The sequence below is a fragment of the Miniopterus natalensis genome, chromosome 7 (assembly GCF_054644295.1).
Source record: "Miniopterus natalensis isolate mMinNat1 chromosome 7, mMinNat1.hap1, whole genome shotgun sequence".
Lineage (NCBI taxonomy): Eukaryota > Metazoa > Chordata > Mammalia > Chiroptera > Miniopteridae > Miniopterus > Miniopterus natalensis.
Window position 1 is genome coordinate 27,386,911 of NC_142087.1, and position 288,358 is coordinate 27,675,268.

Genomic DNA, 288,358 nt, shown 5'->3' on the forward strand with positions numbered 1-288,358 from the left:
CGATGCAATGCCCCTTCTCAAACGCCACAAGCAGGTGACAGTCACACCTGGTGGTGACAGGACAGACAGAGTGAGCCAAGAGGCTATTGTCCGTTGAATCTGATAGGAAGCAGAGGAGGTGTCAGTGCGTGGAACAGTTTCAGAGTAGGTTCTTTCTACAGGAAGGAAAAAATAGGCTAATATTTCCTCTGAGCACAAAGAACAGAAGAGGGTGGGAACTCAGGCTGAACACACGGGTACAATATTGCCATTTAAAAGCTTGCAACACCTGTAATACTTTCAACAATAAAGATATATTTTAAAAATAAAATTTAAAAAAAACCACCTTGTAACACCAATTGATTACAGTCCTTTCCTGCTATCTGTTCTACTGTATTATATAAAATGAGCCTTTACCATTCTAGAATGCAGCTCTAAAAAGGATGATTTTAGGGGATGGGCAGACAGGTAGGAATAGTGTACATGAAAATGATTGATTGTGAACTGTCAGGGGTAAAGGACAGGAACGAACCCCAATCTCTGGAATCCAAATCTGAACAGAATTATGTTATATCTCATCAAATATTTTTATAAAAGGAGCACACTCTTTTAACCACCCATCTCTTTATTAGAAGACTTCTATTACTCCTTTGGAACAGTATTATTATCCCTGCTATCTTCTGAAGGGTTTTCACATGAAAGTCTCACTAAACCACTAAACACCAATTATAGTTTAAAATCATTTCAGGGAAACATTTATATAATTAAGGTTTCAGGTTTGTATCAGAAAACCTTTTGCTACATTCATCACAGAGAAAAATCATGATGATCCCCCTTTGTATTTTCAAAATTTGATAATTCAGACTAAAGAGAAGTAAGTGAACGTATTACAGCTACCTTGATTTCTTCGTGGCAGCGACTGTGATCTTATACTTTCTATGGTTATGCTGAGACTCCAGAATTATTGCCACTATCGTATTTCACCATCTCTATCATCGTAACAGAAAGGGCTAAACCAGGGGTAGGCGAACTAAGCCCAAGGCCAAATCCAGCCACGGGCCTGTTTTGTAAATAAAGTTTTATTAGAACATAGCTATGCCCATTCACTGACTGTGGCTGTTTTCATCTCCCACTGGCCAAGCTTGGTCATCACTGTAGGGCATACATGGCCCCCAAGACCTAAAGTATTTATTATTTGGCCCTTTATAAAATGTTTACCGACCCCCGGGGCTTAGAAAACAGAATTGTGCAGAAATGTTTTATAGATCGCCTACATTCCTGCCCTTGGTTAGATAGAAACTTGGTCTTTATGAAAAGTACTTTGTTCGATTCTGTGGTGAGTGCCACAAGCTTGATGACTTAGCATACATAGTTTCAGAAATTGCAAAACTGAGTCCACTGTTTTTAAAACCCTAATTCTTTAATGAAGAAGTTAACTAGGTAGGAAGCTACCTCCAAAATAGGTCTATTAATACTGCTCATGTTTGTCATCGCGTAGCAGCTGTCGGTTACACCGTCCGCAGAAACCTAACGGAAGGGGGGGCTGTCTCCTGGGTGGAGGGTGTCTCCTCGCTGCAATGACGGCTGACATTATCAAGGGAAAGGGCAACTCTTACGCCGAATCATAAGAAACTGCCATTTTTTTAGGTAAAAATAAAAAGTGTAATATCAACAATTCTGTATGGTTCAACATAACGTTTCCAGGAATCTTGGTGTCTATTAGCCTAAAACTTGAGTCGAAGGCAGGAGATCACTTTAATTCAGCACCGATCAGCTCTAAAGCAATATTCACTCAAAAGCAGGAAGCACCTTCCCGACGGCTGCTGCCCCCATTTAACTACGCACGTATCTGAGCATCTGGGGCCTGCCATCAGCGTCCGGCGGTGAGGAGTTAGCTCTGATGGGAAGTCCTCAGCCTGAAGCTTTTCCTAAAGCAGGTTTCTGATCTGGTCTCACGTGTGTATTCAGTGGCAGCACCAGCGGAGAGCGCGTTGTGCTATCTCAGCAGGTGCTTCTCCGCGCTTGTCACTCGCGGTGTGGGCGGGGGGCCTGCAGCACTGGCATCACCGGGGAGCCGGTGGGGAGCGGAACGGTGGGCCCATGGCAGACCCGCCAAATCAGAACCAGCATCTCCTCAAGGTCCTCGGGGGACTGTGTGCGGTGATGTTTACTATGTGCTGATTCAAGTTTGGGGTCTTGGTCACGCGGAGAGTGCTCCCGGTGTTGCCACCAACACTGAGTGTGGCCTGGAGAGAGTTGGTGGCTTGAAGTCTTATCCAGAGACCAACAATTCCAGCTAATGATGGGTCTGTAACAATACTAACGGCTAAAATTCACTGAGTCCGTGTTGCTTGCCTGGTCTAAGGCCTTAACATGAATTGCTCACTGACTTCTCACAATTACTCATGAGGTTGTATTGATTATTTATTGATTAGCCCCATGTAACGGATGGTGAAATGGGGCCCTGAGAGGCGACGTGACCAGTAAGTGGGGAAATGTAGTTGAGAGCAAGAAGGACACTGGTTCGTAGAGATAAACCCCGAAGGGAGAGGATGTGCCCGTGTGGGAGAATTCGAATGGACAGTGAAATGCAAGAGCCTCAGTTCCATCTTCTCGTCAAGGGGCCACTAAAGCACAGAACATGGCACAACAGCATGAGGACACACACAGTCCCAACCCCAAGGGATGGAAACAGCTGCTTGGTGTTTTGGCAATTTGACTCCAAAACAATACCTGAAATTTCTACCAGGGTATAAGAGAAAGGAGCCAAGTATGTCACCATTTCCAGTCATCTCCTACCTTGTACGTCGGAGAAACTTCTTATCTCTACACTATCCAACCTTCAAACACAGATATAAGAAATAGGTGAACTCAGCATTCTGTAGTCATAATGAAGGCTCTCACACTGGCGTGTCTGTGGCACCAATTCGTAGGTCCTGAACCACCTTCACGTGCTGGAGATGCGAAGCGTCAGAGGGAGAAATGTGGGAGTTCACTGCGAAGGCAGCCCCGTGAAGGCGTCCCTGCAAGCGAGCAGGCCCAGCCCGCCGCCCGTCACTTCTCTGCCTTCCACGGCGGTTGAGAAACACTGTTCTGCGCCTGCAGCAAGCTAACGGGCCACCCCAGAACCACGGCAGCCGGCAAGACAAGAGGAGGCAAGATCTGAGGGCAGGTGGCTAAGTGCCCCCTTCTCCATCTCAGCCAAGGGTAGGCGGGGGGATTCCAACACTGAGCAAAAGATGGGCCTATCTGAAACGTTTCAATAAAAAATTTCACTTTATGCCTCAAAGAGTGTCAGCGCTGGCTTCCAAGTAACGGACTTTTCTAATACTAGCAGGCCACCCCCCTTCTCTTCCCCGCTGGCGGGATGTCCCAAGCGTGGAGGGTCCAGTTTCCTCTCCAGCGTACTGTGGCTGGGTGCCGGGGCTTTGAAGCACAATGCTGCTTTCATCATTTTAACTCCGCCGTTTAAGAACTGTGTGGCCTTGGGCGGGTTACTCAACCTCTCTTGGCCTGTTTTCTCACTGGTAAAATCATGAGAGAGTAGTACTTATCTGTAGTAGACATTTATTATGCTTTCCGCTTACCCTGCACCTTTCGGACACTTCCTGCTCTGGGGTAATTTCCCACCCAAAGGAGACCTGCCTCCCCATGGCAGAATCCAGAAACTGGCTTCTCTGGCCTCCCTTCCATCTAGGCTCCGCTGTAAGGACATGGACACGATCAACGTCTTAAAGTCCAGTTGCCCTCACAGCTCTGGTTAGAGGTGTCCAGCCTCCAACCAGATGCCCCCTCGAGATGTGGATACAGAAGAGAGACCGGAGGAGGTGATGCCAGGTACAGTCAGCACTGGCGAGGAGATGAGAGGCTCGGAGAGGCATTTGTCTCTCAGAGGTGGCCGTGGTGAAGCCCCAGCACCGTGATGGGAGCTGTGCTTGGACTTAGCTGGCAGGGCAATTTGGGTGTTGTTCCTGGCAATCTTGAGAAAGAAGAACAACATTGGAAGGATCACTGGATGCTGGATACTGGATATCAAACTATACTACAAAGCCATTGTGAGCAACACAGCCTGGAACAGGCACAACAGGCACATAGATCAATGGAACAGAATGGAGACCCCGGAAAATGACCCACGCCATTATGGTCAATTAATATTTGACAAAAGCGGCAAGAGCATACAATGGAGTAAAGACAGTCTCTTCAATAGACGGTGTTGGGAAAACTGGACAGGCACATGCAAAAAAATAAAACTAGACCACCACCTTACACCATATACAAATACAAAAATAAACTCAAAATGGATTACAAGACTTAAACAAAACACACGAAACCATAAAAATCCTAGAAGTAAAAAATAGGTAGTAAAATCGAAGACATTTCACGTAGGAGAATTTTCACCGATACATCTCCTAGGGCACGAGAAACAAAGGAAAAAACAAACAAATGGAACTACATCAAACAAAAAAGCTTCTGCACAGCAAAAGAAACCACCAAAAAAAATAAAAATGGAACCCAGTGTATGGGAAAACGTATTTACCAATGATACATCTGATAAGCGGTTAATTTCCAAAATATATAAAGTACTTATACAGCTGAACAAAAGGAAGACAAATAATCCAATTAAAAAATGAGCCAAGGACCTGAATAGACACTTCTCCAAAGAGGACATACAGGTGGCCAAGAGACGTATGAGAAATTGCTCAACGTCACTAATCATCAGAGAGGCAAATTAAAACCACAATAAGGTGTCACCTCACATCCGTCAAATGGCTCCGTCAACAAATCAACAAATGACACCTGCTGGCGAGGCTGTGGGGAAAGGGGGCCCTGGTGCACTGCTGGGGGGAGTGCAGACTGGGGCAGCCACTGTGGGAAACAGTATGGAGTCTCCTCAAAAAATTAGAAATGGAGCTGCTGTTCGATCCAGCAATCCAATCTGGGACTATATCCTAAGAATCCCGAAAGAACAATCAGAAAGAACATACGCGCCCCTATATCCATAGCATCGCAATTCACAATAGCTAAGACCTGGGAACAGCCCAAGTGCCCATCAGTAGATGAGTGGATCAAAAAGCTAGGGCACATTTACACAGTGGGAATACTACACAGCTGTAAAAAATAACTATCTCCTCCCCTTTGGGACAGCATGGACAGACCTGGCAATTATTATTAAAATAAGCCAGTCAGAGAAAGACAAGTATCACATGATCTCACTTATATGTAAACAAAATAGGTCCAGAGGCGGGGAGGCATGGAACAGACTGATAGATCTCAGAGGAGAGGGGGGTCGGGGGATGGGAAGAGATTAACCAAGGAACTTACAGGCACAGCCCATGGACACAGACAATAGCGAAGGCCTGGGTGGGGTGGGGGCTGGGTGGAGGGGGGCAAAGGGGTGTAAAATGGGGGACATCTGTAACACTGTCAACAATAAAAAAATAAAAACAAGAAAGGAAGTTAAGGAATAATGTGTATTTTATGATACTATTTATATAAAAAGGAAAACCCTGTGTCTCTGTGTATTAACCCAGGGCGAGGGTAGGATATTCCTTTGAATAACTGGCTTACCATCCGGCGGTGGGGGTGATTTGGGACGGGAGCACGTCATTTGTTTTAGAGAAGTAAAAGTACAGAATACCTGGTTGAAAGCACACATCTATACTTTGGCTCTTTCATTAAAATCTTAATGGGAATTAGTAAATAAATCTTCCTTGACTAAGAGAAGCTACTGTCTTGAGGTTTCCTGCTGGCACTGTGCCCTCTTCTTCAGGTCAAAACAGTTTCAGGGGCTCCCTTTCCGTGGTGCCCGAAATGAAGATGACACGATTTCTCTGAAGGACGGCTATAGATAGAAATAACTGTTTCTAGGGGTCCATCATCAGCCATCAGCATGGAGGACAAGGTGGGGTGACACTTTTTAAAGGGAGGAGACGATGCCATTAATGTGCAGCCTCACTGGTTCCAACTGTCCATGAGAGGCTTGCTGCACATGCCCGGTGGGCCTGGGGGAGGGAGACCTGCTATTGAAGCCTTTCGCCTGCACTTAGCCCAGTGGCCATTTCCAAGGGAATATTGATCAGAAGTACTCACCTCGACCATCTGAGGAGCATAATGCAGGCCCCGAGTATTCACGGAAAAAAGCTTTTCTTTGCCAGGCTATTTTCTGAAGTCAAAAAAGATCCTTTCAGGAGCTATAATAGCAAGCCCCTTCCCACTCCACACGCTCGGCGAGAGGCACACTCCACTTTTCAGACTCCCAGGACCTCAAGTCAAGGTGGAAGCCGACGCATGTGACCTCTTTATATAAAATGTTCTCTGTCCCACTCAACAAGCATTTTGCTCGAGGGAGAGGTGGGACATACATACGAGTGGAAGATGAAAAATTACACCTGGATGCATAGGGAAAGGTGCTCCTGTCCCAGAGAGAATTTATTCATTTAGTCTTTATTTTCTGAAATGTTTTAAATAGAATTTTCAATCACGTAAACAATATCCTCTGATAGCCGAGGCAGGAATATCTTGGTGTGAATGTAAAAAAAAATCCAGTCAGTGTTTTTCATGCCTGACGTGGTACCATAGGCAGGTGCCAACAGGAACTTTCTAATTTTCCTTTGTTCTATGAGAGGAGAATCTTTCAGGCAATTATTTCTTAAGAGGACTGTTTGTTATAAATTCTCAGCCCGGTCATCTAATTTAATTTAATTTAGGATGATGGATATTTAGGTATAAAAATTATTTTTAATTTAAAACTTTAACAACAAAAAAGAAGCAAGCTCCATTTCCGGAAAATTCTTTTAAAACTATTACCCAGGAAGAATAATTTTGGAGTTCCTGCTAGTTTTGTTGCTGTTTAATTTTTTTGGAGAGCACATTTGAGGGTGTATTTGGGGCAGAGAGAGTATCACTATTATTGAAAATGTTCCCGAATCCCCTAGTAGTCCGCTGTTTTGTTGTTTTTCTGGGGGCAAAGAAGTGGTTTAAGCTGCAGTAGGTAGCACGCTAAAAATCTGTGACCAGGATTTCAAGATGGCAGTGGACTGAGTGGAAGCCACACTGACACTCTCCCAGGGCCAAAGTGGAATTACAACTAAAATAGAGAAAAAACATCCTGAATAATCAGCTGCAACTGAAGACGAGCTGGAGAGCACCCTCATCACCAAGGAGGAAAAGTGGAGACCACACAGAGACTGGTAGGAAGTGAGGAGGCGCGAGAGGGCTGGCTGGGCTCCCACAGGCAGCAGCTGAGGGTCCGGAGGGAGATCTCAGCTGTGGGGGTTCCCACTGAGAACTCTGGGGCCTAAACCCCAACCTGGGCTCCTCAGCCAGGAGCCCCAGAACTGAGAAAGGTGCCCACATAACATCTGTGAAAAGCAGCAGGGTTTCTGTCTGCCAGGGAGAGACGGCTGGAAATGCAGGCGCCCTCTTAAAGGCCAACCCACAAAGTTTCATGTGCAGCCAGCCACTCACCTTGGGCTCTGGGGCAAGGAGGGCAGAGTGGACTGGAGCTGTGAGAGGAGAATCCAGGGATTCTGGCTTGAGGAATAGAGCTCAAAGGGCAGCCATCTGGATTCCTATGCTGAGTCATTTCCCCATACGGCAGAGGACATCTTTCTCAGGCAGACATTTACCATCCAAGCAGCTTTTGTCTGGGCCGGAGGCAATTACCCCACCCTATTGGAAAACCGCTCACCCTACCCCTTGGAGTTTCTACAGCCTGAGGCTCATTAAAAGACTGAATAGCAATCAGCCTCTGGGTACTTTGAGTCTTTGCTTGATTTGCTTCTGGACCCAGGACTTGGAAAAGCAGAACTTGGTGCTCATCTTGGTCTTGTCCAAACACACCCAGCCCCAGCAGAGGGAGCCACAAGCTGTGGAGGGTGAAAAGCTTCAAACGGGGTACTCAAGGCCAGTCACAAACAGCTCCTGACATTGGCCTGCACCAGAGATCATCCAAAAGACTGGGAGTCCTAGCAGATCTACCTAATACATAGAAACAAATCCAAACAGGCAGCAAAAATGGGGAGACAAAAAAATGCCCCAAATGAAAGAACAAAAGAATTCTCCAGAAGATGAGCTAAATGAAATGGGAGATAAGCAATCTATCAGATACGGAGTTCAGAATACTGATCATAAGGATGCTCAACAGCATGAGAAAAGATATAGAAACTATAAAGGAAATTAAGAATTACATAGTAGGAATAAAAAATACATTGGAAGGAATAAATAGCTGATTAGATTAGGGGAAGCTGAGGATCAGATCAGTGAATTAGAAGACAGGGTAGAAAAAGATCAGAAAACCAAAAAGAAAAAACAATTAAAAACCAGGAGAACGGTTTGAGGGCGCTGTGGGAAAACATGACACATAACAATATTCATATCATAGGAGTGCCAGAAGATGTAGAAAGAAAGGGTTCAAGAACCTGTTTCAAGAAATAATGTCAGAAAACTTCTCTAACTGGTGAAGGAAAATGTCACGAGTTCAGGAGGCACAGAGTCCCAAGCAAGAAGAACCCAAAGAGGCCCACATCCAGACACATCATAATTTAAATGCCAAAAATTCAAGACAAAGAGAATCATAAAGGCAGCGAGAGAAAAGCAATCTGTTACCTACAAAGGAGCTCTCATAAGGCTGTCAGCTGATTTCTCATCAGCAACTCTACAGGCCAGAGGGAATGGCATGAAGTATTCAATGTAATGAAAAGCAAGGTTTTGAAACCAGGAGAATACTCCATCCAGCAAGGCTATCATTCAAAATAGATGGTGAAATAAAGAGCTTCCCAGGCAAAAACAGCTAAAGGAGTTTATCACCACCAAACCAAGCACTGCAACAAATATTAAAGGGACTGTGTAATAAGAAGTTGAAATAGAGAGAAAAGAGAAGCACAGGCATAAAGAAATAAAATGGCGATAGACAAGTACCTATCAGTAATAACCTTAAGTACAAATGGATTAAATGCTCCAATCAAAAGACATAGGGTAGCTGAATGGATAAGAAAACATGACCCAAATATATGCTGTCTACAGGAGTCTCACCTCAGAACAGGAGACTCACACAGGCTGGAAAAAAAAAACACCCAAAACTTCTGGAAGACTTCAAAGGAGATCGACAGCAGTACAGTCATAGTAGGGGAATTTAACACCCCACTGGCTTTACTGGGTAGATCTTCCGGACAAAAAGTCAACAAAGAAACAGTGACCCTAAATGACACACTAGATCAGATTGATTTGACATTTACAGAACATTTCACCCCAAAGCTGCAGAATATGCATTCTCCTCAAGGTCACATGGGACATTCTCAAAGACAGGCCACATGTTAGGACACAAAACAAGTTTCTACAAGTTCAAGAAGATTGAAACCATATCAAGCATCTTCTCAGACATTTACACCATGAAATACTATGCAGCTGTGAAAAGGAAGGAACGTTTACCCTTTGGGACAGTGTGGTGGGACCTGGAGAGTATTATCCTAAGCAAAATAAGCCAGTCAGAGAAAGACAAGTATCACTTGATCTTACTCATATTTGTAATCTAATGAACAAAATAAACTGATAAACAAAATAGATCCAGTTACACAGAAGCATAGAACAGACTGATGAATCTCAGAGGGAAGGCAGGGGTGGGGAGAGATTAACCTAAGAACTTGTATGCATAAATGCATAACCCATGGACACAGACAATAGTGTGGTGAATGTCGGGGTGTGTGCAGGGTGGAGGGGATCAATGGGGAAAAAGGGGGATATTTGTAATACTTCCAACAATAAAGATAAATTAAAACATTAAAAAAATAATAAAAACATAAGAAATAAAAATCTGTGAGCTCCTTTGGGGAGCAAGTCTTCCCACTCCACTCAAAGGTAGGTCTTGCGACATGTAAGGACATTGTTTTATCTTTACTTTCTTTCTCTCAAACCCTTGAAACATAAAGCTTTTTTTTCAAGAGACAATGAACAGAAAACTTGGGCCAAAATGCAGCAAGTGCTAAACTACTTTGAGGATCTGGGTGTGCATAGAGCAGGGGACAGGCCTGCTTCTGCTCTGGTTCTTCACCTCAAAATCGATGTTTCAGATCTGAAGACATGAGCGATTTGTATTTCCAAAGATATACTTGTTATGCAGTAGTTTCCAGTCATAGAGAAAAGTCAACTCCAGTGTCCTCTCCTTTGCCCAGAGAGAGAGTTGGTGAGTCACCTGGTAAAACAAGTTCCCCAACGCTGGAGTCCCTGGTCCAGGAGAGGAGGGTCAGGATGGCTTCAGATTCAGTCTTAGGGAAACCTTCACAGTGGCCAAAAGGGACACAGAAACCAGCTGTCCGTGCACAGGATAAGGACAGTGACTGCTGCTAAATGAGGCTGTTGTCAAGAAATGGGGCCCATGCCCGGCCAGCATGGCTCAGTGCTTGAGCCATGAACCAGGAGGTCACGGTTCGATTCCTGGTCAGGCACATGCCTGGGTTTCGGGCTGGATCCCCGGTAGGGGGTGTGCAGGAGGCAGTCGATCAATGACTCTCATCATTGATGTTTCTCTCTCCCTCTCCCTTCCTCTCTCTAAAATCCACACACACACACACAAAAAGAAATGGGGCCCAGGAAACTCAGCTCCTGCCCGGAGCTGCACTTTCTAGCTGCGTGAACCCGATGAGCCAATTCCTCAGTTCCAGTATCTGCAGATGATGAGGTTGGCGCGGGTAGAGATCTGTGCCTCAGGGAAACCTGACACGCAGGGATGAAGTTTACCGTGTGTTCCATTTCCATGACCTTTGCTTTTTGACTTGAAAAATAAAATGCAATTAAAAGCATTTCCATTTATAAAAGGAAAAGCAAATGATAACAGCGGCTCTTGACATAAACCATTTAATAAATCAAAGTGGCCTCAATTTAGTTTATACACACACGCAAGAGCACACCACCAGCTCAGATGTGTACAGAAGTGAACAAATACAGAGGTCCGGGCTTTACAACTGAGAGAGCCTCTCTATAGCAGCAAACATAAAATGCCAGCATTTTTTTCTGGAATACTCGAGAGAATTTTACTGTGGCCAGGGGGTAACTTAAGGTTATTATTTTTTTAATTCTGTTACTTAGCAAAAGCCAAGAAAGGCTGGGAACATTATTTGCAGCAATGGTCCTCTGGGAACCACTGGAAGTTAGGTTCTTGTTGGAATTCTGCTGAAGTCTTGCATGGTTTGGCCTAAGGTTTGATGAGTATTTTTTGAAGATGAATGGATCACTTTTGGAAGTATGATGACTGAACCCCTCCATCTTTTTTTGATAAATAAGACAATACTCTGCAACAACAACATTATGACTCACAACAACATTCTTTGAAATTCAAATGACTGTTTCTATATCTGGAAAAAAGTCCGTAAATTATCCTGGAGGGAATGGGAGCCACCAGGAAAGTGGAATTGATAGAAGGGGTGGGACACCACACTGGACGGTTGTAGATGAGCCAGCTGCTCCCCAGGGAGTCTTCACTGGTGTTCTCTGTACTCCAGGGTGCACATATGGGACAGGAGGTAAGGGCGCCCCAAGTACCACTATGGGGGCCCGTACAAACACCTGAACCAAAATCGATCTGCAGGGCAGAATCCTGGGATGGGGAGGGAAGGCTTTAAAAATACCAATGCTGGGGTTCTACCCAGATCTGGTGGACCAGAACCGAGGTGGGGGATGGGGCACAGCTGCATGGCAGGGCTGGGAACCACTGCTCTATGCAATGACGCTCTAAAAGTGCCAAGCTTCACTCCATGAGGAACCATGTATTAAAAGCAAGCTCTTGTCACCAGTCTAAACTAAAAAAAGCCCCATTGATTCAGGCTCTCCTTGGCTCCCAGGAAGGTACCAGGACCCTTTCTGAGGTCCCTGAACTGTCTTATAAGTCAACAAATATTTGCTAATTGGGCAAATGGATGATTTTTAGAGGGCTCAACTGTCCAACGTCCTGAGAGTTCACTGCTGCCCACAGCAGAGGTGCAGACAGGACACTGGCGGAGGCCGACTAGTCGGGTCGTTCAAACGTGATGGCTGCAGTCTTGGGGCAGGGCCATCAGCAGGGCTTCAGCCCCACCAACAGGAGGCCTTTACGGCGTCTCGTCTATCTCTTAGTCACAGAGATGAACCCTCCAAGTTGGTCTCTTGCTCTTCAGGGCCCAAGACTCCAGACCCCTGGAAGGGTGGCCCCCGCAGAGGGCTGTCCTGGAGAGAGGGGCCAGCGCCGAGGCTCTGTGGGCCTCGAGGCAAATCACAGGAGGAGCCCCAGCTACTTAGCTGTGGGGAGGGGACGCACCTACATCGTGACACCGGTGATGCGGACTCAGGCTCCTGGGAGCGGTCTCAGCATGCCACCTTATGAACTCACGTTTGTAAACTTCACTGGATTAGTACCGGCTACCATTTTGAATAAATATTTAGGCTTTGGGTTTTCGGTTTGTTTGTTTTCTAAAAAAAAAGTTTTTGAATAATTTCATCTGTTGAAAACCCAAACCGTCTTTTGTTAGATGCCAGGATAAACTTCATTTTCCTCCAAACTATAATAAAAACGAAACAAAAAATACGGCACAGAAGTGCTGTTTCGACTTTATTAAATCATCACAGTAATTCACACGAAGGGGGAAGAGGAGGGTGAGCTGGAGCTGAGTGCGGTCACCTGGGGGCTGTGTGCGTGGCCGGGCGGGCGCGTCCTTGCTGCGGTGTCCTGGCACCACGACACTGCCACGGGAGCTACACGCGAAGCTCTCCACCACCCAGGCCTGGACCCAGACGTGAGGCGGTAGGAAAATTAAATATGAGACAGCAAAGCAAAAACCAAATGACACACTACACCTTAATTTACCGTATTTATCCAATTTTTCCCTTATTTACATGTACTAAATATTGTAGCCTGAAAACATAAAACAGTCAACTAATGTGCATGTCACACAGAGATTGAGCGCACTTAAAGCGATGGCTGTTTATGTTGGGTTTCCCTTCAGATGCGGACATTCCCCTTCAGTAGACATAAAGGTAGCGTGGTTACAGGTAAGACGTCACAGTAAGTTTTAAAGGGCTCCTCAAACCTCAGATCATACAAATGTAACAGGAAGTGGACTGCGGGCGGTCGCACCCGAGGAAGGCTGGGAAGATGTGATTGATACAGTCTATGGATCCACATGATCTTGTTGGTAAGGCTAAGGATCCAATCAGTCAGCCCCTTGCACGAAGTGGCGGCTGAACCCCTCCCCCTCCCCGTGGATCTTAAGAACTGGTCTTAACTGCATGGAGACACTGACAGTCACAATTTCCTCACTTCGTGTACGTAAAGTTTTACTATTTTTAAAGAAGTCATCACTTTGTGGCATTACTATATATATATGTATATATGTATATATATATAGTATATATAAATACATATATATATATTTTAGTACAAAAACCTACTCAGTGAGATGACCAAACATCAGTGTGCAGAGAAAGAAGTGAGGGAACCGGCCTGGTCCTGCCTGGAAGCCAGCAAGTCTTATCCATTTGGGGCCAATTAGGGCCACGCAGATGCCTGACCTACTAATATGACTCAGGTGGGTCCCCACCGGATGAGTGACCCTCCCAATTTTGCTGAAAGGCATTTATTACAAAACACAATATTTGCTTTTCTAAGTGGAAAAATAAAAAAGACGATCACTTCAATTTTCCACCCCAAATAACAAAACAATTCATGTCCACATGATTGCAAGCCAACCTGGTTGCCAGATTCCCTGTCCCCCCATTCCAAATCTCCAAACCAGAGTTGGTACCAAGAACAGTGGGCAAAACTGCTGGTTGTAACCTGGGGTCACGGGCTGTTGAAATCATTAGGGACCACAAGAAGGCCTAGTTATTTGCTACCTGCAGCCGAGTTTCCCACTGCAGGGTCAGGGGGGCTGGTTCCTGGAGGTAAAATGGAATCACGGGGCAGAAGTCCAGGGGAGTTCAATGTGACTTCGAAGTCCCAACACTGACTAAACCCAAGAATTTTGCACCAGGGGGTTTCTAGAACCTGCAGATGAGATATTCTAGAAGCTAATCCCCATCAGAGCCTCCACAGGACTGTGGAGGCCTGGGACATGTAGTGCTTTCCCTGGCAGGAACAGGGTACTTTGTAAAAATGGAAAAAAGCAACTCAACACTAGTTCCAAGTGTGAGTCACGGGGTCAAACCATGCCAACCAGAAAGCCCAAATCATTAAAAAGGTGTGTGTGTGGGGGAGGGGAAGATAAAATTCCTGACTTTTGCTGAGATAACAGAAAATGCTGTGCCTTCCAGTCATCCTTTCTATTGCCATTCAGCCCCAATGAGTGAACAAATCTGTTTACAGACCTGCTCCAAATGACTAAGGCTACATCTTTTGCTTCAGAACATCCCTCCTCTCCCGTTCAGACCGTGTTCAAGCTGCTCTGTCCGGTGGGCCTGGGCATCAAGCCTCACCTGCGATCCCCTATAAAGCACAAAACCAATTCCCTCTAGAATTAGAAGGTCCACCCTTCTCATAGGAAAGACTTTCTCAATTGTCCTAGAAGGAAGTCTTGCTCCTGGGTCTGCCCATCTCTCCTCAAACGTCAGGTACCAGCCAAACCAACTCGATGGCTGACAGAGAACGGGCTGGTGGGTGAAAACGGCTGCCCAGCTCTGATGCCCTGACAGGGCGAGTAGGCTGAGGCTCCCGGGAAAGGGGACCTAAGCAGGCTGGGGTAACAGTGGGTGCCGAGCAGAGAGGCAGGGGGCAGAGGAGAGGGAGGGCACCCCTGAGAGCCGACCTTGCTCCTGACTGGGGCCTCAGCTGGCAGCTGCCCCCCCCCCCCGCCCCGTTCCGAGCCAGGGGCTCACTCGGGTCTGGACCTGTGGGCTGTGAAATGACCTTACAAGACAAAGGCTGCAGTGGGCGCTGGGGCAAAACTCCAGATCGAGGCAGGCGAGGCCTTGGTGGGAAGCAGAGGTCTTTCCTCCCCATGGATGGGTTTTTCTGCTGCTGACACCCACAGACCCCAGCAAGGGTGCTGACAGAAGGTGGGGCTTTACATTTTTCCCTTTTCTTTTTTCAAAAACAGGCTCATTATACATCCCTCAGAGCCAAAGGAGTGAGAAACACGATCCAACCCTTGCTTGGAGCCTGGCTGGTGTGGCTCAGTGGTTGAGCATCGACCCATGAACCAGGAGGTCACAGTCTGACTCCCAGCCAGGGCACATGTGGGGTTTGTGGGCTCGATCCCCAGTAGGGGGCGTGCAGGAGGCAGCCGATCCATGACGCTCATCACTGACGCTTCTATCTCCCTCTCCATCTCCCTTCCTCTCTCTAAAATCAATAAAAACATAAAAAAACCACTAATGAAAAAATCCTTGCTTGGGGTCTGTTACCCTAAAGCTCTGTGTGACGGGAAGTATTTCTAAGGCCCTGGCCGTGGTCCTGTCTGGGCAGTGGGCAGGAGAGCACAAGGGCAGGGCACGGCCTTTGGAGGCAGATGGACACTGCAGGGTGCCCGCTCGTCTGGCACCTGAGCGGGGCCTCGGAAGCTTCCCGGCCTACAGAGCTTTCCCGGGCCAGGACCCTGCACTTCTAGGAACACCTGCCTGCCCGCGACAGGAGGGTCACCGTCAGGACGGGAGTGCCTCCAGGACGCTCGGGAAAACCTCTCCCCTGTTAGTGGGCACAGGCACCAGGTGGAAAAACAGTCACTGAGGTAAAACTTCTGGGCAAAAGACCCCAGGGAAAGCCAATTTCCATGATGATGAAATTTGTGAGTAAAACCATACATTCTAGCATAAGAACTGGCAAAATCAAGGCAGAGAAAATTCCTCAAACAATCTGACAGTTGTTTTGCCGGCCCCTCTGTGAATCAGCTTGGGTTTATCAATGAGAGGAAAGAACTTGGGGTGCAGAAACCAGCCGTCCTGCGCCCCTCCCTGAAAGCCTGGAACTCCTCCAGCTGCCCTGCCCACAGCACCCTCACCAGCGCCCACAGGGGAGTGGCTACATCTCTGTTGGTGGCTTTTCCTTTTCTTCCTTTGAAGCCCGAGGTTCCTGAGGTTTCGGGGCGAGGCAACACTGCCTCAGTCCTGTGTGCAACACTCCCGTGGGGTGGTCTCTCACGTCACAGTCCGTTCCCAGGGAGGCTTGCTGAGGGCACCAGGGCACAGCCACGTTTCCGGAGTCTCTGGGTCTGGAGGTTTCTGGGTGGGGGTGGGGGAGAGTCGCGACCATCTCCTCCCTGCCAAGAGGTGCTGTGAGGTAGGCGCTCAGGCTGGCGGCCAGGGCCCTGCAAAGCAAGCAGAGAGAGGCTGAGTCACGGCACCCAGCGAGGCCCTGTGGGCACAGATGCAAGGGAGGGGGTCTGCAGAGGGAGAGGGTCTGCAGAGGGAGGGGGTCTGCAGAGGGAGAGGGTCTGCAGAGGGAGGGGATCTGCAGAGGGAGGGGTCTGCAGAGGGAGGGGATCTGCAGAGGGAGAGGGTCTGCAGAGGGAGGGGGTCTGCAGAGGAAGAGGGTCTGCAGAGGGAGGGGGTCTGCAGAGGGAGAGGGTCTGCAGAGGGAGGGGGTCTGCAGAGGAAGAGGGTCTGCAGAGGGAGGGGGTCTGCAGAGGAAGAGGGTCTGCAGAGGGAAGGGATCTGCAGAGGGAGGGGGTCTGTAGAGGGAGAGGGTCTGCAGAGGAAGAGGGTCTGCAGAGGGAGGGGGTCTGCAGAGGAAGAGGGTCTGCAGAGGGAGGGGATCTGCAGAGGGAGGGGGTCTGCAGAGGGAGGGGATCTGCAGAGGGAGGGGATCTGCAGAGGGAGGGGGTCTGCAGAGGAAGAGGGTCTGCAGAGGGAGGGGATCTGCAGAGGGAGGGGGTCTGCAGAGGAAGAGGGTCTGCAGAGGGAGGGGGTCTGCAGAGGGAGGGGGTCTGCAGAGGGAGAGGGTCTGCAGAGGGAGGGGATCTGCAGAGGGAGGGGATCTGCAGAGGGAGGAGGTCTGCAGAGGGAGGGGGTCTGCAGAGGAAGAGGGTCTGCAGAGGGAGGGGGTCTGCAGAGGGAGGGGATCTGCAGAGGGAGGGGGTCTGCAGAGGGAGGGGATCTGCAGAGGGAGGGGGTCTGCAGAGGAAGAGGGTCTGCAGAGGGAGGGGGTCTGCAGAGGGAGGGGATCTGCAGCGGGAGGGGGTCTGCAGAGGGAGGGGGTCTGCAGAGGGAGGGGATCTGCAGAGGGAGGGGGTCTGCAGAGGAAGAGGGTCTGCAGAGGGAGGGGGTCTGCAGAGGGAGGGGGTCTGCAGAGGGAGAGGGTCTGCAGCGCGGGCGAAACGGACCCACATCCCCAGGAAGGGCTCTGACGCCTTCCCGGGGCTCTGAGTGCTGGGACGTTTGTTGAATGAACGAACAAATGAATGTCCTTCCTCCTAGGCTTTGCTCTGGACTTTCCTGCCACAGAAAACCACGAATCTTTCTGAAATGAGCTCAGCCTCACTGTCCAGCCCACAGTAAAAAATGGAGAGAAAGGGCATCTGATTACAGTAAAGGGAGGAGGGACCGATGCAGTGGCACCACCCAGAGTCAATGAATCAAATACAACTTCATGGCAAGTTCTGTGGTTCCCTGTCTATTATTATTTATGTGTATTTACATATTAATATTTTACACAAGTTACAACTCAATTATTCCCCAAAGGGTCTGAGATGAGAGGTCAGGACCCAATTGCTTGTCTGAATGAGTCCCGATGAGCATCCTGTTACCAGGCACAGGAGGGAAAGGGGTAAAACTGAAGGCTGGCGGCTGATGGCTCCCCTCCCAGGGCTGCGGGGGAGCTCGGGGAACACAGGAATGCCTGCTGCAATACCCGGCCGGTGTTGCCCGCCACGCTGGGCCCCTGGGGCAGTTCTGCGAGAGGATCGTTTCATCACCCTCTTCCCCTCACCCTCTATTTTTAAACCCTGCTGTACCACACCCCAGGCTTCTGGAACAATCCTCAAAAGCAGGCTTTCTACACTCCTCCCACGATGCTTCATTCCCGGGGGTTTGGCCTTTGCAGTTTTTATTATTAGCATTTGAAATTAACTTACGTAAGTTACCTTACTCACAGACAGCATGCTTTTCCATTTTCTGACCTTACCTTACTGTTTCTAGGAGGGGCCTCTGAAATCAGTACTTTGCAAACATGCTTGGACCCGAGGAGACAACCTTCCCGGTGTGTCCTGAGACTCAACTCCAAGCCCCTCACCAGGACTTCCTCCTCTCTTCTGCTCCCCAGGAGGCAGGACAGACAGGACACAGCCTGGGCCTCTTTCCTATGTTCATCTTTAAGAACAGGCTGCTTTTGACAAAGACAATACAGCTATACCGTCATCTATGACAGAGATGGTGCTGTCAACAGGCATCTTTGTCCCCTTGTAGCAGGACATGGGCACTAGCATTTAATACGGGCGGGGGGGGGGGGGCGATGACAAACAAACCTGATTTCACCCCAGATAACATTCCACTTTGAATTACCTTCACTTCAAATTGCCTAATAATTTACATTATCAACTGGGAACCATCCCACCCACTATTGTAATCAGATCAATTGGGAGAGGGAAGCAAATAAAAAAAAAAAAAAAGCAAGTGAATGAAAGAGAAAGTGATGTTCAAAGACAGGACATGCAGGAAAGGGAAAGTATCTAACCCCTCCACGGCCACCCAGGGAGGGCAGCAGGTGACCAGCGAGCCAACTGAAGGGCTGCTGGGCTCTGCAGCAAAGCGGCCTTCACACCTCTGTCTGAAAGCAGGGGCCCCAACCATGAGGGCAAAGGGCAGGCCACCCCAAGCTGGAGGCAGCACCACAGCGCCCCCACATTCTCTGGTCCCCAGCTTTGTGTCAGCACATCCTCAGCCTGCAATGGCTCCTGCTGTGCTCACCACATCCCGACTGATGGGGCGGCGACAGCTGTGGGATTATCAGGTGGCTGCAAAGGAGATGATTCTACGCACTGGGCCTCCCACTCCTGCTGGAAGCTGGGGGGTCTGTTCAAAAGACACTGGAGCCCCACTCGCAGCTTTTGGGTCAAAAGCAGGAGGACACCCATGGATATGGTGGTCCCGTGATGGAGGGGACTATACGGCCCTGCTCTGCCTGGCCCAACACGAGCAGCTGAGTTTTGTGGCTCTTGTTGCCTCTAGAACCTGCGGGGAGTGAGCCCAGCTTTAAGCAGCTCTGGGCCTGGGCCGGAGCCCTGGCGGAGGGAAAAGGAAGGGCAGCTGGGTGGAGGGTCTGCTGGCTGCAGCAGTGCTGCTCCTGTGGCCCGCGGGCGTGACCGCCCTGCCTGGTGCAGGAGGCCGTGTTTTGGATAAACCAAAAAATCTGAACCAGGACTTCCAACTTCCGTAGTTACCGAGACAGTGGTGGTGTCCGTGGCCTGCGCTCCACTGTGGGCAATGCTGCTAATGAAGGACAGCTTGCTCACTGCTGTCGCCACCCTCACCCTCACCCTCATCACCTGGTCCCTCCCACCGTCGGCCCAGGCTCTGGATCCACGATGGGGGGCTGTCTGTCAGTGCACAGGGAAGGGCCTGCACCCTAGACCAAGGCAGGGAGCAGAGGCCCACAGAGGAGGTCACACCTGCCTCGGCCGGCCTGCCCTCTGGGTCTTAAACCTCACGATCCCCTGGTTCTCCACCCTCTGTGCTCCCCCAGCTTTTGTCTGCTCTTCCTCCCCCAGCTGTTCCATTCATCAGCCCCTGGACAACCTGCCTTCCCAGGGAGAGGCCTTGGAGGCGCCCATTAAGGCAAGCGGTCAAAGGCCGGCCCAGCGCGGCTGCCTTATCGGCCCATCTCGAGTCCTGCTCCTCTCTGCCTCGGCAACAAGAAAGGAGGCGGCTCGGGGTCCACCGGCTCCCCAGGCTCCCAACACAATAGGGCGGCAACAAAGACATTTTCCGGGACGGCAGGTGTTGGTGTCGGATTCCGCCCAGAGTGCAGGAGCAGAAGAAAGGCGAGGCTGGGGTTCCCGGGCAGTACAGACATGCAGGGGCAGGACCGGCAGGGCCCCTGGGGAGGACAGCAGGGAGCAGGAGGGACAGGAGGGCAAGTTTCAGCGAGGTGTTAGCCGTGGAAGGAGGCCTGCTAGTGAGTTCACACACCCGTCCCCAGGAGCGGGGTGGCTGGGCAAACCCGCTGAAGTGTCAGTCTTACCTTGCGCAAATATTGCAGTGGGACCTTTACGTATTTTAATCTGAAGGGAAAGAACATAAAATCAGATGAATTCAGCCCGGCACACCCATGGCCCAATTTGACAATGGACACAGTGCTAATAACACATTTATTCCTGCGCTGCCCAGGTGTTTTCGCAGTCTTAGATCATCAGGAACTGAAAATTCACTTAAAATTCTACTTGGCAGGACAGAATCCTAGCTGCTGTCACACTTACACACGCAGAAGGAAGGAGACATTAGCATTCCCAGGATGTATAAAGCAGATGCTACGGGGAGCCCTACAGGCACTGGGCAGCGCTCACCACTGTAGCCTTTTTCCTGCTGCCCAACATTTCCTGAATGATCTGCTCTAAAATACAGTCAAAGGTAAAAGTTTTCAAGATAAGTATGTGGAATTCTATGGATGACCTAAAAAATAATCCGTACCCTCGAAGTGTGCAAGTTTACATGTCTCCAAGTTTCATTTTCCATGTTTCCGAGTTGTCCACAATGTGTTAATTCAGCACCAGTGTCACCTGTGATGTGACAGTCCCCAGGGAGGAGGCACAAGGGATGCTGTGAGAGGGCGGCTGGGGGACGGGACTCTGCAGCGGTGACAGGGGCCACACGCTCGCCCTCACTTACGGGGCAGGAGGATCTCAGCAGCCTGTCTAACCGCAGAGAGGACCTGAGCGTCCCGTACTTAGACAGGTTTTCTCAATCACCCCATTGTCTTACTTCCTATGTGGATGTTTTCCTTAGCAAACGCAGCCTCTTTCTGCAGGCAGCCACTGCTCCTCGCCCTGAACCCCCAAATGCTCCTGAATTCAGTGCCACGGGGCCACCATCAAATCCAGACAAAGGACATTTATCAGTGACACAGACTGCTGGCTATCTACGTGGCTGCATTTGTAAACTTGGACTATCTGCTGACCCTGCCTGCCGAGGTTGGCACAGTGACCAGGGCCTGTCTCTGAGATGGTAGTTCAGTGACCAGGGTCTGTCTCTGTGCCACTGGAACAACCACTGACAAACTTTTAAGTGCGGTTCTCTGAAGAAACCTGGACCTTGATGAAGCTATATTTTCTAACCTATTGATGCAAATTTACTGCCTCACCAAAAAGTCATTCGGGGTTAGGAATTTCAGGATAAATGACTGGTCATGGGTGACCCAGTAACATTCCCTGCCCTACTTGATTTCCAACTGCTGTTAACTGCACCTTCTCACCACATCGATTGGGCTCTAGGGGCCTAAGAAGTTCTTGGGAGGTGTTAATTGCCGGTAACAGACTAGAATGTTTTCCATGGGTCCTTAGATAATGTGATTAGATTTCCAATCCTCCCCACCTCCACAATGCACTGTGCTGTGGGGCCTGCTTCCCCTCCTGGAAGATGCAAGCATAGAGCCTCTCTGCATGTATCTTCCTTGAGTTGAGGTAGCTCAGCTTTTCAAGGCGCTACGCCATGGGCCCTCTCCAGTGTGAGCAAAGGGGGTCATGAAGGGCTCCTCGGTCTCTCCCCTGCAGCCCCCTCAACCCTGGTTATGCTGGGCCTAGAGGCACCCGATTGGTAGAAACCAAGAAAACAGATGGCGCAGCTAACAATGGAGGTTGTTTGTAATTGCTGATGAGAAGTGGTTTGTGCCTCTCCCCAGTACGTCCCCAGACGCAGCCTGGTGTGGAGTGCTGGACCAAACAGAATGTCTCAATAACTGCCAATCCACGGGTACGTTAAGGAGATGCAAAGACAGACAGTTGGGGGCTGCCTTAATTATTCCATGGGGCTCAAATGTCACTTGCCCTTGACACACAGGCGGTGCTACCGAAGGGTGGGGGCCTGTATTGGGAACATAGGAATTGGCTGTCAGCTTCCTGATACGTCCCTGAGGGTGAGTGTGAGGTACCAACTGACCTGAGCAGGGCTGGAAGGCACCAGGAGAGAGCACTGTGCTTGGAGATGAGGGATGGAAGGAGAACAGGTGAGTGATGCTTGGGGACGTAGGGGAGAGACACAAAGCACAGTTACTGCACCCTTTCATCCCTGGATATCTACATGCCAGGCACTGTTCTAGGCTCTGAGCTGCGGAGTGAAGAAAGCAGAGGGAGCCCTGACTCTGGCTGGGGGGGGGGGGGGGGGAATGGAGTCACAGCATGCATGCCAATGGGGCATGTCCCCTGCTGGGAGGCAAAAATATCTCACTATGTGCACAAAGCCCAGAAATAAGTACAATAAACAAACAGATATATAGTATTTCTGTGGTGTTTCAGGGAAGGGGAAAAATTAGGAAATAAAAATGTTTCAGAGCCTCCATAGTGAGGGAATAATGAAACACGGCTGAGACACTAGATTTCGGGGTTAATATGGGTCTTTATGGCAGGATTTTCATGTACGTTAGTGGTGCTGGGAATCGGGAGTTGGCCCTGCTCACGTCTGAGTGTGGTGGAGCAACAGCCCTCTGAGGAGAGCTCTCAAGTGAAACTCAGAAGCCCACAGGCCACCCAGGGGCTCAGACAAAGAGCAGGAGCCCGGAGAATCAAAGTCATTTTTAAACGAAGAGTTCTTACTTCTTTGGGCTTGTGTGACTTCTCTGATACTCTGGATATCAACAAGGATTTAAAAGGACAGGAAATAATCACCTTGGTTGTAGATTTTCTGTGTTCCATACAGCTCTGCCTCGTGGAGGCTTTTCAGGAGCTGCTGGGTCTTTTTGTGGCACATTTTCTTGGGCTGGACTCACTGGGACAGCAAAAAGGCAAGGATTTGAATGGAGCCTCTCATCTCGGAGGCAAGGCTGCCATCCAGGACGGCCACCCGGGATGAGCTGGGCAGGGTCAGACGAGAGTGGCTGCCTCTCTCTGGGTCCTTGTTACTGAACAGTCAGTGTGGAAAATGATTAACTGGCTCAAGATAATGAGGGAAGGGAGTGATTCTGAGAGCTGGCATGGATGAGGGAGAGAAACAGTGGACCCGGGTTCCAGCTTCAGGCGAGTGCTAAATATCCTCCCAGCAGGAAGGCGGACAGAGCGACGATCAGAGAGCTGTTGGGTTATTCAGACCCCTTGGAATGGCCCTGAGGAAGGGAACAGGTGCAGCGTGGATGGGGTAAGCCTACACACTCAACCCAACACTGGCAGCCCAAGATCAGTGGGAATTAGCCAGCCTAATTAACATTTCCAAATGGCCCGAGGATGGCTTCCAGTATTTCCAACCCAGCAGCAGTGGCTGTGTCCTGGCCCTGGCCCGGGGCTCGGCTTCCTCTGTTTGGTCATTGGTCTTGGCCATCAACTTTGGTTCTGAAGCAGAAAGCAAGCTGGACCGAAAGGCGGGCAGGCGGAGAGAGTATATTATGTGCCTCTGCGTGCATCAGCACCTGTGCGGTTAGGGACTCAGCAAGCGGGTGGACCGCTCATGAAAACACTTTCCTGACACTCTTCTTTCCCCCTTCTGCAACTATAATGCGCTCTTACAAATACATGACTAAAATTAAGTAAATTATAAATTTAAAATTAATATCTTGGGCCCGGCCAGTGTGGCTCAGTGGTTGAGCGTTGACCTATGAACCAGGAGGTCACGGCTCAGTTCCAGAGCAGGGCACAATCCTGGGTTTCGGGCTTGATCCTCGGTCGGGGGCGTGCAGGAGGCAGCCGATCAATGACTCTCTCATCATTGATGTTTCTCTCTCTCTCCCTTCCTCTCCCTCTGAAATCAATAAAAACATATTTAAAATTAGTATCTTGGTGTCAACTTTCTTGACCGGCTCTTGTGGAGAAAGAGGTCACCAGACCCCCTCGCCATCTCACAGGACACGAACACCACGATGGCAGTTACATCCAGCCAGGGCGGCGGCTGTTCATTTTACCAGACGTAATTCACATCTCAAAATGGAAAAACACCACAAAACGTTTAGAGCAGCCATATCCATACAGCTAGAAAATGGAAACAACCTACATACATATCCATCAACTGATGAACAACCAAAATGCGGTCTACCCTCACAGTAGACGATTATTTGGCAATAAAAAGACGTGAAATGCTGACACAGGCTGTAACACGGATGAGCCTTGAGAACACGCCGAGTGAAAGGAGCCAGTGACCAAAGACATGTGAAGTGTCTGGAACAGGCAGGGCCAGGGAGCAAATAGACTTAGGTGGCTGAGGGTCGGGGGCGGGGCAGGGAGAATGAGGGGTGACGACTAGTAGGCTTGTTTTTGTTTCTTAGAAGGGACAGAAATGTTCTAAAGTTGGGTTGTGGCAAGGGTTGCACGACCTTGTGAATGTACTAAAAACTGAACTGTACCCTTCAAATGGATGAACTGTGAATTCTCTCTCTCATGCTGTTTTTATAAGGGGGAAATAAAACAGAAGGCAGTCTGGACAGCTACGGCCACTACTTTTCCCAAAGTGACACAACAGAAGTGGCTCCGAGTCCTCGGGGGAAATACCCACAGTCCCCCACGAACACCAGGGAGGAAGGGGGATGGCGCGGCCACGAGGTTTAGCAGCTGCCCCCAGCAGCTCTCCTCCTGCACAAAGCAAAGCAAATGGGGCCAGCCCTCAGGTGACACACTACCTCGACCTTCAAGGTCGTCTCTCAGGTTTACTCTAACTTGACTTCATCTGTCTGTAAAATCCGGGAGGTAGGATTAGTGTGACTTGCCCCAGGACACACTGGGATTCTGTGTGCAGTGCAGGAGTGTACTTCAAACTCCCAATAATCAATAGCTGGAGAAAATGTAGCAGTTGCGTTTGTGGTCACTTGTGGGAGCAGGGTGAGCACGTGTCTGAGGAAACGTTAAAGCTGCGACGGAACTGCTGGACAGTTTCCCCGAAAAAGCTGTCCTGTTGTCCTCTGGCACGCAGGAAGCTATTGTGGTCCACAGTGAAGGTGTTTTCTATGTGTGAATTCTCCCTGTGCTGCTCCATTTGCATTCTCACATAGGAGATACTCTGGTCAACTTCCACTCAAGTTTTTCAGCGATTTATGCCGAAGTGGGTGTGCCTTCGTCACATGTCCTATAAAGTCGTCTTCTCTGCCTTTGGGGAGGAACATTTCGCCTTTGCCACAGAAGAAGAGCTTGCCCACCCCCGTTGGTCATTTCTGTGAGTGTTCCCCACCAGCAGGGTCCTTTCAGAGTGGGGCACAGTGCGTCTTGTTTGGGGGCAGGGCCTTAAGCGCTTGAGCCCTGGCCTTGACACGACCAGCCACTTGGCAATGAGGAAAAACCAACCCTCCTCAGTTCGAAATTGCCCGAGATAAATCTTGCTCTACCGGGGCAGACTGAGGGCACAGGGCAATAAAGTTGAAAATCTCCGTACTGTTCAAATATTGTTCTAGAGACCGTTTTATAACAGTGAAACAGTGCCCAGGAACCTCACTCTCCTAGCCTCGCTCTTCTGGATAACTGTGAGCCACTTAAGCCTCTTCAAACAATGCTCTGTCCCAGAGATACTCCTCTACCACGATTCTTCATGCCAGCTCACGGGCTCAAGACCACCAAGTGCTGGCATGAGTCCGGAGGGGCTTCAGGGGGTGGGGGTATGTGTCTGCCTTCTCCTTCTCACCTTCTCCCTCCCGTCACGCAATTCTCCCCCACAAAGAGCTGGTGTCACTGTGCTCCCTTTACCGTGAGTCCAGGTCAGGGCTGCCTCCTGTGGCGCTGGGCTACGGGGGCATCGCCAGACCTCTCCAGTGGCCCCACAGAATGCTCAGGGAAAACATCTGTGGGATGGCCACACATTCACTCATTAGTCAAAGGTGCCAGCTGAGTGCCGGGGGATCGGAACACAAGGACTGCAGCATTGCCTAACTAGTCTTCCTCCCACCCCTCCTCTAGTCTAACCTCCCCACAGAAGCCCAGCCAGAGTGATCTTTGAAAACAAGAATTCTTAGGATGTCACTCACTGCCTACCACCCTCCGCAGCTGGCCATCTCACTAGAACAACAGCTTCCCCTTGGCCCACAAGGCGGCTCCGCCTTCCCGGGTCCTCTTCACCCCCTTGCTCTCTCTGTCCTACCCACCCTGGGCTCGAGAGCTCTGCCCCTCGGGGGTTTATGTGGTGATCTGAGGAGTGAAGCTGCGGTTCCCATCTACTTAAGCTGCAGCAAAGGTGCATGTGTGTGTCCCAGGAGCCCAGCTGGACCTGAGTTTCAATATCTAAATATGGCTCCTGGCAGTCACCAGCTTTGGGCAACTGGTAAAGAGCAGAGTCAGTCTCATGGCCCAGGGAGTCCCACCTCTAGCTTCTTTTCATCTCTGTGTTGATCCCTTCCCTCTGGGACTCTTGCCTCTGATGATCTTGGGTCAGCTAACACCTCCTAGTAAGGAGCCTGGCTGCAGAGGGCACACCCCGAGATGTCAGGGAGGGCTCTGGCGTTAACTGGAGTCGGGCTGTTTCTCTGGCTACTTCTCTGAGCCCTAGGGATGCAGCCAGGGAGCAGGGTTTCCCTAACTACCACGCACGGGCCCACGCCGCCCACGCAGTCTCCCAAACATACTTCAGCAGCGAGGGCAGGGCAGCCCGCACGTCCTGGCTCTGCGCGGTTAGGGCTGGGGGAGCAGAGCCTCGCAGTGAGTCCTGGAAGACCGCAGAGGCTTCCCTGCGTGAGGCAACCTCTCGAGCGTCAGGCAACCTCTCGAGCGTCAGGCAACCTCTCCAGCATCAGGCAACTTCTCCAGCATCAGGCAACTTCTCCAGCATCAGGCAACCTCTCCAGCGTCAGGCAACCTCTCCAGCGTCAGGCAACCTCTCCAGCGTCAGGCAACCTCTCCAGCGTCAGGCAACCTCTCCAGCTCTCCAGCGTCAGGCAACCTCTCCAGCGTCAGGCAACCTCTCCAGCGTCAGGCAACCTCTCCAGCGTCAGGCAACCTCTCCAGCGTCAGGCAACCTCTCCAGCGTCAGGCAACCTCTCCAGCGTCAGGCAACCTCTCCAGCGTCAGGCAACCTCTCCAGCGTCAGGCAACCTTGCAGATCAGACGGGCCGGCTCGCGGGCAGAGGGGTGCTGGGTGACGGTATCGACCCCGGGTCCCGGGGCGGGTAACGGTGAGCGCTGTGGTGCAGGTAGGTGGAACATGTCCTCTGTGTGCCTGGGATTTTATGGTCTGTTCTGGAAGTGGTGGAAAAGCAGGCTTCTGCCTATTTTTCTTGGCATTCTTCACGGTGCCGCTCGTGGGTTCCTCAGGACTGAGAAAGGAACTTTGCCCGTGTCAATGCTGTAAACACTTCAGGTATCTTGTATAACAAAGTTGACTGGCATGTTTCCCATTTTTAAGGGACTTCTTTCAGCCTTCTGAGGACGTTAAAGGCTAATGGGGAAAAAGAACCAGCTTTTCTCTTTATTATGCTGCTTAGAGGTTTAAGTTCCTGGTTATAAAGAATATAAACTAGTCTTTCTTCTTCGGTCAGCTGACCTAACTGCCCCATTTGGCCTCTGCTTTGCTCTGGTTTCTGCTAAACAGAAAATCAAGCGAAGCCATCGAGTCTTCCCGGAACCCGCCGCCGGGCGGCGCGTTCCGCCGACTAGAGCGGGAAGGACGGGCCACAGCACCGGTCCCCGGGAGTGTGGACCTGGGTCAGATGCTCCAGGTTCTTCTGAAACAAATCCTCAAGGTCATTTCAAATAAGCTTTAATTAGGAGTCATTTCCAAAAACTGTCTCGGAGAAAAATTCTTAGTACCTGCCGGCCATCTCTTGGCAACTGCTGAAGTGTCCCCGGAGCCGTAATTAGCAGTGAGGCGCTTAAAACCCTGCAAGGACCGAGGAACCAGAGCGAAACCAACTCAGCGATTCACAGAAAAAGCAGCGTCCTCACTTCTTCCAAAGGAACAGATTAAATGTAATGTCAGCACTTCAGACTGAGTCCTCTCAGGTCCTTTCTGGTTCTGGAAACCTGTGAAGACCCCCGACCTCTGCAAGGCCCTGGGGGAGGTGTGTCCCCCACCGGCTCTGAAAGGAGTCCTTCCTTCCTCCCTTCTCTTCCGACATTCAGGAGCCTTTACACCCTTCTTGTCTGGGGCCTTCCAGGTCTCAGGCGTCTTAATTCGCAGACAATATGAGACAGTTAAAGCCCGATGGGCAGGGTGCGTAGGAGAACATCTATCACACTGAGGCAAGTTCTCATCACCTCCCAGGCTCACAAGGCAGACGGCACGGCCCAACTCAGGGAGATGTCAGCCCAACTGCAAGCCACTGGCTGGCTGTTTTTCCCTTTTGACTCTCTCTTTTTAACATGTGGTTACGGTTTGGAGCTAACTAATCGGGGCTTATTAATCATTAGTCATTTTTGGTGGTTTGCGAGTACCTGCTTTTCCCTAACGAGCCTCGAAGCTCCAGCAGGAAGGAAAGGCAGAGCACAAGGTCTCTGGAGCCCTTAAAAGGCCTGACAGTGCCCTCCTTGGTGGCAGCTGCCAAGGGGAAGGGAGGGGAGGGCCGATTCAGAGACGGTGACATGTGACAGGGAGTGCCAGTTTTCTATCAGATTCAGTGGGACAAATGTCTCATCTCTCTCTTCCCTCTTCCAAAGACGATGCTGAGGAGAGTAAAATAGTTTTAAGAGGAAAAAGGGAAGAGTAAGCACAAGGCAAAATGTGGTGCTAAACAGGGCAACTGAGAATTCTCTTTAAAACCCTCGGTAACATTTACAAAGGCGTCCCGAACCCAGTGCCAGTTACTCAAACGGCATCGCCCAGCCTGCGGCTTAACCAGGCTTTCTCCACGGCAGCTTTGACCACATGGCTTATCACTAGTCCACTTTCACTAGGAGGCCAGGAAGGGACGGGGACAGGTGGGTCACAATTACAGGGGTTTGTTCTGCATCTTGCATCAGGCCCAACACACGTCTGTGGTTTGGAGACACACCTGTATGGCTTAAAGCAACGGCTTGACTGCCTTCTGTCTGCATTTCTATTCCACTCCTTCTGCTTACGTTGTAAGAAAGAAATGATATACATCATTCTCTAAGGGATGTGCAGTCTATTTAGATAGAAGAAACACACTCACGGGACAACGACTTTCACAGGCTAAGAAAAATGAAGATATAAGTAATGACAAGTGAGGATGGCACTAATGTGAGGACCCAAACATAACCGGGAGGCTTTGATTCAGTTCTGCTTGCATATTAAAACGCCCTCAGGAGTTTTTAAAAGAAGGTCCCCAGGGCCAGACCACAGCCCTGACCAGGAAATCTAAATGTCTGGTGTAGAGACGCAGCACCCAGATTCCTACGGCTTCGCAGGTGATCATGCGCTGCTGCAGCCAAGCAATGGGATTGTGGGTGGTTCAAAACGCCTATGGTGCTTCACTGTATTTTCAAGAATGCATTTTAAGTTTTTAAAAAATGTCACATGCAAAGGGGGTCAGGACTGAGCCAGTTATGGGGAAGGAAGATTTGGGCTGGGGCTGGGAGGCCTTACTGGGGTGGGAGGAACATGCATGCAGGGCGGTCCGCTGTTTGCAGGGTGTGTGGCTGTACTTGCTCAGCTGCAGACAACCTGAGGGCGTGGAGGGGGCAGCCTCAGGTCCTGAGCAGACAGTGCCATGAGAGAACTTGCATCGAAAGGTAACTTCTGGATTACCTGAATGAAGTTCTGAGCTTCAGCCCTGGTCTTTGACTGGTATTAATATGCCAGCAGCCGTGGCTCTGACTTATGGGACTGTCCCACGGGGTGGGTATGGGGCCAACATTTTCACGTGTCCTGGCCCTTGCTTGCGCCTCTCCGACTAGGAGACAGGCTGCTAAGAGATAGACCTACTGTCTTCTGATAGTTTCTGTGAACTTAATATAATGATTTTGTTGCAGAAAAAAATTTACAAGACCTCACCTTTTCTGTGAGGTAGGTGAGTATAACAAACCTCTCTAAGAGGGCACCTGTGCAATTTCTGAGCTTGAACAATGGAAATTTGAAGCTTTGTACAATAGAAGCAGAGGAAGCAGAGTCCTAAAACCAACTTAGACTAATCTGCTTTAAGCTCCAAAAATGACCTACATTAAAAGGGGCAGAATCTGATGGTGCCTAGTGAGGAGTTTTCTCCCACTTGTTCCTAGATCCTGGGGCCTCTGCAATCTAGCCTATCATGAAGGAGGAAGTGTTTCTGAGCATGTCTTGGAGAAATCACATGTTGTTTTTATGTAGGGCTAACAAATAAACAAAGATCTGTGCTCCCTCTGCTGGCTCCCTATAGCAAAATTAAAGTAGAAAGGACCACAAACAGTGCTGGCATCTTTAGCAAACACAGTCAGGTCTTGTATTGGGAAGAACCACTCCTTTTTCTCGGCTTTAGACGTTCTTTGAGAAAAATCCATCTTGATCACCTTCTGACCAAAGCACTTGGAAATTCTTAAAGTAAGATGTTAAGTCAGACATACCTATAGTCCTCAATTACCAAATTGTCAGCTGTATCTGTAACAGTAACTTGGGGATCATTTATCAACAGACACAAGTGGATTCCTCTCAGATTTTAAGGCCCAGACATAATCTTTAAAGCAGTTCTAGGAAAAGAAAAAATCTCTTAAGTCCAAGTTAACGTTTAATTTTTCTCATTTCGGTTTAGCTTCCAAAAAGTAAAGCTTTGCACTATTTATATCCTTTCTGATAACGTCAAGCATCAGACTTGATTTTCCAAGTCATTAGCATGCAGAAGAATGACCTCATGGTGAACAGATGCACTTGGCTGTGAGCTGCAGCGATTACCTCAGTCCCTCCCAGCAGCGAGGGGCCCATTCCAGTTAACCCTTTAGAGGCCTCCCTGCTGGCCCCCCTTCCTTGGAAGCGTGCTTGGAAACACAAACTTAGTCTCTCACCCCAATGTGTGTGTGTGCGTGAAATGCACATATATACATGCATCAAACATATACACACACACACGTGGACATATATACACAAACACACACTCATGCGTGTGTGTTAACTGCAACCAATATTTTCACACTGGCTACCACTTACCACTTAGAAATTGCTGGCCAATAAGGAAGGAATCAAAAGGAATGCAAATGACAGGGCTAAGTGAAAAAGCTCAAATCCCAATTATGCTGTGGGCATTGCTAAAACTAGTGGGCGGTGGAATATATATATATATATACACACACACACACATATATACATATATATATATATATATGAGGTGTGTGGCATTTTAAAATAACATTTTTGGACTGGCAAAATAGGTTTTTTTAAAAAACCTCTTTTTAAAAAAAAATGAGCCCCCACCTATGAGCCAAACGACAAAAGGCCCTGCATCCATCGCATCTGCGGTTGACAGTGAATCATGAGCAGAGGCTCGCCCTTGGCCGCCGTGACCGTCTATGCTGCCCTGAGTGACAAGCAAGGGCACTGGGGCAGGGAGAGCGAGGAGCGGGCACGTCCCGACAGAGGCCTCCTGGCACAGGCGCCTCCCCCTTAGCCCACCTCTTACTTACAGCCTGGACTTAAAAGCCGACACCAGGGCCCTTCCCTCTAGACACGGGGCTGCTGGGGCTGCAAAGCCAGTGCGGAATGAGCAGCGTTCGGGTGACTCTCCCTCCGTGCTCACAGCAAAGCCCTGGCGGCAAGGACGCGGAGAGCCCGCGCCCCTCCTCGGGCTGCGCGTGTCCACGTGAGCGGGGCCCGGCCCGGCTGCCCCGAGCTGCAGCCACTCGCTCGCTCGCTCGGGTCAGTTTCTCCAGCCGGCTGGCTGCTCGGAGGCGCAGACATCACACCCCGATTTCTCAGTTTAAGCTGCTCGGCGCATCTGGGTTTGACTGCACTTGTCCCAAGATAATAAAAAGCACCGTGAATAACTGGAAAGTGTTTCCATCTGTAGAAGTGGTAACAGAAGGGGTAGGGATGCCTCAGAAGCAGAGCCGCCCGGCAGAAGGGGGCGTGGCTCGGAACCGCTCCCCCAACTTCAGCTCAGAGCAGGCGGCCTGCATCCCCCTCAATCACCGGTGGGCACCGCACACAGCGCTGGAACGGGGCCTCAGGCCCAGCCTTAAGCCGCACCCATGGCTTGGTGTGAGAGCGATATAAAGATTTTTACCACTTGGCACCAAATACCCTAAACCCCAAACATCATGAAACGTGATACTGATGTAAAGAACTTGAAAAAGAAAGGCCCAGAATTTGACTTGATATCCCGCCTTTGGTTTCAGGTCCCTTTTGTACCAGTCCCAGTGCCCATACTTCTGAGCTGTCAGAACCTTTACCTGCTAAGTGACTTTGACAAACTGGATGTTCTTGGAGAAGCTTGTCAGCAAACTTCTCCAAACTGCAGGTCCTAAAAACCCCGAATTACTCCTAGAGTCTCACTTAAGATGCTACCTACGCGCTAACTTATTTAAATTGGTTTAAGTAAGCATAAACTTTCGGGGGAAAAATCGAATTTATATAGAGGCTAAAATATACTTAGAAAATAAAGTTCATCAATATTGGTTTCAATACTCAAGAGCCTTAAGAAAGTAACAGTTGAATTGGTGAATGTAAACATCTTATTATTTAATTTCTTTAATTTTAAGAAACAAAAGGCTTTCTCAAGAGTTAAAAAAAAAAGCACTGAAGCAGAATGTTATCTTTAAAAAATTAGCTTTGCTATAGATCCTTCATGTGCTTCCACCAAAAATAAGAAACAGTTTTAAACCTCTACCTAGACTGGGTATGAAAGCTTCACTTCCCTTGAAACTGATTGCTGCTGTTGTTTTTTTTTGGTTTTAGATAGAATGTTGGCAGAGTGTATAAAAGAATTCAATTCACAGCTGTTCCACTTTTTTAATGTAGGAAACATGAATCAAAGCTTTAAGTTATAAGCTTTTCTCATGTTGTTTAGTATTCCGGTTCAACAAAGATCAATAGAGGCCATCCCTGTGTTCCTTGACGCCTCACCAGGAAGCGGAGGCGTGATTATGTAAATCGCGCGGCTCCGCCACCTCGGCCAGCCTGCTTATCTCCCAGGCCTTCTGCCTGCTGCTCCTGGCTCCCGAGCGAGCCCAAGCCGCTCCCTCTTATCTCCCAACAAAGCTGGGAGCGGCAAGGACTGAAGCCAGCGATGTTAAACAATGATGCATGGCTGATTTTATTTGTGAGTGATTTATTTCACTGAATTTAATTTTTCTCCACTTTGTGTGTAAGATATTTGTTAACAAGTCAGAACAGGAGAAGTACGACGGTGCTCAGAGGCAACTGACACAGGTTAGAATCTATTAAGCGCTCCAGCAGTTGTGCCCACAGGAGTGGAAGAAGGGAGCCCTTCATTGAGAATTTCAACATGCACTCACTAAACATCCCACTTACTCTCTGAAAGGCAATTAATCTGTAACTGCATGCGGAAATTTATAAGCAATTCTATTCTTTGAAAAAACACACACACCCCCCACAGTAATCATACAATCATTTTAAGTGGCAGTACACATTTCCCCCCAAAATTGTTAATGTAAAAAGAGTAAAGCCTAGAAACAAGAACATTCATGGATACTTTTGAAGTTTTCCATTTGCCTAATGAATGAGAGTGATTGTGAGCCAGTTTCTGAACAGGTTCCACACCAGGTGCTGCTCTGGCCGGCGGCTGGTCCATGTGACACAGGCCACTCCAGAGAGAAAGCTCGCGAGCCGCCCTCCTGTAATGATGGACCCGGGGACGCGGTCCTTCCATCTCTCCCGCATTAATCCCTGACCCGAGTATCTCGAGCATCTCGGCAGCGTAATCCCCATTTAGCATTAGTAGCAACGGCTTCGACTGTGAGGGACTCTCTTTTGATAAGTAGGCACCGACCGGGGCGTCGCTTTTAAACAGCATTATTCCTGGCTCAGCAAGAAACCCACACTCCTGAATGAACCTGCGCACATTACTGAGAAAAGTTCATTAACCTCGCTAGATCTGGGGGTTAACAGGATAGCCGGAGAGAGGGACAGAGGGAACAGCTCGGATACAAAGCAAATTAAAATGAATGTCATCACTCCTTTTGATATTCATTAGCTGATTCAGGGGGAGAAGGCTCTTCTTAAATTTGCAGGCATTTATCTGTGAAAAACAGGTGTACAGCTGCTGCTCGAGTGCGTCTCGAGCACGAGAGGGAAGGATAATGCAGACACTCACCCGCGCCACCGAGGGAGTAGCTGGGAGACGGAGAAAAGACCTGGGCTGCGAAATCCTCGAATGTCATCACTTCGCGGTGGTTCTGAATTATGGCTTCGAGATAGAGAGCTCGCTCTTCGTAGCTGCAGCGGTCGGTTAAGGAAACAAATGCATGTGCAGAACGGGCCCGCATGACAAGGACACAGTTCACTTTGTTTTACAGAATTAGGCAACTTTTATGTTTTGCGGGGGGAAATTACCTTGCAAGTTCATTAACATCTGTCAGAAAATGAAGCGTTAGTCACAATAATAGAATTCTGATTTTGAGACCTAAGTTTCTCTTAGATTTTAACTGCATCCAACACAAGTATCAACAAAAAGTATGTGCACCCACAGTTACAGAATCACATCAAAAGATCCCTGAGATGGAGCCAAACGAACAAAAACAGAGACACTGATGATAGCAGCATCTCTTTCCACTGACCACTGAGGGACAACACTGGATTTTGCCTCCCTAGTTCGCTGATAAAATGTTCTTTTCAGCCCACTGGCAAAATTATTACACAACTAAAGCAAGAGTTAGTGATAAAATGGTGGTGCACACTTCTAAAAAAATAAGCAAACGCGTGGCACTGGAAAGAGGGAAGGCCAGGAGGTGTGCTCTGCCGATCTGAGAGCCAAGGTAGGCTATGAGCATTAGAAAATAAGAACTAATAAGTTGTGCACAAGGCAATAATTAAAAAAACAAAAAAAGACTACTGCCTTTTAATTAAATTGCAGTCTGGAACACACGCATTCAGATGTGTAATCAAAAACCAGTCACCAATAAAACTTACAAGCGTAACACGCTGAAGCAACTTCCCAGCTGTCTTAATAGGACCCCTGCGTGTGGCCGCCTTTCACAGGGCAGAAAGCAAATCTTCCCCTTTTGTGTGTGACTTCTGTTTCCTCGGAAGGTGAATCAGGCGCTTCCAATAACAGGATAACGTCGGAACAATCCGCCTGCGGATGGAGGCGCCGCACATACGACTTTGTGAATTAACACTCGGGGAAGTCGGCATGATGTCTCATTTCCCCTTTCCTCTTCATCAACCCCAGAGTCAAAAGGCGTGTTTCAGTCATTCTGGAAATCATGCTAATTTTCCAGGAACACAGGGAATGCGGATCACCATCAGTTTACTGTGTGTCGCGCCGGAAGAACAAGTGATTCTAGCATTTCCCACTGTACTGCCGAGATGGCCTCTTTAAAAATGTAAGCTGGTGACAGTTATGCCCTTCCGATGAGCTGCTGACGGAGCATGTGTTTTAAAGTGGGAAAATATTTTTCTGCTGCCTTTTGGCAGAGCATGCACAGCGATTTCTCAGTGCAGGCTCTTCCTCCTCTGACTACATTCAGAGGTTTTCACAACACCAGGGACCTGAGGAAGCCCAGGGCTGTGCAGCACAGGACAGCAGCCATGAGTCACACGTGGCTATCTCAGTGTAAGTTAAAATTAAGATAAAGAACAGAAATTCAGTTCCTCTGTCCCACTGGCTGTATTTTAAGCACCCAGGAGCAGACTGTGGCTTGGGTTTCCAACTCGGGGTTACACAGAACATGCCCGTGACCGTGGAGAGCTCTGCTGGGCAGTACTATTCTAGAGTTTCTCTTTAGGCTTTCTCTACACAGCTTTAAAAAGGGAATATGAGATTCAAGATTTCTGATGACTTGTGATCTTTTATACAGATGATCATAACAGTCCCAGGCCTGTAAGCATGAGCCTGGACTGGCTCTTGGATGGCAGGCGGGGCTCCTGGTGACTCACCTTAACTAACGAACAGGCTGCCAAACTTCCTCAGCGACACGCGCCCGCTCAGGCCCAGCTCTGGAGGGACCCGCGGATGCTGTTCATGTCTCATTATGAACACGCTTATTCTGCACAGTGCTTGGCTGTTGCCGTGGCTCGGGCTCCGTGCACGGCCCCAGCAAGCCGCTGGTCTGGGGAACAGCAGGACGTTGGGCCTGAGTGGCCGTCTGGTGAACAGGCTCTCTGACACTAAGCTGGCACGTGCTGGCCCAGCAGGGGCCGAGTGAGGCGTGACAAATTACTCAAAGAGCTAAGCTAAACTTATGGCTGACAACCACCTGAGCCTTCAGACAGCCATGGCCCGCTGTCAACACTCAATTCATGGAGCCTCTTTTCAGCCCCCAGTTTGCTTGTGGGCCTGGGTTAGAGCAGGTGCGTCCCTCTAAAGACCTGTCATGCTCGGCCTGGAATCGTCCTGCTGTTTCCCGCAAGGCCCCACTGTGTCCAACACATCCACATACAGTACCCGGGACAATGGTGAACGAAACAGAAATGCGAATGCATTTGGCTAAATCTGCTCTCTTGGAAGCGTGTCTGCTACGTAAATCGAGCTCACAGTCAAAACTGCAAAAGGATGCTGTGTGCAATCCCATATAAACTGACCCCAGACAGCAGCCCGTCATCCTCACCCTGCACGACACCATCCGACTGTCATGAGTCCTTGTCAAGGCTGAGAGCAAGGCTAGCACTACAGCTCCGGGGGGTAACATCACGTTGTGAGATTCTCTGATTCAAGGAACAGTGACGGTCTGATTCCTAAAGTGAGGCCCCATGGGAGACAGCACTAAAAGGCACTTCCAGAACTGGGAACTAGAGAATCTTTACTTCAGAGAAGGTTCTTGATCTCACCATTTATGCCCCAACTGTCACATGTCGCCCCCCTCACCCCCCAGGCCGGTCCTGGGCTGCTGCAGGAGCCGTAACAGTGCCACAGTGGGTTCTGTCATCTAGACAAACCTCCGTTAGGGGATGGGGTGAGACCAGGTCGTCCAATGCATTTTCACTCGTGGTCCAAGCCAGGTCATGTCAACATCATGACAAAGTGAAAACAAACATCCCTCTGACAACTAGGGCAGCAGTTAGACAGCCAAGGAGCTCGTGGGCGCCAAAAATAATTTCCTTTAGAAGCTTTAAACAACGTAGCTCCGGATTGTAACTGAGTCAGTGGAACTGCTAGCAAGGGCAATTAGGAGCAGGATCACCTGACATTTTCTTACCTAGCACCCTTAGGGCTTCCATGCTGGCTGCTTTCTATCAAAAAAAATAAAAGGCATTTGTAACTCAGATATCAAAAGCTTATAAGGATTTTCTCACGTGTAAGACATGTTAAGATGTGAACTAAATGATGAACTCACGCTGGGCAGTGGACGGCCAGTGACCTCTGACTAAAAGCAGGTGGCTAAAGAGGCTCCTGGTCACAAGTCCAACTCCCGTCTCAACACTAACCAATGCCCTTCTATTCTCTTTAAAAGGCCACTGACATGTGTGCAACTTACATTCTATTCTGAATTATTATCTCACTAAAAACCACACATGGTAAAGTACTTTTTTAAACAGCAATTTTCCCCTTAATTACTCAATTCAGAGAACATTCAACTTACTAACTAGAAACCCATCTTGATTTCTGGTTATTTTTTAGTTTCTTTGGTGACTCATTCTGTCTACATTTTCACATAAGTTTTTTTAAAAATTTATCTTTATTGTTGAAAGAATTACAGATGTCCTCTCCCCCCCCCATTGACCCCTTCTACCCCGTACCCACCCCCCACCCCAGAATTTTTATCAGTTATCGATATTCCTCTTCTTGAATAAAGAGGCCATCTGTCTTCACTGGTTACATTTTATCAAAACGTCCAAGAGAACTTTCTGAGACCTTCAAGACACACTCTGCTGGGTTGCAAGAGCCTGAGAATCCAAATCCAACCCCCCCAACTTTATTCTGATAGCAATTTGTTTTAATCTTTAGAAATGGCAGCAGCAGGTAACAGGAAGGAGCTTGCTTTTTGGAGGAAGATGGGTCTAGGTCTGGATTCCAGCCCCTCCCTCAACAGCTAGGGGACCCGGGGCCAGCTGCTCCAACCCCCCAGCCTCGGTTGTCTTATGTGTAAAGCGGAGACGCTGACATCTGCTCTCGGGGCTGCCGAGAGGATTAGATGCAATCATAGGAAGCATCGACCCAGGTTCCAGCACACAAGAGAAGCACGATGAATGTGCACTGCCTGCTCCTCCCACCCCCTTTCATACGGGCTTACGGGTCTGTCTTCCAGAAAGAATGTGAAGGATAAGCCAAGGGGCATGTCTGTCAGGCTCCACCACTGCAGCTTCATGAGCCGGGGCGAGGCCTGTGGTCTCCAGGTTACAGATCAGGACACGGAAGCTCAGAGTTCAGGTGATTTCCAGGGGTCCCAGTTCCTCAGTGGTGCAACCGGGGCTAGAATCCCAGGGCTTCTGACCTTTACCGCCTGCAGCCAATATCTTGAATTATACATGGAATTAATTTTAAGATTTCATGCAAGGTTTGGGGCTATACTCCAAATGAAGATAAACTGATTGGCTTAAATCTGCATGGGTTTAAAAATCCACCTGCAACTGAATCATGAGTCTGTGGCTTTAAGCTGCATCTATACCCACAGATGGTGCTGACTTTATAAATTCATGAAAATAACAATTAGTTCATTCAATTACTTTTTACTTATTCAGGCTCTGTGTTTGCTGCCTGCCCATTTAGTAGTTTTAAACTTCTATCTCGGAATAACTTCTACCTTGGAATAATTCCAGGTTGGTTTTTTGTTTTTGTTTTTTGGTTGTTTTAATCAAGGGAAAAACAGAACTGCTTGAAAGAGTCTATATTGCAAATTGCTTTTTTTTTTTTTTAACCCCTGAAGCCCCTCTTGCCTGGATCCTTGCTAATCACCTCTGTAGGGTGTTTCAGGAGGTGAAAGGTGACTAGAGCCAAAGGGTGGCAAGAGCGGGCAGGAGGTACAGTTGACAGGAAAAGGGCCATGCTGGCTGATGTGCCGGATGTGGAAGGGAGGGGAGATGGAGCAGAGGCAGGGGAGAAGCAGCCGCCCTTAGGTGAGAAAGAGTGCAGAGCATTATAGACAAGAGAGCGGGAACGTTCCTCAGCCAAGGACAGGTACTGAACTCACAGAAATCTGGTGAGAATGAGATTGTTTAAGGCACCCGAGGATCGAGGAATGCTACCCTGAAGCGAATGTTTAAAATACGTCCGTAGGTACATTTCAAGCCGAGCAAAAGGGTGAGCCAAAAGTGGCACAGATTCTGAGCTCAGAGAAGAAACGGCTAGGAATATTTTATAAAACGAGGAAATTAATGAGCTGGTATCTTCTGTTGGCCCCACTACCAGTAGCTTCGGGACTGGGGAATGCAGTAGATGGTAACAGGTTTTCATTCGGGGGGAATTTTGTGAACAGTGATCAAAGGGTAAAGTTTTAAAATGCCTACTGGTTTTAGATATGACACCGAAAGCCTAAGCAACCAAAGGAAAAAACAGGAAAACTGGACTTCATCACAATGAAATACTTTCGTACTTCAAGGGGCTCTATCAAGAAAGTAAAGAGATGACCCACAGAATGAAGAAGAATATGTATTTGCAAATCTTATGAGACCCCTGATAAGGGTCTCATATACAGAATATGTAATGAACTCATAACTCAGCAATAAAAGCACAACCCAATTAAAAAATGGGCAGAGGATTTGCATAAACGTTTCTCCAAAGAAGATATGCACATGACCGACACATGACAAGATGCTCAATGACATTAGTCAATAGGGAAATGGAATCAAAACCACAATGAGCCTGCCTCGCACCCAGTAGGACGGTTATCATCAAAGGGCAAGGACGAGCAGAGAGGGCTGGCGAGGATGCGGAGAGACTGAAATCCTCGTACCTTGCTGGTGGGAATGTGAAATGGCGTATCAACTGTGCAAGAGAGTTTAGCACGTTCTCAAAAAAGTCAGACATACGACCCAGCAAACCTCCCCCGAGAGAACTGAAAATATATGTTCACACAAAAACTTGTACACGACGCTCACAGCAGCATTATTCACAATAGTCAACAAGTGGAAACCCAACTGTCCACAAACCGATGAACAAACGGATAGAATGTGACATGTGCACAGGACGAAATATAGCGCAGTCACAAAAAGGAATGAAATGCTGAGCACGCTACAACATCCATGAGCCTTAAAAACATATTAAGGGAAAAAAGCCAGTCACAAAAGGCCACATACTGTGTGAATCCATTTATATAAATGTCCAGGATAAAAATACCTCTAAAGGTTTTGTTTTATTTATCCTGACAGAAAAGAAATTCGTGGTTGGCAGGGCTGGGGGCCCAAGGGGAACAAGGAGTGGCTACTAATGGGTGGGAGACTTCCTTCTGGGGTGATGAAATGTTCTGGAATTGGAGAATGATGAAAGTGGAACAATCTGGTGAATATACTAAAAACCACTGTATCGCACACGTGAAGGGTTGAGTTTTATGGCATGTGAATTAGACCTCAATAAAAAGCTGTCTCCCCCAAAGCCTGCTGGTGCGCAGTACACACTATGCATCCTGGGGAAGGTCTTCCAATGAAAAGGTCCGCACTGACCACACTCCCGAACAAACGGGAAGGTGGCCCGGCAGAGGGAAAGCCCTCCAGGTACTGGTGCTGGATCATTTATTCTTGGAAGACACCTGAAGAGGAGCAGACCATGTGCCAGGGACTGTTCCAGGAGCCGGAGGGAGCAACGTGAAAGAGGCAGTGCTGTCCCTCAGGGCATTCACAGACGGTCTGGAAAGACAGACACAAACCCACCACACGCGGGTGGTAGGCAACCCCGAGAGTGATCCAGAGGGTGGTGTGATCCCCGGGGGTGCAGAGTGGTGCAGGCCAGACAGCAAACGGGCCACGGCAGGAGAAGCAACAGGCCTGTAGCACCTGGGAGTCGCTGAGGGTGAGATAATGGGGGGGCTGTGAGAGGGCCTGGAAGGGAGGGAGACGAGAGGAACAGAAGCCAGAAACTAGAGGGAGGCAAGAGAGGAGAGGTGACATGGGCCTCAGGGAAGCAAGCGGAGGGAGGGAAGAGCAGGCGTCAGTGCAGGGTTGCCGGGGGGCAGACCCGGGGGCATGAGGTGCTCACTCTTGGTGAGAGAAGGCAGAGGTGGGACAAAAGTCCAGGGATCAGGGTGCAGGTGACAAGATGAAGGGTGCAGATGCTACCGAAGCGGGACCTGAGGAGAAGGGATGGGTGAGGCGGGGCTGATGGGCTACAGGGACGTCTGTGGACAAGCACTGGGGGGGTGATGATGGTGCCTCAGCAGGGAGGCCTGGGCTGGAGATAAAGAGCCGTGAGTCTGGTTTAAAGATGACCCTGGGGGGGGGGGGGAATACAGTGCTGGGAAGTCCCTCCCGCCCACTTCAGAGGGCGCAGAAGTCAGAGAGCAGGGAGGAAGGTGGAGGGGGTCCGGGTGGGAGCCATGCCGCGGAGCCTGCGGGAGGCACTTCTGGGAGGAGAGGCCTCTGCTTCGATACTCTTCCATCTCCTTAACCTTGTCCCTGGTGTGCCACCCGGCAGACACTCCAGGGGTGGGCTGGGTTGGCATCTAATAATCCTAAATAAATGGATGAAATTCCGTAATAGTCAAGACAGGAACAGATGCCAGTCACAGCCTAAAGCCACATATCACTTTTACAAAGATTCTGTTTGTCTTTCAATATAATGCAAATTTACATTCTAGTACTGTTTAAGACTCCATATAAACGAATCATTCCAAGTAAATGTCACGGCCTGGTAATGGATAGAGAGGGTGATTCTACTGAACAACGTAACCAAAAAAAAATGGGTGTTTGGGAAAAGGGAGTTAAAGACACAGGTATAAGATATTGGATTAGGTTTTAAACCCTAATGAGACTCCTGGAGAGGAAAACAGTCCACTACTGATACTATAGGAGAAAAGACCCAAATAACCAAGCTTAAGAATAATTCTGAGGAAATAAGAGTAAGTGGAAATGGAAAAAAATCGATTTTCTTCAGGCTATTAGGTGACAGACTTTGGAGAAGGCCTGCACTCAGGTCCCCATGCCCGTCTAGCACAGGGCACGGAAGGCGGGTCCCTCTCAGGGTCTGAGCTGCTCCAAGGGTGCGATGGGTTACATCTGTATTTTATCAGAAATGCTCAAACCCGGTCTTCCCAGGGGACTGATTTGTGATGGAGCACACCCTTAATTACAGCATTCTCCATTTCCATCTTCTCCAAGTCTCCTAGTGCATCTCACTCTCTGTAAATCACCAAGTGAGAAAGGGCCCCGTGACACTGTCACTCTACGTCTCACATCAGGAAAAACGTAAGTGACAAGAAAATCAGTCGTTCAGCCTATTTCCATCTAGAAACGCACTGCTGAACGACTGAGCAAAGATTCCGTGGGCTGCTTTGCTGATGAAAATGACCCAAGAAGTGATGAATCGATATGAACAAAATGAGAGCCTAAGAGTCCTGCCTCTCTTACGCCAATACCTTGATTTCTAGGAGGGAGTCAATGTCACCTGAACTGTTTCTTTCACGGATTTTCATTCATCACAAAGACATGGTATGTTAGGAGCTAAAAAATATAGTTACAGAAATGTGGTAGATATTCTGTTTATAGCTTTCTCAAAATAGTCTCAACTGTTGGCCACTGACAACCCTTTGGGCCCAGATGAAGTCAGACCAGGCTCAGGAACGGCAGAATTAAAATTTTGTGGTCCAAAGTATTTGCACCAAGCTCTGTATAGATTTTCTTGAGTTTTAATTTCTAAAAATAATTATGGGGAAATATTCCTCTTTATGACGTTTATAAGATTTGAACTATATTTAAGTTCTCTTTTTATTCCTTACTCAAGGGTATGTTTTTATTGATTTTAGAGAGAGAGGAATGGAAAGGGAGAGAAACATTGATGTGAGAGAGAAACACTGATCAATCGGTTGCCTCCTGTACATGCCTGGACCAGGGATCAAACCCAAAACCTAGGTATGTGCCCTGACCGGTAATCGAACCCGCAACCTTTTGGTGCATGGGACAATGCTCTAACTAACTGAGCCACCTGGCCAGGGCTATATTTAAGTTTTTTCAGTCCATTTAAAAATAATAAATACAGATATATCTAAAAATAGAAAATAATCTTTTTATAAAGGCTTAATAGCATATGAGTTTTCCAGGAAGATGTTCATCTTAATACCAAATTATCAGATGACAAGAAACTCTGAGAAAAGTTAGGGGTTTACCAAATGCAAGCGGCCTAGAAACCAAGGAAAGCAGCTCATGTGAAGGGTGCCAGGTGGCCTCCCCTGGCCTGTTCAGACGCTGGCCTAGCGGGCAAAACAGGGCGTCACAGCACACCTACGTGAAACCATCGCTGCTGACCCACACCTGAAACTCAATACACCCGCAGACTCATCAGTCAGAGCAAAACACTGCTGCACAGTATCGAAACCTCGCTGGAAAGTTGGGGGAATTCTAATAATACAAAGCTTCTCCATGATCAGAGGCAGAAAAACTGTTTGCCATTTAATATTAAAGCAACTGATTTCTGCCAATTAAAACCAGCGTGTGATACAAACGGCTCTCTTGGGCAGAAGCTACACTAAGCGGACACAGGGTTGAGCTGTCACGCTGAGGAGCACAGTGGGGGGACGGCATGGACGCAGCGCTGTGAAGAGCTGCTCGGTCCGTAGGCACGGCCAGGCCTGTCCGCAGACACAGTCCCTGTGTGAACCAGACGGCCAGATGAGCACAGAGAACAGCAGTTTCGTTAATGCTGTGACTGGGAAAGCGGTTTTGAGCAGCTGGAGGGCAAAATGCACCTTCTTTATTCCTTTTACATCTGTCCTGGCTTTGGGTCAGTGTCAGGTAAAAAAAAAAAAAAAAAAAAGTGATGATTATGAAGTATACCAAAGTCACTTAAATAATGTAGAAGGGAATTTTTATGCTTTGCTTTCAAGGTTGGTCACAAAATTCCCCCAGAGCTGCTGGAATGACTGGTTTCATAAGGGACCCAACTGTGGGGTTCCACAATCTCCCAGAATCTTAGTTCTAGGCTGTGCAAAGAAAATACATGCAGTTCTACTAAAAACAATTGTCTTAATGGAGGTCTAGCTGCTCAAGTGGACGATCAGGTGTCCTTGCAATGCCCTCCAACGAAGGGTAGAAAGAGTTGTTCCCTCACCGGTGCCCAGCTGAAGTGCCCTGGGCGAGGACCCCGCGAAGTGGGCACGGGTTCCTGTGCCATGCCAGCTTCCAGTGAGGAGGGGAAACTCCTGATAATGAACCAGAAGAGGCCTTAGGGAGAGGTCCAGCGTGAGGTCCAGGCACGGCTGCTGCACATTTAGACACATACGGTGTAACGGGGTGCACAGACCCCCTTTTACAAACGTACCCCAAGGGAAGAGTCCTTGTTCTGACAGCCGTTCAGGGCAACTGTCTGTCTGTGGCAAACAAATCAGTTTGCATCCTGAGTGTTGCTACCCTGTGGCAGCGATCGCAGGCTATATTTAGACAGTGATCCAAGGACACTGACCAAATGCTTTCCGGGGGCGCAGCACTGCGCTAGCATCTTATAGCCACATCTCATCTAATCCTCACGACTGCCTCATACGCTTTCTACTACGATTCTCCTTGACAGAGGAGGAGACGAAAGAGCAGGGAGCAGAGGTATTTGCTCCGGACCCTGGACTCAGACCCCAGCAGCCTGACTTTGGAGCCCCCGCTCTCAGCCACGGCCTGGCCACTAGACGTGAGGATTCTCCCTGGAAGACAAAGGCCGGCGTAACCCCAACTAACCGAAAGCCAGTCCCACCGCTCGCTGGTGTTTTCAAGGCATCAGGAAGAAAGAAATGGGCATCTTTCTCCCATGCCCTCTGACTCTGTCATCCAACACCTTCAGGAGAAAGGAAAACTGTGAAAGGTTTCTCCTCCTTACAATTAAATAAACTCAGCCCTTGCATTTCAAGCATCTCTAGCTCTGCTGTGCCAGTGGGACACACTCCTGTGGGTCAGAGCAGGGACGGGCGTGACTGTTTCCCTGGATCCCACTGGAGTGTGTCTTCTGTTTCTGCGGCCTTCTGCAGCACCCAGTCCTTCTATCCTGCCCTAACCCACGTGAAGGTCTCTCCCTGTCCCTCATTCCTTCATTAACCCCTCCCTGGCAGGCTCCTCCAGTCGCTGGTGTCCCCTGCACCACAGTGCAGGGTGGCCATGTCCGTCCTTCATGTTCTGGTGTCCCTGGTGTTAACATTTACCTGCTGCGGTGTCCACCACCGCTTTCAACCTGATACCAGATGGTGTGAGCCAATGACCCCGCAGGCTGGCAGTTACAGGAGAGCAAGTTTCCCCATGAGCTATGGCTACATCTGGCTCAGGGGGCACAGCAGGGGGGAAGAAAGGGGTTTTTGGGGGGGTCTTTTGTATTTGGAGAAGATTTGTCATCAGGTGCTCAGCAGATACTCAGTCCCACTTGAGTCTGACATTGGACAACAAATCCAGCATCTACACTACAGTTCAGCAGGTACCTTTGCGTATGTAGAAAATTTTCATTTTTAAGAGGTATGAAGAAGGAAATAAATAAATGAGGCTGTCCCAGTAGGAACAAAGATCAGAATTTGAAATTCTCTCATGATAACACACACTTTAAAAACAAAACGCATAGATAAAAATGATGGATATTTATGTCTTGATTTTATATGCCTTTATTTTCTGGGATTATTCCACTTTATACTTCAAATGCAAACTGCCTGCTTTTATATTTTACATGCAAAGTTCCCTGATGATATCCCACTCATCCTGGTTAAAACATATTTGTCATATTACAACAGAAGCAACCCTGAGTGCTGTTAGATAAAATTCCCAACTCACACAATTCTCTGGGACTTTCCACCTCTGAGCCTCACAGAGTCACTTGATATCATCATTAGGACTAAAAATATAACTTCAGTATTACTTAAAATTATAATCAAATCATTCTCTTGCAAATTAGGACACTTACTCCTGGAAAAATAGCAAAATTGAATTAGGTGTGTATTTTCTTGATAGATCAAAAGCAGCTCCATTAAATCACAGTTTTATATTAATGCAACGAGACAGGGCACCATTTTTAGCCAAGGGGGAGATGGGCTGACGGAGGAGTTGTTAGAAGGCCGCCCCAAAGTCCCAGTGTGGTGAAATGAGGGACCCCGATGCTGGGACAGGGGCACAGGCAGGAGCCGCATTCCCTGGACTTCCCAGAGATCACTCTGGATGCAACTCACACGGACAAGAGTCAGAGTCAATCTGTGGACAGGACTGGTAACACTTTTTGGAGATATCTTATTCTAAATTCTGTTTAAATGAACAATCCCAGAAATACTGTAGCTGCTGAACTCTAAAAATGGGGTGAATTCAATATTAGGTTGAATCATGCAAAACTGCTTATTTCTCAACTAAAAAAGCAGCAATTTCACATGGTCCAACCTCATTCACTGATCACTCTGAAAGCCCACGGGCCCTAGACATTTCCCCTTGGAGTCTGCTGGGCCACAGCCCCACGTGTGGACGCGTCTCCTCCTTTCTCAGGCCACGGGCTACTGGGCTCGCCAGGGCCCAGGCACCTCCAGCACACAGTGCTCTCAGAACTTCAAACCAACTGGCAGAGGAACCGCAGAGCTACTGGAATCCTTAGTGCTTCCACGTCCCACCAAATCAACTCAAGACCTTTACAGATGGGTCAGCAAGAGTTGTCTGAAAAGACCTCAGTCTATTTGTAAATACCACCCCTACTAAGCCAAACAATTTAATGAGGTTGAGCTTTCCTTCCTCAAAGGTGTTATTTATCTATCCCTTCCCAGTACAGTTCCTAAAATGAAGGAAAAAGGAATTGGTGGCTTGTAGAGGAGGTGCATTTAAGTGCTATGGCAATAAATGAGCAACGAGGCAGAGTGTCCTTGTCAGGCAGCCAGCTGCTGGCCTGGGCCAGGGCACAGGCAGGGAAACAGCAGCCCGGCAGGCGAGGGCAGCTGTCTGCTTCCTTCCCCCGGGGAGGCAAACACCTGGATGGCCCTCAAAGGTTTCAACAAGCTGACACTGTTGACTCTGCTGCCGTAAAACTAGAGGCAGCAAGTCATCTAGATAGAAGGAACAGAGCCCTGGCCTTATCAGGAGAGCTGGGTTCTAGGAAAGAAGATGGGTCACGCCTGAGGCCCTGAAAGGGACCAGAGTTACTATCTGGATAGCTATGCCTGACCCTCCTGCACGTGACACACCAAGTTCTGGGTAACCGACGAGAGGCACGAGTTCCCAATGCTGCCCCGGGGACTTTGGCCAGTTCCCTGCCCTCCCGAGACCCAGGGCCTCCTCTGCAGAATGGGCACATTTCACAACTCATCTGTTAATGTGCAGGGAGGGGCAAAAGTCAGTTTACAGTTATGAGCCCACGAAACATAGAGTTTATTCTTGTATTATTATTAATTATTGTATTATTTTCCATACATACAACTGCAAACCTACTTTTGCCCCACCCTGTTTGTGTAATATAAAACATGTGTAACTTACTTTAGCTAAATAAATGCTAGTTAATTTTGCAAATGAGGATCTTAAGTCAGACTAGTGACCATAAATTATACTGAATGTCCCAAAGATTTGGTGACTTAGGACAACCATGACTCTACTTCTTCTAACATGTCACATTCTACCTGGTAGCAAATCTAAATCTATCTAGACCCATACCACTTTTCACCGCTGCACGCCACCCCTGGGACAAGCCATCATCATCCTGTCCCCAGATCATTGCACTATCCCACTGCCTGATCTGCTGGCCTCTCCACACCTAGCATGGGGTTGGGGTCCCCGTGGAATGGTGTCCCTACAATGCTCCCATCTCTCATAAAAACAAAGCCCTCCAAGCTGTGAGCAAGGCCCTCTGCCGCATGAGGCCTTGCCATCAACCATCTCTAGCCTCCATTGTCCCTCCCCATACTCCAGGCGCCCTCTGGGGCCCTCTCTGTGTCCTCTCCCTGGAATGCTCTTCTGGGACCCCTCCCTCACCTCATTTAGGTCTTTACTCAGATGCTGCCTTCTCAAGAGGCACCCTGATCTGGACCCTCCGCTCTCTTCCACACTCAGCACACACCCATGTGCTCTGCATTTCAGTGACTCATCTTGTTTACTGTCTGCCTCCGCCAACTGGAGCGGAAGCTCCCTGAGGGCAGGGATTGTGGTTTGTCTGAGTCAGGACTTTGCCCCATTGCCTACCACAGCAGGCCTTGCACTATAGGCGTCAAGACCAAGTCCTTCGGGGGCAGGGGTGGCCGGCTGAAGGGACGCTGTAGCGAGTGACTCTAGCTTTTTATCCCAGTTCCAAGTATTCAGTGAGGCCAGGGCAAAGGGCATTCCTGGTTCTGTGTTTCTTGTGAATCCCCAGGAGTGTTCCTTAATCTGTGTGTGTGGACCCCAGGCATCTCCTTCATGTGATGGTTAGAATTCGAGGCATCCATGAACTTGGATGTACAAACTACATCTTTATTTCCACTATCCTCTAACTGAAATTAAGCAATTCTTTCCATTGTGAGTATGGACAAGGAACCACAGTGGTACCACCAGTGACATGACACCAGCAGAATTGCAGATACTTTCGTATCACATCATGTTGTGGCCGATGTCTTCAAATACTGATTCTGCTCGTCACTGCCTCAGAATTACAGCAATTATAACACCTGCCATCACAGCTTAGTTGAATGCACGAATAAAAATGTTCATATGTTCCTACATAGGTACTTGATTTCAAAGGTATTCGCTCTAACTGATTTACTTTATAATCCTATGTGTTTTCCTTTCTGCATTTATAAACATTCTGAGAAGGGCTGACGTCCAGGACATAAGGAAGGTTGAGAAACTCTGCAGACCCAATGGGCCTGCCTGCCTGTAGTGTCCCTGTTGAATTCTAGGGTGTGCCCAAAGCCCAGCCCTCAAAGGCCTAGGTAAGGGTGAGAGCCCCCAGGGACCACTAACAGCAGGGTTCAGCGATGCACACATACTAACCATTGAATGCATCCAACCTCCCTACGACTGCACTACCTTCATCCTATCTTACATGCGGGGAAACAGTCATGGAGAGGTGGGCAATGCTGAGGTGCAACAGGGAGCAGGATTCACATCTATATCCCGAGCCAAGGGGGGCTGCCAATACGACTCTCCAGCTTGACTGAGCAAAAGCAAAATTCCAAGATAGGAATTCCATGCTGGGAGACTAAAGGATGGGAAATATATGTGTGTGTGTATGTATACATATTTTTTCTTTTTTCCAACGGCTATATTTATATATATTTATATTTATATATTTATATATATTTATATACATATATTTATATATATAAATATAGCCATTGGAAAAAACTAAATTTATATATATTTGTAAATTTAGTTGTTGCAGATTTAGTACTCTTGCAGAGCACTTATGTAAAATGGGGTCTGAAAAATAAATCCCTTAGAAAGAAAGGCATGTAATGAGTAAGTTTCCATTGGAAAAGACCCACCTTGCGGGAAGGAGGGAGGGAATTACATTAATTTGCTACTGTCCGCAGCAGACCTTGCACTGACGGCTTTTCATGCACCACTGTAGTTACCGTTCCTTTTCAAAACCATGGAAACTGAGGCTAGAAGACTGGACGGACTTGGCGGGTCACTCTCCCCAATTCTTACTGGAGGCCCGACAGCCACCGGATCACGCACTGAGAAGACTGCAGATCTGACACTTGTCCTTCCCAGCAATCCTGGGAACCCTTCACAGTTAGGTACCACTGGACAGACTACCCAACTGGAAACATTTCTCTCATCTCTTTCTAATGGTACTGACCTGGGGGTGAGGGGAGGTGGGATTAACCAATAGAAAAGCTACCGGCAACACTTTAAGCCCCTCTGAATCAACGGCTACATGCAGCTTCAGAGCAACACAAAACAGGTAATTTAATTTCATAAAAGGATCTTTCTACAGTTTGTTTTTCCCTCCAGCCTATTGAAATGTACACACCGCAAGTACAAAGTACAAGGCACCATCCACTGTAATTTTGCTTCTGCACATAGTTAATGTGCTGCTGTGGATGGAGCATTTCATGGTTCCCGTGCTTAGCAAACGAAATAAATCAATGCGTTGAGAGAGCAATTTTTCCCCTTGCTGTTTGGGGGGAAGTGCTCTTTACTTTGCTATTAACATGAACTTAACGAACCATTTAACATTCAAAACCCTTTAGAAAGGCCGTAATGCCTATTTCCTAATTAAATTTTTTAAGTCAAATAATGCTAATTTTCTTTTGTATCTCTGCACGCGTAGCCGCGCTTTAAAAAAAATTGCTGAGAATCAACAACAGCACAGAGCGAGGACTACTTCGGTTAGTTAAACATAGATGCTTGCGGGGCTTTATAATGGATGAAAGAGAAAGAGAAATGACCTGGCCCAGCATTTTATTAAGTGTAATCAAGGGAACCAGGGAGTTTGGGTTGCCATGGAATTCAGGCCTAAACAAAGTTTATCGCTCGGCGACAACTTGGTGCTATGCAGCGTATGGGAGCCAGCATGCTTTCAGAGCCAGTGGCCACTCGGGGCCCAGGTCCCCTCTTGAATTTCTTTTGCAGTTTTGCGCGTGGGCCTCGCAGCCTGCAGGGAGAGGCAGGCACCGGTGCTCAGGCTCCCTGTCCCCAGTTCTCAGCCGACAGGTCTCTCTCTCCTTCCTAACTGCAGCAGGAGGCCCGGGAGCTTTGTCCGTTACCTGCTCTGAATAGAAGCCCCCTCGGGCCCCTCGGCCAAGACCAGGGAAGCAAGCAGGCCCCCGGCTGGCAGCGGTCTTGGACCCCCGCCCCGCCGCGCTGGGCAAACGCGCTGCTCATTCGCGCAGCAATCGGAGCGCGCCGAGCACCTGGGCCTCCCGCCCGGCCTCCCTGGCAGCTGACGGCAGCCTCACCGCCAGGTGGTCGCACTCCGGTGGCATCAGCGAGCCACCCTAGGGTTCGCAAGCACCCCGTCCTCGGAACGCCCCGGGAAAATCAGCTATTTGCAAAGGACAGTGTGCCTTTTGTTGATCGCTGAACAATGTTGCTGAAAATCCATTAAATTAAATTCTCTTTACTGGGCTGAATAATGCAATAGCGATAGCCTCAGCTAGAAGTTTGCACATTTATTTACCAAATTTCTGAATAATTTATACATGGATCCTGGCTTTTTTCATTCAGTGGCCAAATGCTTCTTCCGAATGAATAGGGCAGCTCTGCCCTCATTTTAATATGGGCTAAGGCTCACTTGCAAATAAAAAATAAACAAAAGCAGAATTCGATCAAGTGGCCAGAACACTAAGTCTCATTTTAACTGAGAATTCACATTCCAATTTTCCTTGGCAGAAGGACTTTCAAATATACTGGCACAAATTTACATAAGATGCTTCTTTTGGGATCTTTCACGTTATCACCATTTTTATAAGGAAACAAACAGGAAGGAAACCAGAGTGGGACGTGTGAAAGGTCACTAATCTCTGAGCTGCAGAACTGCTGCTGATGCTTAGGTGGAAGGGGTCCCAAGGAGCTGAGCTTGGGTGGGCCCATGGATACACAGTATTGGAATTGGATGGATGGCCAAGACGTCCCTAGCACCCAACCAGAGAGCTGCTGTCTGTGGGCCTCAGTGGGCAGAGGTGGATCACGGCAGGACAGGAGCGGAAAGGAGTCCCCTTCCCTCCTCCCCACTCGCTTTTCTCCCCCAAGTATTGAGAGGGGGGTTCACTGGAGGAGCCCTCCCTTTCCCCTGGGGGGGGGGCGCTTTAGGCTCCTATGGTTATAACAGCACTCAGACACTGGGCTGCACAGTTTGAAGGTGTTGAAAAAGCCTGAATGGAAGAAATATAAGAAAGACAAAGGTAGAGAGAGGTCTAAAAGTCATTTAAATGACATTCTTAGGGATTTAGCCGCAGCTGTTTGGGAGATGATTTAAAAAAATTTTTCTTTTTAATTCAGGGGTAGCATTAATTTTTTAAAAATCCACAAAAAGTTAGACTATCCTGATATACACAGTAGCTAACCAAAACATAAGCCAAGCAAAGAAAAAATTTCTACTGAATTTCATGCTCATTTAAGAAAAGAAAACCCTGCTTTTTTTCAGAGATGAAGAGTGTCTGAATAAATTTAGAGAGAAACATGTAAATTTTAGTTGATATGCAAATTCAAAGTGCTGTGTGAGAATATTCTTGGCAATTAGTGACAATGCAATTGGGAAGTTGGAAGATACTAGATAGCCCAGTGGCTGGGGCCATGAGCACTTGTCTGGGTGTGAATTCCTCTCCACTTACTGGCCAGAGGCTTGAGCAAGCCACGCACTTCTCTCTGCACCTTGGTTCCCTCTGGCAGAGTGGGGCAATAAACCCACTTCTTAGTTATGATGACTGCACATAACACATCCCAAGAGCTCAGGTAAGGATCTGGCCAGCAGGCACCGTGTGCAAACATCTCGACTACGGCTCACTAAGGCATCTCCACTCCGCTTCCCACATCTCAGCCCGAGTCAAGCTGGGAGCATCACTCAGGCACACTGTTGGCCTTGTAATGTGACCAATTCATCAGTCTCTTTTGCAGTAAAACCGCAAAAGCAAATTAGAACCCAGCGCCCAGACAAAGCAAGCACCAAAGAATGACTTTCTGTTATATTGCTGACAAAATACCAAGAGCAAGGACTGCAATCGGATATTCAGAAATAAATGTTTTAGTTTTGCTTCCTGATCATTTTTGCTAAACACTTTGGCTTTGCCTTGGCATTTACCTTCCTGCGGCAGACTGGTGTCTGGTCACAATGTACGGGTCTAGTAACATTATCTCTGAATTATAAGATCCACCTTGAACGAGGCTCCGACACAAAGGTATTAGGATGCGCCGATGACAAGCGGACGCTCTTCTGCGGCTCAAAAACAATGGCTGACACTTGTGAATGAACAGACAGAAAGCACATCAAAGGCGGCCTTTTACAGAGAAAAACTGTGAGATGCCCACTTCAATCTCTCTGAAAATCTATGCACAAACTGAACCCAATTCCATTTTCCGCATAAACGCTAAGGCTTGATACAAGGACATCTTTTTCTTCACAGTTAAAAGAGGGGGAGATCAAGATGCTAGCACAGCCTTTGAACTTTGTACAGCTGCATTAACGGACATGACACTTAACCAACGATACGAGGGCAGAGGTTTTACAACAGCTGCATTTAAAGCATTCTACCTAAATCACTATTTTAGATTAAAGAAGGGCATTAATATCTACATTTTCCTTAGAGCTGCATCGTTTTTATACTTTTAACCCTTTGATCAATTAATATAGATCTACAAAGAGAAGGCAGTAATAGGTCAAGGGTTTATAAAATTATAGTGGCACAGGGATGTGATTTGAAGGGTGTCATATACATTTCTTGGGTAAGAAGGATTCTGAATAAGCATCTTTTTTGGGTGGGAATGGGGGAGACAGCTCTCCAGTGAACAGATTCCTTAGAGAACCAAGATAACCCGGCGGTGGCTTTTCTGACCCTGCATTATTGTGGGAAACTATGGAATGGTATCTCCAGATGCCTCCAGCTCTCCACCTCCCTCTCCTTGTATCTCTGGGTCCCTCTGGAGTTCTGAGTGTCCCAAAACAGGTGTCCTAATGGTAAAGCTGGGGTTGTCTTTCACAGTTTCCAGCCAACATCCCAGTGTCCCCAACTTCTGCCCACCAGCTCTCAACACGTGACATCCTTAAGAGGCACAGTCCAGGCTCTGCGGTCAGACTGCCTGCGCTCCCAGCCCGCTGTCACCACCCCTCTAGCCTTGTGCCCGTGAGGAAGGCAGACCACCTCCTGGGGTGTCCGTTTTCTCGGGGTGAACAATGAAAACAGTGATCGTCCACGAAGTGCTGGGTACAGAGTCCTGCAGAAGCTAAGCCCTGCACAGATATCAGCTACTACCTACCACTCCCTGCTCTGAAAGGAACCCCGAGTTCCTGACTCCATCGCCCACCAGCAGCAGCAAGCCTTTCTCCCTCCTCCCTGGGTGTCCACGAATCCCTGCTGAGTGGGCTGCGCAGTACCTCAGGGCAGCCGCTCACTCCTGGCTGCACCTTAGACTTGCCATTGATTAATCCCCACTCCAAACCAAGTTAACCAGAACCTGGGAACTGGTCTTGGGCATCAGTCACCAGTACAATTCCCCACATGATTAAACAGTTGAGAACCATGGCTGAAGGCAGCACATCTAAACCTTTCTCTTGGAACTCTGCCTCCGCACAGGGGCACAGAATGGGAGGGTGGGAACCCTGGGACGGAAGCTGGGCCTGAGAAGCCGGCAAGCAAGAAACAGTTAGATTTCTTATCTCAAAAATAATGCAAATGCAGGGCTTGTGCTTAATAACGATGCTGTAAATGATTGCCCCTAAGCACTGCTGCAGGTCTGCTATGTCGTGCTTCTCACTGACCGATACCTGGCCTGCCGCCTGGTTTTCCAGTTTGAGAAGCTCGAATGTAATGTCTGGCTATCTTGGGAATGTCTGAGTTTTGAAAGGAGATTCATGAAGACAGGGAAGCCTGTTATACAGGATGGCAGAAGGGCTGACGGCAGGGCGAACACACTGGTCAGAGGCTGGCTCGGGGACGAGGGCCACTGAGTGACTGGGAAGCTCAGGAGAGCCCGTAACCTAACTATGGCTTTGGCTCAGCTCATGGTCTTGACTAGCCCACATCTCTTGGAAAGGGCTGCTTCTGCAAAATCTTTTAAAAACAAACCCAAAGCAAAAAAGACTCCTCTGCCTCCCCCACAGCGGCCTCTCAGGTGCCTGCCCGGCACAGCACCAGACACTGCCAGGACCTGAACTGTCATACAGGGCTTCAAGACTCACGTCAGTGTGGTTTTGATTATAAATAGATTTTATCAGTCTGTCCAAGGCCTGCACCATTCCTAGAACCGGCCTGTAAAGAAGCAATACACTCTAAAAGAGAAAGACTGGCAAAATCCCGCAACTGCTTGGAAAAACACTGTAAGATCTGAATTCGAAAGCATTTTCTAAAAAGCTAAAATCACGGCATAGCCAAAACTAATGTCGTCTACTAGCATTGAGTAATGTACACGTTTTGAAAAAAGTTATTTAATGACTGAATTTACATAGTCTATTCTCTTCTTAGACCCCAAGGTATCATTTTTCCTGCTGGAAAACCTTTTCCTCTCCCTTCATCAGGAGCTGTGGTCAATAAAACTTCATATTCTTACTTAACTACATGTTCTTAATAGAAAGCAAAACTGTGACCTCCTTGGATTGTTGAATAAATGTGTATGTTTCTAGACAGCATGTGTGTATAGTTAAAACACTGCCCCGGGTGATACAGAACACAGCTGACCTGGGCGGCCCCGGGCGTAAGGCAGGCGCCAAACATTCCACTGGGCGCCTTGGTTTTACATAAATGATAAAGTGACTTATTGAACTAAACGAGGTCCTGAAACCTCAAAACATGTCTGGGGCCATGATGGCCTGGGAACGCTGGGTAACTTCTCTGGCATGACAGACAGGTCACCCTGGGCTTTGGTTGGCTGTGCCCAAGTTCGCGCCCAGCAAGAGCGCTCAGGGACCGTCTTGCTCTGGGACTCTCTGGCTGGCCCGGTTCTGCTGAGTTTCGGTTTGATGGCCCGTTTGTCATGACTCAAAGCCCACTTAGACTGGCTTCCCAGCTGACTGGCAGGAACAGAATTTTAATGATCTTGCTTGTGGACTTTAATATTTTAATTAATAGAAATTGCATTAAAGCAAAGATACTTTTTTCCATTTAAATTATCTTATTGCAATAAGATAAAGGTGGTTTGAGTCCCCTTTTTAAGGGTTGGTAAGTGGAGGACCATCCATTGCGAGCACCAGAAGGCGATCAGCTATCAGGGGTCTCTGTTAGTCCTGGGAATCTGCTAACCTGGCAGGCAATTCAAAGGTTTCCCAGGTAAAGGTGTGTTTCACTTGTTAATTGGTTTTAAAAGCCCTTATCACAAAACAGGGTTGGCAATACTTCGTGTGGTAATAATAAAGTAATATTCGTTGGGCACAAGCCCAGAGGAACCAGCTACACAGATACAAGGCTAGAGGAAAAGGGTGGTCCCGAGAGAGACCAACAGGGTTCAAGATGCAGCAACCACGGCCGGGGGCCCGGGCACGAGCAGCCTCGCGTGTGCAGCCCGGGCTCTGGCGGGCGTCCCGCGGGCAGCTACACCTTCCTCACAACCTGAACGCGCACGGGTTTTCCCGCACAGTTAATGGAGTTTATGTGCATGTATAATAAACATTTTTGGAGCCCCCCAAATTAGGCTGAACTGTATGAAAAAGCCTTTTTTACCAGGTGAAAAAAGGGAAAGATCAGCAATTCTATGGGCTGCAATCCAATTTACAGCAAGGTGTGGCCTCATCCTGCTCTGTCTCCGATTTCTTGTCATCATGAAGCTCTTCCTGAGCACCTTGAGAGGAGGGAGGGCGGGACGGTCCCTGACTGGGCCATGTCAACCGAGTCTGAGGGTCCCTGCCCCCTAACCATTTGTCAATGCTGTTTCCAAGAGGGATGCCATGTCCCCGGCTACACTCAGCGCAACGAACGCGAGAGAAGGGAGGGCGAAGAGGGGGCGCTCGTCTGAAAGGGGCAGTGCCGCTCACCCACGCGGGAGCCCCTCCGAAAGCACGCAGCTGCCCTTTGCCTGGCTCCCCCTTCCAGCCCTTCACTCCTCTTGCTCTTTCGCTCACCATACATGGGGGTACTTAGTTTTGAGCAATTTAACACTGATTTTTAAATTTACTAACTTTATAATGGTCAAACATAGTTTCCCCTCCAATTTTGATGGGGGTGGAAACTTTTTTTTAAGGTTTGATTAGACTAACCTTTATTCTCAAGTAGCAGATTTATTAATATTATTTTTCAATCCTCACCTGAGGATATATTTTCCATTGCTTTTCAGAGAGAGTGGAAGAGAGAGAGACATGGATGTGAGAGAGACACATCATTGGTTGCCTCCCACATGCGCCCCGACCGGGGCCGGGGATCCAGCCTGCAACTGAGGTACGTGCCCTTGGCAGGAATTGAACCCGGGACCCTTCAGTCCGCGGGCTGATGCTCTAACCACTGAGCAAAACTGACCAGGGCAAAAAATACTTTTTAAAGAAATGAGTATTCAGACATTTTTTTTTCTTTACCATTGCAGGAACAAGAGTTAATATTGTGATGAAGAAAACGGAAACACGATGAATGTGGGACTCCATCATATTTCAGGATAGAAAGAAATTCTAAGACTTGAGAGCACTTGACAGGGCAGAGTAGTGTTAATCTCAATATCAAATAATCTTTAAGAAAAGGCCCATGAACCACAGGTATGGTTTTTAAAAATCAGGATTAAACACCTGATCTGACTTTGTAAAAGATGTTTTAAAATAAATGAACATGACTAGTTCTATACCATTTGTCTTATAACTACACATTTAACAGGACTTTGAACAGATGCTAAGAAAACACCTCTAAATGCGGACGGAATTTTACAACACACTAAAAATTAAGCAGATTCTGAAGTTTTAAAAATACTTTGAGTCTTACCATTTTCCTAGAATAACAAATTCAGTTGTTATTCCATTACTTTTAATAAAATCTATGCTACAAAACTTCTTAGGCAACTCCACAAAACAGATACTGGAAAACACTAATGCCGTTTCTGACATTCAAGCATTTCAATAAATTTAATATCAGAAGGGAAAAATCTCAACATAACAGGTACATTTTTAGTGCACTGAAAAGAAACATAGATTTTTAAGAATGGGAATCTTTACTCCCACTTATGAGAAAGAAATTATAAAAACTGATTAATAATTTACTTACTTAAAAACTGATCTGACTTTGGGTTTATGAATATATGATGAAAGAAAATCTTTCAAGTTAAGACTTAACAGAAGTTTGCCGAGGCCATAATTAGCACCCCCCAGGGCGGGCTTTCTAGATCTCAGCATGGAAAACCTGGAATGCAGGTCCCATTCAACAACCTGAGAAGACGGAGAGCTTTTCACAGGCAAAGAACACATTACGAAGTTCATTAATTAAACAGCGCGGGTGGAGCAGATGGATGCTACCTACGCTCCAATGACGCTAAATTGGGGAAGAGGTTTGCAGTCCTTAATGAGACTCTATAAAATAAATGATTACATAGTGATCACAAGTAAACAAGCTGGAGAGAAGAGCGGGATTATTAGGGCAACAAGTCCTGCAACATGGTAACAAGAAGACCAACACGAGTGAAGTATCTAATCCATAAGACGTCCCTGAGGTCCTTCGGTCCCAGACCATCCCCAGGGCTAAGGGGAGCAGTGCAAGTCTGCAAAGGGTTAAGCGTGAAATGACTGTCAGTGAGGCAATAACAGGAAAATGCCTGGCCATGGAAATGAACCGAACAGAAACCTTTCTGTCACACGTTAAGTGCATTAAGAATGAGACACTCGAGTTTCCTTTTATCTTTACAGAAAAACAGAAATGCAAAATGTCAGGTACTGGGGCTTTTTAAACCAAAGGCTTAGCCAAAGCAGCTATCCAGAAAACGTGGGCATTACGATTATTTAATGATACTTTCCCCCGTATCACGAATGAATTCTTTACTTTTTCAGCTATGTCAAGCCCCTTAACTTTTGGGGCGGGGGGGACGTCCTGATCAGCGTTTGTTGCACATGGACTTGTGCATCAACTCAAAGGACGTTTTTTTAGAATCACGGTTAGAACAAAAATTTATTTCGATGTTAAAATTTGCTGTACTTGTTGTTGTCTGGGACATATAATTTTGAGATTAAGAATTTATTTACTTAAAATGATCTACTATATTTTCCAATTTAGATATACTATACTCTCATTAACAGTAATTGAAAACTTGGGACGCGGGTATCCAGAGACGCAGGGCAGCCATACGTCATAGTGCAGCTGTAGAGGTCAGTGGTAATTAACGGTGACCCCCCGCTTCTGCTGCTGGCACCCCCACTGGGATGCCCTACGTCGTTACGCCCAATCCTTACTTCCTTGGCTTTGATTTTCTGTCAGCACACATGGCCTTTGTTGTAAGCGCCTCGAAATCTATTTTTGAAAGAAGTAGAATATGAACAGATTCAACATATACAAATAAATACCTTGCCTGAAACATCACCATGCAGGGACTGTGTTTTCAACTACTTACCAAGGCAAAAGCTGACGGAGCCAGATTCTGCTGAGATGCCACTGAGAGTATTTACACTTAATGATGCTTTAGGTAAAATAGATGTATATATAGTATCAGAATAAGACTACTTTCCATTCTAATTAACAGAATAGTTATATTTTCATCTCTATTCCATAAAATCAAGATTTAAAGGGCTAAGATATTCTTGGTGACACTAGTGATAGAACAGGCTAAAATTAAGTGGAATTGCTTCACTTTCTCAAGCTATATAATTTTTTTTTATTTTATTTTTTTAATTTCAGAGAGAGGAAGGGAGAGGGAGAGAGAGAAACATCAATGATGAGAGTCACTGATCGGCTGCCTCCTGCACGCCCCCTGCACGCATGACCAAGCCCGGAACCCGGCCATGTGCCCTGACTGGGAATCGAACCGTGACCTCCTGCCTGGTTCATGGGTCGACGCTCAAGTACTGAGCCACACTGGCAGGGCTCAAGCCGTATAATTTTGATGGCTTCCTATTCTTAGGTGAAGAGTGTGGACAAGGGAGAGAAATAGCAGGGGGGCCTCAGAGTCAGGTTGGCCTGGGCTCCCCCCTTGGCCCTGCCCTCATTGTGGGGTCTTGGCCAAGACCCCTGCTTCCTCCATCTGTGAGGCTGGATTAACACGGCCCATTCTGCATGGCTGCCATCAAGAGTGGGAATAATGCACCAGTGGTCCTCATCTTCCGTGTGGCTTTGATCAGCCTGTGCTTCTGCACAGTATCCACCCCTGTTCCAAGCTGCCTCCTGGATGCTGACTTTAGCCTCTGGCCCATCAGCTGATGAGAGAGCGCTTTCTCAGTCACGCTCAGTCTCTATAGAGTGTGTGTGTGTGTGTGTGTACCCGTCTATACGCATGCAAACACCTGGCTATTCCACTGCATTTCCCCCAGATTTCATAAAAATGAGTAGAAACAGGAGAAAACGAAAGTCCTGACACTAGTAACAAACAGCTCTTAAACTAAGGCAGTGGAAGCAAAACTGGGGATCCTTCACTTGGTAAACTCAGTAACATATTTTTAAAACTTCACTATCTGATTAATTTAATTTTAATCATCATGATGAATTTTCAGTTAATGAATTTTTAGGCTCACTGAATATACACCAGCTTATTTCCAATGGCAAAGGGCAAGAACATTAGCGAACATACTAGAAAAACAGCATCTACCACTAGATCTAGAAAGTGAGGCACGTTCAGGGACCTTCTACATTTTGTTTCATTTTCTGAAAACATAATGCCCTTTGTAAGACATCAGCTGCATATTTGAATTTATATTTGTAGATAAGAAAGGAAAAACTTTGGATTTCAAAATGTAGCCCAAATGAAGTATCAGTATTGAGAATATGAGTCTCTAGTCTCCTCTCCCAAAGACTTTAACCTTTTGGCATTGCATAAAGTGATCTATTAAAAAACAAAAAATCTGTATTATCCTTCTAGGTTGAAGTTCCTTTAAAAATTCACGCATTCACCAGTCTGACTGCTAAAGCTCTCATGTGCCACGCTGACTTCAAAACACGCCATGATTAAGTCCATAATTAGACACCGTCTCACCATTTCATGCTCGCAATCCTTGACTCTGAAATGTTTAAATAAAATGTCCAATAAAGGATTACTTATAAAAGAACCAATATTTTGATCAGTAATTCAAAGGGAGGCCTGATTGAATAAGTACAAATTACTGCCTTATTCTGGTACATAAACTCTCAGATAAAATTTTGACATCTATGAGCACAATGGATCCTAAAAAATTTAGCAGAAACATATTTTTAGAAGATCCTCACCTATTTATTTTATAGCTGAAAAAAATGTTCATTCTAATGTAAACTTATAATCTAAACTGGTTTTTGCAGAATTTTGTATTTAAATGAGCTATGCATTTAGTGCACCGAAAGACTACGCACTATCATGTTCCACAAAAGAATCCACATCCTCATGTAACCTTAAAATATTCTAATGTGAAGAGCTTGGAATGCTCCCCAGTTGAGCTGATATAGTATCAAGCAGTAGTTTCTATGGGGCGTTTAAGAGAGAGTTAATTTACGAACAGTTTCTAGCATTCTACTAATATAGTGTCTTCTGACTGTTCTCCTAATAATAGCTTAAAAAAAACCCAATCTACCAAACAAACAATTAGACTCTTCCACTGTGAGAAAGGAACATGTAAGCTTAAAAATTCCTCTTCTCTAGAGGAGAAATAAAAGGCCCAGACACTTTAAATAACCTCCAAAGACATTTAATATGCTTTCAATAAGTGAAATGCATTTTATAGAGTGGTCCAGAAGCCACCTTTCTGGAGCCTGGCAACGAAAGACTTTTTAGCTGGAGGGGTTAAAAGCGTGGGTGTGGAAGTCAGCTTTTGTTTGAAAAATTAGCAATGCTATGAGTCATCCTGCATTAGCAGTAGAGGAGTTTTGCATCTTGTATGAATCCAGACACCATATGCCATGCGAAGGCCTATTACTTTATTCGGTGCCACCGCTGACAGGCAGCCACGTGGGTATCCCCAGCGGAAGGGCTGTCTCCTCCCGGCGGTGGGGACAGGAACCCAGTGAGCTGAACACATCCAACATTGTGCGGAGCAGCAGGAACAGCTGGTAAGCTAGAGAGCAGCAAAGGCCGGCCGAGCAGAGCGCCGATGCTAACGAGCCTGGCGACAATGCTGGCCTTCAGAGGGGCGACTGCAAAGCCCGGCCACGTGTCCCCACGACAGCCTCGGGAGCAGAATCTGCTCCCTCATGCCTTCAGTCTCATTAAAACCTAATACTGGTTGGTATCTGGTTTATCAGAATCAGCTGTAAGTCACAACTTATAAATCCACTCAACAGATCCAACGTGCTTTAGAAAGTCGCGCTGAAACGTATGAGCAGTTTCCGCGGGCATCTGTGGGCACCTCGGGGAGTCGGAGGCCGGGGGATAGCAGCGTGTGCCGAGCAGCTGCTGCTGGGTTCAGGTCCCAGCTCACCACTAACACAACTGTATGGCCTTGGGCAAGTTATGCAATCTCTCTGGGCCTCTGGGCCCTCAACTATACTTTTCAAATATAATAAAATACATAGTGGACTGTAGTGTATAAAATATTGTGCTGCATTTGCATAATATACTAAAGTAGGATACCTGCAACTTCCTCCTTGGGTTGCTGTAAGGGAGAAATGATTGAATAATGTGTGAGACTCACAGTGCCTGGGACAGAGCAAGTGATGGAGGAGCCAAGCAAACCACTGTCTCTCCAGGGGACCGGCGAGTAAGTAGTGTACTATCACTCCCCTGGAACCAACGCAAAAGGCCTTATTGTTTTAACTGTGTAAGGCGGCAGGGCATCTCCTTATGACAGAGGGATTACTACCTGGCGGTGGGAGTGGGGGAAGGTGACACAGTAGGATGAGATGGCAGTGATGAGGGAAGTGGGGGTAAGGGCCCCGTGTGACGACCAGCAATGGGTGGGTCTGGGCACCCTGGGGCATCTGGCATCACCAGTCCACTGAGTTCCCTGATGGCTCTAGGTCTATGGAGGGCTCTGTTCTACTGAAGGGCATTTACTTTCTCCAAATGCTCCTGTCATTGATTCAGGCCCTGGGACTCCCAGTCACCGTCCAAATGCCAGGTCAAAGGCCCCTCCTTAGGATTCCTTCCTGTGGGCTCTGGGCTGAACTCCCCATCACAGCTATCACGAAACATTGTAGAGCCTTTTCCTCAACACTGATACTCAACGAAGTGCCTCTGAGGACAGGGACCAGGCTTCCATTGGGCACCCTCGGCAACAGCACGGTTCCTGGCACACGGGGAATGGCCAATGGATAGTTTGTTGAATGAATCAACTAACGTACGAATTGCTTTTGAACTTGTCATTTTCAGAATCAGTGTCTGGGAGTGTGAATGTGATTATGGAAATCTGTTGATCGCTTTTTTTGCCAAGAGTTTGCTTAAAGCTTTAAATAAACGGTACTTTATTGAAAGATCATCTCCAGCAGTGAATGCACTCTCGGCCTCTGTTTCCTACGGTTGGCTCCACGTACCCAAGATGAGAAAACTGCCTGGTACTTGTGGGGAAACCTTGTGCTCCTGAGTCTTCCTAAAGTTAAGTGCAACTCAGGGGGTCTCTGAAGGTGGTATCTGTACTTTCTGAAAAACATGGAGCCTGCAGTTGCCTGTGGAGTGCAGACAGTGAGCTGATCTGCCCCAGAGTTTAAAAGGCTGTAAAGATTGAAGATTACATACCAGAGGAGCTAAACCTGAATTTAAGAAGTATGGTGACAAACACCCTAAGCAACTTTGTGTAAAATGCAGTGTGAGATTCACTGACGAATTCAAGCGTGGTTTCACCTGGAAGACTATTTGTTGGGGAAGCCTCAGCTCTTCTCTCTGCCTGGCAGCTGCTGGGCTCACACGCAGCAGGCTCTGGGGCCTCAGCTCCACTGGCCACCGGCCGTCTGCTCCTCACAAGTGAGCCCCACAGACGTCAATTCTCACCCTCGTTCAAGTTTGTTGTAAACCATGTATTTGCTTTCTTTACATCCAGGCCTTAATTTACTGTTGTATCCAGGATTTCAGACAAACTTAGGATAAGCAGATACGGAAATGAGGGTTGGAAGGCCAGGTAAAGAACTGGGAGAGGCGTTTCGGACTCCAACCCTGCTCACAGAGGAGGCACAGGATGGTCAGGGGCTGATGCTCAGGCAGAGGTCCCGAAGGCACCGGCAGTCCTGGAAGAGCCAGGTCTTCATCCTCGAGGCTATCACTGGCCACAGCCATAAAAAGACAGGAGTGACATACAATGTTCTTTATTTTCTAACAATCTTTTGTGGGAAAGCAGTTGCTAGGATTAGACTGGTAATCAGGCATTGGGACTTCAAAGATTAAAAAAAAAACTGTACTGTTTATAAACTACCCAGCACAAGGCTGAAGACCAGACAAAACTGCCCGGGATGCAGTTACGACCCGGAGCAGCACAAAACAGAGCTGGCGGAGTCTGGGAAGGGAGGGAAGCGTGTGTCTGAAATTCACACACACGCGCAACACGTGCCCACGCAGTCCACCTCCCTGAACCAAGCTCCAGAGGCACGGGGATCCACGCAAGGGAGTATAAGCAGCCCACGTTAGAAACGGAATGTGCCCCCGGGAAGGGTCTGTGAGTCACAGGGCTGCTGCCTTCACCGAGCCCCGTAATGTCACCTAAGCGCTTGGCCTCACGTGACTTGCCGCAGGCTGCCGCAGGTTAGAGCTATCGACTGACTGCTCCCCGCAGAAGGCTCTGGCTGTGCGAAAGGAAGGTAAGCGGTGGAGAAAGGCAGCTCAGGTATTGATCGGCCCCAGCACCCCAGCACGGCTGTGCTTCCCAGGGAGGGCGGCGCTCCTTCACAGGGCCCGGGGCTACTGTGCTGCGCTTCCCGCACAGACGGGGAGGCGGGGAGTGCTGAAGTGTGGGGGTCACCTCCTCTCAGGTTAGCTGCCCACAGCACCTCTCAGAGAAGCCACGCAGGCCATGGGAAATCTCAAGCTTCCCCCACCCTACTGTCCCCAAACGCACAAACCAAAAAGCACTGCCACAGAGGCCTAGGATGGACATCCATGCACTCCTCCAAGGCAGACAGACTGCCACGGAGAAATGCCAGAGGCCACATCAAGAAAACTGCCCAAGCAACGTGTCACATTCTCAAGAACATCCTCTAATGTCTGAAGAGTTTGCCAAAGTCAGAGGACAGCTCTTATTGTAAAAGACACCCCCCCTTAAAGCCAAACATTTTTAAACTGGCCCAAACTGACTTTCTCCATAAGGAAATCTCAATGGTATAAATGACTTTCAAAAGATTTTCATGAAGACAAACTTCACGGGCACAAAACAAACTCACCTAGAGAGTCAAGTAAAATTATGAGGCCCATCACAATTTGTGAGTCTCAAAGGCAATAGAATATTCAATAAAGGACTAATAAAAGCAGATTAAAAAAATAAGGAACCCCCAAAACCAAGCTATGAACAAAATGCACCCTTTAAATGAATGTCTCTGTGGACATGAAAATAGAGTGAATGCAATTTTACTGCTTTTATGACTAAATTCTTTGCATTAAGAAGTTGTAATTTAAAATAAGTATCTCTTTTTGGTATCCACTCTAAGTCATTTCCTCCTATGCATTCATAAATACAATTTGTAGTATAATTAAATAAATGGTACTACAGTCTCCTTTCCACAAATCAGAAATTCCTTAAAATGTTTGCATTTCAAATTTTAACTCAACGAACACCTACTGAGTCCTTACAGCGCTGGACACGGGAGACTGAAAGCAGACGCGCGTTCGCCTTGGAGGAGCCTGCTGCCCAGGGGACAGGGCAGGAGCATCCCAGGGGGCCCGGCCCCGGGGGGCCAGCGCCGCCCCGTCCGGGAGAGGCAGGCTCGTCCGCTGGCGGCCTCCCCTCCACACAGGCGGCCTGCCCCCCTCAACAGGCTGTCCTTCAGTCTGGGCTGGCCCTGGAGACCGCCTTGGCCAACAGTTCTGGGCCTCGCAAGGGTAGACTGGGAAGAACCTTGCGCCTCCCACCTGGGTCTCTTGGAGCCCTGAGCAGTCACGTATGAAATCCAGCTGCTGCGAGGTTACTTTGCTGGGAGCTGCCACGTGTGGAGGCGGCGGAAGGGCGCAGAGGTGCCGCGGCCCGGCCCGCAGCTGTTACAGCTGTGCCAGCCTCGGTGCCGGACACACGACAAACCTGGGTGAGAAGCACCCAGCTGGGCCCAGTCAACCCACAGAACCATGCGAGACCCTCCCTCCACCTCCTTTAAAAACCTCTGCAAAAGTCTCCTGGCTTTATCCTAAGGGTCTCCAGAGTGAGGCGTGAAAGACAATTCTAGGGCTTCTATTAATATTTATTTTTATCTCAAGTTAAGAAGGAAATTAAGCTTTACTGAAATTTACCAGGGGCCTGAGGCTGGTACCCTTCTCACTTGTTTATCGATCGGAGTGACCCAGGGCGGGCTCAGTCCTGAGGGTGAGACGGGGCACAGGGCTGCCAGTGACTTCCATTCACTCACCACGCGGCGATGTGCCGTGGTTTAGGTGGCCCTCCACACTGAAGTTCTGAATGTTATTACCTTATAAATAGTTTATCGCCTTTCCAATGCACTGCACCAAAGCAGGTCATGACCGTGAAAATCTTTCCTACCACAGGAAGGTTTGCTCTCGAGCTCACAGGAAAGTTCTTATAAAAGCCCTTGAACCCAAAGGTGAATTACTCACCCTTCTTACGGAAAGACAAATGCTCTAAATCTGGTGGCCTTTCCTGTGAAGACAGGGCTAAATCTATTCATTTGTTCGGCAGGTATTTACTGACAAATGTTTATTCTATGGCAGGTGCTGAGGGTACACCCAGGGCCGGTATTCACCTGAAAAACACCAGCACGGTGGCATCCTGCCCTTGTCAGACCTGATGTTAAATATTCCATCGCCATTGGAGGCATCAGGGCACAAAACAGGCAAAAATCCCTGCCCTCACACGGGGGTACAACATGACTAAAATGGGTAATTAGAAGGTGGCAGGGCCGTGGGGAAGAGAGACAGCATAGGTGTGTCATGGGAGGCGGCGGGAGGTGTGTGTGCAGGGGTGGGTGAGCTTTTTCCCGGGGGGCTGGGGGGACCCAGGGAGGAGGGGAGGGAATAAGCCAGGTGGACATCCTGGGGGCAGTGTTCTAGGCAGAGGCCATGGAGCACTCAGGCCTTCCCTGTAGGACTCTGGCCTTGACTCGGAGTGAGGCGGGGACCCTGGAGAGTGTGAGCAGGGCGGTGACTCGTTCAAGTCACATTTTAGAGGGCTGGCTCTGGCTGCAGCGCGGAGTTAGCCTGGGAGCAGAGGTGGCGCAGAAGCAGGAGACCAGCAGTGTGCCCTCAGCCACACATCCCGTTCCCCAGAATAAAAGGGACATAGTGACACAACAGCTAGGCCAGTGTTGGCAGGAGGAGGAACAGGGAAGCATGACTGCTCCGTTACCACGGTGTGAGGCAGAGTCTGGGCCCCCGCTTGTCCTGCTGTGCTGGGCCCGTAACTTCTGGTTATGCCAGGCCCCCCTCTCCACCTCACATGCACCCATCGCTCTGTTCCTGTGCTATCCATTCACCCCCCAGTCTATTCTATGGAGAGTGTCCTCCTGCCAGTCGTACCCCGGGATGGGTGTTGGGGACATAGCAGTGAAGACGGCAAAGCTCCTACTCGCCACGCTGAGGAGACACGGTGAGACTGCCCAGAGGGAGGGCCTGCTGCTCTTCAAACCTATCTGAGCAGCTTCCAAGCAGAAACTGAAGGGAGGGGAGGGGAGGGCTGCACAGGTACTGGGGGAGCGGAGAGCATTCCTAGAGCGTGGTCTCTGAGGCTGGAATGTGTCTGTGGGTCCTGTGAGGATGATGGATTTTTCTGTGGGTGAGCATGGGAAGCAACTGGAGGGTTTTGAGCTAAGACATGCTCTGATTTCTATTTTAGAAGAAACACTCTGGCTGCTGGAGAGTTTTCCAGGGACAGCAGGGACAAGCAGGAAGACCAGGAGAAGGCTGTCACAGCGGCCCAGGGAGCCAGGAGCGCAGGGTGCCCCCCGCAGGCTGGGGACAGTGGGCGTCGGTGAAGCAGTGGGATTTCGGTTATGTTTTGTGGATTAATGCAATTTATATGTACTTCATTCCATAAATCCTTACCATAATCAGACTGAGAGGGACCATTATTCTCATCTTATGGGGTCACTGACAGGGGTGAAGATACTCGTTAAAAGCCATAGAACTAGTTATTATTTAAACTAAAAGTAAAACCCATGGTATGTGTGAGGCCTGCTATCACATATCACTTGCTGATCTGAGCAGTACAACAGAAGGACACACCTTACAATTTCTCTGGCACTTGTAGGAAAATTGCTGCTGGGAAGGGAAGAGAGTGCCCCAGAACTGAGCCTTCACCATCAGGGTCCATCGTCACAGTGAGAGGTCCTGCCTAACGTGAGGTCTAGAAAAAGGCTTGAAATTGCCTTCATGGTTCTCAAAAAAATAAATAAAAGTAAAGAATAAAGTTTACTATCCTACTAAGTTATCATCAGTGGAATTTTAGCTAAAACAACTTGTCTACACGACAGTCATGAAGGAAACTGGGGGGCCCCCAGTACACACATTTCAACAGCCACTCAAGCAGCTCTGAAACTCCAAAGGCGCGGCTGATCTGCTGCCTTATTTCATCTTCGTGGCCTGAAGTGTGATAATTGGGGCAAATGGATCCAGACAAAAGGATGATTAAAAAGTATGGAAATTTATCTCAGAGAAAGCCAATGAATTAAAAGAAAAACACATCCCATCCTAATCTGATGAGAGCTAAAATCAACACTCCAGGAAGGCTGAAATTCTCCAAAAAGCAGAGCTGATGTGACGTGTTTATGCACAAATATATAGGCATTTGACAAAATTATAGAGCATAAATACAGACATAATGTGTTGTTGTTTTTTATCCAGACAAGTAAATGCTGTTTTCTAACGTGGAGTTGTGAGGTGCGTTATGTCGTTTTAGCAGAGAATGTTTATCCTGGTAGAGAGGTACATTCTATTTTCTCAAATTAATGAGCAGACGGTGTTTCTAAGACATTCTAAAGAGGCTCTCCTTTATTTAAAGGGGTCAAAAATCCTATGAGAATACTCCTTAAACTTAAAACTAATTTACATTTCTTTCTCATATTCACATTAAAATTGGTTTCTTGGGAGCATAAATTCAATTTAACTAAGTTCGATTCATTTGGTTTTAAATATATGAAGAAAACGCCTATCCTATTTATTTTCTCACAGCCAAGCTGAGCTCTCATCAGGAAAATACAACATGACGACAACGTTCATCTTCTTTGGGGAGAAAGTTATGGTTCTCGGATGCTAAGGGCAGAACATAATGGAGCAGCAGCAGCTCCCCCGCCAACCCCACGCCTTCTTTAAATTCCGCTGAGGACGGCGGTTTGGATGGAGACCCCCAAAATCTATTCTGTCCATCTGTTTTATTATTCTTAGAACAACTGTCAAAAGTTGCCCAGGGATCAAGTTGCGAACATACTAATTTGCCTTTGAAAAGTAGGCCCTGGGGGAATTCTGGAACTCTGCTTAAAAATTCAGCATCCCATCAGCTAGCGAGCTTGCCTCCCCTTTGTGGAGGTATGAGGCTTTGCACTTCTAGGCACACATCTGCCTCAAAGCCGGGGTGCTGGGCGCACTGATATGCTCACATCCCACTTCATAGGCAAATAAGAGGGAACCAAAAGGGCTTGGCATCTTAAGGGCTGACTTGTTCCCTGATGAGCAGAGCCCGAGTGTTTAGGAGGCAGCCTCTTCATTGATCATTGATGGATTAAGGACAAAGCTTTGTACTGTTAAACGAGTGGACACGGCAGAGGGACACATATTCTGTACTCTTTTATCCTTTACATCTCAGGACCAAATTAGAAAGACTGAAGAATGGAGCATTAGAAAAAAAAAAGCTTAAGAAAGATAAACACCATAAGTCACTAACTATTGTATTGTTTCACTTTTGTGATGCTGATAAAAATGACAAGAATGTCATTTGGACACACACAGTATCCGATGCAAGTTATAAGTAGTAATAAGCAATGTCCAAGGGGATGTCTGTTTAAAATATTGTAGAGGGGGGCGGGAGCGGGATGGAGGGGGTCAGTGGGGGGGGGCATCTGTAATACTTTCAACAATGAAAATAAATAAATAAAAATATTGTGGTGTTTTAGAAACATGTCATTGTTGGAAACTAAAGCAGCTATGTACTTCTAAACGAGGCTATGTTAAAGGCAAGTGCAAAATACAACATAAACATTAAGATGGATCTTGACGCCCCAGTGGCTTGCACACTGGACACCCAACCCTGGGGGTGGGGGTTGTAACAGAGTTAGAGGGGAGCAGGGTCGAGAAGAGGGGAGCGGATGGGTATGGCTATTGGCACTGATGATCCTTAGAGCTTCCACCCTTCCTTCCCCCACCCTGGCCCTGGCGGCCTTTATAAAGTCCCAGGGAGTAAAGTCAAACGCTTTCAAAGCACAGGACCTTAGAAACAGATTTGAAGCACAACTTTCAAAGTAGCCATTTTAGAGTTTGGTTCAATTCCAGAGTTAGCAAGAAAGGACACTCTTTCAAGGCTAACATGATGGCATTTGGGCTGTACTCACCCACCTATTACCAAAAACGTACTCTACTTTGATTAAAAAATTTACTTGAATGTGTTGCAAATCACGCCTGCTCCGAAGCCTGCTGGGAGCTCCTGCATACACTCGGCAGACAGCACAGAAGGGCGCGCACAGTTTGGATCTGCCTGCTTTGTCTGTCTTGGGCTTTGCACAATGTCCTATTAGAATAAGCCATACATTGTCCTTTTTGGAGATTTGAATAATAGAAAGTCTTACTTTCAAATATCTTGCTTATAATCCCAGAGTAGGCTAAATGTTCTGCGGATGCTGTTTATGGCATTACGTTCCTTTCAAAATAGGGCTGATCATTAGTAAACTGAAATTTGATTAATGTTGGGTTAAGAGGTTCTGATGTCCCGCTGCAATGTGCTATTTCAGTCTGTGGGCACTGGAAGGCCGTGTCCTTGGGAAACGTGTTCCTTCCCCTTTTCAGAATGGGAAGATGAATTTAAAACCCTGATTTTTAGAAAAGAGAATTCGGTTTTATTTTACGTTTGTAAAGTGGAATTCCATTTTTTTTCTCACTCTTTCTTGTTTGTTTTCTTACTCTGAAGCTTGGAGCCAATGAATTAACTATTTGAGGGAGAACAAAATAAACTAGAAATAAAAGCCATCCCCCCAAAATGCCAAGGGTGAGCCCTGCCTGGTCACGGCAGTGTAACCTGGCACCTGGCACAGATAAATGGCTCGGGCACTCTCAGCTCTCACTAGGCCCAAGTACAGAATTTTGAGAATATGAACATCTCCGAAAACAAAGCACCTGTCGGATACAAATGTCAAAGCCCGTGAAAGCGACCATAGATAATATCCGAAAGGAAGATTTAAAATTAATGCAACTTTCTGCTTTAAAGTTAAGAATGGGGCTTTCTCTTTCGTTGTGTTAGGGCTCTCAGCGGCCTGCAGAGCCAGGGTCTCTTCCCCGCTCCCCGCAGGGGCTTCCAGCTTGTTTGCCTGCTGCCCACGAGCCGGGGGATCGGAGGGGGCTCCCGTGGACGCCTCGCCATTTCCAGATAACCACCTGAATGCTAAAGCAGCACTGTCACTTACGGAATGACCTTTCGCTCTCCGGACACGCGGCCATTAATAAACGTTAGCTGCGCGCCGACCCGGCAGCACTGTGAGGAAAGGCAGGCGGGCCAGCACGGTCCCTCCCGCGCGCTTCCGACGGCCGCCGTTTCCGCTTTCCTAACAGCTTTCCGCCGGCAATGCGTGTTTGGGAACAGCGGAATTTGTGTCATCATGACCAAACGATTACGGTGCAGACCCGAGATTCTTCTGGGGCCCAGCGGGCTTCCCGTCCCTATGGAAACGAAGCCTCGGATATTGTCCTCCACTCAGCTGGAGGAGAGCCGACGCGGCTTTTGTGCCGGGTGAGATTTCTTCCCCAGCCTTCCCCAATCAGGCCCTAGAGCTTCCTCCCGACCGGGTCCTAATTGAGATGCAAATTAATCTCTCTGGCTGATTACACTTCTCTTAAAGCTACTGACAAATGCAGCTGTAACCAGAGTTTGCGGACTTTCCAACAAGTGACTTCAGCTGTCAGTATCTGCATGGCAGCCCAGGCCCAGCCTGCTCCAGGTCTCAGGCATGTGGAGAGCTTCCTGCAGGCACTGCAGGCGTTTTATTTACATGTTTACAATTTACATACAATTAAGAATTTAAAAACCCTACCACTAGTTCCTAGGATTCAGAAACAGACTCTGACATCAACTTCATTTAAGGCCCTTCCAGATACTCCTTTCTTCCCCTGAACTGGTCACTCGCCTCCCTAGAGGCAGTGGCTTTAATGGCCACATTAGGTTTCCTGCCCACTTCCAAGTTTTCTGGCCTTAACACTGCTTGAATTCAATTTCTCTTTCAAAAACTAAATAAATGTATTGCTCCAAGGAAATAAGATTATTGAAGGCCTTCACTTACTTTTCATGGTTCTCAATAAGGTTCCATTAATTTCAAAATCGAATGTCAAGTCACCATTCTAATTGTCTAGATTTTCACATAAAGATTCTTCAGTGACTTTTTGGGGTAGTGATAGGATTATTTAGAATGCACTAGAAAAGAAATGTGCATAAAACACTATATTGTTCAATATAAAGAAAAATACACACAGAACCTGATTTTCAGTAAAAAAAGTGACCATTTTTTTTCTTTTGAATACTACTATCTAATATGCATTTTTGCCAGTGTAGTTCACCCAGGAAGACTGAGCACCTCCTATGTACAAAGTGCTATTCTAAGTGTTAGAGAGCCAGTAGTAAACTAAACATTCAAAATAAAGTTGAAAGGACTTAAAAAACATATCTACATATCCATACATACTTATTCTATTTGTAGAGCTTTATTTATTGCATGATTAAGGTTTTCAATTTTGAAAAATGCAATTTTATAAAATGATTTGCTTTTGCCTAATTGTTTTCCAACACCCCCCCCCCTTTTTTTTTTTAACTAAATTCTCTCTCTGTCCCTTTCTGCTCCTGCACACACACACACACACACACACACAATGCACTAGCAGATATGTGAGAGGGATATCAACAGAATGGACACAGCATCCTGGGAGGGCAGCTCACAGTACGACTGGAGAGAGGAGAGAGGCAGGCCCATCAAGCAAGGAGAGCTTTCGAAGGCTGCATGGCTGTCAGAGGGTGAGGGATCTGTCACAGGAGAGACCCAAGGGGGCCTGTGGGTTGAGAGCAGCAGAGTGGCCAAGAGGAAAATCACAAGGGGAGTCACCATACCCAAAGGCTCCGCCGTGGGGAGAAGACACCCCTGCAGAGGGCTGGCGATGAGGGGTGACCCACTACCACAGATGGGAGAGGGAAGAGGAAGGCCGGCGGTTACTGATACTCCCCCTAAGCACAATGTCAGCCTGTTTTCTGCGGACAGCTCAATTTACACCTACTTTTCCTGAGGGAAGGGCAGCCGACAGCCTTTAACACCTGATGGTAAAAAGCAAATACTTCCTGAGACCTAACTCCACAGTTGGGTGGTCCCAGTTTTCACAAGAGGTTTAAAACTCCGATGCGTACAGGGGCCACGCTGGTAAGGGGATAATGACTGCAGTAATACTGCTGGGCTCTCACCAGGGACCAGGCGCTGCTTTCCCTGCTTGGCTCACTAGCCCTCTCGCCAACCTTCAGAGGGAGGCCACCTGGGGGGCTGGGGAGACATGCGGATGGGCTGGGCTGTGGTGAACAAGAGAGCACACAGCCTGTAAGGAGGCCGACTGCTGCCAGCAGGAAAGGAGGCCCTGGCGGGGTCAAAGGTTTTGACTCTTCAAGAAGTCAGGAATCTAGATTTTTTTAAAATACAAAACCTCCCAAGTTTTCATTGTGGCCGACAAGCTCAATTTTTATGAGTAATGCTGACTGCAGTTCAAACAAATCCCATCTGGGGGCTGGACTGGGCCAGCAGGGTTTGCAGGCCCTGGGTTTTGAACGTTTGCTCTGACAGTGAGCTGACAGCTGCTTCCCGGTTTCCTCTGCTCATTGGTCCCAGTTCTGCAGCCTCAGCTCCCGAAACAATCCCTTGGTTTTAACGACTCCCTGAGACCTAAGGTGCAGTGGTCATAGTTCCTGCGGACTTGCTCCCGGTTGGTCGACTAGGTCTCTCTCACAGCGAGGCCCAGAGTGGCCGCGCCCCGTGCAACGTGACCAGAACCTGGGCGAGTGTGGGGATGAAGCCTTTGCTCCTGTGACCCGTGACCCACACCTCATGGTCCTCATGCCGTGGTCCAGACAGTGCAGTGCGCTCGGCTGCCACATCACCGTCATCTCGTCTCCGCCCTGTGCTCAGCCCAAATCCCCAAACGTTGCCCACAGTGAAGGCTGTCACATACACCGGCCTCACCCTGTACTCACAGCCGACGGCCCAAACCCATGTCAGGAGTTACAGTCTACCCTTCTCAACCTCACTGTGGCCTTGGGCCTGGCAGTCCCATCGGTTGAGAGTCCCGATTTCTGATTTTGCCTGTATGAAATTAGTTAACCCTCTCGGCTCCCTTACAAATACTATTTTGAGAAACACATATTCTAGATCTTTGTGAAAGTTGTTGTTGATAAAAAAGTTGTTGGATGGCCCAGCCAGGCGTGGCTCAGTGGTTGAGCTTCGACCTAGGATCCAGGAGATCCTGGTTCGATTCCGGGTCAGGACACATGCCCGGGTTGCGGGCTCGATCCCCCGTAGGGGGAGTCCAGGAGGCAGCCGATCAATGACGACTCTCTCATCATTGATGTTTGTATCTCTCTCCCTCCCTCTCCCTTCCTCTCTCTGAAATCAATAAAGATATTAAAAAAAAAAAAAAGTTGTTGGATGGAAGAGGGGTTGGGCAGAGCTATGGTACACACACTGTACCAGAGACACAGGGCCCCAGTCAACTGGTGATCCATGAATTAATGCACTGTAGGTCTGGCCACAGTGACGTCACCCAGCTCCCATGGGCCGGTATTTCTCTCTCCTATCTGCCTGATGATTATGACACTTTATCTGGCGTTTTACTGAAAATAAGATTTATATTTATAGCCTTCTCTGATCTCTGAGAATAGTAATCTTGTCAAACAATGAGTGTGTTTGGGATATTTTGTGAACGAATTCTCTTCTGAAGGATCGCAAGCCATTTAACAATCTAGTCTAACAATTTTACAAGGAATCCAAGCAACATCCCCAAATTCATCCTCTAATCCTTTGAAACGAGGAAAATATTGTCCCGTTTTTGGTTCTGGGTGTATCCTGTTTAGACATGATTTCTAAAAACAAAACAAAGTTCTTGTGGTCCTGAGAAGACTATTATAAATTTGTTCTAAAACCGGACATGTGTGGCCTTGAAGACTGGTTACTTGCAGGGGGACAATTCTTTTTTTGTTCTTAACATATTCTCAGTGACTTGAATCTCGATTCCTAAATAAGACATTTCCTGTCCCTTCTCCTGGGGAGAAGATGAAGGACAGGTGGGATATGGGTTAGGAATGGCGGGTCTGTCCGCACAGGGCGGAGCCCCTCTTTTCATCGTGACACACGTAGTTTGTAGTTTAAATACAAACCCATCAGAGCAACGACACTGGCTGCTCTTCATGGCTCCCTTGTTCTTTCTCAGAGAAATGGTTTTAATTTTATAATTAAAAAAAAAAATCTCTCATTTCTTATTCCCTTTACAACCACAACCAATATATGGGAATACATCATTTTTACCTCTGAACCCGACTTTTTGAAATGTGCTTCCCAATGGCATGGTACAGGTCTACCTGCATTTTCCTCCCATCCTTATTCAAACTCTGGTACAAACTCATTACTCTATGCAACATTCCAGGTCACAAATCCAATCTTTTAAATTGCTCAGGAATGGATCCCAAACAGTGGTTCCCTCATTTGCTTCCTCTGTCTTCTGAGAGATGAGACTGTTTGCTAGCCAAGAATTTATCAAATGCTGATGCCTTCAGTGGAATATGCCTTGGAGCCGGTACCGAGTGGGGTAAATCCCTATTACAGCTCCACTCGGCCGCGGGGCCCACCCGGGCACGGCCTCCGGGCGGGGTTCCACTCCACGCTGGCTCCCTCTCCAGCACAGACCCTTCCCCGGCATTTTCCGTTCTCAGTCTCTACAACCCCCCTTCTGTCCGGTGCTGCTGCCTGAAACGTGTCTGCCTCTTCCCGGGAAGTAATTCAGTTCTAGGCCCCATTATACCCAATTCTCTAGGCAAAGACTGGAGGCTGCTGGAGCGGCACGTGGAAGACTCCAGGAGCCTGCGTCCTGCAGGACCACCCTGCTGAGGGTGAAGCTTCATTCGCTCCTTGCTTTTCTGAGACACTGTTCTCTCCCTTTCCTCCCCCTCCTCTCGGCACCTCCTCCTACCAAGCCTGCTCTTCCAATGCGATGCTCCAGAAAGTCCTGTCCCTGACTCTCCTCCTCGCCCTCCGCGCCGCACAACCCTGGCCGGTCCCACGCTGAATGTCTCCCTGCCACTGCCTGCGGTCAGGCCCTCTCTTCCTCCTGGAACTCCTTCCGCTGCCCCCGCAATGCCCTCGTCCCCTCGGTCCTGTGCGTGCGAGTGTGCGTGCGTGTCTTCCACACTCTGCTGTATGAAGCATCTATGGCTTTCAAATGTAACGTAACCTTCTAGAGCTTAGTGTATGAGCAACTATCGTCCCCTCATGTGGAATATTTTATTCGTGTTTCTATTCCTAGTGGCCAGGACAATGCCTGGCACATGGCAGGGACAGAGTAAGTGCTGGCAAATGCACTGATGGTTCTGCATGGCACAAGACATGGTACCACCTGCCTCATTTTCATACTTTCCTTAAGCATGTGGACACAAATGGAGGAAATGAAAGGTCTTCTCAGAAAAAAGAACAAAGATCCCACTGGACAGGAAAGAGGAGAGTAGGGCCATTTTTGAGGGTGTGTAAATTGTGAACAAAACTTAGCACTATTAAGAAGTCACAAGCCTAAGAGAGCAGCTCTGGTATCATCAAACATGTTCTAGCTGCAATGAAAGGGAATTTCACACGTGCAAGGAGGTGCTTTTCCTCAGGTAGCCAGTTCTCTCAGTCAAATGCTGATGGTTCCAGGGAGAAGAGGTGGCAAGTGCCACTGACTATTGCTCTGCTGAAGTGGATGTTTACCTTAAAGAGCCGCCACCTGCCTGATTCGGGGTGAACTCAGCGCAACCCTTCCCCTGAAGCTGTCTGAGGGGGGAATGGAGGCTCTGTTGCAAATGCTTTTGGAGATTTCCATCTGCTGACCACGGTTTGATTTTGGAATCTTTCATTGGCTTGTGAACCGTAAGCATGACATGTGGCAAGCTTCTCGTTTACAACACTCTAGGTCCTCTGATTACCCACAAGGGATGGAGAAGGCAGATGGCAGGTGAGGTGGCCCTCATCACTCAGGAGAGCAGCGGCCACAGGACGAAGGCTCCACTTGACAGATCTGATTAAGCCCCCCGAGGAAGTTACCAGAAAACCCCGAGGGGTCAGGCAGAAACATTACTGAGGGTACCCTCCAAAAACATCTCTACTGCGTTAACATTTTTTGATCATGTAAGTCAATGGTATTTTGCAGTTTCCTATGAGCCTTCGCCACATAGTTCCAATATTTTGATCAATTAGCCAAGGGTACCCCAAATAAGAACTCCTTTGACAGAGGTTCTAAACTGGATTTACTGCTCAAAAAGATCCTAAGATTTTTTTGTTTTTATAAAAGGCAAATTCATTCCAACAATCGTAATGTTGCAAAAATCGTAAGTTGAACCATCCTAAGTTGGGGATCATCAGTGTTAGCCACCAATTTACCCTGAAAATAACACGGGAGGAAAGGGACATACAGGCTGAACCCATAGTTCCTTTTCCTGCCAGGTGTCCTTACTCATCAGTAAACTGAAAGTAGAGATTTGGTACAAATATGTACCAAATAAAAATAAAAAGTTAGTTTTGTGCAGTGTTTCCATGGTTCTGGTAAGAACAAAATATACCGATGGGTGAGTTATGGAATACAAACTGTAATTTTGGTGATTCCATATGAGTTAAATGTTTTTACATTTACATATTAAACTGGCATTGCACAATACACAGAATGATAAAATTAATGCTAATAATTTGAATTTTAAATATTTTTTTAACTTAGAATGACATTAAACAATAAATAAAAAATACCAGGACAAGATGAGAGAAAAGCTGCAGAATGGAAAAAGCTTTACATTTTAGCATCTTTAGATATACTTTCCCCTGCTTTTCGATTAAGGGTCCCCCAGTTTCATTTTGCATTGGGAACCACAGGTTACATAACCGGACCTGGTTTTAGGAATGTCCAAACTATTGCCGACTTCTCAGCCCTTAGGGGGCTTGCAGGGGCTTGGGCTGGTGGCCCCTACACTTCCTCTCCACCTGTGGCCTTGACTCAGGCAGCCTTGATGCTGTACTAAGATTAGGGATGGCAGGGCAGGCCATGAGGTTAAAGGGCTATGAAAGCTCGGCTTCCTCGGGTACCACCCAGAAAACCACCTCTGCTGGAAGCTTGCTCTTACATATATCACAGGCACCACAATGGACTTGACTGTGCAAAAAATCCTTTAAAAAATCCAAGTTTACCACTCGAAAACACTCTGAGTCCTCGTACTTGCTAAGTGTCCTCTGCCTAGAATGCTGCCCTGCTCCCTGGGGTTGGCTTCGCCGTCATCCCTCCAATCTTAGCCTCTACACTCTCTCTGATGAGGACTTTCCCCCATTTTCACACACACACCCCCTTTAGTTGTCTGTCTTCTCTATGAAGCACAGGGCAAGAACTTCATCTGCTTTGGTCTCCACGTACCCTACGCCCCTAGCAGTGGGATTGCTATTTCGGGAGTCCACACTGACTATTTGGTAAATGAATACATATAAGGAGATACCCATGATGAGGATGTGTTAGGTTATTCAGTGTTTTTCAAAATTCAAATCTAAGACTTATCTCAATGAAGCAGCAAATTCCAGACATCGGCTGTAGCACAAAGTAGTTTAGACTTTTGCCAAAGAATGTGAGGATCAGGATGCTTGAACAAAAGTATAAGGGGGCAAATTAATTATTAATAGCCTGGGCAAATATCTATAAGTATTTAAATAAATAAAAATTTTAACTAGTAATTTTTTAAAGAACAAATGCTCCCAATATAAGAGCACCTAAATATATAAAAAATTTCTTGGTGGACTTTAAGGGGGAGATCGACAGCAACACAATCATAGTGGGGGGACTTTAACACCCCACTGTCAGCACTGGACAAATCATCAAGACAAAAAATCAACAGGGAAACACAGACCTCAAATGACTCACTAGGCCTAATGGATTTAATTGACATTTACAGAACATTTCATCCCAAAGCAGCAGAATACACATTCTTCTCAAGTGCACATGGGTCATTCTCAAAAACAGATCACATGGTAGGGCACAAGGCAAGTGTCTACAAATACAAGAAGACTGAAATCATATCAAGCATCTTCTTGGATCACAATGCCATGAAACTGGAAATCAATCACTAGAAAAAAACTCAAAAATATTCAAACACATGGAGGCTAAATAGCATTGTATTAAACAATGAATGGGTTACCAATGAGATCAAGGAAGAAATCAAACACTTCATGGAAAGAAATTAAAATGAACAGACAAAAACCCAAAATCTATGGCGCACGGCAAAAACAGTCCTGGGGGGAAAATTCATAGCATTACAGGCCTATCTCAAGAAACAAGAAAAAGCTCTAATGAACTATCTAACACAACTAAAAGAACTAGAACAAGAACAGCAAGAAAAACCCCAAGGGAGTAGAAGGAAGGAAATAATGAAGATCAGAGCAGAAATTAATGAAATAGAGACTAAAAAAAACAATACAAAAAAAATCAATGAAACCAAGGGCCGGTTCTTTGAAAAGATAAATAAGATTGATGCACCTTTAGCCAGACTCACTAAGAACAAAGAGAGAGGATCCAAATAAATAAAACCAGAAATGAAAGAGGTGATATAACCACCGACCCAACAGAAATACAAAGGATTGTAAGAAAATACTATAAGCAACAATATGCCAACAAACTGGATAACATGGGTGAAATGAACAAATTCCTAGAAGCATACAACTTTCCAAAGCTGAATCAAGAAGAGGCAGAAAACCTAAATAGGCTGATAACAACTAATGAAATTGAAGCAATAATCAAAGAACTCCCAGCAAACAAAAGTCCTGGACCAGATGGATTTACAGGCAAGTTTTACCAAACATTCAAAGAAGAATTAACACCTATTTTATTCAAACTATTCCAGAAAATTCAAGAGGAGGGATGCATCATCCTAATCCCAAAACCAGATAAAGACATTACAAAGAAAGGAAATTCCAGGCCAATATCCCTGATGAACATAGATGCTAAAATCCTCACTAAAATACTAGCAAACCGGATCTAGCAATACATTAAAAAGATCATACACCACAACCAAGTGGGATTTATTCTGGGGATGCAAGGCTGGTACAACATCTGCAAATCAATAAATGTGATACATCATGTAAACAAAATGAAGGACAAATTCACATGATCATATCAATAGATGCAGAAAAAGCATTCAACAAAATTTTTTTCCAGCACCCATTTCTGATAAAAACTTGGGTAAGTGGGAATAGAAGGATCATACCTCAACATAATAAAGGCGATATATGACAAACCCAAAGCCAATATCATACTCAATGGTCAAAAACTAAAACCATTTCCCTTAAAAACAGGAACAAGATAGGGATGTCCACTTTTACCACTCTTATTCAACACAGTACTAGAAGTCCTTGCCATAGCCATCAGATAGGAAGAAAACATAAAAGGTACCCAAATGGGAAAGTTTTACTGTCATTACTTGCAGATGACATGATATTGTACATACAAAACCCTAAAGACTCCATCAAAGTACTACTAGATTTGCTAAACGAATTTGGCAAGGTAGCTGGACACAAAACCAACATCCGGAAATCAATGGCATTCTTATACACCAACAATGAACTTTCAGAAAGAGAAACTAAAAAAACAATACCATTTACCATTGCAACTGAAAAAATAAAGATACCTAGGAATAAACTTAACCAAAGATGTAAAAGACCTGGACAATGAAAAAAGAAATAGAGGAAGATATAAACAAGTGGAAGAATATACCATGCTCATAGATTGGAAAAATTAATATCATTAAAATGTACATACTACTCAAAGCAATTTATAAATTCAATGCAATTCCTATTAAAATACCAACAGCATATTTCACAGATCTAAAACAAACATTTCAAAAATTTATATGGAACCAAAAAAGACCCCGAATAGCTGCAGCCATCTTGAGAAAAAAGAACAGAGTGGGAGGGATCCCTTTACCAGACATCAAACTGTACAACAAAGCCATTGTAATCAAAATGGCCTGATATTGGTACAACAACAGACATATAGATCAATGGAACAGAACAGAGACCCCAGCAATAGCCCCACGCCATTATGGTCAGTTAGTATTTGACAAAGGAGGCAAGAGCATCCAATGGAGTAAGGACAGTCTCTTCAATAAGTGGTGCTGGGAAAACTGGACAGATACATGTCAAAAAATGAAACTAGACCACCAACTTTCACCATACGCAAAAATAAACTCAAAATGGATAAAAGACATAAATGTAAGTCGCGAAACCATAAAAATCCTGGAAGAAAACATAGGCAGTAAAGTCGCAGACATCCCATGTAGTGGACTTTTCACTGACCCATCTCCTAGGGCAAGAGAAACAAAAGAAAAAATAAACATATGGGACTACATCAAACTAAAAAGCTTCTGCACAGCAAAAGAAAACAACCTCAAAATACAAAGGAACCCCATGGTCTGGGAAAACATATTTGCCAAGGATATATCTGATAAGGGGCTAATTTCCAAAGTGTACAAAGAACTCACAGCACTCAGCAAGAGGAAGACAAACAACCCAGTTAAGAAATGGGCAAAGGACCTGAATAGACACTTCTCCAAAGAGGACACACAGGTGGCCAAGAGACATATGAGAAAATGCTCAACATCACTAATCATCAGAGAGATGCAAATTAAAACCACAATGAGGTATCACCTCACACCTGTCAGAATGGCTCCATCAACAAATCAACAAACGACTCCTGCTGGTGAGGGTGTGGCGAAAGGGGAGCCCTAGTATACTGCTGGTGGGAATGCAGACTGGTGCAGCCACTATGGAAAACAGTATGGAAGTTCCTCAAAAAATTAAAAATGGAGCTGCCTTTTGACCCAGTGAGCCCACTTCTAGGAATATATCCTAGGAATCCTGAAACACTGATCAGAAAGAATACACACACCCCTATGTTCACAGCAGCGCAATTCACAATAGCTAAGATCTGGAAACAGCCCAAGCGCGCATCAGTAGGTGAGTGGATCAAAAAGCTGTGGGACATTTACACCATGGGATACTATGCAGCGGTAAAGAAGGAGGATCTCGTACCCTTTGGGACAGCATGGATGGACCTGGAGAATATTATGCTAAGTGAAATAAGCCAGGCAGAGAAAGACAAACATCACATGATCTCACTTATACGTGGAATCTAAAGAACTTAATAAACTGATGAACAGAATAGACTCAATGACATGGAAGCATGGATCAGACTGATGAATGTCAGAGGGATGGAGGAGAGCAGGTGGGTGGAGGGGGAGAGATTAACCAAAGAATTCATACGCATATATGCACAACCCAAGGACATGGACAATGGTGGAGAGAGGGACTGGGGAGGGGGGTGGGACGGGGTGGAATGGGTCATTGGGGAGAAAAAGGGACATCTGTAATATTTTAATCAAAAATTAACAAAAAAATAAATAAAGAACAAAAATACAAAAAAATCTCTTTCCCCCCCTACTTTACTGCTTACGGTATCTTTGGCTTCTGGCCTGATTATTAGGCCCTTTGCAGGCAGAAATTAAAGAACAGAGTAGTTAAGTGATTGCAAAGTTTTCCCCACTGACTACATCTCTATAAAAAATTATATAAATATTATTTCTTGTTTTAAATAATTTATTTGAATAGCACCAATGAAATCTCAAGTTCTAAGAAAAAAAGAAAAATATTTAAAATTTTTATAAAAATCAACTTAATAGGTTTTGTTCCTTTCTCTTTCCTAATTTCTATACTAAGTTGTCCTCTGGATGTCAGCCTGGCTATTTTATGAGTTATTTTAGAAAACAGCACTTACTAGCTCACATTAGCATCGACAGTCCTACCTGGCATCCACATCAGTCAAATGTAATTGCCTGAAAAGTGTTTAAAGTGATGCTGAATCCTATTTGAACTTTTAAAAATATTGTTTTCCCCAAACCTGATTATTCTGATGTCAAGTAATTCCTATTCGAGAAAGCAATGTTCAACAAAATAATAAAGCATGTATTCTATAATAAGAAGTCAGACAGGCGGAGAAGGTGGCGTGACAAAAATCACGATGGACTTATATGAAACGGAATTTTTGTTTGCAAATGATTTTTTCTCTTGCCTTCTTTCAACGTGCTTGACAGATGAGTGTCCCACTCACCCTAGCTGACGTGCAAACTGACAAGCCAATTGCTGAGTAGGTCTTTCTCATTTCTGCCAAGACCTCTCTTCAACAGCATGTGAAATAAAAAGTCCATGCTGAAGGCAGAATCAACACCGGCCATAGATTAAGTCTAGATAGAGTGCTGTAGAAATCACTGCAGAGAATGCCACCTCCGAAACGCGCACCACCGGCTGGACAAAGCATCGGGGAGCACGCTGGAGGGGATAATGCTGCCCTGGCCCCTGGGGAGGGACCAGATGGGGTCTAATAGCTCTTTTCTACTACTAATTTCTATGGTAATTCCAGGTTGCCACATGGCATATGTATTTTTTTTAAATCTAAAGACAGAATATCAGTCAATAAAGTGACCAGGATTTTAATGTAAGGCATTTTTCATAATTGTAGCTATTCACAAACAGTATTTCTCACCCACCCTCACCGCCAACCTCCAGTGACACATCTTTTATGGTTAAGTTGGGAGAAGTAGAAGAACCAGGTCAAATGTAGTATGTTTGTAACCATTATCAATACCGATTAGAAACAAAGAGGTTCTGTGGTTTAGTAAGAGGTTAGCTGCCTTTTGCAGCAATTTTATGAAGTCATCTTCACTTCTTTTTCTAATAATCAGAGATCATGCCTGAATTTTAAAACTATGGCATGCCAATTAATGTTTTATAAAAATTACAAAAGAGAGATTTCTTCTGTCTTTAGAGAAGATAAAAAATTAGAGGAGATACTAATGATTTGGGAAAATTTCTAGCATGCTTACTTGATGAGTTCAAGTGCAACTTGGTTCAAGACACCTTGCCCTGTCCTCCCAACCAGACACAATTTCTCCCTCCTCTGACCTCCCAGAACACTATTTGTACTCTCTGGTGGCACTCGCCACATTCTTTGATTTATTAGAGTCATTTCATTTGCTGTTGGTCTCTGGCAGGCACTCCGAGTGACCCCACAACAGACTGCAACAAATAGGGATGGCTGCAGGAGGAGACGGAACTTGGGGAAAAATACCTGAGAAAATATGAGCATCTCTTTATAGTCACAGCTTTTTAGCACAAACTTATGTGACAGAATTATGAAACTAAACTCTTTTCTAAGTTTGATGCAGCACAGAATTATTATAGTTAATGTAAACAAATGGTATGAAAATCTCACTATGTGATTTTCAACACAAACTGAAAACAATTTTCTCTTCCCTCTTCAACCCAGTTGTTAATACTTACCTCTCATGAAAAACTGCCAGAATTCTCAATTCTGGGAGAGTTAATAAGTTGTATGTTTAACGCAAAAAGATACAAGCTCTGGTAGAGTGGGATGAGGCACTTCACGGCCCTGCTGGCGTTGATGCACGTGGCACAGATAAGGCTTGGCAGTAGCTTCCCACTCACTATGGCTCCATCAAACAGAGGCCCAAAAAATGGAACCTGTGGATTCAAAACAGAAAAACACTTAATTTTCAAAAACCATTAAAAGTCAAACCAAAGACACGAGAACAGCCAATTGGTGTCTCAGACCTGCAATGACCACAAAGGCTGTCACCAGACACAGGCTGAGGGCTTTCAAATCAAGCAAAAGTGGACTGCTTCACAAGTTCCTCTACTATGAACTCTAGCAAAGGTTCTAATGACAAACTGTTACCAGGTATTTTTGTTTTTTTTCATGTTGTCATTTACAGAAGTGGCATTATTCTTGTAAGCGCCTACGTTGTGTAGATTATGTACAATACACAGCCTCGCCTCATTCATACCTCTAGTTTTGCATCCTTCTGAAGCCAGTTTTGGAATTGGCAACATTTCTGCATGGATCCTGATGCACAGTAACTCTATTTTTTTTTTTTTAATTGATTTCAGAGAGAGGAGGGAGAGGGAGAGGGAGAGGGAAACATCAATGATGAAAGTCTTGATTTGGCTGCCTTCTGCCCCTTACTGGGGTTTGAGCCTGCAACCCAAGCATGTGCTCTGACTGGGAATTGAACCTTGACCTCCTAGTTCATAAGTTGACACTCAACCACTGAGCCAGCCAGCCGGGCAAGTAAAGTTATTTTTATTCACAGATAACATGATACTGTACACCAGAAATCCAAAGGTAGTTAACTAGAACTAGTAAGTGAATTCTGAAAGGTCATACGATATAATATTTCCTCCAAATCAATTCTATTTCTGAATGTTAGCAACTAACAACAGGAAAAATGACATTTAAAAATGCTGTTAGTGATAGCATCAAGAGTATCAAATACTTAGAAATAAATTTGACAAAAGCTCTGCAAGGTGTCTATACTACCAAACACTGCTACCAAACACTGCTGAGCTAAATTTAAAATAACTTGAGTAAATGGAAAGATGTACAATGTTCATGGATTGGAAGTTTCCATACTGTTAAGATATCAGGTCTTCTGAAATTGAGTTATAGATTCTGCACAAACCAAGTCAAAATTCTAATAAGCTGTTTTTATAGATACAGACAAGCTGATTCTAAATTTATATGGAAATAAAGACATATAATATGCCTTGATTTCAAGGCATATTATACAACTACAATAATTAACATACCATAATATTGGCACTAGGATAGACAAATATGTCAATAGAATAGAATATAAAGTCTAAGAACAGAACCATATATACATATGTCAATTTATTTGCAATAAAGGAAGCACATTAGTTTTACAGGGAAAGTAAAGTCTATTTTAATAAACAACTGGATAGATATATTGAAAATGAATCTTGACCTCTAACTCATACAACACACAAAAACTGAGATGGATTATAGATTGAAATATTAAAGCTAGAACCACAAAGCTTCTAGAAGGAAACGTGAGAAAATCTTCACAACCTTGGGTTAGGCAAGGATTTCTTAGGGTACAAAAGGCATTAATTAGTAAAGAAAAAATATAAATTGAACTTAATAAAAATTCTACTCATCATGAAAGTGAAAAGGCAAGTCCTCACACATATTCTCCAAACTGGACATATCCTAAGTTTCCATCAATAGGAGAGTAAAACAAAAGTGTGTAGTATATTCACCCAATAGAATATTCCACAGTAATGAACAATCCACAGTTACATGTAACATCATGGGAATGACCCAATTTAATGCTGAGTGAAAGAAACAGACACAAAGAAGTTCATACTATATAATTCCATTCACAGAAAGTTCAAAAACAGGTCAAACTAATGAAAGGTGACAGAAGTCAGAAGAGTGGCCACATTTTCAGGGGATTAGTGATTGGGAGGGGCATAGGCAGGTTTCTGGGGGCTGGCAATATCCTATGCTTCAATCTGGGTAGTAACTGTTCACTTTGAAAACATTCATCAAGCTGTATTCTTACAATTGGCACTTGTTTATTAATGTTATAGTTCAAAGAAAATATTAAAAAAACACACACATATACAAATATACAAGATTTGAACAACACAATTACCAAACTCATCCTAATGGATACATATAAAATACCTCACCCAACAATTGTAGAAGACACGTCCTTTTGAATTTGTACAGAATATATTTTTTAAATTGACCAGGCTCTCGGTCAAGCATCCACAAATATAGTCTACAGGGCCTAATTCCAGCCTGGTGCCTTTCCTTGTATGGCCTGCAAGCTAAGAATGGCTTTTACTTTTTTAACTGGTTGAAAAAAAATTTTTGTGATGTGAAAATTACATGAAATTCAAAATCAGTCCAAAAATAAAGTTTTACTGGAACACAGCCACATTCCTTCATTTACGGATTGCCTATACTTGCTTTTGCACACAATGGCAGAGCTGATTACTTGCAACAGACACTGTGTGGGCCACAGAGCCTAAAACAGTCACTACCTGGTCCTTTACGGAGAGTTAGCTGAGCCCTGTTCTAGGTAATATGAAGGAAATATAAGAAAGTCCAAAGAGTTGATAGCATACAATCTATACTCTGTGTCCAAAGAGTTATTAAGTTAAAAATCCACAACAAAAGAGTAACTAGCATAAATCTCTGTGTAGAAATTAAGAAACATACTTCTAAATAATTCAAGGGCTAACAAAATATTGATATGGAAATTAAAAAAGTGGTAGGCTAAATGATAATGAAAATGGTATATATTATACCATATGTGGAGGCAGTTACTTATTGGGAATGTATGGGATCGAATGCTTTTATTAGAAAGAAATAAAGACTGCAGCTTAATGAGATAGGCATTCATCGGAAGAAGTACTGAAAAACCAAAAGAATAAAATAAACTCAGAGAAAACAGGCGGGAAGAAATAATAGAGACAAAAGCCGGCATTAATGAAATAGAAACACACACACAATATAGAGAGTAATAAAGACCAAAAGTTGATTCTTCGAGCCATGGCTGGTGTGGCTCAGTTGGTTGAGCGCTGCCCCCATGCACTGAAAGGTCACTGTTTCCATTCCAGGTCAGGGCACATACCCAGGTTTCGGGTTCAGTTCCCGGTCAGGGAGGGTGCAGGAGGCAACTGATCACTGTCTCTCACATTGATGTTTCTCTCTCTCTCTCAAATCAATTTAAAAATATTTTCTTAAATGTTGGTTCTTTGAAAAAAGTTTAATATAACTGATTGACAGATCTTTGGCAAGATAAATCAAGAAAAGAAAGCACAAATAACTACCACTAAAAATAAAAGAGGGACACAACTGTAGATGCTTAGAAAATATGTATAGTTTTATGTCTACATATTTGAAAATTCAGATAAAATGGCCAAATTCCTAGTAAAATTCAGCTTAGAAAATACAGACACAGATGATATATAAAAACTGTAATTCTATAAGCTTTAAAATAATCAAGTCAGAGTGAAAAAATATATTTTTAATGAAAAAAAGCCATCTCAGCTTCAATGGCACATTGTACAAACCCTTCAGAGACAAATTATTTTTAAGAGAAACTTCCAGCATATAGAAAAAGAGAAAATAAATCCACTCATTTTATTAATAAGAAAATTAAGAGCCAATGAACATGCAGGCAAAAATCCCAGCAAAATATTATCAAACCAATTCAATACTGTGCAAGTATATTCCAGGAATACATGTTTAAGTTTTTCATTAAAAAATCAAGCTAGCCCGGCCAGCATGGCTCAGAAGTTGAGCATCTACCTAGGATCCAGTAGATCACAGTTCAATTCCCGGTCAGGGCACATGCCCAGGTTTTGGGCTGGGGGGCATGCAGGAGGCAGCTGATTGATGACAACTCTCTCATCATTGATGTTTCTCTCTCTCTCACTCTCTCCCTTCCTCTCTCTGAAATCAATAAAGACATATTAAAAAAAAAAACAAGCTGTATGCTAAACCACATTAATAGATTAAATGCAAAATGCAAGCTGATCACTTCAACAGATGTTTTAAAAATTTTTTCATCAAATTCAAACCCATTTATGAAAAAAAATTCTTAGCATTCCTGGAATAGAAAGAGCGACAGGCGTGGCCCTCCTCAGGTCCTGAGCAAGCGTCCTACTCTATGGTTTAGGAAAGCAGACATGAAAAAGGTGAGTGAAAATATGAGGGTGACTCTATGAATAAAGCTGTTTCAGGAGAGAGTTTTTTAAAAGAGTTGTGAGGCTGGGAAAGCAGTTCTATGATCACAAACACATGAAAGAACGTGAGTGGTCACCAGCATGAGAAACAGCAGTTATAAGATTAACATTCACTGAGAACAATGCCACATTTTGGTCATTGAAATAGCATCTCAGTCCTTAAAACAGTGCTAAAGTAAGGAGGGCTTGTAACCTATTTTATAGATGGAGAGAGACACTAAGTGACCCTCCTAAGGCCAGATGCCCTAGTAAGGAACAAGGCCAGGATGTGGACACCAGGGGCCCTGTTTCCCTATGCCCGAGGCGTTCTGGGTGCCCCTGACCGCTGGCCTCCCTTGCTGGGCTTCAGCTCGCAGGGTGTGCAACCGCGTGCAGCAACGTGGGAAGGTGCACGCGCAGGAGCTGGCAGGCCGGAGACCGTGCCGTCTCCCGGGCCAGAAGGCCCTTCCTGCTGCGGCAGTGCAGAGCTACGGGAGAACCGGCTTGCTTTCTGACAGGAAGCGGGACCTGCCATTTGTCACTCGGTGCACATTCACGCCCTGGCTCTGGCCCAAGGAGGGAGGAAAGGCAAAGGAGAGGAAGATGTATGTACCAAAGACCAGCTGAAAAAGGGGGAAGCGTCAACTCTTAAGGGAGATCAGTTGGGAAGAGACTCTCAATAGCCAAATTGTCATGAAAGCAAGAGCAGGAGGCAGGAGTTAATAACAGGCTTGAGATTTTTCCATCTGTACTGAAGCTCATCTTATATATAAATGTTCTTCATTATTCTCTGGCAACTGCTTGTGGGTGAATCAGATAGTCTTTCAAAAACTGGACAAAAGGAGTAACATAAATCCCTTGTGTCCAGGGAATTCCTCTAATTAGGAGTGGCAACAAATTAGAGAATAAATTTGATTTTGATGTAACATCTGCAAACGACAGCTGCCTTTTCACCAAGTTTTCAGTGTCATTCCTTTACTAAAAATAATAACAACAATAATAAATTACCAAAACAGAACAAATTGCAGTAATCCATTTAATAATGTATTTTAGCAAATTCTGGTTATTTTCAGTTATCTTTTCAAAATAAATGATTCTTTACATATTCAAAAGTTAACAACAATTCACTTTCCCCAAGAATTTCCCAAAGTATTTTAAAGTATATGACTTAATCTCAAAAAAGTTATCTGACTGGGGTTGAGATAAATATTTAAGAAAACTGCACATTTGAAATAAAAAGAAATTTACATAACCATGTTACAGCCAAACACACTCCTTATATACTGAAGCCACACTATTAAAAGATTTTCTTTCAAACACAGGTATTAATACTGGCTCCTCTTGGCCTCACATGTGCGAATGGTCTTGTGACTTCTGGCGCATTAATTTGCCTTAACCAGCATTTCTGGGCACTTGCTCCAGGTGAAGACCCTGGGCTACCTGTCATCTTAAAGAGGGACACATATACACACAATAGCTGCTGAGTCTGCAAGAGATCCAGACAACTACCTCAAAAGGAGCCTGGCCAGATGGGACAACTTAGGAAAAGATGGGCATCTGGGAACAAGAGGATCTCACAAGGGCCCGCTGCCCTGAAGGGGCACTTAGAATTCCTGAAAGGGCTGTAAAGAGAATTTGGTTGTGTAAAGAACCAAAGAACCAAAGAATGTGGACTGTAAAGAGAACCTGAATGTGACAGGAACCTAAGGTCCAAAGAAATTGAGAGATTGGTCCAAAATACCCACTCACTTGTGGCAGCACTGGAACTGGATCTTTGGGGTCCCATCTCCTTTAAACTGTTACTCTTTCCTGCCTGTACTTCTCAGAAATGATTAAACTGCCCTCAGTTTTCCCCCCACATCCACATCTACCAGGGCTGAGTCCGTAGCGTGTGGAGGACATTAACGTGTTTTTCAGTTACAAACCTGACACTCTGGGGGAGGTGATAAGGAGAACCCTTCACCGAAGCTTCCTATTTCAGCTGCCCAGGGTCTAGGCTGCTTCGGCATGTCTGCCCTTCCGTCAGACAGTCACCAGTCAGTCACTAATGTGCCTGGAGACAACCATGCCAAAAGCACTAAAACCGACTTTCACAAATTCATAAAAGCAAGTGTTTTGGACATCAGTAGTACTGTCACTTACTAGAAGGAGGAAAGCAACATGGGCACTGACTGCAGTGTGGGAGCTTTATGAAATCACCTCTCTGCAGAACAAAGTGGGCATGTGAACAAGCCCTTTAACTCACTCATGCTCTGTTCTCTACGCGAGTCTTCCCCGACTGCTGACTTAGTAATGGAAGCAGGAAAAAGCCAGAGGTCGGCCAATAGCACATTTCTTTTTGGTAAACAAAGCCTACCGTGTTGATACTTATGGAGATGGACTTACTTTGAAAGTCGTTTCACAACGAAATGATGTTGCTAAGCACACTGATTTTTAGTTAGTTATTCTTTAAAAAACTCCAGTAAAAAGCTCAAAAGTGAGCTGGCCCTTTTGGGCATGAGGTTTTATATGTTCACTGTAAGGACACCCACTCTTCAACATACCATTTCCCAGCCGCTGTTAAGAGGTGGTGGGTTCCGCTAGACACATAATTTGTATATTTAAGGGAAGTGTATGGAATGAGAAAGCGAAATATGTTAAATTTCAAAGGACTTGGAAGAGCAGTGCTGTCTGTGAGCCTGTATCACAAATAGCCCTACACTATTACATACGCTATTAGTGAGGCCGAATGAAAGGGAGTGCAGTTTTGAATATGCATGACTCTGTCCAATGAGCAGGACTTTTGTGTACTGATGAGGTGTTTTTTTCCTCCTGAAAACAGGATTAAAATTATTTTTAGAGAAGTGTGGCTTCCCAGACACCAGTAAAATAAATGCTCCTAGGCCACTGAGTCCCACTGTATTCTGGTGAAATATACACGTGCTGAAAGAATGGCTCTGACTCTACGTAGAATTTTTGAAATTTGTGCATATCCTATCCTCCCCAAAGGAATATTCCTCTACTTCAAGCAGCTGCATCATTACAATTTCTAAGCAAAAATAATGATTTTTGGTGGAGCTCCCCAAAAGGAGGCAAGGTTAAATAAACCTTTTGAGCACAAAGCCTTCACTTTCATAGTGAGGAGCACTAGTTAAAAGACTAGGGAATGGGTAAATTATTGCACCAAATGGCTGAGAATTAATCTCTGCTGACTAGCTGTAATCTAACGAGACGTCTGTGTCCCAGGGAGCCCGCAGCATGTCCCTGGCGGTATGTGCAGTGTGTCGAGTCTGCGCGGCACCCTTTGTCCTTGCTCACAGGCGGCCTTTCCCCTCATTGTCCATAATATCCTCATGCATCTGGGACGCGTGGAATGCATTCACACTAACAGACTGACCATTGTTTTCTCCCAGAAGCTTTGTTGAGCAAAGACTGCATCACGGTTACTGATAATTATATTGCTTAATTAATCAAGACAAAAAAAATTTGCAAATCATTGCCTGGTTGCCAAGCAGGGAGATAAAAAATGACAACAATACAAGCTGAAGCAATATAACAAAAGTAACAGCTATCTGATCAGAAATTCTTATATAATGAAGCTATTAATGCTAAATCGGTTAATGTTAACATTGCTCCAGGTGTCTCTACTTAGATGCAAACAAAGAGGCTAACATTATGGATATAAAAGGCCAAATGTTGCCATGGATTCTGTAACCTGATAGAGAGGACAGCCTTTTCATTTGATTAGGGAATGCAATTTAAATACCAGGGACTGAAGCCAAACAAACAGACTTTCCCTCCACAAGCCTCTCGCATTCACCCTGGGGTCAGTGGTTGGTGAACAAAAGGTCAGCCACACTTGCCCTGGAAATGTCTGGATTAATTTTATTACAGTGTAATGGTTTGTGCTTTAAATGTAGGGATAACACTAAATTTCCAGTTGGCGATTATGCTCTTCCCTTTAGGCTTTTTGAGTTGAAATACGAAGAATGCAATTTGCTCAATTCATCTTGCCAGAATTTATGACCAAATTCATACAACTTAAATACATTAAAAAAATGTAAAAGGGAACATTAATACTCGTCTTCATGCAGTATAAGTGTAACACCTTTTATTTTCTTTGTATGTTATAGAAATAAAGACAACATTTTAAAAACGTCAAGTGACATTTTAGAGGACCATGTTGAAAATGAACTAAATAAAGCCAGTGAATCCATACTAAATATTAAAGAAACACATTTCCCAGTTTTGAAAGTTACTGGATACTAAATTTATTGATTGTTCAATACTAAAATTTTCAGTTTCATTCTTAAAATTAAAGTAGTGCTCTTTATGGATAAACATAAATGTTATTAGCACTAAAAGCATTTTGTTATAAAAAAGCAAAAACTTCACATATACAGAGACCCAAATCAAAGAGAGTACAAATATTTAACATGAAAAACTTTTGGCATCTCCACTCCCTGAATAGAAAAGAGGGTTCCCTTTATGTCAGGCGTCTCACTAGCCAGAGGGGGACTTTTCTGAATTCATGACCCATACTGTATCTAGCCTGAGAAATAATCATGTTAAATTTAGGGTTCATTATTTATTCTAGTTTCATGGCGGTAACTATAACAAAAAGTAATAATGGCCATAATAATAACTAATACTTAAATAGCTTTTCCTCTGGGCCAGGCACTGTTTGAGCACCTTTTATTTCTCAACTCACTTAACCCTCCCAACTTGAACACTTTAGGTTAGGTTACATATCCCAGTAAATCTCAGTTACCTATTATTTTAAAGCTTAAAAGTAGACATTTAGAATGGTAACTTTTAGCTCCATTAGGAGAATAATTTGGAATGTAAATGAAGATTATTTTTAATATCAAGCGTAAATACACAAACCATTTTCTTGAGGAGGAGTGACTTAATACACTAAGTGTTTAATTAAGACACTTAAAAAAAACACCTAATGTTAATAATTCCAAAACAGAAACAAGTCACTGTATAAAGCGCTGCTAAAGTACCACTGAAGACATGGCAGGGATCAAAACTGCAGCCAATTAGGACATCGCACATAACCACTGATTGTTCCAGCCATCCCCATGATCAATACCACGTGACATGCTGAATTGATTCTGTGGCAAGATGCTTCCGTTGTTAAAAGTCATCACATGGGCTGTGCTATAGAAGCCCAGCGTCTTCATGGACATGCCCATAATCCTTCAGGGTTGACCCCCATTAGCAACAGTTAGAGGCCTGGCAAGCAGCGCCCGTCCATCAGACAAGGTTGAATTCTATCACCATCGCCATCCACAAAATGCTAGATGCAATATGGGGTTCACTCAATTCTTATTATTAATCAATATGCCCCAAATTTAAAAGTGTAAAAATGTCTAATTACACAATTTTAAAAATTTGAAACATTTTTAAAAATCATAAATTTAAAACATTTTTAAAAATCAGGCTAAGTAATAAAATATGGAATTCTGTGCTCATGAAGATTCTTTGAAAATCCCAATTCATATTTAATCCCTATAGCATGTGTAATTCACATACATCTAAGTCATTCACCACTTGAAAAAAGTCCCCTTTTACATATTTATATCAGTTTTTTAATAACAGTGAATCATAAGGCAAATGCTGCATGAGTCAGTTAACACAGTCAGTCAATAATGTGAAAACGTACCTCCGGTTTCTTCGTTATCGTGATAAAGAACATGTGATTCTTTATTGGGTAAATAATGATTGAAACGTCTCCAAAGGCGGTTGGGATAATACCCCTGCGGTAGTCCCTGGAGTGTTCCGACCAGACGATGTGGACCTCGTCATTCCCCAAGTGACGAAGCTGCAATGGCAAATTGGCTCTTTATTAATCAGAGTGATAACAAGCAGTTTATGAGGGGTCATGGCTTACAAATTGAATTATAATACTCAGAGGCAAAAGTATTTCACTACCAAACATGGCTAGACCACCAAAGCCCTCTGTGAGGATTTGGACGAGCACAAAGGCATGGAAATACAGCTCGCCTTCGACGAAACTCACTGGTGCTGAGATGATGCACAAATGCATCGCGTTATGGCTGGGCAGGGACAAGGCCTTTTCAAGGATTTTTTTAAATTAAATTTTACTCCTGCATCGAAGCCTCATGCTTTATATTGCTGAGCATGTTGGTAAACAATTAACAACATGAGTCTTTTATTCCATATTATGGTAGAGCTTCCTAAGACTTAATTTAATGGTTATTAAGAAAAAAATACGAATATAAGAGAACATAAGCCATTATAATAAAATTGTTACCAAATGCATAAAAACGAGATTTGTGATAAACCTTTAAGATGTATAAAATTATTTTTGTTTAAGAAACTAATAAATATTGCTTAAATGTAATAACACTAGTACCTAGCATTGAAAGAGTGCCTTACTGTACAGAAAGTGTGTCCACACGTATTGTTTTGTTCAATCTCTATGTTATCTAAAAAGGAGGCAATGGGGCTCAGGAAGGTGAGGGCATCACCTCCTCAAGGTGCAGGACAGCGGGTGGCAGGGCGGGCCTGGAAACCTGGGCTGGGCTCCTAACCCGGCACCATCTCTGCTTTTCATGGCTATCTCCCTACACCAAAGCTACTGTGTTGTCACAGCTCACACAGGTTAGCCCACTTGTTTATTACTTTATACACAGAGAGGCCATAAAATTTAATAGCAAGTCAGAGATTCCTGGCCCTCTGAGGGGCTTTCACATGCCTCCAAGGAAGGGACCTTTGAGAGTTCGTCTAGGGCTAGGCTCTGTCAGATGCAAGGACTCGGTGATAAAGCTCCTGCACGATGACTGCACGTCCTGGGCTGGAGATAGCATCGTATGAAATCATCTCAGTAAGTATGCAAGTGTGGCTAAAAGAAACCAGATGATAAAGATTAAAATGTTGGCCAAAATCAAAGTCCTAAAACCATAAAGGCTGACTGGTGAAGGCCTCATGACCTATGGAAAGTGTGAGGTTTTGGTCCTCGCACACACTGCAGGACAGTGCTGTCTACCACCGTGGAAAAGCATTTCCTGCCTCCTGTGTTATTTAATAGACTAAGCCTAAAAGTGATGACATTCAGAGGCACTTTAATAAAATAGAGATGTTATCTCAAAGGTAATGTCTTAGTGCTGTCTTAAAACATAAAAAAAGGAGGCTTTGGAATACTATTTAGTAAAAACATGTTAAAACGTATTGCATAAATACCATTTTCTTTATAGACTATTTGACCACAAAGGGAAAACCCAAAGGGACCCTAACATGGCCTCCTTTCCATTTGTAAGGTGACAAAGGAAGCTGGTTTGCTACGATGCCTTCTTACACTTCACTCTCTCATACTTCTGGGCTCGACTGTACAAGTCAGTTTTTAAAACAGGAACTGGCATCCGTACCTTTGTACCTGTACTGAGGGGCACACGATTTCACTGTCTGAACATGGGCTCTGGGGCCAATGCAACTGTGGGTGCTGAGCACAAGTCGCGATGATCCGGAACGATTTAATAGCACCCACAGCTTTCTAAATGCAAAGTACTCACTAAGTTTTCTTTTCCTCCCCCTCTCACACATAAAGGCTAAAAGGGTAGCAGGTAGCCCATTACATAAATAATTTAAAAAAACAAAACTAGTGGGTTCTCATAGTAAAGCTGAACATCTCTATTTCTCTATTTCCATCTTAGATACTAAAACTTGTCTTTTTCCTTCTTGATAAAATATTCAAGGACCTCAGAACCCACTCCTGAAATGCAATCCTTCTGGAGTGAAAACATGGTAGCCAGCATCGCCAGCAGCACAATAAAGGCATGCGTTCAAGGGAAATATGAATAGTATCGAGTTGAAACTTTGGCAGGAATTTAGACCGGAGGAAGGTAATTAATTGTGAGAGACGGGGCTCCCGAGAACTCACACCTATCTCTCCATCCCGCAGAGAGAGCCGGCCTCCCTGGTGGTTCTGTGCCCGTTGATGTAATACTGGCACGAATGTCTTAACAGGATCAACCCACCTACTAAACGCCTTTCAATTGTGGGGCTGCCACCTAACGCCAGCACCCTCTGGGCGACCGCTCCCATGGGTCCAGAAGCGTACGTTGCAGGACCTTAGCTCGGAGGTGATCTGGTCATTATTGAAATCTTGCAGTTACTCTTCCTTTTCTAAGTTAGGCTACTCAGTTGTCTAAGCCAAGTAGGCCTCTCCCAATTCCGTGTGCAGCTGATCCTCAGGGCCGCAGCAAGGGAGAGTAGCATCATGCCCATAGACCCATCCTCCCAGTGTGGCGATTCTGTAATTAAGTAAGAGCTGCTTCTGTGTGGTAATAATACAATATTCATCATCTCAAGCTGCTTTCAATGTCATGTGCCTCAGACCTCGGGACACACCACAGTTTAACTCTGACTCACAAACCTGAGAGCTAAGGCCACGGGGCCAATTGGCTGATAAATCTGGAGCAAAGAGCGGAAACACACCCACTTCTGGTGATGACAAGAATACAAACCGGTGAAAAGAGTACGTCAGCCTGGCCTTACTGTCAGCCATGTCAGTGCACAGACTCTGGAAACTTCAGCGTGTTGTTCAATTTAAAGGCGATTTCATTACAGAGATGTTATTTTGTGAGTTTTGAAAGTTTTTGATTCCAGGCCCTTAAATCAGAGATCCCTCAGCGAGTTGTGTGCACACAAGTCAAGTTGGTATGACTCATGTGTAACCTGGGAGGAGACTGAGGCGTCTCGTCCTGGAATGGAGCTGTCACTCATGCCAGCTACGGCTTTAACCGCATGGCAGGCTCCAGAATGGACAGGCGCTTAACAGGCCCAGGACAAATGCTCAGTTCTCAAGTCCTAAGAAATCAAGCACATGTCCTGCCACTTCCCGTCCTGACAGTTTTAACGTCCCTCTGCCTGGGCCGTTCTGCCTGCTGCTGCCAGGCAGCACGCACTGGTGACACTGGCCATGGTACACACCTAACAGGCTGACCTCCTTTCTCGGCTAATTGCATTACATCGCCAGCTGGCTCCAGAAAGAGTCGTCTGTTTGATTGAAGAATTCCTGCTCCTCCGTGGGCCCCACTGCTACTTTTACTAAGTAACAGTCGGGTCTGACATCCTCATTGTGCAGCTGACAGTGTGCCCATCCTAAAATCTAAGTTTTATTTGTAAATTAACCAAGAAACTTCCTGCCAGAGCGGCGCTGCCCGGAGACTGATAATGTGGGCCTTTCATCCCTTTTCCCTCGCACTGCATCACTGCCAATTGCTTTTCATGCGGCTGGCCAGCCTCGGGCTATAAAAGCCTTGTAAGACATAAGTGCAATTATAGTCCTGGAGTCAAATGAATTGGACAAATCCAATAGCACAGCCCTGTCCCCACTCTGCAAACCCCTACAGCAGTTAGATTAGCTGTGAAAAATCTAATCTAGCTAGAGCTAACAAATTTCTGCAGTGTGGGATCAAGAGTTCAGCATGGGGTTGCAACCGGATTGCAGGATTGAAAAAGTGCCCCCATGACTGGGGCAGAAAAGAGCATGAATCACTTTAGAATTTTTGCAGCTCATTTTTAAGCTGTTAGGGACAATTTGGTTAGAATAAGACAAGAAGCTGTGGGCTGCTGTTACTGTGACTGATTTTTAGTCTAGCTGTGAGGCATCCTGATGAAGAGAGTTTGTCACTAATGATGCTAAATCTCGGAGCTGCAAAAGGTATCAGCTGAATTTTGATTATTACAGCAGGGAATCCTTCAGGCAGGCCAAGCCTTGGAACATTATTTATCGCGTGGCATTTTATCAAGAAAACACCATGTCTTTTCCCAAAAAAGACAACCCTACTCTAATTAGAAAACAGTTTTTAAAAATTTTTCTATATAAACCTATCTTTTAATAAAACAGTTCTCAGTCATAAAATCATAGAATACAGTGACACATTTTCAGAGTAGCAGCAACTTACTAGGTACTTAAAGTAAAACAAATGTGTAAACCCCACCTGGGGTCTTAGTAATCTGAAATAGAGTCTCTGGGGGCAAGGCCTCCTCGCTAAGAATGCCACAGCCAAGGCAGCCATCAAAACCGAAGGTGTGGAGCCAGCCCATGGCCAGGGCCGGCGGGAGGCATGCTGGCACGCGGGCCAGGGGTGAAAGCCAATCAGACTTTGCATCCAAGACCCTTGGTCAGTCACTGTGAGAGTCGTCAGTGATCGTGCCGCAACCAGAGTGCTGAGGCTTCATGAGCAGACGCACTGCTGCCCACCACAAACGTGGGCCAGGGGTCTGCAGCCACAGGAGTGAAAAGCAGAGCCGCAGAGGAAGGACACAAAGTAGGTACAGTGAGGCCAATATCAATATCTGCCTAATACACCAGGGAGGGAAAGAATCAATTAGACTGATGGGCAATGACGAGGGCTGATGGGTAGAGATCTTACCAGGCACCATGCTAAGCAATTTTACGGGCCTTATCCATTTACTTCACAACAACCCTGTGACCTAAGCTGTATCTTTTATCTCATTTAATAGATGGGGAAACTGAGGCCCAGCCTGGTGAAGTGAATGGACACAAACTTGAGCCCAGGTCTGCCTGTTTGCAGACTGTGCCTATCACAAACACACCAGAGCCCCGAAGGGCCAGCCTTAGTCAGCATCTGAATGGCCCGTTTTCCAACCCACCCAGGTGCTGTCCTCAGAGCCTTGTAGGAAGAGTGCGTGAGGCAGGAATTCCAGGTTCTGCCACTCACTAGCAGGCTAGTCAAAGTTTTTCTTCTCATCTGGAAACTCACAAGAATGGGTCAGATTTCTAGGCTTCCTTCCCAGATTAAAATTCCTCTTCCATTCAGGGGCTCCTCACTTCTAACAGAAGGCCACCTGAGGTGACATCCAGCAGATTAGAAAGTACAAGGCGTGTTCCCCTGGGGGGTTACCTTAGGGGGTCACCTTAGGGGGTCGGGGAGGTTTCCTTTGATTGCTAGAGAAAACTGCCCACAGGGCCAACTTGCAGAACACAAGGAGAGGGCCAAAGGTGGGGCAACTGGGCAGCGGGACACCTGCACTGACTATGTTGACAGACACCGCCACACTACCACACAGCAAGCCTGAGGTGCCTGCTTTCCCAGAGCTCCACTGGTACAGGGTCATACATCCCATGACCTTTGCCAACCGCAGAGATCAACAACGTCACCTTCTGTCAATTTAACAGTCATGTGAGGGCAGATCCAAGAGTAATAACATTAAAGATCCTTCCTAAATCTTCATCTCAGGATTTAAGATTCAAATGACTGGTTGCTTTTCACTATTTCTTTATCTAGTCTGTGCCACCCTGGATAGTTCAGATGAACTACAGCTGCAGTTTGAGAAGGGTGACACTGAGGCAAAATCCAGTGCACGTTGTGCCGTGGCCTTTGTCCAGTTCTCAGAGAGCCCACCTAGGGCCAGGGCCCCTTACCTTTTTGGTGAGTGAATCATCTGAGTCTGATGGCATCCGAGTGGAAACGTGGAAAATCACTTCCACAGTCGAGGTAGCATAGTAGGGGGCGGTCTGTCCTGTGCTGCCATTGCGCTGGAGGCCACCCATGAACCCACAGTGCGTAGAGAGGTCCACCTGAGACAGGTCACAAAGGGGAAGGAGAATCAGGGCTAAACACTAGCAGCTCTTATTCACTAAGAAGGAAAGTGGATTTTCAAAAAATTTAATTACATTCATTTCTATAGCTTTCTGATGAAAACAAATGCAATACAAAGTCAGACAAAATTAAAACATTAAAGAAACATTAACAATGAGAGTGTTCTGTAATCCTACCAACTTAAGAAAACAACTATCAAAAGTTTGGTGCACACTGGAGATACATATGTATACACACACATGTATACACACGCGCGCGCGCAAGCGTACAGAAGGAACAAAGTTAGCTAACCTACTAGTTAAATAATAAGTATTTTGTATGGCAAAAAAGTAACCTTATTAGTAAGAAGAATAATGATTTATTGGGAGTGTAATAACTCTTTTAGACCAAAACCTACTTGACCTTTTAGAAAGTATAGTCTTGACCTTGAAGTGCCCTTGCCCTGCCTCCACCTCCACAGCAGTCCCCTTGCTAACCTCAACTCTCAGGGACAAGTCTTTCTGTGCACCCGGAGAGTTTTCCCAGCACAGTTAACCAAGGAACCGAAACAACAGCAGTAAGGCGAAAATTACTTGATATGCTGATTTTCATTTCAACTACTCTGAATTCCTTTAGATTCTGGGAATATATTTTTCTGTAGACTATGTTCTTGGAGATGGATATATGTGTATGCACACATGAGTGTAAGTGTACATATGTCTGTCCGTCAGAGTATCATTTAGTAAAGAAAAAACAGCATCTTCATTACTAGTCCTCCTGCAATCTACCCTAGAGAGATAGGCTGATAGCTAAACCACCACGGTTACTGTGTTCTTTTCATTCCAACTTTAGACTTCAACTCTTTCTTCACCTTTCCACCCATCGAGTTACGGATTTCTTCTCCATTCTCCACACTGTGGCCAAAGCCACTGCTTCTCTGCCCATATCTGTCCCCAGCCACACACTGTCTATGGCTGGGAGAGCCGATCTGAGCTGATCTGACTACTGAGCTCTAATAAAGAGCCAATGAAACAGTATTGAGACGAAAGTTAATGGGAAACAAAAGTTCATGTATAAAGTACCGAAAAACAACTAGATGTCAAATTCAATACATCCTTGTAAAAACATATACAATGAATGTCTAGTTTACATACATCTTAAATAATGCTGGTCAACAAATACCTACTGAATGAAATTAATTACCTCCCATCCGAGTCCGGCAACGAAGTCTTCATATGCTTGGCTCCCTTTTTCATTGGAAAGGATGGAACACTTGTCTTCCTGACCTTCGGCAATGTAAAACACTGCAATTTTATGCGTTTCACGGCTACAAATTTTTAAAGAAGTGAGAATTTTTATATATAAAATTTTATTTTATAACTACCACCAGCATAACTCCTACTGAGAACTTCCTAGGGGTCAGTCACTGTTCTAAGGAGGTTCCACACATGATCTCATTTACTTTCAACAGCCCTAATGAGACAAGTTTTGCCATCATCACCTCCCTCGTAGAGACGGCTGAAAGGAGGCACAGAGAGTTTTAAAGAGCACACATGCCAAGCAGGAGACTGGGAATTGAAGCACGGTAGTCTGGTTCTCGAGATCACTCTCTCAAGGCACGATACACTTCACAGCATGTTACAACACAGGGTTTGGCAAGTTCTCTCCTCTTTTGTTAAAAAATATCTTTGAAAGCATTTCAAACAGATATCAATTGTGAAAAAGATCCATGTAACCACCCATATTTCATTTTCTACACTTCAAACTAAGGATACTGGGTAGTTCATAACGGGAACTGTAGAACATGCCTCACAAGACTTCATGGGAAACAGAGACTTCTTCCAAGCAGAACACATCTAGATACCTTCTTTGTGAGGGGTATACCCACTCTGTGCTCTGACTAATCTGACGGTGCCTGGTAGGGTGTATAGCTGTCCAGGGAAACCTCTTTGGCCATATAAACCCTTCATCCATTTCCTCCATGATGGATTTGGGGCACGTTGCTATTAAATCCTGTAAACGTAATGTGTGCGTTGAGGAAAGGAGCCCTTCCCTTTTACCTTTTGTACATCTAGCGCAGTCTGTGGCACACAGTAGGTGCCCAGTTAAATTTCTGGTGAACTGACCAGAAATATGATGATACATTTAAATGTATTAGTGACCCATTTCTACAAATTATACCTGGAGTAAAATGTCAAAATAACTGGACCTAGAGAGAGGTTAGAGATGAAGACGTTTCTCATTGAAACAGAGCTATGATCAAGAACTGCTCATTCCACAGCCTCACCATCCAGGAGCTCTACTCTGGTTTCTACCTTCTAAAATGGTGGATGACTGCTTCCAGAGTAGTTCCATTCCTCTCCTTATTTTTGCATTACATTCTGAAAAATCTCATAGAAAAAACTATCAAGAGCTCAAACAATATGAAAATGTTTCCACTGTCAAACTGTTTAATATCTCAACATTGTAGTCTGGTTGGACATCCAACCTGGTGGGAACTTGGCTCCATATTTTAACATATTCTCAAGTATTTCCTTCTGCAGTAGTTGTTATTATTGTTTTATGTGTTTGTTTGTTTGTTTACTGATAAGCAGAATGAACTGAAACTCAAAAAGTCATATAAATAAATGGAGGAAAGTACTCTCCTATTTATCCAGACAGCTTATTCATTTTTCCCATAGTCTGCATGTGATAAAAATACAATAAAAATTACAAAATTTAACAAAAAGTTACAAAAACTTGTTATTTCAATATATAAGCAAAGAACCTATTACCATTTTTGTACACAAAAATGAGAAGCTACTATATTCTATTTTACAATTGTTTTTTCCCCCACTTAAAATATTTATGAATACTTCATTGTTTAAAATATACATAACATAAAATTCTCCATCTGAACCATTTTTTAGTATGAACACTTTAATACCATGTGTTTCTACAATTAAGTTATTTAACGGTTGTAGAACATTCCATTATATTAATATACCACATTGCAAATCCTCAATATAGGACAGTTAGGTTGCTTCCATTTTTAAGACATTTTCACATTGTCTTTGATATGTCCTTAAAATAAATTCATAGAAATGGAATCGTCATCACTGCCCAGGTTTAAGGCTTTTGATGCTCACTGGCCTGCTGCCACGGGAGAAGGTGGACACTGAATGCCCTGACTGGTGTCACATGAGCACACCCTTGGGGGTGCCTCTCTTGATGAGAGCAGGTGTTATGAGGAGAGGTGAGTTTTGTGCGGATGGATCCCTGGGGCTCAATGCTCTAGTACACCTTGTACTTCCAGACTGTCAGAAAGCTTGTCCTCATGAGTATGAGGCTCCAAAAGGTGACACAATTTACTCCCTGAGCAACAGGCAGGGGGGAAATGAAGCCTAGAATCTGGCTGGCTCATTCTTAGAGCTGTAATGATTTGGGGGCTCAGATGATAATAGAGATCATAACCATGACCTAAAAGATTGTCTCTTTCAACAAAGAAGAAAAAAGTATAGTTACTCAATTTCTTTGGCAGCTCTCTCTCTTTTTAAAAAAGTACTCAGCATTTAATTTTTCTATATACTTTACATACAATCTTAGGTTTATCAAGTCCAAGCTCTTTACATTGTAGCTGCTCCCAGATCCTTGAGTCCTCATTAACTCCACGTGGGAGCACAAGGGAGTTAAGCCTCAATGACTGCCTGACTGATGTAGGTGTGAGGAAAGGTGATCTTTAGCTGTAAACATTCATCAAATTTCACATCCTCCAAATGTTAGCACCACAGAGAGCCTGCTAGGATGCAGACGCTGGTGTCTGGCCTTATTAGAGCCAGGCTTTGAAATGATAATTAGCAACATCAACAGCACTTCATATCCAGAAGCTGCATGACCCATGCATGAAGGAGCAGGTAATTCGGGAAAACACATACATGAAACCAACCATGCCCTGTTCCTCATTAGAATGCATTTTTCTTTCTTATTACGAATGTGACCTGTGCTGTCACATTCAAAGGCCAAGCAAAAGAAACAATTTTAACTTTCACCTTAGCATGTGGTGGCAAGAGGCATTAATATTTAAAAGGAGAAATCGCTGTATGTACAAGCATCACACTCTTTCATCTCTGCTGACAGTATACAGTATACAGATGATAGCTGCAGGATAGCCTCTACTTTTCCTAAGAGCATGCTAAGCAAGAACTATGCCTTCATAGCAGAGAGAGAAGCTGATACCAGAAATAAATAGAAACACCCTGGTTGAAAGTTGAGGAGCATGGTGTGTTATCTGCTTACTGACCAATACAGGAGATGGTCTAGATTTCTCACAGCTAAAGAGTCCCTGACTTATTTCCATTTTTAAAAAAAGTTGATACCTTTTCAGATGTCAAGAAGGCACCAGGAGGTGGGGTTTGAAGCGAAGGTTAATCAAGGGGCAGAGGATGTGCCAATCAGCTCTCCAAAGCCATATTTTACTACAGCAGCACCCCGGGGAGCTAATTCAACTGTATCTCATGCAACCAAAGTGCATTAACACTCGCGATCACAAGATACCAGTGTATTCACTTAATACTAAGGAGCGCCAAGTAATTCAGCATATGCTTGGAAAACTGAGTGTGGAAGCCAAGTGACAGCTTGTCTAATACTGAGGACGAGAGGGAGAAGAAGCGAGTCCCTAAGTCCTTCAGCAGAAATTCCTCAGAATTTTCAGAGAATCCAGTGTCTTTCCAGAGAATCCAGTGTCTATTCTAGAGAAAAAGAGGCACAGCAACTGGGAAACTCAGTATGATCACGGGGACGTGAGGAGTAATGGCCTCAGGTTTTTCATTGCTAATGAAAGATGTTATGATATTCTTAAGGGAATAAAAGTGGAACACCCCAGGCGCAATTGGCTGAGCATCATCCTGTGCACGGAAAGGTTGCCGGTTTGATTCCCGGTTTGATTCCCGGTTGGTCAGGGCACATGCCCAGGTTGTGGGTTCAGTCCCAGTCAGGGTGTGTATGGGGGGGCAGCCAATCGATGTTTCTCACATCGATGTTTCTCTCTTTCTCCCCCTCTCCTGTCCTCTCTCTCTAGAATCAATAAAAACATACTTTGAAAAAGCAGTAAAAGAGGAACAAAGGCTATTTTTGAAATGAGTTTTTTAAAAAGTAAAGGTTAAGGAAGCAGTTTGCTCAAGGAGCACGTGTTATGTACCCACTACTATTCTTACTTTACTGAGACATTTTTGGAGCATACATTTCCCCAAATCAAAAACTGGTGGTGAGCTTTTTAGAGTTGCTTCTGAGACTGCCTGAAAATGTGGGAGATTTGAGATTGGTCCAGCTTTGGAAGGTGAGGCTTAGTATTAGACAGTCACTAATTACAGCAGGTTTTAACCATGCCAGCACTGTGGAGAAGAAACCTCAGAAGGGCAGTGCGTCAGCGCACAGCATGGGTAGGAAGTCGGGCTCACTGGCTCCGAACAGCACAGCACGTGTGGGCAGGGGCAGATGACACCTGACCTGGGTGAGGCTCCGTTCCTCAAAGAAAAAGGGACGGCCGCAGCGATTAAATGACAATCAATGTCCACTGGCCACCACATGAAAGGGCCCCGATCAGAGGCACACACCTGGGGTCGGGGGAAACACTGACCTCTTTGCTGTGTGGCGCACATGCAAGCCTACTCTGCTAGGGCAGAAACACCGACAGGGCGACATGTGCAAACGTCAGCGGATTCTGCGCTACAGAGCTACCCTCGGGTGTCTCCCCGGTTATCTGTCATCGGTACCTGCCACCTACGCTGCACAGACACAAGGGGACAGAGTGCCGTGACACCTTTCACGTACCACTGGCGGGAGTCCAGGTTTTTCAGCTCTCTCAGTAACTTTGAGGTTTTCCTCAGCAGGTGGAACTTCTTCCTAAATAGGAGGAGGGACAGAATAGAAGTCATGGGATCACAGACCAAGTTTGCTCTCTCATCAATCAATCAACTGACTTACCTGTCACCCATCCATTCACCCACCTACCCATCCACTGCATGCACAAAAGCTTTGTGACCCAAGTCACAGAATGGGTTCCTCTCTCCTTAAGACATTCAAAGGCAGCAGAAGTCCACTGCACCCCACTGCTGTCCAGGACTCCGGGCGGCTCTGTGGCGAGTATGTGGCCTGTGTGCATGTGCCTCTGCCATGAATCTCTTTCCCCCACCTCTGTCCTTAAAAGCCCACTCCAGCCCTGGCCGGTTTGGCTCAGTGGTCAGGGCGTCGGCCCACAGACTGAAGGGTCCCTGGCTCAGTTCCGGCCAAGGGCACATACCTCGGTTGCACATGCGGAAGGCAACCAATGGACGTCTGTCTCTCTCTCTCTCCCTTTCCTCCCCCTTCCACTCTCTGAAAAGCAATGAAAAAAATATCCTCGGGTGAGGATTGAAAAAAAACAAAAAAACACAACTCCACTCCATCCTCAGGTCCACCCCGTTCCACCGTCCTCTCCACTGAACCACACTTCCCACTGGATTTAACTGCTCCTCTTGAACTCCTGTGTCAAGCTACCTTTCATCAGAACATGTTTTGAAAGCCTTTAAAACGTACAACAGATGTCTGGAATTGATCTGTGCAATCAGTACAGCACAGTTTCTAGCTCTAATTTAGCAGCAGAAAATAAGTGGTAAATGCTGAAATTGAGAAAAATTCCCATTTCTGTTCTCTGCTTCCCCAACTCCAAACTGATAAAAAAAGAACAATCACACAAAAATAACAACAAAATAGTTAAAGGTCCAGGGTGGATTGTTACCTTCTGTCCCATGAATTCATTCCCAAGTCATCAAGCAACAACCTGCAGAAATAAAAGGGTCCTCGGGGCTCCACGGGCGAGGGCTGCTCCTGGCTGCTGACCTGCATGGCCGAATCCGAGTCCCTCCTCTCAACGTACTCGTGTTCTTGTGCGGCCTGGCGCAAAATGGCCTCGATGATTTCCTTCTCTTGGTCACGATTCATTCCACAGGGGGGTAGGGAAGGCTCATTGAGATTTAACTGTGATGGTAAAAGGCATTCGGGACTTGTGTGGCCAATGTTTTCAAGTAATTTGTCAAGGACATCATCTCCCTCCTCAGTCTGAGCAAACTCTCTCTGAGGTCCAAGCGTCTGGTGATGCCAGCCCGAAGACAGGAAGGAAGAGCTTCTGCTGCGGGGTGCCAGGCAGCCTTCCAAAGGGCCATATAGCACCTTCCCATCCCAGGAGTACTTCCCCGAGATGTCCCTCACGATCACCCTCACGTCGGAGCGCGCGCCGGCTGGCGAGCTGCCCGCCAGGCCTTCGGCGGGTGTCTGGAGGTAGGAGATGAGGGTGCTGTCGTTGAACACGAACAGCTGCAGGTTCGGGCTCCTGAACACCTCGGAGGACAGCTCGGAGGCTTCGGCGTGCGTGTTGTCGTGGTTCTCGCTGACCAGGCTGTGCAGCACGGCCGGGCCGCCCCGGAGCGGGAAGTGTCCCAGGTGGTTCACCAGGTGGGCCATCACCATGCGGGCGGTCAGGGGGATCAGCTCCAAGCTTCGCCTCTTCCTCTCTGTGAGCAGCAGTGAAACCGCAAAAGGCGAGAGCAGAGAATGGAGATTTACACCGACCACCACCAGGCTCCAAGCTGCGCTTACAATATTTGCTTTTTTTTAAGTCTAGGAATCTTTTTCACTTATTTTCTTTTTTGACACATTCTATATGAATTTAAAGGCACAGTTTAAATAGAGTGCTAAAAGAATCAACTTACATGAAGATTTCATTCCAAAAGGGACATTTAAAAATGTGTAGACACAGCAATAAACAAGAGAAAGGTCCTTGTCCTTAAAAAGGTGACAGTTCAGGGACTCTGGGAAGTCAAAATCTGAGGTTGGAGAGGGTTGCAGAGCAGGACAGCTGGGGGCTGGAGGCTGGGGGCAGGTGGAAGCTGGGCCAGAGAGGTCACCTTGCTTCCCTCAGTAGGATAAAAGCAGACAGTGATAAGGAAACGAACCAGCCTGACGCTTGACAGTTGCGAGTACGTGAAACACAGTTTATTCTTGTATTATTATTTATTAATTATTGTATTATTTTCCACATGAACAACTGTAAAACTACTTTTGCCCAACCCTGTTTTTTTGCAATTTGTTTTAAGATCACCGTGACAATTTATGTTTTGTTGTTAGGGCATTTTAAATATTTAACAGAATCTGGTATATTAATAATTCATGGAAATACTAAGAAGGCTTTAACTAAATTTGTAGTTGATGATTAAAAGCCCAAGAACAACCGACTTACAAAATTTTCAAGACTTCAAATGTATAGAAAGACTTGAAAACTGCATCTAAAAGTGGGCCTTCTAGAATGTTTGAGGTAGAACGGAGAAGCATACAAACTAAATCTCTAAGTATGGACTGAAAAGACCACTTAAGCTTGAGAACCAGTTAGGGAGAGTTTAATTTACCACATTTACAAAAAAATTGTGCATTAATCTAAACACAAGTTAAAATGAAATCTTTTCATTTTAACAAAAATATATCACTAGATATTTAAATTAACTAAGATTTATAATTGGGCTTAAAGGTTTAGAAAATAGTTGTTTTCTAAAATCACAACATAAAAAATTAAACAGTAATCAAAAATTAAATATTAATAAAATAAATTCAATTTATTAATTAAATTAACAAAATTACTTTAACATTAATTTAACCTAAATCCACAAGAAAATTAATTTTTTCATGCTAAACACTCTCCGTCTCAGACACTGAAATCCAATTGACTTATTTATAAAACATCAATTTTATGACGTATAAATCTAGAAACAGATAATCAGTTCCTAGAATCTAAGAAATTCTATATGATGACTGAGGAAAACAAGACTGTCCTGACTTTTCTTGGATTTCTTCTTGATTTTTTTTGCTTTTCAATGAACAAAAAACCATCTGGATTCAATAATGTAAAAGAAAAACTTCACATAAAAAATCCTCCTTTTGTAGAAGCGAAGGAGGCCATCTACATCAGTTTCTAAAAATTAAACTCCTCTTCTCACCCCTGGCAGACGTGTGTATGATTTCCACACAGCTGAGAAATCCAAGATACCTCAGCTAATTCCCTTGAAACTACAGTTATGAATACCTTTGCTTTTGAGTCTACATCAACTTTTTCAAAAGCTACAGATGTTTTTATTCATGCTTATCATTCCATATGAATATCTGCCCCATCAGAAATGTTAATGCCCCAGCAGCAAAGGCACGGCCAGCTCAGGAGTCATCAGGGAAGACACCGTGTAGTGATGACATGGCAGAGCAGGTCATGAAACGAACTATAAAGGCCTCATTTGATAAAGCCCAAGGCATAAAATAACTACTGCAATAGCAACTTCCCTCTATTTCTACTTACACAGGTTGTGCTTTCAATTTGAGATAAATACAAATTCGTATTTTAATGAACATGTTTGAATTCTACAATGGGAAATTAACCTGAAGTCACACTGATCAAGTCATAAACTATGACACACTCAATAAAAACCCAAAATACTTTTTTTTTGTTACTGAGAAGTAAGAAAAGGAACTGTTTATAAAATGAGAATTGTTCTTCCCTGGCAGACTGCAGCTGGATCGACTGCCTGTGGGTGCCCTGAGAAATGAAAAGAAAGTCTAGATTCCATTAATGAAAAACAAGCTCATGACTTCTACAAACTATGAAAAATATAGGCCAAATATTTATTTATTTTTCTAAACTTAGAGATAAAATATAGAAGCAGTAATTTTAAGCTGTCCTTTAACTTTTATTTTTTAAAGCTCCTCCCTTCCTTTCATTTTAAGCACTTAGAGGTATTAATGAGGGGGGCACATGGTGCATGCCATTTACAGCTTCTCCTTGAGCTGGGCCAGTTTATCATGATGAGTCATAATTAGGGGTGAACCTATTTTTATAATAGTTATATGGGATGAATGTAAATTAATGACTTTGGGACAAAGTAAATTAATTTTCTTATGAGACATGGTAGGAAACAAGGTAGGAAACAAAGGAAACAGATAAAGGGTCACTTTATTAAAAAAATAAAGTTTGAATTTACAACTGTGGGGAAAAAGTCAAGAAAATATTGCATTTTAAACAAACATTGAACTCCAGAAAAAGACAACTACATAATTAAGCAAATGGAGGGCAACAAGGAGACAAATGAAAATGTGCCACACGCCATCCACCAGCAACACGCTCAAAATGAGTCCTCAGGGTATTCTTGCAAAATATCAGAGGAAGTGGTGCGAGGTTTCAGGACCTTGGTCATCAGACCTTAAATCCAAATCCTGTCTCCATTGCTTCTGACTTGCACACCCCTGGGAAAATCCTTCACTTGGGTTTGCTCATCTATCAAATGGAGCTAAGACAAGGACAGGCTGGCTCCCGAGCCCACGTTCCTGAGCAGGGCCCCGACGCTGGTCCTCTCCATCCGCACTTCACCCAGCCCCTCGCAGCTGGAACCTCACTCCAGGCTCTGCCGTTTCGCCAGCACAGCCCCGGACCCCGTGCCCTCGGCCGGCTAGTGCCTGCTCTGTCCTTCCTCTCTCCACCAAAGGCTCCACAGAGGGTCTGTTTAGAGATCTGAATGGTCACCCCCAGGTCATCTGCTCATGCCACCTGGCCACAGACCAATCACTCTGCCCAGAGTACTCAGCAAAACCAGCCACCGAACATTCGGCTGGGAAATCCAACAGCTCCTGTTCTGTTCCCACCCTGCCCGAGCTTTCCGAAGCCCCCGCCACAGCTGACCTTCCTCGCCACTGCTGACCTTCCTCGCTCCCTACCTACCCTCTTCCTGGGACCTCTGGAAATGGCTCTTCCCTGATTCGTCTCTCCATTTCCCTCGCTTTCCTTTCCTGGGGGCATTCCCGCACTCCTTTGTCTTTAAGGGTACTTTTACCCAGAGTTCCATTCTTGGGCCTCCACACCCACTTTTTTTTTTTTTAACTTCTAATTTTGAGACAGTTGAAGATTCACATGCATTTGTGAGAAAGAACACGAAGAGAGTTTAAATATCCTTCACTCCAACAGTGACATCTTCCGTACCTATAGTGCCATATTACAATCAGGAAACTGACACGGAAATAATTCGCCAATATTCAGAGTTCAGGGGGGCTCTATGCAATTTTATCAGATGTATGGATAGACGACACACCCACATTTTGACTCACATTCCAGAGATGAGCTCCTGTCATCCTGGGGAGAAGGGTGGCCGTGAAGGACATACTAAGTCCTGGAGATGCCCACACGCTCTAAAACTGCCCCTATATGCTGTAAACAGAGCTATCCTAAGGGGTGCATGTAGGTCCCCACCTCTCTCCAGGACGCTCTCTTAGGAGCACCTCACCAGCTCCTTTCAAAGTCGGTCCATCCTTCTAAGTCTCGCTTCAACCCTTCTCCACGGGAAGCCCCTATGGTGCTGCCAGTCCACGAAAGAGTCCACACACATTTATCCTGCCTCTCCCATTAGATGTAAAGCTCCTTGGGGATAGAAAATGACCTGTTTTTGTGGGTCCCATGGGTCTGAGACATATGGTTCTTCAATAATACAAAATTCAACTTAGATGGAAAAAGAAAGAAGAAATAGAGAAAAAGAGAAGAAACAAGGAAGGCAGAATTTTCAGAGAACTTTAGAAACCAGGCTTTCAGCAACTAGAATTAAAAACAACACAGCAAGCATGGATAAAAGGCTATATAATCTTTCCTTTTCCTGCCCACAAAAATTAATATTCTGAAAAAAACTCACCCTCTTCCACAGTAAGCAGGTTGCCCAGTTCTGCTGATGAATGATACTGGACTGGCTCAGAATTCATCACATTTGCCAGCGGCAGGAAGGGGTCATAATCTGAGGATGACAGGTCGGCCAGGGTCAGTGTGTAGTGACTCTGTTGGGTGTATGTGCTTGAGCCACAGACACAGCAGTGCAGAACCTGTGGAAACAGAAGGGAATGTGTGCCACGGATGCCACTAACCTCTGTCCCTTAGGAGGTAGGACTCCTGCTTGGTAATAGTTTAAAACAACAAATCTTTTCCATTCTAAAACATATTCTTGCTATTAGCAAGTTTATTTGTTCCTTTCACATCAATGTCAATAAATATATTCTCAAGGCAGGAAAAAAAAAGCAAAAGTAAAAAAGTGCCTATTTTGCTATTCTGTATGAAAATCAAGGTAATATTCTAGAAACTAAGGAGACATCTTTGGGCTAAATATATTTATATGAAGTTAATTCACTTTTATTTATCTATTTAAAAATATTTTTATTGAATTTATTGGGATTACATTGGTTAATAAAATTATATAGGTTTCAGGTGTATAATTCTATAAAGCATCATCCATATATTGAACTGTGTGCTCACCACCCAAAGTCTAGTCTCTTTCTGTCATTTCACTTTCAGATGACTAACTTGGATTTTCCCACATGGCAGGAGGCCTTGTGGTCAGGCTGGACATCTCCCTGTTTAGTTCCTTCTACCAGTGTTGCCCCTTGGGGACTGGAGGAGGACTGGGGAGTACGCAGCCTTTGTGCACAGCTAAAAAGAACCAAGAACATGCTGTCAGCCAAGGACACTCACCTAAATGTGCCATCTTCCTAGCAGAAAGGCACCATAGAAAAACTATGGTAGCTTTCTTATTAATATAAAAGTGAGCTTCTGTCATTGAAAGAATTACTTTCTATTAGTCAAATGTAATAAAAATAAGAAACGCAAATTAAAACCACAATACAATACCACTGCGTACCCACCAGATAGCAAAGGGTTAGCAGCTGCAAATCTGAGACACTGTTGGTGACGGTATAAATTAGCACAGCCACTCCAGAAAATTATTTAGTGTTCACCACTAAAGCAAAATATATGTATTCCAGCAACTCCACTCCTGGGTATGTCCCTGGCAGAAATGCACACATATATGTGTACCAAAAAACATACTAGAATAGAATGTTCACAGAACTGTCCTTTATGGTCCCAAACTCTAAACTACCCAAATTTCCATCAACAGTAGAATAGAAAATAAATTGTGGTTTATTCTCACTGTGTAATTCCAAAGAGCAATGAGAGTGAAAAACCTCCAACTATTCACAACAACATAACGAATCCCTCAAAAACAATGTTGTGTGGAGACATCAGGCACAAAAGAACTTACAGTATGCTTCCATCTATATAAAGTTCAAAAATAGGCAGAACTAATCCATCTGTGTCAAGAGAGTGGTTATCCCTAGGTATGTGGGGGGGGGGTACTGACTAGGAGGAGGTGCAGTGGGGACTTCTGGCAGGCTAGGAATGTTCTGTTTCTAGAGTTGGGATCTGGCTTCAGAGGTATATTTACTTTGTGAAAATTCATCAGGCTCTTTCTTATGATTGATGCAATTTTCTAAGTGCATTTATACTTCAATAGAAAGTTTCCTTTAAAAATACAATGAAGACTTATTCGATAAATTTATGAATCGTGTTAACTATGAGGTGACTTTAAATTGGTAAAGCAATTTTAAGAGACATTTTTAAGAAAAGAGATGAATTTAAATAATTGTGGCTACTTTAAGGATGACAGCAGTAGCTAATTGATCCCAACATAGTGATTTAAATCTTTAATTAGTGAAGAATCCATTTAAAAATACACAATACTTTTTAGTAGAATTTCAACCATGGTTAAGTGGTATTTTTAAAATTTAATAAATTTTAAAATAAGGCAATAAAGTAATCAATTAATGACTTGGAATCTCTTTTAAAAACCTATTGTTAAAGGTTTGTTACTAAAAAAATAAACAACAGAATTGTCCCTACATAAAAATAATTATTGAATGGACACACAAATGCTAAATAAATAAATAGTAATAAATAATAATAATAATAATAATAATAATAAATAAGGCCCTCACAGGACAGACTGAAAGGCCTATATAGAAGGATAGTATAGCCCTGCTGGGTGTGGCTCAGCGGTTGAGCATTGACCTGGGATCCAGGCGATCTCAGTTCGATTCCTAGTCAGGGAACATGCTGGGGTTTCGGGCTCCATCCCTAGTTGGGGGCATGCAGGAGGCAGCCAATCAGTGACTTTCCCATCACTGATGTTTCTCTCTCTCCCCCTCTCCCTTCCTCTCTCTGAAATCAATAAAGATATATATATATTTTTTTAAAGGAGGATAGTATAAAGGGTCCAGAGCAAACACCACGCCTAGTCATTAGTATGGGGTGAAATTCAAATATTTTAAGTGCTATAAAAATGATGATGTTAATCATTTTGATGTGATATATTTCATTAATTTATTTCTAAAGATCTTTAAAGCAAAGAGGTTACTGGGACCACTATACTTTTTTCTTCCTTTGAAAAACAGATTTTGTCAAACTAAGGCTGTGGATATTCCTACAATATAAACAGATTTTTTTTTTTTAAATTAAGTAGATCTGGACTATGTTCCATGAAAACTGGGGGATTCTAATCAAACTGCAGTTGTGTAAAGATGACAGTCATGTGACAATGCACGCACCTTTCACTTGGTAATCATTGCTTCTCTTCCATTATACCTGTCTGTTTCCCTAAGTTATTCATTTCTTTTACCCCCCCCCCCCATAAGCCCTCTTCGAAAGGGCATTGGTAAATAAGTACATGCACAAAACGTATTTGGGAATTCTTGGATGCTCAAGCCCAGACGCTAGGCCTGTTAGGCCCAGCTGGAGACTCACCCTGTAGATGTAATCCAGCAAAGGGGCTCTGGGTGAGTGCTGCTCCTCCAGGGCCACCGTGGACGCTGGGCGCAGCAGGGCGCTCACCGGCAATGCCATGCACCAGTCCAAGAGGCAGAGCAGCAAGGACACAATAAACTGCAAGAGGAAACAGGCCCAGGACCTTATACTGCAGTCTTTCAGACTTCACTACGGTAATAACAAACAGAATTGTCCCTGCACGATAGTAACTGTTCAACGGACACACAACTAAAACAGGAATAAATGAATGAGTGAGGTTTTCACAGGAGGGTTAGCAGAGAAGGTACTACGAAGGACAGCCCTGCGAGTAATACTATTTATCATTCTGTTTTACATTTTTTTTAAATAGACTTCAGGAGAAACTTAGCCAAGGTGCCACCTACCTTCTTATCTGTTTCCACTGAGGAGAACTCTGCACTTGGTAAAAGAAAAGCAATTGTGGCCACAAGGATCTGTATAAAAGACAAATCCCCAATCAAACAGACCATAGTGACACTTTTGAAAGCCGTATGGTAAGAGTCCCATATGGCTTCCACTCCACTCTACTGGTAGCAAAATTGGGGGCCCTGGAGAAATATTTCTCTCTGTAGTCATACAATTTCTATCTTCAGTCTCCACATTTCCCGTAGAAAAGCAAAAAATGCTTTCAAGAACAGTTATGAAAATGCTCCCATTTAGTTTTCTTATAAATCGCCTCAGGTCTACTCCCGTTATCCCAGTGTCTCAGCATGCCTTCTATTCTCAAAGGCATTCTGTGTAGACAATAAATTATACGGTTGCCCCAAAACTCAAGTTTACATGGTGCAGCACCATATTCCTATGTCTGCAGTTCTAATTCACTCTAGGTCACTTAACATCAAAAAATCACTTATGAGAACAGTGACCGCGCTGGTGAAATTTGTCTTGGGCTGAGAAAAAATGAGTCAGGATCATGCTCCCTCTAATACCACATGGAAACAAACCAAATTTCCTTGAAGAGTTACCACTGGATGTATAAATAACAGGGCATGTTTTTAAAAAGTATAGCTATAAAAACTGGCAGGGCCCTGGCCAGCATGGTTCAGTGGTTAGAGCGTTGGCCCAGGCACTGAAGGGTCTTGGGTTTGGTTCCTGGTCAAGGGCACGTACCTGGGTTGCAAGTTCGATCCCTGGCCCTGGTCGGGGCATGTGTAGGAGGCAACCAATTAGTGTCTCTCTCTCTCTCTCTCTCTCTCTCTGTCCCACTTTTCCACTCTCTCTAAAAATCAATGGAAAAAAATATCCTGGCGTGAAGATTAACAAAAACAAAACAAAACAAAAAACTGGCAGGAATGGGTGTGCTTTGCTACCAGGCCCTACAGGGGCAAGGGTCCCTGCTCCCGTACGGTCAAGCACCAGGACATTATCGCTGAGTGGATTCTTCCTGCTCCTCTGGCCCTCTACTCCACCAATCACCCTCACGGAGGGTATTATAGCAGTAATCTCATTACAGCTGGGTAATCAGGCCATGGCAGAAAGCACAGTCCGGGCCTTCAGTCTGGGAGGCTCCTGTTTTACACAACAGTCCCCCCCCCCCCCAGGCAGAGGGCATCATAACCAGCTGCCTACTCCTTGTTGGCACCATCCAAATTACTATGGATGAATGAAGTCCAATCTACAAAGCCCTCTTTGTTGTGGTCGTGTCTGCCTTTCAAACTCCCCAAGTGTAAGGCTCTGCCCAGGAACACTGGTAGCTTTTACATGGTGCCCGAAATCATAGCTGAGAACCAGTGCAGCTCAATCTTAAAAACGAAGACTCACGTGGCAATTTAATATTCAGCTCTCTAACAGTTACTTGAGTATTCATAATCAATTAAATATCAAATATAGGGTGTCCCAAAAACATGTATACACACACTGAATAATTATAAAGGCAGTGTTTATTAAAATACATTCTGCTTTCAAAACTGAGGTAGGTATCAGCTGGTAAACTGTGTATACATTTTTTGGGGGGGATACTGTGTATAATAAAAAGAAACGAGACTTACTTCTGCAATTTTCAGAGGCAGAGAGGTTTCAAACGTCTGAAGCTTTTCCCAGTAGGAAACCAGCAACTGAAGCACATCACAAGCTGACTGTGCCACGACTTTGTTAGGAAACTGAAAGGAAACCAAATCCCAAACTAAGTGACCTCACTTAACACAAACACCATTCCTAGGGGAGAGCAAAAGTGACTTCTTTCTAGCTCCTTTTAGAGATACATTCCCTTGTTTTGCTTTATTTTTTTTTCTTTTTATTGAATGTATTGAGGTGACACTGGTTAACAAAATTATACAGGCTTCAGGTGCACAATTCCACAACACATCATCTGTACACTGTATTGTGTGTTCACCACCCCAAGTCGAGTCTCCCTCCATCACCATGTATCCCCCATACCCTCCTCCACCTCCCCTTCCCCTCCCTCCCCTGGCAATCACCATAGTGTTGTCTGTGTCTATGACTTTTGGGGGTTTTTTTGCTTAATCCCTTCACCTTTTTCACTCAGGCCCCAACCCCCCCTCCCATCTGGCAAAAAAAAAAAAAAAAAAAGGCCAGTTCCATTTTTAATTTTTTGAGGAAACGCCATGCTGTTTTCCACAGTGGCTGCCCCAGTCTGCATTCCCATCAATAGTGCACCAGGGTTCCCTTTTCTCCACAGCCTCACCAGCACTTGTTGATTTATTGATGGCAGCCATTCTGACAGGTGTGAGCTGATACCTCATTGTAGTCTTAATTTGCATCTCTGATCATTAGTGACGTTGAGCATATATTCATATATCTCTTGGCCATCTGTGTGTCCTCTTTGGAGAAGTGTCTATTCAGGTCCTTTCCCATTTTTCAATTGGAATGTTGTTGGTTTTTTGTTGTTTTTTGTGGTGTTGAGTTGTCTGAGTTCTTTATAAGTTTTGGGTATTACCCTCTTATCATATAGATGTATCATTGGCAAATATGTTCTACCATTCAGTGGGTTGTCTTTTCATTTTCTGGATCGTTTCCTTTGCTGTGCAAAAACTTTTTAGTTTGATGTAGTTCCATTCATTTACTTTTTGTTTTCCTTGCCCTGGGAAACATATCAGAAAAAATATTTCTACAAGAAATGTCCAAGATTTCACTGCCTATGTTTTCTTCTAGGATTTTTATGATTTCCAGTCTGACATTTTAAGTCTTTAATCCACTCTGAGTTTATTCTTGTGCATGATGTAAGAAGGTGGTCTAATTTCTTTCTTTCTTTTTTTTTTTTTGCATGTATCTGTCCAATTTTCCCAACAGCATTTATTTGACTAGACTCTCTTTACCCTAGTTTATATTCTTAACTCCTTTGTCAAACATTAATTGACCACAAAGGCATAGGTTTATTTGTGGACTCTATTCTGTTCCACTGATTGATATGTCTCTTTTCATGCCAGTACTATGGCCTTGTTGTATAGTTTAATATCAGGTTGTGTGGTTTTTCCACCTTTGTTCTTCTTTCAAGGTTGCTGGGGTCTTTTGTAGTTCCATATAAATTTTTGGAATATTTGTTCTAGTCTCTTAAATACACCATTGGTATCCTGATAGGAACCGTGTTGAATCTACAGATTGCTTTGGGTAGTATGGACATTTTAATGATGGTAATACTTCTTATCCATGAACATGGTAAATGCTTCCATTTATTTGCATCTTCCTCAACTTCTTTCTTCAGTGTATTAAATTTTCTGAGTATAGGTCTTTTACATCCTTGGTTAAATTTATTCCTAGGTAGTTTTTTGCTGTTGCAATTGTAAATGGGATTGTTTTCTCAGTTTCCCTTTCTGATAGTCCATTATTGGTGTATAAAAATGCAACTGACTTCTGGATATTTATTTTGTATCCTACTACTTTGCTGAATTCATTTACCAGAGCTAGTAGGTTTTTGGTGGAATCTTTAGGACTCTTTATATACAGTATCATGTCATCTGCAAATAATAACAGTTTTACCTTTTCCTTTCCAATTTGGATGCCTTTTATTTCTTCTTGTCTGATTGCTGTGGCTAGGACTTCCAGTATTTCACTGAATAAGAGTGGTGAAGCAGACATCCCTGTCTTGTTTCCAATCTTAAGGGAAATACCTGTCATTTTTGCTCATTAGCTATGGTATTGGCTGTGGGTTTGTCATATGTGGCCTTTATTATGTTGAGGTATGTTCCCTCTATTCCTACTTTGCTGCGAGTTTTTATCATAAATGGGTGCTGCATTTTATCAAATGCTTTTTCTGCATCTACTGATATGATTATGTGGTTTTTATCTTTCACTTCATTTATGTGGTGTATCATGTTTATTCATTTGTGGTATTGTACCAACCTTTCATCCCTGGAATAAATACTATTTGACCATGGCGTATGATGTTTTTAATATATTTCTGGGTCTGGTTTGCTAATATTTTGTTGAGGATTTTAGAATCTATGTTCATCAGGGATATTGGCCTATAACTTAATTTCTTTGTCGTGTCTTTATCTGGTTTTGGAAGTAGGGTAATGCTGGCCTCATAAAATGAGTTTCGAAGTCTTCCCTCCTCTTGAATTTTTTGGAATAGTTTAAGAAGGATAGGTATTAGTTCTTCTTTGAATGTTTGGTAAAATCCACCTGTGAAGGCATCTGGTCCAGGGCTTTTGTTTGCTGGGAGTTTTTTTGATTACTGCTTCGATTTGGCTAGTTGTAATCTGTCTAATCAGATTCTCTGATTCTTCCTGATTCAGTTTTGGAAGATGGTATGCTTCTAGGGATTTACCCATTTCATCCAGGCTGTCCAATTGTTGGCAGATAATCATTCGTAGTATTTTCTTACAATTCTTTGTACTTCTTTGGAGTCAGTTGTTACTTCTCCTCTGTCATTTCTGATTTTATTTATTTGGGTCCTCTCCCTTTTTTTCTTGATGAGTCTGATTGAAGGTTTGTCAGTATTGTTTATTTTTCAAAGAACCAGCTCTTGGTTTCACTGATCTTTTGTATTTTTTTTTTTAAGACTACTTCATTCAAGCTGGAGCAAGAGGGGTTCTTTGGCTTTCCTTAGTCACCTTCTCTTTCATTTCTAAAATGGAAATAGCTGTAGAATGTACAGGGGTAGGGGATTGACAGGCACAGTCCAAGCACTGTGCTGGGAAACCCATGACCGAGTAAGGGCTCAATAAAGGGCAGGTACATTTTTTTCTGATGCCTTATGTTTTTCCTCATATTTACAGAAATATTACAGAAATTTTTGAAAATTTGTATAAATACAAAGAAAAAATATAAGTTGTTATATTTTCATCTCTCTTTTATACTACATAGACATAGAGATCTGTACATCTCCTTCGTTTCCAGGTACTATCAAATTATTAACACCTTTTCCAGGAAAGAGGCAGAGGTGGGGGAACCACATTATATTAAATATACATTTCTTGATTTAAGAAAAATTAAAATTTGAAAGACAGATCTTAGAATTGAAAAAATAAGATTAAAAAAAATTGGAATCTCCATAAGATAAACAACAGATATCTAACATTTTTCACTTTTATATGTGAATATTTCTCCATGGCTTTGGGAGTTGGGGAGTGTCCTGCACACCGCAGTTGTGAAAAAACCCAGACAAGGGGCCAGGGTATCTTGGGTTTGACCCTGGCAAGCTCTATCATTCCCAATAAGCTCATTTTCCTAATTTGTAAAGCAGAGTTGGCAATAACCCTTCACCTCATAGGGTAGTTCTAAGGATTAAACACAATTACAAAGGTCAGGGTTCAGCCCCCTGCTCAGGGCAGAGTGAGCACTCCTAAGTGGTATCTTGGTTTAATTAATTTCCCATTCCTCTCCACAGGGATCACCAGCAAGCATTTTTCCAGTTCTTATGATATAACTGGCAATCCCAGGAGGCATCAAGGGGGTAAGGGAGAGGACAGGATGACAGGGAGGTGGTCAGAGGACACACTTAAGGAACAGGAGGCATTGAGTTTGACCAGGAAGAGGGGTGGTGAGGAGGGCTGCCATGAAATCAGGCTGCCAAGGAAGGCAGGGGTCAGACCAGAGGGCAGAATGCTGAGCCATGGGCAGGGGAACACCCCTGGCGTTATCCTGTGGGCTGAAACACAAAGGGTGGCACAGGGGCCTGGTGATGACTGTCACAGTGTCAGCTGTAATGGCTATTATTATTAAAGCAGCATGTGGCAGACAGTGGAGAAGGGCAGGCAAGAGCCTGGGAGCTGGTGACAGGTGGACAGTTCAGGATTTGAACTTTAGCTTGGCCTGAAACCAGTTCTTTACCTCCTCTGCTCCTCGGTTTCTCCACCGTAAAATGGACAATCACCTAGCAACGGAGAACTTCCACAAACCCTCAGCACAGCACCTGGCAGGGGCTGGGCACTTATCTTCCGGAGGTATACTAACAGCCATGCTAAAATTACTACCACCATTTCTAAGCAGGAGCCATGGAAGGACCCAGCAGGATTTGAGCTCTGGTTTAGAAGTGGCCTAACAGGACATATAAAAGTTGAGTTTGGTGTTTCATGTCACACAGACCAGCTATCAGTGCTGGTTCCATTACTCAGGCCTGCATGGCCATGGGCTCACGACCTGATTTCTCTGGGCCTTGCTTTCCTCTGGAGTGACACAGGGACTGTAACATCTACCTCAGAGAGTTGTCATGAAGGTTAACAAAAGTATTCAGAGACCATGAATGGGGCCCAGTGTGAGTGCCCAATAAATGGAAGTTCTTCTCATTAATAAAACTAAGGAAGAGAGATGTCCTAAGAGTTCCCAAGGCCCAGCTGGACAGTGAGCACTCCGGGTCACAACCAGGGCTGTCAGGCCTCTCCTAGACCTGCCTAAGAGGCCAGAGCACAAAATCCCACTTTCTTATCACTCCCACCAGCAGGTAACAGTTGTCTTCCTTGCCACAGGAGCCGCCCAGCCACCACAGGGACCTAATTGTCACTGAACTTGGCCTAGGAACATTCAGGCTATGATGACCAGGTTGCAGATGTCAGCGAGAAAGCATCCCTTGGTGGCCTCTTCTGAAACCTCACAGAACATTCACCATTGCTCTCAGGAAAAGAAATTTTTTTAAATGAAAACAAACCTCTTGGTGATATAGGGGGAAATAAAGATGGGGCTAATTCAAATGAAAACTAGTTGAAAACCTAGAATATAGCTCAATGACAAATGGACATCGTGAGTCGGTAATACCTTCAAAGTGACACCTATCACGTTGACAGCCTCCTTCAGCCGAGGGTGGCGTGTATGCTGTGCAAGCTCTTCACATATCCAGACCCCGAGTGAGCAAATGGCAATGCATCTTTAGAAAAAGAGAAAGGAGGAAGGCTCTCATGAAATGTGATGTTTTAATGTAATCCCTGGACCAAATTTTCTTGGTATTTTCAAATGACAAAATATTTTGAAAAGTAGCAAAATTTACATTAACAGAATGTTTTCTTGAGAAAAAAAGATAAGGTAACTTCCACAGACCAGTTTTCAGGACAAAGAGAAATACTGATGATGGTTAGTAATTCAATATTTCATGAAATAGACTGTATATTTTCTGTTAATGTCACAGCATACATCAACCTATTTTTGCTGAAACTAATTTTTAATTAAATTTTACTGCTTCAAGATATTTTTGAGAAAGAATAAAAAACATGAATCTTAGAAAATTGTTGCGAATTGAGTTTGTAACTGTTTCCCTTAAAATAAAATACACAACACCTACCACAAAGAGAAGACAAATCCTATATTTTGTTATAAAGAATACTTGAATACAACTTTCAAAGTAAGTTTCACTGTTATTTCTTTTAAACAATGTATTAAGACAAAATAATTGAGTTGCACAGGCCTTTACAAACTACTGTTCTCGATTATAAATCAATTTTAAGTGGTAATTCTCTTTGGAACTGATATACTCCACTATCTTTTGCAATAATCAAAAAGTCATACTCCTATTAATTTTCTTCTGAATGTCTACATATACAATTAAAATATTTGCTCCTAAAACTGCTCATTTTCAGAACAAAAAGGGGATTCAAATCACTATTCAGAGTCAGATAATCGCTATAATATGTATCTGCTGCTCTTTGTAATAAGAGGTCACATCCAGTGCCAATCAAACTGGACACACTGCTCAGCTCTCTCTACTGAAAGTTCATTTGCATTCGATATAATTCCACAATTAAAATCAATATTATTTTGAGGTTTTAAAACCACCATCTTTCACTGGATTCTCACCTCTTTAAATTAGGATAGACTAAGTGCGTGAGAACAAACATATTAAAAATCTTTTGAAGACTGTGTCACCTTCTACCAAAATTCACTCCGTGAAGTAGTACAACCTGGTTTAGAAGATGTGCCAGGCCTTTGTTGCTTCTCCAGCCCAGCATTATCCAGGAGTTCCACGTGACTAACCCTTGATGCTCCTACGGTGCAGAGCTGTCTAGTCCACCTCTTCTCCTGCCTAGCTCCTATGCCTATTCTCAGCTAGAAACCGCGCTTTGCATTCTTAGTTGGCATATATTCTATATTCCCACGTACTCTACATTTTTTTCATTTCCCCCAGACTCTGTTCAACCCACTAAAATCTATACAACTTGGAATTATATCAAAAATTTCATTTTTACTATTTTAAGAGCCTCTCTCTGTGTGCATGTGTGTATATGTATATGAGTATGTGTATATGAAAACACTTTTATTTTTTTACAACCCATTAACCTCTTTGTTAAATGTAATTTTTTAAGGGCACAGATTTCTCACTTCTAGGACCTGCGTTACTCTGTTACCACTAGCTTTGCACTACGGAGAGCATTTGTGACCCACAAAATGGTTTTATAATCTAAACTACTCTCACTCACTCTGAGTTTTAAGCCACAGTGGCTTATAAGAGCTCTTCCATGCTATTTGCTCTCTTTGAAACTTACCATATAACATTCCCATTTAGCACCTTCTAATTCTAATACTATCAATCACTCATCCCTGGGCGCTCCTGCCAATGAGGATTCTCTGCATCCCAAGTATGTCCTTTGTGATCTCAAATGAGTTTTATCTATCAAGACACTTTTTAGCTCATGGCAGTCCTACCTTCCCTCTCATGCTGTTTCCCAACACACTCTCTTGTTTGCTACTATGCCACCTCATACCACTCCAATTTATACAACAAAACTTCTAATTTTTTCTTAATTTTCCTAAATCATCGCTCCCAAGTACAGTGTAATCTCTTTTAATGCTCCATGTATCCGAAATCTCAGTCCTGCTTCAGTCTGCACGCTTATCTATACCACACGCCCTTAATTTCACTGATTCCTTTTATTCACAACTAAGAAAGGCTGACCACATCAGACACACTTCTACTCCATTTTGAACTCTACAGAAATTTGACTTATACACTAAAAAAAAGGGTTGGAAAAAAGTTATTGCCAGCCCCTGTTGAAGGGCTGAATGTGGTGGCTACAGGAAAGGACAAATTAAGGATCCCCCCAAACTTCTGCATTAAAAATCTCATTAGGTGACGGTGCCATTTACTAAAATAGTCTGTGAGACAGTCAGCAGACTCAAGGGTTCATTAGGTTGTGTTAAGTTTGGATATGCTAAGACATGCAAGTTGAGATATTAAGTAAGCAGTTTAATATATAAGCCTGAAAGTATAAAGGGTTCACAGCAGAGTCCCGGTAAATAAATTCCGTATCATCAGCAGGTAGGTGGTACTTAAATACTCAGAAACCTAAGCATATACGTTCTTTTTTACAGGCAAAAGGAAAGAAACCATTATTTGTACAGCTGATCCTGGAAAATATATGGAGTTTGTATGATGCTGTCTTTTAAATGCCGTCTTTTAAAGGTTAATTTCCGGTTAGAACAAATAAGAGCACCTAGAAAGTCCTGGAGAGAGAAGAGGGCCAGTCCCAAGACCCGAGTCACTCTAATGTCCACACTCAGAGGTTAGGCAGAGAAGGGAGACGGGAGAGAGCAGGTGCAGTGATGCCGCAGCAAAATCAGAAGGTTACGTTTTAAGGAAACGGCAGTGCGGAGGGAGAGGCAGGCTAACTTCAGAATTAGTAAGACAAATGTGCAGAGTAAAATTTCTAAGGTAACCTCTGAAAGAAGTCGAAGAGTATCCAGGACTTCTTAAAAAAATAGAGGTAATAAATAGAATGTGGAAAAAATAGTCTGAAAGAAGAAAAAAGAGGGAGAAAAAGAAAAAAGGAAGGATGACAGAGAGAAGAGAGGAAGACAGAAAGAATCGGAGGGGGAACACTGAAGGCAAGAGAAGGGGGAAAGCAAAACACTGAGAAGGGCCAACAACAAAGTATAAAAACCGATGAAAGAGCTACCGTTTTTGCAAAAAGAGAAGACCTTAAAAGAAAAGAATATAGAAAGATTAAATTTAAGAGGACAGAAAATGTTATAAAGAAATAGCCAGATCAATATCAGAGAAGTGGTCTTTAAGATTTAAAAAATTACCCTTCGAGATAAAGAGGGTTACTACATAAATATAAAAGACTTAATTCACTATAGATCTAATTCTAAACGTCTTTGCAGCTAATAACACAGCTTCAAAATATATTTTTTAAAAATGAACAGATATACAAGGAGAAATAGGTACCAGGAGAGATCTTAATGTATTTTTCTCAGTAAATGATCAAATGATTTGAAAAATTAAAAAGAATATGCAATATTTAAAGGACATGGTTTAAAAAGTCAGTGAAGTAGACACATCTAGAACACTACACTCAACAACGGAATAGTGTATACACTGTCAAGTATGTATGAGACATTTGCAAAAACTGACTACATATAGGGTCACAAAGCAAATCTCAACAATTTATAAGACTATCAGGCAGACAGCATTTCTGAACCACGATGCAATTAACTAAGTCAGTAGCAGAAGAAATAAACAGAAATAACCATATGTTTGGAAATTAAGGAATCTGTTTCTAAATAAATCATAACTCAATGAAGGAATCATAGTGGAAACTGGAAAAAATGAAGTAAAGAGTTTTCCTGATTGAACACTTGTTATACTTTCCAGTGTGTGTAGGGCAATGTGAAAGAGCAAGTGTTTATTAACACTGTCTACACACAAATGTGTATCACAAAACTATAGAACAGTTTACGTTTCATTCAACATTTACCTTGCACATTCGCTTGGCTCTTCTGTGGCATTCTTCAGTAAAATATTTATGAGGTAATGCTAAAAAAACACAAGGAAGTAAAATAAAAACTTCATTTAGTAATTGGTTCCCCATATAATTCTGTGTTCCAAGCCATCAGGAGCGACTGAAGGACCAGGGGGCTCTGGGGAGGCTCCCATCAGGGAGACCCCGGGGGGAAGGAAACATGGGGCTCGGGGTAGCCCTGTGGGCAATTAAGCTCGGCTAGAGAACAGAAATTCTGGGTATACAACAAAAACCTAGCAAAGCAAATGAGACTTCCAGATAGGAGATTCTCGGTGTTCTTTTACTTTAATTGAATTGCATATTGTACACTGAATTATTTATTGTAATTATATACTAGGGTATGTAGATAGATTGAGCGATTCTGGGATTTGAAAAGCACTTTTGTTGGCCCCAAAATCAGCAGAGGAGGGAACGTGGAATTTCAAATTATTAGTAGTATTTAATCAGGCCGACAATGAAATGGAATGCTTAGGTTACTTCAATTAATTTTTATAAATTCATTTGATGCACTAACGCAGCATAATTAAACTAATAAAATTATTATAAAGGATGATTCGTTACACAGTCATGACCCACAGGCACGATAAACAGATATAAAAACACCCGAGGAACTTATCAGTTTTAACTATAGTATGCTCTGAATCTCATACATTTAATCTCCCTAAAACAGCCTTCCAAAAAAACAAGTATTGAACCATTTAACCAATACAGCAGAACTTTCAGATAATTAGGTCACTGTGTAATAATGGAAGAGATAACTTTAGAGCTAGAATTATAAAGTTGAGATTCAGTCAAATGCATCATGTATGTATGTACCTTGACATCTTCGGCCCCTGTAATGACTTCACTGACTTCCGGCACTGGCTGCAGCAAGGGGATCTCCTGGTAGATATTCGGGAAGCAGACAAGAGAGCCAAGAATGGTGAGAGCCTCTGAACGAGGTGCCTGCACACAAAAAAGCGAAACACATTTTTCTTCTTGTACGTTAGAAACTTCAGATAAGAGACAACATGTTTTACTTTTTTTATGATCTTGAAAGGGAATCTCTATAATTATTTTACCTTAGATAAAAAATATCAAACTATGGCTGGCTATTTTCCCTCAGGTGAATACTTACTTAGGCAGGAGAGGTTTGCCTAAATGAAAAAGCTTATTTCCAAGGAAAAATATCACTATACTTGGATATAGACAAGCACCATGAAAACTGGTTTGCTGATCAACTCTGTCATGATTGTTTTACCTGTTTTTTTAGTCTTATGTTCCTGACAAAGCAGGGTAAATCATATCAACTTAATATTAGTTTTGCTGTAAACACAATTAATAAAAATTCTTAAGAAAGAGGGATCGAGTCCAGCCGGGCGTGGCTCAGCGGTTGAGCACTGCCTTAGGATCCAGGCGATCGGGGTTCGATTCCCGGTCAGGGAACATGCCCGGGTTGCGGGCTCGATCAATGACTCTCTCCTCATTGATGTTTCTATCTCTCTCTCTCCCTCTCCTTTCGTCTCTCTGAAATCAATAAAGATATATTAAAAAAAAAATTTTTTTAAAGAAAAAAAAAGAGGGATCGAGCTAATAGAAGGTAGAGAAAGAGAGAAGACACCATCTACCTAATTTCCTGTTTCACCAAGAACTGCTTTGCAAAATATAGTGTCTGTCTTCCACTGGGAAACAAAATCACTTGTTTGCCATTATTGGAATCAGGTACACAGTAGAACCTCAGTTCTCAAACTTAATTTGTTCTGGAAGACTGTTTGAGAAGCGATTTGTTCGAAAACTGAATCATTTTTCCCCATTAGAAATTATGTAAATTGAATTAATTTGTACCAGATCCCCAAATGATTGTTTTAATCTTTCTTATATACAGTACATGTCTAATGTACTGTTTCATCTATAAACAAACACTTCTTTTCTTAAATTTATCAAACTACCCCCTACTAGCCTTAAATGAATCACTTCCAGCACTCATTCCAGGGGTGTCTTTCAGGAGGTCAGCATGCAGCATCTCAGCTTTTTCACGTATCACTGCCTCCAAAATTATGTCAGTGGCTAACTGCTTTTCATTTATCCAAATCAACATCAGTTTTTCTACTTCTTCAGTTGCCTGTGATCATTGTTTCTTTCACACAATTTGTCTTAATGGCCTCTTTATGTTTTAAAATTGTGCTAATAGTCCATTTCACCAGCAACAAAGGACACACACACACACACAAATATCCACAGCACAATTTCCTGAGAAGTTAACAAGGCAAGGTTTAGCTGTAAACTAAATAGTACTGGTGCATTCTCTCCTTTATTTGTGTCCTGAGAGCTAAAGAAACTACAAAGAAAGAAAATTATAGGCCAATATCCCTGATGAACATAGGTGCTAAAATCCTCAACAAAATATTAACAAACTAAATCCAGCAATACATTAAAAAGATCACACACCATGACAAAATGGGATTTATTCCAGGGATGCAAGGCTGGTACAATATTCTCAAGTCAATAAACCTGACACATCACATAAACAAAATAAAGAATAAAAATCTCATGATCATATCAATAGATGCAGAAAAAGCATTTGACAAAACCCAGCACCCATTTTTGATAAAAACTGTCAGCAAGTAGGAACAGAGGGATCATACCTCAATGTAATAATGGCTATTTATGACAAACCCACAACCAGCATCACACTCAATGGACAAAAACTAAAAACATTTTCCTAAAGATCACGAACAAGACAGGGATGTCTGCTTTCACCACTCTTATTCAACATAGTACTGGAAGACCTAGCCAGAGATGAAGAAAAAATAAAAGGCATCCAAATTGGAAAGGAGGAAGTATAACCATCACTATTCACAGATGACGTGATATTGTACATAGAAAACCCTAAAGACTCCACTAAAAACATGTTAGAGTTAATAAATGACTTCAGCAAAGTAGCAGGATACAAAATTAACACCCACAAATTGATGGCATTTTTATACACCAATAATGAATTCTCAGGAGAAACTAAAATAACAATCCCATTTACCATTACAACAACAACAAAAAATAAGGTACCTGAGAATAAACCTAACCAAGGAGGTAAAAGACCTGTATTCAGAAAACTATAGGACACTGAAAAAGGAAACAGAGGAAGATACAAACAAGTGGAAGTATATACCATGTTCATGGATTGGTAGAATTAACATCATTAAAACGTCCAATCTATGCAAAGCAATCTACAGATTCAATGCAATCCCTATCAAAAGACTCCTAATAACCTCAGCAATCTTGAGAAAGAACAACAACATTGGAGGGATCACAATACTGGATATCACAATGTACTACAAAACCACTGTAATCAAAACAGCCAGGTATTGGCACAAGAACAGGCATACAGACCAATGGAACAGAACAGAGACCCCCAAAATCAACCCACACCAATATGGTGTGTCCCACAAAGCCAACTCTACTTGCTTTCCATCCACTTCAGTATCTGCCACATAGTTCTCAAACACTGCAGGTACATACACACCTCTGGGAACCAACTGGTCCTTGCTGAAAACGATGAGCACAGAAATCCAGCCACAGGCTCCATCACCAACAATCACAGATTTCTTTCCAATGGCAGCCATTGCTTATAAATGTGCTTGAAGACCCATGGCCTGTGTGGCAGAAGTTCTACAAAGTACCTTGAACTTCTCAGATGAGTGGCAATGGCTCCAACTCCAGCCTCAGAGACTAGGGTGGGTGGGTGAGGAGGCAGCAGAGGACTAAGAGAGAACTGACAGAGGACAGAGGGCAACAGGGGTGCTGCAGCGAGTGAAGGTGGGCGCGGTGGGCCAGTAAAGCTAATTTTATTTATACTATTTGAAGAGGGGAAAAAATGAATCTGAACAGGTAACAGTTATACTGAGCACAAATGTGAGAAGTACTTTAAATTTAAATGTATGAAACTATTCTCTCAAAAGGCACTGAGACATTGCCCTAATAGTGGAGGTAAATGTGGAGATTGCAAATAAATTCTTTTTGTAGCTCTTAATAGCCATTTAGTCAGTCCACTTTCTTCTAATTTTTTAGTACAAGAATTCTGCACATTAATAAGAAAATATATACAGTGGTACCTCAGTTTTCGAACGCCTCCGTTGACGAACATTTTGGTTTACGAATGCCGTAAACCTGGAGGCAAACGCTTCGGTTTTCGAACACACCTTGGAAGTCGAACATGCCACGTGGCTTCCGCTGAGGGCGAGATCCTGAGGCCCAGCTGTCGGCTGTGGATCCCTCGGTTTTCGAATGTTTCAAAACTCAAACGGTCTTCCAGAACGGAATGCATTTGAAAACCAAGGTACCACTGTATTCATTTTCTGGTTAAAACGTTAGTGTTCTAGCTTTTAAAAGTATTTTCTAAACTAGACTTCTAATAGCTAAGACAATAATAAAAAACATTATTAATAATGTACACTCAAAATTCTATCTTTATCACAGACATCGTTTTATGTTCTAACATTTTAAGGCAATAGTTCCTATTAGACTTCTAATAACCAAGACAGTAATAAAAAAAAACCACCACATTATTGACAATGGACACTTAAAGTTCTCTTTTTATTACAGACATATATGTCTGCACTGCCATTGACTAGAAGATGCTAATAAGGTTGTAAGAGACAAGTCCTGCCTCTGACTGTGTAAATGTGCTGGAATATCAGTGAGGATGCTTTTTCACACTCCGGCCTTTTGATGAAACGCCTTTCCGATGCTAGTGTGTCATCTTATCCTACAATTTCACACCTCAGCTGCCAGGGCATCTACCCGAGAGCCCAGTTTCACATTGCACTAATGAGTCAACACCTGTTAGGAGTGGAGAAATCTGAACCTTGTTAGCGATCAGGGAGCCCCCCGGGAGAGCGGATGCTGAGCATTGTCATACTCACCGCCAGCACGTCTGTACCGAGGACCCTGGCAGCAGCCGTGATGAAGTCCCCCACCAGCATTGAAAAGCCAGGCAAGCCCAGGGAGAAGAAGCGGGGTGGACAGTGCCTTATAATGGTATTTAAGATATCCTGAAAGAAAAGAGAAGAGAGTACAACTGTTCATTCCCGAGAACAAAATTCCAAAGGAGTCAGGAAGTCCGTACACGGTAATCTAAGAGAACACAGACCACAGAAATTTCTCAGTAAAGGGATCCTTGGAGATAAGTTAGCCCAAGGGCTCTTGTACCCATTTTACATGAAAGAGAACTGAGACACTAAACTGTAAGATGACTTGTCAAAAATCTAAACTGTGGCACTGGGACTAGACACTTCTTATGTCTTCCACCTAAAGGTGAGCTCCTTGGAGAAGCCAAAGGAGTGTTGAGGTAAATATATAAATAAAACATACAAATAAAAATATACAAATAAAACATCTATCCCTTTCCATACTCTTCAATTTTCAAAAGTTAAGCACACTTACATTAAAAAATCTTAAAGCCGACAGAGATGGAGATTTTTACTCTTCAGGTAATTCCATGTTAGACAACTTCACGTGCTATGGTCGCGCTGTGATCGGTCATACTGGTAAGTCAGGTGGTTGGTGTGGCTCTGAGTGTCAGTGTGATTGCGAAGTACAAGTGCAAAGTGCAACAGCCTCCCTTCTCACAGAACACACCGGGAGCCTTTCTCACAGCACGCACCGGGAAAACCACCAACTGCCCAGACGCCCGGGATTCCCGTCTGTAACAGCCTATCGCTGGTGGGTGGCTGGCTGGCCCCTTCCCCCCAGCTCTGCCCTGAGGCCGTCACCCATTCCAGCCTGTGGCAGACCAGGCCAGGACTCCACTGGACAGCACTCATGTCACCCACGGTCAGACCACACCTATGAAACCATCGGTGTGAGTGTGTGCATGCCGGGTTGGGGGGTAGTAAGAAAACCAAAAAAAGTGTCTTGTATGCAGATCTAGGGAATGCACACTCTGAATCAAACATACTAAGTACCATAGTTATATTACTTGTAGATATACAACCTACAGTCAGTCTCAAAATACAAGCAGCAAAATACAAAAAAAAAAAAAAAAAAAAAATCCTGTTTCTTTTATCAGAATTTAGTGTGGCTATTTCAAAAACCCTTCAAAATAATCCCAATTTAATTGGATTAAATTAGAGCAGAGCAGTAGCAACATGCTGTATTCTAACATAAGTCCTTAACCTCACTTAACAACTTCTTCTCTAAAAAGAGAATTTTTGTGTTTACATTTATTTTAAGACTTTTTTCCCCTCTTACACAGTGGACTCATTAAGTCTCTACAAATTGTGTTGTTTTTTATATTCTAAAAATGTACAACGCTTACTCTGTTAGAGTTCACATATGATAAATATTCTGCAAGTACTGAAGTTTTAGAATTTCAGCAGAATTTTTCCTCTACCAAAAATAAATATATAGATAGATAAATAGATAGACAGACAGATAAAAAGGAGGAAGGAAAAACCTGAACCACACTCCTTCCAAGTTAATGTTTAAACCTGCTTTAATCACGGCCTTTGACACACATTAGGGTCCGTATCAGCCAAGGCAAACATTCTCAGGGGCTGAGCAGATGGATGCTGCAGTTTAGAAAGTGTGTGGTAAACTCATGCTCCAGGAATGGAACAAAAGATCCACCTTTTTCATAATTAAGCCTCTGATTAATGCCCTGGGCTCCTCACCACACACCTGTAATTACTCACAGAGGTACGCATTGTGCTGGGCCTTGTCTCGGAATATCAGGCATCAGGCTACTCAGCAGCAGATGGAAGCACATTTCTGTTGACATATGCTGCAATGAAAGGATTCGGGCAAACCTGGCTGGCAAGGTAGCAGAATGCCATGCATCTGAAGATTAATAATGCAAACAACCGTGATGTTAACTTTGTTATGTTTACAGTGTTAATTCCATCTGTTGAGATGAGGACCTGCGCCTTGAACACTATAGATTTTAAAAACCTTTAGCCCATACTTAAGTCAAATAAGCCGTTTTCACAATTGGAATTTAGGATTTTAATTTTAAAAATGTCTTTCTGGGATAAGTTTATGGTAATTAGGAACTAAACCCTTTAATAAGCTAAAGCTAAGATTTTACAGGAAGCCCGTTTTGCTTCGTGGGACTCGTATGTGTAAAGGCAATGATCTGTAAATGGGGCATTCACAAAAAATTACTAAGTTGGCACGAACGCTGAAGACAGCAGAAATGTGTGCAGCTGAGGCAAAGTCACACGGCCCCCTGTACCTCTGGACCTTGGCCAGTCACATCAACGGAACCTGTTTCTATGGGCGAGAAGATTGGAAAGAGAGGGCAAAATAACAGATGGCTAGCCTACCCTGCCCTGCCACCCACGGAAGACGGAGCCCCAAGGAGAAGCGGGGCCGGTGCCGCCCGGCCAGTTAAAGCCAGCACTGGAGTAGGTTAAGGTGTGGCTTAAAGAGGGGAATATATGGCCAGTCAGCCAAATTACAGCCATATGCCTGCTAATTTTGCCTCTCCGCACTGAAATGGAGCAACCCAAAGGTTTTGTCTTTGTGATGACATTTTAAAATTAGAAATAACTGTGTGGTACTCAAAAGAGAGCAGCTCTATAGTCTCTGTAGAGGGACTATCCACAAAGTGCTCCATTCATTTCTAGTAGAATTCTCTTTTCACCTTCACAGTTATAACTGGAATCTTTGGAAAAATAAAATGCTGAAACTTTCTTTACAGCATCCAGGGCTTTATATACGACAGCACAGAAAGCCGCTTCCCAAATGTCCATTCTTCAAGCTATTGTCATGTCCACATCCAAAGTGAATAGTACTTATCTGCTTTTCAAAGTAATACACTTTTTTTTTTTTAAACTTAAATAAGATTATTCTGGAAAACTAGTTTTCTGTCTCATAAACAGAAAATAACCCTTGAGTGAATACAGTAACAGCAAACCAAAAATTTTTGAATTTTTGCTGACTGTCATGTCTGATGGAGGCTCTCCTTGTTAAAAGGGGGATTTGCAGTCTGGGGGTGTGTGAGAGAAGTTCTGTACCCACTCCAGTCGGACTACCCAGGAGAGTCACAGGGACTCGCCAGGGGCCATTATCCCCACCGCGCAATCTGATGCTACAGTGCTGCCTTCGTTGTGACCACCAGTGGGAAATGTCCTCTAGAACTGGGACCACTAGGCCTCGGTCCAAGGCCTAGCGTATGCGATCATGGGCAGGTCACGTCATGCCTAGAGCTTCAAGTTTCTCTTCCATAAAATGGGATGATTTCCCTTTCAGAGCTGCGTCTAGTGGTGCACTAGCTGTGAACACCTGCCTCTGTGAAATGAAAAGGGCCACACAGAAGCAAAGAGTGATAAGTAAAAAAAATCTTGTCAAAAATGGAAGGACTATGAAAGAGTTGACTTTCTGGAATTTACTTTGTAGAATTCTGTGAACTACTGTTTTGCTGATACTCAGAAAGAACATTTTAAAACATTTCAAAAGTGGCACATATAAGTGCCTTAGATTACTTTATCCCAGAAATTTTAAAACTCTGGAAATTAATGCTTTCAAATAACATCCTTAGCAAAGCATTACAACAATTAGCCACACTGTACAGGTGAAATAAGAACAGGGAAATGATATTTTTAGATTTCCTAGGTTCCATTCTTCTAAGGGGCTCGAGAATGCCTTATAATTCAACATATGAATCTGGTAGCAAAAATTAGTGTCTTTTTCACACTATAAACAGACTAAAAATAATAAGCTTAATGAGAAATATACTCTAAAATAGAAATTGTTTACTCTTGAAAATTGACCAGTTTAAAACATAAGCAAAACTCTTCAGGTGAAATAAATTTAATTTCCCAAAATGCTGCAATATAGTGAACAGACCACAAAACTAGTATTTTTTTCTCTTGTTGCTGGTTGAAAGTCCACAACTATGCTACACTGAGTGTGAAAACTAGATTGTAAGATGGAAACTGTGAATTTGCAGTTTATCAAAAGATTCGGGTTTATGAGAAAGTAACTGGAGAGAACATCTGTCTCTTATCACTGATCTTACAAAAAATCAGGTAATTCAAACAGAGGCGTGTTGTTTCCTCTCCTCCAAAGCACAGTTCTATAAACACAAACCACAGTCAGCCTGGTAAATGAATCGCTTTAATTGAATGCTATGTACACAGTAACTGGAAAAACCGTAAGTGATAAGAAAAAAAACATATGGTGATGGCAACAGAAATTGGTTTATTCATTTTGCATAGTGTTGTTTCTTTAGTTCTCTTATAATTGACCTTTAGAACGATAAATGTGTAAAATAATTTTGTTTATTATGGTTCCAAACCTTCCAACAATTACGCAAAATGAAAATTTAAAAGGAAGGATTCATTCTGGAAACATTTCCATTGTTTACATAATTGCACAGCTATAATTTAGTGCTCGTGTTGTTATGGGGGGAAAAAAGGGCCATTACAGGCCATTTCAATTCAAAATATTGCACAGTGGTGTCAAAAATGAGGGGAAAATGTTCACTTTAAAATACTTTAAAATGTATTAACCCTGTAAACAAAAAGGCATTTCAATATATTCTATGAAATACAAATGTTCAAGAAGTCGCCATCCTTCAAACGGAATTAGAAATGTTGCCACTGTACTTTCACACCAATTACATATATATTATTCACTTAATATTTGCTCACGGCCCAGCAGATGATGGTTGTAACATAATAGCCAGCCATCTGTCTCCCTGCCTTTCCTCAGCGAACTCACGCCTGATCCTCAGGAGCAAACAGATCCGGTTATTCCACCTAAAGTCACTCAGACCTTCCAGGAGGCCAAACAGGATAGTTAAGAAATAAAACCCACGTACGCAAAATCACTGAATCACTCCTTTAACATTTTACCTTAAGAAAACTAAAATGCTACACAATAAATGATTTCATCACTATTTTCCCGAGAAGATACCTATCTTTTATCTAGAAAATTCTATAGGACGCTCTTGTTTGGTAAAATGGGTAATGTTTAGATCTGCTTACCCCATTAATCTGATTATTAAAAAGGTACGACTCATTCCACAACCAATGGAATTACTAATTATCACAAAACTTGAATGCAAAGGAATATTTTTAGCACTAAATCTGCAGAGAATTTAAGATTCCTTTAACAATTCAAAAGCAGACACAATCTTGCAGTGTTTCTAAGTACAGTAAACCCTCGATTTTGCAGAGCTTGATTTAACAAACAGATTTCGGATTTAAGACAAAATTTCCAGTCCGTATGTCATATGTGAAAATTTAATACCCTGTTAATTTTAAAATGCTTTTAACTAAGGTTTGCTTATAATTAAATTAAGAAGTTAATTTTGTTATTTCACTGTCATTTTTAATAAATTTTAGACAACAGGCCACACGTTGGGGAAAAAAACTAGTAATTTTGCCGACATGAATAAATATTACATATCTACAACTATAGTCTACATATTTAAATCCAAGAGTCACTGCTCCTAAACAATGTTCGGCAAATGATTAGCCCGTGACCACACTGCATCGCGCACAGCAAGTGGTTCTGTTGTCAGCGGTGTGACTTTCTGCAGCAGTTTTAGCACGTGCTGGCTGATGTTCCCCGAGCTAAGCCACGCCCCAGCCGTGAGCATCTGTTTACTCGCGTTGACTGGTGAGTTCACGCATTTATTCGGTATAAATTTAAAATTACATTAATACATATAGAAAACTTTCCTGTGAAATTAACTTTTCATACATACTTAATTTCAATACACAAACGTGTCTACATAAGTAAAAACAGGTAAACTAATTGGTCAATTTTTTAACATAATCATTTGGAAAAACCTGCTTTATTATATAATGGACTTCCGGCTTTAATGGACACCCACCTCCCCCAAATTAGTCTGTTATCTTGCAGTTTTACTGTATCAATCATGGCCCTATTGGCAAAGCTCAGAAATGCTGAGCGACCAAAATGTTTTAGTTACCAGAAGAGATCTGAAGAGCCCTCAAAGTCCCACGGCCGGGTCCTCTTGCTCCTGCTAGTGAGTCTCTGCTCCATCGCACACACAGGACATCCTTCACATACCACAAGAGGCTACCTGGTCTCTTCATGTTGAACATTGGTTCAGAGAGCATTTTTTCACTAATAAAAATAAAGTCTTTATAATTCAGCCTTTTTATTTTTTAATTTTAATTTTAAATATGTTTTTTATTGATTTCAGAAAGAGGAAGGGAGGGAGACAGAAACATCACTGATGAGAATCATTGGTTGGCTGCCTCCTGTATGCCCCCTACTGGGGATCAAGCCTGCATGTGCCCTGAACGGAATCGAACTGTGACCTCCAGGTTCATGGGTTGATGCTCAACCACTGAACCACACCGGCCGGGCTAATAAGGCCTTTTTAAAAAGCACATCAGATCATGTCATAAGCATCACGCTTATAGAAAAGTCAGTGGAAATAAAAATGTAGCAGGACAAAGCTAAAAATTACTTTCAAGATCCAAGCTAAGAAACATGTGCTATGTCCCTTATGGTATCTTTGTGAAATCTGTTAGGAGAAAAAGCAGAGATTTTTATAAATGTCATACAAATGTGACTTCTCTCGGTATAACTATGTTATCAAGTCCAGGAGAAATATGACAAGATCTAGCAACTGGTTCTGTGGACAGAGAAACAAAATTACCTAGTGCCTCTCACCACGAAAAACACTGTGGAGAAGATCCTGACAGTAGCACCCAAAGGAGGGAGGGAGTGGGAGGGACAGAACAGGCTGCTGACGGCCACAGGAGCTGCTCTGTCCATTTCCACGGCATCGGGATTCCAGGGGACAAGAACCACCAGGCAGATGGCCCAGCAAGTCCTTGCGGTCCTCGAGCCCTAAAGGAGAGCGGAATACTTTTTATGACCCCTCTACACTTAGTCCCGTGTCTCTGAAGAAAGACTCGGGTGAAGGCTGCTTCGGGAGAAAGAGGACACTGATGAATGGATTTTAAGAAAACTATATGAATTTTATTTTATACCAGGTTATCTTACCTGCTCTTTTCCTTGTGTGTAAGAGTGCCACTGAGATATAATTTACATGTAGTAAGGACAGGGCCCCAGCAGAGGGACAGTGGTGCTCGGGACCCAGGGAGAGAGGCAAACAGGTGACACAAAGGCACTGGTTCTTGATAAAAGGACCACGCGGAACACAGTCAACACGAGATTCCAGTACAGAAGAAAAATGGTTCTTTGATTTTAATGTCTTATTACTAAAAGGTTCTCTTTTGCTAAAATTTCTCTAGCCCACGAATACCTACCAAAGAATATTTTTCAGTGGAAGGACAAACGAAAACCTGTTGTCTGTTGTTTCCATAGAAAGCGATGCTCGCTCAGTGCTCCGGTAAAGAGCGTTAACAGCGGAGTAATCAGCTTGCTGTTCCGCACTGAAAAGAACCGACAGACAGGAAGAGGCTGTTTCCCACAAGGAGAGCACCTCCTTACAGAGACGAACCTGCAATTTAAAATGCTCCCCCTGACATTATTTCCTTGTATCCAAACCTATCCCTTATTGACTATATGCCACAGTCATGATTTCCAATCTCTTAAATTCTAATTTATATTCTAACGTCTTTCCAAATGCGAGTTAAAGCTCCACCCTTCCCAGTACTACTCAGTACGTGAAATGCTGTCTCTCAGCTCTTCTCTGCCTAAAGAAAAATGTGAATTTTCTTAAAACCTTCATAGAATTCTAAAGGGCAAGAAGACGGTCTTATCAGTCAACAAGTGATATTTCAAACACAAATCCCTTCTGCAGCGACCACACCAGTGCCTACTGGAGGCCTAACTGTCCTCACCTTTCCAAGGCTCCCAAGAGAGCCACGGTGACCTTATTTCATGAAACAAGCAGCTCAAGCCAGAAGAGGCGATGTGGTCCCTGACCCAAGGATGCAGCAACTGAAATGCAAGGCCAGGGCTACAGCTCTAAAGCAGACCCTTCTGCCCCAGCTACCTCGGAGACAGCCAGGCCAAAGAGCCTCGGGCAGATACTTCTGAGCGTGAGAGGCTTACAAACCTCAAATCCATCACCCTCCATGCCTGGCAGGACGCTGGGTTAGGGAGCGTCCCTGGTGGCGAGCTGGAGTCTTACATCAGTCCCCGCTCTGGAAGTAAGACAGCCTGGTCCCTCTCCCCCCACGGACGTGGCTCCAGACACTTGAAGAAAGCAATGACCCAAACCTTGTGCCCGTGTGCCAACCCTTCGCCGTGCCACCTGCTCTCCGGCCAGTCTTCCTCCTCTCAGCCACCCAGCAGCGTGCGGGGGGGAGCAGAGCCATCCTGAGTCACGCTTGCCGTGCCGCAGGCTTGGTGGGCGCAGACTATGCTACTTGTTCAGACTGAGCTTCCAGACAAAAACAATCTCAGGTGTTTTTCATGCTGACACTGAACTAACCAGATCACTCCATGTTTTACTTCTTAAATTGATTTTTTAAAATATAAACGCCTAGTTTTTAAAGTTTGAACCATACAAAATCGCACCACCACCCCCTTTTTGAAAAGCAGTTCAATACTGGCAACTGTCGCAAGGTTCAGCCTGAACATTTGCCTCTCTTATTTTAACCCCCCTGGTTACATTGTGTTGCTTTTATTTCCTTTTTTGCATTGAAGGAGCTAGTCTTTATACTTTTTTTGATGACCGGGTCTGTCATTTAACTCACGTTGCCTGCCTCCTCTCCCTGCCGTCACTGCACAGTACTCCTTTAGAACAAGGTTTCTCAGCCTGAGCGCTACTGACACCTGGATGACAAATTCTTTGTCTTGGGCCTATGTATCACAGCAGCTTTAACAACATCCCTGGCCTATACCCACGAGATGCCAGACCACCACACTCCCCAGCGTGGGACAGCCAAAATATCTCCAGACTTTGGTTCCCGGAGTGGGGGTGCTGCAAAAGCCCCCTGTTCTGGGAATCACTGTTCTAGGGTAATGACCACTGGCTAGGTCTCCGCTACAGAAGGTTAACGCCTGAGTCGCAACCAGAATGGTTCAGCTCAGCGGCTCTGGTCGCCCATTCTTCCTCGTGAGGCCACATGGTTTTAGGGTCTTCCTTTTTTCTTTTTAAATTTTCTATAAATCAATACATTTATTGAACTCCTGCAGTGTCTGGGAAAAGACAAGATACACTCCAGTGAGTCTACTAAGGAAGATTCTGGAGGCCACAGTAAGTCTCCTTCCACAGAGAGACCTCAGGGCAAAGGAACATTTTCTCTATTGAAAATTGCAGGCCGGATTATACACTGTATCATATGGTAGCAGTTTAGCAAGAAAAAAATCTTCCAATTTTCCACATATACTGAGTTGCTATTATGTGGCATTTTATGCTTTATTTCATGTAACACATGCTTATTAAACACTTATGGCTACGTATATACAATTCATGTTTTTCACTGGTAGCATTTACTTCCAACAAAGTCTTTACACCTTCAACTCCATAAAGGGAAACCAAACAAAACTCTAGTCTCTGGCCTCTCAGGTAGTCTTTCCTCTCTGGACCGGTCTCCCATGCTATCATCTTACCCTTTTTAAAGCTGTGAAACAAGTTCACTGCACATGTTAAACCTCATAACCGAAACCTCCACCATCTGCTACCTTCTACATATTTCTATGTGCCTTATTTAGGTGTCATGGGCTAAGTCTGTAGCTTAGTGAAAATAATTATTGGTTTTACAGCTGTAAAAGAAAAGAAAAAACTTGCCAGTATATTATTCTGAGGCAGCATCTAAAGTGTTACAGCCATTAATGGCTGAACAAAGTTAGAATAAATATTTTTTCAATAAAACTTTTGACTAACCTATGGTTTATGTAGTCTCATGAAACTTGCAGGAAACACTCAGAAACCACTGTCTGTGACACTATCCGAGGGATTCTCCATCTCATCCCTCTGAGTTTGCACAGTAAGCACATAATGAGAATTATCATTCATTAACTCAATAGCCGTCAGTAGAAGGCTGACATATGCTACCTCTCCTGTAGATATTATTCCAGCAAACCAAAGTCAAACTGAAGGTTTTGTTTACTGCTCCAGTAAACCCTTGCAGCACTCTATAAAACCTCATTAATGTAAATAGTAAATTCAAAGTAATAGAAATTGTATTTTTAGAAAAGTGTTTTTAAATGTCAAGTTACTTTCAAAAACGAAGAGTAACAAAATTGGCTAACAAAAATATAAAATAGCAGAGGCCTTTAGAAGGTCTAGTTTAATAACTGTAAAAAAAAATTTAGTTTGCACATCAACTGTCCGAATTCCAACAGGGTAGAAAATATGTCCTCTTAAGTGGAGAGAAAACGCACCTGGAAACCTTTCCCACACATTCCTACGTCCTAACAGGCAGGGACTCTGTGGGGACAGCCCCCGGCGTGTCCTCCAAGCACCACGGAGCCTGCCCTTGTGCCACGACGTCCATGGTAAGGAAAGGGGTCACATCCTACCTCGCTCCCCCTTTCCTCACGTCATCTTCCTGCCTTCCGAATGCACCTTTGCCCTGAGAGATAAGGGGGACAGTGCCAGAGGCTCTCCCTCTCGGGGCGCTTACCACCCAGCACTGTATTACCTGTCCTATTTCCTACACAAACAAAAGCACAATAAACACAAAACACATATGCATACGGTACGTAAATACACACATAGGTACACACACACACATAAACACATTTACACACACACACAAACCCCGTCTGTGTCTCAGGCCTCGTAGGCCCTCATTACCTCGCCCCTGGGCCACTCCAGTCACTCCCTTCCTGTGCTTGTTGGCATCTCTCTCCAGATTATAACCCTCCCCACATCACAACTGTAGTTTAAGCCTCATAAAATGCTTTTTTGTCATGCTGAGCATTGAGCTCAGAAACCTTCAACAGCTCCCCATTGCCCACTGGATGAAAGACTGAATCAAGGCTCTCACAGCGCTGCTAGGGTTCACGTCTATACATTATTTCCACGCACATGCCTGGCACTAAATCAAAACCACTATGGTGGCTGTTCCCTGGACGTGACCTGAGAGGGTCTGTACCTTCCACGTGTAAAGTTCCACCCTGTTTCTTGGGCAACCGTTTAACTCCTACTCGTCCTGGGCATTCCTGCTCAAACCCCACCTCCTGGATGGGTTGTGACTTAACTGGAGAGGCTCCAACACAGAGCAACTGCTGTAACTCGCGTCACTCACGTGGCCCCCTGCACACGCTGACGGACATTATACTCAGTCATGGGCATCGTACCACTTGCATATACCTTTAGAGCCTGTCTGGGTCTGTGCTATGGTAAGGAAAACTCTCCACGTGAAGTTTCCTGACAATCTGACCCTCATCATAAAACACCTAAAAACAAATCGGGGGACCCGGGATGTTCAACAGGAGGGGCCTCAGAAGTCCTCAGGTCCAGCTCATTACCTGACCACCTCTGGCCAGGCAAGTCCACATGGCCAGCGGGTGACCGAGCTGAGTCGAGCACCCAGGGCTTGTAGCTTCCAAGATGAGGCTTGTCATCTGGGGAAGTCAAATGCTGAATACATTTTGAAACTATCTTATACTCTGCAGTCTTGGAAGACACATTTCCCCATTCTTAAAAACCTCAGAAATAAGGCCCGGAATTAGTCCTATTTTTACACTCTGTACAAACCTATAGTTTTTTTAGAAGTGTTTTAAATGAAGCTTTTAAGTTAGCTTTGTAAAGTTCCTGTACTGATACACATCAAGACTAACAATCCTCTAAGCATCAGTTGGACCTTAAAATTTATAAATACGCACTCTATCCTGCTGGCATTGAATTAAAACCCTGTGAATTCAAACATTGGCTTTAAAAAAACAACCACCTTGCTGTACAGAATAAATACTTTAGAGATGTATTAGAATTATTTCCTTGGATATGAGCTAAACAAGGTCCCTCCTCTGCCATCTTAATTCTTCATTCTCTGAAACTGAACACTCATGTATGTTCAGCCTTAAAAATATAAATTTATGTGTATCTAACATAGATGGTTCTAGTTAAAAGTAAATTTTCAGCAAAGAACAATTCTTTGTCTGAGAAAAGGTGATGCAATTATTACACATCACTGCATGATACAGGCTGTCTGGGGTTATTAAGAGAGTCGGATGCCAATTTACAATATTGCCCCTGCACCCCGTCTCATAGCTCACTGCTGAGTCTTCTGCTCACTGAGAGGCCCCTTGAGATCTTTTTAAAAATGAGTGTTTATTATTATATTATTCCATCATACACCTCATGAGAGGAGGCTGTAACATCCGTTAAGAAAATTGTGAACTATTTTGACCTCTACGATAGGATATTACTCTATATATGATGTTTAAAATTATGTTTTCTTTAACACTGGTATAGCAAAAGGTTCCTTAAAATACACAGTTAAATGAAAGCAATATGTTCCTACAACAAGTTAAAATAACCAAAATTAAGGGGAAAAGAAATTAAATGCTACAAGTGCATTTATCAGCTGAAATATGAACCGCCACTGAGCAGGTCCTGCCAGGGCCTAGCACAGCGCCTTGCAGAGCAGTCACTGTCTCAGCCAGGTTCTCACTTGCAGACAACAGAGCCCGCTCTCTGGGATTAGGAGGAGAGGGGTTTATACCAGAGCATAAGATGGTTTACAGAATTTCTCCAAGAGCCAGGGAACCAACCATGAGCCCGGCACAGCCAGGAACAAGCAGAAACACCCAGGCTCACCACAGAGCAGCGCAGGCAGAGACTCTGCCCACTCTTGTCGCCAGCAATGCCGGTGCCTGAGCAGAACTCCCAACCGCTGCCACCCACCACTGCCCAGGTCTGATGCCTGCTTCCCAGGGCCACGTGGGTGTCCCTGCCAGGTGGAAATCTGGGTCAGCGTCAGCCCAGCTGCAAGGAGTTGGGGGTCCAAAGAGTTCGAGTTTCTGGCTCCCATCATCCAGAAGGCGCACTAGGTGGGGTGAAGGGTAGAAAGCGAGCCCATGGCCAGAACTCACCGGAAGTGATCCCGAATCACCAAGGGCTAAACGCATCGTCACCATGTTTGGCCCCCAGTGTGGGGAGAGGTATTTCTCCTCGTGTTCTGGAACTCCACAATGCCTCACTGTGCTCAAAAGCAAGAAAACAGATGGGGGAGCAAGACGGGCAACACCGAAGATGTCAACAAAATAGCTTGGTTGCTCGAATTGCCGTTGCCTTCTCCTAACCCCTTCAGCATCGCGATGAGGGCCGCTGTGCCAGGGCTGCACTGCAGGCCTTACCTCCTCCAAGTCTCCAGACAATGCTCTGAGGGGGGCCCTGTCACTACCTAATTTTACAGGCAAGGTGACCGGGCAAGGCACACAGAGGTCAAACGACTGGGGTAAGGCCTCAGCCCAGCCGAGCCCAGACAGGCTGCCTCGAACTGTTAACACTGTTTCACACTGCACTGCACTGTAGCACAACCTGATACCACCAAGACTGGGGTTGTAACTGATTGTTACCTGGGGCAGATCTAGTCCTCCAGCTAGAGAGGCCTCCTGCTTTTCTGGCGTGTTATAAAACAGGGTAATGTGACAGTATAGAGAATAGGGGCAAAGACCTACATTTCCCAAAATTCCTGCATGCAAATTTGCAACAATAATTCTGCACTAATGTAAGCTTTTCATTTAAAAGAGAATTTAACTTTGATGTATACCAGACAAATTACATTAAGACATTAAATCTGTAAGTCATTGTTAAAAAGCAGCTTGCTTACTTTAAGCAAAGAAAACTTTCCAGTCTTTGATATATGTTCTTAAGAAACATGAAAATAAAATTCCTTTCCTCAACTGTCCTTTTCCATTTCACACATATTGATCTTTCCATATGCTTTAAATAATGATGAAATTAGTAGGAACTGTTCCTAATAAATCCAAATCCTAACTCCTTTCATGTCCACATATTTTTAAGAAGACTGAGGTGAAAAATCCACTTAAGCATCAGGGAAAACCTAAGAAGAACCAGGAACAGCTTTAGAAGAGAAACCAAAAGGGCGGTGAGCTAGGAAGGCAACTGTGAAAAGGTATTTGCAGGTTAGGTGTGGGATGGTCTTTCAAAAAAGGGGATTCTGGGGTGCGGAGAGACAAGGCCAGAGCCCAGGTAAAACGAGAGGGAGGGGAGTAAGAGGGCCAAGGACCGTCGGACCCGCTTGCTAGCTGTGAACCAATGCAAAAGGCCTACCCTGAGGAGTAGCTGGGCCCGGCTGTGAGTTCTAACAGTCTTTAAAAACACAGGCGGCACTAGGCAAAAGTTCTCAATATTTTTTGAATAGTTATTTGGACAATGGGTCCTGATATTTCCTTCACTGAACTGCACAGAAGAATCAACGGGACAGCAGTGTGCAGTTCCCAGCAGAGCCCGGCACTGCGGGTGCCGGAGAAACAAAGGCCTCCCCCCATCACACAGGGCAGCTGAGCAGGGGGAGCCACCTGGAAGACCCCTTCGCAGGCAGGCTGCGCGGTCCCACAAGTCACCCCAAATGTCGTTCATAATCTATAGCTATTTTGAGAGTCTTTATGATCCTATTTTCCTGAGCCAGTCACAGAATCAATTTTTGAAAATTTCATAGTTGAGGGAAAAGAAAACTTTTTAAAAGTACTTTTCTCAGTCATAGTAATAAACCCATAAACTTACACTGTGGGCAACGCTATTTGATAAGGTCATTGTTTTAGCTATTAAGTTATTACATTACTAGAACAGCTAAAATGGGTCTAACTGATATTAAGAACAGTTGGTTTGGAAGTAACATTCTGAATTCTGGCTACTCAATATAGAATTACTATTTTTTAATTATATTTGTTTACATAATTTGCTATCACAGTAGATCAGTGATTTTCAACCGGTTTCATCTCATGGCATATAAACTAATTACTGAAATTCTGCGGCACACCAAAAAAAGGGGGATTTTTGCCAATCTGACCAAAAAAGGGGGGGATGATTTTGATTCACTCAGATGGCTATTGTTGTGTTGGCTCTTGTTATTTATTTATTTTTTTACAAGCTAAGTAATGGAAAGGGGTGAGTGCCCCCGACTAAATAGTCAGGTACTGCATGTTTTAAAAATTCTTGTGCCGCATCACACAGGTTGAAAATCGCTGTATTAGGAAAACCTGACTGTATCACAGAACACACTCTGTGAGACATCTATTTCACGATTAGGCTTTTTTTTTTATTTAAAAGGTTGCAATTAATATAAGCACCCTTATAGCTGAAAGATTTTTAACATCTTAGAGCTTATTTCAAATTCAACCCTTTATTAGTCACTACTGACATAATTTTGATGCTCTCAGATGTAGGAAAGCGTTTGTGAAATGACCATGCCTCAGGGCAATGCTCGCAGGCCCTGGGTCTTAAGGCAGTTTTAAAAAGCCCAGTGGGGGTCCTCGAGCCACACGGCTAAGAGTTGTGCAGACAAGTCTGCCACCCAGAGGCGGAAGGAAGAAATTCACCTTGAATTTTATTTGTGAGACTAATAAATATTAAAATTTATAAAATTATTTGCTGTTACTTATCTTATTTAAAAATAGTAAAAAAAAAAAAACTAGAAGGTTCTCTCTCCATGAACAAGGCCTTCAGTGCTAGACTACATAAAAATATGGCCCGTTAAAACTCTCACAAGAAAGAAACAAGCCCCGAGACATACTCGTCACAGGTGCACAGTTTGCCGATCAAAAAATTGAATTTAACTGCACTATTTACAGTAAAAGCTTTCTTTTCTTCTTATAATTAATATAACATGTGTTTCCAGAAATGCACACAAGTTCTGGAACAGCCACCATGATCTATTTAGACATGTGGACCAAAAGTTAAACTAATTACCAGAGATAGTTCTTACTCAAATGAGAAAAGTTTCTTTCATTAGAAGGTCTTCTGCGTAATTTTCTTCTGGCAAAGGAACAAAGTTTATTTAGAGTCATTCTGTTTGGCAGACAGGGCTCCTAAAACATATACCAACGATTATAAAGGTTAAAGCAAAACACTCGAGTCCATTAAACACATAAAAATTGAAGCTTTTAATGGCCTAACCAATAGGCAGATTATAAAATGGAGAGTTATGATAACCCCGTCTCATCTTAGAAGTCTGTACATTGGAGCTGCTGCTAGCAATGGACTGTCATTTAAGATTTATGCTATTTTACAATGAACTGCATACAAAAGATCAGATTAACAGACAGCATGGCATACATTCAAGTGTGAAAATGATTTTATGTATAAAATATGAAAACTCCTTTTTCTACACTGTAAAACCCTATTTTTTGAAACAATGTTTTGCATTCTCAAACGTTATACTTATTTCTCCTCACTTTACTGTTTCATTATCACTCTAACCCACTTTAAAATTGGAAGTTGATTCTAAAGTCACACCTATTTATATGACTTTGTAGGGAACTTATTCTAGAAATAGTTTGCTGCTGACTTCAAATTTGTTTTTATTAAATGAGAAGGTTCTACAATTCATTATTATTTCCAAGTAAAGCTTTTTCTGCAAAACCTTAGCGAATTACTGTTTCCAAGTACAGCACTGTGAACGACACCTCCCTCTCGGTTCTGTCGCTGAGGCGCCTCGTGATTATCTGTGGGAGTTCACTCCTGTCCCTGTGTAGACCCCTTCATCTCCCGCATGCCCCGAGTGGCATCATTCTGCAAAAGGTGCTTCCACCCACGATGGTGGCTGCAAACTATCTGAGCGCAGAGCACAGTTCTGCTTTCACACCTGTTTCTACTTTCATTTGGGAAATAAATGAGACTGTGGGTCTAAGCCCAGCCTGACGCGTAAACGTCCTTTACAGAATGCCAAGGTTGGAGCAAATATGACAAAAACAACTCAGTGGGCCGGTGTGGTTTAATCACCTCAGACAAAAGCTCAACGATGGAAGCTCAAATTGTTTATCGGGGAACATATCACAAGAGCTTGGTTGGGAAGGTTCAAGAGCATTCTGAAGCACCAAAGAGAAGCTAGCCACTCAGGAGAATGACCCCTTACGTGTGTCCTAGGGGTATCAGAAAGTCCGTGTCTGCGTCACACCTTCCAGAATAAGAGAAATACGGGAAGGATGGCTACGTCCAGCTCAGGAGTGACTCGAGTCCATTCATAAGTATCTACGACCTAAAGAGTAAATCTGGACACTCCCCATGCCTCAAACTGCTAAAGAAGACCTAGTGCCACAATTAAGTCCCTGAACGTTTCTCAGCTCTTTCCTATCCCTTCTTTCCGTCTCCAATGCTACCATCTTTGGTTCTCATCGTTTTAAAAAATCTATATTTGTTTAACTGCTTCCTAATGAATCTCTCTGTCTCCGGGCTCAACCTCCGACTCTGTCCTACCATTGTCGCAGTTTAAAATCCATTCTCCAGACAGAGTCCAGAATGATCTCTGTGCCATACAAACCAACCACATCATCTGACTGCTTGCTACTCACAAAGATCAAGAGTCACAGTGTCCCTGGCCCACCGGGAGGGGACTTTTCAAGGGAGGAAGGCCAGATGCTGGCCACGTCCCACCCCACACGCCCGGAGTCTACAAGTCTACGAGGGGCTACTGCTACTGGCTCCTTTGACCTTTCTGTTTCAACTTAACCACCAATTGTATTTCTTTGTGGGAGAAATTAAAATAACTCCTAATCAAGAAACGTCAGGACCCCTAATTTATGGGTGCAGCCTTCCACAGAAACATCTTAACTTCTGAAACAATAGTTTTCAAATATTTTTAAATGACCAGAATCATTTTCTTTGAATAATATCTAATGTAGAACCCCAACAAAAAGTAGATGAAATAGCATGTTTGATGCTGACAACACAGGCAGAGGTGAGATCACATAGAAGTGCACAAGCCACAGAATAAAATTCAGATTTGGCTGGTTCAACGCAAAGTCGGCGGGGAGAACAAACGAGCTGTGATAAAAATCTGATTTACATTTTTGAAAGACCAGTGTGTTGCTGTGTGTAACAGAGTCAAAACTGCTGAGAATTTTAACATTTCTAATGTATTTTCATAAACCCCAACTTAACCTGCGAAGAGTTATGTGTACTTTCCAAACAGTGGGCTACCCATGGAAAAGAGTCGCGGAATACCTGGTCCTCGCTGGTTAACCCCAGGTGCATCACAAGGTAGAAGTGCACCAGGAAGTCCGAGTTTGGCAGAACGTCCTGGCGTCTGGTCATCATGGCACAGATCAGTTTGTAGGCTTGTAGCTTGCCTTCCTTATATTCATTTGGCAATGTTGTCGCCTGCCAAGAAGATGATGTTTAAAGGTTTAATCAACTCCAGATGCAGCAGAGCATTTCAACATTTCATTTACTTCTCAGTTTTCCATAAGAGTTGTTTATGGAGATGTGGGATGTGCTGGCTTTAGTAAGACCCAGCCTGCCTTCGAAACATGCAGTCTTGGGAAATTACATTTCAAAAACTCAATTTCAGAGAGGAAGAGGAAATTACAATAGAGGAACAAAAACATATCCACTTGCCTTAAATAGCCATGATGCAAACATTCTGAGTGGTGGGATCAAGACGGGAGGAGACGGAGAAGTTTGGTTATCGAGGCTTATTGCCAGATTGTCCCGAATCTAATTTCACAAAGAGGAGAGTAGGGAAGGAAACAGGGTTAGCCCAACAATATTCCAACACTGTGTCCCATGGTCAACTAGCTGCTTCCAATACAATTTCTGTAAGTTGAGTGAGAACCTACAATATTTACAAGTTTTTCTTTTATTGTGAGATCTACTATCCTTTTGCATTTTATGTCTAACTTACTGTATGGTTTTAGATTTCATAAAAAACCAGAGCATTGCTTTTCCTTGAATATTAATGCCTGGAGAGGTCCTGAACTCCAAGTGATAAGGAATGGTTAATAAGTTATACTTTATAATCATGAATCATGTTTTGGAAAAAAATATATAACATGAAGAAATGTATGTTATCAACAGAAACAAAAACCAGAATGGAGGAGCCCCAGAAGCTCAGTTGGGTAGAGCATTGTCCTGATACGCCCAGGTTTCAGGTTCACTCCCCGGTCAGGGCACATACAAGAATCAACCAGTGAGTGGATAAATAAGTGGAACAACAAACTGATGCTTCTCTCTCCCTCTTCCTAAATCAATAAATAAAAATTTTAGAAATACAGTGAAAATTGTATATACTCTAATATTCTACATTTGTAGAAATCTGTTTATCCCTAAAAATAAGACCATTTATTAATATTGGTTATCTCTGTGGGAGGCTCATGTCCATTTTCTTCTTTGATTTTTCTACATTTTGCAAATTTTATGCAATAAAAGCAGTATCACTTTTATAAAGAGAATAATTAAAACTACTGAATGATGCCCTATTCTTTAATATTCTATAGTAATATAATATTTATACATTAAATGAAATGACTCATATCTGCAAAATGACCAAACTATAAGTATTATTATTTATTCTTTGATAATCAAATAGACTTTGTGTAACCACCTACTTATTATTCCAGGATGTGTTCAGCAGTGAATTGCAACACAGCTTTTATGAAACTAAGTCAATTTTTCCTATTAGAATAAAAGGTGACACAGGAAGAGTACCTTTGCTAGTTTGTACCAGAGCTCGTAGAGATAGCCAAAAACCCTGGCATGGATCTTGGGCGACTGGATGTTATTCACATCTCCGAGGATCCCCAAGACTCTTCGCCATAACACGGCGGCAGAGTCTGGGTGCCAGCCAGTGAGGTGTCCTCCAGCGATTACGCTACAGTCGTCCACAAGGCACTCGCTGCTGTCTGCGGAGGAAAACGTGCGTTAACCCTGGGAACACCATCTTGATTTCACCATAGAGTCTTTTTTCTTTAATGAAAATTACCAATTCTTGAAAGTTTATGTATTTAGAGTAAAACAATTAAGCCGAAAATGTTCTACCTGACAATTTTTTCCCTGGATTACTTTTTAAAAAATAGATTTAATGTTTTAGAACAGTTTTAGATTTGTAGAACATTACTAAACAGTATAGAGGTTCCCACATATTCCATATTGTTAAACTTCTCCTAAGTATGGTACATTGTTACAATTGTTACAATAATGAACCAATATAAAAACACTATTATAAAGTCCAAACTTATTCAGGTTGCTTAACCTTTACCTAATGTCTTCTGTTCTGTTCCAGGATTCCATCAAGGATATCACAGTACATTTAATTGTCATGTTTCCTTAGCCTCCTCTTGGCTATGACATTTTATCGGATTTTCCTTGTTTTTGATGATGCTGACAGTTTTGAGAAGTTCTGATTAAATATTTTGTAGAATGTTCTTTCACTGGGGTTTCCCTGATGTTTTTCTCATGATGGATTTTTTTTTTTTTTTCTTCATTTGTGTTCCTGGAGTGAACATTTCTTAGCTCTGAGGTCTGGGCCTTTCCCAATACTCTTGGATTTTGTTTGCTAATGCTTTATTTAGGAATTTTGCTTATATGCTTTTAAGAAAGATGGACTCAAATTTTCCATTTTAAATATGCACCTTGACTGGTTTCATTATCAAGGTAACACAGAGAGCAGAAGTTAGGGAGCTTTCTTTCTTTTTAGTATCTGGAACAGACTGGAAAAAAATAGCTTCTCATTCATTTGAAGCTTCAGTAAAACTAGGAATTGTCCTTTATTCTTATAAGTATATTCAAATTAACCTACTATATTATTTTAAATTTTTACATTGCTTTTGTAGCTCTTTCCCTTTTTCACCGCCAACATTTTTTCCTTGATCAATCTTGACTATTCGTCTACTTTACTATTTTTAGAGTTGTTTTCATCTTTTCTATTGCTTCCTAGCACATACGTGCATGCACTTTGCTTCATAAGTTCCCTTATTATTAACTTTTATATATTATTCTGCCATTTCCCCCCCTAATTTTCTGAATAGGACACATAGATCAATATTTTTCTCTTCTAAAGCAAACACCTCGGGGCACACCTTTTCCTCTGTATAAGTCTTCAGCTACATCCTAGAGCTTTTGATACGTAGTTTTCATTGTAGTTGAGTCTGAAGTATTTCCTAATTTCTAATTTATTTAATTAGTATCTCCTTTGCTTTGCTTCTCTTTTGAATCTTTGGAGGGAGTTTAAAAAGTTGGTCCCATCCCCACCGCAAATCCCCTTTCTCTAGTATCTTAAAACTGTTTGTTATTAGCATAATTACCCCCAAAGTTCTACTCCTCACAAATTTCCCACATGAGTAAAGAAAAACCGATTTCTAGGCAATTATTAACTCCCCCTGTCATTCTGAGTACATACATTGTTAGTGTTTTTAAAGCCTAATCGAGGACACTGAAGCACAGCTGGCGGATGTGAGATCAAGTAGAGGAGTGACAGGGAGCAGGAAGGCGTGAGCCTGACACGGAGGCCGGGACAGCGCCCGATATCTTATTATAACAGACCGGGAAAGACCTCAAGACGTCTGTATTCCCTGCACAAGTATCACACAGTCTACTGAAGTGACACAGTGAAATGTGCAGATCAAATTCAAAATGGGATTCCTAAGGACTGTGCCTGAAAGACAGGAGGTAGAGGACAGCAGCCCCACGATGGGCCCCTGGGTTCTCTGGAGACGCCCCTCCTCCCAGTGTTCAATCTGTAAAGTGAGTGCAGTCCCGGCCCCTGTCGGTCTAAGGCAGGACGAAGCTCCAGGGAACGCTTGTAAGTCAACAAGACCCCACAGCACAGTGTGCGCAGGATGGTATAAAGATCACCTCGGTGGCTTTAATCCCTCGAGGGGTGAAAAACAGTACGGGAATTAGATGGTTAACAGTGCTTCATCCCCTACCCTCACCCCCAAAATGCAGCCATCAAAACGGGGATTAGCCCCGGCGAGCCAATCACACTGGAGCTTTGCCCGAGTACCACCACCAAGGAAAGCAGCCAGGTAGCTCACCGCCTGCCCCTCCTTGCTACCCGCCAGCGAACACAGCCTCAGCCAGGAACGGGCCCCATGTGGGAAATGCCTCAGTGCTGCTGGGCTCTCTGAAAAGCTAATACCTGAATGATAAAATCCTAGGTAGCATCCCCATCACGTTATCAAAAGGTGTTGAGTCCTTTAGTAGTATTTAAATGGCTTCATGCTCAATATTACTGTGAAATTTTTTTTAATGAGTTGAAATGTCTTTGCCCAAAATTACTGCACTTGTGGCACAAGTAACAGAGCAGATGCTGACATTTTACATGTAGATGGTTCCTCAGTGAAGCAGTACTTAATTAAAAATGGGGATTTGAGAGATTTCAGAAAATTTCATGTTCACCCTGAAAACGCCAAATATTTAGTTTTATTTTCTTTTTCATGAGCGAGCTAGTATGCTAGCCTAGTACCCTTTAATTTCATTATTACTAAATGCAATAGGGGCACTGAAATTTTTTAATTAAACTGGGAACTCTTGCTAACAAATAAAATACATCATCTTTCTCCAAACATATACATGATTTTAACAAAGTAATATAAATTTTAAAACTTTGCAAATATGCAAAGGATTTTAGTCATAAAATAAATTTTGGTAGTTGGTAAAATAGGCACTTATGACCAAACGATTTCACATAGCTGCAATTTTCTGTAGGCCTGGTAAGAGTGTTGGAAGAAACGCAGCAGGGACGTTGGAAATGAATTTCCCTTTTGATTTGAAATCTATAGACACAAACCCAAGATGCGTATATACCTGACCTATGGACACAGACAATAGTGTGGAGATGGCCTGGGGGGTGGGGGTGGACAGATGCGGGGTGGAGGAATCAATGGGGGGGAAAAGGGGGACATCTGTAATACTTTCAACAATAAAGATAAAATTTTAAAAAGAAAAGGAAACACCTTAATTCTGGGACCAGAAAAATCCGGCCTGGCCTTTGAAGACCCAAAGTGGAGAGGTGGCAAGGTGGCCAGTGTTCTGTGGCCAGCACTACAGCCTGACTCTTCTCTCCTTCCTCTCCTGCTTTCCGGGGACCTACTGGGCATTTTAAAGATTTCAGAAGGTGGGCAACCAATCAGAGCCAATGAGAGCCTGGCAAGAATGCCAAAAATGTGCCTAATGGGAGACACTGCTGACAAACAAACCGTTTCTGCACAAACAGCTTTGGTGGCAGGGGACAGGGAATGGGATTCACACGCACAGCTATCAGTAAGAGCAGAGGTGGTAAAAGGAGTCCTGCAACGCTATTTGGAGGCAAGGCTATGACAAATATACTGAACAAAAAAGATTTTGAAATGGAATCTCACATATTTTTTACTATTAATTTAAAAATTTAATTGCCGTTTTAACTAGTAAGACAACAGCCTGGACTTGAAGCTGATTCCGTCATGGGTTCGAGTATTTACTAATGCTCCTCTTGCCGCGCACAGTTCTAGAAGCCGAGTCAGCTGTGAGCACAAACAATGACACGCACCGCCCCCCACTTATATTCCAGTGGGGAGACCACTGACCCCCCCGCTAACCCAAAACGTTGGACACCACTTCTTAACCATATCTTCAGGCACATTACTGACCTGACAGGGACCTGGAAAGGAAAGTGCACCAAAGCTGGCTTTTACCCTTCAAGGTTAACCAGCTCAGTTAAGAAAACCTTCCCCACCCCACTGTCTTCGACATTATTTAGAAGATATTCTCTTCCAAAGGTTTTTAAAATTTCCTCTTCATATTTAAGTATTTCACCCATCTGGAACTGACTGCGGGCATGTTGTAAGGTAGGGGTTCTATTTCCTTTTTTCCCCCATATGGCTGAATACTTGTCCCACAGACATCTGTTAAACAGTAAACCCTTTCCTTGCCAGATGTGGAATGTCACCTCACTCATAATATCACGATTCCATGCCCGTGTGGACCCAGTTATGTATTTTACATTCTATTTCATTAGTCTGTTTTTCTATCTCTGTAATGAAAACGTTCTTTAAGTGAATCTCATAGCACTTATCACATTATTTGCCGCTATCAGGATGAACGTCTTCTGTCCTCCTGGTAAGATATTCAGCCAACTGTGGCTGTGACTCATGTATATTTTTATTTCTTACAGCATCAAAAATCAGTATTTCTAGTTGTAAGCTTATTTCCTAAATAAGAGATGAGGTCGATGAGGTCAGCAGCAATAATGATTCTCAGCTATAGAGTCATAAGTATTCCTCAAAATAATTATCGCAACAGAACAAAATTGATAGTTATCAACTGATGTTCTGGCACCAGGCACCTCCGGACTAGGAAGGAACTGCCCCTCCCAGGGTACTAATTCCTAGAGACAGCCAACGACTCTCCAGGAAGTCTTCTTTCATATACAAACTACGCATCCAAAGCTCAGACTCCCTACCTCCTTTACCTGGCTCAGCCACCAAGAGCCAATACACCCCCTTGCCACAGTCCCCCCAGGGCAATTAGGGACACCTACGCTCCAGAGTCTGCTGAAATTGCTCACACTGGCCAATCCTAACTCTGCCTCCCCTGTCTTGCCTTGCCTTTCCCATGGAGATGACAAAAAAGGCTGCTGCCCAGGTCTGCCCTCTTTCCCACTGTCTCCTGACCAACTCAGGTGCTCTCCTGGGTGGCCAGCTGCACAGCAGGCCAGGCCTCCAGTTTCTAAGGACCTGTGAGCATGACATCTTCCTTCGTGGCCTTCATTCCATGTCTGCATGTCTTACCAGACCCAATTAAAACAAATCCCAGGTATGTTTTGAAACAAAGCACAATAAATTTAGCTGTTCTTTTCTGCAAACGTGAAATGATTGACACAAGAAAGCAAATATAAAACTAAACTGTTACTTTGCCAGTGACAAGGAATTTAAGATTTTAGGAGTTTATTGTTCTAAGCATTTGATAATTAGTAGAATTATTCAGTAAGAAACAGATGCCCTCAAATTGTTTGATCACTCCCTTTGCATGTCCTAAAGGCCAGGCTAACGGGAGTTTTATTTAGTACATTTATAAGAAATCCTTCCTGTAAGAACAGAAAGTTAAATTTGGAACTGTGACAACCCGTAACCCTTATCCCATTACAGCCTGTCCTTTTCACAGGTGCCAAGATGAGCTGTCGGGCTGAGTGTGCGGATTCTCTGTTAGCATTTCAAAGAACTAGGCATTTGGAGGAATTAATCAGGACAGAGAGAGTACATCATATACAATTACCTCACACCAGTTTATTAAATTGAGCTATCCCGTGTACACTCTGAAATAGGATCAAAACAAAACCACCCAAAGGGCAGACAGAAGAAGTAATCACTCTATTTTCTTTCTTTTCAATAAAAATTATTAAAACTAGTTCTTGTTTCAATAAATTCAACTTAATAAAGACTCAGCCTTGCCTTCAATGGTGCCACCACGAGCTCCCCCCTGGGTAGTCTGTGTACGGGACCCAAAGAAGTCATTCATTCCCTAAATGTATTCATGACCCTCAAGTAGTTTAAAGGGTTTTGCGGTTGTAATTTCAACAGCAATGGAGTGGAAGGGAGCAGACAGCCCTGCACGTGGAGTCAACACACTTTAAAATCCAGTTCCAACGCTGGCACTCACCTTCTAGTGAGACAAGATTTCTTTGGGACTCGGTTTTCCCATCTCTAAAACAGAATTTTTAAGACTTGGCCTGCTTACCACACGGAACCAGAGTATGTCTCAAAGTTCTTTGTAAACTGTTAAATCCCACATAAACCACTCTTCTGTTTCCGGAGTAAAGTTTAACATGAGCATCATGGCTTCCTCCTGGGGTGGACGGTCGCTGTGGGCATGGCATGCTCTGCCCATTACCCGGCCACTATTTCAGAACCCTCTCCACACACGTCTCAGCATCCACGACTGATTATAAACAGGTGGTTGGGGCTGCCACAGCCAGTTTGGTTGGAGGTGCACCCCCGTCATCATTGTGCTAAAGGATCCCTAAATTTCTTACACCTAGGAAATCTCAGGATGTCCCAACTGCTGGCACTCTTGTACCTTTTCAAAGACATAGTTGTTACCTGTTAAGTTTGAAGCATCGGTGGGACTCAGCTGTAACCAATGGCGGGCATCCGAGTCAGCCACGTCTGTGGGAGTGTTCGGTTCCACATCTTCCTCACAGTTCTGCCACGAGCTCATGCACAACTCCGCCTCGTTGTTGTAGCCCAGAGCTGTGTCACTGCTGACACTTTCACCTGGCGCAACGGAAGAACCAAAGTCTGAGATAACTAGTAGCTGGGAATGAGAATATTCACAATTACCTGCCCATCCCCCTCCCCCACCCGTCACTAAGCAGCCGAAACAGTGGGGATCATGCAGGGCATAGGGCTAGAAGGTGCTGGTGTGGGGGCCCTTGCTCAATGAGACAGAGCTGCTAAGTGCTGGGCATTAACAGTCATTACAAGTTCCACTATGTATCACTCAAGTGGCATTGTTCTCAAGGGGCTTCAACTCAGTGACACCACATACCCAAAAGATTGCATTAAGTCCTTGTGTTTTCTACCAAAACCTATTCAACTACAAAATGGGGGTGGGTAGAAGAAAACGGGGGGACTGGCTGATACAAATGCACGTTTATTCTGCTGGCTAGAAGAGCCTAACGAGGCTTTCCATCTTGAGCCCGATGTGTAGACCTCACCCTAGGCTGGATCACCCAGGATCACTGGGGGAGCAGGTGTTCTACCACAAAACATTTTCTCCAATAGGAAGTCTCCCCTTTATATACTAAGAAGTTGTAGTCTGTCATACTGCAATGATGCTTTCAAAGGCTATTAAGCCTTATAGGGCTATTTTGTCTAACACAAAACAGAGCTAGACAGTTTGCTTCTCCAGGTCGCCTGTCTACTTCCTAACAATTTTATGTGTCTACCCTTTTGGTCTGCTCACTCTTTCAGCTGCCTTTTGCATCTGCTGCCGACAGTCCCCAGCCTTGCTGCTGCTAATCTGCCGCCCTCTCTTCACCTGAAGAGAACTGAAAGTTGTCCTAGTCACCCACTTCTAGGTCTCTTACTTCATCGCCACAGAACCCTAAGCCAGCAGGATCTGAAGGAGTTGCCGAGAGAACCCCTCCACAGCCAGCCAAGACGCACCCTGGACCTGAGCTGTTTGTCATGCGGCTCTGAAAAGGAGGCCCTCGGGAAAGCGGAGTATTAGGGCCATGATAACAGGGCCATTTTATAGTACATGATAACATGGGTCAGGATTCCAATCAAATTTTATTTTTTAAATACTTATACTATTGACTTCAACATTTGTCTGAAGCATTTTGCTCCTAGCTGGTGGGAACTTCCTAGGGAAGGTCATTTTTCCTTCTTGGTCTGTCTGCTCACTTGGGAAAATGCCTGGGGGCTCAGGTAACCGACTGGGACTGTTTTTATTATATGTGTGAACTAACTGTCCATCAATCCTGAAATTCCAGGAATAAAAATTCCCCATTTCGCAACCATGTCTCTTCAGATGATATCATCCAAGTTAGAAAGGAGGAAAGAAACGAAGTACACTGACTCTGAATTTGGACGAACTCAGACCATGTTTCCTGGAACTTACTCTTCTGTCTGTCCCTACATTTTCCTTGTGTCTGCTGCAAATCATCTCTTAAATCCAATTCAGCAGAGCTGCTGCTTCTTCGAACTAAGATCTTCAGACAAAAAGAAATATTGCATATGTTACAGGAAAGTTTTAATTTTTACAAGACTGTTAAGTAGGTTTCTAGTTCACATTTCTAAAGACAAAGAAACAATTGATAATAATAGCAACAACAAGAACTGAATGCTGTTTTCCATTTGAAGGATGTGTTCACAAATTACTATAACTGAATTATAAATTACTCGAGAGCTGGGATTTATGGCTTCTGCTTTGTCAACTGTCATTCAATTAAACTGATCTGCTGAGAATAAATGCCAAATTATATGGAAATAATTTATTTTAAAGTTCTATTTGTCCCTCTGCTCAAGCACACACATACAGTGAATGCAGTTCTCCAGAAGGCCTAAGATGCCCACAAACGGTGAGTGTGCTGGCAGGGAAGGCATAGCTCCACCGAGACTTGTCTAAAGGCCACTCAGTGCCTTCCATGTTAACCAGGAAACACTTTCCTGAGTACCACTCAGCACTGGCCCTTGTGTTAGACAGACAGCACTAAAACCTGTGGAGGCACTCTGTATCCCCTAAAATTTATGACTTACTTGGAGAGACAAAACATACACAAATTGCACAAAATGCAAGGTACATAAGCAAAATATGCAAATAAACTCTCTCTACAAGGTATGCGGAACTGTGTCTCCCTGGCTGGCTCACACTACAGCACAGGTGTGCAAGAAGGCAACAGACGTGAGGTGTTAGAGAGAAGGCAGGAGGCACCGAGGGGAATCCGCAAGGAACGTGCAGGGAAAGATGCTGAGCACAGCAGGTCGAGCAGGGCCGTGAGGTGAAGGGGAAAAACACCAGGAAATGCAGGCCACCTTCAGGATCAGGTGTAGAAATTTCAAGCCAGTGCTGACGAAATGAGCAACCGTATGTTCCAGACGATAGCTTATTGCGACTGAAAACACTACTAGAAAGGAAAGTCTAGCAGTTACCTGCAGGATAGATTAGCGTTGAGAAGAAAGTTATTATGGCACTGGTAGGGTGATTCAGGGATGAGCACGTAAGGCTTTTGTTGGCAAAAAAAAAAATGGGGGGGGGGAGAAAAAATAAGAACAATGCTGCCACATGGCAGGGGAATGAAATCAAATCACAAAAGGATATGACCTTAGGAGACCATGAGAACAATGGTGAGGGAGAGAGGGAGGGAGATGGACAAAGGACCTGGCGGAAGTTCCTCATATCTGACCTTTCACCTCTGGGCTGAATATCCAAAGAGAATGAATGTCCTACATGTAGGCAAGGGAAGTCCAGGACTGTGAGACAGAGAGTAAAGCAGGGAGCGTGGGGGGGGGGGGACTACAGAGCAAAGCAAGGGCATGTTGGACACAAAGCCGAGGGGACGCTGCTGTCTGAGGGGACAAGGGAGGAATTGACGCGCCAGAGCAGCGCCATTGGAAATGTTCTCGATTTTAAGCTGAGTGTTCGGTTTATAGGTAAAGTTTATGTGATTGAAATATGCATACATAATACACACACATGCGGAATATAGCTATATAAGCTGTTATAGGCCCTTTTTAAAAATAAAGATGGAAGAAACTTTACCCTGGTCACCTTCCAGGCAAGCAAGAGGCTTTTGCTTTCTATTTCGTACCCTTCTATGATGCTTGAGGTTTCTATGAATATATACCACATTTTTAAAAAATGAATAAATAGGAGTTATCTGCATAAATAAGTAACAGGCTCCTTTTAAATTTCCTTTTTTATGCTTTACATTTGTTTTTTAAAATGCTATTTTACATATTTTTTAAAAAAAGAAACCATAACAGATCTTTGCAAAAACTGACTTTATCTATCAACTCGTGTCCTATGGAGGCTACTACCTAAAATGATGTGAGGAATAAGGGATCTGAATGTATGTTTGAAAGGCAAGAATACACCATTAAAAACAGTGTGCCAGGTACACACGAGCTGGTGAATCTGTTTCATGTTAGTTTCTCTGTATGTGGTTACAATTTTATATGGAAAGCAAGTAAGACTTTAAAAGATGCCAATGTTGTATGGCCTTATGACCTACCTAAATGGAAATTTTTTTTAAAAAACCGATTACTGCCATTAATAAATTTATTTACATTGTGCCGGTAATTTACATGTTTATTTTTAATGACAAATTTAGTTTGAAAGTATCTTACTGTTATTCCTTCATATTCTTTCCTCACATGTCCTTTATTCTCTTGAACAGGCTTAGGCTCCAAAGAACTCAAAGTCTGCACATTTTCTACCTTTTGACCTAGAGATTTGGTGGGGGGAAAAAAAAAATCAACAGAGGGAATATTTCAGATAGTAACACTGGAAAAATATTTTCATATATAGGCAATCATTAAATTTAGATATTCTAAGACACATAAAACAGGAGGCATAGGTCTGGCAAACTGGTAGCTTATGGGTCAAGTGCACGCGATGAATAAAAATCTGGTCTCTGGCCCACAGAGAACTTTTATGAGAAAGGGCTGAGTACCACTCGCTGTGGCCAACAGGCCCGCTGAGCACATCACATTGCCCAGGCAAAGGCAAGGAGACCCGTGCGGGGGCTTGGGGAAGAGATCTCAGAGAAGAGCTGCCTGGGTGCCAGGAGAGCTGACACAGGGGAAACCGGGGAGGTGGCTCGGTGTTTCTCAAGGATAAAGACTGATGAGAGAAAGAACAAATATCCAGAATCAGTAACTAAAAAGGGACTGTCACCACACAGCCTGCAAACGTTACAAAGATCATCAAAGGATTTTGTGAATGGTCTGGAACCAATGAATTTGAAAAAATACACAAGTTGAATAAATTCCTAGAAAAACAAACTTATCGAAATCAAAACGAGAAAGGAAAATCTGAATAGTCTTATAATAGTTTTAAAATGTGAATGGTATTTTAACACCTTCCCACAGAAAACTCCAGGCAAATGGTGGGTTCCACCAAATATATATGGGGGGAGGAATCACAATAATCTTACGAGAAACCTTTCGGAGAAAATCTTCAGATAATGTATTTCTCAAGTTATTCTTTACTGTATTTTCTTATTTCAAGAGGATTTCTGAGAGGCAATACTTCCCCACTCATTTGATGAGGTTAGCACGACCCTGGCATTAAGAACTGTGAGATACCTTGTAGAAAGAGAAGGTTGGCTTATTTCTTAATATAACCCATGAAACTAAACCAAATAACTATGTTCACTGACTCCAGACAGTACTTACGCATTCCCTTTCACTGGAAAATACATACACTGTTTACTGTTTATAGGTCAAACCATCTGCCCCTTTGCTTTCCACACCATGTCACTGCTGAAAGTTGTTGGAGAAACTGTGCAAGTTAATGCTATTACGAGTTATTCTGTTCAACCTCAGCAAAGTCTGTAAGAAGTTAATAAAATTTTTCACAAGCCTGGGCAGCTCTCCACTCTGTCAACTTTTGTGGCCTCCCCGTGGCCCTTTCCCACATCTGCCTAGCCCGTCCTGCCTTCTACCGAACTTGCTGCTCTCCCTGCTTCCCGCCTGCTCCGGCCACTCTGGACATCTTTCTGGTTCTCAAACATGCCACACTGGAAAAGTGGACATATGTATATGTAATTTAGATAAATGCATTCAAGTAAATAGTGAAAATATGTTAATGGCAGAAATCACATCCTCGCAATCCAAACTTAAAAAGTCAATTCCCTTGAAGTAAATACTTAGAATGAATGTGGAAAGCAGCAGCTTCTTCCCAGGCAGTCTACAACTCTGCACTAATGACGGAGGCTCCTGCGTACCCTGAGCAGGCTCCGAGCGCAGCGGCTCAGTGACGTCGGGTGTGCTGCTGCTCCGAACGAACTGCTGCGGCTGCTCCGCCACCAGGTGGCCAGGTTCGCCCGCAGGGGCACATTCTGACGGCTGGCCTTCTTCCATTTCTGTGGGCATTAGCACAAAACACGTAGAGATGTATTTCAAAATGTTTAAAATAATCTCACCACTTAAAACAACTGATTCTAAAACCTTAATTTCAGATACACTTTTTCCCCCCACAAAAATTGTGCAGTAAGATAATCTGCATTTACATCATAAAGTTTCCCACACTTGTTAACACTAATATTCTACTCCAAGAATAGATTTTCCTTCAAAATTCTACACAGCATTTTATTTTTTAATCTAAATGAAGGAGAAAAAAAAAGAGGAAAAGCCACAGAAATGATTGGAAACTGTAAAAGTTATTTGGAATTCAGGGACAGGCAAGCCCAGGAAAGAGATCCAGGAGATACACGGGATGGGGTGTAGAAATCAGTGCCCGTGTGCTCTCTCTCCCTCTCTCGAGGAAGATAAAAGGAAACCTGGGGATTTCAATTCTATTATTCCTTTTACTAGATAAATGCACAACTGTCCAAAATAAAACATGATAATTATTTAATAGCTTATATCACCAAATGTAATGTTGAATTAATCAACGAAGTACAAAAACGATCCGCTGGCCTTTCTAGAGAATCAATACACACATGGCATAAAACAGAAAGCCACAGATGAGCACTTCCCACCTCATCGTCTCATCAGCATTATTACAACTACACTGCCCTAGAGAGCCAGTGCCCCCCTAGCTCGTTTCTAAACTTCCACAGTTCATTTTAATCTCCAAAGACAGCCCAAGGCACTGGAAGATCACACAGCCTTCTCTCTCTAGAACTCCAGCTTTGGTGCAGCATCATCTTTGCCCAGGTTATTATAAGAATCTCCTAACTGGTCACTGTCCCTTTTCCTGCCACCCTCCTATCTATCCTCTATGGGGCCCCAAAGAGGTCCCTTTAAAACAAAGACCTGACTGCTCCACCCCTCTCCTGCCGAGCCCGCCAACTTTGTACAGTCAGGCCCATGCTCCTCCGAGGACAGGGCTCTCCTTGGCCTCACCGCACAGGCTTGACCCTGCACGAGGAGCCCTCGCACTCACTTTAGACTCCGGCAGCCCTGGCCTACGGGGCACCTGCTGTCCCCCTCCTGCTGCTCACTCCTCTACGTTAATTTCCCACCTGTTCCCTCCTCCCTCTCTCCCATGTGGCCTGGGCACCCCTCCTATAGGACTCACCATGTGGTCCCGCATGTGAATCTCACCATTACATCCCTCACCAGACTCCACGCTTTCTCACGAAGTCATGAAACTTTACATCTGTGTAACTAGAACATCCTATTTCCAAAGGTTTAATTAGCTGAAGTTTCACTCCTAAGCAGCAACTGATCAAAAGGCAGCCTGTATCATCTTACCTGGCAGTGTCACCCAATTCCTTACCAGAAATAAGACTCACTGTCAATCTGCCAGCCTCTGTATAACCCTTTAATCTGAGCCACAAACCCAAGTTCAGGTTCACCCCAAACAAGAAGTTGTATGTAGGAAGATTCTAAATGTGAGAGAGAGGATTTCAACAAAAGGTTGCTCCTTTATTTATACTATCCAAATAAAAATTCCACTTAAAGTACACTGATACAAGTTACCAGGCCTCAAAACTATGAAATCTGTGTGAGCCTTTACTTATAATTCAGAGTACTGGGCCCCAGTCTAAGTTTAGACACTGAAAGGAAGCTGAGTGAGGTATAAGCAGAGGAAAGCCAAGGTACGAGAGTAGACAAACTCATTAAAGTCTTGTCTTTCCAGGATGTCTTTGCTCTCCTCTTGACCGGCCAAGAACTGTTAATTTCCCACAGGGAAACACAGACCTCTGTGATCCACCCACACATCCCCAGGCACGGGCAAGTCCTTCTCACAGCTCTATTTCCAGGCTCTTCAGCATCAGGCAACAGAAGCCAGAGAGCACCAAGCGACCAGCCCCTTCTGGCTCTCCTCTTGCGCTGTTTATCCTAATTATGCAAGACTCTGAAACCTTCTGGGAAGCGTTTATATTTGTTAATGAATCGACTTGTTAATCCAGTATCAGTAGAGGGAGCCCAAGAGCTCCGTGATTCTCTAAAAAGCAATTGGCAAGTGCCAGTTTTTATGGATGGTGGGAAGAGTGAGTTTTATTCACTTAAACGCGATGCCAAAAACTGGTAGATGTTGGTTTCTGGACTATGAGCAGACAAGTAAGAGCTGGGCCAAAGCTGGCAGCATCTTTTTAAAGCTAAAGAACATCGCCATCTGGTGGGATGCAACACAGCCACAGCACCACGGCTTCCAAATTCAAGGGGCGCCCCTGGTCCGCAACACAGCAGGCGGAGGAAGAGCCTGCCATCACCAGCTGGTCGGCCTGCCCAACAGTCGGGCCTGGTGCGAGTTTAAGACTTTATTTCTGTAAAACCGTTGGTGGGGCTTCTCAGATGGAGAAAGTCCAAGCCAGCAGCAATGGCCAGCAGCGGTGAGAGTGGGAGCACCCATGACGAGGGGGAGGAAGGAGAGAACAACAAAGGCAAACGTGCCGCGAGGGCTGCTGTGCTACTGGAACCCTAAGCTACTCCTGCGGTTGACCGTTAAGTGATACGGTGCAGAAAAAAGAAATTGAAGTTTTACCTATCCCACTTTCCTGATTTGTAGGAATAAATTTCTTGGCTTTCCAACCCTTTGTACTAAATATACACTCAATGTATGTTTTGTATAAGTGAATAAATGAACACCAAAACCATTTTTTTGATGCATTTCCTTTAAAAGACAACAAAAACGGTTCTTGAGCTCCCTCTGCTGGCCTTTTATTTGTTAGAAAGAGCAACTAAAGCTGTGAAAGCTGCTCCCATGCTACAGTATCTGTGGCAGCAGTTACTCTTTCACAATATATTTAAAACCATTTTAACACTGACATGCAAATATCAAGATAAAGGACTATCCAATATTCAAAGTAGAAAAAACAATCTATAGTTACATTATAAATTCTGCAGGTTCTAATGCATTGTTTTGAATATAACACGATTTCCGTTTGAACCACTTCCAAGAGCTAAGCGCTATCTCAGATTCACCACATCCCTGGCTTCCTCCCAGGCACAGCTAAGCCAGTAACCCAAACTCTAAACGCATGGCCCAGCTTCTTGACAGTGTAAGCTACACAGTACCATTCTTAAACCACTGCTTTCTAAAGTTCCATTCTAAACAGCAGAAAACCGTTCAAATGCGGATCACTCAACTACATTTTTCCCACTAAGAGAAGAATCAGCATGATTAAATTAAGTGTGAAAACTCTTCAGAAACTTCTATTTATTCCAAATGTCTCGCCACTTTTCAAAGAATGAGTGAGATGCATTCTTCAATAACCAAAATTCTGGATTCCGTTTACGCCTCACACAAGGTTGCATAAGCAAAATTAATATGAATTTCCTATCTTTTAAAGTGCTGTGCATGACGCCAACCTGCCCTTGTAACAGCGCAAGAGATGTAAACCAATTCAGCATCTTGATGTTTCCCCAAGGTCCAAAGTTGAATCAGCCTGGCCCGACCAACAAGCACCTCCTGCCAATGAGAAGTGCCATCTGGAAGCCTGAGAAGCAGACTCAGAGGCAGCTACGTGAGGCTCTCCACTGGGTCCCATGAAGTCTCTTTTAGAATGAGGGAAGACCACAGATTCTCTGATTACTACTATTACAATGTTCCTAAAAGAAAAAGAAAATCTACCACGTGCATGGCCTGTAAGCACTACAGACCAGTGATTTTCAACCGGTGTGCTGCAAGGAGTTTTAAAAAATGCAGACCTGCCACTCTGGATCCAGCGCTGATGAGGCCAGGGAGACTGGACAGAAAGACTGAATTCAGCTTACCCGGTCATTTTTAAGGTTCATGGGCGTTCAGTGGGTGTTGAAAGAGAGACTAGATTTGAATTGTTGGCGTGACTGTGTCCAAATAGCCCTGGGATTTGGTGCTGAGATTAAAAGTGTCCGCACAGAAGCTGGTATGTGTGCAGCCAGAGCATGCTGAAAAACAGCCACTGAGGGGGACTGCTAGGAAGCTGCAAATAAGGTCACTGCATCCTGTGCCAAATTCAGTGCTGCTCCCCGATACATGACATACAACTGAGCCCCGAAGACTTGCGTGGAAACACTGCTTTTAATTGGAATTCTAAGCTTATATAGACTTGTTAATAGCCACTTCACACACAAAAATAAATGGGTTCAAAATTGTAACAAAACAAAAAAGACAATGGCATCACTTTAATAAAGGAGGGGCTCACTACTGCAGTCACATGAAACAGAAAGAACACAGAGCAGACTGGTCTCCACGTCACCACACTGCAGAGTCGCTGCCCTTTGTGCCACAGAGCCAGGAATGAGCACGCCAAAGGCTGGGCAACACACACCCAGCCCGGCCTGCATCAGGGTCACTCAGCCTCAGCACTCTTGCTATTTTGGGTGGGACAGTTCTTTGTGGTGGGGCTGCCCTGTGCGTTGTAGAATGTTTAGCAGCATCCCTGGCTCCCACCCACTGGATGTCAGTGGCACTGCTCCAGTTGTGACGATGAAAAATGTCTCTAGACATTGCCTAATGCTCCCTAGAGGGCAAAATCACCCCCAGTGGAGAAGCACTGGTCTAAATAGTATTCCACTTCTGTTGGAAAACTGCACGTGCACATGGGAATCAAGAATCTGAGTAACCTGCCTGGCCGGGCATGGCTCAGCAGTTGAGCGTCGACCTAGGATCCAGGAGATCGGGGTTCGATTCCCGGTCAGGGCACATGCCCGGGTTGCGGGCTCAATCCCTAGTCAGGGGTGTGCAGGAGGCGGCTGATCAGTGACTCTCTCATCATTGATGTTTCTATCTCTCTCTCTCCCTCTCCTTTCCTCTCTCTGTAATGAATAAAGATTTTTTTTTTTTTTTTAAAAGAATCTGAGTAACCTAAAATATAATACTGAATGAGAAAAGTGTCCAAAGTGAGATTACTAACAGGAAGAGATTTCTTCTGAGAACATATTCCAGACAAGTTAGTAAAAACCTAAATGAAATAATATGGGGAGAAAATGGCCTGTGAAAAACAAAAACTTTAAACCATGAAAAAAACTCCTTTTGGGTGTATATCAGCCAAATAGAAAGCAAAAACTATTTTAAATACTTTAGTAATCATCTCTAGGCAGCAGTATTTTTTTGAAAACCAAATTATCAAGCAGTTAATGCACATTAGTAATTTAACTGACTGGTGCCCATCTTCCCATGTACCATTCTTAATGTGTTTCACCTCCAATATTTACTAGAGAAAAGTACTTTCTAAGAACCATAGTTCTTATTCTCAATAAAACGATCTTCTGCTTGCCCAGCCGGCGTGGCTCAGAGGTTGAGCATCGACCTATGATTCAGGAGATCAAGGTTTGATTCCCGGTCAGGGCACATGCCGGGGTTGTGGGCTCGATCCCCAGTAGGGGGCGTGCAGGAGGCAGCCGATCCAATGGATGTTTCTTCTCTCATTGATTTCTCTCTCTCTCTCTCTCTCTCTCTCTCCCTCTCCAGCCTCCTCTCTCTGAAATCAATAAAAACATATTTAAAAAATAAAAATAAAAACTATGGGCCAAAAAAATCCTCTTATCCTTCTTAACAGGGACTGCAAAGACCAGCGGTGCTACAGAAATTTTTCTTGACCATTAATTGCAACTGAACATCTAACTGCATAAAAACAAGTTTTAATATTTATTGAAAATAAGCGCAAAGTGCAATGCCCGGGCACACACGCGTGACGTGGGGATATTAAGGAAGGAAGGAAGCAAGGCCCGGGGGCAAGCGGAGCCGCCCGGACACCGACAGACACAGGAGAAAGCATTACAGTACCTGACAGCCTGCGAGAGCAAGAGGAGGGAGAGAGACCAGGGAAGAGAGCGCTCACGGTGTGGAGGAGCGGGACGCTTTTAGTGGCAGGCAAAGCCCCAGAAAGGTGGACACAGTTGCTGATAGACTGGCTTCTCTTAGCTTCCAGGAAAGATAAAGTAACAATTATGTCAGAAGAACGTCAGGATCTTTCACTCCTTTTTTCATCATTACCGTTTTTTCTGGGCTCTTTAAATACAAGGCTGGGCAAAAGTAGGTTTACAGTTGTGCATATGCGAAACAGAGTTTATTCTTATAATATTATTAGTCATCGTATTATTTTCCATAGAACAACTGCAGGCCTACTTTTGCCACGCCCTGTACTTAAAGGAGATCATTTTAAACTCGGAAGGCAGGCAGTACAGAGCGCTCGCAGTCATTCTGATGCTGTGGGAGAATGGGGAATTTACTAAGGATCGATCTTATTTTAGAGGGCTTTCCATGTTTAGTCTTCCCTTGTTTTCTACTGGGTACCAGATTCACACTCGGGCTGTTTATCTGGGCAGACGTTCTAATCAGTTGTCCCTTCCTAAAGAACACAGACAAAAATTCAAAAATCCACAGCAAGGGAGGGAAAATCTAGCCTGAGATTGAAAGTGTTCTATAAATAATACATGATTCAAAAATTGGTTTACTGAGAGCTGACTATATCCAAAAGCAAACCATTTAGTAAATTAAATACCCAAACAGCTTAACACATAAAAGTCAAGTTAAAAATTAAAAGATTTGATAAATGGAAAAAAGAAAAATTTCCATGAAACCCATCCTTTCCCAACACATTTCATGCTTCTGAAATTCATAATTCCCTGCTATGAGCTTCATGGTGCTCTGAAGTTTCCTATATACTGCTATTCAAGTGGCCATCTGAGAAAACAGATGGGCCCAGAAGAAAATGTGCCTCATGTCTGAAACCACCACCAGTAAAATCAGTTTATTCTCAGAACAAAATATAAAGATTTACCTGTTTTGTTATCTTTACGTGATTTTAACATTAATGAAATAGAACTACAAACAGTAGTGACACATGTACAAAAGGTGAAACAAACTTTTTCCTTTGCTGTCTTCTCCCCAATCCGCTGGCTATCAGAATTCCCAGGTCTAACTCCCAGTTCTAAAGGACTACCTACAATGCAATGACAGTTTAGTTCCCAAATGTGTAAAATAAAACCTAAGTGTAACGACGTCCATCTACACATCCAACTGACTTGAAATTTCCTAAAAGATCTGTTCAACTCTCAATGTCAGAGACAAATTTATTGGAGTGTTATTTTAAAAAGTTTTCCTCTTATAAATCAAATGATTGGGCATTTTCCCAAAACTGATCACTAGATATTTCAGAAATAATAAACTATAGAATAATTATTTTGTGTGGAAATTGACTTGCTTTAATCACTCATTTTATACATCTAAAATTTTAGCACTACTCACACTCAGTAACAAAGCTTTATTTTATAATTCTTTTTTGTTGTTTACTTTATAATTCTTTAAGATTCTCCCTGCTGGTCCTTTTAACTTACACACTAGTACAATCTCTGTTAAGCTGCCATTTCCCTACTTGAAATTCCTCATTTTATATTCCCCTCTTGCCAACATCACTGACATTTCTCAAACTAAGAGTAGTCTGTGGGGAAAATCATAATATAATAACCTTCAATTATTCTCTTACTGAGACTGGGGGGGAAAAGATCACTTTCAAATGGGTCTTCCACAATAAATATCTTCATGCTAAACGCAGCAAAAACTAACTTCATGAGCTCCTTGCTGTTCTCTCATTAAAAGGTGGCCTTGATGCAAGTCAAAATCTACCATAAAAATATTCTGGGCCTTTTTAAAACAGAAAAAGGTAAATTACTATACAACATAAAAATAACAGAATTGAGTAAAACCACTAATATTTAGATTATATAGGTTAATTTTATAAAATAACATGATATAATAAAATCTTCACAGACCACTGCTTTCATAGGTAAGAAAAAGATTTACAATTTTATAATTTTTAATTTTAATTTATAATTTTTAAAATGTAACATAAAATAGGAAATTCGTATGTAAAATACATAAAGATTATAGCTATATTCAACTCAATAGCTCTCATCTTCAGTATCTTTTACAGGTTACGGTTTCAAGTGTTTTTAATTTAATTAACTCCCAAAGGCCAGGTTTATGATTTTTAAGTGACATACTCTGCGAATACCTTTATGTTTTTGTAAAAGTTATTATTTTTGCAATACCATGGATTTTCAGACCCTGAGGACAGTGATAAACAGATGCTCCCTGGCATAAACGTGCTGAGGATTTCCTAAAACGTACCGTTCCCTCTCTCCAATCACTGGTCTAAAATATCTGTTGAAAAGCTAAGGTGGACTCTCTTCTATGGCTGTGTTTTGGCCAAGCAGTGGCATATGAAATATGCACTGTCCAATAATTTGCTGCTCATAAAAATATATGAGAATAAAGTTTTAAAAAGTGTTTTGAATGATCACTATTATTATCATAGAATCCAAGGGTTGTACGGGACAGGGAGGGCAGGAAGCCTGGGCAGCTCAGGCATGATGCCACCTCTGGCAGAAACTTCTATCTGATCTCTTCCTTTTAAAAACCCAGTGATAGAAGAAAGGAGTTTCAGGAGGGGGGATGAGAAAAGAAATCAGCGAATAAGCCTCCCAAAAGTTGCCTGTTACCAGGAGTAGGAACTCTCCTCGGGAGAGGAGGAAGGAAAACAGAAAGGAGTTGAGTAAGAGGTGAATATAAGGAAGGTGATAATGACCATGCTATAGCGAAAGGTATGAGCCCTTAGGGTTAAGGGGTATTTTCATAAAACCCCAACAGGATGCTAAGTCATCTGTGCTAAGCCTGTGCTTACTAAGCACTGTAAGGGGTGTATGACTAGAGGATACTGTAACATGAGTTAGATTATAGGGTGTTACTAACGTGGAGACCTACTGGAAACGCAAATACATTTGTTTTAAACTTAAGTTACAGCCTCAAAGACATGGGGGGGGGGGCTGTGCTTTATTTGTTCTTATTAAATACTGGACAGAAGCTTACTTTTTGAAGATTTCTCTTTTTGTTTGAAGAGTATAGTATAGCAAAGCAGTCTGATTAACTGGGGTTCTTGTTCATTCTAACTGGCTGTTAAGGACATCTATAGGCATGTAAACCTCAATTTTCCAAAGATGCAAAGACTTTAAATGTCTCCACCCAGTCCTGAAAACAGCAGGTTACCCTCCGGTCCGTCGCGGGAACAAGATGCCACACTCTCTCAAGATTCATACTGTTCAACACAACAGTAATGCAACTAGCTGTGTGATTACTAAGACTCTGCTTCCTCAAAGTTCAAATCAATATCCCCTTTATCTCTTCTGCACCAATATCTCGCTCTAAATCAACATCTCACTCAATATTAAGTCCTTTCCACGATGAAGGATTTGGAAATAAATACAACAAATTGTGTTTTGAAAGTAACCAAAACAGAAAGTTAAAAAGATACAGAGAAATCTCATTTAACAAAAGGTCCAGCTTTTAACTTCTGAGAATTTTAAAACTTTCACAATATTTTATTCCTATAAATCCACTTTAGATAGCAACTATACCTTTGGGAAATATTTAAATAAATGTTTACCGGTTGCTCTCTGGCGAACGATATTTCTTGCTTTCTCAGCTCCCGGTGCCCCAGACGTGGTGGCACTCCTAAATCTCATCGGCTCGGTCACGTCCGGGTGGCTCCGCCAGCTGAGAGAAAAGGACCTCCCCACGGTGGCTCCTTTCTGAGAATCCAGAACGCAGCCTGATGACGGATAAGACAAGAAAAAGAATCTGAAGGCTGAATTCATTATTCTTCATTCCATAGCCTATGTTGCTCAGCAAATTTCATACCTACAAGTATATACAATCAGCAGTTTCTCTTGTTGCAAATTAGATACCACTTCCTTCTACTGTAATTTAGGAAGTTATTCATGTATCAGTAATCTAAAATCCCTATTGCCAAAGTATTTTTCAAGCATCTCCAACAGTCTCATGAAAATTACCCTACCTTCACAGTACTCACTCCACTATACAAAAAAAAACATATCAATAAACCTTTCTCAATATAAGAATAATGTTAAATGAAGTTATACTGCCGCTCCAAAAACTACTTTCATAAACCAGAAAATTAGAGACCCTAATTTTAGAATAGTACTCCATTCGGTAGGTGCCACGCTCTCCACATCCCCGACGGGAATGTATGCCCATGCTCTCCAATTACAGACAGCAAGGTGAGCAGGGAGAATGAAAACCTACAAATAATACAAAATCCTATTTTAGCGAAGCTCCAAAACAATAAGATACTACAGTTCTGTGATTCAAATTCTCTTCTTTCCTCTCATATTGCTCTGGTCAAATATTTCAAATGAGTGGTCAAGAATCCAAAAGAAATAGAGGAGAAAAGAGAATGGGACACTAAGAGGTCTCTGCACAGGTACAAGGTGGCCGGTGGCTGCCGCCTGTGGCTTGTTTTCACACACAGGTTCCACAAGTCCTTAGAAAGCTAGTGTTTCTATAATGAACATTTAAATCTGTTTTTAGACTAAAGCAATATAAAAAATAAATAAGAAATATGCTCCATGGTCATTAATTAAATAAAATGCCTTCTGTGTCCTTTCAAGAATAGTGTTTTTGAAGCTGTTTACCTTCCTAAGTCAAGCCTATCTTTTCGCATAACTTTGTGTTCACACAGTGGGAGGAAAAAATATTGTGGGTGCTGAGGGAGAGGGCAGATTACAAGAATTTCAGGGGGCAGGGAATGTGCTTAGTTTGAGAAAATCCTTACCTCCTGTCCTGTCTCAGCAACTCCCCTCCATCCTGAAAGGCACCTCTAGTCAGGCAGCCTCTGTTCTAGGCTGAGAACCAAAGCCTTAAGTTCCTGGCTAGAAACACCCTGACCCTCTTAGGCTTGGGTTTACACAGGGGCCCTCAGCGCTGCTACAGGGCAAAGACAGAGGCCAAGGGCGCAGGTTCTTGGCTCCCTGACCCTACTTCAATCCCTAATCTCCAAGCTAATATATGTATTTTTAGGAAAGGCTCTGTATAGCTTCAAATGGGGAGAAGAAGGGATCTGCTGCTAAAATATGTTAGAAAATCATTAGACAGTCTAAATCTAAACTAAAATTAAAACTGTTCCACTGGAATACCATGTGCTTAAACTACTTTATTTTCACTTCTTACTAAGTTGCTTTTACTAACTGATGCTCTGGGAAGCCACTCACAGACTGCAGTGAAGATATTCTAAACAGCAGCCACATTAATTACCCCCAACAATTAATCACTGTAATTCATTCTTACCTCCCAGTATAAACTTTCTCTTTTGCCCTCTCCCGCACTGACTACGGGCTTCATCATATGACTTCCTTTGGTAGCAAAACTGAGCAAGCAGAGATGTGAAATGCACCACTGTCCAGTCGCCCCCAGTGCCCCAGCTGACGGCTAGCCAAGCCCTAGAAACAGAGCTGCTTGGCTGATGATTTCACAGTCTAGCTCAGGGATTTTCAACAGGTTGCTGAAAGAATTATTAAAGCAGTGCAATACTTGACTATTTAGTCAGGGGCACTGACCTCTTTTCCCTTAGACTGTCAAATAAAAAAATGACATCAGCCAACACAACAGTAGCCGTCAGGTGCAAATTCCATGACTTGAACCATAAATATATAGGTCATATAATAGAGCTGCATCTTGTTAGTCACATCGCATAATAAGGTTGCATCTGATTGGTTAATTCTTGGTGCTAGAAATCCTTATATACATATACAGGCTTGTGATTTTTTTTTTTAAAGTCACCTTGGAGCAAAAAGGTAGAAAATTACTATTATTTTTTTTTTTGTAAATCAATAAAAATTATACTTTTTTTTTAGATTAGCAAAAAATATTTTGGTGTGCCACAGAATTTTAGTAATTAGCTTATGTGTGCCATGAGATGAAAAAGGTTGACAATCACTCGTCTAGCTGACTGCAAACACAGGAGTGAATCCAACAGAACTGCCCAACGAAGTCCCACCCACACTGCCAACACATAAATCATAATCTAAATAAACGGCTGTTATTTTTAAGCCACTACATTTTGAGGTGACTTGTCACACAGCAGAAGCTAACTTACACAGCCTACAATAAGGCTACTGTTGAGGTGGTCGTGTCCCACAAAAACCAACGTACCCTTGAGGAGTCTTTGGAGGAGAATGTTTCCCCAGGTCTTAGGACCCCGAAAAGTTACGTATCCCCTAAGCAAGTGGGCTGTTTTTACCTTTTGCACTCTGTGATTCTCTGATGTAACGCTGAGATTCCATGCACTAACTGCCTAGATGTATAAATACACACTCCTTCCCTGATGCCTCAGACACCTGGTGTTACCCGGTAAGAAGGGAAATACCTTTGCCTCGTTGTTTCTTTTCCTTCTGTTCACTTAATTTGTCCAGAGGTAGGTTTGTCATCTCAACTCCATACACAGTTCTTGCGAGCACTGCCGTCAGGGAGTCCATGATGTTGGCCCACTCATTTATGAGTTCCTCCCACTGCGTGAGGGACGACAGCACACCAAGGAAGTCGTCCCAGAGCTCTCGAGAAATGTACACACACAGGTTTGCGCGGATCCAGGCCACAATGAGCGTCTAAAGCCAAACAAAACGAGAGAATTCATTATCTTCGTTTGGGGAAAAATTTTAACAAAATATTTAAATTATTAACAAAATGAATTTTAAAACAAAAATTGCTTTTAGATTTTATTTTTTCTTTTAATTTCTCAAAATCCATTTGATCAACCGTAATCTGGGTTTGAGCTACTGTGAACTTATCATTATGAACAAAGCTCCTGATTCAGAATTATTCCAGTGTCTGTGGATGGTCCTGGCATAACGGGGGAGGCCGGGGAGAGGACGAAGCTCTCTGCACAGCAACTATTCTCTTTCCTGGAACAGCTCTGTCCACCACTCTCTGCAGTGGCTGCCTCGCATCTCCCCTTCCACATGTAAACCTCCAACCTCACCAACCCGGCCCTGATTTTTATCAGATGAGCTCACTGCAAACTTCACAGAAAACAGAACCCATCAAACAAGATGCCCAAAACCTCTGCCCACGAGACCCAGGTGCTCGCCCAGCTTCTCCTTCACCTGCAGGCCCAAGCGAGGAGGGGCTCCGGCTGGTCAGTGCTCGTCCCCACCCCTGCTCTGGACGGACCTCCTTCCTGTCTTTGTACTGACCCTGCCTCTCCTTTATCTCCAATCCATCCTACTTCCCCAGCTCTTCCCATCAGCATAAAATATTCCAATTCTTCCTCATCAAAAAAAAGAAAAAAGTTCCCTCCCTCTAGCTACAGCTCCATTTCTCCCCCTTTCAAAGCCAAATTTCTTGAAAGAACGTTCCACACTCACTCCATCTGCACTTGCCATCCCCCAGCCCACTGACTGCTCTGCTTGCTGCCTCCACCTTTTGCCTGGGTTTTGGTCTCCATCTCATGGCTCCAGTTACCATCTGTGTACTGCTGACTTCTGAATCTCCATGTTCAGCCCAGACCTCTTTGCTGGTTTCCTGACCTACCTATCTGCTTGAGAGATAGCTCTACCTGCATGTTCAGCAGGCACCTGTAATACAGTCCAATAGTGAAAGGAATTCAACTTCTCCCACTAAGATTGTTCCAATTCCTGGACCTGGTTATCTCCTGCCCCTGGCCTTTGCACATCCGTTCCCTCCCCTCGCTTCCCTCCCTTTTGCCTCTTTAACTCCCATATTCATTCTTCAGGTCACAACTCGGACATCACTTCCTCCAAAGCGTCCCACCCCCAGCCTGCGCTAGCCTTCAGTTCCCACCGGTCTCCGCATTTCCCCCATCAGCTTACTGGCCTTTTCCTTAGGAGCCCATTCACTTCTCTGTGTCCTCCACTAGTCTTACGGTCCACAGCACTGCAACTGGTCTCATGGGCAACCCTGCAAGACTATTATGCACATGTTCTGGGTATCTCCTTACCTTGGAATTGCCCAGTTCCTTATCTCTGCCAAAACAGTCCACATCCTTCGAAATTCAAATCCAAATGTATCTCCCTTGAAAGAAGTGCCAAGTCCATCTCAGATAAGCCCCAGATACTTTCCCAATCTCAGTAAACTTTATATCCAAGTCTGTGTAACTTCCCTGATCTGCTGGCAGAGCTAAATGTACTTGTTAACATGCCAACCTGCAAATATTTCTGTCCAATCCAGTCACAAACGGGATCCCACTGTCACTAGCAGTTATGCTGTGCATGGAATAGGGGTAAATTTGCTTTTTAACTAAAAGAGAAATTCTTCCTTAACATACACATAGTAAAATTTTGAGAAATAGAAAACTGTTTATAACTAGTTAGGACTGTTCTGACCACTTGAAAATCATACTTAAAGTGACCCTTACGCAATGTGCCTGTTCCCTATGTTTCTGTTCGTGTTTACTACTACACTTTTTAAAGGGGTAAAAATATTAAAGTTGAGCTAAAGTAGTTAAGTATATTGAAAACAAGGTCCTAAACGCATACTTAAAATCTGCTTTTAAGAAGAATAAATTTTTTAAAAATTAAGAATACAAAAGGCTCAGTTGTTTTGAGCATAGTCCCGTACACCACAAAGGGCTGCGGGTTTGACTCCTGGTCGGGACACATACCTGGGCTGCAGGTTCGATCCCCTGTTGGGGCAGGTACAGGAGGCAACCAATCGATGTTTCTCTCTCACATCGAAGTTGCCCTCTCTCTCTCTCTCTCTCTCCCCCTTCTTCTCTCTCTAAAATCAATTTTTTAAAAAAACATATCCTCAGGTGAGGATCACCAAAAAAAAAAGAATGCAAAATAAAAACTTAAAATAATTTTATCATTTATTATGTATTTTTATTATGACTAAATCGTTAGCTTCTATTTATTCATCTTCACACTCCTATTTTGAAAATGAGTTTGAGGACATTACCATAAGGTGCATTTACACATTAAACTTCATAAATAGTAGATCAAAAACATAATCTTCAGTAGAGTAAGAGGAGAAAGCAGGAACTGGAACGTTACCAGGACTCAGCCTCTCCTCTGGTTACAGCACTGGCTTCAGGTGGAAAAGCAGGTGTTTGTGTGCTGAGACACCCTATACTGAGAATCTAGCCTTGGCTTCGCTGAATTGACTAATTATAAAACAATAACAGAACAATGACTTCCTACAGCTTAATAAAACTCACCTTAGCAAATCCTGCAAACGTGTACACAGGCCTGTGGAACCATTATCATAATTCACAACTAACAACATTTCCACACAGAGCAAAACCATAAAATCTAGTCAGTCGGTGACAAGTGACACCTCTGGACATGAAAGCAGGGTGCCCTGTGACTACGTTACCCTTTCCTAACAAGAGGAGGGAAAGAGCCCCAGTCTCTAGGTTCTGTCACTGCCTCAGTTTGTGATCTGGGCAATTTACTTGGCTTTTCTGGAGTCATATTTCTCATTAAAAATAAAAGGCATCGCCAGGGTTCCTTCAGCACTGAAATTCATGCGTCATCAAATACATCGTGGCATACGAGCTATATGTAAACATCTTCACTCATGAGGCGCTCCTTTTCTTACACACATATTTCCCAACCAACCAGACGTAGAGTCTCTCCCACACTTAGGTACACACTTGTAAAGTGATGGCTCACACTACAAACAGAAGGACCACAGTCCAAATTTTAAGAGCTTCAAGCATAAGATTGCAGTTAGCACTGACAACAGACTAAAACATCATTTATGGCAATCAACATTATTTGGAAAATATTTAAAACTAAGTAAAACTCAACTATCATTTGAAAAAAACTGGCCAAGGCAAGTTATCTACTGACAGAGGAAAACAAAAAACAAAAAAACACTAAAAGAAAAATTTAAGTATCTGGCGATTGTAGACAGACTCCATGACCAAGTGACTAATAATCAGATGTCCTGTTTTAACTTGACTATGGGACTAAGAGATGCTCACTTGACTGCCTGCAGCTCTATCCAGGCTTTTCATAGTTTTCTCCCACCTTGGATCTCACAAAATCACCTGGGAAGTCAACAGGTGACCCCACACCCCAAATGAATTCGCTCTCATTCTTACAAGAGCCCATCAAGATAGGAAGGAATCCTTTCCTGATTGTGACAGATGAAGGACGAGACTCAGAAAGGAGGCACAGCCAGAAATGCCAGAGCCGGGTTCAGAACCCAGAATATAACTCCCCTAAGCTCATCTTCTCTCCACTATTCTGTGGTTAGTTCTGAATTTAAGCATTCTTCTTAATCCATCTAACTATTGTCAAAATAACGACATCAAAATCATTAATAATCATGGACTCAAAACAAATGTTTAAGTAAGATTTGACATTTCTCTATTAACAAGACGGATTTTCTCCCCCAACCCAAAACCAACCAACCAAGCAAAAAGCACAGTTCCACAATAGTCCTGCTTAATTCAACAACCAGTTCTCACTCTAATTCCAATGCTCACACGCATAGTCAGGCAATTGGGAATGAGTCCTGAGTCCCTGCCAACCTGAGCTTGGCTTCAGTCCATGTTCCTTGGCAGCCCCAGTCCCATGGGGGCTGAGAGATCAAAAAGGTGCTGACAGTTAGGTGCTCCATGGAAGTCAGAGCAAAGTGAGCAGAGTGTCTGTATTTCCAGGAGGGCAGCAAAGTAAGTGGTCAGTGCCACCCTAGAGACAAGAGCACAGTAAAGTATAACACTCCCAAAAGGATGTGTAGACCACTTCATGCATCCAGTGACTAGGCAAGGCAATCAGAGTATAAGTGATTATACTATTCAGGAGGCAAGTGAAGACTATGCCAATTATTTCTGTAGCTTCTCATACATTTTTCATCAAGTCAAGATCATTCAGTCATTAAATTATTAAAAATTAATATGAACAGTTGGGTTTTCTTATATTACAATGGGAACAATTTGTTTTGTTTGAAGAACCAATTTCCTCTTTTATCACCTTCACTTACATATCCTACTGTATTCTAGATATGCTCCCAATATATACCCTCCAAAACCACCTTCACATCGACTGAGGAGAGAAGTCCGCCTGTAACTGTCCCTCCAGCTGACAGCCCACCAGCTTCCTCAGTCAAGTGCTCCAAGTCGGGCCCATCCCTGTCCTAATGCCTGCGTGTAGAATGCCGCCTTACCCCAGAGTCCCTTCTCACTGTCCCTTTCAGAAACGCTGCTTCAATTCTACGCAGCCCACCCTTATCAGTGCTTTCTAATAGCTGCAATAGGCTCGTGCACTCAGGACCTTTAAGACGTCCACTTTCCAGGCAGTTATTTGTCGTCTGCCTACTGGTCTCTCTCCCTCAGGGTGACGTTATATGTTCTTGACCTTTCTCGCTTGAGATGCAAAAAACAGATACCTCCTTGGCTCTCTGCTCCCACCTAAGGCCACACCGGCCTTCCTCACCTTATCCAGGACTTCACTTCTGCAGCGCCCCTCCCTCTCCCCCGACTACCTAGTTCCCCCTCACTGGGCATCCCCACTGGCAGGCACCCACACTTTAATACCAACCACCTCACACCCGCCCTCTGAACACGCTGCCCATGCCAGCTAGCTCTCCTTTCCTCCCCCCTTCCACATCAACACCTCTGCGAAGCCCTGACTACACTTGCTACCTCCACTGCCCGGCTCCAAGTGGGCCTCACATTCCTGGAACATTCTCAACCACCTACAGACTGTCAAAAATCAATGGCCAACTGGCCATTCTCCTCTTACCCAATACTCTTCCTCCGGGCATCCAGACAGGGGCTCCTCCCGTTTTCCTCCTAGCTCCCTGACCACTCTTTCTCAGCATCTCTGCTGGCTCCCCTCCTTCACCAATCGCGGAGCTGGCCCTCTTCCTTCTACCACACGCATTTTCTCCCTAGGTGACCCCATCTGGTCCTGTGGCTTTAAACACAACTGTCCCACACGCCAGTGGCTCTCACATTTTTATTTCTAGCCTGAACTGCTCCCTGGCCTGATCCCCACCCCCACACTTCAGCTCAGCCCTTACCTCTTCAAATCTACCTGGCCCTCCACCAAAGCCAATGGCTCTTGGTATTTTCCTAATTTCTACCAACCTCAAGCAAGTCAAAAGGGAAAGTAAATGGCGAAGAGGTAGGAAGGCCTAAAAGAAGCCTTGAACTAATTGTAAAGAATCGAGGACAACCTTCTTGACGAGGCTGAGGGAGATTTCTAATTAAATTTCTGGAAGTTTAAAGTTAGTTTCATTTTACTGTATTAAAACATTCAGTGATCAAAACTACTTTGCTGTAAAACCTGATTCCCTTCGTGCATTTGCAATGTTTTAATAAAAAAGACTTACCCTAAACAGTAACCCTGCCAAGCTCTGGGCAAACAAGTCCTTTATTTGTTTATCCTTTGGCTTCTGCATGACAGCTTCTGTTATCCTGAGCAGTATCTGCAGCATCTGTTCCCTGGGCCACCCAAAATAAAAGCTCAGGTTAATCACATCTCCAAAGCACTTTAATTTATAGGTTCGAGAAATTCTCTTAAGAATTCAGCAACAGTGATAAATACGTATTACTCAGAAGTATTAAAAATTGGAGTGAATACCATGTTCTGTAAAAACAAGCTACCTTATGTTACAACAGTTCTCACAATATGCCTCCTCCGCCCACCTCAATGGGCAGGATAAGCCAGGTATCCTCCTGGCCCGATTTTCTCCCCTCGCAAGACGGGACACACGATTTTCTCCAACTGTGGCGGGCACTCAGTGAACACCTGTGCCTATCTGCACCCAAGCAGCGCCCTTTAGTTTTCACGTCATCATTTCATGTAACCTGTGAGGCCTCCCTATCTACCATCGTGACAGAAAGTAAAACTGACGTTCTGGTCTTGGTTCTGCGGGAGTGAGCAGGCAGCATTGCAGCACGCTGAACTCCACAGTACTCTCGAGGTAGGGAGGTTTGGGAGGGCCCCTGGCAGTCGCGTTGAGGAGCTTTGTGCCTGGAAGATCCTGGCTGTATCACGGGGAACGACTGAGACAGCTGTGATCGTGACGTCTCAGGCACAGTGTACCCTGCAGAAAGGGGTTTCTATGTAAAAGGCCTTTGGAGAGTATAAAGCACAAGAGAGACAGAACAACACTGCTAATTATCATAGTAATAAGGCCTTTGGATCAGCCAGAGGGCAGCTTTCTTCCTCCAGCTCAGTTACAGTCCTCACATCAAAGTGTCTGCTCACCTTTTCTTAGCCCCAAGTCCCTGGAATCTGAGAACACACCCTTCTGTATATAAGGGCCATCTATTTGTTCTCTGAAGGAAATCGCCTCAGTCCCTTTTAACTTCTCATGTGAGATCTCACACACTACCCGTCTGTTTATCTTGCTTTTTAGAGATAAAACCCTGGGCTGAACAACGTCATATAGTCCAAGTCAGATACTGAGATCTCTAAATCACAGTTCCTTTGTACTTTCCTCACATTTCTGCATGTTGGGACAGTATCTTCTCTTCACTGAATCTCACCAAACCTCTCAGGGTTAATGACCTCTAGGGATTTTCTGCCCTATTTGCATCTGACCCCATGAGATTTTCGTCCCGAGGTTCTCTGCCCGCGTGCACTCGCACTGTCCTCTCCGCCTGATGCTTGTCCTACACACAGCCTCTGGATTCTGGAGCAGGGAACAAGGGCAGCTGTCAAGTCGTGAGAGATTTGGGCACCTGGGCATCGAGCGACCCGTGACCACGAAGAGGCGAGGAAAGAAATGGAGCAGAGCTGGGGGCAGCCTGTCACTTGCCACAGGTCCCCAGGCCCCTGTCATGGTGGAGGGAAGGGCAGCCCCAGTGTCACCACTGCCTGCTCACATCATGTGATGCTTAAGACAATGAAAAAAAAGACTTCTTCCACACAGACGGTTATAGGCCCATCCTGTGACCATGATGAGAACGAGAAATGTCATAATTTCAAATAAGACCTCAGTCCTCAGTGCAAACCTGACTGAAGCAATGACTGACAAAGACACAGCGTTAATCCCATTTCTGAACCTATGAAAGCATGGAAATCCATGAATGTCCCGTAAGAGTCTTCTAGAAGAAAATGAGCGTGAAAGAATCATCTCCAATTTGGAAAAATCTTCCCTAACAGTTTTGATTTCAGTTTCTTTCCTCAGAGATAGGAAAGGGCTGGACTCCGTGGTCCCCGAGGCCCCTGCCAGCTCAGTCCTGCCTCGTTTCTGTGGCTTCCACAACCTGTACACAGATTTCCAAAGCACCCTGTGCGCTGACTGGAGAATGTCCAGAAAGGGCATCCAGAACACAGGCCTGGCAACGCTGACCCCTGGGATCTCCAGGAAGGAAGTGTGCCACCAGTGCTGGTCTGCGGTGGCTTGGGGACTGAGAGCCAGGGCCAAAGGCCACTGACAGGCACACTGACCACGGCCAGGCGACAGGAGGGCAGCCCGTCCGCTTCAGGACGGTGGCTGGGTGAGAGGAACACGCAAAGCGTGGACTGGAGGCCACTTTACAGAACGGCGAGGCCGTCTTCCCGATGCGGGGGGAGGAAGCGGCGCCGAGGCACTCTGGCCGGCGGCTGAGCCTTTGAAACCACCGCAGAAGCTGAAGTGCTATGAAGATACTCCTTGCGGGAGACAGCGCAGGAAAAGGCCTGTGCACCACGCACCTTCAGGGTGTCACAAACGTAAACCACCACTGGGAAACAGAGGGCAAGGAAGCCCCTTCACAAGCATATGTTAACAGTGCCACTGTTGACTGTACTGTTTCAGTCACTCTGACGGCGTATGATTTTAAATGACTGTTTTTCCAAATGAATTTAAAACTTCAAGTGTGAAGCAGTAAACGTAGGTTAACAGCATTTTGGGGCAATTAACAAACTATCCTGGGCTTATGAAGAATGATATTCTAAAACCCCAGGTACACTGTTTTTCCACAAAAATTTCTGATGTCAGTTTAAAATGGAAAAGTCTACTAGTAAAGTAATTTGACCACTTACTCTTAATTCAGGAACATTTTTAAGGCCAATAATGAAATAAATGAATTATCAAAGGACTGAATACCTACTTCTTCAAAATCCACAGAAACTTACAATAGACTGATCATCACCTTATTGTTAACTTTGTAAAGCCACTGAATAAATGAAGGCTGTAACATTTTAATTATTATGTTATAAAACAGACATGTGATTTACAGTATTAATGAATTTGAAATAAACTTACCACGTCTTTTTATTCATTGTAAGCTCCATTATCATGCGCCTAAAAATTATCAAGACAGCTTTACAAGCATCCACTTGTTCTTTCAAGAGCATGGGAACTTCAGCACATGGTTCCAGCAAAAAGACGTTCGCAGCATTTGTCAAAAACACCTTAAAACAAACAAATTCTACCTTAGAAATTATTAAACATATAAATATGAACAAATTTTGCTTAAAGCTAATGATACCAATTTTACTTTACCAATGAATCACCCGAGTTATTTCAATTAAGGCAAAAATATGGTAGCAACACAGTCAAGATTTTTTTTTCATTCATCTCTTAGAATCAAATACCGAGAAACCTGAAAGACCATTCCTAGAAAAAAATTACTACTGCATATTGATGTTGTGACTTTAGGAATTTTATGAATCGGGGGGGGGAAAAAGGTAAGATGGGGGATCACGGCCTCCGGGTGAGAAATTTTGGGGTGGGCAAGGGGAGGGGTAAGGGACACTGTGGTCAGAGAGTGGCTGGAAAAAACCCTCTGATTATTGTGGAATCTCCCAGCACTTGACCCACGTGCTGCCGGAAAGCAGCCCAGTGCCACCCCACCAGGGCATGCCCTCCAGGAGCAGCGCATGCCAGGAAACAGCCAAGCCATGTGATGGGCACCGCACATCTTCCAGGAGCCTATGTTTTTTAATATAAAAACTATATTGTGCAATAGAATATAAAACCTAAGTGAATTCTTAAAATAAAAACAAATTTTAAAAGAATGTAGCTCCTCGGCCAACCACTCTATGCTCCGCCCTCTACCACCGGGGGTATTTCAGCAGAAAACTGTGAGCAGCTCTGACCAAGGTTATCCTGCAGTAAGTGTACAGTTTTGGGGCGCGGCAATAAAGTAACACTGTGCTACCCTTTAGACAGATGACACCAGCGAACTCTCAACTTAGGAAATTCTGAGCTGTCAGTCTGGTAATAGGGATGAGTCTGCTCCATACATCGAGGGCTATATTCTGTATCAGGTTTCCTTTGTGTTCAACAGTACAAATTCAAAGGACCTGGGAAGGAACAGAACTTCTCTGGCTCACCCGTGCATGGAAATCCATTAACACAACACCTCAGAACACATGCAAAACCTGGCCGGAGAAAGGAACACACTTCGAAAGTCAAGTGCATGAACTAAAATGTGGACAGCCTGGAAAATTATTTTATGCAGTATTAAAAAGGTATCAAGCCCCCATTTTCTAGGAAGAATTATTAAATACGCACTAGGATAATGGATGATAGATAACGGTAATGAAGACGGATTTACTAGCCTTCGAGTAAGAAAAAAGAAGCCAAAGAACTTTATGAGTAACAAACTAAAGCAGTTACACTGACCATGTTTTCAAAAGAAGTGTGCCCCAGGTGGCATGTTGCAGTACAGACCTTTCTCATTCAGCGTATTTGGCTTCGTGATTTGAATTTGAAGCTTCTGCATCTTCCCGAGTAAAAATGAGGAGGTTTTCATACAGAGGGTGGGCAAACGTAGGCTTACAGTTGTGAGCACATGAAACTGTTTATTCTTATACTATTATTATATTATTTTCCACACAAACAACTGTAAGCCTACGTTTGCCCCAGCCTGTATTATACTTCTTTCATTTTACTTTTTTTTAAAAACATCAAAATGCGAACTACATGAATATTTGTCATGACTATGTTAGTTTCTGGTAAGGTAAAAATAAACAAAATTAATTATGTTCATATTGTAATTATCAAACCTCCATTTGACCACTTTTTCCTAATGAACCAAGCAAAGGGGCAAGGTCCTGGATATAATGAGAATAAAAAGAGTCATTTAAATCCATACTAAATGTTTTTTTAAATCTATAATGCTATAACCAAGTAGAAAATTTTTTTCTTGGTTCAGCCAAGTAGATGTAACTTATCCTTTCAGTAAACAAATGACACTCTTCTGAACCGAAGGAGATAACTGGGACCTGCAACCCAGCCGATACTGCTATGGCTGATGATGGCAATCTGGTGTCCACCAGGAGGAAGGGGCTACCAAGGGAATCAGGGTAGGGACTCCTGCATGCATTTCTTTGGTGGGGACACGGTTATATTTATGAGCTGTCCCAAAATTCTTTGAAGCTACTAAAGTAAAATCATCTTGATTTTTTTAAAAGTTAATTTCAAATCATTTGCCGATTTTCAACGAAAAATGAGAAAATTCATTAGTGGTAGTGTACTAAACTGCTAACTAACCTGAAAACAAAAAGGATTCCATGAGAGGAAATCCTATCAAGAGACAGATAATAAAACACAGTGTCACTGAAAACTGGGTAACACACGTGCCCTGCAAATGCCATCCCCAAACTCCACGCCTGTGCTCTGTTTGGGAGGCCTAACTGGAACCAGCTATAAACGTGGACATGGGATAGAGGGTGAGGGGCCAGGGAGCAGAGGAAGGAGAGGCACCCTGTGTTTTCACTTATCCTTGTATTAACATTCAAGCTGGATGGGACCAAGAGGTAATTTCTCAACCCCTATTTGTGAGATAAAATCCTGAGGTCTGGGGAAAGTAAGTGATGAGCCAAAGCTGTTCTTGCCAATGTTCCCAAATGGTACCAGTTCTACTTCATAAGTTCATTCAGATAACTATCTAAAAATTATTGCATTAATCATCATTCTTCATAAGCACAGACAGTTTTTAAGAGGAATATTAACTCATACGATTATATAATCAACCATGCTTATCTTGCAAATTAGAGTCCAGGTAACTACCCATATGTGTCCCAGAGATGCTTTTAAGATTTAAACCTCAGTCATTTCACGTTCACTGCATAATAATCCCTCTTAAAAATCTGTAACCTGTTCATATGCCTCCTTTGAATAGAAAAAAAAATTCTTTACAAGGTGAAAGTGAGAAATCAGAAAGAAAACATAGAATGAGAATTTAAGAGCTGCTTACTGACAGATGGCTAAAAATATCACCAGACTTTAAGGACGCTGTCTCACTACACACAGGCTCCAGCGGACTCCAGCTGGGGCCTTCGGTCCCGGCGCCGGCGCATACCTGCAGCACAGCCTGGGCCCCGGCTCTCACGCTCCGGCTTTCCTCTTCTTGCACACACCCTCTGCTCACCGCACTCGTGAAGGAGTATGTTCGCCCCCAACTGGAGGACCGCTTGTGACCAGAACCTTCAGGCGCGGCCTTCAGAAAACAGAGGGCAAAGAAGCACAAGTTAGAATATTTAATTCCTTACATTAACCAGAATTCAGAGGATAGGCTCTAGGGGGCAAGGCTGTGTGGGGCTTGTTTTACCATTCTGTTCACCACTCCATCTCCAGCACCTAAAATAGTGCCGATCAGTTACTACGCGTTGAATAAATAAACAAACGTCCCACGACTGAATGAGCATGTAACACGGGCCTTTAAAATGTGTGATTAATTCCATTTGCTCACTCTCCATTCTGACCTCCTGACTAGTCAAAAAATCAGAATTATGTAATTAATACAGATACTTAAACGTGAGATACCTTTGGCTGCAAATATTTTTAAACGCCTGCTATCAATTGCTCTGAAAAACACCTACTGTTAGAAATAACTTCTCAGACTAGATCTCAAACCAGCATGCCAGAAACATAAATAGGACTTAAGTGTCTTGTGTTTCAGGAAGGGGCCCCACTACGCCAGTGTTTTATACTAATCCAGCCTGGCGCTTTATCAAACTCAGACTTCGAGGTGCATTCTGAGAGCACCCACTCTCTGAGAATGCTGTTTATTTCTCAAGTGCTATTTACTTACAAGTGTCAACAATAAGGCAGTGACATTTTTAGGCTGGTACAAAGGTGTGTAAAATATGACGGTGTATGAAACAACTTTTGTGTAATGACGAATAATGAAGCTGCAATGCACACTGGCCCTGGCCTGAGGGTTAGGAGGTACCGGTGACCTTGAAAAGAGCAAAGATGCAGCCTCTCGGAGGCAGGTCCTCGGGGAACTCGGCAACTTGAGTATCGGGGGTGATAAAAAAAGAGATCCACCTGCCTGGGATCTCTGAGCAGGTAAAATACATACAGTCCCAACTGAAACGAGGGATGAAATATTACCTCCTTGCTGTCAGTCTCAGAAAACCCTAATTTTTCAGCCTCTTCTTGGGCAACTTCTTTTTTATCTGGTTCCTCCATGAACACAGGCTTGTCCTGGAGGATCCATTTTCTGTACACTTGTACTACTTTCCTTGTTACAGCTATATCACAGGAAGGCAACAAAAATGCCTAAAATGAAAAGAGAAAACTCCTCTTAACTCCACGTGACTTCAGAATGCTATAGGACCGCATAACAGACATTCCCAATCACCATCACCAATTTCAGACTTTCCTTTAAAACATACAGCTTGTAATATACTCCACAGGGCGACACAGTTTTGTGCACACCAAACTTATCTGAAGACAAAAGGCCTTTTCATAATTGTGGCAGAAAATATAACCCATTTAAACATAACTTCTATATTCTGAATAATTTTTCCGCAAAAAATAACTGAAATGCAGACCTACACAGATAGTCCAATTGGCTATATAAACAATAATAATTGTACAAGTGGGAACTTCTCCGATTGAATCAGATATAAATTACAAGATAACAGACATACTAGTGCAGCCCTTGCAACCAACTGTAACATCTCTTCCCAGCTCCATGCTGTGACGTCCATGGTGGTAGCTTGAATGAGCCAAGGATGAGCCAAGGTGGAAGTATTTACACCACAGAAGTCTGCAAATGCTACCATCTGCTTTTCCTTTCTTTTTTGTCTTTGCCTTTCCCTTTCCCTGTCTTTCCTTCCTTGCCTTTTTCTTTCCTTCCTCTGTTCCTCCCTCCCCTCCTTTTTGGAGAGCCAGTTGTTCAATATTTACCACACACCACTGAGCAGAGATGTTAATGAAAGCACTGACCAGTTGTAACATTATGCATGTTTGTATAAACTCTTTAATGGTAAAGATTCCCCTTTCATATCTACACATAGGAATTTTGATTTGATGTCATAAATTTCAGAAAGGGAAAGTGCATTTGCCTTTTTAGTCATCAGCCTTAAGAAATTTCTGTATGAGGGGTGAACACAAAGAAGCACTCAGCACTCTGATGAATGCTTGAATTCCCTAGATGAGGAGCTAAGAAGGGACTCAGGACAACTGAGATATTTTCACAAGGTTATAAAGTTAATTAGCAGTGAATCCACATCCTGATCTCAAGTTTCAGAGATGTGTTTTAATGCCATCCTAAAGCTTCATGCTTCAGGATCCAGCCAGAGGCAGAGTTCAATGCAACAAGGGTTTATGCAATATCTAAATCTCCAGAGACAGTGGTCATGTCCCATCAAATTCCAGAACAGAGGAGACTGTATCACAAGATTGCAGCACATCAATGTGCCAAATATTCTGATGTTTGCTGCAAGAAAGATCAACAAAGGCAAAGAACATGACAAAGACGCACTGATGTCTTATTCTAATTTTGTTCCAAAATTTTATTACAAATATTTCCACACATACAAAAAGCTAGAAGACTTTTACAATGACTACCCACATGCCCACCCATTCACTAACTTCTGCTGTTAGCATTTGCTATAATTGCTTTATCACACATCTGTCAATCCACCCTTCTCTATCTGTCCTTCTTCCACTCCACTTTACTTCTGATTCATTTCAAAGAAAGCTGCAGGCGTCAGTACATTTCAGCCCTAAACCTTTCAGCATGCATATATCACTAACGGGAGTTCACAATGGATCTACCATACTTCAGGTAAAACTTATAAACAACAAAATGCACAAATGTTAAGTGAATCACTTGGTGAATTTTGACAAATGTAGACAACTACGCAACACAAACCCAATACCAAGGTATACCATCTTATCCTGCCCCCGGAAAGCAAATACAAATCCTCCCAGTGGAAAGTAAAATCATAATAAAACCAAAACTCTTTGGAATGAACCATCTGGTTAATATCATATGTAGCATATCAATAAAAAAATCAGAAGTGTGAGAAAATATGTCAATATGAACAAAACCACAATAAAAATAAATAAATAGTAGTTTAAAATACAGAATATTTATATAAAATATCAGAAAAAGATATAAGTGAAACTGAAAAAATAACTGGTATTAAAAACTCAGAATCAACAAAGCTGAAGAGATAACTGGATAAAAAAATATATATATCAGAAAACATCTAGGAACGAAGCTTGCAAGACAAAAAGATAGCTAACTCCGGAGAAAAGGTGAGAGAGAGAATGCAGCAGAAAAGGCACCCTCGGCGGGGCTGGAGATGCGGAGGAAAGATGACTAAAAAGGGGCAGAAATAATATTTGAGGAGAGAATGGCTGAGAATTTTTCCAAAATTGATAAGAGGTACAGGCCTTGGCAGGGCAAGTACAAGCGCAGAGCCTCCAGCCCATGGGGGGCGCCCTGGGCACCTGGAACGGCGCCAGGCTGCAGCTCCTCTCTGCTGCGCTCGTTTGTTCACGCGTGCACAGGATGGCCTTCTTCCCACCTGCCTCTGGTTTCAAAGTTCGTTATGGAAACATAGGTATTTTGGAGTGATTTTGCTCAAATATAAAATTTTCCCTCCACATGTGGGAATTCTACAAAAACACAATTTAAAAAATTCACAAATGAAATAAAATCACCCAACACTCCACATGACAAATTAAAGGTGGGATAGAGGCCACTGGCTGATGCGGCTCAATGGTTGGTGCACTGTCCCAAACACCAAAAGGTGGTGGGTTCAATTCCCCATCAGGGCACATACCCAGGTGTGGTTCAACCCCCAGATGGGGCACATGCGGAATGAAACCGATTGATGTTTCACTCTCACATTGATATTTCCTTCTCTCCCCCTCTCCCCTCCTCTCTCTCTAAAGTCAATAAAAGTTTGTCCTTGGGTAAGGGTTGGAAAAAAAGGGGGCGGGATCAGAGGGATCATTATTCAGTCCCGTAACTTAGCCCAACTCATCAAAAGTATTTCTCAGAGTATTATGAGTAAAGGAACAGGAACAAAAATCTCTTCAGTTTCATGAACTTATCACACACGCACACACACACACTAACCTGGCGAAATACTTCATTCACAAAATTGACATAACCTCGGGTTGACAGGAGAATCCGCTGCACCATTTCATACACGGTGCGGTGCTCTTCCTCGATGCTACAGAGGCTGGCGCTGCTGAGTCTCCGGTCCGACAAGGTGCTGCTGTTCGAGTGGCTTCTGTCTGGTTCCGCAGGCCCGCCACCCTCCAGCTCCGGTGCCCTCTCTGGCACTGCACCACCACCGACGGTCTGGAAGAAAGCCATTACCACTTCTGAGGAATCCTCTCTGGCACTGGAGAACCCCTCGCAGAACTGAAGACCGGCTTTATTTTAAAGAAATACCATCAACCTGACAAGAAGCTGGAAACCAGCACTGCTCGAAGCACCAGGGGCTCCAGGACCTATACCTGCTAACTTTCCAATTCACCAGCTAACCGCTCTCCCAACTCAGTTAGTTTAACAGGAAAACTACTAAATTACTACAGGAATTTTTTATCAATCTAAAAAGTTTAATTCATATTTGTAAAATCACAGGACAAATTAACATGTGAATGAATTTATAGTATCACCACTTTTGGTAGCACTTATTGTATTGTTGCAGATCTGAAAATTCAGTGGATATGTAGAAGCCACAATGTTGGGAAGCATCACTGGACTCATAGACTAAGTGACACGTTGATGGAGGAGAGCAAAGATCTTTAAAAAGGGTATAAGAACAATGATTTGAGTTTTATACCTCAGAAGTCCCCATACAAGAAGTCTTCACCCAACACCTCAGAGCGAGACAGCCTTCTCTTCCAGGGGCCCCAACGTGGCTGAACCACCACCCCAAAATCCTGAGCTGCTGATCCACCCTTCCCCTGAGTTCCCAGAGAGCACTTGGCAGTCTCACAGGTCTTCTCCATGGCCCACCCGCACAATTCCTGCGGGCCTTCCATGTGCTGGGGACTGGCAAAAGCAAGACAGGCCCTTGTCTAATGCTCAGAGGTCACTGGTACCAGAGTGAAGGAGGGGAAATGAGAGGGAGCAAGGAGTGTGCACACAGCAGCCACCTTCTCCGAATGTCTCCCTCACCCCGAGATTGCCTCGTCATGGCAGTGCCAAGAGAACACAAGAGCCTCTAACTCACAGCTTCGCCTCAGCACTATATGTACACAGAGCTGGCCAAAAAAATGAGTCCTTATAACCAACAACCTGTATGTAAGAACCAACAACTCTCATAGTCAAGTGCTTTGTGTGTGTCAGTGTGTGATCTTAGATACACACAAAGACATAAAAAGAGGATGAATGACATACCTGCATGATTTTAGGCAATACGTCAACTCCATTTTTAGTGTTTTGTATTGTAGTTAGATACTTTTTTTCCAAAAAGAAAGTTACAATCCACTTAATAAAAACAACACGAGCTGCCATGTACGGAATTTTTGTACTGTAAATGTTTTCAGTGTCTCTAGTTGTAGTAACGTACACTGGCTTTGGTCTTAAATGGGGAATATCTGAAAGAAAAAAAGAACACGCGATTAGGTTAGTGAATCTTGACGTTACCCCTACAAATATTTCAGTTCCCAAGTAGAGAGACATATATTTGGTTGCCTGAATAGCAACTAAGATTAAAGAAACAGAAATGATTAAAAGTGTCGTCTTTGGGAAGGCTCGGTTCTAATTCTGCCTTGCAGTCTCACCAAAGCGGGGTGATGGTGGTTGTTACAGGCGGTGGCACTGACAGCTGTGGAAAAACTAAGCTAACAACTGTTTTTCACCAATTTGAGAAACCACGTAAGATAGAATCGTGAAAATGTTTCCACATATGTTACAGCTGATCTTATTTTATGGTGGGAACAAATATAACACCACGTTGTAGACATTTTCCCATCAACACTACACTAATAAGATCAACTGAACCCCGGTTTTCTATCCCTTCCCTTTAGATGAACCCAACAGAACAGAACCAGTTAACCTCCTTTATATCTAAAAGAACCAGTTAACCCAGTATAACCCTCTTTATATCTGAAAGAAACAGTACAGCCCAGTATAACCCACTTTATATCTGAAGGAGTTCAGAAAGTCACGTTTCATTTTTGGGGAATCAGACACCACTATTTCCAAAGAATTAATAAGAGGTCCATTTTTCACTCTTTCAAGTCCGTAATCAATATGAAAGTTATAGTACACTGAATGGCAGATAACTACTTGCTGCAAGTCCAACTCTCTTACTAACTTTTGCACATGTTGAGGTAACTGCATGAAGCGGAAAAATTCTTAGCAAGTAGCTTTATATCTCAGAATGTTAACAATATACTATGTTTTCTACACTGAATATAGACTACTAATGAAATCAGGAATAAAATATCCACACACATAGCTAACAAAATACCTATCTTAGTACCCTTAAGGTCAGTATTTCCACAGCTTTCACAACACATCAAGTTTCAGTTGTCTTCCCCTCGCCCGAGTGTGAGTGTGCGTGTGTGCGTGCATGTGTGTGTGCATGCACGTGCAAACAAAAGCCCACAGATAACTGAATTAGTTGTCCACATTCCCCAGGTGGATTAATGTCTGTTGTAATCTTTTCCTCTCCAAAATGGTTCTTAATTATTCATTTTAACTGATTTCACCTGCTTTAAAGTAACAGGCAGAGGAAGGTTTGCCTCACCTGCACCACTCTAAGGGAAGGTTCTGGCCTGCGAGTCCCCATTTCTTAAAGAGGGAAACCTAGAAGCTAAATAAAAAACTCCCTTGTGCTCCCCTCGTCTCTGGGCTTCCTGTCCCCAGGCTGCCCAATCGCCCAAACGCCTGCCCTCCATAAGCAGCTGTGAGAGGTCCCTGCTGGAGGAAAGACCCCGTGAAAAAAGAAAGGGCGCGCTGTGGGCAGCTGTGTGGCCTGGGCTTGCCTGCCCGCCCACTGAGTCAGGCCTGGTCACCCCACCCCGCCACCAGTAAGAGAACACTGAAGGAAATGCAAGCTTCTTTTTTTTTTTTTTTTAACATTAAAAGATTTCAAATATAATTACACAAAAAAAAAAATCACAATTCATTTCAAATTATTTCTGAGGACAGGAGCCACAGTTCCCCCTTTATTGCTGTGAGGTGAGGAACATCTTAATTTGTACAAACATTTAGAACAGTTAAAAATATTTATTAGGAAACTTTAAACCTCTTACAATAAAGTTAGCATTAAGTATGAGAATAAAATTACTATTTTACTCAAAAATAACCAAAGGACACCGTGAAAGGGGCTGTACAGCTTCCCCACGGGAACCCTCTTTACGGGCTCCGTCAGTACTTACCAAGCACAGGTTTGTAGATGTTTGTTAACTTAGTAAACGATGGAAATAAGTGAGGAAGATAATACTTTCGAAACAATGTAAAGAGAAACTTGAAACCAGTATCCTGGTTCTCCTTACTCTTCCACTCCAAGCTCGCAGCCTTTGGGTAACATGTGGGGGGAAAATACATATGTTTACATTTCAACTTAATGTTTACTAAACTGGAGTGCTATTACTAAAATTCCTATCATGATCTAAAAACCTGATGAGTAATATTGATAACCATGTAACAAAATCATCTCTGAAAACTCAAAAGATGACAAAAATTAATACTTCAGAACAAAATAGTAACTATGTTAAAAAATTACCCAACCACCTTGCTCCTACATCATGCCCATATTTTTTCCACGTTCTCTGTAATGATTTAACATTCCTTGCGCCCTTAAAACTTCTAGTTAGATATAGCAAGGTGTGTTTTTTTAAAAACTCAAAAAGGCCAATTCTAGTAAAAGGAATTAAGGAAACAAGCCCTTGCAAAGATTTCATCCAGTGTTACCTACAGGCAGAACCAGTATCAAAAGGCATAGCTATGGGACCTTGGAAAACGCACTGTCCTTACTAAAAGCAACCCACAGGACAGGATAAGCCAGGCCCACCAGTCGGGCTACTCCTATCGGTGGGTCTTAATACTGCTTAGAACACAGAGCACCCTAAAGCAGTTTCCCAAATTCCTTCACAATGCAGCCCACTTAGAAAATGGTAACAGTTCAGCACCTGAGGTAAAGGAATGAGGAGCTCTGGCTGCCCCAGGGCAGAGGGGCTGCATCTGTCACCTGCCAGAAGTTCTCAGGGATGGGCCCAGGCAGAAACTCTGCTCTGAGGACTCACCCCAGAGAAGGGAGAGAAAACGAGGGGGATAGACATGCACATGCTATTCTGCACACAATTTATGGGCTCAATCTACATTAAAAGCCTCCCCCCATATCAATGGCATCCTTCCTCTAATGGGATCCTGGTGATTTCCTAACTTATCTGAGGTCACACAGTTCATCAGTGACACATCTAGAATGAAAACCCAAGTCTCCCAACACATCGAAGTCTGAGGTACTCTATGCGGGTCTGGACACATGGAGTGCCCTGCCACTTCTGAACACACAGAGTTCGAGGTGCATGTAGAATGGGCCAGCAGAGCTAAAATGTGGAGCTTCCAGAAGATGACAGAATACCCCAGCTGGGCTCTCAGGATTCTGGAGCCCTGTGTTTCTGGTGCTGGCTAGAGGAAGTGGGAGGGGAGAGCAGACATAATCACCCAGCAGGACAGAGTGGTCAGAAAGAGCAGCCAAAGACTGATTCTTGAGGGACAGCAGAGAAACACAGTGCCCCAAAGAAAACTGGAAAGAAGTAAAAGGGGGAGGAAAGCCAGAAGAAAACATCGTGGGAGGAATCTCATGAAGGAGGGGCTGACACTGTCAGATCATCTCAAAGACTGAGTACAGAACAAACTTGAGAGTGTCCTTCCTCTGGATTTGACCACGAGAACCCCTTCATGCTCTTGGACGTCCTAGCAGCGACAGGGCAGAGGCAGGGAACAGAGGGTGTGCAGGAATGTTAGGGGAGGAAGTGGACTTGGCAGAGATTATTACGTCAACAAACGTGGTTGTGAAGGGGAGGACAGAGACTGAACTATACCCAGGATGAACTTGGGGACGAGAGAAGTGTTTGCTAAGAGAAACGCACTCGGTAGCTCTTTTCTAACCCTGTCAATGTTCAGAAATGCAGACTGAGACATAAATCACCTAGTGAACTCACAGCCTAATTATTTCAGTTCTGCATTCACCTGGTAAACATAAGAGAAAGAACATGTGACTTACAGCAGGCCCGTGCTGATGGCATGGTGAGGTAATGCTGCCCTGAGTTCTGTGAGCTGCTCTAGCAAATTAATCAAATATGAAGAGAAGGTCACAGGACCCCTGATCTGTAGCCAAATTGGACAGAAGTTGGGACCTACCCCCTGAGACTGGCATCTGAATGGGATGGGAGCAGTCTTACGGGACTGAGACTTTACGATGTGGACTCTGATGCGATCTCCCTGCAGGTAGTGTCAGAATTCAGTGAAATTGTAGGACACCCAACCACTGTCATGGAGAACTGCTTGTTGAGGGGAAAAAACCCCTACACTGGATGAGCAGAAGTGTCCTACAGGACATGCTGTGTGGATATGGCAATAGTATTAAAGTACAGGAGACACAGAGATGGAGACCCGAATCTTTCCCGTCACATGCACACGAACACAAAACAGCCTGGTGCGCGCCTGGAATGTGCCGAAGGGACCTAGCACACACTCTACACTAACACCTCAGACAAAAAGCAGAGATGCAAAATACGGACAAAGATATGAAAAGAAACAATGTTTTCTCTTTCCCACTGACAATAAGGCCATCACTGAATTACCTGGGATTTGCTCTTACCTGAATAACCATATATTTCAACAGTATTTGAAGAAAAAAGCATGTTTGGTCCTCAGCAATCTTCTCCCCTGATGTGGCTGGCAGGAGTGGAGTGATTTCTTCTGGATATATCTTTGCTGCAAAGTGGAAAATAGTGAGAGCTCCGTCACCACAGCTAAGTATTAAACAGGGTTTTTAAAAAGTGACCTCTATTAAAATACATCTGTCTGCCCATTAGAACCGCTCCAGTGGACCAGGCCAGTGCGCGTGAAGGGCTGGGAAACACGGGGCAGAAGCCCAGGAAGCCGCCTCTGCCAGTGCCCATCCCCTTCCCTTTCAGTTCTGCTTTGGTCAGTGTGAGATCAAATACCTATCACTTGGCAATAAAAGTGATATGCAATTATAAACCAATGGCCCTAACAGAACACAAATGGCTGCCACTAATAGTCCCATGAGGCCACTATTGTCCTTCCATGAATGTTGCATGAAAATACACAGCTGGCAAAAAAGAACCTGGGTAAGCAGACGAGTGTCCACGTACGAAACAACAGTAATGAGGGCAAGAGACAATAATTTTGGACAGTGGATATGAATTGCACTAACGGCCACAAAAACACTCCAGACATACCATGTGTCTCTACTTTCGGCTACTGCCAACATCTGTCCACTGCCTTCCATTCCTGTTTCCACCACTTCAGTACATTTCACTTGTCATCATTTCATATAAAATAGGTCCAAGTCTTTCAATTCTAATGTTTGTAAGAATCTACTGTGAATATGAACAGGAAATAATTCCTCTTCAAAATTCCTCTGTGAAATCAAGATTTCTATTCAAGAAAATGACAAACCAAGGAATTCCTCAATGTAACTTCAAGAGTCATTTCGACCTGTACGATACGCTCACATCACTCACCGTCAGCTACACTAGGGCTCGGATTGATGAGTGTCTCCAAAGTACAGGGTCCTCTGGAGGACATGATCGCTGGGAAGCCAGGCACGAGGCAAGCAAAAATCATCACCTGCTCTTCTGCACAGTTTGTCTGAAGTGCTTGAAGCCACAGAAGAAACAGCCTGATACCTTCACATCTTATCTAAAAACAAAATTAAAAGCAACAAAATTAAACATCTGTATTTGTAGAAATGCATTGCAACGTAGCATCAGTTCCGAGGAAGAAAAACTGGAAGTGAAAGGTACTGTTAAAGTACTGCACCAAGTTGTTGGTCCAGTACTTGGTTAAGAGCTTGGGTTCTCGAGCCAGAGGGCCTGGGTTCAAATGCAGGCTCTGCCACTTGCTAGCTTAGCTGTGACCTGTGGAGAACCACTTAACTGCTCTATGCCTTAGTCTCTCCAACTGTAAGACAGGGAGGATAACAGAATTTACCACAAAGTACTGGTACTGAGTTAGAACAGTGCGTGTCTCGCAGTAAGTGCTATGTATTTCCTATTAACCATACTTCATTCCCTAGGCACAATGCCCATATCATCAACACTCAATTTTCCATGAAAACAATGCAAAAATAATCTTCCTCCGAATTTACACTGTGCTGTGGACAGCATTCACGTCACGTCACTACAACACGCATAAGTACGAGGCCCCTGTAAATCAGAACACTCAGAGCTAAACAAGGCTTTGAAGAACTGGCCCCATGGGGTGGGGCAAGTCTCGAGCCTCCCTGCCTCATTTCCTACTCTGCTCTCGCCAGCACCTCCACCGCGCTCTAACCGGGGAGCAGCACTCGTGGAAAACACCTACCGAGGCAGGTCTGCTCCCCTCCCTCCTCTGCACTCACTTTCACCTTCGTCCCATTCTAAGAATTCATAAACACAGGTACCCCCATTTCTATATTCCTAAGTGACTGAAAGATGGCATCAATAAAAGAAGTTAAATAAGCAAAAGAGTTGAAAACAATGCCAGACGCAGCTGAAAGATTAGTGAGCTCCGCATGCAGGCAGCTGAGGGATTGCCTATCTCCTACCAAATACACCAGGGTACGGATCCCGCCAGAGCGAGTGTTCGAGCCACACAGCAGGCTCTACAGAAAAGCCAAGAGGAGAAGCACCAAGAAAAAGAAGGGGGGGAGACCCACAAAAAGACTGGCTAACTCCCCAGACAGTCAAATACACAGACTAGTGACAGGGCTACTCCCACTAACAATGGATTCCATGGCGCACTGTCAGGCACGCCAGCGAACTCGCCGCTCCTCTGCACAGCCCTCCATGGCCACTCACACCTGTCCTATCCCCAGGCAGGTAACACAAGAGGCGACACTGCTGAATGCATAATGCTACTCAGAGTCAGACCAAAAATGACACGGCTCTGTGTACAGCTACCCAAATTATGTTAAATTTAACAAGAGGAAAGTTTCTTCAAAATTCTACCACAAGTCTCCAATGTTTTATGTTAACTGTATTTAAGGTAGCTAAATATAAATAAAGCCAATATAAACATGAGATAACAACCTGACACGTGTTAACTGCAAGACTATTAATTAAAACAGGAGGGACAAAATACAGAATCTACAGTGAAGCTAGGGATAGCGTGCCGCCTTTTTTCAACATGTCAAAGATACTTAGCAAAAATGTCTACCACAATAAGCTTTGATGTAAGAACAAAACTAACAATACAGGAAATACAATTTCTCAATTAAAAATAAAAACTAAGTCAAGTGGTTCTTAAAGTTCTTTTCGAGTAGCCTAATTTTGTTACTTTATGGAATAACTTGAGTAATAAAAAATGCCATTACAAACTCATCTAAAATAAATACCTTAATAGAATTTCCAGTGTGTAGAAGCTTCTTTAAAGTTGAGCCTGAAAGTTTAAAATGATAAATTAGAAATGGAGTATATACATTTAAGATCTATTTTTTAAAGATCAGCTTTAGAAAGAAAAAAATGTTCTTATAACAAAAGATTAAAAAGTAAAAGGCTGACCTTCAAAAAGCAAAGCAATGTCATAGAAAGTGAGATGTTTTTAAGATAGAAGTCCTTTGAGTATGAACCTTTTCAAAATTCTTTTAAAAGAGTCAAAGTGATCAATATTAAGGAAACACAGATGCCCACAGTGGATTATGTGCAGATATCTCTTGTCATGTATAAATGAATGACTTTTTTAAATCTCTAAAGGTAAAAATGATATAAAACTGTTGCTCACAAGACATTTTTATAAGAACATTTCACAAATATTCAGGACAGCGTGTTTCTCTCCTTGCACAACAACCACATTTGTAGGTTCGGTCCATAAGTAAATTCTCTAGCAGAGTCCTTTGGTCACTATCGAGGAGAGGAATCAAGGTTCACCTGTCAACTGCAAAAAGTTTGGTGCTGCAGCCCACCTAATTAGAAAAGTCGCTCTTATGACAATAAAAACATATTACCTATTATTCTATAAATGTGTTCACGCCCCTAGTATGGAGATGGCTTGGCAACCCCAACTAAACATCGTATGTAGCCTCTGCATGGAATCTTAACCTCAAAAATGAAGTACTTTTTCAAAATAAAAAATATATTGCAAGTCCTGGGCAAGAGGACCTTCTCCCTTTCAAATTTTTTGAGAAAAAAATCAGATATCAAATCACACTTGCCCCACCAAGAAATAAAGCCAGTGTTCCCACGACTGCTACAGGTCCTATCTATGAAGACAGGTACATGTGTGTCAGCTAAATGCATACACTTTAGGGATTCATCAGCCAGAACACAGTCCCTGGCCATGTGAAGGAACCTTCATAACCGCTCTGCTGTTTGTAACACCCACCCTGGGGCACTGTGGAAACTCACCGTTGTTATGACTAGGTTGCAGCACTAAGTCGCTAATGGTTTGTGATTCACTAGGGGAAGTTAAAGTGACCTCCTCCCCCGACTTCTCGCATCACCAACCACAGCGAGTGATTTCTGGTCTAGAGCCAGCATTAACTGGCTCAAGTGCCTGTGCTCACAGCTAAGGCTCAAGCACCTGTGCTCACAGAACTATTTTATCGCACAGCTTTTCTCAGCCTGGGGCCTTGTCCTTTGCCTCCGCCTTCATCCATTCTTAGACAAAGTCTGGCCTTCCTCAGTTTACTCTTTGCTCCAACATGCCTATGAGGGCCTCATGGCGGCCGGCAGGGCCAACAGACACTCCACCTCCCAGGAGACTCTGGAGAAACTCTGCACAGACTGTTCTCTTCCGAGACAGCTGGCAAATCTATCATCTTGCAACACACTGAGTAACACTTTCTCCTGGTCACCATGTGTGACCACTGGGGCTCGTCACGCCTTCTCCTTCTTGGAATGGGTCCGACACTTTCATTTTGGGATCCGGCCTGCCCTTAGTTGCCTATATCCACTCTTCTGTATTCTGGAACAAGAAAAATGCTTTCCTTTTTATAATCCTCACCCGAGGATATTTTCCCCACTGCTTTTCAGAGACAGTGGAAGGAGAGAGAGACACAGAAACATCGATGTGAGAGAGACACATCGAATGGTTGCCTCCCGCACGAGCCCCGACCAGGACCAGGATCGAGCCTGCAACCGAGGTATGTGCCTTTGGCCAGAATAAAACCCAGGACCCTTCAGTCTGCAGGCTGATGCTCTAACCACTGAACAAAACCGGACAGGGCACAAAAATGCATTTAAAAAGGACAGACGTTAGGCCTGGCCTGGCGACTCAGATGACTGGAGTGCCATCTCATACACCAAAAGGCTGCAGGTTCGATCCCCAGCCAGGGCACATCCAGAAGAAAACTGATCAATGTTTCTCTCTTACATCAATGTTCCTCTCTCTCTCTCTCTCTCTCTCTCTCTCTCTCTCTCCCCCCCTCCCCCTTCCTCTCCCTCTAAAATCAACAGAGATGTATCCTCAGGTGAGGATTAAAATAAATAAATAAGACTTTACAAAGAGGCACACAAAATGTGTGACCCGTACCTGTCGGCAGTCCATGACATTCTGAAAGTAGTCTGGTCATTTGTTACAGCAGCAGCAGGAATCTAATATGCTACACATGACCTATTCCATCCCGCTGTATTCAGCAGCTCTCGTACGTGTGAGGCACTACAGCGAGGCAATTACAAGCCAGATTCAGGCTGGGGTTAAAATCTAGGTTCTGCACTTACTGTATACCCTGGGTCAGCTACTTAACCTCACCCTGCCTGAGTTTGCTCCTCTGTAAAATGGGAAAACAGTAGCTATCATGGAGAATTGTTAATGATATATAAATACGTAGAACAGTGTCTGGGTATATGGAAAGCAGATTAAGGGGCCAAGCCCCAGATCTGGGAGCGGAGGCTCCTCCTGTTAGCCCAGAGGGAAAGAAAGAAGTGGGGTGATCTGGTAGGATTCATCTCCTCCCTTTGGGGAGTCCCTTCTGCATGAAGGTATAAAAGGAGATGTTCCTCTTTTCTCCCTCAAACTGAACACACATGTAAACCCGTTCTTCCTCATGAGGTTGGGGAGGCCACCGCCTCAACACTTAACTGCACGCACCTAACCCAGCGTTGGTTTTAACCCCAGCTCTCTGACCTAACCTGCTCAGCTCCCGGGAACTCCAAGGAACCCAGTCCTCAGTCCCGCAGGTGGAACAGTGTGCGGTGTGGGAAAGAAAGCCAAGCGAACAGCGGACAGTTCTTCAGGGAATGGGGAGGAGGGCATCGTGGAGAAGGTGCCAGACAGGTGTGTGGTTAAGGGGCAGGTGGGACGTCTACTGAAGCAGGAAGGCTTTTCTGGGGAGCACAATATTCGGGAACCAGAGAAATCTGGACTGCCTGGGGCTAATTTTTGAGTTTATGAAAAGGTATAAGTAGACAGAGGGTGAAAATCACAAACCCAGGGAGGAGTCACAAAGGAACAAGGGGAAATCCAGTTTCTTGAACAGTGCTGATGATATCAAGTCCAAAAAAGAGAGAGTGCAAAGCAATGATATTGCTCGGGGCCTTGACAGAGGACTAGAACCAGAAAAGACCATTGGCACGACGGATTCCTGTGGCGACCTAATGTCCTAACGCAATGGAAAGGCACAGAGGCATCGGACCTGGTTCTTGCACAAGAAGCTAATGTAAAATGTCCACAGACTGTGAAAGCAGTTTAGGAAGAGAGACCTGGAATTGTGCATTTTTTAACAAGGTCTCTGCTGAGGATGCTGCTGTTCTACAAACCACACTTCAGCATAGACAAAGATGATATTTTCCTCTGAAGTCCAGGTCGGTCTTGTCTCGGTTTTAACTAGCATAACCTTGTTAATTTTCCTGGCTATAATCTATCGTGATGGTGTTAATTATAAATAAATAAATAATTACTGAAAATTCAATTAGAAGAAACCTATATTACTTAAAAATTATTTAATTGTTCTTACCTATACTCTGGTAATGCCATCGAAAGAAAATGCGTTCAGGTAGAAACTGCAGTATTTTCTATAAAACAAACAAACAAAAATCTTAAGATATAAAATGAAAATAACTACAAATGAAATTACATTTTTTCACAATAGGCCCACAGTGCTTGCTATATATGATTCAGAAAAGAAAAGAAAAAAAGGTATTTGTAATCACATAAATACTATACTCTATCCGGTGCCCCCCCTGGGAACAGTTTCTCTTATTTGCCCCATGCTAGCTTCCTGAATGTTTTAAACAGATTACTGCCCCAAGTTTAATTCCCCCTAAAGAAAAACAAGAAAAAGGAAAGTAACAAATAAAATGAGAATCTTATCTTAATTAAATCATAGCCATTGCTTAATTACTAAGAGAAGAATTTCTCAAGTGCCAAGTTCCCCAGGTTTCCTCTTGTTCGCCCCCCGTTTCTGTCATAATCACTGTCCGTCTCTGGACAAGAAGCGGAGAACAGAGCTGGGGAGAAGCACCAGAGGGTGAGGCCATAGACGCTGGCGAGAAACAAAATGAAACTGGCGGCAAAGATTCTTGAAATTAGCAACAGCTGAACATAAGTTTTAGAACTGCAGTTATGAATCCCTCCACTACTCCATAAAGAACAAATTTATGATATACAACAATACATGGCTAATAAAAGCAGCCCCCTCCCCCCCCCCAAAAAAACAAAAAACCCAAACCGTGAGGATGACTTGTTTTCATTCTAGAAGTTTTGGCAAGTTATTCTTGGGAAATGGGATTCTTTCTACTTTATCTGCAACCACGTTTAAAAAAAGCAGAAATCCAAAACTGAACAAAATGCATTTCTTGATCTTGGTAACACTTCACTATTTTACTGTGAAAATCCTCATTCTAGGTTTACCCGGCCCAGCGCCTTCAGCCCGTTTCGTCTCAGGGCACACACAAACTAACTGCGAAGACTCTGTGGCACACCCAAAAAGTTGTATTCTGTCAATCTGACAAAAAATAATAGGTATAATTCTTTTTAATCCTCACCTGAGGATCTATTTTTATTGATTTTTAGAGAAAGAGCAACTTCAATCAGTTGCCTCCCGGATGCGCTCTGACCGGGGACTGAACCCGCCACCTAAGTAAGTGCCCTGATTGGGAATCGAACCAGCCAACTTCTGGTGTGCGGACGACGCCCCTGGACGACGCCCCTACCGGGAAGCAGCTGGGCAACCACGTAACAGGGATAATTTTGACTCCTTCACACCGGGCGGCTTTTGTTGTGCTGGCTGTTGTCATTTTCTTACTTGACTAAGGGAAAAGAGGTCAGTGCCTCTGACTAAATAGTCAGGTACTGCATGTTTTAAAAATTCTTGCGGCACACCAGGTGAAAATGGCTGATCTAGCCTAACAGTCTAACATTTTGAAAGATGAAAGAAAAAAATTTGTATTCGGATCTCCTGATAAGTATATTTCCAGGCAGCTAATACACTGCCTTCTGCATCCGAGCCAGCTGGGGCTTTGGTTTGGTTTAGTCTTAATTTTCCAACTGGGTCTGTAATAACACATATGTATCTACTTAATCTGTTCTCACCTGACAATAAAGGGATGTGTAAGGACTTCTACTGGGAAAAGGCAAATCAGGTAAACTTCCATCACACGTGACTTCAAATGGCACAGACGCTCCTCTCAAGTCTGGACGCTTCTCCGCCCGTAGCCCGGCACAGAAGGTACCGCCTGAAACATCACCTCCTCACAGAGGCCCTCTGAGCATCCCGCCGGGAGAAGCCCCGCTCCCTTACCGCCCGTCTGCTGCTCTCTGCATCACCTGCTCTACCATCACAAGGCCCTTTCAGCCAAGAGTGTTAGAGGAGCACCAAGGGCCTGAAAACGGCAAGACCCCTGTACCACCGCCTCACCCTGTCACGGGCCGGGGACCATGGTAAGAGGGGACTGACCATGGCTGGGAAGCTGAGCGCATCAACGGGTAGAGGCTGCCACTAATCCACTCCTTGCAGCTGGGCAGCAAATTCTTTCTTGAAGGGGGAGGTGAGCAGCACCTCTATGTCTGCCACAATAACATTCAAATGATTAGAATATTCTCAGCATAGTAAGAGGCCGTGGCACTAAGAGAAGTGAACCCTATTTCAGGGACACGGTCTCCACTGACAACGTTTCTCATCAGTTTGGCTGCTGCCTCATATTGATGGAAGCCTGGGCCCACTGAGTCCTTCCTGTACTTTTTCTGCCTCCTTCCGGCGCAAACGGTAGAGCAGAGACTCAGTGTCCTATTTTCTCATGCATTTTCCGCCAAGGGGACTTGGCACATCAACTACATTCCAGGATCATCTTCTGATGCCATCTTGCCACTTAATTTTTAAATGTCTTATAGAAGATACTAAGAAAATTCCTCTAGAGATCCAGGATAGATCTTATCTTGGACGGGACGAATGCCTGGCCTGCCCACTGCTCTTCAGATCTTTACTGTAGTCAGAAAACTAATCGGGCACTGAGTCATGCTTTTCAGCTTTCCAAAATACTTACCGGTTTTCTTAATTTAGGTTTTTTTTCTTAGTATGCGACAAAGAAAAACACCTTTTTAATACACAGAAAAATAAAGAATACAGCAAGTGATGTGTATTTCGATGCTTGGATACCATCAGTTAGAGACAAGTTTTCTCTACAGTGTTCTGTCAGGGCCATCACCATCACCATGTCTGAATAAAAGTTTTCAGACTTACAAAGTGGATAAGCTTTAAAGACACTCAAAAATAAACTCAATTTTTAGATATGAAACACCATGCCCAATGCCAGAGCTACTGAAAATATTCCCAAATGGACAGAATCTCATACAAATCAAAGGCGGAAATATCATCCACGCTGAAATTTTTTGGCACTCAAATATTGCAAGGGCCATTTTTACATACTAAAGTCTGTGAGGTCAATAAAAATAAAGACCCACACAACCATCTGTGTCTAAATGCTAGGCCTGTCCCTTGAAAAGTCCAGGATGAAGCCTGCCTTTCCTGAGGCAAATACAATATGGTATTTCTACTGCAGCAAATAGTCTAAGCTACACTACTGTGAATGCCATATAAGCCATTGACATCTTATTTGTCGTTTCACTGGAGAGTAAAATAAAAAAATATTTCAGGAAAGCCATACAGTGTGAATAAATATTGCTGTTCTGAAAAACACATGGCTCAGTTTAATGCTCAGTGCTCAGCGATATTATATGGTAATCCATTATAGCACACTCGAAATCAAAATTAGGTATTACTAACTGATCAGCCCCACAGGGGATCTGTCATTCTTTTAGCTGATTATCCGTAGTTCTTTCTTCTGCAGGACCCACTGCATGACCAGGAATAATGTGAAATGTGTGCTGGAGTTTGTAGAAGATGCTACGGTGTACTTTAAAATTGCTATCGTTGTCCCATGCACCAAAGGGTCGTGGGTTGGACTCCTGGTAAGTGCACGCACCAGGGCTGTGGGTTTGATCCAGGGTCAGGCAGGTACGTGAGGCAACGGATTGACATTTCTCTCTCACGTCAATGTTTCTCTCTCTCTCCCCACCTCCTCCCTTCCCCTCTCTCTAGAATCAATGGAAAGCATATCCTCAAGCAAGGATTGAAAATAAATAAATAGCCTGGCCGGGCGTGGCTCAGCAGTTGAGCGTCGACCTGGGATCCAGGCAATCGGGGTTTGATTCCTGGTCAGGGCACATGTCCTGGTTGTGGGCTCGATCAATGACTCTCTCATCATTGATGTTTCTATCTCTCTCTCCCTCTCCTTTCCTCTCTCTGAAATCAATAAAGATATATTTAAAAATAAATAAATAAAATAAAATTGCCGATCGTTATTAAATCTGTGTGAGAAACATTTTTTTTCAAATAATTACCCAATGGTTACAACACATCCCAGAAGATTCACACTTGATTTCGATTCCAGTTAGAAAGAGAAGATAGTGACATAGTAACTCATGTAAGTGATACTGAAACAATGACCAATGAACCACATCCCAACGTAGAGGGCAAAGCAAGGAACTTCCCCAAAACTAGCTGCATGGCATGGATACTAGGCAAAGAAAATGTTGACCAGGGAGGAAACAGAAAGTCTGGTTTAAAAGAATAGAAGTCTTGCCTGCCGGTGTGGCTCAGGGGTTGAGCATCGACTTACAAGCCAGGAGGTAAGGGTTTGATTCCCGGTCAGGGCACACGCCTGGGTTGTGGGCTGGATCCCCAGCAGGGGGCATGCAGGAGGCAGCCGATTAGTGACTCTTATCATTGATGTTTCTATCTCTCCCTCTCCCTTCCTCTCTCTGAAATCAATAAAGACATATTAAAAAAAAAACAAACAACTTTTTAAATAAAAACACCTGAAGCTAATATAAAATAATATTGAATGTAAAATGTAATTAAAAATTTTTTTAATTCTAAAAAATTTTTTAAATAAACACTTGAAACTAATACAAAAGAATGAATGTAAACTGTAATTGAAAAAAATTTTAATAATTAAAAAATAATTTAAAAATTGTACAGAAGTGAAATCCCATGAATTTTTCTGTATCACATTATTTCAAGTATGAATGATTTAAACTTGTATTAAAAGAAAAAAAGGAGAACACCCTTGAACTGAATCCTAAAAGATACACAGGAGTGAGCCTGGCAAAGGGCATTTGAGGCAGACTAAGGAGCAAGGGGGGATGGATGGGGGGAGGCCTGCAGCTTTGACTGGGGACCTTCACAAGGTGGCCAGAGAGGACAGAAGTAAGATGGGAGACAAGGGGTAGGTTGGGAGGTAAATGCCAGGTCAGGAAGGGCCTTGAAAGCCTTGCTGGGAGTTGGATCTGTTCTAAAGGCCACGGGAATCAAATTATGTTCCACTGAGAGCATTCCACGTAGGTAAGGAAGACAGAAGGGGCAGAAGATCATGGATGAAAAGACCAATTAGCAGATACTCCAAGAGGGGAAGAACTGGGGCTCTGAACAAAGACTGAGGTAGTAAGCGGAAGCAGGTATCTAAGAGCACCTGCATGAGACGTACAGAACCTTGGAGTGGAGAAAAGCACTATCAATAGTGATCAAAATAAACAGACAGATACAGGTAAGGAACCATTTGTATTAGGTACTAAAAATGCAATACTGAGTTGTACACTTGAAACCGGTATGGTTTTGTGAACCAATGCCACCCCTATAAATTCATTTCTAAAAAATACAATTAAAAACCTTGGAAGCATATGCATTTGAGAGACTGTAAGAGGTTATCTTTTCACTTTCCTTAAGTTAAAATCATGCAAAGGTCTAATCTCTTTTTAAAGAAAATCAAATTGCACTAGACTCTTTATTTTTAATGAGAACATCCATAGACCTTCACAAATCTCGAAACTGACAGCACATAATTCTATCCACAACATGCTGCTCTGCCTTGAATAAAGCCCTTACTGAAACAGATTCAACAGGAGTCTTCTTTTCACACAAGGATCTCAGATGGGACATTCGTCACAACCAGAGCTGCCATTCTCTTCTTCATCTCATGCACGCTTCTCTTTTCTGGCTAAAAACTACATTTTTCAGATCTCTTCAATTTTGGTACCAGTACAATGAGTTGGCTGTCTTTCCTGTCCCATTTTTCATTAAAAAAAAAAAAAAGTCACTTCCAGAGAGTTTTTAGGTTAAGTGATGAGTAGAAATCACAAAGCCCCTGTGAGATGGCACCATGTGGTTCCTACTACCCTAGAAGCTTAGAGGACGGAAATGCTCACTTCAGCACAATTAGCAAGTATCACAGACCTGCAGTCACCTCAGGACTGGCCAGTCCTCCAGGGCCACTCAGTGAAAGCCCAAGGTCTGCAGGAGCAGCTGATGCCCGGCAGGCTTCCAGCCAGACCACTGCCTTCCCACCTGTTCAGTGTCACAAGCACATCAAACACTAGGTGTCACTCTGGAACAGCCACCATGCTACACACCCAAACAAAACAAGCTATAGAAAATTTCTAAAACAGCAAATATTTGTACAACTCCCTCCTAAATTTATATAAATATAAAAGAAATCAACTCACCCAAATTGTGTTAACACGTTAATTCCAATAAATTTAAAGAAAAACACTCTTTACATATCTTCTGCTGTTCTAACAATAAATACAACATACTCAAGTTTTAGTGTGAGTTTTTCATATAATTTAGCCCTAATGCAGTTTCTGCCACCTGCCCATAAAGGGTGGCTGGAAGCATTTGCTAGAGCTGCCTTCCTAGGACCTGCTCCCAAGAGTGTCAGTTACCAGTGAGTCAAGTGAGAAGGGCCAGCATGCCTGGAAGCTCAGGGCACCTGGGCTGCAACAGATAATCACAAGAATGTAATTTCAGCCTTCCACAAACATCTTATCTCCAGTTTCCCTTCCCTGAGGTAGACTGAGTAATTCAGTGTGTCCTGTTGGTTGACTCCCAAGTTTCACACCTAAGTCTTGAGGCATAAGGAAAACTGTAGTCTTGAACATTAAGTTTAGAAGATAAAATGTCCATTGAAAATGGCTCTGTTCAATTCAGACACTTGTAATCTAATTAAAATTATTAACAAGCTGTAATAAGATAACCAAATTTTAACCACAAGCAATGCATTGTAAGAGTCTCCAGAAAGGACTAGATGTTTATATCTTGTTGCTGTCTCCCAGTTTACAGAGATCACAAATATTTCATGAGCAAAAGTAGGCACCAGGCCCTGGCCAGTGTGGCCCAATGGTTGGAGAATCAGCGCACCCCCCTCCCCCTCCCCGACACCAAAGAATTGTAGGTCTGATTCAGGGTCAAGGGCACATACCTGGGTTGGTGGTTCGATCCCTGGCCCAGGCCGGGGCATGTCAGGGCACATACAGAGGCTACTGGCCAATGTGTCTCTCTCACACTGATGTCTCTCCCTCCCTCTTCCTCCCCCCCCCTTCTACTCTCTATAAAAATAATAATAATAAATGGAAAAAATAGCCTCAGGTGAGGATTAACAAAAAAAAAAACAAACAACAACAACAGTAGACACCGGAATAACCATTTGCTATAGAAGTAAGAGGCCTGGGCCTGTGTTTTATTATTTCCCAGTACCTGATACAGGCACAGCACTGAGGAGTGACTACTGAGCTAAGTCGCCACCACAGGCAATACATGGGACCAGTGAGGAAGCACATGACGGGCCACCCGCCCTCTACTCCCTGCTGAGGGGTCTCCGGGAACACTGTGGAGGTCACACTACGCCGTAACAGTAACGCTGTCACCCAGAGCTGCTCCCAACCAAAAGTTCGACAATAACAAAAACGAGTATAGATAAGGCTATGAAGAGAACCGGAAGAACTATGCACTTCCACGATCATTCAAAATACACAGAACACATTACAATACGCCCCAGTGTCATAAGGTGACCCAGTGTTCTGGTCATGCTAACCAGTGGCATTGCTTTGCTGGCCAAGGATCTCAGGACGGCTTTGGAGAGGAAGCTGGTGAGAGGGGTGCCTCTGTCTTCTTTAACTGTCCTCCAGGGCACCTGAACCAACACTGGCCTCATCTCGGTCGCTACCCGTCACTGAGAATTACGGCAGCGACCCAGGAGCCGCATTCCAAACTGGAACCAGTCTTAAAAAAAAAATCCACTGAGGTATCCAACTGTTTGAACTCAATAAGATTTTAAGTTCCAAGGATTTAAAAAGAATCTGTTTTTCCTGTTCAGTTATTTGTTCTTGTGCCTCCTCTACTTGATAACAGCAAAGTTTTCCTTTAAGGAAGAAAAAGCAGCGGTAGAGTGAGAATGTGGGGAGGGAAGTCGTTCCCCTGGCTGTGGGGAGGAGGGAGCAGCAGGGAAGTCTTTTTGAACACTGGACAGTCTGGAATAATAACAAATAAAAAGATTTGTTAAAAAGAGGCTGTAGAAAGAGTTAAATGTAAAAATGACATTCTGCTGTCTTGCTACATGTCATCTGCTTAAAAGAAGAGACGCTGGCCCAGCCGGTGTGGCTCAGCGGTTGAGCGCCTATGGTCTGATTCCCGGTCAGGGCACATGCCCGGGTTTCGGGCTCGATCCCCAGTAGGGGGCGTGCAGGAGGCAGCCGATCAATGACTCTCTCATCATTGATGTTTCTCTCTCCCTCTTACTTCCTCTCTCTGAAATCAACAAAGATTTTTTTTTTTTTTTTTTTTTTTAAAGAGGAGTTAACCATTGCGTGAAGAGGAAAAGAACTGAGACTCGATCCTATAGGACGCCTGCCTTGAATGAGTTGACTTGTCTCTGACTCAACCCATGCATTCGCACTGAAGCTCTGCGGGAGACTCTAAGTTGTTTTCCTTTTCAAAGACTCATAAAAGGTAGAGAGTTCCACCAAAAAAAAGAGGGGAGAAGGAGAGGGTGAGGGAGGCAGTGTTGGGGAGAAATGGAAACAAATGTCTCTGAATTATTTGTAATCCTTTTATATGCATAATTCTAGCAGTTCTTCAGGCAATTCTTCACTATTAATATCTGAAGTAGAGTGGTACTACTAAATGTAAAAAGTTATAAATAAATGCATCTGTATGAGAAATAAAATCAGTGTTCAAATTACCAGAAGGCATATACAAAGCAATTGTATAGAATAAAAAGCAGCCACTTGTTGCACCTTCTGCAACACTCAGGGCACTGCACTGGATCCAGGTGTGTTGTTACATCCAGGAGAGGTATTAAAAGTCCTTTCCCCATATTGAGGAAAACAATCAGAGGCTAAACCAGCCATCAACACACTGGCTTCGCTTGGAACAATGAAGAAAGAGAAACTTGGTGCTGAATTCCATTAAAGTAAGACAGAGACCCCAGGCCAGCCCTGGATTCACCGCAGTCGATTAGGACTCCCAAACACAACTGCGCCCAGCAAGACTGCACCCAGGAGTCCTGCCTCCAACCCAGCATCAACTCCACACTGCAGGGAGGGAAGGAAGGCCATAAGCAGGTGGCCTACAGTAATTTTCCGACAACCAAACTCATCTTCAACAGTAAAGGAAACGAACACTAAGGAGTGCAGTATTATGCCCCTTCCTCTGTCTGCCCCTGAGGAAGCCCACATGTCTCTGCACTCCCGGGGCAGCACGCCTGCTGCAGGTCGCTTCCCACGTCCATGCTTCTCCAGCCCAATCTCCCCACCAGAGACGGGGTGAGGGAGAAACAGCGGGCATCATCCTGCCCCTGCGATGACACCAAAAGTGTTTTACCTTGGTGGGGAAAGGGGGAGGAAGAGGGAAAGTGGAAAGTGAGGTGGGGAATGAAGTACTACGTAATTTGACTGTCCATTACTTAAAATATTATTTTCATCTTAAAACAAACATAAAAAAAGTAAAATAAGATTGCATGTGGCTTTCCAATTCTGTGTGTACAGAAGGCCACTTTCAAAGTCATGTTTCCCCACCTATGAAGGTAAGTGCTTACTCTCCCTCGGCCAAGGGCACTCAGGTGACAAAGCCTGAGAAGCCCAGGGAGACCATTTGTGTAAAACACTCAACCATGAGTCCCCTGCCCCAAAGGACACAGATGTGCAACATGCTGAGGATTAACCGGTGTTGAACAAAGGGGCAGCTTTCAAATGAGATAACAGGGCTCTGTTGGAAGACTATAGAGCTTCTCTGCTTAATCGGTAGCCACTAGCAACAGAAATTTAAATTAAGTTACTTAAAATTTAAATTTAAGTCACTCAGTCACACCGGCCCCAGTTCAAGCCCGAAACAGCCCATGCGGCTAGTGGTTACCTAACTGGAGAGAGGAGAGACAGACTATTCCCAGCACCACAGAAAGTTCTATTGAGCAGAGCTGCTCCAGAGAAGGAAACCACTGAGATGTTTAGATATGCAAAGGCTAATCAGAGTCAAATCAATTTAATATTTAGAGCGAAATGAAAACATAAAACTAAATTTCATGCTAAAAGTGACATCCCCCATGAACGTCTTGTTTTAAAGACTTTGAACAAAGCTACATTTGAAGTATCCTAAGTTGGTAGAGCTGGAAGAGACCGCAGAGCTCATCTAGTCCCATTCCCTCATGTTACGGACATGGAAGTCAAGGTAAAGAAAGGTTAAGTACTGATACCATTGTAACTAACTAGTTGTAAGTAACAGGAAAGGAGCATAAGCAAGGCCAACCGTTATGAGCATGTGATTTGTGCAGCTTTGCCAGGAAGCTGCTGTGTAACACTCCCAGGCCCGTTCCCTGCAGATCCTGGAGAAAGGGACTGGACAAAGGAAGAATAGACGAATGCCCAGTGAGGTCTGGGTGACACAGGGAAGGGACTTGCCTGTCAGTCACACCTGGGGACAGGACACTGGCCAGAGTGGTCATGGCAACTGCAAGCGCAGGAAGATTTGAGATACTTAAACTCCTAAACAAAGCAGTTCAAGCTCTTGCTTTCTTGGTTCGAGCTCTTGCTTTCTTGGTTCGCCCTCCTGGCTTGCAGGGCTCTCACGCTGCTCCATTTGCCCCCACAAGCAAGGGACTAATGGACTGCAACTAGCCTGATGCTGTGCCAGACCCAGCTCCACCACGGAACAGAAACTCTGGACACTGGCTTTGCTTCTAGCTCTGCTGAATCCCCAGCTGCATCTCTTCCGGGACTGGATTACGGGAAATGGGACTTGGGAGATGCAGGGATGTAATTCCATGCAAATAAAGCTTTTACCACACCTCATCCTCCCACGGGGGCCTCCAGAAATGCTTATTCCAGCGGCACCCCAAGAACCCCACTCCCACTAGCAATGGAGAAAGACCAACCACGCATTTCTCTGACAACAGCACCTTAATCAAAGCCTGATCTAAACCTAGCCGGACTTCCGCTACCTTTCTTCCTGTCTCCATTATCCAGAGTTTTAGGTGAAAATGTTTTTAACATAAAAATACCAAATAACCGCATGGAAGATAAGTTGAGAATTCAAATATTAACACGTGCAAGTCAGTGTGGGGGATACGAAAGAGTATAAGTAACGGTTGCTGGCCTCAGGAATTGCACAGTCTCGTGAAGAAGCTAAGACACAGCCACCTCGAGGGCAGACTAAGAGCACCCAGCCGCAATCAGGTGGTAGCAAGCAGGAGCGCATCGTGGGAAGGATGGGCAGCTCGAGCTGGGGTTGCCAGGAGGAATTAATGGGTCTGAGCAGAGCTGGAAGAATGGGCCAGTTGAGGAGGAGAGCAAAGGGCAGTCCCGGGAAAAAGAATTGCATAAACCAAGAGGCAGAAGTGAAACTATGCAAAAAGAGGTAAAGGGGCATTAAGCAAAGCAGTATGTGTGTGACGGAGCACTTCACAGAGCGACACCACCAACAAAATGTGAGCAAGAGCCACACAGGGACCCCAAAGGGGAGTCCACAAGTTCATGTCCCTAGGAAGGAAAAAAACAGGGTTTATTTCATTTGAAGGGGTAATTTGAATAAATTTAAAAACTCGGAATCTAGAAATCAAATGTCCTGTACGTCTGTGATTTCTGACTCTGTGGTATTTGAAAAACAGATGAATGAGCAGCATTCTGAGGCCAGAACATGTGTAAGTTTTAAAATTAAATCTCTCTTCCTCCATCAGTGAACGTATATTGTATTTTGATTGGGGTGTGGAGGGTAAGGAAACGCCTCGCTATCACCTTCCACAAGCTAGCTTAACCACACATAAAGAACTCCAAACCGGGATGGTGTCAACCAGGTTAGTTTGAAACATTTCTGTAATAACTCCGTTTTCTGTATTCTTCATGTTCTGACATTCTGGGGCCTTGCTGACCTAGGAGAGACTGCACCTCCTTTGTTAGCTAATTTCTAGAGATAGTACCTGCCAGGATATTCCAACCAACCAACCAACCTCAAATCTATACCCATAACCACCTCCTTTTATGGGCCCTCACACCTGCCCAAATCACCCAGGGACCAAGTGCTGCACACTTGGATCGTCCCTACAACCTAGAGCCCATCAAAATCATTCAAACTGTCCCACTCTAAGCCCACTTGCTAGCTTGCTTGCCTTATCTTGCCCATTCCTTCCCAAAAAACCACACTAAAGGCTCCTGCCCTCAGTTCCCCTCTGCCTACTGATCTTACCGTGGTGCTTCTCCGTGTAGCCCTACTAGGGCACAGCATGCCTCCTGTTACTAGGGAACTGTGAGTACAATAAAAACGTCTTCCTTCAAACCAATCGTTTCTACGTCTGTGTGTCTTACCCTACCACTAAAATAACCTCTCAACTGCAGAATCCAAGAAGTTCTCAAAGTCAAGTGAATTATTTGAACTTCAAGCCCATTCACCAGATGCCTAACATTTCCACACAAATTCTCCTCTTCCCCTATGCAGGTAGCCACCTCAAGGGCCACCACCAACAGTCACACTCAGAATTTTCTGTGACTCAGAAGGTCATTACTGGAACTCTGACATAAATCCATTCTTACTAGTAGACTCCAGTTTACCATGAAATTTAACATATGCTCCATGAGGGCAGGGGGTTCTGTCTTGCCCACTGCCATCACTCCAGCACCTAGATGTGTGCCCAACACAGAGCAGGTACCCAATAAATGTGTATGATAAAGAATAGGTGCGTACTGGGATAGGCAGCCTGTGGAATACAGCTTGAGAAGCACGAGAACATCAAGACTCCTAAGAGACAGGCATCATGGCATCGAGTAAAGGAGTAGGTTCTAGAGTCGGACCCGAGGTTGTATCTCTATGCACCATTTGATAGATGGACAATCTTGGACAAGTCACCTAATACGACAAAGCTCCCAACTTCCATCGATAAAAACTGGCAACACAGAATCTACTTAAGGGAAGGATTAAACAGGATGGCCCATGTAAAACATTTACATTCTGCTCAAGATGACAATGTGAATTTCTTTCACGGAGTCCCACAATCCCATTCGAAACACAGAGCAATGGCTGATGAAATACGTTTTCAAAAAAAGTAAAATTAAAGAGTCATAACCTTAATTAAAAATGTGACAAACATCTCCATGAAGCAGCTACAGCAGAAACTCTCAGTGGTACACAGATTTGAAGCCAGGAGCAAAGATGGCTGGAGGTCAACTTCCACGGCGTACAAGTGCTCCCACTGGAGATAAAGGCAACAGAAAGGCCTGCTGTGCCTGTAACTGCAATTTGAGCTGGTCTGGCAGCCTTGACTGCACATCACTTGTCTGATCAGAGCACTGTCATGTCTCCAGTATCTACTACAGCTAAAAACTGCCGTTTCCTTTCCCAAACGTTCCCTTTCCAGATTGCCCCTGACTTGCAAAGGCAGACAGCAGGTACCCTTACATACTCTTCTTTCATGCTATGGATAAAAAGGGGCCACATAATAAACCTGACAAGCTCAGGAAAGGCCTGTACAGCAGCCTTACAAACTCAGAGGCCTAAAGTAACCACATAAGATGGTCTAAAATAAAAACTTTTTAACTAAAAGCAGTTCATGGCAGGTAGTCATGTCCTAAGGCATTATTTTATCCCTAACAAAAGTCGATCTCTGCCTTAAATGAGCCTGTCTATTGTCTTTTTGCATCTACCATAATATACCTTTGGAATGTCAAAGTAATTTCCATCCTCCCCACCACCCCTCAAAACACAGGCACCAGGGGAGACCACAAATCCCCTCATTGTTATTGTTGTCCTGTCATTTACTGACTGTTAACTATCCTGTATTCACCTGTGTAAAAGAAGTTATGTCTGTCATTTCCCTTTTTATCCAATCCCAGGTTCCCCCCACTCTTTTCCTTTCTCCCGCCTCCCTAATCTAACACCAGTGGATTTCATGTAACCCACTTACGTCTTCTATTTTTATTGTAATGCATAAAATAAAGTGCATAACTGGCAATTCTCTGGAGCATAATCTCAATCCACAGAGGTTTTGTTTCCTCACAATTGTCGTCAGTTTGGCTCAAATAAACTCACAAAAATTCTCTACAGGTTTGAATGTTTCTTACATTGGCAATGCCTTCTTAACTGTATGCTTTCTTCCAATCCATTTCTTATTTTTACAGTATCTTTATACAGTATCCCTTCTGTGATTTAACCGATCTTAAGAAAGCTTTTCCCAGTTATTCACACCTTGATAAGTATTTACCTCCAAATCCTCATAAACCATCTCTATGTAGGGCACTAACTTATAGAAAGTAGCAATGAAGTTATTTAATTCTCCGAATTAACAATTCAAATTACAACTTACCTTCTAAAGCCAGAGACAGAGAGAGAACATGAGGATAAACAGAAGTAATGCAGGTTCACTGTTCACTCACATTTACTATGCAAAATGAGGGTTTTACGACGCTTTGAATAATATAAGTTTGCTCTATCATATAGGCAACTAATCCTCTGCAGTTGGTGATGTATCAGTAACAGCACCCTCCCTAATCTAGAATTTCTGGGCGTGAGGAGAAGGTACTAACACGTCCTCTGTGGGACGAAGGTGCAGGACAACGGTCTCAATGGGCCGTCCTGTTGCAGGACAACCAGGCCTGAGATCGGTGACAGCAAGTGCAATTCTCAAAACATTTCTGGACTTTGGAGGACAGAAGGAAACTAACTTTAAAAATGGCAGGAGAGAAAGTAGAAGGGAAGAAGAAAAGTGGCAGAAGAAAAGTGAAACAAAACCTGACCTGTAAGCAACAAGCTCAAGAAGCCCGGTGCAGGGTGCCGGAGAGCTCACGCAGTTCCACAGCAGTGTCTGCAGGGCCCTGTGCCCTCCAGGCCCCAGTTCCCACCACATGGCCAGTTTGAGAAACTGAACCTGAGACCCCATTAATGAAACAGGGCCCTCAAATGGAGCAACGGCAGTCCCAATGAGAGCACTCCCAGACTTCTGCCAAAAGCAAAGACAAAAACCCTCCAGGGGGAAAAAGAGTGTTAAAACAGATCACACCTATATTTGACTGAATATAAACCATATCGCAAACCATGCAAGGGAAGGAGCCGCTGGGAGAGACAGCAGAAACTTAGACAACTTCAGATATTAGAAGGATCAGGTACAGAGTATAAAATATTGCGCATTAAAGGCTTAAGAAAAGAAAAGACGCCTACAAGTGAACAAGGCTCTAGAGACTGTCAAAAGCAACCAGCCACATGTGAACACCTAACCAAAGGAAGTTAACACATGAACAACAACCACCGAAAGTTAAGACTCGGGGGAATGGTTAAGCAGCAGATTAGACCCAAATGAAGAGAGTCAGCGCACATGGGAGAACTGAAGAAACGTCCTGGGATTGAAGGCAAGGAGACAGAGGGGAGAGAAGATCAAAGCAAGCTTAGGAGACAGAGCAAGAAGTTTAAGTAAGAATCCTAGACAGCATGGCCAGGAAGACCAGAAAAGAGCCAATATTTCAGAAGACAGTAGCTGGGAATTTTACAGAAATTATGAAAGATTTGAATTCAGAAATACAGGAAGCACATACATAGCAAGCAAAATAAGAAATCTTCAACTAGACATTTTGAAGTAAAACTGCAGAGCACCAAAGGTTAAGAAAAAGGCTGTAAGAGAAGCCAGAGAGAAAAGGCACTTAAAGGAACAACTGAACTGAGAGCAGAGTTTAAAACTGTTACAATGGCAACTAGACAACATAGTAAAATTATACCTGTAAAGTGTGACACAGATACTTTACTACAACTATTACTTCTACTAATAATACTGTGTCTACTATAAACAACAACTATTTGAAGACAAGGAAGATTAATCTAGAGCAGATAAACCTGAGGAGATTATGAGCCCTAAAAGAAGGGCCATGAAAATAAATTTGAAAACTTCGGTGATAAGAACAAATTCTTAGAATTCTTCAAGCTCTTAAAAAAATATATAATTTAACAAACCCAAATAAATACACACACAAAAAAAAACACCTAGAATACTACTAAAATAATCCTAAAACTATTAAAGAAATTAAATGAGCAGTTAAAATATTCCCATTTTTAAAAAAAGCAGCACTAGTTTCACATGGCTTTTACAGGAAAGACTAAAAACAGTCCAGAAACAGACCATTCGAATCTTATACAAACTATTTTATAGAACAAAAAAGAAGAAACTCTTGACAACATGTTCTATAACCTTTACAACGGGATCATTCGAAAACAGTATGAGGAAGGGGAAGTTAAGCCAGCCTCAGTTGTGAACATAGATCTAAAAATGCAAACAAAATATTAGCCTTCCCCAAATTCTTAACTGTGTTGGTCATACTAATAGTCATGAAGAATCATGGCACACGGTATCTCAATCAATGCAGGAAAAAAACATTCAAAAACTTCAAAAACCACCTATGATGTTTTATAAATCTTACCAAACTAGGAAGTACCTACCAAAAACTTACAGAAAACATTATTCTTAATGATAAAACATTAATAAAACTCTCTTTAAATCAGAAACAGAATGGCCATGTCACTATTTCTACTTAACCAATGAAGTGGAGCCAGTGCAGTAAGAGAAACTACCCAGCAAGCTTGCATTATTCGCAGACATTCTACCTCCCAAGAAAACCAAAAAAATCTATAGACAAGATGTTGGAATTAAATAAATCATATATATTCACTTAACCCAGCCATGGGAATGGAATGAATGAACTAGCGCTAAATGCAGAAACATGGATAATCTTAGAAATAATGTTGAGTGTAAAAGGTAAGCCAAAGATGACCATGTACCACATGAGACTGTTTTTATCACACTCAAAATCAAACAAAACTACACAATGCTTTGTTTAGGGATATAATTCTTGTGGTAAAGCCATTTTTGAAAAAGAAAGGGAATGAATAACGAAATGCATGGGAGTGGTTGCCCTGAGGGGAGAGAAAAGATGGGATCAGACGGTGCACCTACTAGTAGCTTCTAGCTCTTTCAACGGGGAAGGGGAGGGGCTCAAAAGTACGGATTTCATCCATCGAGCTTCCAATGTGCATACGTTGTAAATACTTTAGTAAATGCGTCAACTATTACATAAATAAAACAAATTAATTAAACAGATGGTGGTCAGTAGATATATATTTTAAGTTGTAAAAGAAATAATATAAATGGAGCCACTTTAAAATAAAGTTGGAGCTGCCATCCCAGAGGAACTGGCCTGCACATCTTACGACTCTGCCCAGGTTTCATTCACAGAAGGGTTACCACAGGAAACACCGTAACCACCAAATACGAGGTGAATGGATGTCTGTTACTTTGAGAAGTGAGCACAGCCCTCAAAGAAGAGAAAGGGGAACCACAGTTTTTGAGCAACAGCCATGAGCTAAGTGCTGGGCTGGAGGCTGCCGTATCTCTTTTATTCTACAAACCCAGAGAGCCTGTGGAAAGCTTTCCTCCAGTGGCCTCCCTCTCCAGCCTGCCCTGCAGCAGACACACACTGGGACCTTCCTTTACAGTCACCAAGTTGCTCTCTCCACTAACCTAAGCACAGGTCTCTTCAAACCCTGAACGACTCGACTTCTAGATCATCAACAACTAACTTGCAGAACCTATAATTTGGTTCTGGTATAGTATTCAGGGTATCAATAATCTAGCCACATGTCGAATACATTTGGACAAAAAAGCTTAATAGATCAAATATCAGACCCAAACGTCGTTTCAACTTTGAAGAGAAAACATGATTGACACACATGGACACACAGACACATACAAAGATTACAACCTCACTAGTAGTCAGAAAAATATATATTAAAAACAGTGAGCTTCTACATGTCGGTTTGCATGCATGCAAAAGACAAATCATCTCCCATGTTGGTGAGCAATTTTACATAAGACTTACATGTAAGTTTACATATAAGTTTATATGACCTTTTTAAAGAGCAATTTGGCAATATCAGTATTTAAAATGTGCATACGCTCCCATCCAATAACTTCATGTCTAGGTGCCCACACAGAAAGAAGTTTCTCCCACATGTTCGCAAAGAGAAAAAATCGCAAGAACATTCTTCGAAGCACTGTCTGTAAAAGTGGGAGGAGGGAGGAAGGGAGGGAACACACGTCCATCATTTTTTTTTGTCTTCAAGTGAAACTGAAGATCTAAAATTGCACATTCTCAACAAGAATCTTAAAAGCAAATGAATCAACAAACACTTACCTCGAAAAGCGAGAGGACAGAGTCCAGCTCCTCCCTCTGTGACTTGTTATTCCCTGGAATACATTTAAAATATGAGTGATCATGACAAAGTGCAAATTTCAGGATATTAAAAACTTACTCTAAAAGGTATCTTAAAACACTTATGCCTCCATATAATTTATTCGTTCAAATAATACTGGGCGGTAATGCGGCGCCCATGCTGGGAACGCAGATGGACCACCAAGCCAGCCGGCCTGGGCCCTGGCCCAGCAGAGCTGCTCCTTGCTAGCTGTTAAACACAGCTTCCATGTTTTCCAAGTTGTTATCGACCCCTGACAGGTAATTCGCTCGTGTCTCAGTTAGTTACTCATGAGGTCAAGATAGAATGCACAGGAGAAAACAAAGACTTCTAATTTTGTGATGGGAAGAGGCACTGAGCAGTAATAACTATAAAAAGTCATCTATCTCTTTAAGCAATTGCACACGGTCCTTTTGATAATAACAATAATAGAAATCCTCACACCTACAGCAGCAGTTACCACTTACTGTCTAACGTATATACCAACCGCTGTGCTAAGTGCTTAGCACACATCATCTAACTTAGGAATCAACAAACTTCCTGTAAAGGTCCAGATAATAAATATTTTAGGCTTTTCATGCCTCTCTTACTACCACTCAACTCTGCTGTTACAGTGCAAAAGCAGCCACAGACAATACATAACTGAATGGGTATGGCTGTGTCCAATAAATATTGATTTATAAAAAGCAGCAGCAGCTGTTAAGTTGTGGATCCCTGATCTAACTGAATGCCCACAGCTCCATGAAGTGGCTATCGTTCATTCACTGAACAAATATGAAAGCATGTCTCTACGTCAGGGGGTATCCCAGGTACTGAGGATAAAGGAGTGAACAAAACACAACCACCCTGAGGAAGCTTACACTCTGGCAGGAAAAGGGGTTCAATAAATGAGTAAGTGAGAAAGCCAACAAGGAAGGCAGGTGGGGAATGCCAAAAGCGGTGGTATGCAGTTTTGACCAGTGAAGGCAGGGAGCACCTTGCTGATAAAGCGCATCCCAGTAAAGCTATCAAAGAGGTTAGGAGCGAGCCACATGAACATTTGGGGGTAAGAAATTTGGGGGGAATGTTTTCCAGGCAGAGGGACTAGACGGTGCAAGGTCCTAAGACATGACAGGTTTGGCAAGCCAGGAAGAGAGGCAAGTGTCACATGATCTCACTCATATGTGGAATCTTAGGAACAAAATAGATTCAGAGACTTAGAAGCATGGAACAGACTGAGGGATCTCAGAGGGAAGGCGGGTTTGGTAAGCCAGTGGGAAGAGATTAACCGAAGAACTTCTATGCATATATGCATAACCCACGGACACTGGCAGCAATGTGGGGAAGGCCTGGGGCGGGGGGGGGGGGGGGGGGGGGAGGGGGGGGGCAGGTAGAAGAGGTCAAGGCGAAAAACAAGGGGCATCGGTAATACTTTCAACAATAAAGATAAATTTTTTAAAAATACATAAGCCATAGTTGTTTGAGTAATAAATAAGTAATGTGTCGAGAGGGGGAAAAAAACCATAGCAAAGCTTACCTTTTAATTTCAAACTGTTTTCCAGCGTTATAAAATTTTCATAGAAGATGAAATATATCTGAGAGTAGTTGGTCTCAAAAAACTGCTTAAGTTCACCTGCGTCCACGTTGTCTGAAAAGAAAAGGTTTTGACTTATGACAATAATCCACACAACTGTGAGAATTCACAAAAGAGCTTCTCAGAAATGAAAGAAACGTAAAAAATCGTTTTATGCCTGTATAAAACAAAACAAAACAAAACAAAACAAAAGCAAAACGGTATTTCCATCCCTTTATTCCTCACTGCCGAGAGAGCTCTGAGCGGGCTTGCGACCCCCCCCCATGGGCCGATGCCTGCAGGAGAGGGGAGTCAAGGAGATCAGAGCCATGGGGGCACAGTACTTACAGACCAGCTAGAAGGTCAGCACTAAGTGAGGGTCTAGGGAGGGAAACGGTGAGTTACTTCCGGTTAGGGGAAGGAGAAGTAGAAATTCATGGGGAAGGCAGCTTGAAAAATAACTTTGCTGGTGGAGTCGGGGCCCAGGCTCTGCTCTCTCCCTGCTGACATAAAACCAGCCAAAGAGAATTAGCCTGCGAGCTCAGCACCACACCCACCCACTTCTATCTGGGCCACTGGCCGACGCCTTCCCTCCAGCTTCTAGATGACCTGTCCCGTTCCTGTTTGGAAGTGGTGAAGCCCTCCCCGTGTTCCTAGAGTTGCCTTGAGCAGTGTTTCTCCCTGCTGCACCGGCCACGCGGCGCTGAGCCCACAAGTCTAGCTGGGGTGGAGCTAACAGGGGCCCAATCATCCCTCACAACTCCCACTGGAGAAGTTACCCACTGTCAACACACCTTTGTACGTTTCCCTTAGCAAATAAGGCTGTTTGTGCCATTTGCTCCAAGGGATGCAACCTGATGCTGCTGAGCCAATTATGGTGGCAACATGCTCCTTGCCAGTGAAGTGTTTAGGCTCAAGCCTGTGACCCAACACCGGTCAATAAAAAATGGGAAGAATTCTAATGATGTCTGGACAAGATAAATTGTCCTTAAAGGGGACACAAAGGAAAAGTCGTTGCTTTTTCCCCTCCTTGACATTGTTCTATCTGGGCCCAATGCTTGCAGTGGCTGAGGGCATTTTCCCACCTGAGGGGCAGAACTGCCATGTGGAGGGCACTAAGGAGGCAAAGTAGGGAGGCAGAGAGAGCGTCTGGGCCATCCACATCACTGAACTGCTAAGTTTGCTGACTCTGGAGCCACTCTGCCTTGGGATCACTTTTTATAGGAGAAAAAAATTATTTATCATTTACATTTATTTGGGTTTTCCATTCACCTGCAACCAAAAACATCCTTGTGGATGCTGAAATAATAGTAAACAAATACGAGTATAATTGAAAAGGCTGTAAAAGTCATATGCCTCCAATTCATTTCCTAAGATGAATTATTTTCATCTCCTTACACCTGTAAGGTAAACCAGATGTAGAAAGTAAAATTCTTAGAAATCAGAAAGATGTTAACACTTTGCTATCTAGGACTGACAGGTCATGTGTAAAAGTAATGCTGTATATACTCCAACGATCTAGTGCTAGAGTTTTTAAAAGTAGATCTATTTTTATCTTAAACATTTTGACACATGTCTCAAATGCAGGATTCTAAAACTTTGTTTTTAACAGAGATATCAAGTATGAATATAATAAAACATAAACACCAATGAAACAGAATGTTCGACTCAAAATGCTTTACATACATTTTAACATATCTGTTCCTTTTGTAGGAAGCAAGTTTCATCACCCTTCTTATGTCAATGAACAATTCCTTCTACTTTTCTTGATCTGAACTGGGGCTGGCCTATATTACAATCAAAACCACTCAGTAGGGAGAGAGAGACAGAAATAAAATGGATAAAGCAGGAGCTAAACAGTGACTTCTAAATCTCCATTTCCAACAACTAAGGAAGAAAAAAGTGGTGTTGGGGGTAGAGAGAGCCATCTTACTTATGTCAAATTATTATTAATAATTATAATAACAGTTTACAAAAGAGCTTTGTATACATTAACTCAAGTCAACCTCCAACAGCCCAGTGAGCAGATACTGTCAGTGGAGGGTCGGAGAAGTTAGGCCGCTACCAGGACTCGAACCTAGGCAGTCAGGCTCCCACATTACCCACCTAATTCAGTCGAATATTAACAGAAAGTGATCAAGGAGGTTCAGGGAAGCATACCTGGAAATGACAATTTTTTTAAGTACGTAAGAGAGATCTGGTAGAAGTCACAGAACTAAATAGTTACAAAATGCAAAAGAGAACCCAGAAGTTGGTTTATTTAGGACACCAGAGCCAGCTTACGGGTGGAATGACCTTCCTCCTGAACAAGTTAAAAGGGTGGCCTTGCTGTGAAATTACCTCGACACTGCCATAGCCTTCTCCGAAGGGCTGTCTTTACCTCCAGAAAATCATCACACTGTGCCCTGCCTTGGCCGCAGCCACAAACACTATCACATCTGCTGTATCCCTTACACAAGAAGCCAAAGGCTCCTCTGGTTGCCTGGCAGCCACTCTTCTCACTCCCAGGCCACAATCTGCTAAGGCTCGGGAAGCCAGGACGCTCACAATCTGAAGGATGGCAGTGAATAATCTGTTGTATGAGTCCAATGAAACAGGGTACGACCATACGTAAGTCTTCAGTTACTGACGTGGAAAATATCCAAGGCATGCTAAGTCAAAAATACAGTGTTAGACCACGTATAATGACTATTCATGTAAAAGTGTATTTATGTGTGTACGCATCCGAGATGGAAAGAGCGGGAGCTTGGGAAAGAGAAGACAATGCGCATGAACCAGAGCAAGCCCAGAAAGCATGCTCACCAGAATTCTAACAATGACTATCAGGAGATTGCAGGATTGGAGGGGCCTTTTCACACTTAATTTTTTTTTTTTTTTTTTTACTTATTCTTACTAATCAAATGTTTATAATAATAAGTAAAATTTTATAACCAGAAAAAAAAACTACAAAGCTATTTTTCATTTTGGGAGGAAAAAAGGGCTTCCAGAGTATCCCATAAAAGAAGTATTTTTCAAAGCCTGACTATTTACCGTAAAAAAAGAAAAGAATAGCCCTAGCTGTTTTGGCTCAGCGGTAGATACGGTTTCAACCTGTAAATTTACATATCTTAGATTAGTGAAAAGTGACATTTAAAACATTGGGTCTTGTCATTTCTTTGTGACTTATATGTATACATGTATTTTGAACATTTATTATAATTTTTTTGTTAATATGTAGAAACTTCTAATGTGTTGGGTATATAACTATAAGTTTCAAATATTTTTCCAGTTCATTAATTACTTTTTGAGTTAAAGGTAATGTGTCTGTTTGTATATGTATTTATTTTAGGAACAGGAAGAGAAAAATGGAAACATTATCTTTAAAAAAAAAAATCTGCAATATGAGACACAAACACACAGAAAGGCCAAATGATATTCTACTTCCCCTCCAGGAGTTCAGCATAAGCTCTCCTACCTCAAGCCTATCTGACCCAAACACAACCTCATTTTATCAGACATAAAATCACGGAATAAAGAGGTCAGCGCTGTTTGCACCAGAAATATGATCAGTCGGAAATAAAACACGTCAATCCCTTTAAAAAGTTTAAAAGTAAAGAAGCCACAAATGTCATCGGTTCCCCTTTCTTCGTGCAGTCTTGGAAATGCTATCAAGGATGCCACTGACACAATTTTCACCACTAGTTACAACAGGTTCTTTTTTGAGGGTGGTGACTCAGTTTTGGATTTTTGTAAATTTAAAGTTTTTCATAGTGTCTCCCCAATTTTGTTTCTATGAAAGAATATCTGGGGTCCATGCCTAAGCCTCACCCAAGCAGGTCCTCACTTACCAACAGCTCTCTGGCCCTGCTGCCCCTTCTCTCCCCACCATAGTCAAGGTTTTCCAACTCTTCTCCCTGTTGTCCAGAGAAACAGTCCTTTCTTACAGCCAAGGACTGTAATCCAAGGCGTGAGTCTGGTGATGAGTGCATGCACACAAGGGAGAAGGTTAGGGGGCTCTTTCAAGAGACCTTAATTCATAGTCTTTTTAAAAAATTTTTAATATGTTTTTATTGATTTCAGAGGGAGGAAGGGAGAGTGAGAGAGAGAGAGAGAAACGTCAATGATGAGAGTCATCGATCGGCTGCCTCCTGCATGCCCCGTACTGGGGATTGAGCCCAAAACCCAGGCATGTGCCCCGACCTGGATCTCCTGGTTCATGGGTTGACGCTCAACCACTGAGCCATGCTGGCTGGGCATCATAGTCTTAATCATTACTTTAATACGGTGATTTTCAGCCTTTTTCATCTCATGGCACACATATATTTCTAAAATTCTGCAGCACACCAAAAAGTATATTTTTTGTTAATCTGACCAAAAAAAAAAAAAAGTATAATTTTCGACAGCTATTGTGTTGGCTATTGTCATTTTTTTATTTGACAATCTAAGGGAAAAGAGGTGAGTGCCCCTGACTAAATAGTCAGGTACTGCATGTTTTAAAGATTCTTGAGGCCTAGCCAGGCGTGGCTCAGCGGTTGAGCATCAACCTAGGATCCAGGAGATCGGGGTTCGATTCCCGGTCAGGGCACATGCCCGGGTTGCGGGCTGCAGCCGATCAATGACTCTCTCATCATTGATGTCTCTCTCTCTCTCTCTCTCTCCCTCTCCCTCTCCCTGAAATCAATAAAAATATATAAAAAAAAAAAAAAAAGATTCTTGCAGCACACCAGGGTGCCACGGCACACCAGCTGAAAATCGCTGCTTTAATGATAGAAACTTCTGACGGGTGACAACAATCTTTGGGGCAGGAAGGCTTTAGGAAGTTTTCAAATCATCCACACAGGAGGCTGCTACTCACCCACAGACATAGATCCATCTCTCTGGAAATCATATTTGCGTGGTTTTTTTTAATATTTATTCTAGATTTGGATTGCAAGCTCTGGTGTCCCCAGTGCTGTCTACAATACCTGGCTCACAGTTGGTGTTGGATAAAAAAAAAAAATTGTGAATGAGTAAGGGGTCGGATGCCTGAATTCAAACCCCGACCGTCACCAGCTGCATGCATAACCTCGGACAAGGTTCTTCACCTTTCTGTCTCATCTGTAAAATGGGGGTAATGTTATTACCATCCCACTTGGGAGGGTTAAGTGAGTTAATACATGTAAAAGTATTTCTAACAGTGCTTTGCACTCGGAAAGTGCTGACTAAATGCTACTTATTATTACTGTTTGTTACAAAGAAGGGCGTATGCCCCCAAGAGGAATCAAGATGAGCAAGAAGCTGTGGATGTTCTCCATGTACTGACCGTCTACTGGGGGAGATGAGGCAGAACACAGATAAGAAAACAAAGCCAAAGGCTGCAGATGCCAAAGTAGAGGCACAGAGTGCCCAGAGAACTCTGAGGAAAGAGCACTCCAGGGCGGAGGGACAAAGAGAGCTTCTGCCAGAGGTGTCATGTGCTTGTGCTGTCTCCGGGGAGAAGTTCAGAGGGCAGGATGGGCAACGCCTTCTGGGGAAAGGGAGGGTGCTTTAGTCGGAGCTCTCCAAGAAGCAGACACCCAAAGAGACAGATTTAGGCACTAGGCACGCAAGAGAAGTGCTGGGGGAGCTGTCTGTGAAGGGTGAAGGGCAAGGCCTGAGAAGGCAGGGAGGGGCTTCGGACCACCATGCGTTTCCGACCCCCTGTGAGGGAGGGGAGGAAGGAAGGAGGGAGGGAGGGGGGAGCCTCAGACTTCAACACGTCTCTGAGGTCTCGGTCAGGCCAACAGGAGTCCTCAAGCCTGAGCCACTCCTCAGAGGCAACTGGGTCTCACAGGAACGGGCCATGTTACTACTCCTGCTTGCTCAGTGACTGGCTGAGTAGCCCTAGATGCTCAGGGACTGGCCGGGAGTAGCCCTAGATGCTCAGGGACTGGCTGGGAGTAGCCCAGATGCTCAGGGACTGGCTGGGAGTAGCCCAGATGCTCAGGGACTGGCTGGGAGTAGCCCAGATGCTCAGGGACTGGCTGGGAGTAGCCCTAGATGCTCAGGGACTGGCTGGGAGTAGCCCAGATGCTCAGGGACTGGCTGGGAGTAGCCCTAGATGCTCAGGGACTGGCTGGGAGTAGCCCTAGATGCTCAGGAACTGGCTGGGAGTAGCCCAGATGCTCAGGGACTGGCTGGGAGTAGCCATAGATGCTCAGGGACTGGCTGGGAGTAGCCCAGATGCTCAGGGACTGGCTGGGAGTAGCCCTAGATGCTCAGGAACTGGCTGGGAGTAGCCCTAGATGCTCAGGAACTGGCTGGGAGTAGCCATAGATGCTCAGGAACTGGCTGGGAGTAGCCCAGATGCTCAGGGACTGGCTGGGAGTAGCCCAGATGCTCAGGGACTGGCTGGGAGTAGCCCTAGATGCTCAGGGACTGGCTGGGAGTAGCCCAGATGCTCAGGGACTGGCTGGGAGTAGCCCAGATGCTCAGGGACTGGCTGGGAGTAGCCCAGATGCTCAGGGACTGGCTGGGAGTAGCCCAGATGCTCAGGGACTGGCTGGGAGTAGCCCAGATGCTCAGGGACTGGCTGGGAGTAGCCCTAGATGCTCAGGGACAGGCTGGGAGTAGCCCTAGATGCTCAGGAACTGGCTGGGAGTAGCCCTAGATGCTCAGGAACTGGCTGGGAGTAGCCCAGATGCTCAGGGACTGGCTGGGAGTAGCCCAGATGCTCAGGAACTGGCTGGGAGTAGCCCTAGATGCTCAGGAACTGGCTGGGAGTAGCCCAGATGCTCAGGAACTGGCTGGGAGTAGCCCTAGATGCTCAGGGACTGGCTGGGAGTAGCCCAGATGCTCAGGAACTGGCTGGGAGTAGCCCTAGATGCTCAGGAACTGGCTGGGAGTAGCCCAGATGCTCAGGGACTGGCTGGGAGTAGCCCAGATGCTCAGGAACTGGCTGGGAGTAGCCCTAGATGCTTAGAGACTCGCTGGGAGTAGCCCAGATGCTCAGGGACTAGCTGGGAGTAGCCCAAGAGAAGCTCAGATTTGACTAAAATGTGGTGGTGAATCCAAGGGCAGCAGCTGGAGCCATCAGTCAACCATGTCCCTGCAGCAGGAGATCTGAGCCGCGCACTCTCAGGGCTCCCACAGTTGGACACAAGCAATGTCACTAGCACCTTATGTGTCTTGAAATGTGTCCAGTACCCATAAGGTACTAGTGACATTGCTTGTGTCCAACAAGCATGGTTGAGGCTCAATGAATATGTGCCATCCCTTAAATAAAACACAGGACAATATCAGTGGGGTCCTTATCTCTTCCAAAAGGGATTTTTTTAAACCAAACCGCCATTGTAATAGCTAAATCGAAGGGCATATTTAATGCTAAAGATTACAACTGACAGTATTCATTATCTTCCAGATGTGGTTTCAATTTCTAAAGCCATATAGAAGATATAAAAATGATTATGAAACATCTCCTTTCAAAATGAGGATTTGGAACTTGGAAACAACGCTCTCCGAGGGAGCTAGACGGCAAATCCTTTACGAACTGGCAGCGATTTGATCAAATGAGAATAAGAGAAACCAGTCTGCAGAAGCGTAAAGTGCTACACGAATATCAGAAACCAATACAGTCAATAAAGTTACATCTTACACGGGTTGAGATGCACTTAGGGCAAAAATGGAGCAAAATGAAAATTACCCTTAAATACTGGAGCCACATCCAGCAGGGGAGCTGCTGCCACAGTGAGAGGCACACACATATATATACCTATATACATATATACATATTTCCCCCTTCTGGCCAGTCATTTAATACATTAATTAAATGCATTTATTAGATCACTCCCCAAAAGAACAAGGAAATATCTTACAGGTTACAGTAGCTCCTTTATTTTAAGGAGATTCACGGCCCAGAGGAGGGACCCAGACATGCTCAGTCCCTATCACTACCCCAGGGGCAAAACTGGCTCCGTGGGTCCCTTTACCTCCTACCTTCACGGGGAAAAAAGCCCATCGTGTGGGCACTCCCTCCACATCACCAGCACTCGGCCCCCCACTCCTGCTTCCTCCACGAGGCCGTGGTGGAGGAGGTGCCCCTCCTGTCCAGGCTGACCTGCCCCGTGCCCCGAGTCTACCTCAGGCTACATCTTCCTCTGCTTCTGTCCCCTTTCTCTCCACTGCTTACTCATTGGCTCCTTCATTAGCTCCTTTTCCAAAATATAAGTAGACTCAAATTCCCCCGGTCTTAAAAAACATACAAATCAGCCCAGCTGGAGTGGCTCAGTGGTTGAGCGTCAACCTGTGATCCAGGAGATTGGGGTTCAGTTCCCAGTAGGGGCACATGCCTGGGTTGCAGGCTCGATCCCCAGTAGGGGGTGTGCAGGAGGCAGCCGAGCAATGACTTTCCCATCAGTGATGTTTCTCTCTCCCCCTCTCCCTTCCTCTCTCTGAAATAAAGATATATTCTTTAAAATATATATATATATATATAAATCATATCTACACACACACCCCCATCCATCTTTGATCTGGAATTTCCCATTCTCTTCCCGGCATAGTAATCTGTACTCTTTCTGCTGCAAGACCCAGAAATACGACTCAGGCCAGCTAAGGCATCAACAGGGTGTTACTGGCCCCTGCCACTGAAAAGCTCTGGGGTGAAGATGGCACACAGAGAGCTGACGCCCTCGGCTCACACGGGTCCACTGGCCCTTCTCACTCTCCATCTCTCTGCACTGCCTCCCCCGAGTGTGAACTCCATCTGAGGCACGCGCTCTCCACGTGGAGAAAGATGAACACATGCAGCCCGGGGGGCATCCTCAGGGCCTGCAATCCAGGGAGACAGGGACTCCTGGACCATTCACTGAGGAAAGGCGTGGGTTTGGGCTCTGTCCTCTACTTAAAAACTCTTTACCAGATCCCCCAACATCTACCCACACCACAGGATAAAGGCCACTGAGCACATGCGTCCACAGCGGCCACACCATCACCTCTGCACAAGGTCCTCTTTGCAGTCTCCTCACCCCCAACTTGTCCACCTGGGACACTCCCAAATTCATTATTCAAACCTGCCTCGACCTGACCTCCCTCAGGACATCTGCCATTAAAAGAGGCCTTTCTCTCTGCCTCCTCTGTACCTGCAGCCACCTCTACAGGTTCATCCACCTCGCTGAGGCACTAACACCCTCATGGTACATGTAGTTGTTTACATGTCCATCTCTCCTACCAAACAGTAAACCCTGGGCTTGTGCCTTAATTGCTGAAGACACAGGCCTACCAAGCAGACACACACACAAACATATACACAAAAATGTCTATGAAACTGATTTTTAAAAGACAAGGATACTTAATACATTTATACTTTTTTTTTTTAATTTTACTCTACAGTAACTTATATTCCTTCTTCTAAAAATAATTTTAAAATTTAAATCGAATCAACTTGCTATTTTGAACGTCTTTTTTTAAAAATAATTCTCTACAGTTTTATTTAGAGACGAAAGATCAATACTCTAAACATCTAGTAAAAGTTGTTATGCTCATTGCAAATAAAGCACAAACAAAATACAAATACAAATTATAAAAGTTTACATCAAGATACTCTGGACCTACCAATTATCTCTTCCCAGAATAAAAGGTGGAAGCCAACCTCTCTCAGTTATCTCCAACACATCTGACCTCAATCAGACTCTTACCCTAGTTCACCTCTCTCACATCAGAAGTCTAGACAATCTCAAGTCCTAGAAGCAGGGAAGGTGTGTTGGTGTTAACACATATGTGTCCAAAGTTCATTTCACATTCCAGAGGCTACAGATATAAAATGTTACTAATTGATTAAAAAAATAACAAAAGGAACATCATGGCATAATCCCTTGGCTTCAAACAAGGTCAAATGAGAGAGACCATGCTAAGACTGCCTGAAGAGCCTGAAATTACACCTCCCAGCTTTGTTCTATCTGTAAAATATCCTTGTGGCACTAAAGTCCATGCAAATACTCTACACCTGCTAAGGCCTGCCAAGGGCACAAAGAAGCCAATGAACACAAAAAATATAGAAGGAGTCTTTTTATCTTCTGACTTATTCACATCAAATATAGCCTCTCAAGCTCCCTAGAAGAACAGAGTAAAAGAGAACAGGAAGAGAGCAGCAAAACTCAAAGCAATTATTTTTGGGAGACATGCAAAAACTGTTAACATTCATTCCGGTGGGTAAATATATGTTCTGGTATGTAAATATGCTTTTAAGTCAGATAACTAGCAGAAGCACAACATGGGTTTTATAATCGTAAGAATCCCAGCTCTGCCACCTATTGGCTGGGAGTTGGTAGACAAGTAGTCAGCCTCGCTGAGCCTCGGTTTCCTCATCTGTAGGTTGGGGTAGTAACACTACCTTCATCATTGATGGTGGAAAGATTCAATGAGATTCTGATGGTAATAAGCCATATCATGGCTTTCTAGCCTCTCATTAAGCCCCAGGCCCCATGTCCTATAACCTCCCAGACATTTCCATTTGGATCGTGCCTTTTTCTCAAAGTCAACATACAAAACGCAAAACTCATCTCCCGGTCATTAGCCAGGATCTCTTCCCAACTCTTCTGGCTTTACCCATGACACTCCCATTCTCTCAAACACCAAACACAAATTATCAAATTATAATAACGTGTTTACTGCTAGTCAAACCAGAGCGGAGATTGCAGTCTCCTGCCTCGCTGCTGGCAGGCCCAATGGGAGCAACATTTAGAAAGCAACGTGATCAAGTCATAAACATGCTAACACCCAGAAACCTGATTCCAAGGGAATCTATTCTAAGAAAATAATGCGAAATATAAAAAAAGCTACTTCCCAAGATGTTTACAGCAGTATTATTTATACTGGAGAAAGAGGGAGGAAGGCGGATGAGGGAAGAGGAAAAAACTATTTAACCATCCAAAAAATGGTAGGCTAATTATGGTATATAGTCTCAACAAATGTTTGTAGTTAATAAAATAAGAACAGCCCAGTCGGCATGGCTCAGCAGCTAAGCATCGACCTAGGATCCGGGAGATTGCAGTTCGATTCCCGGTCAGGGCATATGCCCGGGTTGTGGGCTCGACCCCCAGAAGGGGGCATGCAGTGACTCGGTCTCATCATTGATGTTTCTATCTCTCCTCTCCATTCCTCTCTCTGAAATCAATAAAAATATATATTTTTTTAAATAAGAGGAACAAAACATAAGGAAATGCTAATATTAAATAATTTTAAAAGGCAATATTTAAAATTGTAAGTGGGCGTGGCTTAGCGGTTGAGCGTTGACCTAGGATCCAGAAGATCAAGGTTCGATTCCCGGTCAGGGCACATGCCCGGGTTGAGGGCTCTATCTCCAATGACTCTCTCATCATTGGTGTTTCTAACTCTCGCTCCCTCTCCTTTCCTCTCTCTGAAATCAATAAAGATATAAAAAAAAAAATTAAATTAAAAAAATAAAATAAAATTGTACGTAAACTTAAAGCAATAGATGCACACAAAAAAATACATACCAACACGTTCTATTTTGCTCTGTCAGTATACAGAGCATTTGTGAGAGACTATTCTCTCCTCTGGTTCCAAATATTTGGTCCAAACCATGGTGTCACTTGATTTCACTAGACTTGGCCTCTGATCCCAAATCTCTTTTCCTTCTGATTAACCACTCCTCGCCCAGCTTCTGCAAACTTAGCTTTCATTATTTTACTTAGAGAACCACTCCTACCGCACTGGCTCTTTAATAGCCCACCCCTCCTTTCCATTCGTGGAACTTCTTATTTCAGGCCCTTGTCATCCTTGCCTGTGTTCAGTGCCACCCCTCCCATCAGCCCAATCCATTTTTCCTGGCTCCGTTGGCAGAGAGGAAGTTCTCAAAACTTACCAGTTGATCTGCTAAGAATTCTCCAAGCAGGCCCTCTCACCTGCAGGATAAGATCTGAGCTTCTAAATGAGGCAAACAAAACCCTTTGTGATCTGGCCCCCAACCTGCCTCAGCTTCTCCCGGTCAGGCTACCCGTTCCTCTCCTCCCCCTCAGCCCCCTAGACCAATTCACTGTCCCGCCCCTACTCCTGGCCTCCACAGCACTCTAGTCATTTATCTGATACTGTGGATGCCCTCAGGGCCAGGGTTCCAGCACCCTATCCCCTGTGCCCAACATTACCCCCATCACTCCCCACTGAACAGAGGAAGAGGCAGGCTGGTGTTCCTCACCCTCCCACATCATTGCCATGGGTAGTCCATCTTCCCTTAGTTCAAACTGCCCTCCCCTACTTTCCCCAATTGCTAGCCCTGCTCTGCCCAATGTGTAGCCACTAGCTAAATATGGCTACTGAGCACTTGAAATGCAGCAAGTTTAAACTGAGATGTGCTATAAGTATGCAGTACACACTAGATTGCAAAGACTTGATATGAAAAAAATTGTAAAAAATTGATATTTTCTTATTACCTGTTGATAATATACATATTAGATGTATGAGGCTAAATAAAGTATATTATTAAAGTTAATTTCACTTATTTCCTTTTTAAAATGTGACTACTAGCCCTAGCCAGTGCGGCTCAGTGGATAGCGCACTGGCCCACACACCTAAGGGTCTCGGGTTCGATTCTTGGTCAAGGGCACATACCTGGGTTGCAGGTTCAATCCTTGGCCCAGGTCAGGGCATGTGTGGGAGGCAACCAATTGATGTGTCTCTCTCACATCAATGTCTCTCTCTCCCTCTTCTTCTCTCCCTTCCACTCTCTCTGAAAAGCGATGGAAAAAATATCCTCGAGTGAGAATTGACAAAAGATAAAAATTGTGGCTACTAGAAAATTTAAAATTAGACATGTGGCTCATATTATATTTCTATTGGATAGAGCTAGTTAAACTGTTCTTCAGGGCCTAGCCTGAGTAAAACTTTAGGATGCCCCTATTTTTGTGCCATCCTTAATTATCTTTTTGCCTCCTTGTAACCCTATAATGGAGTCTACCATATAAGCCACGATTTAGCTACATAATGCACTATTGTTTACTATTACCCCGATTCTTCTTGCTATAACAATGCCATTTCTATACCCCGTTTTGGGACTCAGTAGGCACTCAACTTTTAATTAGACTTGGAACCTTTGCTGGAGCACGATAGCAATACACAGTATGTTTTTTGTTTTTATTTTGTTTTATTTACTCTTTTACTTTCCCAATAATGACTGAGACAGTGTAGGGAGAACTGGAAGTCAGGGGACCTAACAGCTCTTTCTTTTTCCTCTAATTAACAGAATACATGTTGATCATTAGTACATGGCTTGGCCCCTTGTAAGGCCTGCCTGTACCTCAGTTTCCTCCACTGTAAAATAAATCAGGTCAACTTACAGTATACAGCCAGATCAAAGTAGCCAAGCAAGTTCTAATTGGAGTCATTACCATGATACCAAGAAATACTCTACTTTTCACAGCTAATTGTGTTGTCAGCCTATTGTCTTAAATACAGACTAATTTTTATGGAAAACAAGTCCATCACAATTATCAAAATAAGAAAGGGCGGGACAAACTACCTACCAAAATGCTCTCCTACCTTATTAATGATAGTTAACAATGGGACATAAACCTTTAAGTGCCTACTCCAAGCTGAAATAGCTTATACAGCATCCTCACAGACATTAATTACCATACCCATTTTACAGAGTAGAAACTGATGTTCATAGACCGGCTAAGTAACTAGGCCAAAGCTATGTAGCTGTGCTGCAAATTCAGGTCAGCAGCATCATCCCTGTATGTAAAAAATGACATCTTTATTATCACTTGAAGATAAAAGTTGTGCAAAGCAAGACTATAATATAAGTATACAAATAAAAATACAATACTTTCTATTCATGTCCTTCAAATCATTTCCTTGATCTTGGCTAACTCCCATTTTTCAGATCAAGAGACCTTTTTTCCTAAGAAGACTTTTCCTTAAAGTAGCAAACAAGTGGGGTATGTGATGTAGTAGGAACTACTGTATTAATGTACTATTTTTCTTTAAAGTCTTTAAACCAGTTGTAAGTGAAAGCTTACATTAAATGTTATGACTAGAATTCCTCAGATATATTTACAGAAATCTAGTACCTATGAATAAAGATTACAGTAATAAAGTAAACTGGGCCATTCCAAAAACAACTGCATCGTCATCAACAACAAAAAATACACCTAAAGAAATATCAAAGAATATCTGCAGGTTACACAACTTAAGTTATAATGAGCTCAATGAAATGATAAGAGAAAGTTCCTCAAAATAACACACACACACATAAAGTGAAACCACAATCATATAGCTGATGTCTTTCTCACAATGGTAACAACGTACCTCTAAGAAACCAAACTGATCCAGGTGTCATTGATTCTGCCTTTACAAAATAGCCAACTAATCCTTCAGACTTGGGCAGAACCAAAGCTGAAATTCTCTACCACAGAAAAAGTCTCCAAGTATTAAATGCTTTAAAGCCCTGCTCAACTCTCCTTATCAAAAGTATCCCTGCAGTCGCCGTTAATCAGTCACCACTGAAAACTCCACACAATGCGACCTGTGTGTGCCTGGTATTTCACTACAGGAAGTGGAAAGTTCAGTTTACCAAGAACACCACATTTCACTTTCAAAGGTCTTGAAAACGAATCCCTCCAGCAGTCCCTAATTTACATTTCATCCCACACTGAACAGAACAGTGTGATCGCGAGGAATCCGGAATGCGAAAACTTCATCTGGCCAAACCAGGTGTGCTCTTCTTACTCCTTTAGAGGTACTTCAGGATACAGATAAAAATAATGTGCCAAATTTAACCTCGTGAACAAGACCTTTATGTAAAATTTTCACCCATAAAATGAAGTCTTTCATTCCGCACTCCCTCAAGAGACGGACGCATTAAGACTACATGCCCCGAATCAGGTGATGTTTTGTTCATTTTAAGAATAAAAATGCCATCTAGAAGAAACGTTAAGGTGGCCTTTTCCCAGCCCCCAAATACACCCACGAGTCTACAGGCAGCAAAGGTGTCTGCATCCTCAACAAAAGTGAAGACGAAGGAAGTAAGAAAATAGGAAACAACACAGCCCAGCGAGCCGGCTACAGGTCACACGCGGCAGGTGACAGGAAGCCTTGGGGACACTTCACACCCACGGGGATGCGCTTCCTCCCCGGCCAGCTGCGGGCCCACCTGGGCTCCGGGGGCCTCCGCCCTGCAGTCGCCAAAGGCCATCCCTGTCGCCCTGGCAGCGAGGGAGCAGCAGCCCCCCTGAGCCCAGGAGAGGCACCCCGCCCCCGAGCAAACACGAGGGCCCCCCTTCACACCAAGGGCACAAAGAAGCTGAAGCAGCCAGACCCGAAATAAAGACAACATTTCAAAAGGGGGGGGGGAAAGGGGGGGGGGAAAGGAGGGGAGGGGACATGGGAAGGGACGGTACAGTGAAATTCAATGTATCCTGGGACCACTTGGGAGTGTCAGTCTATTGGGGGACTCAGATTCAAAAATAAAAATAAAATGTAAAAAGGGGAAGGGTGGTTCGAAAGAGGAGACGGTTCAGCTGAGCCTACGCCAGGACCACTTGGGGTCTCGGTCTACTTAGGGTCCCGGGCTCCGCAAGTTTAGAATCGGGAGGGGAGGGCGGGGACAGCTCGCCGCGCGCGAGGAGCGCCTGGGGTCCAGGCTCTGCTGCGGAGGGGCAGTGGCGGCGGCGCCCTGCCTCGGGGTTACCGGTGAGAACGCGGGCTGAGTCCACAGCGGAGCGCTCGGGGGCCCGGCGGCCCGCTTTCCGGGGAACAACGCCGAGCCCGGGGACGGGGTCGCGCGCCCCGCCCTCCGCATCCCGGCGCCCGCCCCGCCCGGCGCGCGCGCCCCGCAGCGCCCCCGACCCCCAGCCCGGCGCGCGCCTCACCCAGCAGCGCGCGCAGGTGCTTCAGGCGGGTCAGCACGTCCTTCTTGGGGTCCAGCACCTTCTGGGTGGACTTCTTCACGTCCCCGTGGCTCCGTCGGGAGAACATCCCGCCGCGGGAGGACCGGGCCCCGCGCTGGGGCGGGAGGCGCCGGAGCCGCGCGAGTCACCGCATAGGGTCCGGGCCGGCGCGTGTCGCGTGGGCCACTCACCGCCCCAGTCCGTGCCGCCGCCGCTGCCGCCTCGGCTGCGACTCCAGGAAGGAGGGCGGGCCGGCCCGGCACCGAGAGGGGAGGGGCAGGAAGGCGGTGTCAACGCCTGACCGACGGCCCCGCCCCGCGGGAGGCGCCAGCGGCCTCCTGGGCGCAGCGCTCGGGCGCGTGGTCGGGGACTCCGCGCAGGGCGCCTCGGAGCGCGGAGCCGGCGCGCCGAGTCACAAAGAAGCTTGTCCCAGGTACTCGCTGTACTACAAGTCCCGGGATGCACCGCGATGGAGCCCTCCAATCAGACTGGCCCGACTTTGGCACGACGGGACTCAGTGGGCCAGCCCTACGCACGCTCCCCGCCGTGGGCCGCAAGTCCTCCTGGGGAATGTAGTTATGCAGGAGGCGCGGCGCTGCGCCCGCCTCTCAGGTGCCGTTGGGCAGCCGCCTTCCGCCGCCGTCACCCTCGGGAAGCCCAGGGCTGCCCGCCTTCAGTCCGTGTGCCCGCCGCAATTCCCTCTGCCGCAACGTGAACCGCAGAAACATCTCAGTGAGAAAACTTTCAGGGCTTTTAAAATGCAAACCATTTCAAGCGCTGGCTTCCGGAATTGCACCAAGGAGCCAAGGAACCGTGGAAATCCCTTTGACCATTACCAAAATCGGGGCTCCAATTTCACACGAAAATGCATGGCTTTGGCAGGAGGGAAGGGCATGCCTGTGCTCTGGGTGAAGAGATCCTTGGTTTCTGAGACCCAGCCTCACCTGGAGTGTGCGAGTCCCTCACTTAGAGGGCTCCGCGGGATCTTGCTCCTCGCTTCGTAGGAAGGGCATGGTCTCTGCTGTACAAAGCCTATTCGCAACCCAGGAGGAGAACCAGAAATGGAACCTGAGAGCCCTGCATGTGCCTTTAAGGCCAGGCACCTGTAACCTGGGGTAAGACGGAGAAGGAAGATGGTCTGGAGATGTCTTACAAGAGATCCTACTGCATTCTGCTTCCTTTGATGTTTCAAATTTTGACAACATTTTAGCAAGTTCCTTGGCTGGCTGTTTAAAAATGTGGTTTCCATCAGATTGGGACAACACACTGTCTTTTTTCATTCAGCTGAACTGTAAGTTGGAGGAAGAGCCAGAGATTTATACAGTTTTGTGTCCTATTGAGCACAGTATTTGGCCTCTGGAAGCACTCAATAAAAGTTCATTAAATAAAAGGAAATGAAAAGCCAAAATGGTCCTTCATATTTTACCTATAGGTGCAAAAGTATCTCATAATTGTTAGAGTCTCTATTTTTGGAGTTGTGAAAATAGCATTGATAGAACTGGAGTATATTCATACTAAAGGAATATTACTCAGCAATGAAAAGGAGTGGACTATTAATAAACCCAACAAATTGAATGAAAACTTAGACCCAGAGATGGAAACCCCACACTCAGGATGATGGCAGAACTGCCCTACAAGTCTGGGTCCCTAGATGACATCTTCATCAGGGCCACAAACCCTCCAACACTGTTACAAGAGAGAGAAAAAACCTCTCTTAAATCAAGGCATTTTGGGTGTCTTTGTTACAGCAGTGTAGCCTGTACTTGATTACACATAGTAAGTCACAATATTCATTGCCAGATTCCTTCAAAAAGATACCTTTCGTTACATCGATTGAACAAAAATGGAACGTACCTGTCTTAGAGAATTCAATTTTTCTGTTACAAACTAACCTGTCATTATACAAAAACATTTATTGAGCACCTACTAGGTATTAGGCATGAATCTAAACCTTGGGCATAAAAAATGCAGCCACCTGACCTCCAAAGATTACAATGCAGTTGAGGGGCAGAATAACTAGATAAATAAGCAGGTAAATGGCAGTTTACAGTGAACATGTGACAATGTCAAAACTTGGTAGTACCACATATGATTTCACTTATATGTGGAATCTATAGAACAATATAAATGAACAAACAAAATAGAAACACGCATAGATACAGAGAACAGACTGACTGGTGCCAGAGAGGAGGAGAATTGAGGGTCTGGGTGAAAAAGGTGAAGGGATTGAGAAGTACAGATTGGTACTTACAAAACAGTCAAAGGAAATATAGGCAATAATATTGCAATAACTACATATGTTGCCAGGTGGGTACTAGAAATATCAGGGGAAACACTTTGTAAAGTATATGTATCGTCCAACCACTATGCTATACACCTGAAATTAATACAAAATAATATTGAATGTGAACTGTAACTGAAAAGAAAAAAAACTATAATGAGGTACCACCTCACACCTATCAGAATGGCCACCATCAAACAGCAAGTGCTGGGAGGGTGTGGGGAAAGGGAGCCCCAGTGCGCTGCTGGTGGGAGTGCAGACTGGGGCAGCCAGCGTGGGAAGCGGTATCGACATTCCTCAAAAAATTTAAAATAGGACTTCCATTTGGCCCAGTGACCCCACTTCTGGGAAGCATAAATTATTATTTTGATGTTCTTTGCCCACATGTATATCCATATGAAAGAAATAAAAACACTTCTCACTTTCTATTGCATTAATTCCTGCTAGACTGTGAACTCCTTGAGGGCGTCACTTCTCTATGATTATTTCTGTAGCACTGGAAGTTCAGAGTCAAGTAATTTGCAAACACGTAAGTGCTATTGAGTAAATGTCCCACTTTAATAAATAAATAGAGATAATGAAATCAAGAGTTAAAAATTTGTGATGCAAATAAAAACCACTCCAAAAGGAACAGATAAGAGACAGCAAAGGGACCTCTCCAAGTATAGCTTGTTATAGTGTTAACTTTTTTACATATTCAAAAATTAAAAATTAAAAACCTGATAATTGAAAGTAAACAGATAAACAGAATAAACAAATGAACCCAACCATATACCTAATTGGTAACATAACTGTATAGATAAAATCATTATTTCAAGTGACTTTTAAAGATAGTATTCTGATTGTACCTCCATAGAGGGATATATTCTAATCTAAGGGCAAAAAGATCTGCAAAGAAATATTAATTGTTATTTAGGACTAAGATTTTCAGTGTACAAGAAAGGAGACACACAAATATCAAAAATCAAAGAAATTAAGTAAAAACTATAAAATAAAGTTTATCTAGAAATATCAATTTGAACTCATGATTTAAAAATACATGCACTGGTCCTTCCCAGTGTGGCTCAGTGGTTGGAGTATTGGCCTGGGAACCGAAGAGTCGAGGGTTCCAGTCCCAGGTAAGGGCACGTACCTGGGTTGCAAGTTTGATCCCCAGCCATGGCCATGGTCAGGGCGCGTATATGTGAGAGGCAACCAACTGATGTCTCTCTCTCACATTGATGTTTCTCTCTCTCTCTCTCTCTCTCTCTCTCCCCCTCCCTCCCTTCCACTCTCTCTAGAGAATCAATGGTAAAAATATCTTCCAGGATTAACAACTACAACAAAAATACATGCACAGGTCGAAGTTCATTCTTTTCCGTACAGATATGTAATTGTTCCTGCAATTTTTATAAAAAGACTTCCCTTTCCCCCCATTGAATTAATTTGGTACCTTGGTCAATTATCAAGTAAACATGTATGTGTCTATTTCTGTACACCCTGTTCTGTTCCATTAATCTGGTTGTTTAACCTTAAACTATTAGCCCTCTGTCTTGACTCCTAAAAGCTGTATTGTAAGTCTTGATTTTAGGTAGTGTGTAATTTCCTTGTTCAAGATTATTTTGCCTATTAGGTCTTTCCCAATTCCATATAAAATCTAAAGTCAATTTATTTATTTACCAAAAAAATAATAATATGCTGTATTTCCTAGTTCTTTTAATCTCTGAAAGGACCTAGAAACAACACTATCCAGTGGCAATTTGTTTACCTTTTAACTTTCACAGTTGGAATCGTTCTAGATACTTAAACCTGCCAGTTCGGTAGTCTCTAGAAAACCTAAATGTTCATGTATTTTATTTCCTAATTTTTCATTCATCAGAGTTTTCCACTTGGAAGGATTTGGTTTTTTCAAATTGACTAAAATATCTTGTGCCTGCACATTAATCCTAATTGTCAGGAATATTATGTTAATTTTATTATATGGAAAAATTCGCCTTCTAGCCACCAATGTTCTTATCAGGTAAGCTCATTGTGCCTGTCCTCGGGAGAAAGATCTTGAGCATGTCAGACAAACCGTGAGTTCATTTGGATGCTTTTGCCACAGAGAGCCAACCCTTGGTGGACCCCTGTGACACACGGCCTGTTTTTATTCATCACAGGACCCTTTGCATTCTTGCTTTCTAAAAAAAAAAAAAAAAAAAAATAGCTACAACCTAATAAAGTCAAGTTTTTTCTTGTAGCTTGCACCCTGAAATGTTGACGTAACACCTTATCCAATATGTGCATTGTGCCCCGAGAATCCACAGCCACCTAACATCCCTAAGGGGGAAGGCATGCCAGGATGCCAAAGGAGTGCAATGCCAGACCCAGTGCTGAAGAGACAAGAAACCAGTGTCGTCTTCCAGATGATATATTACTGTACACACTAAAAATATATCTTTTCTCCTCCAAAAATGTTTCCTATTAATTTCTTTTCTAGTAGGAAACTGTTGGTTTCTTTTCTTTCCGAATATCTGTCAAGCAAGGATATTTAATACTTAACTTTAAAATTGACTATAAATCATTTTATCTGAAAATTCTACTTCAGAACAGACTTGAAAAAGTTTTTGAGACTGTATTTGCCATTTTGATATGTTTAATGGATGCCTGATAACAAAGTAATGCCTTAAGGAGAAGAAACCTAATCTTTTTTTCCAAATTTATTCAAGCAGATGTTTTCACAGCTGTGCATTTCAACCACAATATCATCTACTTTGGATATGTTTTCATTTTTTTTAAATCATCAAAACAGTATTAACGTTTCAGTATTGAATCATGGATACACATCAACATTAGAAAAATATAAGCCCATGAGAGAACTTTTATAAGTAAAAAGAAAAAAAAATGTTTAAATGATAATGTTGGAAAAAGAAATCATGGAAACTATCTAAATAGTAGGTAAAATTTAAACAAGGCAATGCAGAAAGGCTGCAGAGAAAAATGAAGTTACGTAAGGTGAGAAGCCTGCAAAAATGTGGTCATTACGTCACACCCACCCCCAGTACACAAATTGCCACTGTTAGGTTTAATATTAGATCAGACTGACTCCCTAATGTAGACTTGGGTGCTGGATTTCCTAAAAATGTATGCAGATTATAGAATGTCAACAAAAACTATTCATTTGAAATAGAGAAATTCATCACACAATTTGTTTTACTCATAAACTCCTATAATTTCTTAAAAAGTAAATCTCAAAATAATTCTTAGGAAACAATAATTCTTGGGAAACATAAGAAGTGCAAATTCTCTTACTAACCCACATATAAATATCTTTTTATTGGATTTATTGGGGTGACGTTGGTTAATAAAATTATATAGGTTCCAGGTGTCCGATTCTATAACACATCGTCTGTGCACTGTATCGTGTGTTCAGCACCCCAGTTCAGGTCTCCACCCATCGCCATTTATCCCCCCTTTCACCCCTTCTAGCTCCCTCCACCCCTCTTCTCCTCTGGTAATCACCACACTGTTGTCTATGAGTTTGTTTTTTCACCAAGCCCCCCAACCCCTAGATCCCACACCCCTTGATTGCCTCCCGCGTGTGCCCCCACTGGGGCCCAGGATCGAGCCTGCAACCAAGGTATGTGCCCTTGGCCGGAGCTGAACCCTGGACCCTTCGGTCCGAGGGCCGACGCTCTAACCACTGATCCAAACCGGCTAGGGTTGTTTGGCATAGGCTAGTTATCCAAAGCTTGCAAACCACAAGCAGACATTATAACACTGACTTTCTGGACCTGCATAAGCGGGCACCAGATTTACGGTGATCCTACCAATAAATTCAGGCCTTGTGAGGCACTCTGGGCAGCAGCACTCCTGCTCGGCTGGCATTTCTTTAGGTTGCAGAGTACCACACCGGAGGCGTTTCTAACGATAGAGCCCACCTCTAGAAGCTCTGACCCCTGGCAAGATGGAAATATGGTCACTGTCCTGACAGAAAGGAAATTTTCAAAATAAAGTGTGCCACTCACCCTGGCCAGTGTGGCTCAGGTGGTTGAGCATCCCCCATGCACCAAAAGGTCGCTAGTTCATCAATTCCGGTCAGGGCACATGCCTGGGTTGCAGGCTCGATCCCCAGTAGGGGGCGGGCAGGAGGCAGCCAATTGAAGTTTTTCTCTCCCTCTCCCTTCCTCTCTCTAAAATCAATAAAAACATATTTTTTAAAAAGTGTGGCATTCAATGCGATATTTATATGGTGTATATGTTTCTTGCTTTGGAAAGTGAAATCCTAGCAAATAGCAGCTTGTGTTCTACTGGCTCTGGTAGACCGCACGATAAGTTGGACCTTGACTGGAAAATACTGGCAGACATAAGACTTCCCCTGGTCATCTGCACTCAAGAAGCTGAGCAGACATTCTTGGTGTTCTACGCGTCCCCTTTTGCCACTTACTATGAAAAACGGAGGCCCTCTGCCCCGAGCCTTTTTTCTCGCTGTGGGAGCATGCTGAGGCCATCCATGCACAGGGCACGCGGAACATGCCAGAGAGTCAGTGTTCCCAGAAGCATCTCCACCAGTGACAGACGGGGAGGCCGTGGATAAGGTCCCCGCTCCCTCTCCTTTGGGGTGGAATGACTCCGAGGAATGTGTTCTCCGCAGTCTTGCAGCGGTCACCTGCTTGATAATGGACCCCACGTGGGCGCCTGCCCTGCCCTGCCTCACTCCCCCACCCCTCTCTGCCAGTGTTTCCTTGGGATCCTCTCCAAATCAACGACTTGTTTGCAAATCTGTTTCAACCCAAGAGAGCCTTCAGTCTCACAAGAGCACAGTCAAAGCAATAAGCTGAGGTTGCTAGAGTAATACCTAGGGTTGTCATAGATTTTTTTTTTGTCATGGCCAAATTCAGCGAAGTAGGAGCCGATATTATAAGCTAAATGAAAGTGATTTAACTCAATGAGATTCTGCAAGACAAATCCCTAGGTGGGCGACAGACAGACAAACACAGAGAGAAAATGATGGCTCCAGCCATCTTTGTGACCTATCAGTGTTTACCTTAGCCTGGAGGTCAGGGGTAGGCAAACTGAGAATTTGAGGAAAGCCAGCCTCTAGTCTTCGCCACCTACCTCTGTGAAACTTCATAAATCCTCATAGAAAGGACAACATCATTGTCTATGGCTCCCTCTGCAACTTGCCTTTCTTGCTTCTGACATTTTTTCAATATTGATACATGCGCTCTTGTTTTAATTGCCTCACAGATTTACCTGTGCATGAGTGCAGCTCAACCTACTGATTCATTCTCCTGTAGGTGGATGTGCAGAATGTTCTACTGTTTCACGATTGCAGCTCACGCTGTGACATACATCCCTGTTTGTGCCTAGTGCGTGTGTGCATGTGTGTGTGTGCATGGGGCTGTTAGGATATGCATTTGGGAGCGGTCATCCTGGTGGCGGGTATAGCGACAGTGGGGTCCTTGGAAGGACTGTAATTGTTCAATGGGTGTTGGTCTTATCATTCCAGTACTTCTTTGTATGTCTGAAATATATTGTCCATAATTTTAAAATACATGAATCTACTTTGGCTTTGAATTGGCCCAGATACAGCCCTTCTCTGGCTTACTTTGCTGTCTTTATGTGTTAAAAGTTTCTCTCAAGCACACTGCAATTACTGATGCTGCCCAGAAGCACGTACTAAGAGATGTAGAGTCAGCTCTGTGTGAAGTTAGCAAAACTAGCAACAGAAAAAAAAAAAAAAAGAATTATTTAATCTGACTAGCAGAAAGTTTTTCTCTGACTTAAGTTTCTTTTTCACCTCCCAACTTTTTAAAAAACCCATTTTCAGAACCTGACTGATGTAAACAGTCCTCACCTCTCGGGGAATTCCAGGACATGATTTATCCACGGGGCCCTGCAACCGAGCAGCTCTGTAAGAAAAGGAACCCAGGTCATTTCAGGCTTTCATCCTTTGTTATGTCAAGTCAATAAAAATAGTTGGCCAGGAAGGTGACTCAGGATTTGGCTTGCTCTGTCCTATTTGATTAAAATAATAGCAGGTTGATTTGGCTTCTTTCATTCCTTTTCACCTCTCCATTCTTGCTAGAAATTAAATAAAATGGCTATTATTTCTTTTCCACCTCCAATCAGTTGACTATGAGCAAAAAGTTATTTTTACCAAGTTTGATGTGAGTGCACACAAGATTTCTGAATTAGATAGGCCTGCTTTTCCTTCACTTCCTCACCAAAAATTCCCTCTAGGGAGGTATATTTCAAAAATAGAAAGTGAGCGTAATGACCATGTGAGTTTCCATCAGGGGGAATGGGGGCTATGATTCAGCTGTTTCGTGGGCACCGATTACCTAATCAAGGCAGCAACGACTCTGCTGCTATTTAGAGGTGATACTCTGAATAATGAAATCTTTTTTGAGTGTGCCCTCTAAGCTTAGAGATCTCGAAGTGTTTTAAAATATCAATGAGACTTCAAGCCACTTTTATTGGTATCGGACCATCAGTAGTTTATATGAATTTCTCAATGGAAACAACACTTTAAAAATACTAATAGCTAAACTTCATCAAGCACATGATACGGGTGAGGCACTGTTAGTAAGTGTTTCTTTTACATTATCTCATTGAATCCACCCAAACCCTTATGAGGCAAGAATGACTATTATCCCCATCGTACACCCGAGGGGGCTGAGGCACAGAGAGGCTAAGTAACTCCCTTAACGTTACACAGCTAGTGGGTGAGTGCCTGAGCTGAGAGCTGAGCCCAGGCAGCCTGGCTCTTCGCTTCATGCTTTTGATTCCTTCGCCACACTGAGGCTCAGAGGGGCTAGTACCTTGGAAGTGAGCACACGGCTGTTCAAGGTGGAGCCAATTTTAACCCAGGTCTTCCTGTGAAGCCTGAGATATTAATTACTGCTTTTCTAGGGGGAAAAATCTGAAGTCATTATTTAAAGTCCTTCTTTAGATTATTGGTAATTCATATAAGAATCCATTTCTCCCAATTACCAGGTCACCTCTGAAGTGCTAGCCAACGGTTTCAAATGACAAATATTATAGAACATGGATTATACATAAAGGCTCTACAGATCAAAAGTAGAAGAATCCCAGCCAGCGTGGCTCAGCTGTTGAGCCTCGACCTGGAATCGAGGAGATCGCGGTTCAGGGCACATGTCCAGGTTGCGGGCTCCATCCCCAGCTGAGGGCTCGTCCAGGAGGCAGCCGATCAATGAATGAATCTCTCATCATTGTCGTTTCTTTTCTTTTTTTTTAATATATTTTTATTGATTTCAGAGAGAGGAAGGATGGAGAGAGAGACAGAAACATCAATGATGAGTCATTGATCGAGCCCGCAACCCGGGCATGTGCCCCGACCAGGAATCGAACCCTGATCGCCTGGATCCTAGGTTGATGCTCAACCGCTGAGCCATGCCTGGCCAGGCCATCATTGATGTTTCTATCTCTCTCTTTCTCTCTCTGAAATCAATAAATACTTTTTTTTTTTAAGTAGAAGGAGGTAAAATATGTCCTTATGCAACCCCCTCCCAAAAGAAAAGATAAAATTATCAGCTGTTTTCGGTGGCCTGGAGTTAGAAATGATCCAGATTCCTCTTCCACTTTAGAGCAAAAAGACAAGAAAAGCTAAGTGAGGAGCCACTGGGGTGGACACTGTAAACGAGATGCTTTCACAGCCTAAGTTCAAGTGATGCTTTTTCTCTAGGAAAAGCACCAGCTCTCTTAACATGACCCAGTGTGATTTGTAGTAGAGGTTGAGTCCTGGTGAAATCCCAGTGTGGGGGCAACAAATAGGAAACTGGCCCAGGCGAGGCACCTGGGGCTTAACATGTAGGGAGCACTCACTGTCCGCACGGTGCAAGTGTTGACCTGTGTAGGACTGAGGTTGTATAACATTTCCAAAGAAAGGTAAAGGGTTGTTTCTCTAAAATATCCAGCCTGACGTTACCAGGGGCAGAGAGAACGGAGCCGGAGACAAGCTGAAAGAGGGTCTGGGGAGTGCTCTATAGGGGTGTTAGCACAAGGACACTGCCAGCATCTCCTGTTCATCCCAGGTGGGCCTGGGAGGAGAGGTGGAAAAAGGGAGAGGCCCACCAGGTGGGCTGCACACCAGGGATGTCTTCCTTCTGCTTATGAGGAACTCCTGAGCGGTAAACACCATCCACAGCTGCAAAGTCTTGCATTCCTGGCATGCCCTAACTTTCAGGCCTCTTTTCCTACCCCTCTCCCTCACCTGTTCCACTCAGTCGCACTGGCCTTCTTTTTTTTTTCTTTTTAATCTTCACCTGAGGAATATTTTTTCCACTGCTTTTCAGAGAGAGTGAAGGAGAGAGGGAGGGAGAGAGAAACATTGATGTGAGAGAGACACATCAGTTGATTGCCTCCTGCATGCACCCCGACCAGGGCCAGGGATCAAGCCTACAACGGAGGTAGATGCCCTTGGCAGGAATCAAACCCGGGACCCTTCAGTCCACAGGCCAGCGCTCTAACCATTGAGCCAAACTGACTTTCTTGCCCTTGAATATTCCCATCTCATGGTTTTTGCCCTTGCCATCACCTTTCCTGGAAGCTGGTTCCAGCTCTGGCATGGCTAACACCTAGTTGACCCACCTCCACTCCAACATCACCACCCCTGGGGGACCTTTCCAGTTCTTCCAGACCAAAGGAGCGCCTAGCCCTTCTCAGGCTTTATTTTTCTCGGGACACTTTTTTCCAGCTGAGATGAGCTTGTTCTAGTGTGTGGACCATTCTCCCTAACAAAAGCTCCCTCTGTAATGTGAGCTCCATGATGGTTTTATTTACTGCTGTCAAGAGTGCCTGGCACATAATGGGCACTTCATAAATGTGTGTTGAATTGATGAGCCCCATCTGCCTATTTCAGGCAGGAAACTCTGTCATCGTCACAGTGCTTCCTTGCCCCCTGTGGTATATTTATTGGGTCCATCCTCTCTGACAAGCATCTGCTTGAGAAACCGGATCTTGGCATGTAAGTTTTTATGTCTGTGATATTATGGGGGTCATACTGGGCTCCTGAGTTTTGTGTGACATGAATATGAAAACCATCTCATCTCTGAAACAATGCAAATATACGACAGGAAAAGGGATGGACAACTGTCCACAGAACACTACTCAGCAATAACAAGGGAAGACCACTGATTCACGCAACAACATGGGTGAATCTTGAAAACGTTATGTTGGGTGGAAGAGCACAGGCGCAGAACACATATGCTATGATTCCACTTACATAAAGTTATAAAACAGGCAAAGCAAATCTCTAGTTATAGAAATCAGAACATGATTCTTCACATAAGGCAAGGAGATTAACTCTAGAAAGAGAGTGAGAGAAGCCTCTGGGGTGAGATGAACAAATTCTATATCTCTTTTTGGGCAGTTGGTACACAGGTATATACATTTGTCAAAAATCACTGAACTGAGTATTTAAGAAATGTTTATTTTCTTATATGCAAAGACAGTTATTTTTAAAAGCCCACTCTCAACAATGAAACAACAAGATAAAGCTGTATTAAATCTGCTAGAGTATATTTGGAGTAAAAGAGACTAACAGTATCAATGAAGACTTTTTCTGATGTTACTCTGAGGAGGCCCAACTCAAGCTGATGGAAGAAAGAAAATGGAATTTATTATTTCATGCAACTGAGAAGTCCAGGCATGGAGTGGGCTTCAGGGTTCAGGGTTCGTTGGGCTTCCCCCGCTCTCAGCTCTGTGATTCCAGGAGGCGTGGTGAAGTGATGGGGTAGTGATCAGGGAAGGGAGGACACCTCATATAAGGCGTGGTTATGAGCAGGTTACCACTGTGGGCAACAGGAGCTCAGTCCCACTGGAGACTCCATGAGGTGCGTGGAGCATAACTCAATGTTGTCCTACTGAGGGACAGGAAGCTGAGATATTTTTCCCCCAATTCCCACCCATCAACAGGTGAAGTGTGTGACTTAAGCATTAACTCCAACTCCTTGGCACTTGCAAACTGCCCTGTGCTGGTGTGTTACCCTCCTGGCCAGAAAAGGCCCCTGGGCACAAAGATGCAGGAATCCGTGGGAGACCCTGTGTGCAGGGAGCCTGGAGCATCCGCTACACCAGGCCACACCTCAGCCACCGCACAGTGCTTCCACTGGGACCTGTCCCCTTAGTTTTCTCTCTCAAGAGCCACATTCACGTATTCTGAACTCCTTGAGATGGTCCCACTTCACTCCAGTGTGGTGCTGGGTCCCCATCAGCCTCCCTCTTTGACTTCCGGAGTCTTTTTGGTAGCCTGGTTCTCTCTGTCTGGGCCTCAGCTCTGTCCCCAAGGACTAGTTGAGCATGGTTCTTTGGCTTTATCCACCTGTCCATCTACCCACATATTCATCTGTTTTGATTGGGAAGGAAACTAATGCAGCCCATATCTCTGAAAGAGACAGAGAAGCAGAGAGGGAGAGTCTCCAAGATATTACCATGGGAACAGTTTTTAAATCTGTTTCCATATAGTAGATTGAAATGAGGAAACTGATTATGTAAAGAATGGACCAAGAAATGCGTAAGAAATGCAACAGAAGTGTTTTTAATTTATGCAACCCACTTTTAAGTTTAACCATGTTTTAAATATATAAGGAAACAGTAGTGGAAGAGTCTGTTTGTTTGTTTGTTTATTTATTTATTTATTAAAATATGTTTTTATTGATTTCAGAGAGAGGAAAGGAGAGGGAGAGAGAGAAACATCAACGATATGAGTCGTCATTGATCTGCTGCCTCCTGCCTTCTCAGTGTATTTCAGAAGGTAAAAAAATGCCAGTAGGTCTCATCATGGGGCTGTCAACTTTGTTTTTAAATAGTTTTTGTTAAAGTAGTGTTGCCAGTTTTCTCCAGTGTAAAGTTACTACTACCTTTGCCCTTTGAAATTAATGATTATCTTGTAAGAAGATACTTTGAGACCACACGAACGATTTGCTTTCATACTTTCATCACCACCTCTGTTTCCACTGATGTTTCTTGTCTGGAATAATTATTAATGTGGTGCTTCTAAGTGGTGACTTTCTAATTCCATCATCCCTTCTTCATTTACTAATTGGAATTCTGCTATAATGAAAAGCTTTCCTTCTCTCCTCTTTATTTATTTACCTAAGCATTCATTCATTCATTCATTCAATTTATATTAGTGTGGACTCATAAATATTTATTGTATTCTATGGGTTATGATTCATTATTATCATTATTTATTTGTCACTCAAAATGTCCCAGACCCAAGTACCATGTCTTTAAAGTATATTTGCCATGAAGAAAATATGTATGATCTTTCCAAGTTTCCTGTGCCTCCCTCCCTCCACCCAACCCACCAGCTCGCCCTCCAGGCCCAGGCTCTCTGAACGTAGCTGCGTTCTCTGCAAATGGCCCCCCTTCCATGACTTCAGCTCTCCCCAAACTATTTTCTCCCTTGTTCCTTCAAGCCTCGGGTGCTAAAGACTGCTGCTGCCTGGGCACTTCACCATCCCATGTTGGTCCCCAAGCTGTGCCCTTGCCCCTATAAATGTGCCTTCGTGGAACCCCCTGCAGTTGAACTCTTTGAGTGTCACCTGTTAGTGGCGGGCTGCAGGCTGACCCAGGCAGCACAGAGCTGCTGGAGGGACAAATGAACGTCCCTCCAAAGCACTTGACGTACTACCCAGGACGTAGAAGTGCTTCAGAAGTGTTACTCGTGGCGCTGTGTCATAGCTTCTCACATAAGCCTTGGGAGCTCTACTGCCTGGTGACAAATACAGAGTTGCTTTGGAGGGGACCAAGAGAGGGTGATGTTCTCAAGCATCAGTAAATGGGCCAAAGCACAGGGTCTCGAAAACCAAGCACGGCAGGATCAAAGTCAGCATTAGAGGGAGTTCTATCCTGGCACTCTGGGCAGCATGTCAAAAGCAGTTAGTATGAATACAGTTTGGCAAGGACCAGCGAGCATTAACGATGATGTTGTATAACTTGATCTATGAAGAAAAATCTAACGAAGATGATTTAAAAATTCACCTTTTAACAAATATCTTAGAGTCGCTTTGTCTGTATTTGTATCCTGAGGCGGAGGAAGATCCAGCAGAAGCCTGTCAAGTTGTGGCTTCTAGTCCCTAAAGTACACAAACACTTTGTAATACCTTGCTAGAGTGACTTAGTCTTCTAGGACTAGTTTTGGGAGGCTGTCCTCCTGCCTTGGTGACAATGGATGCATAGAAATAAGAGGTCAACAATAACCATCCTATGGGACACCTTAGTGAAAAATGGGCCACTGAAAACAAATTCACATTCAGTAACCTTGCTGCCATTTTTTCCAGCACTTGCTACGGAATGTGCATATATTTGCAATATGATCACCATGTAATATAAAACTGATATGAGTGAAACCAAACCACAGGTACAATTTATAGAGTCTGAAGTATACTTTGAATTCACAAATTTAAAAATGCTACATGGAAACAGATGATTTAGCATTCATTAAGCTTGTCTGGATGTGGAAGGGGGAAATGTCCTCAATGGAAACCTCTAAAAATCTGCTTCATTCAGTGGTGGTATGTGTGCCTTTGTTCTTCAGCCTTATTTCTGGAACTGGAGCAAGAGTCAGCACTGAGAGGTAAGAGAAGAAATTCTGGAAAGGAAGATTCAGCATCTCAGAGACTTTGGACAAAGGTCACCAAGCTTGTTTACCAATGGGAGGGGAAAGTGGGACTGTACACAGAGGTTCTACTGAAAAAAAATCATGTAAATAAAATTTTTGACCCAGCCACCCTGCTTACCCTGTGTCAAATTGGAAATCAAATTAATGGCAGGTGACAAACATCCAGTTTTCTGGCAGTACACAATTTTTTAATGTTCTTTTATTTTATTAAAGTCATGAATGAAGTGACTTGATTTTAGGCCCTTGGGGGGGGGGGGACTGTCAACTATGTGTCTCAATTCTCATATGTAAAACCAAAAGTTTTGAAGCTAGTTCCATAGAGACAGAAAGATGAGTGGGAGAGGGAGGGAGAGAATATAGATAGTGAACAGATCTGGAGCAGGATTCCGGCATCCTGGCTCAGTCACTCAGCAGTTGTAGGATTAGAAATTGAGGCCAATTCCTTTTCTTCACCCAAGTTCCCTCAAATGTCACATGGAGACAATGATAAAAGGGGTTGCCCTGGGTGCAGGGAAGATGCTTAACGTGGCCTGGCATGTAGAAGGGGCTCAACACATAATCCCTACTTGGTGGTGTTCTTGTGGTTGCTGTGGTTACGTGTCCCCCCCCTCCCCTGGCCCCGCTCTATGTTATAAAAAATCACTATTCTGCCAGCAAAGGAAATGGCCTGGAGCCCTATTCTCAGATATTGTTCAGGACATAAGAAACATAGGAATTGCACTCACTGTGTGTTTACTCAGGCGAGAGGGTGCAAACTGCTTCCTCTAACGGTCACAGAGAAAGGCTGGAGCTTTGTCAGCTGAGCATTTGTGATCTGGCTGGCTGGGACTAAATAACCCAACTCTTGCCAACACAAAGTGCCAACACAAGTGTGGATTCCCTAGAGGGCCCTTCTATCCTCTCTGTCATGGCAGGTCTCCCCACCTCCCCAAATAATCACATCTGTGTTGTTAGTTAGCAGAAGCTCAAGTTTTAAGGCACACATGCCCCCATTTGCTCTCACAGGCAGTGTCTCAAAATCAGTCTTAACTCCAGCTCTCCAGGCCTTGCAGGGGAGCCCAGGGCCCCCACTGACCTGGCCAAGAAGCTGGAGCGGGTCCCACGAGCCAAGTGAGCCAGCTTCCGTGTTAGTGGGCTGCAGAAAGAGCCACGCCAGCAGAATACCAAACAGAGGGGACGACAAGGGCCTTTTTGCATGTTTGATACTCTCATGGAAGGAGAGCCCTGTGGAAAACTTGGCCTACTTGTATAACATCCTGTTTGTGAAGGACCAGAATTCATGGGTGGAGAGGTACTTTAAACAAACAAAGAGCCACTCTTGAAAAATGTGCCAGGATTGAAAAGAGATCAATCCAAACCCCAGCGTGTTCAGAAGAAACTGTGAAGTGAGTTTCCTGTCTCTACCCGTCAGAGGTGGCATATGATATTTCTCCATGGTTTTTGAGTCCTGAGGGGCCTGGCTTCCCACGTGGGCTCCTGCAGCTCAGCTCCACTGGCTGTTCCAGTGGAGCTGCACAAGCCAATGCACAGATCAGCTTGTCTGTGCACAGAAAAGGGAGCTTCTTTTCTCTTCTAACTTGGATCCTGAGCCTCCTCCTACCCACGAGCAAGAAAAAACAATGACCTTTTAATGCCACCAATGTGATTGTTTCACTATCTTATGCGCAGTCATTCAGCTTTCTCTCTCCTCTGCTTTTCCCCAGAATCCTTTGCAAGATGGCTTTTGGAAATTTAGGAGCAAGATCTGAAGTCCTTGGGGGAGGTGTGCTCTTGCTACCTCTTGGGGCAGTGGCCCTTTGCGCTCCTGGTTCCTGGCAACCTTGCTGGCCTTTGGGGCAGCAGCCTGCATCAGTGTCCATCTCCTGCCCACAGGAAACATCAGCCATCCTGTGGCTGCTCGGCGTCACCTCAGCTCTCCCTAACTAACGGCAGACCCTCGAACCCTGCCAAGTTCCCCAGCAGCCCGCTGCCTGAGCACCAGCCCAGCCTCCGCGGCGGCATCACCTCTTCCCACTTAGCAGGCCCCAGGTACTTAACTCAAGATCTCAACCCACGAGGAGCCTGGGAAAGCTGCTCCTCAGGCCCTTCTCACCACCGGTGCCCAGCTGAGACCTCGACAGCATGTGAGTGCAAAAAGGGATTTGGGATGTGACACTACAAACCCTGGCAGGAAGCAAACAAGGAAAGGAGAAGCCATTAAAAATTTGCATTTTCAAGGAAACTGCCACTGAGGGCAACTGGAATTTGAATCCCCGTGGGGAACTCTGAGAAACAGTGTAGAACCTGCCTCAGAAATACGGGCATGTTAACAACTCATAAAATTAATTGTGATGATTACATGGAATATGCATGCGAAGCAATTAGGGCAGCGCCCAGCCATAATAGGGCTCAGGAGATGTCAGCAAACCTTGCTCTCCCACCAACCCTCCTGCTCCCCGACTCTGCCGGCCAGCTCTTTCCACGGTCTTCTCGGCTCTTGGTTTTTCTCTTCTGTCTTTGATGACTTCTTTCTGTTCCTCGCTCAGTTTTAACCTTACTTCATGAACTGAAAGCAGCTATTTCCCAAGGTCCAGCTTGAGGTTTCTCTTTTCCTGCTATGTGAATTCATCCATTGCAAAGTTAATAGGAAACAATACTCAGACCCTTTGAAGGTGGGTGGATAAAGGTCCCCTTGGACTATATTATTTCATGCTATCCCAACCAGGGGACTAAAGCAGTCTGTGTTAAAATAAAATTTTGTTATTTCAAATGCTTTAGGAAGCGTAGTAGAAGTTGACAACTGCACTAGTTACATAAGAGAATATCTCTATTCTTAGATAATATAGGGTGAAGCATTTAGGGGTAAAAGCCTGTGATGTATACAACTTACCTTTGGGTGGAAGGAGAGATGGAGAGAGGGGAAAAAGAGAGGGAGAGGGGAGAAAAGATTTTTAAGTCCTGATATCTTCCTTCTCAATGTCCTTCCTTCTGTCAATGGCGCCAAAGTTTTCAAAATCCAGATGAGTGGCTTCTACTCTCTCCATTCTCCTTTTCTTCTCAACAGAAACTTTTATTAAATTTCATCTCTTCTGCCTTTGAAATGTCCGGAGTCATCTCCTCTTGACCTCAGCACCCACCAGCCTAGAGGAGGGAGGGAGGCACTCCTGTCGGCTGACCTCTCCTTCCCCCGTCTCTCGGTCCGTTGCTTTCTGCACACCGCTGTCAGTCATTTCAGCCCCTCCGGTCTCTTCTCCAGAGCCCACAGCGGCTTCCCATTGTTCTCTCATTAATCCACTTCTTGGTCAACTTAGGTTTAATTTCCATAGCCAAGGAGTCACTGCCCTATGAAACTTTTTCCCCAGTTTGTCTCATATCCATCTCTTTTCCGTCACCTCCATTCAGTCTCCTGGGCCTCATCACCCACGAGCCCAGCAACCACCGGCCTTGGCTTTAGTTTTCCCACCCCACCCTGCATCCCACCACTGCTCTCATCTCTCTTTGACATCATTTCACCAGGCCACACCCCTGCTCCAGTACAGTGGCTACTTGTCACACCAAGACTGTCATCCTCTGGCTCCACAACCAAGTTTAAAAAAATATATATATATATATTTCAGAGAGATGAAGAGAGAGAGAGAGAGAGAGAGAAATATCAATGGTGAGAGTTGTCACTGATCTGCTGCCTCCTGCATGCCCCCAACTGAGGAATAGATTCAGTGACATAGAAGCATGGAACAGACTGACGAATATCGGAGAGAAGGTGGGGGTGGGTGGGAGAGATTAACCAAAGAATTTATATGCATCTATGCATAACCCTTGGACACAGACAATAGTGTGGTGAAGGCCTGGTGTGGGGAGTGGGTGGGGAGTGGAAGGGGTCAATGGGGGAAAAAGGGGACATCTGACTTTCAACAATAAAGATAAATTTTTAAAAAGTTCATTATGGCAAATGTTTATTCAGAGAGTCACAGGAGTGGAAATAGATAAGGACCAGTGACATAGAAGTCAAAACCTGGTTCATCCAGAGACACTGAAGCATACAACAGACTGATGTATTTCAGAGGAGAAGGGGGGCAGGGAGAGATTAAGCAATGAATTTATATGCATATATGCATAGCCCATGGACAATAGTGGGAGGAAGGCCTGGGGAGCGGATAGGAGCGAGGTGCAGGGGGTCAAAAGGGAGAAAAAAAGGGACAGCTGTAATACTTTCAACAGTAAAGATAAATTTTTAAAAATCACTTGGTTCAGAAAAGAATCTTGACTTATCGCTAATGCAATCACACGTATTAATAAAAACTTCAAACATTAAATATATTTTTTATTGTTGTATTTTTTTCTTTTGCTCATGTGCCGGATGGTGGAGTTTGAGTTTAAAATGAGGCCATATGCAACACAAATGAGGTCATTAAGATTTTTACAGATTTGTCTGAGGCCATTTAAATTCCCCCAAACACAGCTTTTCTGGAAACGAAACATAATTAGAAGGCTATTATATGGCCAGTAGGGGGGTGTTCGAGCTTTTGGTTCATGCGGGTGTGATATGGTGACTGGGAGGGATAAGGGTTGTGACATAAAGAGCAATGGCCAACTTCATCTAAACATTCTGCAACTGCTTGTGAGATAAGGGATAAGCAGGTTCGGCGACAATAAAAATCAACATACTCTTGAACTTACGAATTACAATTAGGGACGGCTGAACCTGTTAGGTCAAAGAGCTAGCTCAAGTGATTGCTGACTCTTTAAGCCAAAACTGAATGCTTTTGCTGGGGACCTTCTCTACTCACCGCAGGGATTAAGGTATTGCTCCTGATGGCCCAAAACTTAGAAAATCAAAACCAGTATCTATGGTTCCTAGCACTTAAGGAAATATCAGATTTAAAAAAATAATAGGGTTTATGTGATATTAAGGGCACCTCAAACAGGCCCTAGTGTAGCCTGGAAAAAGCTGCTGGAGTATGGAGAGACCCACATTCCAGGGGTTCGATAACCAGAGAATTTCATTGATAGAATTAGGGTCACATACAGACAGCATTAGAGAGATTAGAGAAGGTAGGAGGCGCTTGTGAAGGTCATGAGTAGGTTTTGGGTCAAGATAGCTTCTAGAAGCCAGTGTTGTGATCTGGGGTAGGCGAGCCTCTTTTCACTTTTATAAAAGTAGAAAATGATGCTATCTGTCCTGCTTACCCCACAGGACATTATGAAGTTCAGCTGAGATAACCTATGATAAAGCATGCTGGAAACAAAGTCTGAAACACTATAAAAAATAAGATTTCAGATATGATATAAACATGAAGATGCATAGACAACGAAGGAAAACATTGAACCAGCATGCAAACCAAACGACTGGCTGAATAAGTGAATAAATAAATAAATGTGTGATTGATGCCACGATAGGTGTCTAGCACTGAGTCATGGGAACTTAGGCATGATTGCAAGGAAATCTGACATGTAAGCTGTGTCTCCTGAACAGTTGGAAAGGGAACTGGGCTTTGTAGGCCTGAAGGAAGGAAAGAAGGAAGGAAGGGAGGCACATCCAATGTGTTGAAATGTGGGAAACACTCCAAGCTCTATATTGAAAAATCAGGTCTAGGTGGTAGGAAGAATCACAGGACAGGTGAGGGACAGAAGGTAACAAAGCATGGCTGTCCACTGTGAGCGGCCAGATGCTCTTCACAGTCCACCTCATCTAAGCCTCACAAATCACTCTGTGGGATAGGAATTAGGATCCCCATTTTATGGAGGGTGAAACTAAGTCTCAGAGCCTTGTCTGGCTCAACGCTGCACATAGTAAATGGAAGTACTAAAAGCTCAGGTCTTTCTGGGGCTGTAATTGATGTTCTTTCTCCTACGCCTTGGGTCAGTATTTATAAAGCGATGGGAGGTCCCAAAAGTCCCAGTGGAGGTGGAAGTAAGGTGAATGGTTGGGTGAGATGGGAGTAATACGGCCTGAGCAATGGGTAGAGAAAATTCTTCCTTCCCTATAGCCTTATTTTGCTTTTGAATAACCTAATTTCCTCCCAAATTACTTTAATATGCCCATCTCCTAAATCATAGAACTTGCCCAGGTTTTTCACTTTTCTCTTTGCAGCAAGAAGCAAGAAGATGACCTGACCTTTTTAAACACACAAGGAACAACCTCTCAGCTCTCACATTTTCCCCACCCGACCGCCCAGACCGCCCCTGGAATAAACAGATTACCCAGGCCAGAGTTGCCGCACAACCAGAATTACAGGCCTGTGAACAATAGGAAATGATATTGCAAATACAATTCAGAGCCTTCACAAATTCCTCTTGCAAAACTTCCTCTTACAAACATCCTCTCCTCACTGTGGTGTGCTCCATGGGCCGAAATGTTTCATCAGGGCTGAAAAGAGAGGCCCCTGGTCCTCGTTATAATTAATTGGCAGTGATAGAAACTTGAAACAATAGGGCTGGTGATGTAATTCTAACACAGGCTTCCTCTGATGAAATCTTTATGGAGTGCAGGAAATCCCTCAGTGGGAAGGCCCCACGTACCTGTCACACAAGATAGACTGAAACTACCAGCTTTCGTTTTCCACCCATGTGCTAACTCTGCTGCATCCCTGTTCTAAAGAGAACCCAATTAAGAACTGGTTTCCAAGAAATAACCACGAGTCTTTCAAAAAGCACATAATATAATTTCACTCAGGATTTCAAATCAAGCTTTCAGGATACAAGGGACCTCTCCCTGAGCTTTCTCCAGATCTGATGTTCGGAGCCCTGGGTGACCATCAACACTTAAAGCTCTCTTTTCTCTCCTTTCTCTCTGACTGGGAAGGGAGGCCTCACTGCCGCAGGAGTTGGACAACCTAGGTTTGAATTCCGGCTTTGCCACTCCCCGTCTACTTTATTTGCAAAGTATTTTCACCTCTCTGAACAAAAGTTCCTCATCCTCAGGCTGGGGATGATTAAAGTGTATGAGCCCGAGCAATCCTTGAACTCTACTGGGACCTACAATCCATAGATGCTCCTGGGTCTTTGCTGTCTCCCCCCCCCCCCATCTTTCCTTTCCTCTTAGCCCAGCTTAAATTCCACAGCAATTAGTATGATCATTCCCTTGCATAGAGCTTCAACTCCCTTGTTCCCCTCTCTCTTATTAGCTTTCCCTTGGCAACACCATAACCCTGGTAAGTCCAATGCCCTTTTGACTTTGTGTTTGCACCCAGGACACTGAGTATGGATGCCCAACAGCATAACCACACTCACTGGTCTTCCTTTACACTCATGATCGTGAACTTCAAACGGGCACCTTATTCTGTTTGGTGAACCCATGTGTTGCCCCGTCCACTTATTCTCGCTCTAAGAAGATGGAAGAGCACAGACAAGAACTTACTCGCGCCTTCCCACCACCATGTTCATTCCCCTCCTTGCATATGTGCCCGGAGACTCTGCCTTCCCCTCTGCAACTATAAACTGTCCATGTTCCAGCTAAGGCCACTCCTGAGACCTGCGCCAAAGAGTCATAGGCCCCAGGCCCTCTTCTCTCTTCTGGAAGTGGCTCCAGCAATCCCCCCCCCTTTGCACCATTCATCTCCCTCACTTTACAGGCTTATTCCCATCCACACACGTCTCCCCTGTCAACCAAAGTCTCTCTCCTGGCCCCACTTTCCTCTCCAGCTACTGCCCCATTTCCCGATCACTTTGTAGCAATACTACTTGGAAGAGTTATCGTTCCTGGCTGCTTCCAATTCAATCCCCATTTTTCCTTAAACTCACTCCATTTCAGCTCTGCCCTTACCACTTTTCAGTGCCTGCAGTGCCTTTTATTTAATGGATCCAGTGGTCAGTTCTCAGTCATGATCTTATTTTACCTACAACAGGCTTTGACACAAGTGAGAACTTGCTTCTCTTTGAAACTGTCTTCACTTGGTGTTCCTGTTACTAGGACAGGATAATGAATGATCTCAAAACTTAATCACTTAAAACAATGAACCACGTTTATTTTGCTCATGAACCTGTGATCTGGACAAAGGTTGGTGGGTCAACTCATTTCTACTTCACCCCATGTCAGCTAGGACAGCTCGATGGCCAGTGGCTGGAATCATCTGAGGTTCATTTACTCACACGCTTGGTGCCTGGGCAGGGAAAACTTAGGGGCTGGAACACTTGGGCTCCTAGGGCATCTTTCTCTGTCTCTGTCTCTCTGTCTGTGGTCTTCACAACATGGCAGCGTCAACATAAGAGTAGACAGATTTCTTTTTTTTTTTTTTTTAAATATATCTTTATTGATTTCAGAGAGAGGAAAGGAGAGGGAGAGAGAGAGACAGAAACATCAATGATGAGTCATTGATCCAGCCCACCACCTGGGCATGTGCCCTGACCGGGAATCAAACCCCGATCGCCTGGATCCTAGGTCGACGCTCAACCACTGAGCCACAGCCGGCCGGGCAAGAGTAGACAGATTTCTTACATTCTCATGCCTCACAAGGCACATGCCCCAAGAAAGGGGGCCAGACAAAAGCTGTGCTTCCTTCCTTTTACCATCTACCCTTAGAAATCATGTAGTTGTATTTTTGGGGTAGTCACAGGCCCCACCTCTCGATGCAATAATGTTAATCTCACATTTAAGGGAGATAGTGCTGAGGTCATCTTTGGACAATAGCATCCACCACACTGGGCTTCTAGGGGACTTCATTCTCATGGGCTTTTTTCCTGTCTAAGTGGCAGCTCCTTCTCACCCTCCCAGCTCAAGTTCATTCCTCTACTCCTTAAAGTCGAGTCCACAGAGCTCTGACCTGGGACTTCTTCCCCTTTTTTATTTTCTTCTCAAAGAAAAGAATATTTGGTGATCTCAAAGATTCTCATGGCTTTACATTCCACCTATATTCTAATGACTCAAATTTATATGTCCAGCCTGGTTCTCTCCCATGAAATGCCTATTCAATACCTCTTCTTAGATGTCCAATAGGCACCTCAAACTTAACGTATCAAAAACAGAATGCCTGATTTTCCCTCCCAAATGTGCTCTGCCCTTAGCTTTTCCCATGCAGCGGATGGCAGCTCCATCCTGACAGCTGGTGACACTCAAGCCCAACCTTTGATTGTCACAAGCTCCACCAATTCATTAGCAAACTCTGTTGGCTTTGCCTTCAAAACACACCCCGGATCTGACCACATTTCATATCTTACTTCTACTATCTGGTCCAAGCCACCTGTATTACTAACTTTCTTTGCCTCATGCTAGAATTCTCTCTTTGTTGCTACTGTGCACTCTGCCATAATTTCAACAGTCAAGTTGAGAATAACTTGAAAAACATGACAATATGGTATATACATTTCATAAATGTTCCAACTGCCTTGATTTGCATCTTGTTTCCAGTCCCTAAGCTGCCCCGATGGCTCGTAGCAAGGTGAAAAACAGCATCCCTCACCTCATGTCTGAGGCTGGCACAGCGAGACGCTAGACCAGGATAGAGGTTATATCCTGTGTGAGTAGACCTGAGACATTTTACTGCAGGGATTTTTAACCAAGTTCTGAGTGTGAACGAACCCCTTTGAGAATCTGATAGAAACCACTAAACCCTCCCCTCAAAAGGCATAGAGAACCAGCCAGAGTGGCCCAATTGGTTGAACGCTGTCCTGTGCACCAAAACGAGTTCAGTTCCTGGCCAGAGCCCATGCCCAGGCCGTGGGTTTGATCCCTGGTCTGGGAGCATCCTGAGAGCAACCGACCAATGTTTCTCTCTCACATCGATGTTTCTCTTTCTCTCTCTGAGCATGTCCTCAGGTAAGAATTAAACAAACAAACAAAAAGACAAAAAGGCACACACAACATTGAAAAACTAGAGGGATTCACAGTGAAACTCAACCATTTGTTCCTGAGTTCCTCCGCCCAAAGCCCTTGGGTCAAGACCAGCTCCGTGAAGACCGAGAACTGGAGGCCACTTACTGGGTCAACCATCTCCATGCTCTAACATCACCGTCGCCTTATCCTCACAGCTGTGTGGGGATGGGGGACTAGAACTGTCTCCTGAATTAACAAGAATTCACTCTTCAGAAAAACAGTTCATAACAGTGATTAATAACCCAACTAACCAGTTCTGTTTTAATCCTTGAGCTATGAGAAAACAGTATTCTGATGAGGAGAAGGGCCCTGTTTTGGTCCTACTTTTAGACATGCTACATCTGCTGCAGTCTCAGAGATTAACAAATACATGATTCGTCGATTATCTTCACATATATTTACAAAAACAGAAGTTGAATTATTTACACTAAAACTTATCCAGTTACTTCTCTCTATTATTCCAAGGAGATTTAAAAAGTAACCCCAAAAGTAAGAATTTTCTTGATGTCAGAAATTACAAATAAGATCGCTGAGTAAGGTCTCCTGGGCATAGCACAGCTCAGAGTGCTCGCCAGTCACCTACATTAAGAAATCTTGTGAATTTGGGATCACTCCTTTGCGCGAATGTTTGTTTCTCCCAACTGTTTCTCCAAACTAGTTGAAGCATTTCTCTCTATCACATTTGCAGTTATGCACATGGAGTAAAAAATGGGCGTGACCTATTTTATTTTTTATTGCATATATTTTAAATGTGTGAGGAGTGAGGATTTGCCTTATAGTTGAGCTAGTTATGCTGCTTTGTAATAACAATGCTTTATAATAATACGGGGCTGGTAAGACCTTGATTGGAGAAATTTATGTTTATGTCCCAACCTTTGAGAGGTAAATTAGGTAGGTGGCTTAATAGCTCCAACATTTTTGCACTAAAAGCCATTTTGAAATTATATATATGAGCTACCATTCTATTGTATACATTTTGGTGCTAACATTAAGTTGACAGCCCAAAGGTGCTGAATCTGTAAAAGGGAGTGTGGGGAAGTTAGAAGTGTTGAATTTTTGCAAGAGTAAAAAGAGATTGGAGGAAAAAAGCAGTAATGGTGAGCACACTTCACTCCCTTGGCCCCCTCAAATCTCAATAATGAAGCAGCATTTGTGAAACCCAAGTTGGAGATGACAGACTAGGGTTTGGGGTCATGTCTTAGTTCAGGTTCCCCAGAAGCTAACCCTAAGATGATTTATGTGAAAGTGACTGATGCAGGAAGTTCTGGGATTTCAGTCTTGCACCCAACAGTTACTAGACGGATAACTTTCCAGAGCTACAGGCTGTCTGCACATTTGGGCAAAATGGTTCCTACAGCTAAGAACATGCCTCCAAAGAAGAAAAAGCTATTTCCATAGTTGGTTCCTATATGGGGACTTAATAGGGCCAAAGAGTACAGACTTCTTTAAGGCCAGATTTCTTATTAGAAAAGCTATCCCAATTTATACTAGGACTAGTGGTGTTTCATGTGCTCAGTTAACTGTTCATTTAAAAACCACTTTGCAAGCTTGATAGAATAATGACATCGAGGTTTTGTTTGATTTGTAGGTTTTTTTGCATGGTAGTTAGATTGATATTTTCTTCTGTGAATTTTCTGTTTATATTTTTTGCTCACTTTTCTATTGTAATTTTGGTGATTTTCTTATCAAGTAACGTGAGGTCAATATACACTAGAAATAGAATCATTTGGCCTATCCTATCTATTGCAAATATTTTTCTACTTTGTCATCAGACTTTCAACTTAATGTGCTTTTAAAATATTTGCCCACATGTTGGAAGGAAAGATACACAAAAGTTTGAGGGTTGGTGGGGAGTGGTAAGGATTATACATAAACATAGTGAAAGGCATGGAAGGAAATCCAGGCAGAGCGCCAACAGTCTGCCACAGGTCACTTCAACTCCTGGGAGCCTAACCTTGTGGCTCAAGATGATGGGGATTTATCCAATCCATGTGGTGGAATTCATCCAGACAGGGCGACAAGCAAGAATTTTTATCTCTATGGACAGAATAAGCTGATTAGCTCTAGATGCCATGATAATGATTTTTATCAGTCACTTCCTTGTTTTTTTGTGGAGTTTGTTTTTTTTGTAGCTTTATCTACTGCCAGGTCCCTAGGGCAGAAGTTAAAAAAGTAAACTGGAAGCAGTAATTGTGCATGTAACTGGAAATAAATAAAACTGTCCAGCATGCTCTGTGCCTAGGACTTATTAACAAGTGTCTTGGTTCACTGGTAAATTAGGGCAATACAATTCTTTTCTTTCAAATGGATTGATGCAAAAGAAATGACAATGATTATAGCTTCGAGATTAATTTAATAATTTGTCAACAGTTTTTCCATCCAGCCACCAGCAGAACCAAACAACAAATAGATTCATGTTTAGCAACACAGCTGATGTTTTGTAGAAAACCATGTAAAACTCTTTGAAAACATATTAAAAGAAAAATGTTCATGAAGCAGTTTCTCACAAGATGATATTTAAGCAAATACACACAACCAAATATTACAGGATAATTATTTGTAATTAGATATGGATATTATGGACATAAGGTAATTAAAATATATGACATCATAGAACATTCTAGATGACCCAAATCATTGATATCAAATATCAAACAGTGATATCAAAATTTGAGATTACTAAACCTGATTTATTTCTCTATCCAGTAAAGATTATGCCTCTTCATTATTGTTTATTCTGAGAGACTTATATAAAAGTTTTCTTAATTACCTAAATCATAAATACAGATCAATTGTCTTTCTTTGTTTTCATAGCCACTAAAATATGGCAGAATAATTCTAAATCATAGATGGATTATTTGTAAAATTGTAGCCTTTAAACTACTGTGTGCCAGGTGTTTTTTTGTTCAATTAAACTTTTTTTTAGATTTTTAAAAATTTATATTTAGAGAAAGGAAGGGGGTAGGGGGGAGAGAGAGGCATTGATCAGTTGTCTCCTGAACTTGCCCTGACTAAGGATTGAACCTGCAACCCGGGTATGTGCTCTCACCAGGAATTGAATCCACCACCTTTAGGTGTATGGGAGGATGCTCCAAACAACTGAGCCACACCAGCCAGAGTTTTTTTTAGATTTGTTAAAATTTTCATCACATAAATGCCTTGACTTTCCTGAGGCTGTAAAAGCCAATTTAACTTCAGCCGCATTTAATAAACAACCTCCAAGGGTTAGTGTCTGAACAGCCACTTCTCTTACACCAACAGCTCCAACGTAGTTGATAAAAGAATAATATATCCACCTTTGGAGGTCAAAAGGTATTCGTCTATTCTGACACACATAGAACTAAGGTCCTCCTGAGGTGTTTTATAACTGAAAGTGACCTCAAGATCTGGGGCAAAGAGCTGCGTGCACAGATTAGAGAAACAAGAGCAATGAACAAGGTCACCCAAGGTCGTCTGCAACCTGTAGAGGAACTGGCTGGTGCAGTTGGCCGTCCGGATTTCCCTTCAGCTCTCTATTTGTTAGACAACAATTCCTGCTATTGAATTCATCTGATGGCAGGGCCCATAACAAAAATACTCCAATAGGCTGCAGAAAGTAAGCCTGCCACTGAAGCTCAAAGAATAATCTCTGCAAATACATCATCAAACTAAATCATTAATCTACTAAACACTCCGATCACACAGGATAGGTAATAAGTAGGGAAGTAATAAGTAGATAGTAAGTGGTAGGACCCCAACTCCAGTTAGCTTAAGCAAAGCACACACACATGAGGGTTTGTTAGGGGGGCTCCCTAGAAGAAAAGCTGCTGAATCACGGACTGTGCATGTGTTCTGTTTTCATAGCTACTGCTATGTTTTGCAGTGTGTGTTTTTAAGACTTCTGCTCCCCCTTCCTTCATATTTCCTTAGCATATGGGTGTGGACCTCTGCCTTAGCCTGTCCCCAATGCCTTTAGAGCTACCCTATGCTTTATGTGACCTCAGTCATCCGCAAGGACCCTGCCTGCATCTAGGCTGCTTTCTGCTGGGAAAGGCGGAGCTCATGAGACCCAGAGTAGGTGCTTCATTTATTTCCCACCGGGGTACTTCTTTACTGAAACAGGAAATATTTATAGCTGGCAATATACAATTCACCCAGGAGAGGCTTTTGATTGAGGGTTTTTTATTATTAATTTTTTTAATGCTGACATAATTGCAGGTGTTCTCCTTTCCCGCCTCCCCCTCCCTTGGCCTTCACCAAACTATTGTCCAAGGCCGTGGGTTTGCATATACCTTCCTTAGCCAACGCCTCCACCTTCTTTATCCAGAAGCCTTCGGCCTTGGCTTGCAAACCCGATGCCTGCAGTGGCTGTCTAAGACAAGAGGAAGCGGTTGGGGGCCCACGGGGGCTGGCCAGCCCATCCTGATAGAGGTGGCAGCAGCCACTCATTGAGCAACTCGACAACTTTTGCAAAACTCAATCTTGGGAATGAAAGAAGCGCTACAGACGGTTTGGGCAAACCTTGTCTTTACAGGTGAGGCCAGCGAGGCTCCCAGAGGTCATTTCTCCTCTCAGAGGCACAGAGCCCCTCCTGCTGTGCCCTTCCCCTCACACTGCAGAGCTCCCACCTGATGGCTGGTCTCTCGGTCCCCCCTCCGTCCCCCAGGTCCGGGCTGCCCTCCTCGCTTTCCCCCTGTGCCCTGAACTACTTGGAAATAAATGGCAGCATTTATATAGGCATAAACGTGGGGGCTCAGTATCTTAAACCTTCCATTGAACATTTACAAATCATATTTTTTACCCCACTTCCTAACGGAAACTCAAACTTGCATTTCTTCCCTTGACATCTGTTAGCAGGGGTGGCCCATCATTAATTAGCAGAGGAGGGTCTGAGGTTGTCAGAAGGGCGTTAAAATCACGTGGCAAGAAAGGTGACCTTCGAAATTCCCATTTGACTAAATTTCTGAAGGCAAAGGAGAAAGGAGGAAAGACAATATCATGTATCTTTGTCGATTTAATCTGCTGACTGCTAGTGATCCCTGCCAGGAAATTGTTATTGTTCTCAGCAACCTTGGCAGGGCGAGCGTGACTCAAGCCTTGGCTCCCACGTGGGGCCCTCGGGTCTCAGCTTCCACGCGGAGGAGACAGACGGCAGAGCGGCTCGGCTGTCCGGGGCCTCTGGCATTCAGACTTTCTGAAGCTGTTTTCAGAAGCCAAACTTTCTTTTGTAGCCAAGAGGAACTCAAAAAGCTAGGAGTTTAAAACAATTCTGAAAATAAAATAACACTCAGAGCGGTAACAGTCATGGGTGATCCTTACTGTACTTTTATTATTTTCATGCGCCTCCCATTTGTTCTTGTCTATTTTCTTAAAATGTGTATTATTTGTCATTGTCGCATGTACCGAATTCTGTAGTTGTTTCCTTTTTCCCCAAAGCGCTTTTTATACAGCGGCATAGTCGTCATATTTTAGATGGCTGTGTAGGACTCCACTGAGTGGCTGACCAGCATTAATTGCGTGGCCGCTCCACTTAGCACATAGTCTTCGCTCTGCGCCCGTCTCCACCAGAGAACTTAACTGTAATTGGCCAGAAGGAAATAACTCCAAAGAAAAGTTCTCATTGGAACCGGCTGGGTTTACCCCTCCCCACCAAGGACCGGTGAGAACTGAGTAGGGTGAGTGGAAGGTGAAACACAGATTACCTGTAAGCTGTTTCTTTTTTTAAAATTTTTATTTACTGATTTTAGAAAGAGAGAGGGAGAGAGAGAGAGAGACATGGATTTGTTGTTCCACTTATTTACGCATTTATTGGTTGATGCTTATATGTATCCTGACCAGGGATCAAACCCACAACCTTGGTGTATCGGAACGATGCTCTAAAACTGAGCTACCCAGCCAGGACCGTAAGCTTTATATCACACCCTTGAAGGGCTTTCCTGACAATGAAAGAAGGGAGGAGTGCCCAGGCCAGAGCAGCTCATCAAATGCTACTTTCTCCTTCACGTTAATTAATGAGAACATTTGATATACAAATAAGCCTATTTTATTTCTTTAATAGACTTTATTTTTTAGAGCATTTCTCTGATGATCTGTGATGTAGAGCATCTTTGCATGTGCTTATTTACCATCTGTATATCTTTTTTGGTGAGGTGTCTCTTTAGATCTTTGGCTATTTTAAAATCAGATTCAGCCTGGCTTTTAAAGTTAGTGTCTCACCCTCTTTGGCCATATCTGTGGACTAGAATCACCAGTCTCAGAGGAAGGGGGTAAAGGGGTTGGGAAGAAATTAACCAAGAACTTATATGCATATATGTGTAACCCACGGACCCAGACAGTAGTGCAGTGAAGGCCCGGGGAGGCACAGGAGCCGGTGGAGAGGGGTTATGGGGTAAAAATGGGGGACATCTGCAATACTCTCAACAATAAAATACATTTGTAAGAAATCTTTGAAGACATAGGGAATTGTTACGTCAATGCACATTTAAAACTTTGGTGGATACTTCCAAATGATCCTCCCAAGTGACTGCACCAGTTTCCATTTCTACCCCACATCACAATATTTTTCACATGATGTACTTGAGCCCTAAGCATAATTACACTTAAAGGTCTTCTCATACTAAGTGTATAACTGATTGAGGCCAGAAAACTTGACTACATGTTTCTGTAAGAAACAAAACTTACAATTGTTGAGAAAATATTTAGGTGACTATTCCTCCCTAGCCTATCTTTTTTTCTCTCTCTCTCAAAAGACTCCCTGGCAATATTGAAAAAGATGAGAAAAACTAGTGCCAGCAAGGATGAGACACAACAGGAGCTCACACACAAATGACAGAAGAGAACATCGCCAGCACCACTTTAGAAAATCATTCCATAGAGCCTACTAAAGCTAAACTCTGAGCCACCCGTTCATCTTCTCCATATACACACAGCAGAATTTCTGACATGGATTCATCTAAACAAGTGCACTAAAGCTCTCACGGCAGCACTATTCATATGAGCCCCAAACATGAAACCATCCCAATGCCCAGTAAAATGGGAAAATAAACTGTGTTATAGTCATAGACTGGAGTGCTGTCCAACAACGGGGGCCTCTTCCTGCAGCCTCACACCAAGGCAAACAGCCTTAGGTGGCTTCGGAGCGTATCCTGTGACCACCTGGCCACAGAGCTGGAAGAGGGTGGGACACCCGATCTGGAAGTCTGAGGGGAGTGCTGGTTACAGTGCTTTGCCCAACACGAGAAGCCACGAGGACCCAGCAACTATACACAAGCAGTTCTGGGTGAGCACAAGCCGTGGCCTAGAGATACTCGAGGGATAAGATCGTGGGTGGCGGCCGCAGTAACAGCAAGGGCAAAAGCAGCTGAGCCCCACATAGGAGTCTGCTGGGGCTGCCGTAACAAAGTACCACAGACTGGGGGCCTAAACAACAGAAATTTATATCTCCCAGTTCCGGAGGCTGGAAGTCCAAGATCAATGTGTCAGCAGGGTTGGTTTCTTCTGAGGCCTCTCTCCTTGGTTTGCACATGGCTGTCTTCTCCCTGTGTAGTTGCAAGATCTTCCCTCTGCATGCATTTGTGTCTTAACCTCTTCTTTTAATAAGGACACTAGCTATCTTGGATTAGGCCCACCCTAATGACTTCATTTTAACTTAATTATCTTTTAAAAGCTCTACCTCCAAATAAGGGCACTTTTGAGGTGTTGGGGTTAGGACTTCAACATATGAACTCGGGGAGTGGGCACAATTTAGTTTACAGCACCCCATAAAAGCAAGGATTGGTGAACACTTCCAGTGGGCTGGGGGGTCAAGTGCCTTTTTGCTGGAACTGAGCTCCTGGGATCAGGAACCTCTCTTGGTTCCAGACATGAATCCTGAATTGTAGTCCCTGTGAGGCCTCGCTCTGCACAACCGTCTGTGAGTTCCCAAAAGCTTCCTGTGGCCCTGTTTCCCGTCTTTCCTCAGAATAAACTCCTGTTACTTGAGGATAACCCAGCTGAGTCGCCTTTCCTTGAAGCTAAAAGTGTCAAGCACTTTAAATGATAACATATGTGGTCTGCTTGCAAGTACGTGGATGCAGGGTGAGGGTGTTAAGAAATGAACTCTTGACCTAGATGGGGGAGGAGAGAGGAGCTAAGCTCTTCCTTCCACTACTTACCCATAAAAACCTTTCTTTTTAATGCTCTAGCATTTAAGGTAGCTATAAAATAATTCCAACTATTACAAAGGGGTATTTATTATGCCCTTTTAAACCTGTGCTTATAAACCTATCCCAGGTATACAAACTCGAAAAGCTCAGTTATATGTTTAATAACACGTGCTCAGGAGGGCAGGCAGAAATAGCAGGGTGGGGGCTCCCACCCCTGCAGGGTCACGGGTTTCAGTGCAGGGATAGGGGAATTTGCTTGGCTCCACACTTTTCTAAATATAATCTTCTGCCAAGTTTTCTCAGTGAAGTAGCTTTGTTGCCCAAAGGAATGAGATGAGATAAAAGCAAGGTCTTAAAGGGAAAGGGTGCATAAAGCACAGAATTCAGCACAAAACAGGAAAACACCCCTGTTTACCTTGCCTGGGAGGTGAAAGTTCTCATATCAGGAAGCATTTTTATTTATGCCTCGTAAATCAAAACGAACACAAAATAAAGATTTGGGGAAGCGCTATTGCCAAAGAGTGACGTTTTTATGAGCAAAAGGTGAAGATCGAGGGTAACAATAAAATAATTCCAACTATTATAAAGGGGGATTTATTACGCCCTTTTAAACTTGTGCTAATAAACCTACCCCACCGGAACCCCACGCCCCCATCAGTTTCTGCAGAGGCTGCACACTGGTAGTCTCAGGGCCAGGGCTCACCACAGGCAGGTTTTGTCAGCTTCACCTGCACCATACTGAAAATACATGTATTGGAATAAGTTTACCAAAATTTAAAATTTGGAAGATTTTGTGCAAATATCTGCACTTGTGGCTTTCCTCCAGCAACTGGAAGACCTGGCAACGTTGGGTCCCACATGGTAATATTGTAGCCCGTTTGTGCTGAGCAGTGGACATAACCTTGAGATTGACAATGATTCTCTCTTGACCAAATCTTAGTCAGACCCCCCTGAGCCCTCTTCTCACCTAGGTCTCAACCTTGGCCTGTAAAGACTTGAAGAAACACTAACGTACTTGCTAAGACCTCAAGGCCTCACTGCTGGGATGACCCGAGTACCCATTCCGGTGCCTGCCTGAGGAAATTCAAGGCTGCCAAAAGAATTCCCTGTTTGTTCCCCGACACCTGAGGGTAGGGCCCCTGTCCCCAGTCTCTGCGGGAAGGTAGGACCTAAGTTCTGTAAGTTAGCAAACCCGCATGGATTTTTCCTGAACCAGTCCTCCCCTTACAGCGTTTTCACCTTCCACGTTCCCCACTCCACTGAGCCCCACTCGCCCCCTTCCTGTCCCCTCACGTTCCCTTTAAAAGTCCAGTCACCTCCGTATAGATCCGAAGTTGAATTCAGTTCACTCTGGGCTCTTTTCTCTATCACAATAGTTATTACTAATTCAAATCTGTCCTTACCGCCTTAAGTAGTGTCCAGTTTTGTTTATTTTTTACAAGATGTACTACACTGTCCCCAGTTTTCCCCAGTCACAGTCCCCTTCCCACCCCCTTCCTCATGTCTAGGCTAAATGTAAGTTGTCAATTATTAACTCACTTGCTCTGTTATTTCACATAGAAGAAAGAAATAATTTTTATGCCCAAACATCTCTCCTAAAGAGGGAAAATGAAAGATACAGAAAACAATATGTTTCAAGAAAAATAGGAGAATTCGTGATTCTTCTAGAAACAAAGGCCAGACCTACTCAATATGAATTATGTTACTCTGGCCACTTTACTCCTAGACATTACCCCCCTGCTTCCTGAAGACATCCGTGTTTGTCTCCCAGATTCTGAAGTCTAGGTACTTTACTAACCGTGTCGAGCCTCTGTTCAAGGCCTATGTGGCTAAGCCATCTGGACAACAGTAAGATTATTGGCTTAAAAGCTACCTGTAGTACCTCCCCACTGCCTTCCGACTCCAACTCCACTTGAGATGATCCTTGGCATCTAGAAGGGGCTCCCCATGAGATCAGCTTTCAGTGTCTGATTTCTCATTCCCCCAAAGCTGAACCCACATGTTTGCCAGGAAGAAGCACTTTAGAAAAACCTAGCGGTAGGCAAGGGGGTTGCCTCGCAGGAGGATGGTCCACTGTTACCTGTATCGCTACACTTGTGGGGTCAGCAGTTTGTTCTGGGAACCTGAGCAGCTAAAAGGACTTGGTTGTATCAGTGTCCAAGAATTTCTTGATAAAGATTAGAAAACCATTAACATTTCTTGAACCTGAAATGGTCCAGGCATTTAAACAATTTTTTTTCTTACTGATTTTTAGAGAGAGAGGAATAGAGAGGAACAGAGCGAGAGAGAAACATCGATGTGAGAGCAAAACATTGATCGGCTGCCCCTTGGACGCCCCCTCCTGGGGATCAAGCCCGAAACCTGGGCATGTGCCCTGACCAGGAATCTAACCAGTGACCTCTTGGTTTATGGGTCGCAATGCTCAACCACTGAGCCACGCCAGCAGGGAGTAAAGGGAAACATTTTAAATAGAAATAGTGATGGAGGTTTATTAAGGTTGTAAAAATAGCTGTCACCTCCTGGGATTGTGTGAGCTGGGTAGGTGGCTTTTAGCAACATCGTGGTGCAACCTGTGGCTTTCCCTATGCTCTCTGCCCCCACCACAAGAATGTGCTAAATATGCTCTTTATATCCCACCTTGGTCCATGTTCTTTACTTCCTTCCAGAGTGATTCCCACGGGCCCCTGGAGAATCAGCCCTTAAAGAATTCTGGGAGGTTGGAAACTCCCCAAGAGACCTGGGAAACAACAGCCTCTTCCCACATTCACCATGGTCTGTGTCAAGGTGGCAGTTAACTTACTCTCTTTGGAGTATTCAGTGGCGATTTTTTTTTTTAAAAAAGTATCTTTATTGTTGAAAGATTACAGATATTCTCCTTTTTCCCCCCCTCTCCCAGGCCTTCAGCACGCTATCAACGGTGGTTCTTTGAGAAAATCTTCTCAGGCTTTGATCACCTGGGGATCTTGTTAAAAACAGATTATGATTCAGAAAAACTGGGAAGGGACTTGAGATTCTGCATCTCCAACAAGCAGATGACACTGACGCCGCTGGTCCATGGACCACACTGAGAATCAAGGTGCCAGCGGATGGGTCTACAGAAGGTCTTTTTCAGCACCTATAACTGAGGGTTTTCAGTCACAGTTTGGAGGCAGCAAAGGGGCACTTTGATTGTTGGAAAAAATAAACAGCGAAGGGTAAGGCTCTGTCCACAAAGACAAGCCCCTCCCCTTACTCTCCTGCGGGGACATCGAGGCAGTATGGACAGGGCTCAGTACTGCATGAGTTTCCTGTGGCCAGGGGCTTTTCTTCCTCCTGCTCTCCTGTATTTCTGTGATGTGTGCAGAGCACACGCTCTTTGCAAGGGGCAGAGGCAGGAGGTGGGGAGGGCAGGAGCCTGGGGGGAAGCGCTGGGGGCCTCCCTCAGCATCGGGGGAGCCCCCAGTCAGTGCTGGCACGTGGGCACAGCGGGTGCTGGTTGGCCACTCTGTGTGTGGTAGGCAGAGCTCTTGGGAATTCCCTCTGAATGGCCAGGAGGAGCTTAAGAGACGACTGGCAGAAGACACTGCTGTAAACTACACTGGTTTCCCAAGGATTTGGCAAGTGCTCACAAAAGTATGAAGGATAACCCGAGCCCGTGGGTCCCTTCTGAATGGGAGATTATGGCCAAGCTTGGCCACAGCCTAAGGTGCAGAACAACAGGGCCATTGTGGGGCTAGGCATTCATGTTGAAGTTAAAATTTTAGCTGGGTGGTCCAAGATAATGACGGTATTTATGACTCCGGCTAAGCATATGTATGTTGGACTGATCCACAGATTACCACAGGGCCTGGGCTCATATGGGCTCCGGAGGGGTGAGGCCTCCAGGGTACAGATCTGGGATAAAGGGGCCAGTGATCAAAGCGACTCAGGGGGACTAAAGAGCTGTTTATCTGTGACCCGGGGACACAATGAAATGAGGAATGCCGTTCCACTGAACGCTGGGACTGCTTTCCAAGAGCATCCTCAAAACTCCGAACTTCAGAGAAAATGCTCACAATCCGTCTCTCAGAGGGAAAACACACACTAGAAAAACAACAGTGGCTGGGAAGGGATTGGGAAGCTGGGTGACCCAGTGACCCACGTACAGTGCCACAGTTGGGATCAGGGAGAACAAATCACTGGCATGGCCGTGACTTGATAAGTGACCTTGGACCAGTCCCGCAGGCTTTCATTTTTCTCATTTGCTGAAGACAGAGGCTGACTGTGGCCACAGTGGCCAACCTCCCACCCCCAGTAGAATGCAGCTCAAAGACCATGCTTGCTTTGTTTTATTTTACCTATGAAAGACAATTTAGAGGCCTGGCGGAACATCCCTCTAGGAATGCTCGGTAAGGACTAGACTTGGTTATCTGAACAGCCCAGCGCTCTAGAACAAATATTTGGGGTAATAACAGAGCAGGTTCCTGCATCTGAGCCTCAGCAAGCACAGCCAACAGCACATTATAGAAGAAGGAAGTTTTTGGAGCCCTTTTAGACCCCTAGTTATAAATTCAGGTCAGCTGTGGTCCCTCCCCCCCTCCCCCCCCCCCGTAACTCTATCTCATTTGAGGCCATAGAGCTCTTTTCCCCCAATTTTCTTCTTTATTTGGTAACACAGGGCACTTTTTCCTTGAATATCAAATAATCACATTGTATGCTTTAAATATATACAATTTTATTTGTCATTATACCTCAATAAAAAATCAAACATCATGTAGCGGTTACTATTGCTGCGAAGAAAGGGTCTTTAAGAAGAAAGGGGGAGGAGGGAGAGGAAAAATATGAACAATAAGATGGCAGTAAATACACTTCTATCAACAGCTGAACCTACAGACAACGTGAACAAGCAGAACAGAAACAGACTCACAGATACTGCGAACATTTTGACGGTTGCCAGATGGGGGGCGGGGGAGCTGCATGGAAAGGTGAAGGGGTTAAGAAGTACAAATTGGTCCTTACAGAACAGTCATGGGCATGTAAAGTACAGCACAGGGAATATAGTAAATCATTTTCTAAGAACTAGGTGTGGTGCTGGACGGGTGTGGGATTTATTGGGGTGATCACCTATTAAATTATGTAATGTCTAGTCACCTGAAACTAATATAATGATGTATGTCAACTGTAATTTGTAATTGAAAATAAAAAATGCTTAAATTGGAAAGAAAAAAAAAAAGAGCAACAACAAAAAAGAAATGACCCCAAGCATTATGGGTCTAAACAAGCACTGTTTGTTACAGCTCAGGAGCCTGCAGTTCTGCTGATGTGAGCCAGGCCGGTCTCAGCTGGGCTCGCTCGCTCACCTGCAGGTTTATGTCTCTATGAGTAACTGGCTCAGCAGAGTTCAGCCCCCGTATTACCATCGGCCTTGCTGCTTCTGCCTCTGGTTCTGGCTCAGCTCGTTGTAGCACTAAAACTGCTTCTGGAGTCCCTCTCCTAGGCTGCTGAGCCCAGTGGGGTTCGTAGGCCTCTGGGATTGTGTTGATTTGGGTTCCCCAAGAAGCAGACCCTGAGAAAAACATTTGAGTGTGAGCAGCTCATCCCAGGAAGTGGAGAGGCAGAGAAGTGAGGAGGGGAGGCAGGGGCTGTTAATAAAGAGGCTACCACTGTGAGAAGCTGGGGCACAGTCCCACTGGGGATACTGTCCCATCCAAGAGACAAAGAATGGAACCTTTGTGGGGACTGAGGGTCGGTGTGAGTAGCTTTCCTCTGTTTTCGTCTTTGCCTCTGAGGTTTCTCTTTCAAGGCCTCACTGCAAAGGGATTCTGGCCCCTGAGGCTGGGTTTAGTCAGCTAATAAGTTCACTATAAGTAGGTAATGCTTGCTGTGTCCAAGGACCTGGTAGGTAATCACAGAATGTAAATGGACTCGAACAATGCCAGAAGCAAGCCTGATCTGGTTTCTTTTGGGGCATAAGCATTTAAAGCCACCTTTGACGGGTTAAGAGGCTGGATTCTTGCATTTAAGGGCTCTGGTGGGCCAGTCACGGTGTTGGCTGCACCTGTTGCAGCTTTCTGTGGACCCACAGTCTGGGGTGTTCATCATAAGCCACCATTTCATCTTGTGCATGCATCACCAGAGAACTGCTTTTAATGAAGCAGCAGATATTTTTAGTGATTTATTATGAAATGTTTTGTTACATGGAATGACGGATTACCGCAGAACATTACAGTAATCCCTTGCAGGCTCATGATTTGAAAGCTCACAAAGGAATTTAAGCAGTTGGATGCAAGCTAGCTTAACAGTAAGAAGAGTTTAAAATGGCCCAGTTTCTCAGAAGATATTGTGTTGAAGCTTGCACAATGTCGCTTCAGAGCTTTCTCTGCTCTGACCACTGTTTTGCTCACGTTGTCTCCTCTCCTGCCTATAACTATTGCATAGATTTATAGCAATCTGAGTAGCTCCTTACTTTCGAGGCTGAATAACCTCAGTAGTATCAACCTTCATCTGTAGGCTAATTGATTGACATGTCCATTTATTCAGGAAGCATTGTTGAGTGTATTTGTGCAACTAATATTAAGGGGCTCAGCAACTACTATGCCCAAAATTTACTTGCACCGTCCCAATGTCAAATCTTCCAGTTTAGGCAGGAAAAAAGCGGGTGTCTTAGCTCAAAGGCTGTCAAGCAGGATGAATTCTCTCTGGCTCAAGACCAGAGTTTTTGTTTTATTCTGCCCTTTACCTGATTGGATGTGGCCCACCCATGCTGAGGAGGGTAATCTGCTTCACTCAGTATACCAATGTAAATGCTAATCTGACCCATAAACACCCTCACAGAGATACCCAGAATAATGTTTGACCAAATATTTGGTCAAATGCCTGTGTCACCATGTGACCCAAGCAAGCTGACACATAAAATTAGCCATCCCAATATTCTTTACTGCTTTTAGAGGCTCTATTGTATGGATGCACCTCAATTTATTAAATTAGTCTCCTGTTGATTATATCCAGTGTCTGGTTATTATGAGTAGTTCTGATATTAATCTCCTTGTGCACATTTATTACATGTGTTTGCCACCACATTTATGGGACAGTTTCCTAGAGATGGGATCTCTGAGCCCCTCCCTATGGGCTATACCATTTTGCAGTCTACCAACAATGTAGGAGAGCACTTGTCCAAGGAGACTATCACTGCCCTTGGCTATGGAGGTTGGTTCAGGGCCAAGCTGGCCAGTGGGAGTTTTGTGAAAACATCAGGACCAAGAAGCTGTGACTCTCCTTGGGGGTTGCTCAGGTAGCTGCTGTAAACTTTGAGTGCCTAGGGGCAGTAAAGTAGAGAAATCCTGGCCAAGAATGACACCAATGAAGGAGTAGCGCTCAGAGACCCAGAGAGAGCCATAAAATAGGATCTTGATGGACTTGTGGAGCCCAGGGATCCAGCTGTACCTTATTCAGAAGCTATTCCTGCACTTTTCAGGCATGAGAGCAAAACTTTGGGGGTTTTTTCTCTTTATTTTATTTTATTTTATTTTTTTCCATTACCATTTATCATCCCTATACCCTGTTCCACCTCCACCCACCCTTCCTCCTCACAATCACTATACTGCTGTGTCCATGAGTTCTTTCTTTTTTGCTCAATCCCTCCACCACCGCCCCAACACGTCCCACCAGAACTGTCTGCCTGCTCTCTGTCTATGAGTCTGTCTCTACTTTCTTAGTCCAGCTTGTTCATTAAGTTCTACAATGAATAAAATCAGATGGTACTTGTCTTCCTCTCACTGGCTTATTTCACTTAGCATAATGCTTTCCAGGTTCATTCATGCGGTTGCAAAGGGTAAAATTTTCTTCCTTTTTTTCAGCTGAGAAGTATTCCATGGTGTAAATGTCCCGCAGCTCTTTTATCCACTTACCTACTGATGGACACTTGGGCTGCTTCCAGATCTTGGCTATGTTTAAAAATGTAGAACAAACACATGGTTGTGAGTGTACTGAAAACCATCCAGGCACTGATAAAAGAACCTAAATTTGAATGCGTTCATAGTTGCCAGCCTACAATTTTCCTGTTAGAATAAGCTGGTTCACTCTGGCCTGTACCAAAACAATAACTCCTGCCTTTGTGCGCATAGCCAGGACTGAGCTAATTTATTGCATGTTTGAATGCCCAGACTAATTTTCTCAATTTGCCCTAACACAAGAGCAGATAAACAAGGGGATAGTCATAGAGTATTTTCATTTGGCAGCTTTTACAAAGCTCTGTAATGACCTTTGAAGTATATGCATGTACACCAGGAGTGAGGGGGAATGGACAGGCATTTGCTGAGGCAGGAGGCAGGTGTGTCCCCAGTGGCTTCTTGGTGCTTGGCACGTCACTCCATGGCTCTGAGCCACAGGGGTGGAGCATTGGACGTGGTGGATTTCTCAGCTTCCTTCCAGACATATGAACCTTTATTTTGCAGAAGTGATAATTTAAACATTACCTTAGTCCCGAGGAAGTAAAAGATCTTTCACAAACGATGTAGTGATTAGAGTGACCCCTCCGGGAATCACCCAGACTCAAGAGCCAGGTCTGCCTGCTAACCTTTGGCTGCCTGAGCTCCCACCTGTTCAGAGAAACCTCATCAAACAGATGAAAGCGACTTTAAAAAAAGAGCAAGTCCCTTGACCCACTATATTGTACACCTGAAACTAGTATAACCAGTATAAGATTGTAAACCAACTGTTACTTACATGAAAAAAATAAATTTTAGAAAGAGCGAGTCCTTGAGTGAGTCAGCAGGACGGATGAACGGCTACAATGATGTTTCCTAAGAAAACCAGGAGCAGTTTGGCTGAAAAAGCGAAAGTCCCTCTAATACAAAGATAAGGGTAGGTTTTAAAACAGAGCGAGAACACGAGGCAACCAAACTGTTAGTCACGTCTCCTCGTAATGTTTTCTTTACAGTTTTACTAATTTGCCATTCGTTACTATTCTTCATAATATCCACCAGTCAAGTAGCATAAGCTCTCTTCCGGCACATCTTATATTCTAGGCAGGAATTCCGTCTCCCTCTCCCCTCTGTCTCTTTTCATTCCTCTTTTTAATTTGTCAGGTCCTAACACAGGGCTTTATCTGCAGCAAATACGCAATAAATCCTTGGGAACCACCTCTGTAACTGAATTTCGTGGGTGTAGTGAGCCCATTTAACAGGTGGGTAGTATAAACACCAAGCTCAAGGAAATCAAGTCGGTGTTTGGGGTTTTAAGTGCACTGAAGTGTTTACACTGACTCACATTTTTCATGATGCTGTCTTCTGAGAAACAGGTGATTGTATGTTCAAAGGTAGTCACTGATTTGTCTACTTACTTTCCCTCCCTCAGAAGCATGATGTAAATATGTAGTCGCATTTGTGGAAATTCACTCATGTGCTTTACTTAACCGCATGAGCCCTTTTCACTTAAACACAAAGCATCTGCCCATATTTGTCTTTTATGCTTCCGTGGGAGGCAGTTAGACAGGAGCAGAGCAAGGTCGATGGGCCAGGTACAGAAGGTCACCAGGGTGGAAAGCCCTGGATGCCTAACAAAGGACAATTATAGGGTGAAACCCCACCCCCAGGGTGGCCTTTCCTCCCCTAGCATATCACTGGTCAGGTGGTTTGGGCCCCCTGACCTTTCTTCCCTAGAGATACTATCTAGGCCTCAGTTGTATTCTGGCTCCAGGCCCAGAAAAACAGCAAAACCAGCCACAGCTGACCTCAGGACCAGCTGCATTGGATAATGACCCTCTCCACACACACACACTCCCACCCCTAAACAACACCCCCCCCCCCCCAGGCCAATCAACCAGTGGAGACCACAACCCTAAAAGGACATACCTGGAAAGCTGCTGAATATTCTATTGAGATCTTCCCCTGGGACCTCCTCTAAAATCTCCTCCCTTAAAACCCATGGACAAGGGCCCAGGACCTAGAGAGCTCTCCCTCCTGGGAGCACGCCCAAGCCTTCCCCTTCCCCTTCCCCCTCCTGCCAGGCCCTTAAGCATTAGCTTCCTCAGTCCCAAGCTCCTAGGGCCCTTTCTTTGTCTTTATAACTTGTTTCCTAAGCCCATTTCTTCTAGGAATTGTTTCTTCTACCTCTGTGATTTACCACAATAAATGTTCTCTTATAGTTCAGGTCTTGGCTCTGAATTCTTTCCTGGCCAGAACCCAAGTTCCAAGGTTGCTAAACCCAGGTCCAGTCTGACCCCACCAAACTAACAGTGCTGTTTCTGCCACCCATAACACTTCCAAACAGGCAACTGAGATAAAATTTGAATTCACAAAGATATTTACCCATAAAAATAAAGAGGTCTTGGGGGTTACTGACAAGTATATGAGAAATCCCAACACAGTTCTGGGCGATGGAAAATATAGGGAGTATGTTGACTTACAAGGTGAAAGAAGCCACAGCCCAGATCACCCTGAGCTTGCTGCAGGGAAGGGGGCTGGACTGGGTGTCTGGGTCCCCAGGGGCTCCACCTAGAAAGGGCAGGTAAGGTGGGGGTGGAGAGTGAGAAATGGGACTGAAAATGGTGGAAGGGAAAAAGTGTTTACACTGCTCCGAAAGTGCACCACTGCAGATCCTTTGGGCCTCACCTGTCTCTTGGTGGAGCCACCGCTGCAGTGGCCATTCTATGGGCTCCACCTGCCTTTTTGCAGGTGCAGTTCAGCTGATGTGTGGAGCTCGTCCTTACTGGCTTGGGAGGGCTAAACATAGCCATTATTTAAAAATTAAATTATATAAACTTACAGTTAAATTATATTAAAAGCAAAGGCAATACATATTCAAGATTCATTACTTTCTTCCTATTTTTATTACATTTTACTATTATTTATATTCTTGAGGTTATTGTATGTCTGATAAAAACACCATACAAGGCACCTCTGTGGATGAAAAGGGACCACATGCTAACCTGACAAGCTCAGGGGAGGCCTGCATGGCGGCCTCGCAAACTCAGAGACCTAAAGTAACCACAAAGGATGGTCTGAAATTAAAACTTTTTTAACTAAAAGCAGCTTATGGTGGGTAGTCATGTCCTAGGCTGGTATCTTCCTTGACAAAGGTCAACTTTTACCTTAACTAAGTCTGTCTATTGTCTTTTGCATCTAAGATAACATTCCTTTCGAATTTCAGGGTAATTCCCCTTTTTCCAGACCCCACAGGGCACAACCAACCTACCTGGGCTAGGACCATAATTATTTTCATTGTTATTGTTATCATGTTAATTGTTGACTGTTAGCTATCTAGTACCCACCCATGTAAAAGACGTATGTGTCTATTATTTCACTTTTTATCCATTGCCAGAGGCTTTCCCCCACTTTGCTTTCTCCCGCCTCCCTAATCTATAACCAATGGATTTCATGTACCCCACTTGCGTGTTCTCCTTTGATTATAATGCATAAAACATAAAACAAGTTGCAAAACAGCCATTCTCCATAGCATCATCTCAGTCTGTTGAGATTCTGTTTCCCAGCAATTGTTCACAGTTTGGCACAAATAAACTCACAAAAATTCTTCACAGGACTGAATGTTTCTTACGTTAACACCTCTTTCCAAGTCTACATTGAAGTCAGCCCTGGGGAGTATTTATGCCATAGAACAGGACAGCTAGTACGACCTGCCAGCACCTCCCCTCAAGCCTGCACAGCCCACTTTACCTCCTGCCCTGGAGTTTAATTAGCACACTCTCCCGGGACACCACCCTCAGAGCCCACAGTGTACACGCTGAAGACGCAGGGGAGTTCACGCCTGCATTACCGAGAGACTTTTGACAAATGGGACATAGGCACTGCTAAGTTCTTGCCTCTTTCTCCCCCTACACAGACTGTCCTACCTGCACCCCATCTAAGAGCACAGTCCTGCGAAACTGGACGAACTGCACCTGGTGGCAGTCGGCGCCATCACGCCTCCTAGTATTGGCTCTCCCTCTGCTGGGGGTAGACATATTAATCATGCTCCGTTGACCGTGATTGTTAGCTATAGTTATAAGAAGCATTAATCGTGCTCTGTTGACCATGGCTATTCTGTTCTAATTTAGAAAACGCACTTTCTAACCTGGCTGGGAGTTGTACCCACCCCACCCCCCGGACATGGGAATTCACCTTGGAATGGAATCCGTTCTCCTTAACTGCCTATCATCATGGAAAGGTTAACAACCTTGTTGCAGAAATAAAGGGGTCCCGGAGGCACTCCACACTCTTGCAAACCCCCTACCCAGCCCCAATCCCCTCCACCTAGAGGCGCCCCACCCTTTTGCAAACCCCAGCCCGAATATCCTGCAACCTGCAAACCATGATACCCAATTCTTAGCCTGTCTGCCCACTTCCCCATGCAACCTTTGTCCTTCTACCCAATATGAGGAACTGGCTTATGGGGGGCAGGTGAGAGCAGATTTTCATGGATGACCCCCTGCTCTCCCATTTTGCCGGCAATATTAGAATAAACGCTCATATATGATTCAGCCTTGTCTCTGCTTAATTGGCTGAAGTAGCGACAGGCAGCCAGGACCCATTGTGTCCCGTTTCACCTCCTTAACCCCCATTTTCGTATTCTTCTGTCCTGGGATGGAACTTTGTAATAACAGCGGTGCATTGTCTCTGCTCTGCCTTCTAGGGAAGTCAGGGTAAGACAGGTCCTAATAATGAAAATGAGTGTGGGTGTGTTGGGAAGACAAGGATGGTGCTGGACCTGAGGCCAGAAGCAGTAGAGCTGTCATAACCCCTGGCTTGAAGAGACCTGGACAAGAAGGAGTCAGCAAAAGCTAAAGATCTGGGACCTTCTGTTGAGGGGCAGTCGGTAGGAACACCCAGGGAGGAAGCCAGGAAAGTCAATTCTCAGACCACACAGTTCCCTCCCTCTCACCTCTCACCAGGTGCCTTGTTGACTCAACACAATTGGGAGCCACTCAGGAGGCAAAGGGTGGAAGAAAGGGCAAATGGAAAATGTTCCTCACATTGTCCTAGACCAAAATCTGTCTGTTAGCATTCGCAGTGTCCAGGCCCACTTTCCACTCAGGAGAGAGGCTGGCCAGGATATTGACCAGCTTACTCAACCGTAAGCACAGAGAAGTCACCTGTGTGCGTGAGAAAGGCTAACACAAGTTAAGAAGAAACTGATTCTGAATGAAACAGTTAATTTAGAGAATAGAGAGAAATTTGAAAACAAACCTATCTATACAGGGAGGACAGGGTGTTATGAGTAAGAGAAACAATCAGATAAAACGAGAAGGACTTCTTAGAAATTAAAAAATTATGATAGTCCCGGCTGGTGTGGCTCAGGGTGTTGGAGTGTGGTCCTGTGCACCAGAAGGTTGTGGGTTTGTGAGTGTTCCCAAATTAATTGTCTCCATTATCCAGCTTCTTGCTCTACCCCTCTTGGCCCAGCTTTCTCAGGCCGCAGTCCCAGGACTAGCCCCTGGCTCCTGCTGGTACACGGCGCTGGGTGCTGCAGCTTTGCCTCACGTAGCAGACCTAGCACGGCCCCCTCTGGACTGTGTTGTGATCCAGGTCTTATTCTGGAGGCCAGGCAGGGCAACGGAGGCAGATTCTGGGAGAAGGGGGCATGTGTCTAGTAAGGTGAAGACTCAGTTGATCCTACAGGGAGCTTTGGAGTTAGGGTGACCTTTCGGCGTTGTCCTGAGCTGAGGCAAGGGGACCAAGCCATTTGCCTCCATATTGTCCATACATTGGATGCAAGGTAGCTCCCTTCAGTTGAGGTCAGTTCCCAGAGAGGGCCTCAGCTGTGAGCGGCGACCAGAGACTCTCCCGGCAGATGGGGGGATGCATGTCTCACTCCTGAGGGGGGTGGGACAGTGCACCCCAGCATGCCTTTCGACCACCAAGAATAGAGAGAAGAGTCTATGGGCCTCCAAAGAGAAAAAGATGTTTGAAAAAATAAAATTAGAAAACTGCTTTATTTTTTTTTTTTAAACTTTTATAAATGTTAAAATCATCAATCACTTGGATACATTTAAGTTAAGGAATCAATTCAAAGAATACTACTACCTGACATTATAGTAACAATAGTACCTGCATATATGAAAACAATGCACTTGATTAAGTGAAGATCTGAATAACCTTTCTAGTGGTAGTATTTTGGGTTTTCCTGCATAACCACTCTCCCCTTTAAACCCTTATTTTCCCTCAAAGGAGAAAAAATAAGAAAAAGCGGGCTGAGTTGGTAAAAGAGGGGGTTGTTTATGGAAATGTGTGACCCATGGAAGATTGTGGATTATGATAAAGTGCTCTGAGCACCAAGCAACTCTTACAAGTCTTACCCATCATCATGAACAATTTGTATCTTTTTTGATTAGGAAAACGTTCCGAGGTCCGTTTCCTGCTTTGTCAGAGGAGCAGGAGCAGGGCTGAGGGTTGCCCTCCGAAGTGGAAGATTGGGAGGCGCCACATTGGCGGGGAAGTGAGACTGCATGCAGTTGGTTTATTAAGTTTGACTTTGGTCAACTTTTCTCAGGCTTGGCCAGCTCTTCCCTATCGCCCTCTGCTGGGCGACAACAAGAACTACTTGTTAAAGATGAGCCAGGAGTATTTTTCAGTTTGCCTTTTCTAGGGGTGGATTAAGGGCACTGTCTCCAACACCCAGCACCTCCCCCTATGGAGCAGGAGGTGGCCTTCAGGAGACATTTGGAGGCAGAGAGGGGAACTTGGCCTCCAGTCTGGTCTCAGGGGCACCTGAGATAAGCAGCACCCTGTCTGATAAGAGAGGAGAGGGAGGCCAGGTGCAGGCGACTCCAGAGTAATTAGCTGTCAGGTGATAAAATAGTCACTAATTATAGGAGAACAGCTCTTGAAGCCACTTGGGGTTTCTGGCTGCTCCATTCCTATTCTGCTTATGGGGTAATAAAGAAATGTAATCTTGACAGTGAAGGGGCTAAGTATGTTATAGAAAATCCAGAATTTATTATATGTCATTTCAAGTGACAAAGACATGTTATCTCTAGAATCTCACTCGATGGAATGCATATGGAAACCAGTTGGAGCTCAGATTTGATTATTTGATGAATGAATGCATAGACAGACCAAAAAAATAAAAAAATGACACAATCCTTTCTTTGCTCATTGTATCCTTTTAAAACATATAAAATCTTTTTTTTATGAACAGAATTGTAAACAAATAATAATTGCACGGCTTGATGAATTTTCCCAACTAACGACCTCTGCAAACAGCCGTCAGATCCAGGAAGGGAACATTTCCAGGTGTCCTCCTTCCAGTCACTACCCACCCCTAGAAGTGACAACTGACAGCATGGATTCATGTGGCCTTCTTTTGTACTCAATGTAGAATTGAGTCTGTTCTTTTGGGGGGGGGGGGTTGGGGAGGTGGAATTACTATATATTTACAGGGGCTTGATCTTGTTAAGGCTCCGTGTCAGCAGGTGTGCCTGCGGTGGACGCCTGTCCTCTTTGTGTCCGGCCTTATTTGCTGCATACAATGTACATGAGACTCACCTGGGTTGTCGCGTGCAGCTGTAGGTCTCCCCGCAGGGTAGCGCCTTTCTTTTCTTCGCCGGCGCCTTCCACAATTTATGAGAAGCACCTGGTGATTAAACCCCAAGATTACTGGCTCCCCTAATTCAAACAGCCACTCTGTTCAAACCGCAGAGAAGATACTACTCTCAAGGCTGCATTGCTGCATCCGTCTCTGCCCAGCTGTTTTCACCACTCAGGGGTAATTCACACCAAGGAATCTAGTTAATAGAAAGTTCCCTTCCCCCCTCCCCTTCAAATAAGCCTATTTGGAACTTTTCATAACTTTTGCTCTAAGTATGTCTTACAGGTTTGGGCAAAATACTAAGACCCTGCCCTAGGACGTCTGCCGGACTGTCTCCTGGAAAACAAACTGTAACTTTTCAAGACAACCTCCCTGGTACCTGCTCAGCTTTAAGACAACCCAAGCCCTTCCCTTCCTTGTCACCTAGCAACGTACCTGCTTAAAAGCAGGCCGGCCTCTTTGTTTCTTGCCTTTGTAGTGCTCAGCAGTGCACAGGCCCTTTCCCTCCTCCGGGGAAGTAAAATGAACTTTCTCTCTGCATCTCTTCTCTTCCTTGTGAAATCTTTCACTGCTCTTGTCACTGGTCCAAGCCCTAACAATGAAGATGTAAGACAAGGAAAGTGGCTCATGATAGGTGTGTTATTAAGTAAGTTACCACTGTGGGTCACTGGAGCTCAGTCCCACTGGTACCTCTGAGATGGTGCAGACCTGCCCTGGAGGGGTGAGGGGGCCAGGGATTTAGGAGCTCCCGTGCCAGAGGAAACGCTTAGACAAAGAGAGGCTGGTGGAAGCCAGTGGAATGCAGGCAGACCAAGAAGGAAGGGCGAGGGCATCTGAGCAGGGCACTGCCAGCCTAACAGGCTCTGGGGAGCTTAGGCCCGTCCTGACGCTTCAGTACTCGGCAAGTTGCACTGCGGCCCAGGCACTGAAAGGACACTTGCCGCCTGCGGGCCAGCCCGCCTGGCATTCCTTCTCACTTTCCCTCTGAGGAGCTGCATTTCCTGTTACAGGCAGCCTTAGGGGGCCTGCCCAACCTCGCCAACGGTCAGTTTATGACCTGTCCTTGGCCAGTCACAAGCCTGTCATTCGGGGCAGGAAAAAGATGGGGACTGATCACGCTGGGAGTGGTGCCTTGACTCACGTCCGTTAGTTCTCACTGTCGAGACTCCCGGGTGGCCTGCTTCCTGTCACTTGCCAGCTAAGGCTGTCCTTGGCATTTATGGGCTGCCCTCACATTCTTAATAACTTCCTCTTGCTGCGTAAGCCCAGGCCCTCCCAGCAGCAGATGCCAAGATGAAATTAGACTTCTAAGAGGTTTACTAGAGAAAACATGGAGGCTGGCAAGCTCCTTAGGCCACGGTGCTGCGCTAACCCCAGTGGAGGGGAGAGGGGAGAAGGGAAGGAAAGCTGGGCGGGGGAACTCCCTGCATTGCAGCTCTCGGGAAGCTTCCACACGCCTGATGGGCACATGCTCAAGTAAAAACCGTCTGGGCCTCAGGGAACAGAACAGCCTTAGTAGCCCTGCTGTACTCGGTCATGGGGGCAGCTCAGTTCCCGCAAGCAGCCCTGGGGCACTAAGTCGGCACCTGGACTCGCAGCACCTGGAGCCTCTGGTCAGTCGCACCCCTTGCAGCAGGACACCTGAGGCCCATCACAGCTGCCCCTAAGTTAACAAGGCAGCGACCCAACACCACGGCCTGACCCAGTACCTCACTTCCTTCTCGCTAATACCTGTATAAACTCGGGTGCAAATTGC

The 288,358-nt window shown here is 44.2% G+C and overlaps 1 protein-coding gene and 1 pseudogene across 1 annotated transcript; one reads left to right on the plus strand and one right to left on the minus strand.

The window, feature by feature from the left end:
- Positions 1-13,361: 13,361 nt before the first annotated feature.
- Positions 13,362-238,497, minus strand: RALGAPA2 (Ral GTPase activating protein catalytic subunit alpha 2). Its single transcript, XM_087818894.1, has 40 exons — positions 238,304-238,497; positions 222,444-222,554; positions 220,870-220,922; positions 202,841-202,898; positions 199,283-199,326; positions 197,430-197,607; positions 196,538-196,653; positions 194,091-194,229; positions 192,100-192,299; positions 190,825-191,052; positions 187,836-188,003; positions 186,799-186,936; positions 183,753-183,901; positions 180,885-180,996; positions 174,949-175,186; positions 172,171-172,335; positions 162,577-162,714; positions 160,976-161,073; positions 158,748-158,838; positions 157,223-157,396; positions 150,855-151,048; positions 149,766-149,864; positions 149,373-149,528; positions 131,254-131,382; positions 127,172-127,300; positions 126,311-126,369; positions 122,382-122,490; positions 117,218-117,328; positions 115,595-115,663; positions 115,191-115,328; positions 112,258-112,441; positions 107,289-108,060; positions 106,343-106,414; positions 101,738-101,861; positions 100,378-100,533; positions 94,627-94,785; positions 84,769-84,896; positions 34,175-34,296; positions 20,114-20,153; positions 13,362-16,244 (listed from the first exon to the last, which is right to left on the minus strand). The coding sequence occupies exons 1-39, from the start codon at positions 238,407-238,409 to the stop codon at positions 20,149-20,151; spliced, it is 5,619 nt and encodes a 1,872-aa protein (XP_087675020.1). The 5' UTR covers positions 238,410-238,497; the 3' UTR covers positions 13,362-16,244; positions 20,114-20,148.
- LOC107536255 (chromobox protein homolog 5 pseudogene) lies at positions 201,494-202,681 on the plus strand (annotated as a pseudogene).
- Positions 238,498-288,358: the final 49,861 nt, after the last annotated feature.

Coding starts and splice junctions, on each gene's coding strand:
- RALGAPA2 (XM_087818894.1), bottom strand. CDS start 238,409: ATGTTCTCCCGACGGAGCCACGGGGACGTGAAGAAGTCCACCCAGAAG. Junction 151,049..157,222: donor CGATGCTTCAAACTTAACAG/GTAACAACTATG, acceptor TTTCCTCCGCAG/ACAGCAGCGAGTGCCTTGTG. Junction 149,529..149,765: donor TTGCATCATGGCTATTTAAG/GCAAGTGGATAT, acceptor TCTTCTTGGCAG/GCGACAACATTGCCAAATGA.